Here is a 288,358-nt window from a genome sequence, read left to right as displayed (position 1 = left end):
TTTCATATTTTTAGTGATTCCTGCCTCAAGTAATTTGAACTATGGTGCTCATAGAGGTCCATAACAGATACACTCCTCGTTGGATTGAACCTTTTATCAACGTGAAATAAATTGTTTCTTCTTTATAAATAATTTTAGCCTTGAGTTCTATTTTGTCAAATAATAATGTTACAGTAGCTTTTGTTTTAATTAGTACTATTTGCTTAGAATATCTTTACCTATTCATATGTTTTCTCCTTTCTTGTGTCATTTCATTTTATTTATATCTCCTAAAAAATATATATCTTAATATTCATTTTTCCAAGCTGTGGTTCTTTGTTTCGTTGGCTTTTGTTTTGTTGTTGTTGTTTTGTTTATTTGGTTTGGGGGGGGGGTTCTTTGTTTTTCAACAGGGTGATTTAAACCATTTGCATTTATTGCTTATATTTTGTACTTAACCCACTATCATTTTTGTGAGCATTATATTTAGCATGCTTTTATTGTTGATTCTTTTTTTACCCTTTGATACATTTTTTGGGTTGATTATATTTGTTTTACATATTATTTTTTTATTCCATGTTTCCCTTTCATTGGTTGGTGGTTATTCCTCCTGTTTTGTGCTAGTTTACTCAAATTTTTAATTCAAAGTATACTCAAAATTTTAACACATATATTTAAACATATGTGAAATTTATGTAAAACTTATGTTACACATTGAAGGGTAGTTTTAATAAATACTTATCATCTCCTGTTCTCCTCTTTCCTCTGAGCTCCCACAATGTTGAAATTATTCAGGATTTGAGTTCTAATTTTATTATATTTCAAGTAATCAATACTCAATTATAAATCATAGTTTGTTGTTTGTTTGTTTGTTTGTTTTTGCTCAATACTACTTCTTGTTTCCCATATCTTCCTTTTGAGATCATTTTTAACATTACTAAGGTGTATTCTCTATTAGTTATTTCACATAAGGTTCACAAATGGTATATTTTTAAGTGTTGTGTTTTTTAAAATGTCCTATTTTACCTTTCTTCTTGAACAATAGGTTGATGTGGTATGCAACACTCTTCTCTCACAGCTCTCCAAAAATACTAATTATGCATGTTCTAAAGTCTCCTCGTTTGCTCTATCAATCATGTCCCTTCAGGTATTTCTTTCTTTGTATGATGCCTATCTTTCATGATGGTTGTTTTGCTCTAAGATATCATGGTTTTTGATCTGTGAGGTCACCATTTTATTTGCCCTTTCCTTTTAGCCTGTCTCTGATCACAGTCTGCCTCCAGTGACCAAACTGGAGTCCTGGGCACAGGGCTTGTCATTTCTTGTGGGCTTCACCAACCACCCAGACCATTGCCCTGCCTCCCAGATTTGCAGCTACCACCTAGAAAAGGGAAAAGAGAGAGTCATTTCCAGAATGCTCACACAACAACTCCCAAACAGGTCCCTTCTGTTCCTCATATCCATGGCCTTCTGCTCAGTGCTCTTTCGGGATGTCACTATGTCCTCCAGTCACCTCCTCTGGCACCTGTTTTGGATTGTGGATTCCTCCTTCAACCTGATCTCATCTAAACTCCAGCTTTCAGAGGTTCTGCATAATTTCTGGCCCCTAAGGCTATCCTTTCTCTTTACGTATGTTAAAAGGTAAACCGAGGTACAATAACATTTTTAAAAGTTTATTTGAGCAAACAACAATACACGAATCTGGCAGCTCCAAACCGGAAGGGGTTCAGGAGCTCCATTGAAGGAACACAAGGGGGAGGCTTTTACAGGATGCAAAAGTAAAGCAAAGAAAATATTTGATTACAGTTATACAGTTGCCTTATTTGGTCTACCCCATTAAATAGTCTCTATAATTATAAAGTTTGTAGGCTGTTTCTGATTGGTTGAGCTTAAGTGTTTTTTTGGGTTTTGGTTTTGGGTTTTTTTTTAATATAGGCATTTACAAGAAATAGCTCGTCTCACTTATGCTTGCAGATCAAGCCAGGTTGAGGTTACTCATTAGACCTAACTCATTTTGTCTGCTCAGGGATCCTTCAGACCTAGGCTCCATTTTAATTTAACACATATATTTAATTTTTTTTTCTCTTAATTCTAAGGACTTGAGGGGAGAGAAAGGAAGAAGGGGGAGACTGTGAGTCTGCTCAGTCCTCCTTTTGGCCTAATTCCCAGACTTATTTTTTTTTTTTTAACTTAAGACACACACACACAATATCTAAATCTTAATGCTAAATCTAAATAAAGTAATTAAATCTGCATTGCTTACTTTCACAAATAGCAAACCACAATTATTTCTGTGACTTCCTTGGATTTGATAGACTTCCTTAATAATCTTTCTACCCAAGAAATAGTTCCCTGAATTTATTTTTGTCTTTCAGAAACTTCTCTTGAGAAGCTTTAGATTACTTGATGAGGACTTGCTGCTAGTTGGTGTGTGGTCCTTTGTTTCTTGTGCATATTTTATGGCCTCTATCCTTTGTCCCTTTCTCCTTCCCTCAGCCTGCCTCATGCAGCCCTCACAGTCAGCATAGGACCATCATGGGATTTTGAGTTCAGTATGTTTCAAGACTCCTTTTGTTACCAAAACCCCAAAGGTCCGTAGCTCACTGCTCAATAGCCAATAATTGAAAGACAACTGTTGGTGTAAAGAAAGGTAGCCTTTAATCAGGAAGCCAGCAGCCTGGGGAAGTGGTGAACTTATGTCTCAAAGACCATCTCCACTTTTTCCAGACTTTCCAAAGGGTTATATAGGGACAGGTGTTAGGGGGCTGATTCATGATGATCTAAGCAGGAACATGCGGGCATAATCATAAAATTGCAGGTAAATAGCAAAGAACTTCTCAGGTGGGAGCCGATTCATGGTGACCATCCTCCGTGAAGTCAAGTCACAGATTCACTTCCTGTTAACCTCAAAAAATCTAGTTAGTAAGCTAGTAAAGAACGGCAATCAAGGTTAATAATTTCTTCAATAATTATTCTGTGTACAATGTCAGCAGAAGTCTTTATGCTCTAGCAATCATGTGAACAAGAATCATTGTATTCTAATGTCCAGCTGCACGCAATGCAGTTTGGGTTACAAGAGTAAGGAAAAACAAAAAACCTTTTTTAATTTAGAAGTTTAACAAAATGTAATCACTTCTTTTCAGGCTGTTAGACTTTTCTCAAAATCCAAACTTTGGAATCTGCATTTAGATGGAGTTGTATAAACCATGTGTCAGAGCCACAATGACACGCCCAAGGCCAAACAGACCAGACTGTAAGATGGCAGCCCACTCAGTCCACCACCACCACACGCCACCAACACACCAACATGTGCACCTCACATCAGTCAGCCTTCCAGGGAAAATGTCAAAGGAGCACTGTGAGGTGGTCACATCCTGTGCAGAGATGTTGATGCTTATGCCTAGGGCTGGACCTCTTTTTGGTTTCTAAAATAAATTTTGTTGTGACTGCTAAATTCTACTGCATATTTTCCCCCATTGTAATATGAACAAACAAACAAATGAATGAATCAGTGAATGAATACACAGTGAGAGGCAATCTAGCATAGTGATTAAGAACCCAGACTCTGATTGAATTCAGATTTGTCTGTTTATCAAATGTGTGATCTTAGACAAATTATTTAACCTTTCTGTGCCTCAGTTTCCTTATCTATATAATGGGACAATAATAGCATCTACTTCTGAGAATTGTTATGAAGATTAAATAACTTAGTGTATGCAGTATGCCTAGGATAATGTCTGGCACACAGTGAGCTCCATGTAAGTGTTTGCTAATATGACTATTAATATTATGAGCAATTGCTGCTACTATCCTCGGTAGAATAGAACTAATCAGCAACTATTTTTGGAAGGGGCGCATCTGTCTTGGCATTTTTCTGACTTACCACAGAGAGAGTATGGGAATGGCCATCTCCACAGAGTAGAACACACAATGTGTGTAGGGACAACGAGTCACCATAAGACTATTGGGCTGGTGCCCAGGCACCCTCAGGAGAAGTGTGACTCTGGGTCTTCTAGATCCCTTCAGAAAGTCCAGAACAACTCCCTGCAGCTCAGCAAACTCGTCCACCCCTATCTGTTTTGGGAATTGTCCCATACGTTCAGAGCTGCTGTGTTCCACACACTGTCCAGGCACTACTCAAAGAGCCGGGTCCCACTGCTTGGACAGCCTGCATCTGTGGACTGTGTGCAGGATCAGGTGCTGCCATTCAAGGGTGTGGAAATGCAAATAGCTACTGGCCTGTTCAAGTCATGCTCAGCTTCTAGACAATTCTTAGTCCTGGCGGGCCAGGCTGACAAGCGTTGGTCATAAAGGCACTTCACGGCCAGGCCCTGCCAAGATGTCTCCTTTCAGTCCCTTATATTTATTTAGCCAGAATATACTGGATGCAGAATATTGTCTTAAGTGCTTGGGGAGGGAGGGAGGGATAATTAGGAAGAAATAAGAGGCGCTGCTGCTCTTGGATTGTAGAAAAGAATAAAATCTGTTTATGCTTCATGGGGTGAGTGGAAGTAGAAAAAACAGATTGATGAAAGGTTTTTTGGGGGGTTTGTTTGGGTTTTTTTTTTTTTTTTTACTTCTTTTTATACTGTTAGGATGGATTATAACTTGAGCAAATATTTCTTTGGCCATTCCCTACCTATTCCATCGTTACCTTAGCCTCACAGCCTCATTTGAGGATGTATTTGCTTACATTTCTCATTAATGCAACAGGTCTATTTAGTAAATCCTAGAAGCCTGTAGTCTGGTTTGAAGAAGTGGCCCCTGCTTGCTTTCCTAGAGATGGTCTCTTAAAGCATGCAACTGCATCATGCACACATGCATCTCTGTCATTTCTTTGAATGTCACCAGACACAGACACGATCCTAAACAAAACCAGGGTAAGACAGTAAAAGCAGCTGTAAAGAGAATGCTTTTCATAAGAGCATGCCAGGGCCAAGCTAAGACACGTGAAGCTAAGACATGTGGGTATCACGGAAACTAATCATTTCCTTTCTCATTCAATCTATATTCTTTAAAATATTAACAAAAGAACACATGCTGGATGAAGTAAGAGGGGAGTAGATCCCCTGTGGCTGTTTTCCACCTATTTGTTGCCCCCAAGCAGTTCACCTCTTGCCTCAAAATCACACACCTGAGTCCTGCAATTAACCAAATCTATGCTCTTTAGAAGGCAATTCAGTAACCATTAGGATATGCTTAAGGCCCTTGAGGTCCTTACAGCACGCCACATAAAGCACTGTATCAAATTATTCCCACATTTCAAACAAAACAATTCTCACCCAGAAAGGAATTCTGGTCTATATAAATGTCCTCATCTCATTATATTTCCAGGGATGCTTTTGTGCTTTCATGGGTCAGCACCTCAGATAGCACTCCAACCTTGGACAGTGCAGGACAGGAACACTATGGAGACCAGGAGCAGAGGCAGGGAGTGGCTCTGCTCCCAGCCTCAGGGAAGGCTTCCCAGTGCAGGCTAGAGGTAGAAGGACCTGCCTGTGAGCATGTGCTCATTTTCTCAAACAAACACAACAACAAAACCTCCAAGAGTCTAGGGGACAAAAAGGCCCAAGAATGAGAAGTCATGGTCAAGTGAAATCTCATTCAGAGAACTGACAGGATTTGGTTTCCAATATCTCTTGGGTTCCCTCCCTTTGCAAGCTCCTTAGTAGAACACTTGGGTTAGTCTCAGAGAAAAGTCATGGCTTCCATCTTCTATAGCAGAGCCATACAACAGAAGCTGAGGGAGCCACATTATGTAATCTTAAGTCTTCTGATAGCCACATTTTTAAAAGTAAAAAGAATCAGATGAAATTAGACTTAATACCTTTTAACCCAGTACATCTAAAATATCATCATTTTAACATGTAAACATATCAAAAATTATTGATTTTTTGAAATTCTATGTATCGGACTATGCAATTATTGAGGCTGTTAGTCTCATGGGAGTTTTCAGTCTGAAGAGACAGTGGAAGTTTGAGGACCATCTGTGTGTGTTATTGTTGTCTGAGGGCCCACTCCAGGAAGAAGAGGTAATATATAGCTTAGTGATCAATAGTCAAGGCTCTGAAGTCAGACCTCAACTCTGCCTCTTACTAGTTGTGAGAGTTTGGGCAATTTATTTAACTTCTCTAAGCTTCAGATTCTTTACCTCATGAGGCCTGGCCATATAATCAATAGAAAAATATTATTTCTAATTACCTAAAATATGAAATCTATATTATCATTGATATAATTATTAAGAATTTGGCAAAAATTCTCATCTCTAAATCCCTGAAAAGGAAGATTTCTAATTTATTGTTGACTGACAAAGCTATATGATCAGGGAAAGGGAGGTGGTTGAGAAGAGAAGAGAAGGTACAGAAGGAAATGGGATGAGAGCTTGGGGCCGCAAGGGTTCCCTATGGACAGAGACCCTGACACTGAATTTGCCTCGTTCCATGTCTGAACACACCAAAGAAAGGAAAATCCCAGGGTCTAATAGTAAGTGGGGACATTTCCTGACTGCCATATGGCTGGCACATAGGGATGAGAATGGCCAGCCCCTTCTCACCATAGTAGCCCAGAGTACAATCCCATGGTTTGTGGAGAAGAGAAGGAAGGAGGTGAGCAGAGAGCAGAGGGCTATGAGTGCCGCTGTGGTCACGTGATAGCCCAGACGCTTTCTCCCAGACAGCAGAGTAGCTTCATAGTACGTTCCCTGGATTTTCTGGTCACAGTATCTGCTCTCAATACTATGCTCATGATAAAAAGATGGCATGAACTAGCACATCAATGGAAAGAAATATAAAATCTCCGAGGTTACAAAACCTTAGTCCAACCTCCCATCTAGCCCCAGAAACCCCTTCCTGTGAGTCCCAAGAGGGTCTTTTACTCTCTGTTTGGCCGTTTGTCCAGGTGAGCTCTTTAGATGACAATGTAGCCTCAGCTCTTCATGTTAGAAATATCCCTCCTGTGTCGAGCCAAAATGTACTTTTGCTTTAACTTCCAGCTCACTGTTGGTCTTAGTTGTGCCCTCTGGACGTGCCTAATATCTCTTCTATAGGGCAGTCCTCAACCATGCGAGGCAGCCATGACACCTCCCTTTGTTGTTATTTTGGTTTCTTCAACACACTGTTCATCGATCAAGGTTTGCAGGCCCCTTCCTTGCCCTTCACAGAGTCTGCTACATTTTTCAAATGTCCTTTTAAACTGCAGTGTGTGGTGTGGGACACACTCCTCCTGATGAACACTGTGCAGTGTCCAGCACAGCAGACTATTGTTCACGACACTTGGCTTGGCAGCCCCATTGCACATCCGCTTTATCATCCTCCTAGCTAATCATCCCTCCCTCTTATCACACAGCAAATGCTGCCTGTTCCCTTCCACAGTGTCTCTCCTATCTTCTCCTCACCCACCCAACCCCGCCCCATCACTGCCTCAGCCCAGGGCCTCATCACTGCTCACCAGGATTATTGAAATGGTCTCCAACCAGCTTTAGCACCTCCAATAGTTTCATAGACAGTTCCCTCTGCTGGGAGCTCACCTCTGTGACCCTCCTTTCACACTGTTGCCAGAATGTTCTTTCTAACCATAAATCAGTTCATGTCACATCCTGGTCCAGAAACAATCTCGACTCCCTGTGGCCTTTGGAAGAAGTCTCAATTCTGTGGTATAGCATCAATTTAGCCTTAAGATATTTTCTCGGCTTCATCGTCCTAGACACCCTTCCAGCCATGCCAGACTCTTTACTATTTTCCTCCACCTCAAACACTTCACGTGTACCTCCTGGTCGTAGAAAGACTTCTGTCATCCTTCAAAGCCCAGATTAAACATCATTTCTCCATGATGCCTTAAATGAGCTCCTCCTTGGAAATCCTACAGCATATTAGTTGTATTTCCTCACTGGAGAATATCTTTTGCTCTTTTTTTTTTAATTTTTTCTCTTTTCAACTAGACACTGTCCATATACTAAAGGAGGTTCCAATCTAATGAGAGAACAGACAAGCCAAGAACATTCCCAGTCATGAGTGCTCTAAAAGGCGATGGCTGTGAGAACTTACAGTGAGATGGGTGGGTGTCCAACCAAACAGACTTTGTGGTTAGGAAACACATCACAGTGAACAGGACATTAAAGCTGAGTCTTGAAGTGAGTGGGAGCACTAGGCACAGGGAGTTGTCTCTGAAACAACCACATGAGCAGTGAGATTATAGGCCATTTCCCATTATAGGGAAATGAATATATAACTTCATGGCTGCTCTGTAGCATGAAAGGTGGGGCATGGTGCGGATGAAGCTGGAGAGATTGGCCCCAGCTAGGTCAGGAAGGACCTTGTGGGCTGTGCTTTAGAGTATGGCCCTTATGTTGAGGATAGTGAGAAGTCCGTGAAGGGTTTAAGCAGGGGAGTGACGTGATATGACCTGACATGCAGACATTTTGAGCTTAGAATAACATTTTAGCAACAGTATGGAGAATAGACAAGAGCCTGTTTGAAACAGTCAGGGAGACTTGTTACATGGCTGGAGCAAAACTGCTCATAAAGTAGCAGGTACAAAGACTGGTGTACAGACTCAAAAAATACTAAGGAAGTAGAAACTTCGAACTTGGTGAACTTGAATTTGAACAGAAGGAAAGAAGGATAAACCCTGGGTTTCTGGGTCTCTATTTAGCTTTTACTTCATTTTGTCTTCTTTTGTATAAGCTGCCCCCAAAGAGGTAGCACTACTCTCAACAAAGTTTCAAGTCCCTGATAAAAGACACAGTCTCTCAATTAGCTATAGATCCTCCATGTTGCCTTCAGCTGTGTCTTGCGCAATTAGCATCCCAGTATGCATTTGTCAAATTTTCTAAAACTCCTAGTTAGGTAAGTTTAATTTACAATATCAGATAGGGCACATTTTTTCTTTTTCAAAGGAATGCTCCTGCAGGAAGATCACTTTGAAAAAAGGCTTACCACTGGGTCATTCCATGATCACCTCTTCATCTTTCATCCCACAACTATTTACTGAATGTCTCCCCTATGACAGGCATCATTTTAAATGTTTGGGGTACAGCAGTAAATAAGACAATAAGCATCCTGCCTTAACAGAGCCTATTCCATCAGTGAAAGACAAACATAATTAACTAAAGACATAAAATAAAAATACACATTCACATTGGTATAGTTGCAAACGGGAAAACATGGAGTAAAGAAGCGAAAACAACCAATCAAGGAGGTCATAATTAAGCTGAAAACTGGATGACAAGAAGGAGGCAAAGCTATGTGGAAAGAGTATTGTAGGCAGAGGGAACATCTTGCATGGCTGGAGCTTGGAGAGCAGGAGAGGACGGTGCCTGGGGATGAGCTCACAAAGATGCGCAGCACATTTAGGGCTTCATAGGTCATGCAAAGGAGTTTGGATGTTTAATAGGAGATCTAACCATGGAGATACATATTTTTTTTCCTGTAGAAGTTGTCACAGCCTGTACCTCATATCCTTGAAGAAAAGCAGAACAGTTTTTCATGACTTTGCCTTTCCTAAGAATGTTCCACAGGGAGCCAGCCAAACCACGACTATGACCTTCAGTCAGTAAGATTCCACCCGGGCTATCTTCCAGCATCTTTAGCAATATTATTTATTATTTATCCAGGTACAGGAACGTACACTGTGCTTGGTCCAACAGGGGGAGCTGAGCCAAACAAAGAGCAGTCTATTGTGTGCCTGATGTATATGGAGCTTTAATCTCCATTATATGTCTTGTCTTGGAGCATGAGGACCAGCAACGTGATGGTGGACCAGGACAGAACCTACAAGGCCTGCTGTGACTGGAGCACTTATGGAGAAGAGAAGAAGAGGTTCTGGCTGACTGGCAATGCCAGATGGGAGCGAAAGTGCACAAGCAGGTGAGGAGTTTGAGTCTTAAAGAATGGGGAACTGAAGGCCACGGAGATTTGGCCTTGAGCCTTCTACAATGGGAGCATGGCTTAACATCAAAATCACTGCTGTGGGACATTTGTCTCTTCTGGTTTATCAAGAAGAAACAGAGGTAATTATTTCTGAAGTTCCAAGGGAAAAAAATTGGAATAACCAATGATAGAAGTTAGACTATAAAATAAAGCTAGATATAACTAACTTTCCCATTTTCCTCCATTCCATTTTCACACCAGGTTTTCTTTATACCTTGAAAAGCCAAGAGAACTTTTTAGAATAAGAAAAAGAGACTTAGAACTGGAATTTGTAAAAAGAAGGAAAATATTAATGGCAAGTGGGCATCCAGTTAGCAAGCTCTGTTTTTATTTTCTCTTGTAAAAATTAAAAAATATGAGGGCCTGCTATGGTGTTTCAGTCACTGCCATTCTCCCTCTGTCCTGACTCTCTCCTCCAAAATAGAAAAAATTTCCCTGTCCTTAGAAGAAACCTGTTTTCAGTTATCTCTAGATTCATAGATGATTGTTCTTTTTGCTTGTTAAAATTGTGGTTGAGGCTCTTTAACCCAGTCACTAGAATTTCATCAATGCCCTCACAGTTGAATGGTGCCCATGTGTTAGTGATCTCACAGATACACCATTGTAATGCTTCATTATGGGCTTCCTTGGAGGGGGCGGTGAGAAGAGGGGTCATTCATAGGTTCCAACATGTATGAAACACTGCTATCAGAATTTTACCCAGAGTAGTAGCCTGAGCATTTCATTCTAATCACAAGGGAACTACATTGGCTCCTTGTCAAATGTTGAATTGATTTTAATATTGCTTTGATGACTTATATATTCAGTGCACAGTTTGGGACCTCTGTTTATCTCCCCATATGAGCCTAGTCACAGCTTGAGAGTATTTGAAGCTTGTTCTATTGGCCATTTGCAAATATAGGTTTAAGTCACATGGAGCATGTGCTTTCTGTTGCTGTTGCAGAGTATTGCACTTGGAGTTCATTCTTGGCTGGCCTCCAAAGAACTGAATGAATAGATCTATTTGAGATGAAATTTCAGTTTTATCTTTACACAGAATGCTTTTGAATTAAACATATACATAAGCTGTGCATGATTTCATTTGGGGTTATACAGCACATAAGAGCTAAAAGAAGAGAAGAGAAAAGGAAAACAAAAACATCACCCAGCCTGCTGGTTACATTGGTCATGTTACCTATTTTACCTTCCAAGTTCAGTCAGGTGTTCCATACAGCAGGAGGTCTGACTTTTGCCCAAATCTCCCACCAGGATAGATAAAAAAAAATCTTGCCAACATAGAGCAAAAACTGAGAATTGGACTAGAAAGAACAGACTTTTGTTCACCTAGGAATTGATTAATAAAAGGAAGGAGGAGGAAACTGAAATAAAAACCAGGAGATAAGCTGAATTGTGGATCTAGGTGAATGGCTAAGCTTTTGTGCTATGTGTTAGATTAGTGAGGATAATAACTAGTTGAAGTTAGGAAAATGGAAAGTAAGACAGGAATGTGATAGCCTGAAAAACCAGAGTCCCCAGAGCTCTGCTTGTCTTGTCATGACTGGCTGATGTTTGCACAATTTTCCCAAGGGTGGGTGTAACACAAAATTCCTTATGCTTATGGACATGTTTGATGGATTAAATGAAAATCTAACCCAGGATATTCATGATTTTGCAAGATACATGCTTGATACACATAGACTTGGTAGAAAATGTTTATGATGGGAGGCAGAAATGAGCCAAGCCTGCTTTTTAAAATTCATAAGGTTAATGTTTATGTTACCCAAGGTCTAGAGAGCTAATGATTACACTTTCTGGTCATGCTTAGTTCTTACATTGGAAAGAAGTCAATTGTTTCAATTCTGCCCTCAGAGAATAAAAATACCCTTAAGTCATCTCCATGGGTGCACAATTATAACAAGCAAGCCCTGAATTAGCATTCCTCATCCCTTTCATGGTTCAATATCCATTGGAGAATAGGCAGAAAAGAAGAAAGCAATATTATGGCCAATCATGGCCATGTTCTAACAATACCTTAATTTAGTTTTCCAAAACACAGGACCTAAAATGCTGAATCTAACAGAAAAAAAGTATATTGAATCTGGGTCAGCTGAGCAGAGATACAAGGACATCTAAACTTTTCACAGCTCTAAGGTTGCCAGTACAGGTCATAAAGAGTTAAGCCTAAGGTCACGGCAAAATGTTATCGGCCTATTTGGGCCGGTCAACATGTTTCAGTCCAAGGATTAGAAATGGTTTTCAGTGAAGCTAATGACACTTAAGTTTCAGGGAACTTCACTTTCACAGATCCTGAGAGGGGTCGTAAATATGTGTTCTTATGGTCTATGTGTTTGTGTAAAAATTCTAAAAGTAAAATATTTTAATTACATTGATAGAAACTATTGTCTCTTTCCACTCTGACTTGCCCTCCATCACACTTCCCCTCATGTTAGGAGAAGCCAGAGTGGCCATGTGCATTTTGAGTATCTGATAAGGGGAAGTTGGGTTAGGAATCCCTTGGCTTGGGTTTAGTGTGCTATATTCATGTGGTTTGCTGTGACTTCTGTATATAGCTGGTAGTCATCCCAGAGTAACAATGACAGGAATGGTCCTGTCACCCACAGTGACAATTTACCCAGTGCTGGGACATGAAGGTACAAATACTAAAGTAATATTGTGATATTAATTTGTTCCACAGTGCTCAGCACCAAAAGGTTGTGGGTGGTAAAAGAGAAAAAACTTTCTTTAAATGCATGCAGCTAGAAGCTATTCTGGCTTTTTTTTTTTTTTTTTCTTCTGGATTTGTGATGTTTGTGGTATTTGACAGACTTTTAAATGTGTAATTTGTTGTGATTTCTTTTCTTGCTCTAAATAAATATTTATTTTCATGCCTTATTCAAGTTTGTAATTGTGTATTACTTTTCTTAAAGAGCTCTAAAAATCTGGCTCCATTCCTGCCAATGATTCAAGATGCTATCCAAGAAGTCAACCAGATAGCATCAGGGACTACAGGCAAAGGTTTAGTATAGTAAAACTTTCTGGAAACTGAGATTCCAGACACTGAGAGAGGTATGTGATCAACATTGTCTCAGATTCTGGGGTAGCCTCCAGATACCCCCACTCTGACCTACCCTGCCTCTTCAGTCTATCACTGGATTCTCAACAAGATCTTTCCCCATAAACACTCTTCACAAAGGAAGAACACAGCTCCCTCAGAAGAGAGCTGAATTCCTGCCAGGGTGGTAAATCATGCCCTAAGTACCTTCTCACTACTGTTGTCATCATTCAAGGGCTGGTCAGAGTACCCCCTTGAAGAAACTGTGATAATGTATCATGTACACTTGGTTAAACTCATATATTCACATAACCTCACATATGAGGTATCAAATCCAGGAGCCCCTCCCTATCACCTCACATCCTCATTTGTGCCCTTCTAGGATGCCAAGCTTCTGGTACCTTCAAATATAGAATAAGGGAATGAAAACCCAGCTCAACATGATTAACTTAATCACTAGAACACATTCCTTCTTCTATTCCTTAAAGCTCTTGAGTATGCTTTTGCACAAAGACAGGCTTTATTTAGTGTCCTAACTTGATTTTATTTTTTCTCAACATCTTCACTTCTTTCACAGCCCGCCTGTAAACCATATTCCAAAGGATGTTATTTAATAAAAGAAAGTAGCTAATGGAATGCAGTGTGGTGTCAGGACCTGTTACCACACATACTTCCTTTTGTTGTACAAAGTATAATTGGGACACTGGAGTTCCAAGTAGTTTAAGCCCACCAAATGAGTTAAGATAAGGTATTTTCAGTACGGGCAGGCTACTTGCATATTTGTTCTTACACAGAATTACAGCAAACTGAAGACAAGTCAAGAAAAATAAATTCTAATTACCTTGGAAGAGTAAAGACTATGTAAGTCTAAATCCCTCATTTTAAATTTATCCCACTGACAAAAATTTCTGGGTGTGTGAAGTTACTTTTAAGTGTATGTACATTATGTAGATACTTCACACCAATGATGTTACACATGTGACAGCAATCAGTTATAAACCCACTTTTTCTGAGATGCATTATGGACTATTAGTTTAATAAAATTTCATCTTGTATTCAAATCCATCAGACTGCAAGGACAATAAAACATAGTTTCATTATTTCAAATGTCCACAAGAAAAGACAAGATGAAATGTGAACACTGTTAAACATAGCATTCTTACCCTATCCTTTACCAACATCGCATAAACCAAGAAGTTTTACCAGGAAGTTGTCCAAACCATAAACAGCATCCTATGGTAGCCAGTCTCCAAGATGACCACCAACAATCCCTCCTGGCATTCACTCCCCTTTGTGGTCTCCTCCCACATTATATCAGCTTTGATATATGTGGCCAATAGAATATGGCAGAAGTGATGATGTCACTATTGAGATTAGGTTATAAAAGACTGAGGCTTCTGCCTTGACCACTGTCTTGCTTGTTCTCTCTCTCTCTCTCTCTCTCTCTCTCTCTCTCTCTCTCTCTCTCTCTCTCTCTCTCTCTCTCTCTCTCTCTCTCTCTCTCTCTCTTTCTCCCCACCCCCTTGCCCTGGGGGAAATAAGCTGGGGAAACTGAAACCTCCAGCCAAAGGCCAGTGAGAAACTTGAGGCCAAAATCTGCATGATTGGATTTGGAAGTAGACAAAGGATATTTGACTGGTACACCCCACAACACCAAGTCCAAACTTCAGTAACCTATCAAGTGAAGGGCATATCTGTATGACCTCACAGAGATGAGAAAAGCCTGTGTATATGCATGAAACTGAGATAGTCACATGTTGAAGAAATAATCACATCCCTTGTTCAACCAAAACACAAACAAATGCACTTAGAGGCCACAAGAATGGAGTAGAGTGCAAACAAAACTATCAATGGTTTTGTTCTGTTTCAGCTTCAAGCTCATCTCGTCTTCTTAAGCCAAGAGAAAACCACAAGCTCGAGCCTCACATTTTAGAAACATGTTTAAACTACATTGTACTGAATTCTTCTTGCTGTAGAATCCTTTAGATATGACTTTGTATTTGCTGTGCATTTAGAGAATGTTTCTGACAAGTAGATTAGTGCTTTTTCAGAAACTGTTAACTTATGCAATATATCAAGTAAGAAAAGCAGTTTTTAATCTACCAAGGGACTAGAATATGGAACATTCAATTCTGAAAGTTCCCAAAGGTAGAGATCAATAGCTGCTAGTTCACTGATATTTCTGGTGCTGATTCTATAGACAAGAAGTCAATCTTTCAAACTTAAAATTTCGGAAAGAAGCAGAGTAGATTTCCAAGTGACTACGCATATTAAGATACCCTTTCTCTTTTTAAATTTCTTCCTCTTTTCCATGCAGGACTCTCACTTGTGACTTTTCTGCTACCATATTCTAGATGATATGGGACCATCATTGTATTCTAGAGAGAAGAGAGCATGTCTAGCTAATTTCTGTATTTCCTTCACAATGCTTATCACAATGCCCATGTATACCAGACATGTCAAATGGTTCGATTTTAACCAATCCCTTTCTTGCAGGCAAGACTTAATGAGATCCTATGAAAGAAAACAATACACAGTAAAACAAAATATGCCTAACATTTAAGAATGCAAGACAGGTAACACATAGGCACATTATAATATCTTCCTAATAAAATCTTGCTTGATTCAAAGATGAAATATACTCAGTATTCTAAAATAAAACAAGAGCTGATATGTAGCACAGCAAGATTTAGCTCCAAAACAATACATAAATTCTTCTATCCTACTAATCTGCCAGAATAAAGTAGGGATTTTTCTGATTCCACATAAATTAACTTTATACATTTTAAACAATTAAAACAAGAAAAGTGTAATGATGCGTAATAGTGAGTAGTTCTTTCCATATTGTGTTTCCATTGAAAATGCTTTTCCATGACAAGTTCATTGCTACTCAAGAATCCTGGAATTTGTCTCATAAAAAACACACAGAAATCCACTCAGTCTTCCAGGAGCTAGTATGTATCATAAACGTCTCATTCCAGGCAACCAGGAAATAGAACTTTATTTACAAAGTTACAGTAGGAGCTGTAATAAATTACTGCCGGAAATCTAAAAATAATTTTTACTCCAAATTAACATAAAAATAATACAGGGAAATGTTGGCGCTCTATTTTCCATCACTTCCTGGCTATGCAAATATCAAAGTGTCACTTGGCAACAGTTGGACAAACAACAGAGTTTTGTGTCAACCAAGACAAAGTAACCAGCAACCCCTGGGATGCCTTCAGCAGAGGATGTGGGATCATCAGCTCCTTTATGAACAAGATTATTATCTGGATCCTACCCCAGGCTCTTTCATTTTTTGCTTTCCCTAAAAGTCACTTGTTAATTTCCCATTAGACTGAATCAAGAGGAAACATTCTCAAGTATTGAATAAGCATCTGGCCATGATATAAAACAACTGTGTTGGTGAATTAGCACCTTTCTGAAATTGGGTTTGACCAATGAAGCAAGCAGTCTAGAAGAACTTTTGTGTTCAGCAACATCTGTCACTGAGATATTGCTAATTGCTCTGAAGTTCCTATCTGCTAAATAGTTCCCACATCACTAATAAGTTCAACCTGACTTTACTAAAATAATACTCTTCTGTGGAATCAGACACCAAGTACATACTGCTCCTCAAGATGAACTGCCTGGCTTTGAACCTCACTATACCATGTACTAGCTGTGTGCCCCTGGGAAAGTAACTTAATACAATTTCAGCAATGGTAAAAAGGAGATAACAATAGAATCTATCTCAAAAAGTGGCTCTGAGAATTAAAAGAGGCAATGAGAGTATAACACGCTCGGCACAGTGCCCAGCGTAAAGTACGAGTAAGTACTCCGTAGTTTTGGTCCTCATTATTCTAGTCATTTTTCAGTCTTATTTCTGTTGTTAATATTATTACTATTGCAAAACTAGGTGGTCTGATGTCCTAAAATGAATGCCCGTTGAAAGAGTTTCATGAAAAAATGTACCTATTGTCCATGCATTAAAAAGCAAAATTATTAAAGAGCACATTTATCAAACCAATATACAAATACAGGACTATAATAAGTACAGAAGAGATAGGGTATGGGCCTTAGACTCAAATAATCAATCATGTGTCCTCCCTTGTCCCATCTGAGTCACCAAGCTGTTTCTTCCTAGGTTCTACACAATGATTATTTTACATCTGCTATTAAAACATATTCCAAAGTCTTCTTTAACCCAGACTCTAATACTCTATAGCAATTCTAACTTCTCCAGTGATGAGATTTGCAGCATAAGAGATGAAGGGAACTTTAAGAAATGTATCCACATTCCAAAGAACAAAACCATAGTCAACAGAGATTCCATAATTTACTTATGTCCTTATTCAGATTAAGATATAGAGACACAAATATGAGAAAATCCAGGAGAGCTGTAGGCTAAATAACTCTTTGAAAAGAAAAAAATAATAGGCCCTTAAATAAAGTCTTGTTCATAAAAGCAAAATTCCTACAGGGCAAGTCAACTGATTGGTTTTTAATGGAGTGCATGGTTTAATCCAGTTACAAACTAAATCACACCTAAATTAAATCAGGATCCCTCTAGCTCACTGTAAAAAGAATCTAAGAGGATACCATCACTGTTGCTTTTCTAATGATCTTACTCTTAAATGCTAGAGTCATCATTCAATAGAATATACAAATTATTTATTGGTAACTCTTTGAGCTAGGATTTGCATTTAGTCAATTGCCTTTTGGAAAAATACTCTATTCTTTACTCAAGGTCAGGGAATAATCCTTCTTTAAAATAATATAAGAGACAACATACTTTGAAAGACGGAAATCAGTAAGGCAAAAGTCAACTTTCATCTGTTTTGAGCTTAGAAAAAAAAACCAAATTAATGTGTTTGAAGTTCATACATAAAGGAAAGGCTATATCAGCAGGTAGGACTCATCTAACCGTGGTTAAAAAAAAGAAGGAATTACCATTCATGGAGGCCTGCTATGTGTCAAGCACTAGTGATTTATGTACACTAAGTCATTTAATTTTCATATCAATCCAATGATGAGAGTATTACTGTCCCCGTTTTAGGAATGTTCAGAAAACTTAATTAACTTGTCCAGAGTCCTACAGTCACTAGTGATTCAGCACCAGAATCCAAAACCCTTCCTGTTCATTGCATTACACTGTTAACCTACAAAGGGACAGTTATTTCACACACACACCCACACACACACACACACACAGAGAGAGAGAGAGAGAGAGAGAGAGAGAAAGTAACTTTTAAACAAGTTTTTAAAAAATTAACTTGGTTGTTGGGAACTCAAAATGCATTTGGATATAGAAATAATGGTATAAATGTTGGTTAGACTCACAGACCAGTTTGCAATGAATAGCAACACCAGAATTACACAAAAGTGCTAAATTACTGTTGTATAATTATTGGTTAAGGTTTTTTTTTTTCTTTCTTTCTTTTCTTGGGTTAGATGTTTGGATTGATAGGGGGAGGAAAATGAAGAATTACAATTTTTTGTTTTGTTTTATTTTGTTTTTGGTAGCTGGCCAGTATGTGGATCCAAACCATTGCCCTTGGTGTTACAACGCCGAGCTCTAGCCAACTGAGTAACAGACTAGCAGAAGTGCAATTCATGACTCCAGATATTAGCCCGGGACTACTTGGTAACAAGGAACAAAAATTCATTTAAATTAGTTTAAGTAAAAAAGAAGAACATGGGGACTTATGCCCAGGAAAGCTGGCAGGAGCTAATATTTTATCCTCCAGCTCTGAGGGGTCACTTCTTGCCTGTACTCTGCTCTGTGGGATCGCTTCTTTCTTCTCTCTCTGAGGATAATTTTCTTTGTCTCTCCTCATTCAGGGCAGAAAATGCTTTGCTTTATATCATGTCCCAGTTCAATTACATTTTAAAAAAATTCTCTGAATAGGTTTGCAGATATTCCTTAGAATATCTGGTTCACTGGAAACTTATATGTCTTTCCTGCTCCAGCAGCAGAAAGGGGCTCTCCAGGCACTCATAGCATAGACCTGAGCCACCACAGCCTCAGTTGCAGGTCTTTCCCACCCACCACCATCACTAGCATTTCCCAGGGAGCCCCTGTCCCACATTCCTGGGCCCTCTCCTTCCATTCCTAGTCTTTCTTCTCCTGCTGGCACTTTTTTTCTCTGTACATCAACTGGCAGAGCCTCTGAAAGAGTTGTTGGCCCAAACAGTTGGGAGGCATGAGTAGTTCTGGCACTGAGAGCTCTGGCAACAGATCCCTTGGAGGGGCCCCTCAGGGATGCACTCCCAATACAGTGGCCTGAGGCAGAGTTAGAGACAGCCTTTCCTCGATTTCATTTGAGGCTCTTCCACCAGACATGGGATATTGCACAAGTCACTCTGTTCCTCTAAACATCTGTTTCAAAGTGAGAGGATCTGAATAGACAGCCCCTAAAGTCTACAGTTCTGCAACCAGGACACAGTGCCAACTTTGTCATTCCTTGGTTATTGTAACTTGAGGTCTATGTAACTATTTCTGGATGTTTCAGCTACTCTTAACCTTATATTACAAATTACTTTATCTGCATACTTGTGGATACACTTATTTTTAGTTCTTCAAAAATCACAATTCATCAAAAAGGCTGTGTTGTTTCTATGAGCTCTTCACCACTACAAGGGCTCCTGGGGATTCATTTATTCATCCCCTCTTTCAACCATTGCCTAGTGAGTACCTCTGCCAGCATAAAGTACAAGACTTGACAGCCCTTAAAGGAAGCTGAACAGAGTTGGGGAGAGAAAATCGATTATCATGGAATAACATCTGAGAGTTCTAGGAGCTTCTGTGAGGGCTAACCATGATGGAAGGCTAAAAGTACCTTTAAAGTTCAGAGAAAAGGGAAGAAATATTAGTGATGATGTTTGTCAAGTTCTAAAAAGTGACTGAGAAAGAGAGTCCTTACCAGAACAGCTTCCTTAAGCTGTCTTCTGGAGAATTAAAGTCACAAAGACATATATGTAGTAAAGGTATGCATAAACAGAATTTGGAGGCAGAGGAATCAGGGATTGGTTGGCTCCCATCCTCCATCGGTCCCCAGCTCTTATTTTCTTCCTAGAGGTGGGGAAGAGTGTGGCAGAGAGGGTACGAGTGCCAGACACCTGTCATTCATTATGCCAAACTGTAGCCATAACAAAGAGAATTCACCAAAGTCCCAGACCAGCTGGCCAGCTTTGCAGGGTCTTCCCTGTCATTTCATTAACACCCCTCACATCACCACCAGCACACAGCCCAGGAACAGAGGCTGCGTTTTATGTGACTGAATGCCGGGACCCCACCTATCACACTGTGGTGTGCCTGTACTCAGTGTGAATAGTTTATGAGGAGGGGTGAGGGGAGATGGGGACAGGATAAATAGCAATTAGGAAGTAAAAGAAATTACAAGATTCCAACAGGCAAGAAAGCATGCTGGAACTCTAACCAAACAACAAGAAGGGCAACTGGTCGGGCTCTGCTTTTCCTCCTGGTGTCTCCATGCTCATGCTTTCTCTCATTCCCATGCTGCCATCTTGACTTGTTCACAACGGGGCTCCCGGCTGACTTCCCCAAGGCTATGCTCGCTGTTTCTCAATCCTATTTGCCACATTTTATTAGATTATCTTCTCCTAACTGATTCCATCACATCATTCCTCTCTTAGAAACCTTTCAGTCTACATCGAATGCCTGGGCCTAACATTCCAAGCTCCCTATTCTCTATTCCAGCCAAACTGGTCTCACTCCCACATACGGCGTGCTGGTTCCTGCCTCTCCACCGCACTTCTCTGTGTGATATTTGACTCCCTCCTTATTATCAATCTGAATCTCTCAGTCTTTCAAATCAGTCAATTTCATTCTCTTCCTGAAAGTTGGCCTGTGACCTCTCTGGCCCTCCACAATGGGTGGACACTTTGCTGAATGCCTACAATGCTGGGCCAAACAATATTGCAAGTAATGATATATTTTAATACCTTTTAACCTTGTCTCCTCAGTTAAATTGTCAGCAGTTGGCACTGTACCTGTCACATAGGCGCCTATAAGTTTTTAATAAATAAAGGAATAAATGATTGTATGGGATGTATCATCTATATTCTTTATCTCTCATATAACAAGTCACCCAAGCCAGTGTCAATGTTTTATCCAAAAGCATTTACTAAATAGTTATGAATTGCAGCACCTGAAAGAGTTGTGTCATGGTAGTAATGCAGGCAAACTCATAGTTTCACTGTGCAGGACAAATGAGTAAGAAAGACTTCACAAAAGTATAAATGGTCAATTGAGAATTCTGAATAGATAAAATATGGTAAGACAGTTGTCATGTGCAGGCCAAGAGCTCCTGTAGGAAAATGTCATTTAGGGCAGCAAGATGTCAGGCAAAGAGCAAGAAGTGTAATTGGATCAATAATGAAGATGAGCCTGGAGAAAACTGTCCACATTCCAGCTTGGATATGAGAAGGGGTTAAGGCAAGTAATAGGGAAAATGGCACAAAAGGTATGTATGATTGTGCACCCATTTAGGTCAATCTCCAAAATATGAGTATGTGCCTGTCAGAGTTGGAGCAAGAAGGTGGGGGCTTGTTTGCTAATTTGTTGTTTACAATTCCAAGTGTCTGAATAAACAGTGTCTATTCATTGATTCCAGGTGTTACGTGTGGGCTCTACTCGTGATTCATTTGTTCATTTAGAGTTTGTTAAATCCCCCGCCAGCTAATGTTAAAGCATGCAAGACAATAGGCCAGGCCTTCAGGTAAAAATAAGACTGAGGAAAGGGGAAAAAAGGATAATGCCAGAAAAGTAGGCAAAGTCCTGTGGTTGGGACAAATAGTAACCCTTTAAGTGTCCAGAGAAAGAAGAGCCAGTTCTTCTGTGGAAATTGTTCTGAACTAAGAGCTATGTTTAATTCTGCTTTTAGAATATTAAGCTTTATATGAGTTTAAGGTGCCCATTTTTAATTTTACATTTTACTGTTTCTGATATCAGGATAATAACAACAAACACTTAAATAGCATTTACCATGTGCCAGGATACATCCTAAATGTTCTATAAATGTGATCTCTTTTCATCATCACAACAAACCTGTGAGGCAGATACTACCATGAGTTCCATTTTACAAATGAGGAAACTGAAACACAGAGATGTTAAGGCACTTGCCCATGCCACAGAGCTTGTCAGTGGTAGAGACAGAGTTCAAGTCAGTCTTCAGCTCTGGACTCCAGAATCCATGTGCATTAGCAGTAAATTTAAGGTAATATGTGCACACGTACATTGAATATATCTTTCTCCCAAGCAGTAAATCAGAGGTGCGTTTTACAGTCAAGAGCTCCTTAAAATCAAGGAACTCTGTGTGGTGCCTCCGTACCTGATATATTGTATTGAATTGGGGGAGGGAATTCAATTTGACTTAGCAAATATTTATTTAGCTGTAGAGGATTAAGAGATGAGTAAGACGTAGTCACTCTCCTTAAGGAGGTCAGCATGTAGTGGGAAGCGCAGATAAGTAAACAGGTCATTACAGCGCATGTGGCAAGTGCTGTAGTACAGTTTCTATTGTGTCAACAAAGCTTGTGGGCTGGCAAAGACAAAGGAATTAATTCTGCCTGCCAGGTTCAGAGAGACTTCACAAAAAATGGTAATCACAGAGCTGAACCTTGACAGCAGACAGGCTTCACTCAGGCAGGGAGGGGCCTGGATGGGAGGGAGGACTTTCCAGGGGATGGTCATAATTAAATAGCACTATAATAGTATCTAAATTCTGCCTTGGCCTCCCCAGTCCTTCTCCTCAGAGGTCCTTTGCACAGAAAAAGGCAAAGAAAGGTCAGCTAATATTTTTTTTAGCTTTCCAGTCCCCACCCCAAACTCTAGTGTGAACTCTGAGAAGCTAGGCTAGACCCATGGAGAAAGGCTTTCCCTTAACTGAGGATGGCTGAAATGTCATAGAATCCCAACAACAGAGAAGGCTTGCGCTATTAACCCAAAACCCAAACCCAAATTGTATGTCTCACCACCCAGACTTAAGGCAAAGCTAATCCAGAACATAGTGCCAGAGAAAGAGGAACAAGTTAGAGAGACAGGCCACAGAGCCTCAGGCAGGACAGGGTGCAAGAGACATGGGAGAGTCTGCAAGGGAAGAAGGTACAGGCCCTTCTATAGCTCCAGCCTCAGGAGTGGAAAAGAAACACACAGGAAAGAATGAGAGAGAGGATCAGGCTGCTGTGGGTTTCACTCCTGCCTGTGGGACCTTTTGAAATTTTCACAATACATGCACTGGTGCTTTTATTTATTTATTTCTAGAAGAGAATATAATGAAATCTGCAGCCATTGGCAGTATTTATAAGGGACTGATTCACAGCATCTTCTCCTCCATGGTGTATGAGGATATGGAGGGGAGGGGGCTATGAGGAGCAGACATCACCTTCCCCCTGGAGGAGTAAAATTCCACAGCGAATTTAGGGGATGTAGTCTAATTCAGCATTCAGGCACATGGAGTTTACAATGAAGAGTCAAAGAAATGAGGTAATTTGGCTCTTTCAGCCTCAGTTTCCCCATGTGAAAATGAAGGAAATTATCTTGAACTCTCACTAGGCAGCATTTAGTTCTGACATTTTAACCATTGTTTGCTCATAGCCGGGGTGATAGAGAAGGTTTAAAGGAAGAGTGAGATTTTGCTTCCTAGCTCTGTGGCAAGTTGCTGACCTCCCTAACCCTCACTTTATAAATGAGACCTTAACAAAATGGTGGTGATGCCTACCTCCCAGGGTGGTTGGGACGATCAAATGAAAGGATGTATGTAAAGTACCTCGCATGATGCCGGGCACATGGAACTCACTCATTCCCCGTGAGGGTCTATCTACTATATGCCAACAGCAGCAAATAAGGAAGTCCCTGCCCTTGAATTCTATGGAGCTGAATGTAATCAGTGTTGTTTGCTGTAGGGTCAATGCAGGAACGAGAACTTACCCCAGGTATTTTCTTAAAAATGGATTTAATACAAGAATTGAGGGATTACAAAATCACTGAGCATCTTGGAATGACACCCAGAAGCTGCCACCTCAGAGTCACAACTAGAGATGGCAGTCTAGTCTGAGGCCCCTGTGGCAGGAGAAAGCAAGAAAATGGACACAAGAAGCTGTGTTCAGCAATTGGGAACCAGATTAAGACGTGGCCACTACCACTACTGCTTCTTGACAACCAGGAAGCTGAAGAGACTGGCAGCTGATGCAGGAAACTGACGATCTTCTTGGCCAGTGAAGACAGCCAGAATCCAAAAGAAGCCCATCGCTCTTCTAAATCTCCCGTGAGAACTTCTACTAGTAGAATCTAATTTATATCCAGAATCTTAGCTACAACGGAGTCTGGGCAATGTAGTTTCTTGGTCAGCAACCATGTGCCAAGCCAAAACACTATTATTATGAAAGAAGAGAACAGAATTTTGGAAACAACTAAGTGTGTATCTCTTTCAATAAGAGATGGGAGGAGAAGGCTTTTGAGGGCAGGAAACAATACTAACAAAGACCCAGGGGAAGAAAAAACGTATCAGCAAGAACAACTGGCTGACTGGAGTGAAGGAGCCTTAGAGGATTCTGTAAAGAAAGCTGGAAACTAGATCCCTGACTTTATCTACCAGCTAAAATAGAAAATATTTTATATTTTCCCTTTAAAATAATGAAAGCTTAGGATCCTTTCTTGAATATTCTTTTCCCCAGGAGCCCCAAAATCCTGTTTAAAATCCCATTAACCAGTCACTATTACCCAGAGCATCATTAAGCAGGTCTGGAAAGAACCAGAAGTTCATTCATCAAAGCCAGCTCTACATGGAGCTCGTTCCCACAGCTATATATTGCATTATCCACTTAGGTTCAATTAACACGTGAAGAAGTTAATAGTTCCCTGCTACTAGGTTTCCTGAGTTTTTCTTTTTAAATGCCACATATTATTATTTATTATTATTATTATTCAAGGTGTGCTCTTTGAACTAAGAAAGAACTTGCTTAGAGTTGAGTATTGAGTGGAAGGAAAGAAAGCAGACAGCAGGTGACAATTCCATGTTTACAAGGAAGGTGATATTTTACATCTCCAAGTGCAGCCCCTGATAGCTGAAGCCAATTTTCTTTGTTCATGCCTCTGGTGCAGGGAAGGGCTCTAGTTATTTATTGGTGAAAATGGGGTGGCAGAATCAAGCAATAGAAGACAGTGTTGTTTTCATTTTGCACTAATGTCCCTAGACAGAAGCATGCATTTCTCACATTCGCTTTCTCAAGGCCCTTATTGTCCTAGTTTCCTGTTAAAAATCAAGCTTGCGATGGCAGACCCATGCGGTCCCATGAGAATACTGAAAGCAGTGTATCACAGTACCAGGCGGGAGAGTGGGGCTGGACAATGAGTATAATAGGAAAGAATAAATCCCAAATGAATTAGATGGTAAGCTGCAAGCCGTCACCACTGAAGAACCCAGGCTACAGCTAGAGCATGAAGATACGAGTATCAGTGACGAAGCTTCACAAGCAAACAAAACTGTAGAGACTGAGGACAGACGGAGAGGAGATAAAGAGGTTGAGGAAACTCAGTTTTGTCCCTGCCAGCTTTCCCAGGGATTTTACCATGTCTCTCTAATTTCAGTCAAGTCATGGCCACCAGACATAGCTTAGCCTGGACATTGAAAAAACAGTTTTGAACAAAGCTGTCTGAACAAAGAATGCCAGATCCATCAAACAAATAAATGTTGGGTGTCCTTGATCTTTTTATGTGCATGCCTCTGTGTGCATTATCAACCATAACATCTAATGATAACTCCCTTCTTTGCCTAGGCAGGAGGGGACAAGAAGAGAAATTAATCTAAGCGGTAGTAGTAGGCAAGAGAAAGATCAGCAAATAGATAAACATACAAGGGTGAGGATGAGGGATTCTTCAGCCGGCCTTGAACATGTATCAGCAGAAGAATTATGCTAGAATATGTCCAAATCATTACAGTGTGTTTCTAAAGATGTAGAAATATAGCCATAGATACACATCCCCTGCCCTTGTACTTAAAGAAGACAGGCCATTACTTACATAGAGAGATTTGAAATTCTCTATACAGGCATTTATTCCAAGAAAAGAAAAATTTACGTTCCCTACTTCCTCCTACCTGGAATAAATGTCAAACCCTTTGGTGAGAGAGGACACATCTTAATTATCTGCTGTATACAAACTTCTCAAAATTATCAGCTTAAATGTTTTCAACCAAGATGGGTTTATTTACACATACTTGACTGAAGTCAGGAAATAGGAAACTATAAGATTCAAAGCAAACAAAATACTTTTGTCTTAAGACCTATAAGAATAAAATCATAAAACTTTACCGAAGGACATAAAAGAGGACGTGGATAAATGGAGAAACATACCCCATTGCTACAAAAGAAGACTCAGCTTTGTAAAAAATGTTGATTCTTTCCAAATTAATCTATAAATCTAGTGCAATCTCAAGTAAAATCCTAACAGTTCCTTTCACGGAACTGAGAAGCTGAGACTCTGCATTTCTGTGGAAAAGAAAATGCAGAAAAAAAAAATTTTTAATTTAAATATACTATAAAGCTATAACTGATTAAAACAATGTATGATTAGCACAAAAAAAAAAGTCAACTAGAACAACAGACTACAATAATGTACCAAATACCTGTCATATGTATGTGTGTATATGAGTGTGTGTATATGGGAATTTATTTCAAATTAGTGAGTAAAGAATAACAAATGTATGAATATAAATTTTTACCCACCTAGAAAATGTAAGGTCAGTCCCTATTTTATAACAAACACCAAATACATTCAAAATGAATTTTAAAAAATTAAACATTATTGTAAAAGCATTAGGAGACACAAAATCTAGAAGAAAAAGAGAAATAGATTGACAAATATAACTGTGCAAAACAATCTCTTGTATAGAACAAAAGTAAACATGTGAAACACGCAACAGAAAAAGGAACAATAGCCACCATATATAAATAGATCCTACAAATCAATTAGAAAAAGAGAGAAAGCACTATAGTCAAATAGGCAAAAGTTTCTAAAGGCAGTCACAGAAGAAACTATGCAAACTGAGTATCCCTTGATTCTTCTCTCTCTCTCTTCTCACATATAATGCGTAACCATGTTCTTGTATCTCCAACTCCATCACTACTCTAGTTTACACTACTACCATCTCTCCTTTCTGCCATGACATATAGCCTGTCACTCAATTCCCTTACATCTCTTTGCACCTCTCCATCAGTCTTCCACACTGAAGCCAGGTTGAGCTTGATGAAAAACACAGTACCTCCATATCTCAATCACAGCTTTCCAATACTCTTAAAGTTGAGAACCAAGTTCCCAGCAAGGTCTACAAGGCCTTACATGGTCTGGCTCCCTACCCACTACTCTGGGCTTGTCTCCCACTGAGACAAACTTATTCTCCGGATTTAAGCCTTCCTTAATTTTCTCATATGCACATACTCCTCCTCCCATAAAGCCTTTAATCTAACAGTTTCCTCTACCTGAAAGCTCAGATACTTTGGATCTCACCTTTCCCCTCACCCCCATCTTTTTCTAGGTACCATCCGTCCTCGAATTCTTCCTTGAAATCTAAACTCAATATCATAAATTCCTCAGAGAAACCTTCCCTGACATCCCTGGTTTAGTCTCTTTCCCCTCATATAAAGTTTCATACTATAGGCCTCTTTATTGAACTTTCCACATTTATAATATTATATTCGGTCTTATAATTCTTTACTTAGTGTCTCTCTCCTGCAGTAGGCTGGTAAACACCACAAGGAGAGGGACCATGTCTGTTTTTGCTCACCACAGTATCCTACTGCATAATCATAGTAGGTGTTCAATAAATAATGCTGAATAAATGAATTTTTATTTAAAATGTATTTACATATATTTGTACCTGTTATTTACACTTATGTGTCATATAGAAAGGGCTGGAAAGCTAAGACACCAAATTTTAGCAGATTTTTCACTGGGGATTTGGGATGATTTTTACTCTACTTGAATTTTTAATAGTAAGCATCCATTACATTAATAGGCTAAAAAATAGTTATTTACATTTGGAAAGAAAATATTCAAAGGTAAAAGTTAAAACTCTACAACTATCTAGCAGCTGGGAAATTTTAAAATATATCAGACTTGGGAGAATCATGACTCCATGTTCTCTTGTTTTATGCCAGGTGGCCAAAGAGTCAGTGCTCAGACAACTTGGTTATCTGCAACTGCAAGATTCCCAGCTTACTAACTTAGCTTAATTTCTAGGTTGCTCCTGTTTTTCACCCTTTTGTTGTTGTTGTTGTTGTTACACTTTTGTTATTATTAGTCTTTTTTTAAAAAATTTGGTAAAGCACCTTTTAATTCCTTGATGCAAATAACACCCACTTACCTGGCAAAAGAGACTGTCCTTATCCTGTTTGAAAAGGCAGCCTACTTTAGATTCCTTATTAGCAATAATTCTAATAAGAATGAAAAGAATGAATGAGGAAGTAAAAAGTAAAAAAGAAAGAAAATATTCTCAACAGTTTAGGGCAGGGGCTCTGGAAAAGCAAAGCTAGCCTTAATTTTTGAGTGACTGTCAGGCTTCTTAAAGGTGATACTTTTCAAATAATTGCCGTAGTAGAGCCAGCAAAGGTGTTAATTGCCATGATATGTCATCTTTTCACCTTTGCATAATTACTCATAGGAAACACAAGACAGTTGGGGGCTATCCTATTAAGAGTCCATCTCTACACTAACCTAGGAAGGGAATGAGGTTGTGATAAACGAAAGCTAATGAAACAAGAATTTTAGTTGTTTTAGATTGTCTTTAGCATTTGCAGGATTTCATTCTCCTTGAAACATTGAAAACTGTCAGATAAACTGTACCACATTTTAACAAAATTGAATCCATCTACCAATTTTAAACCTTGGAGACCCTTACAAATCCAAACATTTGCTCTAATTTTTATAGCCATTATGAAATTATTACCAATATCACCTTAAAAATTAATAAGTGACACTCCATGAACATAATTACATTGTTCATCTTTCCATAATCCGTAATTCCTCTGTGTGTAATAACATGTGATCAGTCCTTCTTGTAACCCAGCTGCTTCAAATAATTGCTTGCTGTCCTACTGAGAAAAACTTTTAATAAATGCTGCATTAAGCCAAATAGTGCAACCCTGTTCTCATAGCTACAAAATCAGAGATGGTTTTTACCCAGATTTATTCCCATGATTCTTTTCCCCTTTTTACAATAGCATTGGATGGCTTGGGGAGGAGGAAGAATTAGAATATTTCAATTAGAACCCCTGCAGTTCTTTAAGAATACTACCAGGATTTCGCCACTAATTGAAGAAATAGATAACACATGTCTTTCCTTTAGCAGCTCTTATATCCTTAATAGACATTTTTTCAGCAACGTTAAGAAATGTTTCCCTTTGAAATACAACATCACATAATGGGCCCCATCTGGAATGGCAACTGCACACAAACTAAGAAATTGGAAAAAGAAAAACTTATTTTTTTTTGTCTTGGTCTAGGGTGAATAATTACAATTAGCTACTGCAATGTCTATATATGTTACCACCATAGAAAATGAGAAAAGCTTTTTCAGTGGCATTCAAAATCATGAAAAGGCTGATAGCCAAGAAAAAAAATCTGGTAAATTTTGTTTATTCAAACGAGAAGCATTTTTTTTTCTTTCTTTTTTTTTTCCAATTCTATATTACCTTTATTTCTGATAATTTGGCTTTTTTTAAACATCCACTTGGAATGACATCTGAATTTTCTTCAAATTAGAATGAATTTTTTACCAAAAAATGAGTTTTTCTTTAAGCCAAAAGAAGCGAATAATTTCACAGGAAAAGTGGCCACTAAAACCTTGTATCTTAATGCTGGGATAAGTGAAAACTGGAGTAAAAAGAAGAATTCAAGACCTAGTGGCAGGGCAATGTTAAATTGGAGCTGCTGAATCTTTTCATTTGGTAACAGTTCCCCAGGTCTGTACTCAAAGAAACATGACAAAGAGGTAGAATTTAAAACATTAAATACCCTGTAATGCACGAAACCAATGCCTGGTAGAGGAAGGGTATGGACCAAAGATGGAGGTTGGAAAAAAGCAGTGGATCAGCATAGGAAAAGGTGATGATTATATTGAAAACCAAACAGAAGAGGCGTTCCTAGTCCTGTGTGGAAAAGAGCCATATGTTTCAAATTATGTCAGTGGGATAAAATATGAGGTGGGTTCATTGAAATCCTGCCTCCCAGCTTTGGCAGATATTTACAATTAGGATTGTGTTGGTTGCCACATTAACAATTTTGTGTTTGCCTCGCCTTTCTCTGCCATCAACGGTACAATCAAAGCTTCAGTCTGAGGCCGCCAGTTCAACCATTTCCTTTAGTTCTACTTTATGATATGATTCCAAATCAACAGTTTTTCACCCCAATTTTGGCAGGAATTTTCCCCCAGAGATTAAGGAAAGGTGTGTTACTTGGCAAATGAAAAAGAAAGAAAGGAGATGGTTCTAATTAAAAGAACTTGAAATTGACTTGAAAGCATTGGGTTATGAATTCTCCCTATCATGACATCCGAAGTCCTTTATAAACCCAGTCATCACCTACAACAGCTAGAATAAGCTGTCTTCTCAATCTACCCCAGGCTTTCTATCAGTCTTGGGAACTCCTGCCTGCTGAAATGTAAATCCTATCGTGATGCCTGTATGTGGAAATCACAACTGTCTTCCAAGATAAAACAATGAGTGCTAAACACAGGAGCACTAAAAGAAAACTATCAGTGTTTTCAGACCTCAAAAGACGATATATCTTTTGGACATTTTGGACACAAAAATCACTACAATAGAAATATCTGAAATTCAATCTGCCTTTGTAAACATAAGTTTCGAGCCTATGGATGCTGCTTATTTTATTAAACCACTATGAATCTGGGATTGAAATCATTATGCTATTAGACTGTGATGCCTTTTTCTAAAACATAATGTTCCCCATAAAGTGTTTACTTTCATTCTTTTTTCTATCTCATTATACTATTTCACCTCTCTATGGCAATTATCCATGACAATAAGAATTGCCTAATGGTGTCATTTTGTAGTCCAGGAATACAGGTGCTCATACAAAAGTTTTACAATTAACTTTGGGAGTTGAGATCAAAGACTCAACCATAACTCTATATGATTGAACAAACATCTATCACAAATAATGTGATAACTATCCTGAAAGTTATTGCAAGCTGAAAGAGAGGCTTAACAAGCAGAAACTCCTACATTTGTGTGTGGTTGGGATCCTCCAAGGTATTGTCCATTGCCCAAAATAACACCTTCTCCCAGACAAATGGTAGATCCCAAGGATACCTTTGGAACACAGACATCTGCTCAGGGTGACCTGCAAAGTCAATGAAACTCAAGCCCCCCATTTAAGAGAGGTGACCCCAAGTAAAAGTAATATTTCAGAGTTAATCTTCCAGGAAAGGTAAAACTAGAATCTCTATAATTAAACCTTTTGCAAACGTGTTCTTGGAAAAGAAAAAAATAAATAAACACTCCATAAATTTTCATCATAAAAAATGCTAAAGTTCTGATTTCAGCCTACCCACCACATAAACAACTGACAAACAGGACACTATTAGCAAACTCCTCTGAGGCCTGATTAAAGGCACTCCGCACTTTTCCTCAAATCTCATGTTATGACACACTCTCTGACAAACCCTGAGCCCTGTCATTACTCTCCTTAGTTCAACAACACTCAGAAACCTTGGTCCCCAGGGATGTTGTCATGTTTCACAAAGGCCACATTGTGTCTCTAATTCCTACTCTCTTTGCGGTTCATTTTATATGCTCTGCATGCATGTTTGATTTTCAGAACATGACTCATGCCTTTTAAGTTACTCCACAAACTTACAAATGGAGAACAGGAATGATGGGTTGGCTGATTAGAAGAGAAAGAAGGTGTCCTTCTTTCCCTGGACAGTCTGACTCTTTAAAGAAGGCACAAAGTAACTTCTTAGCTCATCAAGATCAATGTGATGTGATTTTGAGAAGGGACAGGAATAGTGGGTGTTCCCCTTACATTATTTTTAGACAACTTATTATTTTTTTACTGACAGAAATAAATCTCCCCCCACCTTTCCCTCAACAGAATAACAGAGCAACACAGAATGTTAGAGCTCAGCTAGATTTTCAGAATGATTGGTTCTAACCTAAAGATTTCAGTAAGTGACTTATTTAGAGTTATAATTTAAAAATATTGAATATGATTCTGTTTCATGTTCAGCCCTGATGGGCTGTAGGATTCAGGTAGTATGTAAATATCTCATGCTTTTGGAAGAAGATGAAGATAATTTACTGTCTAGATTCACTTGGGAAGCCTCCTTAGTTTTTTGAATGAGTGCCTTGTGGAAGAGGGGGAGCCCCACCCACCAGTCAGGGCATGGGGAAAGGAGGTGCTCTTTTTAAGATAGGGAAAGAAATCTGTTATTTGGTTTCTAAAAGGGGTTAGGGAAGTGGGGTTGAGGGAGGTAGACAAAAGTGAGCAGGGACGGAAAAGAGCAGGCCTTTGGGGAAAGGCACACAATCTCCCCTGAAAGAGGGTGGAAAACAGACACATTTAGTGTGAATCACACCCCTGAGCTGATTGACACTGGCTTCAGTGTTGCCACATAAACTCAGTCCCACATGCACGTCCACTGCACTCTTATCCATTCCAGCAAAACCTATTTATATATTTGGGATGGACAATGTAGACTGTTGAAATCAGAGAGGGGCTGAGTTTCTCTGTGTTATCTGTGTTATGAAGCGAAGAGTCTGCCTGTAAGAAACAGAAACCCAAGAACAGAGACCATGAGAACCTTCACATCTGTAAGAAACGTGGGGAACTTGCAGAAATTTTTTGTAGACTTGGGGTGCTTAGTTCTATCCCTGCTATGGAGTTAGGGGTTGAGATCATCTGATCCAGAACTGTAAAAGCAGAGAAGTTCCCAGTTACATCTATCTGCATTATATTTTTTCCCTCTGTCAACAGTTACACAACATTTACAGATTTTTTATGTGTATGTTTGCGTACATGTGGATATGTGAGTATGTGCATGCATGTGTGAGAGAAAACTTTGAGTAGTATCTGGCCCCAAATGTGAGCTCACTGTTCTTTTTCCATTTTTCTATTTTCCCTACTAAGGGAATGGTTAGGTTTGGACAAATCTGCTGATAACTTGGGTGAAAACCCTGGGGCTTACAAAGAGAATATGTCCTGTCATTGACAGCTCTGACTGCCCTTGGTAGAGCACTCTAACATCATCCTAATCATGATGTTCTTTGTTCTTTTATGATCTTGACTTATGTTTTTATACTTTTCAAAGGACTTTTACATACATTATGTCATCTTATACTAATGACACCCTTATGAGGTGGAAGGACAGGTATTATTATAATTCAGCTACTCTCCTGGTAATAGAACCATGACTGAAGCCCCAGGGTTCACAGCAGGGAAGGAAACCTAGTTGCTTTATGGTCATCCCAGAAAGATCCTCCAGGACTGACAATGTAACCAGGCTTTGCTGGTGGCTGAAGGAAGGAGTGCAGAAAAAAGGCCAGCCTACCCAGATGGTCATATGCCAACAGCATGTCTGCCAGGAGTGGGGAAGGGCAGGAGTGAGAACTGTTCTCCAGCAGGATTACTTCTCTTCTTTTGAGTCCATTAGGACACACAGGGTTTGAGGCATTAGAGGGGCTGGCGTGAGTCTTTACTCTCTTTATTCAGTCTGGGAGATGATAATGCAACAGGACAGGACAAGAAAGAACTATCTCTCTTTTTTGTTTAGAGCTCTTTTTTTAGTAAAGAAGCAAAAAAGCAAAAATTTCTACATTTTAAGGAAAGATGCATAATGTTCTTTTTTTCTTTCCCAGCAAGTGATGGCCAAGTTTATCTGTTGCAAATAGCTTGACATTTCATTTATCTTCAGGTGAGTCATTTTATCTTCCTCAATGATTACTATGTTCATGGCATGAGGTTCAAATAAATATGTAATCAGCTTAGAACCTGGTACATAGTATTATTAGATGCCATTTATTATTATAATTATATGCATAAGATCTGCAACAGAGAAATCAATTGGCATGTTTCTTGAAATGGCTACATCTGCCATATGGTACTTCATATTCCTAGGCGTAGATAGATAAGGCTAATAGTTTTAAATAAATAAGACAAGTGTCTGTTTCAGGAACTGGTATGAGCCAAGCTTTAATGGAGAGGCCAGCATGGATATAATAACATCAGCCTTTCTTGTCCAATCACTGCAAGTGTACCTGCAAGTAGGAGACCCCTTTTCCTAAGCAGAAGACCACCTAACCTATTTCTAATGAAATAGTTCATTAGAATGAGGGATGCAGTTTTATTGAGCTCAACACGCCTATTGACATTTGTTTGATGATCTCCCTGATCACACACAATTCCAAAGGCAAGAGCTTAAAATGATTTCAAATGTATCCAATTCACAGCCAAGTGAAAATGTTTCTGTACCAAGAATAATCTTACACTAAACTTTTTTTTTCCAGCAGCCTAAATTTAGCCAGCTGGAATTCTTTTTTTAGATGCTATTCTATTCAACCTTTAAAAATGAAGGATCTGATTTTAATGTGAAATCTGCATTTCATCAAAGATAGGACACAGTGTCCTTGGCTTAATTATTCTCTGGAAATCAAACACCTTTACTATTGCATGCTTAACAAAACAAGAACATAAATCGAAGAAAATGTGATTCAGGTCTGAAGTACCAAATCCACTGATTCCATCCACGTTGATAAGCACGTGGAATCCACCTTGCATTACTGTCGCCCACATGCTCTACAAGCACATGGTGTAGTAGTCAATGATAATGTCACTAAATGCCTACACAAATAAGGAGAATTTAGAGTGTGGATAAGTAAAATGATAATACTTAACAATTGCATGATTCTTTATAAAGCCTTGTAAGATCTATTAGGCCATCTTATTCTTTTATCAGCCCTGGGAGGGAACCAGCCGGTAGGGCTCATGGGAGTGATGATTATGGTCCTGACCATCCACCTCGTAGGTGGTAAAGCTAGGACTTGAGTCTTACCTTTCCAGAGCACTTTTCTTTCTGTTATGCAGATTCCTACTAAATGGTCACATCTTTGTGGATGGGGTCAGGAAGTGCAGTAACTGTACCTGAGGACACTGCTTACTAAAAAAAGAGAGGGAGCACTAATTGATGGATAAAAATCAGACTCAACTTGGAGCCTTGATTACACTTTTAAGCCATCAGGGTGACCTGGGACAAGTGCCTTAAGTACTCAGTACCTCCAGTGTTCACCTCAGATGAGGGAATGTTAATTCTGGGTCTATCCACCTCATCAAGTTTTTAAGTAAAAAAGTGGCTAATGAACATGAAGCTGTTTTAAACTCTTTCCAACATGTAGGTGTAATGATGACTTTTAGAATAAGCTACCTTTCTAGTTAACAGATACACTTGGATTGAATGAATGCACTAAAAGCCTACAAGGTCCATTCAGCTACTGGACGCTCAGATGACTCCAGGAAGCAGTGGTAGAGCAGATATTTGCTGTTTGTGCTGCCTAACTTGCATTTTCCTTCTGATGGTAAAAGGCACAGTTTTCATTTGGGAAACTCCTCCCACTGGATATAGACCTGAAGCTTCATCAAGGGACTTGACCTCTCTGGGCCTAGTCACACACACTTCAGGGGAATTTGAGCTGTGAGCAGAATGATATAAAGCCCTAGAATATTTGGAGCTTTTTCGCCTCCAGAGCAGGGCCTGGAAGAGACTTTTCCTGCTTCCTCTATTGCTAGAGCTGCTTTTATTCTCCTCCTGCCCAGGCCTGAGCCTTCAGCCTTTCCTTTGAATCTATAAACCCTTCCACATCCTTGCAGTAAATCTCTTCAATGCCTCTTGTCGCTGCTGCTATTTCTTTGAGTTGGCTACTGTTGGTCCCAGCAACTTGCAAACAAAACAGCCTAACTGTAAAAGCAGCACTGCGATGTGGACAGAAAGAGTGATTAAGGAAATCAAACCATTTGATTACCCATTAATCAGCTTCACAAGAAAAGTCACAAGTCCTGACCAGATAAATGAGCCAGTAATAAGCATTTGCCACCATACTTAAAATTCCTCCTTTTTCTTTCTTTTTATATGTTAACAAAAGATTAAAAGAAAAATAAAATCGTTACTGTTATCAAAATAAAAATTAGTTTTATTTAGCTTTAAAAGTTTTAAAAGTAAATTACAGAAATCCTCCAAAACCTTTTATGTGACCATGTAAATAGTACTGTTTGTTTATATATGAAATGTGTACTGGTAACTCTGTTAATGAAGTTGTCAACTTTTTGTATGAAAGCTACTCTCTTCAAAACCTAGGTTCTGCTAAAGTGAATTTGATGGTGCTGTGTCATTACAGAATCAAATCACAAGAGCTGCTTTCCCAAATATTCATGAATGTTCTGGAATCGGGTAAATGTCTAAAGCTATTTCTACAAAAGTATATTCAATAGCCAGAATATCAAAGGTGACAGGGAAATTCAAAGAGTTTTCTACACAATTGAGAATAAAATTATCCAGCTTCATTTATATCACATTTTTTCCCCATTTAACTTTGAACTTGGCTGTAATGTTTTCTCTTTTAAGGAATCTTCTGTTCTGATTACTATTGTTACCTGGCAAATCACTTCAAAACTGAGTGGTGCAAAACAAATGTTCACAGATTCTGTAGGTCAGGAATTGAAAGCATGTGTAGCAGAGTTGGCTTGACTGCTCCACCATGTCCGGGGCCTGAGATGGGAGTACCTAATGGCTGGGTGACTCAGTAGCTGGGGGCTGGAACCGTGTGGAAGTGTCTTCCTTCACACATCTGCTGGTGATGCTGGCCATCAGTCAGGACCTCAGCTGGGACTGTCGACCAAAGTACCCACAAGCAGCCTCTCAGCGTGGCCTGGGCTTCCTCACAGCGTGGTGGCCTCAAAGGAATTGGACTTCTCTCATGGAGGCTTATGACTCTTTACACGATGTCCTAGCAAACAGGGTGGGACCTAGGTCTCTTTTCCTGACCTGGCCTCAGAGGTTATGCAGTATCGTTTCCGTGTAACACATTGGTTACAAATGAGTCCCAAGACCACCCAGATTCAAGAGAAGAAGACAAGTCCAGCTCTCAATGGGAGGAATATTATAGAAGAGTATCTGGGATGGGAGGCATTGTTGTGGCCATCTTTGAAAAATACAAGGTTATATCTTCCTAGATCTCTCATTTCCAGTTATAAATGAGCATTTTCTTCTCTAAATTCTCACAATGCTCTATTTTCAAATTGATGCTTACCAATTTCCATCTATATTGGAATTATTATAGACATGTTTTGTCTTTGCCACTCCTCCATGAGCTTCTACAGTTTTCTTTTTTCTTTCCTTGTTTGTTGTTATTGTATCTTCCACAGCACCTGACAATTTGGGGCACTTAATAAACACACCGCCCTAGAAGCTGCCAGCATTCCCTCTTTGCTGCATCTGGGATCACTGTGGCTCCCTCTGATGTAAATGAAAGTTTATCAGAGAAATGTGGATTGTTTTAAATCAGTTTCTGATATGATTATTACCTAGGAGATACTTACAATACTTTTGGAGGAAAGAAGGAAGGAAGGAAAGAATAAAACAAGAAAGGAAAGAAGGAAAGATGGAAGGATGGAAGGCAAACAGGTAGGCATAATTGTTTGAAGCAGCTCTTTTATTCTCAAAAACATTTAAATTGCTGCATTTTGAAAGTTTCCAGAGGAGAAAAGATTCAATCCTTCAACATTTATGTATATCATCTGTGCAACTGAAGATCCTTGAGAGAAACACACAATCCTACTGATGGGTTTGATTTTAAATCTAGAACCAGGAACCTCACATAGACCCCCAATGCTGCCTCAAAATCACGCTGTACTTCCAGGGTCCATTCGTGCCCCCACTTTCCCAGATGTCTAGTTCACACTCTCTCTCTCCTCAACCTCCAACATTTCTAATTGATGACCTTCTTACTTCTCTAACAGAACAAGGCAAGTCAGAGAGAGTCCCTACAGACCCCTCCCCTCCCCTCCCCTCTCCAACCCAGCACCCAGCCTCTGTCATGTCACCCCACTGCTGCATTGCGTGGCCCAGCTCGCCCCTCCAATGCCCATCCCTCTGCTCGGGCACCGGATCCCGTTCCCTCTCACAGTGCCAGCAGTCCATCCCGCTGTCCCAGCACCAGCAACTCCTTCAGCAAATTTCACCCACCTTAAAAACCACTTCTTGGGCTGGCTGGGTAGCTCAATTGGTTAGAGCGTGGTGTTGTAACACCAAGGTCAAGGGTTTGGACCCTGGTACCGGCCCGCCACCAAAAAAAAAAGCAAAAAGGAAACGCATTTCTCTTGACTATACTTCTCTCACCAGCGCATTTGTTTTTCCTTCATTAAAAAAAAAAAAAAGCTACTTTAAAGAGTTGTTTATATGCACGTCTTCTCTACATATCTTTACACTCCCTCTTAAGCTCATCCCAATAAGGTTTTCACCCTCACCATTTCACCCAAACTGTCCTTGTCAAAGTCACCTTGGATCAACGCAGTACTAAATCCAATTTCTAATGCTCAGTCCTTGTGTTGCTTGACCCATCAGAAGCATTTAATGCAGTTGGCATTCCCCCCTCTTTCATACACTTTCTTCCCTTTGTTTCCAAAACACCATACATATTCTCCCACTACCTCCCTGACACTGCTTTTATGTCTTCTTTCCTGGTTTCTCCTCCTGTTAATGTTGGGGTGCCCCAGGCACAGACCTTGAACCCTTCTTTATTTACCCCCACCATTTTTGTAAAGTTTCCACTCTCATAGCTTTATGAGAGTGCTACTCTTCATAGCATACCATCTATATGCAGACAGCTCCCACAATATATCTCCGCCTAGAACTTTCTTCCAAACTCTGGACTCAACATCTCTACTTTACACGCCTAGTAGATGCCTCATACTTAGCAGGCCCAACAATGAGCTCCTGGTTCACTTCCCACTCCATGGCTCTTGCAGTCTTTCCCATCTCAGCATATGACAACTGCAGTCTTCGAGTTGCTTATACCAAAACCCTAAAGCCATCCTTGACTTCTCTTTCTCTTATATCCCGTATTCATTACATCATGAAGTCCTGTATCCAGACTATGACCATCTCTTTCTGCTATTCCAAGCCACCACCATCTTTTGCCTTGGTTACAGAACTTGCCTCCTAACTGCTCTCCCTTTCTGTCTCCCTGATCCCCTACGGCCTGTTAGTCACAGTGCAACCAAAATGACTAGTTAAAATATCAGTTACATGGTGTCTCCATTCTGCTGAAAGCCCTGCAATGCCTCCGCATCTCCTCAGAAGCAAAGGCAGAGGCCTAACAATGAGCAACAAACCACTACATGACTTGACTCCTGGTTGCTTCTCAGACTTTGCCTTTCATTGTTCTCTTTTGCTGACCTCGTGCTTTACTTCGAATATTCCAGGCTTGTGCCAACATTAAGGCCTTTGTTTTGACTCATCCTTCTTTGTGGACTGCTCTTCCTCCAAATATCTGAATGGCTTATCACCTGTGAGTCTTTATTCAGAGGCTGCCTTCTCAGCAAGTCCACCCTGAACACTCCATTAAACCTGCCATGTCCACTGACCCCCAGCATTCCTGGTCCTTCTTACCCCACTCTGTTGTTTGCATATCATTTATTCTATTGGCTCTGCTTCTCTGGAGAACCATAATACATCCATTTTTATTTATAATAACCACTACTTGCTCTCTGTCACTCCCTAGAGTGTGATCTTCACAGGATCAAGGACCTTTGTTTTGTTCACAGATGTGTCCCAAGCCCGTACCATACTGCCTGGCACAAACAGATGCTTAATGAATAACTTTTGGACAAATTAATATTGTGAAGTCAAGAGCCATGCAGAAATGGAATAGAGGCAAACAAAGATAGTATGATTTGTGGTACATAATGGGGCTTCTTTTGTCCCCAAATAGCTTTCACAACACAGTATCAAACCATAGTTCTCTCCTCCTCTCTGGCCTACAAGTTCCACCTTTAGTCTCCATGATTATTAGTCTCAAATGGTGGAGTCAAATAGTTAAAACATGCACTTACTCTGAGCTGTTGGTAGGAGCTCAGAGAAGAGTTGGGTTGGGGTTGGTGAATAGGTAAGGGAGGCGAGAGACAGGGTGATGAAGGTGAAAGGTCACTGAGCACTGGGAGAGTTATGCAGTCTCCACTTCACCATCTGAAAAAGTAAATGTGTGGATTATCATCGCTATATTTCATCCACGTAGTAAAATACAGTGAACAATCAGTCATCAGATTGGAAATGACAGCTAGATTCAAATTCTATCTTTTTACTCAGTAGCTTGAGAAAAATTACCTGACTTCCCCCCTCTATCTTGAATGCTGGGCATCATGAAAGCCCCAGACCCTGAAAGAGAATGCTCAGGGTATATCCTTGGATATAGAAGTTTAAGGTTTGGGGGAGGCACTAAAAAACAATCATGGCTGTCTCGGTCATTAAGCCTGTCTCTGCAGTGTGAGTACAGCTATGACAAACACAGACTCCCTCATTTTTGAAAAGTCCTAATGTTCTAAAGAGGATGTGAGCTAAGATCATGTTATCTTTTCATCCATTATCTGTGACCACTATGAAAACCTGGAAGAAAACGTGTCCCAGCAGAGATTTGTCTTAGACCCTGGGCAGACAACTACTGTACAAGACCATAACTTTAAGGCACAGGAGACTCAAAGGCAGGACTATAAATTCTGGCCAGGCCAATCCCCTGGGGTCCTCTTATGTTTTGCAGGCAATAGAACCATGTGTCCACATCTCCAGTGCTCAGCCAAAGCAAGTCAGTTCAACAAGATTTTTGTTCAGATATAATTTACTTTCACTGTAAATAAGGACTAAGGTAATCACTGACTGGCTAATGCAGCTTGTTAATACTCTACTAAAATTTTTTATGGGCGTATCACTTCCAAAGTAGCTACAGACAAATGGTACCCTCAGACACACGCTCCTTCTCATTCTCTTACCCATCCTCTCTGCTTCCTCCCCTGCTTCCCTCCTTTCCTTTCCAAGAATTGGCGTAGAAACCATCACAACGTTATTTGCAGAATTGAGGAACTATAGAGGTACTCACTAAAAGATGCCAAAACAAAAAGTGCATATGGTGTGACTGTATTTATAGGAAGTTCAAAAACAAACAAAACCCATGTATAATGTGAGAGGTCAAGGTGATAGTTAATTGATAGGGGTAGTGACTGGGAGCAGGTACTAGAGAGCTCTGGTGTGCTAGATGTTCTATCTCTTTATCTGGTCACTGGTTACATTTATTATTTCTTTTCTACATGTTTGTCCCACTTCATTTAAAAAACATACTGGAAGGTGCTTTTGAGGGAACACATTCCTTCATTCCATTAGTAAGCCAGAAGTTTAATCACACTGAAATGAATATTGTATTGTATTAGTTCCACTCCAAAATTAAGTGTAGAGCCTAAAGAAAAAAAAAGTGTCACAAAAATAAATTTAAAAATGCATTACACCATCACATTTTTAAAAATCAGCATGAACACCTTTGCTATTTTAGTATCAAATTATTCAAATATCTCAAATATCAAATCTCAAATGTTCACATAAATATGGTAGCTATTGCCTACTAAAATACTGCATATATGCAACTCATGTGTTTAATTAGCATTTGATATTTCTGACAATGCCAAAGCATGGTCTGAGAGCAAAGGGGAAATTGAATTCTAATAGATCTTCTGAGTGATACTGCTCAGAAAATCCCATACTATAATACATCAACCTAAATTGTAATATAGGACCTGTCTTCCCCGCCCAGATTCTGAACCAGTGAGTTATAGGGGCGCTGCCTCTGGTGGAGAAGAGACCTTTGTAGGTGACAAGCCTCAAGAGAAAGGAGACACTCGCCAAATAGGTAATTTCATACCCTCTTTTCCTCAGGGGAGGAATGAGTCAAAAACTAGCAGAGTTCCATCCTCACTAAAAAAAATATTAGAAATGGGGCCTAAACTTCCCCCCCGACATACAGATACCAAGATTTAATTAATAAATAAGAAAGTGACTTTGAATGAGCTGGCCATTGCTAAAAGGACACTTTATAAGCCAGAGCAAGCTGTGTCAGCCCACATCACAGGCCCAGCCCCAGGTTAACGTTGGGCTTCACAGAGCTGAGCGAGTGAAGTCACACCACCGCGCCATAATGTCAGTGTGATCATTCTCACTCCACAAGTGCAGAAACTGATTGCAGAAGAGTGAATCACCATGCTCACGGGTACTAGGGGGTGGGTCCTCCCCCACCTGTCGCACTGCTAGGCGCTTTGCTGCTACTATCTTGGCACTATGCTTTGAAGGAAGAGGAAACGAACAGTGGCACAAAGGTGAGGCCAGCGTCGGGTGTGGGTGGAGAACATAGTTGTAGAGATGGTGAGATCAGGCCGCTTCCCCACAGAGAGAGTGAGGGAAAGCTTTGGTGCCCTAGCAATAGGCCCACAAGAGCACCAGTGAGAGAGAAAACTAATGACTCTTACCAGATGTGGTTTCCTTGTAGTGAGATGGGCACTGGAGTGCATAAGGATCAGGCTGCCTACAAGGGCCTACATTCCCAAAAGTAGAAACAGGGATGTCCCTGCTTGTCTGCAGCTGGAGAAACTTCTATATTGCTTAAGAGGACCATCCTGGAGTATATCGGGTATGTCCCCATGGACTCTGGAAAGAGCAGCTTGTCTGCTGGGGACAGAGTTGGTTGGTCAGGTTATAAGAAGGTAGCAACAGGCCTACCATTAGTGGCAATGTGACATAAGCAGTTACCAGCAAAAGACCACCTGGGCTCAAATCTAGCTCCAACATCTACAGCTGCACTAACCCAGGCAAGGTGCCTGGTCTGTGTGTCTCAGGATCTTTGATTTGCAAAATGGGATAAACACAACTATTTCATACAGTTATTGTAAAGTTTAAATGAGCATATAGGTTTGAAGCATTTAAAACACCTGGCATATACAAAATATTGTATATAAGTTTTAGCTGTTATTAACATACATATCATGAGCAATAGATGCTACAGACTAAATGTGTTCTGCCAAACTTCATGGGTGGAAATCTAATCGCCTAGGTGATCATTATTAGGATGTGAAGCCTTCAGGAGGTCATTAGGTTATCAGGGTGGAGGCCTCACAAGCAGGATTAGTGCCCTCATAAGAAGAGCTAGCTCATGCTCTCTGCTCTCCACCAGATGAGGGTACAAGTAGAAAGCAGCATCTGCAAGCAGAAGAGGGCCTCAACCAGAACCTGACCATGCTGGCACCCTGACCTCAGACTCCTAGGCACCAGAACCATAAGAAATAAATTTCTGTGGTTTATAAGTCACCCTACATATGGTACTTTTTTTGTAGCAGCCCTAATTAAGACAATAGATAATGTAATATAAAAGGTAAGGCAGATTCGGAAGTCTAGAAAAATACATGCCTTGGTTGCTTTGACTTATTTTTCTAGTTGAATAAGGGGGACAGTAAACAGGGATGTCCAGAAATAGTATTAGTTGAACCATATGAAATTTCTCATATTTAGCCACTTTTTTTTGACTACAAGACAGCAATTTCATGTGGTTTGAGCTGTTATTAAGAGGAGAATCAAAAGGTTTGCTTTTCCTGGTTATTGCACTGCCAGTGCCTGCCTGGAACCTAAGGCCAAGAATTGCATGTGCATTTGAGGACACCAGTCTCATCTGCAAGTAATTTTTACCCTTATGTGGTCCATAGAAACTCATTGGCAAACATACATGCAACCGGCCAGGGGTTCATTGGAAGATATTTTACTCTCACCTGAACGTCTACGTGGTAAGAATGCCTTAAAGCATAGATGGTGTTACCCAAACTAACTGATGGGGTTTTTCTTAAAGTGTAAAGGTTAAATTTATACCATTTTTTTAATTTTATTTTTTTTAATTTATCATTATACAAGGTAGTTGATTTTCGTGGCCCTTTACCAATTCCTCCCTTTTTCCTCTCCCTCTCCCCCTTTCCCACCCCATCTTTAAACTGAAAGAAATTTAAGGTAGCCTTCCTTTAGCACACCCCCAACCCATCACAGACAAATATCCAGCTGTTTTGATGTGCAGTTATTTTCTTAAATCCATCCACAAAGATATAAAATAAATAGTAAGTTTTCCTCACCTCTCCACAATAACTGATTCCCTTCCCTAAAATAAACACTCCTAAGAGTTTCTCAAGTATTTAACAAGAAAAAAATATTATGGTTTTACTTTTATTTATGTTCATGCTTTTAAAAAATTTACACAAATGAGAATTTAACATGCATGCTTCTCTTTTGCTTTTTTTTACTTAAAGATCTACTTGGGAATCTACCCATAATGTGCAGACAGGGAACCATCCTGAAATGCATTAGGTGCGTCCCTGAGGAGTTGGAAAGACCAGTTTGTCTGTTGGGAAATAAGTTAGTTGGTCAGGTTATAAGAGCAGCAACAGTCCTATCATAAAAGTAGCTGAGGCGAGAAGAAAAACCTATGAAGAATTCCACTGCATTGATGTGTCTCTAACATCTCTGAACAGTCCCTTATTCATGACCTTTTATGTTTCTCCCAGTTTTCTGCTACTACAAATAGTGATATAGTAATACCTTGGCACAGGGATGCACTATTTTTGAGACAATCTATTCCACTGCAAGACATTCCAGTTATCAAAAATTGTCTTTGAATTAATCCAATATCCAATAACTTTTGAGTTTGAAGTGTTTGCCATAATTTATAATTTTGGAGTCAGAGAAACAAAGAAACATATGAAATAATATACTCTCCAGTTTATAAAACAATTTATACTGACTATTTCAACATGTATCCTGGTAGGCTTGACAGATTTAACAAATAAAAATACAGAGGACCCAATTAAATTTAAAATTCAGATAAATAATGAATAATTTTTACTATAAGTTTGTCCCATGCAATATCTGGGACATAATTGTACTTAAAAAGTATTCATTGTTTATCTGAAATTCACATTTAACTGGGTATCCTTATTCATATAGTAACCCTACTCCAGGGTTTCTTCTTCTAGCTAAAAACACCCCATTTTCTTGACCATTTCTCATGTGTTTTTATTCTCAGAAGCTCTGTGACTAGGGTCATCCTTAAGCCATGACACAGAGCTCCAGAGAGGCCCAGAGCTGGCTCTTCCTTTCATTACCCCATTCAGCACTGTGCCAGTCATCTTCAGCCATCCCATAAGGATTATGCCCCAAACACAGACCTATGTGTAAAAGAGGATCCACACATCTGGCTCCTACCATACCAGATGGAGATGGGACCATTCCCAAAGGAAAGGAGAATGAACATCTCTACTATTATGAAATGTGATAAAATACTTAATAAAATACACAGTAGCAGCTGGACAGTCCTGCTTTGCCATCTCACTTCCTTGGGCCACTGTTTCCTCCAGTACAAAAGGAAGTCCTTAGGCTAGAATTCTTCAATTCAAATAACCTACGTACTCTAATAATGACACAAAGTACAATGTCACTGGTACTTTCTTTAATGTAAACCACTACACTTTTATTATTCGACCCATACACGAAGTTTCTTTTTTATATTTTATTTTTCAGTAACTTTGTCAAATTGTTGGTTTATCTTGAAGCTTTTATTATAGCCCAAGCAGACAGGTTTCCATATAACATCATATTCAAGCTCACTTAATTATTCATCAGCTGGGTCATATGAGCCAGGGCGCAGGCAATGGGGCCAATTATTTTGACACTTTAACTACCAGTTTGGATTGGGCATGTTGCTAATCAACTGAGCTCAACTGGTTGTTAATGAGAGTAAACACAAACAGTTCATAAGATATAGACTGGGCTTACATTTTAATCCATGAAAAGAAATGATTAAGACAGGGAAGAATGGAGTGGAAGGGGAGGCCGGAAAGATAGAGCAAAATGGGAAGAAATGGGGAAAGGAGGAGAGCAGGGAGGACATTTGCCACTCTCCCCACTCCTGCGCCTCTCACGAGACTCAGGGTGTTTCTATTAGGCTGTCATTTTCCTAAATAGCCCTGATAAGAGAGTCATATTACATTTATCATTCTGCAAACCTCCTTGTTCACTCAACAATATTTCCTGCAGATTTTTCCATATTAGCACTTATAAATCCACCTCACTCTTTTCACTACTGCATGCAATGTCATTATAAAAATATACCAGAATTTATTCAGTTCCCTATTAAGTTGTTTATCTTTATTGCTATTATAAACAATGTTGTAATAAATATTGTTGTTCATTCTTTCTTATGCACATTCAAGACGTTCTCTTAAGTGTTAACTTCTGAAAAATAGAATTTCCTGATCAAAGAAAATGCAGAACTTTAAAACTGATACCACCAATTTGGAAAAGGTCTGCAAGGTAATAGATTGTCCTCTGGGGAGGGGCCTGGTGTGGCAGCCAAAAGGAATTTTATCCTTATCTGTAATGTTTTAATTATTTTTTAACAAAGAGGATAAATTTACTTATTAATTATGTCATAAAAATAATTTTTTAAAAAATGAATGAGATTTTAGACACAGAATACATGAGTGGCTTAAATAACTTTGGGCATCAAAGAGATCCAGCCAATCTGCCTATCCCATCAGAGTCCCTATCTAGGAGCAAAAATAGCTGTCCTAGTGAGAGAAGGCTGAGCTTGCTAGACGCCCCTATGTGAGCCTGCGTGCGCGCGCGCACACACACACACACACACACACACACACACACTCACACACACAGGACCATCTAAAGGGCGCCCCTTGAACAAGATGGCCAAACAGATGGCCAATCCATCCAAATCTGGAACAAGTACCATGGACAGGGTTGGGGTTTCTGAGAGACCCACCAGTGAGCCACTTACCCATTCAGATTCTAAATAATTTAAACAATTGAGGTAGAGGCCAAAATAGCTTCATTAAACTGATTCTGGCAGGTTTGAGGGTACAGATTCTGTATGTAAGTAGGGAGTCCTGCTAAAGCTGAGCCTCAGATCTGGTAGATGTGCTCAGTAGTCACAGGGTCACTGGCCTGGAACAGGTCTATCCCAGCCCTGTCAGCAGGGTCTCAGCAGGATTCAGACAGAGGACACAGTCACATTAGAAAAATTCAAGGAGACTCCATCAAAATCATGGGCAGGGAAAGTGCTCTGAGGTGAAGAACAGCACATGTCTTCAGTCCAGTCCCCAGGAAATAAGCTCTGCAACAGAGATTTGCAGGCAGAAGGTTTACTGGGAGAACCCTCCAGATCAACAGCTGTGGGGGAACGAAGGAAAGGGACTGGGCACAGGGAGGTGTGAACCACAGTGGAGTTGTGACAAAGGCCTCAGTTGATCCCATGGTGAGTTCAGGGCCTGGGATGCCCCCTCCTTGGTGTTTTGCTAGATGTGGAGAAGTTGTGCCTTTATACCTCCGCATCGACCACACACTGGATGGGCTACACACTCCTTGGGGAGTGGAGTGTGACCTGACTGAAGAGATGTGGCTCTCACTCAAGGCAGTTCCTGGAGAGGGACCAGCTGAGTGTCCCAAGTCACCACACTCTCAGTAGCTGGGAGGATGATCTTCTCTGTCCTGATGGAGGATCTGGGCAGTGCCCCACACCACAACGTTCACCAGGGCTTAGCCCCAGGCCACATGGATTCTCTTTCTTCATATAGTAAAACATGGAAACAGCTCCTCCAAGATACTGGCTGGCCTATTTTCCCAGATAAACTTATAAAAGGACGGCTAGTGACATGAATTACAGCCCCCACTGCTGCAGCTGGTTTTAAGGTAACTGACACACATCATCTCCCTCCTCTTCTACCCATCCTAGATGCCCCGTGCCCTTGGCTAGCACCTCTGCTGGCCTCTGAGGCTTACCTGGTGAGGTGACCCTGGCCTTCATCAATAAGATCTAAGACCTTCTCAGGCCATGGCCACTGCATTTGTCTATTTTTTTTTGTTAAAACTGGCTAAGGGAGTTCCCAGAGAACCCCAGTGTGTAACAGCAGCCCTACTTCCTCCTAATCATCAGGGTCCATTACTCCTGCTAAGATGGAGACTATTCCCCTTTCCCGATGGACTTTGACATAAGGGTCAGTCCACAGGTATAGCTTCAAGCTTAATGGGACCCCTGCCCACCACAAGGGAAGAGGCCTGAAGGAGCAGCAGAACTTGCGTTCCCAGTAGGTAGCCCATTCCCAATTACTTTCCCAAATTAACCAATCAGTCAGTAAAGAATCTCCATCTCCCAGGAGCAGAATAAGCTAAGGGATAGATAGAGGTCAGGAATGTGCTGATGGGAAGTACTTCCCAATGGAAACCCGGGATGGGACCAAGCATTTCTGCTGATCTGAGCAGGATGAACTGGGTGCTCCAGGCCAGAAGGACTAAGAACAGCCTCATAGGGGGAGGTTCCATTAACAACTGGAATGTTCCAGTGCTGTCCACCTCCAGTGCAGTTCAAGAAAATTTTCTGTGAAGATGAAAATGTTCTAGAAGGCTGTGCCGTCCAGAAAGATAGCCACTGGGCACTTGTGGTAACTGAGCGCTCAATTTAAGTAGCCATGGGTGGCTAGTAGCTACTGTGTTGGGCAGCACAGAGACCATGCAAGGTGTAGGCATTGATTCCAGGGATAAATGCCTTTACAGGCTCAATCACACTTAGTTTTCATGGAGCTAATGAAGGCACTGGGCACTTTCAGTGAAATCTCTTGACCTTGATGGAGCAGAGCTCTGGGCCAGGAGTGTGGAAAAAATTTTGGAGCCATCTAGACCCAGGCCACTGCTCACCAACTGTGTGATTTCAAACAAGCTGCTTTACTCTGAGACCCAATTTCCTCACCTGTGAAATTACAAAAATACTTCTAGGGTGATTGTGGATGTCAGTGAGAGGACATCTGTAATGTATCTGGTCCACAGTGGTCATTTCATTAGTACTTCCTCTGCTACCAGCCACCAGCCTCAACTTCCTGACCTCAGCACTCTCCTACTTCTGCTTCTCCTTAGCCACTCCCCACAATGTCAGCTTAGCTCTTTGTCTGAGCTTGTTATCCCACTGTGGAAGGAGAATGAAGAAAACGGGGCTTTCTGCTTTGGATATTCACATTAACCAATTTCAGAGGACTAGAGACATGGATAACTTAGAGTATAAAGTAGAAACGTTAGTTACTTTTTTTGGAGGGTGGAGCGGAATTTATTCTATCATCTCATAAACATGGCATTTCCTTCATACTATCCCCAACATCCTAACAACAAAATTACCTAATAAAAATCAGCAGCCTCATTGCGTCAGTGAAACTGAGATTCTCACCTATTTTTGCTGCCAGTTCCTAGGAGTAAAAGTCTAAGATGAGAAGAGGCTGAAATTCTCAGGCGAGGGCCCTTGTCTGGGAATTACGTAATTCCCACAAGGCGAACAGCCAGAAGCCAAATTTGGCAACTCACCAGGGTTTGCTGAAGGCTGACTTCTCCTCTGCTTGGCTGTTGGGCGGGTTGCTTTTGTTTTGGTTTGGGATGTTGTGAGTGATGTTTTGAGCTGTGTGAGTATCCTCAGATCTGCCTTTTCGCTTGTTGTTGGAGGAGAAAGAGCTTACCTTGTTTGTGGAGCTCAGTCATGATCTTGTTATTTTGAGGCAGGAAGTATGGAGAAGTGAGGAGGTTCAAATTTTAATCTAGCTCCACTATGGGTCCTTCTCATGAATTTATGTTTTAATTTTTTATCCATGCTTTGGCACCAGACATGGTATAAAGAAATGAATACGGAAATAAAATTCATGAACCTGGCCTAGGGATTTGAAGCTGAGAAGCCTTGCTGAGTTTCAGGGATGAATTTAACATCAGAGCCTCCTCAACTTGTTATTTATTACTACCTATGCAAAACCCTGTAATGAAAGAGCTAAGTAGGTCAGTCCCAGCTGTACCAAAACAAAATGCAGTGAAGGAGTTATCAAAGAAATTAAAAAGCCTGTGCTGCTCATCGTAACTTTTATAGGTTTTCTTTTGGTGATAATCCTGCAAGTCAAATTCATGCCAGTCAACTGACTCTTCCAAAGCTCTTGTCAAAGCAGCAGGAAGAAGTCAGCATTCCTAAATGTTTTGTGTGGAAAAGGGCAGTGTGTACACATGATAATTAAAAGCACTGAGAACCTAGAAAACCTTCTATCCCCAATCAGATATTACTCTTACATCATTTTCTGCTCTTTCTTGGGGTTTTGTTGTCCTGTGGAAAATAATAAAATTACTTTAGTTTCCTCTGAAGTCCTAAAAGTCACTTTGTACTCTTCTAAAAAAAAAAAAAAAAAATTATGCTTGAACAGAATACACCAGCATTTCTTCAGATTACCTGCATTTAAATAGCTCTACCAGTATGTGAAACTTTTTGGAAAGATGAAGAAAAAATAAAGGGTTTTGGCATTTATCATATTCAAGTGAGCTAAAGTTAAACCCCTAGAGAGAAAGAAGTGAGAATAATGACAGTCCCAATGTCTTCAAAGACAAAAGTGCTGAAGGAAGTCCCAGAGCAAGCGAGAAGAAAAGAAACTGCGTCCTAACTAGATTAGGGATTTTCTCTTCAGAGGTTTTCTCCAAGACAAGTCCATGTGAGAAAACACTTATCTCATGGAAGTACAGTGCTAGCAGACCGATGCCAAGGGTCCAAACCAGCTCTTTTGGGCAGAGAGGAAGCAAGCACTGCATCCTCTTGTTCTGAAAAGCTGCAGGTAAAGCAGGGGCCTCAGATCTGACCTGCTGCCCTGGTCAATAGTTGTCAATTTCCTTCTCATTATCTCCTTTCTCACCTGCATTCAGAGGGCCACCTGCAGAGGAAACCCACCCCTAGATAGACGCCCAGAAAAAAGTGCATGAAAATGCTTCCCCAAGAGCACCCTCTCCACAAAGGGCATAGGGAAACAGTGTCCTCTGGTTTAGTATTTGCCCAACAGGCAGGGTGATCTGAGAGTTTCATCTCCCTAGAGAGAGAAAATGCCTGCACGGTTCTTTCCCCACCCCCACCTCTGTGCCCATATCCCTGGTAGCAACGATGCAATCAGACCACATGTGCAGCACCATTACACTCAGTGTCATCATTCAGAACACCTCTGCAAGAGCTTTTCTTCCTCCTATTGACACTTCAGACAGAAATAAAAATCCTCAAAGTGGAAAGGGGGAGAGAAGTAGGGCAGGTGGCTTAGGAGCAGCACCCTGCTGAGCAGCACAATGTCCCCTCTCTTTGCTGTTGCTGTCCTGCAGGGGCCACTCTACGTGCAGCCTCTCCCCTTGATCAAGCATCAGACTGCCCCACACCTCCTATATGCAGCTTTCTATCTCTACAGTCCTGGGCAGTGCTCCACACAGAGCTCTGGAGACTGCTCTAACGGGACAGTCCTGAGCTAAGTCAAGCCTGGATCTCAAGCCTAGCTCCATCCGGAAGTGCAATCTTCACCAAATTACTTAACCTCTTTGAGCCTCCATTTCCTCATATGGTACATGCGGGTAACACCTAGTTCACAGAGCTGATGTGAGACTCCAATAAACCATATATAAAAAGATTCTAGCTGGGCATGTAGTAGGACCTCAATAAATGTTAGCACTTTCTTTTGCTTTCTCTCTTACATAAAATACTCAATAAGTCTCTAAATAAATAAATAGCTCTCTTTCTCTCTCTCCCTCACATACACACACAGACACACTTAAGGCAAACAGACAGAAGGGCAGAGAAGTCAATGAGATGAACACATAGTTGTACATGTGAGTCACACAATCTTCCCAGGCCACAGCATCTTCATCTATAAAATAAGAAGGTGGGTTGCATGATTTTGAAGATTTGATGAAAAACTGAACTGATCTGTGCCTGAGGAAAAGAAAAGAAATGTACAAAGGAATGATAGACATCAAAGCAGGATGGGAGGTAGGATCACAGTCTGTAGAATTCCTAGAAGACTGAGAAGATTGCCCTGAAGAGGGTCACAGGGATTCCATCTGATTTCCTCAAAGACCCCAATCCTGGAGATGCAAGAAGACACAGAATTCAGCCGCATAAACTCCACTCAACAAATGGTAGGTAGATAACACGTTTAACCATACACACAAAAACCATTCCATTGAGGTTGGAACTGTTTCTTCCCCTTTGGTCTCTGCCCCACTTGCTGTGGAGCAAACTGAAGAGGGGTGGGCAGGTGGAAGGGGGCAGGGAGCAGATCACCACCACTCCGACGCCTTCCTCTGGGCATGCTCCAGAGCCCAGCTTCCTGGAAGAAGCCATACTGTTGGGGTTTTTGAAAACATATCAAAGTGCAGATTGTGAAGACCCAGGGAGCATCAGTTTCAAAATATGGATCCTTAAGAGATGTTGAGCACATGTCAAGTGATGGGTAGACTCTACCCTCCCCTCCACTTTGCAATTGGCCGTCTCATGCCTTTGTACCTTAGGAAGTTACTCTCTTTTACAGTTGGCACTGGTGAAATAAAAAAACAGCTGGGCCAGAGATTTCATTATGAGTCATATGAGGCAGTGAAAAAAACAGCAGGCATTGGTCAGAATGGCAAGATGTCTTTTAGGTGCTATCATGAACTGGAGACTAGAAGACACCTGGGTAGTAGTCAGGAACTGGGTGGTCTGGAGAACTGCCAGAGACCCACCCATTCAGTGCCAAGTAGATATTCTAAGCAAGCAAAATCTTTTACATTTTTGGAAAGGGTGTTGGCTTCTGATTCAAATTCAGTTTATTTCAACAACATTCTTTCCCATGTCTTGGATTGTCCTTGAAATAGCTGAAGATTTTCTGTCCTTGAGAGAGCTGAAGATTGGCTTTGGTGCCTTTAGCTGGTGATTCAAAGTGGGGGATTTTGTTTCCCTAACTTCAGGCATTATAGGTGATTGCACTTGGACATGGAAGAGCCAAAATGTACTCATTTATCCCGAAGACAGACAGCTCTGTGCACTTACTAATGAACACTTGGGGCTCTCTATCCAGCCAGTATCACATAAAATGAAGCCAAACATCTTTTGTTGCAGGTTTAAAAAAAAAAAAAAAAAAGAATTAGCTCTAAAATGTGTTTCCTTTACTATTAAGGTTCTTTCCTTTGCTTTTATCTCAGGCAAAATGTCTGTGCCCTCATTATATAAAACCATAGGAGAATGGGACACAAAGAAAATAAAGATTTCTGGTGAAATAAGTATTATGAAGGCTTTTTCCCCTGTAGCTGTAATACAAGAAATGAACTACTTTTTACAATTTTCTCAAATTCTATCACTGCAGAAGTTCACTCAACCCGTTCAAAACCATTGCCCCCAACACTGTGCACCCCTATTCCTACCCTGGCCCAGACCGTCGCCACTTCTGGTGCTCCAGTTCTCACAGCAAACCCTGTGCCTTTGTGGAGGGTTCAGGGTCATGATTTTGTTCTGCACTGTCTGGCCTTTCTTCACCATGTATTGAATGAAAGAATAGCCGACAAAGGAGAGTTTGTGTCACCTCTGAGGTGCCCTTTACTTCCCAATGAGTTTGCAGAGATCCTACAGGGAATGGTTAAAGAAACTGGGTCCTGTACTACAAAAGTCCCTCTAAGTTTCCCCATCTGGACATGTAGATGGAATGTACATTTTTACCATTCTGCATTTTTGCCAGTGAGTTTGCTGCACCCTCTCCAAGCAGATTGGACCATTATCAGAGCAAGCACTGATTAGAATACTGAAGCCCAGAGCTAAGCTTTTTACTAAAAGAGAAGCCAACCTGCAGACTTTGCAGGGTTGGGAGGCCTAAGTCTCTGGATCTAGATGAACTTTGTTTGATTTAGTGGCAGCACCAATCCTTTAAATTGTTTTCTAGCAGAATGTAACCAGTCCTTTTGAAAGTCAGTGTGATTGTAATTTGTTACTAATTGTAGTTTAAAATGAGCTACTCTGGGCCCAGCCAATAGCAAAGCATAAATTCAAGTGAGTGTTCGTAGGATGTCCTTGGATTAAGGTAAGCTTTAATATTGTCACTACCTGGTTTTCTAAAAATTGGATAATTTTTATGCCTATTGTACATATCACCCTACTCATCAAGTTAAAGTAATCCCCAAATGATGGGAAAGAAAAGAATTGTTCTGGGAGGCATTTAAGTTTTAGCAAAAATCAGTGTCACACTGACTAATTGTGCAGTTTGCTTCTATCGCTCCTTTCTTTGGCTTCCCATCTTATGAGTTTTTCGCTGCACCTCCTTAGTCCACTTACTCCTTAGGGCCATTTTGCAAAGCATGATCCATGGGTCACCTTGCCCTTGCAAAACTGCAGATCCTGAGGCCCCAATCCTAATCTACTGAATCAGACTTTGGGAGTGGGGTAGGAGGCAGGTCCCAGGAATCTGCACTTAAAATAAGATCATTGAGGGATTCTGATGTTCACCCAAGCTTGAGAACCATTGCCTTGTAGAGACATTAGGCTGGTTCATCAATGGAAGATTGTTAAGTCAAAAAAAGTGGAGTGCTCATTGGAATGAAATGGAAACCAAGAAGAGAGTGTGGAGTGGAGGTGGGAGGATGAGCTCCAGCATCGCCCTCCAGCCTCCATGACTGCATGAACTACTGTCTGTCTAGCCTGGGCACCACAGTCCCTTCTGACAAGGGGTCCAAGGGTGGTTTCATGATCACAAACCACATTGCAGAGTTCTCCACATCTTGACCTTGGCCCCCTCCTCTCTCTCATGCATACACCACTCCAGCCCAGTCAGTGGTCTCTTCCTCTCACAAAAGCCACACTCATGCCAGTCTTCACAGCTTTGTCCCTGTTGCCACAGCACCCCCATATGGAAAGCCTCACTTCTGCCCCTTGACACATCCCAATCCTACCCACCTTTCCTGCTGAAATCCTACCTCCTATAGAAACCTTCTCCATCTACTCCAGAACACTCCCTCTGTCCATTCTCTGAAATTTTACTTCCCTTAGAATAAATCTTAGACTTTTTTTATCAGCATTTCATTATGACATTTGTGTACGATTCATTTTGCGGGTTAAACTTTGAAGGTCTGTAGGTAAAGAGACTATTAGACCTTTCAGTATTTCTCTCAATTTTAGCACTGAGCACAAAGTAGATAGTGTGAATCTGATAAATTCTTTTGAAATTATTGATTGATGAAACACCTTCCTGCCTGCCCAGTGGAATATGTGTCAATTTCAGCCACCCCTGCCCTGTCTGGCCCTGGTCAGCAGTAACAGTTGAGTGTTAGTGGTATACAGACGACACTGAGGATTAGCACCAGAAATGAACACAAAGAGGAGAGCACTCAACCAGCCATTATTTATTAAGCTCCAACTGTATGCCAGGCACTGATCAGGTGCTGAGAAAAGGGTGGTGAGTAAAACACCCTATCAGCTCTCATGGAGTCCCACCCTCCTGTGGAGACAGATTATTCAAGTGATCATAAAAATCAATATAAGGTTACAACATGGTATGTATCAGAAGGGAATGGTATATGTGGGCTCTGAAAACAAGCCGGAGGACATGACCTTTGCCATGGGATCCGAAGGAAGGGACTCATGCTGGAAACAGAACTCTGAGCTTCCAGGTTAAGATCATGCAAACCCCCTACCCCATACCCATCTCTCTTGTCCCTCCTTTCCCCCGCCACACACGTACACACTGTCCTCCAGAAATCAAAGTCATATGACCTTCCTTTTGGGACTCCCAAATTCAATAGAGCTGCCTCAGTCCACTGGCTAAATTGTGATGGCCAGGTGATTAATTTGGTTATTCCAAGATTGGCTAAATCTCTGGAATTCCCCTGAGACCTTCTGGCAATAAACTGGGTATGTTAATAGAGCATTGCTAAACTTATACTGAAGATTCAGGAATGATTGTAATGTGTTTGAACTCCAGGGAAGTTAGTTCAAAGGCATTATCAAATGGCCCCAGATGAGCAGAGATTTAGCCCCAAATTTCTTTGCTAACCAACCCCAGGAAAAACACAAAGGAATGCAGGTTGAGGACATTGTGTGTGTGTGTGTGTGTGTGTGTGTGTGTGTGTGTGTGTGTGTGTGTGTGTGTGTGTGTGTGTCCGTGTAAGCAAGAAAACAGTTGTCCTGTCCCAGTGGGTTCTTAATACAATTCAGCTACACTGCTCTCTTGTGACTTTCTGTGGGTCGTAACAAAGGGACATTTTAAGGGTTTCCAAAAGAATCCTCTTAGGGAAATTTGGCAGCCTATCAAGTGACAGAGGGTATTGTTTATCCCTGAATAGCTTTGTCAGCAATAGGCAAATTTTACAATAAGATAGTTACCCTGAAAACTCAGTGTGTAGAAAAAGCCATAACATATGGAGACAGAGATGTGTTTTTATTATTTTTCTCTTCTGTGGCTTGCATAAAGTGTGCTATGTGTGTCCTTTGAGAGTGTGTGGGAAGGAATGGAAGGGTGGTGAGGGGGAGACACCAGAGACACTGGCCACTTAATATAGCCCTATTCAGTCAGATGGGTTTTATTATGCAAACTCACACATTGAAGACATTTCTCCTCCACCTTTAAAGCCGGAGATCCAAAATAGCATTGTCATAAGACTCAGAAGATTTATATAGGTATTTAACAAAAAACAAAACATCATCAGGGACGAAATCTATGAAAACTTTTGCATTAAGTCTGATCTGCTTCTGATAGATTAATCAAACCATAAAAGCAAAAGTTACCTGTTTTTATAAATATGTGCTTTCCCTGTTTACATCTCTCTTCTCCAAGTATTCAAATATTCTAAACACATTTGGAAGACAGTTTAATAATAAGAAAACATACTTACATTTTGCTTCCTTTGTATCAGACACCCTTCCAATGTCTTTGCTTCTCTTAACTCATTTACTACTTGCAACGACCCTATGCAAGAGGTGTGAGCTTTACTTCCATTCACAGTTGAGAAAAAAGGCACAGAGAAGTTAGGTAACTTGCCCAAGGTCACAGAGCTGATTGTTGGTAAAGGCATGATTTGAATCCAGGCACATGGATGTGGGTCAGCACTCTTGACTCGCCAGCCATATCTTTTCTCAATGTTTATGAAGAGAGATGCTGGTAGTTATTGTAATTATCTTAGAGTAGGTTGGAAAAACTTGTTTCTCAAGGCTTTCTATAGGCTAATTTTTAAAACTCTTGTTTAGCTGGTTAGTTAATGATGAGGTAGTCACAAGCTAACTCACAGCAAACTAAATGTCATAAATAAATCACAAACGACTAATTTGTACAACCTAAGTCAGAATTTGCAATGAAAGCAAGGGGGAGAAAATATGAGAGAAAATCATCTTCAGAGGAAAAAGTAATAAGTTAAAATTGACTCCCTGAGGTAAAAAGACTCAACTCTTTGCAATTTATCCAAGTGCTTGGAGGTGACTTACAATTCCCAGCCCTCACTCAGATCTGAGTTTAAAAGTGCTTCTTTTAGCAGCTCTTGCAGGATAAATTATGACTTCAAAGCAGAAATGTATCCATTCACAAAATGGGTCACCGACAAGAGCTCTAGGGTGCAAAGAAACTATAACAAGCAAAGAAATATGGCAACAGGAAAAATGCATTTTTAGCCTTGGTTCTGCCTGCCCTTATCTATTTGACACGGTGTTAGAGCAAGCCTCATTCTCCCCCTCATCGCAGTGGGAGGAGAGGGGGAGCGGACTCAATTAAAACCAATCGGGCTGGTCCACACAGAATTATCCACGTCTACTGAAGCCCTGCGTGCCTTCTGCAGTGAGAGCTGCTATGCCAAGGCCCTACTGTGGTGATGACCAATACTGGCAGGCTTTGCCTGGGCCCAGGAGTCTGGGTCTAGAACAGCATGGAAATGCCCTAATGCAGCTTCCTGTGAAATCTCTCTGAGACGAGAGATTCCAGGTCAGCTGAGGATCCATGCAGGCCTGCAGATGCATGTGGCTCTCCTTCAAGTTGGGGTTTCTGTCTAAACATAGGGCAGCAACGGCCAGTGTCGACACGTTTAAATTACACACACGGGAGGGGCTTTGGATAGGCCAGTGTTTGCAGTCTAAGAATGAAAGAAGACACTGTTTTAGGGAGCATGAAAACCTTCTGTGTGCTTAGAGATGGGAGCCTGGAACATCTGGAACATCTGGACATGATGGAGTAGAGCATGCATGTGAAGGGAGGGGCCCATGTCACAACATGCATAGGGATGACACCGGGCACAGCCCACCTCCAGCCAGGTGGTGAAGGCAATTTGGAGCCAAAGTCAACCTGGCAGGATTCAGGGACGCCACTTCTCCGCAGGCTCAGCTCTCTCTCTCTTCAACTCACAGTCCTCAGCAGAAGTCAGCGCAGACCTCAGCCAGTGAGCAGTGGAACTGGTGGAAGGAGCCTTGCTCCTCTTGGCTCTCTGGGCTGTGCCTCTGTGTCCAGCCTGGCACTGCAGCTGTCTCTGAGGACTGGAGCACAGCCAGGACTCAGACCCCAGGACTGAGGCACTGACATCTCGTGGGGTCTCACCATCTTCCTACTCCACCCTCTCAGGAGGCTGGACTCTTTCTCAATCCCCAAGAAAGGACTGAGGCACTGACATCTCGTGGGGTCTCACCATCTTCCTACTCCACCCTCTTAGGAGGCTGGACTCTTTCCCCAATCCCCAAGAAAGGAAACTTGCATATGGGGTGTAGGGATAGGGCAGAAGAGTGGTAGGTGCCAGAGCTATTTCATGACTTTCTGGTTTGGAGAGAATTTGAGTGTTCCCAAGAAACTATGTCCTACCTGTTGGTGCCTCTTAATAAAAATAATAATTAACTGACTACAGACCAGGCTTTGTGTCAAGCACTTTGGTTAATCCTCATATCTACCCTACAAGGGAGGTATTTCTGTCCCCATTTTGTAGATGAAGAAATGAGGTACAAAGTGGTCATTACTTACCCAAGGGCCCACACTAGGAAGTAGAAGAGCCAGCGATGAAAGCTTGACACTTTGGCCTTATGTGGTGTATTCCATAGCTCCCGAGACTTGCTGGAGATGCTCCCCTCACCTGCAGTGCTTCTGGTTGCTTCTCTCCAGCAGAGGTACCAGCCTTGAGGAGGGGGTCACTGGGCAAGGCAGTGGAAAGAAACATGATCTGATGTGTGATTAGTGCTACACAGCAACCGGTGTGACGGAAACCCCCTCTTATAAAAGGCACAGAACAGTTTCCCGCCCTCAGTTACAATTTCTCTCCCACCACCCCACCTCCCTCTATATTTGCAGTAAAATAAGGAACAAAGTCAGGATTCCAACTCTTCTTGCTCTCTTGATTCAGCCAGCAAAACATAGAAAACAGATCCAGACCCCCAGGAACAGAGTATTGACAAGAAGGGTGGAAAGAGTTAGCTGGGAGCCCTGTGAGGAAAAGAATTGGGTGCATCACGAGAAATTAGAAATGAAAACAAAAGTGAGTTCTTGAATTGCCGCTAATAGATACAGTGTCAAGATACAGATGGAGGAAACCATATGGGGAACAATAAATAAGTAAAGCAAAGAAAGAGGGAAAATATTTGCAACTGTATCTCTTTCTCTAATGGAAAGACAACTCATTGGTGATCAAGAGAGCTGAGCTGCTGGTCTTGGCTGGATTCTAACTGGCTGTGTGACACTGGCCAAGACACTGCCCATGTCTGACCCTCAGCTCCAGGTTTTGGTCCCTCCACAATCAAAACAAACACATCCAACCAATTAATCAATCAATCCACTGGCACATGCCTAAGATGAGTTATTCCTACATCTTTATGACCATAACACACACAGAAGCAAGGGGGAGGGGAGAAAACTATAATACTAAGTCACCTGCTTTCCTGTAAGAAGATTGTTTCATTTCCATATCCTTATGAGATAATTTAGAAGTTATCTTTACATATTCAGACACACACCCTACACAAACACACCCAAATGCTTTGCCTGTGAATTTTTCTTTTAATTTTGTTTTGAATGACATTCAAAAAAGAAAACAGTAGATGGATATGCTGTGAAATTCATATTGCCGTTTCGATTTTGCCGTCATTAAACTGTGGCCACGCAGCATACAAAGAGAGCTGACTAAGGACGTGAGCTTGTAGAAAATAATTCACATTTCACTTCTAGAAAGAGTTCAAATCATTTCCTGCAGAGAAAACGATAACTTGTGGGCTTGTCTTATCCTTTTTCCTCTTTCCAGAAGTTAGTAAATAATATAGGCACAATCATAAAATCTGAGGTTATGTTTTCAGAATACATTCTCTCTTAGCTAATGGGAGTACCACCCACTTTTTTAAATGATAAATACACACAGCATAAAGGAGATAAGTATAGCTGTATCTCACATCAAAATTCATCTTTCTGTAGTTACTGGGAACTCTGAAAGTTCTCTGAACACTCTGTGATTAATTTTTGATAGAAGTAGGAAACTTGAAAACGGCAGGTAATGTGTGAAGGAAAGAGCCATAGAGACTGGGTCCATACCCTGCACTCTCACCTATAAGATGAGAAGCAGAGAAACACGAGGAGTCTCATAACCTTTGCAGTGACATGTACTCTTTATTTAATGCACTCAGCTACTTAATTAGTCTGACAATATAAATCTTTAAAAAACTGTGTGCAAAGTCAGCAGGGGGTCTGAGTCCTGACGTTATTTTTCCCACTGTTGTATAAATGATTTCCACCATTGTCACCACACTTGTACACTCGTCCTCATTAGTATGTATGAAATGAGTGGAATAAGCATTAAGAGATTTATATTGTACTATATCCCACTTAATTAAGAAGAAAGGGAACCAGTTTCTAGGGGAAAGAATCAGTGTTCACGGGTTCCCACATTCCTCTGTTTAATTAATAATATAAATCCGTCATAAAGAGGAGACTTTAAATGTGCCCGCCTCATTTTCTCTACCTATTACAACTATTAACTAAACTTTTCAGTAACTTACAGATGTTAAGGTGCCATGATCTTTAGGTAGCACCTGAATTTTAATTACAACCTTACAGTCCCTACCCAACACCCAACTCAGCCATTCAATGAATGGTAAATGAGGGTCCACCGCTTCCCTGCAGTATGCCAGGTGCCTCAGGTGCAGAAGCAAATGAGGTAGAGCTGATTTTCAAGTAACTTTAAGTGAGGAGATAAGAACATGAACAAACATGAAACAAAAGAGAATTTCGGAAGGAGGTGTATGTATAAATTGCTGAAAAAGAAATTAAAAACCTCAGGCAATACAATGGGGAGAGTGGGGAGTAGAAGGCTGATACGTGAACAAAGATTTGAAAAACAAGTGCCCATCTCCCCACAGGACTCTCTGTGCCAGGAGGCAGGTTCACCAATGGAGGGCCTGCACCTGGCACAGAGTAAGTGCTCAGCAAAATTTTCTGAATGAGCTGATTAAGTAAGTTTGCTGGGCATAGAAGGATGTGACAGCATTTCAGGGGGAGGTTCATGGGCAAGGCTCAACCTCTTGATGCATTCTGAGAGTCACAAATAACTTGCTACAACAGAGAAAGTGGTTTGAGTGAGGAAGAGGCAAAAGGCGGGGCTGGAAAGGGATTCTAAAAAGCCTGGTCTATAAAATTGAGTAAAATAAATGGTCATCTTCTAAGAATTTTTGCTTCACAAAAACCTAGGAGCATATCAGAGCACATGTCAACCTCATATGTAAACAAGCATAATTTGAGAGGTGCCTTGATAATCATGCCATATTGTTCCTTGACTTATTTACAGGGCAAAAAGAAAACAGAGCCAGGTGTCTCAACAGTACAATATATGAGTATTTCTTTCAGTATGGAATAATGAAAACATTCTGGAGATGGATAGTGGTGCTGGATGCACAACAATGTGAATGCACTTAAGGTCACTGCACTGCACACTTAAAAATATTAAAATGAGAAGCTCTACATTATGTATATTTTACTACAATAGAAAAAAAGTGTTTCTTGAGTGCTTATCATACATGAACACACAGATTTACCTCACAGAATTTTGGTAATGATTGATACCAAACTCATTGGGTTTAATTCATTTTTTAAAACTGAGATATAGGTAATGTACATACAGGTCTTAAATACACATCCCAGCAAATTTTAGTGTATGTACCTCCCAGTGCCCAGATCAAGTTGTAAAAAATTTCCAGCCCTCCAGCAGGTTCCCTCCTGCCCCTTCCCAGTAAAAAGCTAACTGCAGTCCTGATTCGTATTTGAGGAATCTTTTTCTTTTTTTGAAAATGTGTGTTTATCCTCACTTTTTCTTGATTATATGCAGAAGGATCTTTTGGTAGTTGTTGACACTGTTTAGTTTTTTATTACTGCGTAACAAATTACCACAAACTTAGTGACTTAAAACAACACAAATTTGTTATCTCTAGATTCCCTGAGTCGCAGTTCAGGCACAGGTTGGCTTGGCCCTCTGCTCAGGATCTTACCAGGCTGACATTAATGAGCAGGCTGAGGCTGCTATCTCATCTGAGGTGCAGAGTCATCTTCCAAGCTCACCAATTGTTGGCAGAATTCATTTTCTTGTAGCTGTAGGACTGAGTTTCCTGTTTTCTTACAAGCTGTTAGTCAGGCCCTCTAGAAACCATCCTCTGGTCCTGGCCACATGGACACCTCCTCTCCTGACACAGCAGCTTACTTCTTGAAGGCAGAAGAAGGCTGCTGCTGTTTCTTGTTCCTTTTAAGGGCTTAGATGATTAGTTCAGGCCCACCCTGGGTAACTTTTCTTTTGATTAACCCCAAATCAACTAATTTTGAACCTTAATTCTCTCTTTTGCCATATAGCATAACATAATGACAGGAGTGATATCCCATGGTATTCACAGTCCTGCCCACACTCAAGGAGAGAGGATTATACAAGTTGTATCCTTGTACACTGGGAGCAGGTGCCTTGTATAATCTTGGGGCCGTCTTAAAATTCTGCTGACCACAGTTGCTTTTCAGTTATTTCACCTAACCAGAATGCAAGGAGATGATTATTTTTTATTTAAGACACTTATACAAAATTTAGAAAATACAGGTCAAAGAAAAGTTAAATAAAAATTGATATATTATTCACTATTATATCCAAATTAATTAGTATTTTAGTAAATCTGCGTCCAGATTTTCCCCAAGCGTTATAAATATACATATGTAGGTATTAATAGAAATAAGACTGAGCTATATAGACTAATGTTAGACAATTATTCAAATGGAGTTTTCAGTTTGGTTCTTCACTGTGTTCTTGGAGAACTGTTTTCATCTTTTGATTTTGAGCATGTTATAGCATCATCCTGTGTTTATCTATGCCATATGCTAACATATGTATGTATACATGTATAATATTCTGCTAAACTAGAATGTGAGAATAAATAAACATCAGCAAAATATCCAAAAAGTCCCTCTTTCCAGGCAGCAAACATGAAGGGAATGGAAGACCCTCCTCAGCCTAAGCAGTTGTCCAGGTGAGACCTTTTGTCTAGCAGGAGGTACAATTAACAAGCAGAGCAGTGAGCTGCATCATAGCTCATTTGTTACTGATAACTTTTCTCTTCTTAAACTTGAAGTGGTACTTAGGGCTTTCATGAATATTCTGTCTTTCCTTCTCTGAGCATTGATAGAATTGCTTTTCCCCGTCCCCATGTAGCATGGCCTATGTGACTTTGTCATAAAATGGGAACAAAAGTGAGATGTGTCATTCTGGGGCAACAATACTAAGAATGAGTTTGCAATTGTTGATGTTGTCTTTGCCCAGTTCTCTGACTGTGGAAGCCACTTCCAGATGGTGTCTCTGCCAGCCGGGTCCCCAGGGTGCCATGATTAGCAGAGCACCTCCTGCACTATAAGCTCACATTGAGTCAGAAACAGAATGTCTTTGCATTACACCACTAAGAGTTATTTCTTATCGCAGCATAATCTAGCCTCTCCTGACTAATGCAAAAACTAAAGTTTGAGAATAACTTTTCTCTTTTTATAAATCAGAGCATATTCAAGTTCATACCTGCTGATGAAAGACATCATCAAAATGAAGCAGGTTTTTCAAAACTCACTGCCTTGGGAAAAGTCTCATGAACTCAGTGTCAACATCCTGTTCTTAAAATAAACAATGTATGTGGTTAGAAGTGCTAATTTACTGATTAATGTACAGCTCACCAATTATGAATAAGACACTTAGATATTAAGAATAGCTGAACCATAAAGCTTCTACTTCAGGTTGCACGTAGACACTTTTTAGCTTCTATGTTGTAATTGGTAACCAATGACTGTGATTCTCGTATTTCATGAGAAAAGGACAAATGTATTAGAAGGTTTCCCCTCCCTTTTGAAACTCCCCTATAAGATGCCTTCCCTTGTTTCAGACTTCAGAGCACTTTCCAACTCTATTGGTTTGTGTTTCCTGGGTCGATACTCACATTTGGCTCCCAATAAACTTCTCTAAAAGTCTTTTGCCTCAACAGCCCTAATTTCAGTTGATACTACAAAAAATATGTCTCTCACTCTCAATCTGATGAGTTTTGTGAGCAGAGGGGAGTGGGTAAAGAAAACATGGATATACTGAGAAGTGCGTATGGGAATCTGTCCTCAGGGTGACCATCTTTCTTCATGTGTGACTTGGCAGAAAACGGTTGAGAACAGCAGAGTGGGGCTTGTAGGCACCCCAGAGGCTGAAGCACCTGCCCACCTTGACAATTATTTTATCCACTGCCAGTTCATCAGATTAGTTAGAAACTGGAATTGAATGTATCTAAACATATGTTCAAGCCGTTAAAGCCCAATTCCACTAAAATTCTCTTCCAAACACAGGGCACCATAAAGAAGTACTTTTAAAACATATGAATAGGACTTTATATGCACTCAACCCTTTAAATCCATGTCTAATGTGAATTTACCAAGGATAAGGTCTTCTGACTCAATGCTGTGGCCAAAACATGTCTGAATCATGGTATTTGCTGTTAATACAAAACAAAACAAATAAGCAAACAAAAACAAAAACAGTCCTGTGTTGAGTAGGATGAGGTAAAATGAGATTAGCAAAGAGCAGAAGAATGCTTTCAGACTTGCTAAAACCTAGCTTCTAGTCAAATTATTGTATTTGATATTGAAATGGCCCCCCTAGTATCCTTCCGCTTTCTTTGGGTAACTTCTGATTTTTTTTCAGGTAGCCAAACCTCCCAGAGCCCTCTTGCTTTAAAGAGGCTGAATGTCCCCTTCTCCCACCGACAATGGGGTACGGAGCTCACATCTAAGCCAATAGTGTGACTCCCTCCGCTGGCTACGGCTACTGCTTCAAGTATGCCAGAGCTACTGGAAATGTTTTTTAGTAACTTTTGAGGAAGAAATATTTTTGGTCTTTACTGAGAGCTTCTCGAAATAACCATTTCTCCAGCTCTCTCCAAGGATACATGTGAAAGCAAGTATCTTAAGAATTTGTTAGCAGCACAAATTACCACCATGAGTTAAGGCCAACCTCAGGGCAAAGAGGAAAAATGGAAAGAAAACTTGAGGACCTTGTTGAATCACTAAACTAAAGTAATCCAGAGGTTTGTCCTGCCTGTAGACTTCCAGCTATATAGAACAATATACAATGCTTTTAGTGTTTGTGTAAGCCAACTTTTGTTGTGTTTTTGATTCCTTGCATCTGACACGCTTAAACTGACACAGTTACAGACCTACTGAAAACCCAGTTGCCTGAAGACCTGGATGGAAGTCAGAAATCAGAAAGCAGTTGCCTATTTCAAAGCAATGGCTCTTAGCAGTCTATGAGTCTAAGTGTCCTAAAATGACAGATCATAATAAATCACTCACAGTTAGAATGATGTTGAACAGCATGGTAAATTGTAAAGAACTTTAGATACGGTCTTTTGAGTGGCTTTGTTGGGTAAGGAGGTGCCGATTAGAAAGGGGATAGCAGACAAAAAGAGGGAACAAAGATCCAATGATAATAATAGCTAACACTGCACTGTGCCAGCCATATGCCCAGCAGGATTCTAGGCAGAGGACATATTTGCTCATTCACACTTCGTAATAATCTTACAACAATATTATATTTATCCCCATTTTTTTCTCAGAAGAGAAAATAAGGGTACCAGAGGTGCCCATGCCCTGGGTTCCACAGCTAATAAGAGCTGCAATTCAAGCCCAAGCCACAGGGCCTGGCTCCAGTGCTGCACTGCTACCCTCTGAGGTTTCCGCCTTTAAGAGTGATGTAGAAATATCCCACTACTGATACACAGCATTTCTCGAGTATGCTTTGTTTGCAGCATCCTTTGAAATCTAGCAGAAATACCTAGGATTCATCTGGGTGAAGCAAGATGCTCAGACAGGGATATACCTGGCAGGGCCCAAGTGGACATTGTTTACGAATGGACATTGCCAAGGAATTAGGTAAGCAGAGGGGGTCTCCCGCCAGTTACTTGCACAGACTTCATCACCACCTACTTACCTGCTGATGTCATTGACAGCCAAAGTTTCCTTTCTGTAAACAGATTCTACTTCTTCTCCACTCCTCTCTACAGGAAAGGAAGTTACATTAGAATGAAAAAGCACCTATTTGGAAGAGAATGCCTTTTTGCTAAAATTGTAACAATGTTAGTTAGACCTAACCCAGCTGTATAAGTAAATAAAACACAACAAAAAGAATGTATTAAAAATTCTGATGGTAGAAATAGAAACTCCTACTGTTTTCATTGTAAATGTAATGAAAGAGCTCAATAAACTGAATGAGAAAGTCGTTATCAGGCTCCTTCTGCATTATCACCAATACTGTGTGTAAGCTACCATAGAAAATAACCAAAAAAAGCTTATAGATAGTCACTATTTTTAAATATTCACTTATTTTTCTTCTTTTCACTATTTTTCATTGTTCTTCACTTTCCCATAAATCTGTCCCATCCCACCCCCATTCCAGCACAAGATTAGATCTCCATTCATTCAGGAGAGGCACATAATAGAGTGGAAAACAAGGCAAACCACAAGCTTTTGTGTCTTTGTTTTATAAAAGCCTAAACCCTTGGGGAAAAAGATTCTCTATTCACATCCTGAGGAGTCAGTAATGGAGACATTCCTCCAAACTTCCCCAATTCCCTGAGCTTGGGAAGGGTGGAAGAGGCAGACGGACTGGTCTTGCTCACTCCCAAGAGCAGAGAGGCGTTGTGCCTACATGAGGCAGCCCACCAGGAAGGCTGCCAGCTGGAGAGGGACGGCTACATTGTGCACATTGACAGAAATATAAGCAGGCTTCACAAAGATTCCTGGGCTCCCAGCATGACATGGGTATAGCAGAAGACCATTAAATCTGAGGACAGAGATGACAAGCTCTCAGGCCTTCCCTGTCTGGAGCAAGAATAAAAGACCCAGTGTCTCCTGCCTCCCCAACATTTGGCTTTGTGGAAGATGCCAGAACTGTGGCACAGTCCCAGAAAAGAAGTTAGAGGATCCCAAGACAAGCTAGGATTTAGTTGTGTTTTGTTGGCTTGTTTTTCCACAGGCCCAACAGAATGGACAAATCATAATCAGATATAGAAAGTAAAAAGGTAAAGCATTGCTTGCAGACCTGCAGAGCAGAGTTTGGCATGTGGAACTCATGGCTGCTACAGGAGAATGTAGCCATTCCTCCATAAGAGTTTATAAGCTTCTGGTGTATATGATACAGAAAGCAAAGCAAATCTGTGAACAGCCAAAGCAGAAGGTAGCCAAATGTTGGAATGTGTGGTAGAATTAGACGTGACTGTGAGCTGGGAACGCCAGTGAAGCTCTCCAGAGAAGGTAGGATTTGACATAGGATTTGACATAGGATTTGACTTTAGCGGAGTTAGTAAAAACCGGGATATATGGGGGAGAAGGAAGGACCCTCCTGACCAGGAGACAGCATGAGCGAGGACTCAGAGTGGAACATGGGTCTGTTTATTCAAGGATGATGATAGGAAGGAGACACACTGGACAAACTGAATTGAGAGAATAGTGGACAACTAGATAAATAAATGTGGCCACCCTTGGAAGGTCTCGAGTGTCAGGCTCAGAAGTTTGTGTTGGATACCATAAACAAGACACCCACTGAGAATCTCAAACTGGACTGTGAAACGGCTTTAAAAACTAGTGTTCTAAGATTAACATGAAGTTGGTATGATAGATTATTGACAGCCAGTAATACTGGAACTGGGCAGAATATATGAGAGTCCATTTCAGTAATCTAGGAAAGAAGGAGGTGCAGGCCTGCATTAGGGGTGGATGGAGAAGGAAATGAGTGAAAGAAATAGTAGAAGAAAATGTTTTGAAGAGTGGAATTCATTTTGGCATGTTGGGACTATGACTTCAGCATTCTGTTTAGCTGAGCTCACAATCAACTGGTCACACTGGGCGTAAGATAGTTTATTCAATCTAAGTAATGTTACAGGCAGAAATTGTGCAATATATTTTAGTTTGCTATTTTAGGCTGCTGTTCACCTTAGTCCCTTTGGAAATATGTTCTCTTGGCTGGGTTGGGAAAGAATCACAGAAGAGAAGAGAAAACAAATATTTTCACCCTCACGGTGTTTTCACTCTTGTAGTGTTTGGTGCTAATGCTGTTTAATGTCTTCTGACATTTTGACACATTGTTGCACAAGCCAACTATGAGGACAAATATGTCTAACTGCAGGAACAAAGCCACTGCAGCATACTTGAATCTGCTGGTCCTGGGGAAGTAAGAATTTATAAAGAAACAAATGAGAATTGTGCAAAAAATACCTCTGGAACATAACGTATGTATATGCAAAAGGCATGCAGAAAATTGCTTCAGCAGCATAGCAGAATCTTTGGATTGAATATCCTGGGTTCAAGTGCAAACACTGCCATTTAATGACCATGTGGCCTTGGACAAGTTACTTAAAAGACTAGCCCTTAGGAACTTGGTGCAAATTAGAAACAGGTGCTGCTTTGGGCAGATGAAGTCCTAAGGAAACTGGAGGGCTCATTTTTGACCCTCACTCACCCCCTTGATTGGGCACCCCAGTGCAATAAGCAACCCACACAACTGTATGCAGTAGCTCTATTACTCGAAATCCCTGCATTTTCATTTCCTCTTTGTATATTGAAGGAAATGAGAGTATCTGCCTCATGGGGCTATTTTGAGGATTAAATTGCTATAGAATACATAGAGTGCTACAAATGTTTACTATTATTAAAGAATTATTATTAATCTAAATTTCTCATGTTTTAGGACAGAGATTAGTAATGTATGGCCCAGAGACCAAATCCAACATAATTGCCTGTTTTTGTAGGGAAAAAAATCAGCAGAAGACTGCCTTATCACACATGAAATTTCCATGGAATGCAAATTTTATTGTCCATAAATAAAGTTTTATTGGCACACTATTCTCATTCACGTACGTATCATCTATGGCTGCTTTCATGGTACAGCAGCAGAGTTCAGAGTGATGAGGGAATTGAGGCAGGTTCCCAAGAAATCTCTGCCTTGGGTTGAGTCTCATGATCTCAGTGTTGACATCCTGTTCTTAAAGATACAATGTGGCTAGGGCTGGAACACACTGATACCTGTATAATTTGCTCACTCAAAGCAGCCACTCAATTGTTTAAAATAGCTAACACAGGAAGATTTTTTGCTTAAAACTGCGTGTAGACATTTTTAACTTTAGGCTGTAACTCGTAACCAATGACTGTAACTTCTGTTTTTGGCACACCAATGTGAATGGAGTAATTCTATTCTCAGATGGCCCCCTCCCTTTTGTAACCTTCTTGTTAAAATCTTGTTGCTTGTAAGACTTCTGGAACACCTCCCATCTCTCGCCTGGTGTTTCCTGGGTCAATGCTCACATTTGGTTGCCAATAAACTTCATAAAATTATTTTGCCTCTACAGTCTGAATTTTGGTAGACAAGAGTTAGCATCAGAGAAGGGATGGCCCATAAAGCCCAAAATATTTTCTATCTGGCTCTTTGCAGAAAGGGTTTACTGACCCCAGTTTTAAGATGTTTTTTCACTAGCTCCAGGATGCACTCTTCAATATCTTCCAAGGATTAGAGTTAAATCAAAATGATTTTTGAAATTCCTGAGCACCAGTGAGAATCAAGCTATTGAAAGATTGGCATTCTTCTTCTTGCCAAGTGTTTTGCAGTATCTCTCAAAACACTGTCACCTCTTTTCATGGATGATGACAATGTGCCTAACATTAATTCTCCTTCTAATATACAAAGATAGTGGTGCCATAGTGCTGTGCAAAAGCCAGAGCAAACACATGCCTATAGAGACTGCCCTAAGTGTAACTGTATGTTAAACAGGTTCAGAGTTGGAAATACAGTTTATATGGACAGGTGCCAAGCAATCTTTGGCTGTCACATGATGTCACCATATATAAATGCAGAGCAAAAAGTTTAGTCAATCATTGAGATGTTTTATCCATTTGATGCCAGAGTCCAGATATTTGGAAACATCTGGATAATTGATTAAATTTTTCACTTTTCATCTGCATTCAGCATTCAGCCTATTTCACCTAATAACAGCCAAATATTAGCCATGTTCTAAGCACTAGCATGAGAAAAAAAGACTTTCCCCCTACCTTTTTACAATAAGCCTCCTGGTTCTATTTTTTCCTATTCAGTGTATATTCACTATTTTCTTCTATTTTCCCTCCATTTCTCACCACCTTTCTTTCTTTCTTTCTTTTTTTTTTTTTCTTTTCTTCTTTTTGGCTTTAACTTTCCAATCCCTTTTGTCCAAGGAAGAAAAATGATTGGCCTTATAATAATTGAAATTCTCAATTAAAGCCCAGCATTCAAGCCTTCAATGGCATAAATGGCTTCTCAATTGCGTCAAGCCTGCTTTGTGTACAATTTAACACACTGTGTCTATGGCAGAATTCAAGGGAAAGGTCACAGAGAGAAAGCTTTTGATTTATACATTCATATTTTTTCTATTATTTTCAATTGATTTTTAACAATCTGTTCAATGTTGTAACTGTATATAAACCCCCTATGATATAATGCAGACTTCTCTGGACCACTTATTTACAATTATGGCAATTACACCCTTCCCTTGACTTCAGCTATTTCAGGAGGCATGGTTATGGTCCACACTGGTCCACAGTCTTCTGCTGTAATAACACAGACCTTGCCAAAACAAACACAGTCCTCTCTCCCTACTCTCCTAAATTCTTGATTGATGCTGTGCCTTTATGAAGTCTTGCTGTGAACACAGCGTTTAGTCCATGACACTCCTGTCAGGATGTCTTTTGCACATTCCCAGGGAGGGCTTTTTCTTCTTCAAACAACACTGTAGAGTTAGCTGTAGCCCCAGATCCTATAAACAGGGATAGCAGCTGTAAAACCGTGAATTTTATTGTCTTTGGCCCTAAGCTGCTGATTTCATAATTTTTTTTAAAAAGGGAGCTTCAAAAAATAAAAATAAAAATAAAAAGGAGAGAATATCTTGATTTTAAAATAATCATTGGGAGTTTCAAGATGGCGGCGGCTGCGGCGGCTGGCGCGGAGTAGCTGAGGTGGAAAAGGTGGCCACTGGGCCTCAGGCAGCCGGGAAACTTGTGGACCTTCCTCTGGCCATCTCTTAAGGAAGGACTGCTGCTGCTGGCCGGTCGTGGGGGCTCAACGCCACTTTGCCCCCGGCAGGAGAGGCTGCCTCATTTACCGGCAACAGCTTTGAAGTGTGGAGCAGGAAAAGAACTGATTCTTAGCTGCAAAAGCGAGTCTTGAAACAGGGAACACGGCGCCAGGGCTGCTGTGGATGCAGCCAGGATCCCGGAGGCCGGGGCCGCACTGAAGGCGGCCAGCTGCCCTATTCAGGATTCGAGGTTTCAGGCCGGCATTAAAGAAGATTCCTGGGAGCGCCCGAGCGGCGCCGCGGCGACTGAACAGCCCGAGGCGGCAGCGCCGAGAACACGGAAGGCAACAAACCAGAGACAGAGCGAGCGCCCGACCTGGCACAGCACTGTGAGTGATCCCTGGCACAGCTCTGTTCGGGGGGTGGTTGCCCACCCGGCTCCCGCCTGCACCACCAGGCCACTCACTGCCCCAGTGCTGCCTCCATTTTCCCAGGTGCGGGCAGCTCCGCCCTGATCGGCCATCACTGAGCCCATTTGCTTGGCCTGGCGCGGGGCTTTCCGGACCCCGCGGGCCGGCCTCCTCTCCCACTCCCTCCGCGGTTCTCTGGCGGGGCTGGGGGTGTGGGGCGTCCCGACCAGTGTTGGGGGGGCTAGGAAGTACGGGCGGGCCGACTGTCACTCCACCACACCCTGGACTCCGGCCCGGTAAACTTCCTGTTACTGGGAGGCAGATACCATCTCTGCGACCACCAGTTTGGAAAAAAGCCTAACAAATTTCTGGTTGGGAATAGTGTGGTAGGAGAGTTCCCAGGTCCGCTAGAACCTGCCGGAGAGCAGGCTGCAGGCGGGCACTAGACTCGGTTTATACCGGGGGGATACAAAGGTGAACAAGACCCGAGAAAGATCTACACAGTGCTACAAAGGCACCCAGAGAGACCGGTCGTCTGTGCCTAGCAGAAACCTGGTAGACTTCCTGGGCGAGGTGGTGCTGAGCAGGGTCTTGAAGGCCCAGCTGATAGACGACGGGTGCAGAAGACACACCCCAGCCCAGCACAGTGTGCACAGAGGGGGGAGACGTGCGGCCAGGGAGGCGGAGACTCGACAGAAACCACACACCCGGTGGGGTCGCCACTGCACGATCTAACAGCCTAGGCCAGAGCACACGGAACGGGGAGAAGTCCTGTGCAGAAAGTGAAAGCTCAACAGAGATCACACACCCTGTGGTGCGTGATCCACCAGCCCAGCAGAGTACAAGCTGACCAGAAAGGTGGATCCCCGGAGAAGCCCAAGACCCGAGGCAACCACACACACAAGACACTAGAGGCCAACTGAGCAGTCACGGCGGGAGCCATACCAAATTGGCAACCACAGCAACATCCTAGTTAGTCATTAGTCTCAAACCGGTGGACTGTGAAACCCCCTGCCACAATGAATAAACACCAAAAAAAAGACACCAGAAATACAAAAAATCAAGAAAGTACACCACCAAAAGTTAATAAATCTCATACTCTAGATCCTATAGAACAAGAAGCCCTTGAAATAACTGACAAGGAATTTCGAGTGATAATTCTAAGGAAACTGAATGAGATACAAGAAAACTCAGCTAGACATCATGATGAAATGAGGAAAAGTATACAGGATCTGAAAGAGGAAATATACAAGGAAATCAATGTCCTGAAAAAAAATGTAGCAGAACTTGCTGAACTGAAGAAGTTATTCAGCGAAATAAAAAACACAACGGAGAGTTTAACCAGCAGGCTTGTCGAAGTTGAAGAGAGAACCTCTGAACTCGAAGATGGGCTGTTTGAAATAACACAAGCAGACAAAAAGAAAGAAAAAAGAATCAAGGACATGGAAGAAAATCTGAGAGAGATATCAGACAACCTCAAGCGCTCAAATATCCGAGTCATGGGTATTCCAGAAGGGGAGGAAAATGGAGATTCCATTGAAAACATATTCAACAAAATAGTGGCAGAAAACTTCCCAGGTATAGGAAAAATCACAGATCTTCAGATCCAGGAAGCTCAACGATCTCCAAACGTATTCAACCCAAAAAGGCCTTCTCCAAGACATGTCATAGTCAAATTGGCAAAACTCAGAGATAAAGAGAGAATCTTAAAAGCTGCAAGAGAGAAGCGTCAAATCACCTATAAGGGAGCCCCAATCAGGTTAACATCAGACTTTTCATCACAAACCCTAAAAGCTAGAAAGGAATGGGATGATATTTTCAAAATACTAAAAGACAAAGATTGCCAGCCAAGAATACTCTACCCTGCAAGGCTATCCTTCCGAAATGAGGGGCAAATAGTATATTTCTCAGACAAACAAAAACTGCGGGAGTTCACTACCACAAGACCACCCTTACAAGAAATCCTCAAGGGAGTACTGGGTTTGGTTCCTGAAAAATAACTACCACTGCCATAAAAACCTAAGAAAAATCTAAACCCGCTAGTACAATAAAAATGGCATTCATGAAGAGAAAACAAGCTAACAAAAACACTATCTACAACCTAAGGAACCAACAAACAAAGAAACCAAACAGTAAATCAGAAAGCAAGGAACAAAAGACACCTAAGACAACCAAACAACCAATAAAATGCTAGGAATAAATCAACACCTTTCAATAACAACTCTTAATGTTAAAGGCTTAAATTCCCCAATTAAAAGACACAGACTGGCTGACTGGATCAAAAAGCAGGACCCAACTATATGCTGCCTACAAGAGACCCACCTCACCCATAAAGATTCACACAGACTAAGAGTGAAAGGATGGAAAAAGATTTACCATGCAAACAGAAAAGAAAAACGAGCTGGAGTGGCTATTCTTATATCTGACAAAATAGACTTTAAACTAAAAACCATAAAAAGAGACAATGAGGGACACTACTTAATGATAAAAGGACTGATCCATCAAGAAGACATAACAATCATAAATATGTACGCACCCAATGTTGGAGCAGCCAGATTTATAAAACAAACTCTATTAGACCTAAAGAAGGAAATAGACACTAATACCATAATAGCAGGGGACCTGAACACTCCACTGTCAATATTAGACAGATCATCTAGGCAAAGAATCAGTAGAGAAACACAAGATCTAAACAAGACTCTAGACCAATTGGAATTGGCAGATATCTACAGAACATTCCACCCAACAACCTCAGAATATTCATTCTTCTCATCAGCACATGGATCATTCTCCAGGATAGATCACATATTAGGTCACAAATCAAGTCTCAATAAATTCAAAAAAATTGGAATTATCCCATGTATCTTCTCAGACCACAATGGATTAAAACTAGAAATTAATAACAAACAAAACTCTGGAAACTATACAAACACATGGAAATTAAACAGCATTCTACTTAATGACATATGGGTCCAAGAAGAAATCAAGCAGGAAATCAAAAAGTTTATTGAAACTAATGAAAACAATGATACATCATACCAAAACCTGTGGGATACTGCAAAAGCAGTATTGAGGGGAAAATTTATTGCATTAAATGCTCACTTCAGAAGAATGGAAAGATGGCAAGTGAACAACCTAACACTTCACCTTAAAGAACTAGAAAAAGAAGAACAATCCAATCCTAAAGTTAGCAGACGGAAAGAAATCATTAAGATCAGAGCAGAACTGAATGAAATTGAAAACCAAAAAACAATTCAAAAGATCAACGAATCAAAAAGTTGGTTTTTTGAAAAGATAAATAAAATTGACAAACCATTAGCATGGCTAACAAAAAAAAGAAGAGAGAAGACTCAAATAACAAAAATTAGAAATGAAAAAGGCGATATTACAACTGATTCATCTGAAATACAAGGAATCATTCGAGACTACTATAAACAACTATACGCCAACAAATTTGAAAATCTGGAGGAAATGGATAAATTTCTGGACACACACAAGCTCCCAAAACTGAACCGTGAAGACGTAGAAAATTTGAACAGACCAATAACAATAAAGGAGATTGAAGCTGTTATCAGAAGGCTCCCAACAAAGAAAAGCCCAGGACCAGATGGATTCACAGCAGAATTTTACCAAACATTCAAAGAGGAATTGACACCGATTCTTTACAAACTATTCCAAAAGATTGAAACGGACGCAAATCTCCCAAACTCATTCTATGAAGCAAACATCATCCTGATACCAAAACCAGGTAAAGATATAACCAAAAAAGAAAACTACAGGCCGATATCCTTGATGAATATAGATGCAAAAATCCTCACTAAAATACTAGCAAACAGAATACAGCAACACATACGAAAAATTATTCATCACGATCAAGTGGGATTCATCCCAGGGATGCAAGGTTGGTTCAACATACGCAAATCAATAAATGTGATACACCATATTAATAAACTCAAACACAAGGACCATATGATCATCTCTATAGATGCTGAAAAAGCATTTGATAAACTTCAGCACTCATTCATGACAAAGACCCTCTATAAGTTAGGTATAGAGGGAAAGTATCTCAACATAATTAAAGCCATATATGACAAACCCACTGCCAATATCATCCTGAATGGGGAAAAGCTAAAAGCTTTTCCTTTAAGAACAGGCACTAGACAAGGATGCCCACTCTCACCACTCCTATTCAACATAGTTTTGGAAGTACTAGCCAGAGCAATCAGAGAAGAGAAGGAAATAAAGGGCATCCAGATTGGAAAAGATGAAGTCAAACTGTCCCTGTTTGCAGATGACATGATCCTATATATCGGACAGCCTAAAACCTCTACAAAAAAACTGTTGGAATTGATAAATGATTTCAGCACAGTAGCAGGATACAAAATCAACACACAAAAATCAGTAGCATTTCTTTTCTCCAATAGTGAACATGCAGAAGGAGAAATCAAGAAAGCCTGCCCATTTACAATAGCCACCAAAACAATAAAATACTTAGGAATTGAGTTAACCAAGGAGGTGAAAAATCTCTATAATGAGAACTACAAACCACTGCTGAGAGAAATTAGAGAGGATACAAGAAGATGGAAAGATATTCCATGCTCTTGGATTGGAAGAATCAACATAGTGAAAATGTCCATACTACCCAAAGTGATATACAAATTCAATGCAATCCCCATCAAAATTCCAAAGACATTTTTCTCAGAAATGGAAAAAACTATTCAGACATTTATATGGAACAATAAAAGACCACGAATAGCCAAAGCAATGCTCAGCAAAAAAAATAAAGCTGGAGGCATAACACTACCTGACTTTAAGCTATACTACAAAGCTATAATAACCAAAACAGTATGGTACTGGCATAAAAACAGACACACTGACCAATGGAATAGAATAGAGAATCCAGAAATCAACCCACACACTTACTGCCATCTGATCTTTGACAAAGGCACCAAGCCTATTCACTGGGGAAGGGACTGCCTCTTCAGCAAGTGGTGCTGGGAGAACTGGATATCGATATGCAGGAGAATGAAACTAGATCCATACCTCTCACCGTATACTAAAATCAACTCAAAATGGATTAAGGATTTAAATATACACCCTGAGACAATAAAACTTCTTAAAGAAAACATAGGAGAAACACTTCAGGAAATAGGACTGGGCACAGACTTCATGAATACGACCCCAAAAGCACGGGCAACCAAAGGAAAAATAAACAAATGGGATTATATCAAACTAAAAAGCTTCTGCACAGCAAAAGAAACAATTAAAAGAGTTAAAAGACAACCAACAGAGTGGGAGAAAATATTTGCAAAATATACATCTGACAAAGGATTAATATCCAGAATATATAAGGAACTCAAACAACTTTACAAGAAGAAAACAAGCAACCCAATTAAAAAATGGGCAAAAGAGCTAAGTAGGCATTTCTCTAAGGAAGATATCCAAATGGCCAACAGACATATGAAAAAATGCTCAACATCACTCAGCATCCGGGAAATGCAAATCAAAACCACATTGAGATACCATCTAACCCCAGTTAGGATGGCTAAAATCCAAAAGACTCTGAACGATAAATGCTGGCGAGGCTGCGGAGAAAAAGGAACTCTCATACATTGTTGGTGGGACTGCAAAATGGTGCAGCCTCTATGGAAAATGGTATGGAGGTTCCTTAAACAATTGCAAATAGATCTACCATACGACCCAGCCATCCCACTGTTGGGAATATACCCAGAGGAATGGAAATCATCAAGTCGAAGGTATACCTGTTCCCCAATGTTCATCGCAGCACTCTTTACAATAGCCAAGAGTTGGAACCAGCCCAAATGCCCATCATCAGATGAGTGGATACGGAAAATGTGGTACATCTACACAATGGAATACTACTCAGCTATAAAAACGAATGAAATACTGCCATTTGCAACAACATGGATGGACCTTGAGAGAATTATATTAAGTGAAACAAGTCAGGCACAGAAAGAGAAATACCACATGTTCTCACTTATTGGAGGGAGCTAAAAATTAATATATAAATTCACACACATACATACACACACACACACAAACCGGGGGGGGGGGGGGAAGAAGATATAACAACCACAATTATTTGAAGTTGATACAACAAGCAAACAGAAAGGACATTGTCGGGGGGGAGGGGGGGAGGGAGAAGGGAGGGAGGTTTTGGTGATGGGAAGCAATAATCAGCTACAATGTATATCGACAAAATAAAATTTAAAAAAAAAAAATAAAAAAAAAATAAAAATAAATAAAAATAAAAAAAAAAAAATAATAATCATTGCATGATCTCTGAGGGTAGTGAGCTATGTTATGTTCATACAAACATTTGGTTTACCTTTTACTTAAAGATCACTGCAAAAATACCATTTTCCTGAAATCTGTTACAATTAAAGAGGAAAAAATTATGCTTACAATACTAGATTGGTCAGCTTAATTTTAACACCAGCCAAGATCATAGAAATATTAAATACCAAAATCCTTGAAGAATGTAAATAGTGATGATAAAATAGCAACCAATATGGTTACATGATAAGAAGATCGTGCCAGACCAATTTACTTTGCAGGTACAGTTACATCTCAAAGCATACCATTACGAAAATATTTCTGGATAGCTAAATTACCTTAATATCTTGGGCAATAGACCAGGATGACAGTGATTTTTAATTAGATTAAGAATAAGTCTATATAACAAACTATGTTATGGACTACACACTTTCTCAGGGCTGATAGAAAGATTATGTTTCCAGCGCTTAGACATCTTTTTGTCCTTTATCCATGTTGAAAAAAAACTAAAACAACGGAAAAAACCAAGATCATCTCAGCTCTTCTACTAAAGTATCTATTAAGAAGGTATGACTTTCAACTTTCCTGCCCACCTGACATTCTCAACACCAGCCACACCCCTCGACACAGGATTCAGTCCCTTAGAGGGAAGAGGACATGCTGGTATCTCACTTTTTTCCTTTCTGGGTTAAAGCATATCTCTCCCTCTTCATTGACTGACTCACCAACGAGCCTGGGAAGCAGTTCTATTTGCTCCTAATACCTCTGCTAAGAAAGGAATTGTCACAAATCGATTGATTTCTTGAAATATATGAGATTGTACCTGTCCCCTCTAAGGAACCTCCAGTAAGCTTCCTGTCCCACTTAGAATGAAATCTCAAATTGTTTTCCAGGAAAACCTACAAAGCTCACATCTCCAACCCCAGCTTTCCTCTAGGACCTCAGACCCTGCCCTTTCCCGCCCCGCTTGCCTATTCTGGTACAGAGTACACATGTGCCAGGCTCATCCTGACAATGGGCTTCTGCACTTGCTCTCTCCGGAGACGGCCTTCCACCAGCCTCTCCCACTGCTCCCTCAGCTCATTCAGATCTCTGCTGTCAGGTCAACCCCCAAAGAGACGTGCTACAACCATTCTACAGGAGGCAGAATAACAGCCCTAAGAGGTGTCCACATCCTAATCTCTGAAACCTGTGACTATGTTATCTTACATGGCAAAAGAGGCCTTGCAGATGTGATTACGTTAGGGATCATGAGATGAGAAGACTATCCTGTGTTATCCGGGCAGACCCAATGTGATCACAGGGTTCTTTATGAGAGGATTAAGAGTCCCTGCTGGCTTTAAAGATTGAAGAAAGGGCCATGAACCCAAGAATGCAGGTCACTTCTAGAAACTAGAAAAATCAAGGAAACAATTTCACCCCTAAAGCTGCCAGAATGAATGTAGCACTGCTAACACTTTAATTTTAGCCCATTGAGACCCATTTTGAACTTTTAACCTCCAGAATAGTAAGGTAATAAATTCATGTTCTTTTAAGCCACTAAGTTTAAGGTAGTTTATTACAACAGTACTAGAAAACTTAATAACAACTTCCCCTCCGCAACATCCACCAGGTTACTTTCAACCCCCTTAACCTGCTTTATTTTTCTTCACAGCATTTACCACTATTAGAAATTACATTGCTTTCTCATCTATCCGTTTGCTTATCTATCTCCTGCAATAGAATGTAAACTTCATGAAGGTGGAGACCTTGTTTTTTTCACTTCTTATTCATTTAGTCATAAGTAAATTAAGTCTTATTAAAACCAGACCCCACTGCAACATAATTTGAATGCTTGTAGAATTGTGCATGTGTCTGAGAGTGTGTATATGGGTATGGGTGTAGTAGTCATAGTAGAGTAGAAAGAGTGGTAGATAGTAATGGTGGTAGCGATGGCAGCGGCAGCAGTAGTGGTACTGGTAGAATTGTGAAATTTGACCTATTTCTGTGATTGAGCAATGGCCCTGGCTGATAACAGATAAAGTACATCAATATTTCAAGAGGGCTTTTGATTACATCCATATGAAAGTGTCCTCTGCATGTAAGTTCAGAATTGTCCTTTACTATATTGTTACTCCCACTTAGCTAACACTCTCAAATGAAAGGTCCTGTTCACAGGGCAATTATCATAGTTCAGTGTGCATACATGGATTGCATACTTTGAAAAATTTCCCCAAATTATGTGACTAACGAAGCCAATCTAGTTTTGATCCAAGCTGTAAAGAAAAATTTACCCCAAGAAAAATCTAGGTCAATATTTAAACTTTCAATTTGTAAACCCAAAGATGGTTACCATTTGAAAGAAAGAATAGATAAAAAGAGAAATTAAAAAGTTGAGAATTTAATTGGTACCAGAAATAGACCTTAAAAGAGCTTTAGGCCCAATTAGTAAATTGGATTTGAGTTGACATTTCTGTTCCCAGTGTAATTATACATTTATTTAATACCTTCAGAGGTTCTTTCCACGTGGAAAACAATAATTTTCTTTAAAATACTCATGATCCTTCAAAGAAATAAAAGGGTACTCCGTAACTTTCTTCAGCTGTCTCTGCATCATGTCACTGTTCTGGCCACCTTCAATGAATCCTAGTGCCATCAATAAATCAATCTGCTTCATTCGCTAATTATTCCGTGTTCTGGGCAGTGTGCTCAGTGCTAGGGATTGAGAAGTAGAAGGAATAGACCCTGCTTTTGAGAATCTCACCAGTGACACAGCCACTGTAATGACACAGTGTGGTGCGGATCAACCGGACAGTGTTGCCCAGCCCTGGGGTGGCAAAAGGGGGAGGAAGGTTTTTTGGAGAAAGTAGGAAGTAGGAGCTATTTAGGTAAAGAGAGTGGGGGTGAGGGGATGGGGGGGCTCTGTGGGGAGATATTCAGAGAAGACTGGGAAGCATGGGAAATTCTAGCACCATGGGAGACGCCCAACACTACCCTTCAACTTACATTTTGGATTTTTTTCCCTCTACTTATGATGTGTGGAGTTATATTGTATTATTTTAAGATCTATCTGTGTTACTATGTATAGATATAGTTCATTCACTTTAAGTATTGTTAGTATTTCAGCATCTCAATTGGTAATATTTATCCTTTTCCCTATTTACTGACATTTAAATTGTTTCAATTGCTTTATTTTCGCTATTACCATGATGCTGTAGCAAACATCCTTGCCATTCCTCCTTTATGTACAATAAATCTAGAAGTGGAAATGCTGAGTTTTAGCATATGTAAAAATTCAGCTTTACTAGTATTTCCAAATGTTTTCTAAAATGGTCATACCAATTTATCCTCCACTGACCCCACTCCATTGGCATATTTTTTGCCCACATCTTCTTGAACACAAATATCATGTTTTTATTCTCATGGTTGGTAAATGGGATCTCATCACTGTTTCAATTTGCAGACCTTTGGTCATTGGTGAAGTCAAATTATTTTTCACGTCCTTGTTAATTCTTTGAACCTCTTTTGAGAATTGTCTGTTTATGACCTTTATAGATTTTTCTACTTTTTGTTCTTATGCTTATTGATTTATAGACATTTTTAAAAACACTAATTTCTGGATACCAATTCAGTCTTTGTCATATGCTACAAATGCCTTTACTTGGACTGTTTTAACTTTAAAAAGTTTTGTTTGACTTTATTTTTATCTATACATTTTTCTTTAGGTTCATTCTTTGAAATGAGCCTGTTTGATAAACCATATATATATACCCATTAAAGGTAGATCACTGAAAAACACACATACATATTTTCTGGCCTCAATGTCAGAGAATTTTGTTAAGGGCTCAAATTATCTTTATCATAACCAAGCTTGTTACACAGAAGTGTCCTTCCTAAAGAGTTCTACTTGGATCATGGTTAAAGACATCACAATGTTTTAAAAAGTGATTTTCCATAATACCTAATGACTGTATTTTCAAAATATAGGTAAAATGTGCCTATTTATTTGAAGTAATTTTTGAGAACTTTTAATATTCTTTCTATATGAGTTTATCAATTCTCAGTAAATGACATCTTCTTGAAAAAAATACCCAATACTTATTTTTCTTAGAGTATGACTAATTTTACTTTTATGAATCAAAAAGGAACAAGTTTCCATACTAAATTAATTTTTATTTAGCATGTTAGTAGTTCTTTTTAAATGGCATATATTGGGATTGGGCACATTTTATTAATATCTAACCAGTATATAGACCTGAAAAAGCAGATTTACTATCATCAAACAAAATGAAATAAGATTCTATAGAACACATGTATCTTTAAATTTTCACAGAAATTTTTAAACAATTCTATTTAAAATGATGTAAAAGAGCGTTACATCAGAAATTTCTACAAACACACCCTCAAAGAAGTAAATGCAAATTTACATGATATAGAATCATTGACATGCAATTTCAATTATATAATTGTTAAAATTAGTGAATAGATATTTTAAATTCTCTGTTAGCCACAATATAAAGATGAATCAAATCCACAGAAAATTTTAATTTTCAGCCAGTATTTCAGACCTCTCTTCCACTAATTTTCTTGCAAGAACTAGAAAGATACAAACATTTATGGATGAGTGAATGAAAGGGACGAGTTTTGCTTTATCTTCCCTAATACACCAACTTCTTATAGAAGTTCTTCTGAAGAGCAAAACAACTAAAAGACAGGAATAAGCTGTGAAAGAGAGGAAAAGACTGCACAGTCCAAAAATATGATAATTAGCTCCTGAACCATCAAGTTTAGAGGGTCAATAAAAGCAGTACTAAAGAACTAAGCATACATACAGAACTGAAGAACTAGTCGATCACATGTGTGAGAGGGTTTGAACATACAGATATGACTGTGTTCTGACTCACTCAGTTAAAATCTGTGTTTAAAATATAAAAGGGATATTATTTGTGGTAGGTAAAGCTACAGATTTATGAAAAGGGTGATGAAGTGCATGTCTGGGAGCTTCTTAAAATGACAGACTAGACTAACAGCTGGGCAGTCTCAACTTCTCAGCATTTCCGACTGAAAACTTAATCTGTAATGACTTGTGATGACCTTTCTTCTGTCATCTTCTAGCAGTTTCTTCTCTAAATATCTCTGCCCTCTCTCTTTGGAATTCCTTTCCTCAAAAGATCTAGCTACCACATGGGCATAAGCCACGATAAAAATACATGAAGGATCTCATCCTACTTTGAAGACGCTCAGGTTGCAGACTTTACATAGAAAGGGAATTGTGGCAGGAGTTTGCCACAAGCCCTCAATTATGGGTCCCCACTATTGATGTTGGATACATTTCTTGAGCAGTGCACTCAGTACCAACACTTGAGCTGAATTAGCCATTTCAGCATGTTCAGAGCAGAGTTCTGAAGAGGACAGAGCCCAGCTCTACATTTAGCCATGGATTTAAACCCTGACTTCACCTCTTCCCTAGTAGATGCGTGGTCTGTGAAGGTAGTCAGTCTGAGCCTTCATTTTTGCATCTCTGGATCCAGCATGTGCATGTCTGCCTTTCAGTTTTGTGGTGAAGAGTAAGGACCCAAGTGACAGAAAGAGCACCTGGAATCCCTAGGGGTTCCTGAGATGAGTTCTAGTCAGTGCATGGGGAGCTGAGGACCTAGGTCCCAGGTAGGTGGAGGAAGTTAAATGCTTCTTCTACTCCTCTCTTGCTGGGCTGCAGCTACCTTGGATGCCGTGTATACAGATGGCACAGCCATAAAATGGAGGAAGGCTGCCCACCTACATGGGACTTCGTGAAAGCAAGAGCCAAACCTGTGTTAGACTACTGAGATTTTGGAGTCTAGTTCCTACTGCAGCATACTGTAAACTGGTGGTTCTCAAAGTGTGGTCCCTAGGTCAGCAGGATCAGCACCGCCTGGGAACTGGGTAGAAATGCAAATTCTCAGACCTCAACCTTGACCTGCTAACTCAGATTCTGTAGATAGGCCCCTGTAGTCTGTGTTTTGACAAGCCCTCCAGGTGATTCTGATATATGACCAAGTTTGGGAACCATTGGCATAGACCATCCAGATGAACCCAACCCAGCACATAACGAGTGTTCAAGTAATGATCATTACTATTATTTAGCCAAACCACCTGTGACAAACTAGTTATTGTAACTAAGTAAAAGCACTCCTGGTTATATTCCTCACTACAAAATGTGTTGGCCATATTTTATAAATGGAGTCTGATCCCTAGTTAATACCTTCCCTATCTGGAAATGAAGATGGTGGAACTTTTGAGATGACAAGAAACATAGGATGTGCTAATCCAGATGCTAAAGTCAAGTTTATGGTTGAAATTAAATTGATATGTGGGATTCATTGGTAAAGTCTGGAAATAAAATCCCCCAAATTTATAAACATTTCATGGTCAATTATTCAACACAGCTGCAGTTATCAAATAGAGGACCTCACAGGTTGCAGTTGTATGATGTTTTCAGAATTACATTTGTCTAATTTAAGCTACACAATAAAGTGTGTGTGTGTGTGTGTGTGTGTGTGTCCGTGATAGTGAGGTTGGCCTTCTTGATAATTATGAGATATATTACAATTTTGCCTTCTTACCTTTTCTTTTTGTTCATTAATGCCTGTTTAGATTATTAAATTTTGCTTTGGTCCCTCTTGTGCTTTAAGGTGCTAGAGTCACAAGCCTGCAGTTCTCAAACAGAAAAGTACAGGCTGTATGTGCTCAGGCTGAGCCACAAATATGTCGTATAATGACCTTGGGAATTTTTTCAATGGCCTAAAATCTTTAAATTATGTTGTACAGAATCTGAAGTTTTTTGTGGTTTTTAAAAATTTTATTTATTTTCGATTATACATATTTATAGGGTACAGAATTGACTGTCAGTATTTGTGCACCAAATGTGATGATCAAATCAATATTATTAGCATGTTCATCATTACAAATCATAATTATTGCTCGTGTCCCTTACCCAGTTACTCCCTAACCTTCTTTCCCCTCCCCCTTTTCCACCTCTAGTAACCTTAGGTCTGTTCTCTCCTTCGAAAAGTTCAACATTTTATTGTGGTTTTTCTTTCTAGCCTGAGGTTTTGATTGTAAGACAACAGTTCCACACTTCTCATGCCTAACCTCATTAATAAGATGTGATAATCCATTTTTCTTTTAAAAGTTCTGCATGACAGATATTTACTTGTCCTGATTAAAATGAGTTAAAAATAAATTTTGTTTTAAAAATTTGGTGGCATGCTTGAAGATTTCCTGGAGATCAGCAAAATCAGATCCAGAAATCACTTTTCTAAGAAGATTGCAACTTGACCAACCATTCTTAACTAGCATGCACAAGAGGAAAGAACAATGGAAATTCTCCTCAAGGACTTTCTTTTTTTAAGAAGTAGAGGACAAATTTGCGCTCATATTTGGAATGTTCGATGCTAGTGAAAATTAAATTTTTTAAATTGTGTCTCTGCTAAGGGATTTTATCTCTTATAAAGTTTTAGGCAATTGCAACCCTGTTTCCATCTTTATTCTCAAAACCTTGGAGGAAATCCCCAATTAATAAATGGATTTTTATAAACTCCTTTACTTCCTTGTTTTGCTAATTCCTTAAAAATTCATGCTTACTCATTTTGGAGTTTCATACCACCTACAGAATCCATTCATCATTCATTTTACAAATATTTCCCCTTCCTTACTTTATCTTTCTATTTTACTTTATTTCCCATGCTCATCCTCTCCCTTCTGAAAGCAGATTTTCTGATATGCTTAATGTATACTTTTTTGTTTATTTTTGAAAAATGTGTACTGCTATTCTGCATGCACATATTTCTTAGTTTTGTAAACAGCATTGTGTTATATATCTAATTTTCTTTCATACCTCTTACACTCAGTACTATCTTTTTAGATACAACTATATTGCCATAGATACAACCAGTTCATTATTTCTAATTCTTGTATAATTATCACGGACCCTTTTTCTAACTATTAGGTATAAGGGGTCAAATAAGGTAACACACTATGCCTGTTTCCACAGAGCTTACATTCTACTTTGGAGAATAGACATCAATCAAATAACTACACACAGTATGATAAGTGTTTATTATTCAATTTTTCAACAAATATTTTTAAATGCTTTCCATGTGCTTTATAAATACGATGTTAAACACCAGGGATAAAATAGAGAACAAGATAGAAAAAAGATAACTGCCCTCATGAAGCTTACATTCTAGAGGATTATCCAAGCCTTGTAGTTCACGGTAAGGATTTATGGTCAATAGCAAATGATTAAATGGTTTTATGCAACAGAGTGATATTTTGTGCAACGGAGTGATATGATGAAGTTTGTATCTTTATTCTCTATTCAGTACAAATAATGGATTAGAGAGGAGTAAGTCTAGATTCAGGGAAACCAGGTAGGAGGCTATTGCAGTAAAATAATTGAGAAAGGATAGTGACTTCAACAGGGGTGGTGGTACTGGAACAAAAAAGAAAGAAGAGAGTGATACGACATATTTTGGAGGTAGAACAGACAGAAGTTGCTGATAGATTAATTGCGAGGCATGAGAAAGAATCAGGAAGTATCCTGGGTGTCTCACCTAGAAATTGAGATGAAGAAGACTTAGCATGGGTCAGGGTTGGGGGGAAAAGCATAGTCCTTTAGGGTCATGATGCCTGTGTGGCATCTTAGTGGAGGTATCAAGCCAGCAATTGAGCATGTAGATCTGATTCTGAGAAAAGCTGCTGAGCATGTAGATCTGATTCTGAGAAAAGCTGTGACTGAAGATGCATATTCGAGAGTCATCACATATAATATGGACGATCTTTAAAACCATGGGAATGAGTATGAGTACAGAGAGAGGCAAAAGCAGTACTCATTACAAATCCTAAATGAACCCCAACATTTAGATACTGGATGGCTCAACTGTGTTTGAGTCATCTGAGGGCCTCTGTACTTCCCTAGCTAAAGCTCTTAGTCAGAGCTGTTTTCGTGGAAAGACAGGGAAGGACACCTAAATAGAATGGTTGAAAGAATAAGTGGAAATTAGGAAATAGAGCTGCAGGTGTAGTGTGAGAAAACAAATCATTAGTGAACTTGGGGAGGAAGAGGAGGAAATAAGTAAAGTAACATCCAGAGGAGAGTTTTGGATTAAGAAAAAGTGGTTTTTGTTTTGTTTTGTTTTTGAGGTAGGTGAGACCTGGGCATTATCAAAGCATGATACAAAGGTGCATAAAGAAAAATGGATAGTGGAAGGGTCCTGACAGGCAGAGGTGATGGAATCCAAGCCCGGGGTAGGATCCAGTTCATGGGGAGAGGAGGGACAGCACCCATCGGTAACACCCATTCCACACCTTTCTCTGAATGCTGTTGCGCTGGCAAAATGAGATACGAGGAGGGGCTAGTTTGAGAGCTCTGTTCAAATGGGTTTCACATGAGCAGAATGAAAGTGACCTAACTCCTTGAAAAATAATGTGTTCAAAGGCAACTGTCAAAGAAACTCGGCCTCAAAACAAGAAGACATCTGTAGAATTTAGCAGAGAATCTGATTCTATGTCGTCACAGCGCAAATCTGCATTGGGAGAAGGCTGTCTGGTAGAGGAAAATTACTCTTCTGCCTGGGAAGAGACCAGAAGAAGCTTTGAAAGGAACTTAGAAAAATTGTGCAGCCTTTTATTGTATTTATCAAAAAGCTGAAAGCTCCCTCTTTTTCAGCTTATGCAGGCATATAGAAAAGACAGAAATAAAATTCAGGAATATCTAATGAAGTAGGGGGAAATGATCAGCCAAATGGGGAGTGATCAGAAGATACATTAATGCCTTTTAGCATTTAGTTGGTCACTGGCCAGCATTAATCTCCTTTGAGACTTTATCTATGAATCTGAAAGGTTGTAGGATGAATTTTCTGCTTAGGCCTGGGAAAAGACCACACACAAATTAAATAATATTTAATAACAGCTAAAAGATAGGTGTAAATGTATCTAAAAAGTATTTATCTCTCTAAATTTTATGTTGAAGAGTACAAATGTTTAATTTTCTTAATCATGGTGCTTGCTAATTAATACTAGTGCTTTGGCACTTTTGAGTTGACTTCTTATACATAATAATAAATTTCCTGAATAGTATCTTATGTTTTATTTTTTAGATCTTTATGCCATGAGGAAGTACAGGTAGGTGGGTCACGAGGCTATATCCAAGAGGCCATCATTGACTTAGGGGCAGATACATGGCAGGCAGAGTAGCTCAGAGAAGATAAACCGTCTGTGCAGTGTTACTGCCTCAAAAACAATCTTATTAAATGACATCACAGGTAGTAAATAAAGGGGTAGCATTTCTTATGTTGCAAGAAATGCTAACTTGGGAACCTGGCTTTCAATGCTGGCTTGCCACTAACATAGTGGTGTGACTTTGGGCAAGTTACTAAACTCCTCAAGTCTGTTCATCTGTAGAGTACCCACTCAGTACTCAGGAATTTTTAATACTGTTCTCAGTTTTAAAATCCCTTGCTCTGACATATTAATCAGGATTAGTTTGGTTCCAAGTGATAGAACAGACCTCAAACTGACTCAAGTAAGGAGAGAGATTTATTGGTTCACAAAGGTATTGGCAGCTTACATAGCACCTTCTGAGAAATGGAAAAGACACCCTTGAGAGAGCATTTGGCTTGGCAAGAAATGAGAAACTTTACATAAAAAACAAAACAAAAATGTCCCTTTCTCTGGATAGATACAGGCTTGCTCCCAGATGTACACAGTGGATTTACCCCTTTGGCTGGGAGTGCTTTGCAGTGCACAGTTTGCTCAACTCTATACACTGGCCCTGAATCAAGGGTAGCCTGGCATTGATCCCAGTTGGATCTAGGGAACCAAACACTGTCACCAGGACTTATTCTTTCCTCTTGTTTCTGCTTTTCTTTTGTTGGGCACAATCCTCTCTCATTCTCCCTCCCCCCCCCAAGCGTGAGTGTGTGTGTGTGTGTGTGTGTGTGTGTGAGAGAGAGAGAGAGAGAGAGAGAGAGAGAAGAGAGGAGAGAGAAGAGAGAGAGAGATTGACCAGTGACCATGTTGGGTCACATGTTCACCTTTTGGATCTAAGGGTGGGGCTAGAGTCCCATCAAACAAATGGATTGAGAGAGCAGAGGAACTCAGGTGTCATTCCTAGAAAAAGGGGATGGATGCTGACCTGGGAAAAATAATCCGTGTCCTTTTATGAATCTTTGCGATTTTCAATCAGCTCACCAAGTAGTCTTAGAAGATCTGAGGAAACCCCCTCTGAAGTTTTCACATCAGCCAAAATCTTTAAATGATACTAGACCATTCCAACAGTGCTTTGGTGAAACTGGTATATTTGCACATTGCTGGTGAGATCGTTAATTGGCACAAGTCTTTGGAAAGATATTAAGCAATGTTGATCAATAGTCATAAAATATGCTTGTATCATATGGCTTAGTAATATCCCTGAGGCCTTATCCTAGGGAAATAACTCAAATCTGCAAAATTCATGTGTGTGAAAATGTTAATTCAACATAATCTATGATAACAACCAGTTGAAAATGGCCTGGATGTCAACCACAGGGTAATAGATAAGAAATTATAATATAACAATGGAATGAAATATTAAGTCGTCATGAAAATGACAATTATGAAGGGTATATAATAAGCATGGTACGTGGAAAGAGGTATATACAAAATTACATAAACCCTCTGATGACAACAGAAAAATATGAAAGCATATAGATAGAGTTTAAAAAGGAATACCTAAAAATAAAAACCATGTTTGTGCTTAGTGGAAGGGGAATGGGGAAATTGTTCTGTCTCTAAATTTCTTGCAATGTTGGTATAATATCATTATATAACAAAATTTAATAAGAAAACTCTATGATTTAAAAATGATTATCTCCATTTCCTCATAGGGGGTTTCTTAAGGATTAAATGTATATTAAATATTTAGGGAGTGCTTGCCACATACTGAGGAGGCAATAAATGTTGGCCATCAAAGTTAAGGTAATATATTTAAAACATCACTGTGTGTACATTATGTAGTATTAGAAGATGATAGAAAGTGATTTTTTTTTTTACTTGAGCCTTTTCTAATGCTGAGAAAGTGACTTCTTACCATAAATCCCCTTGCCGAGTCATACTCCTTTACTCTATTGATGTAACTTCAAGTGCCTCCTATGGTATTTCCTCTGAGGTTCATAGTGAGAAGATTTATCTTCAGTGACCCTGACCTGAAGGGAGGTCCTCTTGAAAAATTTTGCTGGGAGTCTGAGAATGTAAACGTCTGCCATAAGCCTTGCTTAATATACTTCAGGGGAAGATGGGGAAAAGAGGAGAAGGGCAGTTAATAGGGGAAGAGGGAAGAGGAAATTGACTTTAGAAGTTAGTTTTTTAATCACAGAAGTAACAGAGAAATACATTCTCATCCTAAAATGTTAGAACATTGCTGCTAACATGTCAGCTGAGGAAGGCTAAGGTCCTCTGTGATGCCTGTCTTAGTTGCTCAGGCTGCCATAGCAAAATACCACAGTCTGCATGGCTTGAACAACAGAAATTCATTTTCTCACAGTTCTGGAGGCTGGAGCCCCAAGATCAAGTTTTCCACAGGGTTTGGTTTCTGGTGAGGGTTCTCTTCCTGGCTTGCAGACAGCCGCCCTCTCACAAAGTGGTCTCACATGGCCTTTCCTCAGTGCATGGTAGAAGAGAGAGAGAAAGAGAGAAATGGAGAGTTCTCTGGTGTCTCTTCTCATAAGAACAATAATCCCATGGGATCAGGACCCCACACTATTCCCTTATGACCTCATCTAACTCTGATGACTTCCTTACTCCAAATACAGCCACACTGGGGATTAGGCTTTCAACACATGAATTTTGTGGTTTCAACACTCAGTCCATAACAACACCCCCCACCCCCCACCCACCTGGTTGCTTCTTCCCCAATTATTGCTTCTATTATAATTTCCAGATACAGGTATGTATTCAGGCTTTTTTTTTTTTTCCTAGAAAGAAAAAAATGTACCCATAGGTTTTATGAAGTTAATTTTATTCTGTGCAGTTTTTAAAATCTTCCTGTGCATAGACTTCTTTAACTTGGTTTTGGTAAAATACATCTTGGTGAATTTTCAGAGTAATATATAGTATCTGCTTTATTATTTTTAACTGCTACATAATACTCTAAAATGTGACTACCAGATCCTATTAACTATTTTAAATAACCACCACCATACTGATAAATATTTAAGTCATATCTAATTTTTTCTCCAATCACAAACAATTCTGCACTGAGAGTCTTTATACATGCCTCTGTGTACAAAGGTGATTGTTTCTCAAAACCGAATTGCTAGGTCATAGTACATCCACATTATCAATTTTAATAGATACTGTCAAATTGTCCTTCAAGGTGGCTATACCAATTTATATTCTCACTAGTAATTTATGAGGATGCTTGAACATACTTGCCAACATTTAATATGATCAAACTTTAATATTTTTTGCCAATCTAAGGAGTACCAAAAAATGTTATTTTACTATGTAAATTTGTATTTTCCTGATTGATGTTGAAATCGAGCATCTGCTGAGATATTTATTGGCCAACTGCATTCCCTCCTAAATATTGCCTCTGTAGGTGTTTTGCTCATTTTTTCCTGTTGAATTGTTTAGCATTGCCTTATTCAATTTGTATGACTCCTTTATATGCTCTGTGTGCTAATCAGTTGTCTGTTAATTAGGTTGCAAATATTTTCTCTCAATCTGCCATCTGCCTTTTTACTTATGGTATATTTTCTCTCAGAAAGTTTTTATTTGGAAATAGTCAAAAGTTCTAACTTTGTCCTTTAGAGATTTTGCTTTTAGTTTAGTATCTTAAGAAGGACTTTTCTGCCCCAAGATTATAATCGTGTTCTATCATATACTCATTTAACTCTCATATTTTCTTTCTTTCTTTTTTTATTTTACTTTTAGATACTTAATCCATCCGTAATTTATTTTTGAGAGTGGTATGAGAGGCAGGAACTAACTTTGTTATTTTCCAAATGGATAGCCAGTTGTTTCCGTGCAGGGAATGACTCTTTTTGTTTGAAGCTCATACTTACACCCTAAGAAGAGAAAACAGTTTTGTATCTCACTGTTTCTGGACCCAGCTCAAGAGGAAAAGAAACTGGTACACACAGCCATGCCCAGCACTCTCCAGAAGAATTGTGCCACACACTTGGAAGCGCAGAACCCAGGGTGCGCTCATTCTTCAAGAGACAGATTTAGGTTGTAAGTGTAATTTTAGTTCAGTGTAAACATTAAACCTGAATCAAAAGCTTACTTCAACATTGATACCTCTCAAAAGCAAACCATCTTTCCATACATAAAATTTATCAATCTTTGCTTTATTTTATTTTTTTATAATTAAGATTTTCCTATAATTTGGTTTTTGGTTGAATGAGCAGACATTTAAAAGTAAACAATTTGTTGACACTATGTTAGGGGAAGATTCACTGTAACATTATGCACATTTTGAACCAACATATGTTTTGTTAAATGAGCAGCAACTTTAAACACACCTGAAAGATATTTTGGACTTTGTATACTTTTCAAAAGGGCTGAAACAAGGAAGCAACTGCACGTAACACGCATGCTTCCTTTGCCAGACTGTGCACTGTAGTAGGTGGGTGGGTGCCAACGGCCTGGGTTTAAACTCTGCCTCAGCCACTTCACAGCTATGAAACTCTGGCCAAGTTTTCTTAATATCTGGTGGTCTCATTTGCCTTGTCTGTTGAATGGGGATAATAAAAAATACTTACATATTAGAATGATTATAAAGACTAAATGGGTTAATACCCCCAAAGCTCTTAGAAAAGTATCCACATGACCATTTTCAGTGTTAGGGGAAGATTTCAGCCCCACAGGGTGCTGCTTTGGTAGTGTCCTACTTTTATCCTTTTTCAAACTTTGAATGTTTTCAATTTATCTTCCCTTTTCCATCATTGCAGCTTTTTTCTTGCATATTTTCACAAATAGAGTATTTGTCCCAAATTCATTGTCAAAGAAAGTTGGAAGGTGTCTTTTTGGCTGGCACCCTGATCCCTACACCCCAGTTTGATTCGAAGGGAACATGAGCCTCAATCACAGTTCCTTTCATAGTCACCCTGGAAGGCTTGCTCCAGGCCAGAATTACTCTAATATGGAAGACTCTGAGACACTTGATGGGGAAGTTATGCATTCCCCCATGAATCTTCGAGAGCACGCTTGCCATGTTTATTGGCTCAGGTCTTTTCTGTAAGTTGTACTTTGCTTGAAGATTTCAGACACATAGTTTCAGAACAAAATCTAGACTCCTGGACTCACCTGGGTTTTCTGGGTCCCAAGCTTGTGCTCCTTTGCTATGCATGCTGCTTCCTCATGAACCAGACCGTGTCTCACTGGAGCCCATCATGGTGTAGAAGCAGCTCTCTGTACTTCTTTAAGGGGCTCCCCTGGAAATCCCTTCCTGGGGAAGGAGGTCGCATGGTTTTGCATCTACCCTGACGACTGATGAAGTCTTCGTCATCCAAGAATGGCCACCATGTGTCTGGGCTCCTGTTGTCTACAATATTAGAGGTGGACCAGGAGACAGAAAGATTAGCCAGTGAAGACGTTGAGGATATGGGAGGCATTGTTCATTCTGGAGATATCTCAGAAGGAAAAAAGTCTGTAAAAAGGAGGTCTGGAAGGGAGGAGAGGAGTGGAACACTCAGTCAGGGCAGAAGAAGCACAGAGCTGTATGGATAGTGAAACACGGGAAAGAATCTCTGTCAGGAAAGGCCAACACTTGGATGATAAACAAAATTAACAGGGATAGCCAGCATGGTGGATGTTGTGCTCCAAACCTACAAGGCAGGGACTCTCTCATATTGAGAGAGACTAGGTGTTCTATTATACTAAAAAATAAGAAGTGATAAAACAGGCTTATAAGCACCTGTGCAAATATTTAATTTGCAAAATAAAAATGCAATGGTTTTATATATATACAGAATATGTAATATATATGCTATAGTCTATATATTTTATATACATATACAGGGGTGTGTGTATGTGTGAACATTATTTAAAGAAAAGACAAAAACAGATAATTTGAGAACTTTCCTGAATGTGAGACCCAAACCCACTGGCCTGCTGGCCCCTCCTTTATGTAAGCCAGCCTGCAAGACAGTGGGCATGGGGTTCACTAAGACAGGAAGGGGAAGGGAGGTTGTTATGGATTAAATATTTGTGTCACCCCAAAATTTGAATGTGAAAGCTCTAACCTCCAGTATGGCTGTATTTGGAGTAAGGAAACAATTAAGGCTAAATGAGGTCATGAGGGTGGGACCTCAATCTGATGGGATTAGTGTCCTTGTAAGAAGAAACACCAGAAAACTAACTTTCTCTCTCTCTTTCTCCCCTTTATCATTCTCTCTCTCTCTCTCTCTTTCTCTCTCTCTGCTGCCATGTGTCAGGAAAGGCCATGTGAAGACAACTGAGAAGGCAGTGTGAACCCTCACCAGAACCCAAATTGGCCAGAACCTTGACCTTGGATTTCTAGTCTCTAGAAAATAACCTCCTGTGGTTTAAGCCATGCAGTCCATGGTATTTTGCTATGGCAGCCCAAGCTGATGAACACAGATGCCTAGATGGAGTTATGATGTGGGGCTAGCTCTCACATTCCTCTTGATCTTTGGAACTGACCATCTGAAGTAACCAGCAAGCAACAAAAAAATCCCTCATCATTTATACCATCATTTCTCATTCAGGGCCTCCTTTGCTCAGCATACGCATTCCTACACCCATAACTACTCAGTAGACACTGCCCAAAATCAAATTGTATTTTTTAGAAAAGTGCACCACATGCTGCCTACTGTAATATTAGAGAAAAAAACTGCATTAAAGTAAACTCTGTATTTGGAAGCATTTCTTCACAGAAAGCTATCAATTTTACTTTAAGTATCTCCTAGAGTACAGTACATGCACCCAGTGGCCCTAAATGTGGTAAGGTGTGGTTATTCACTCATTCATTCAACGCATATTTATCACGTGTCTAGGATGTGCCAAGGACTATTCTAATTGCTTGGATATGGTGGCAAATGAAAGCATCAGTTCCTGCCCTGATAGAAACAGACATTAAACAAATAATTAAGGTAAATATATACATGGTCAGAAAAGGCCTGGCTGAGAAATTGACATTTGAGCAAGAACCTGCAGGAGATATGGAACTGAGCCCTGTGGATATCTGAAGAAACGGTGTTTCAGGGAGAGGGAGAAACAGGAGCCTGAGGTGGAAATGTACACAAGGCACGGTGGCCACAGTGCAGGGAGTGAGGGGACAAGAGGAGAAGATGAGGCCACAGAGGTGGAGGGGAGCCCAGGTGATACGGACTTTGTCTTTTATGCTGAACGAGGTGGGCAAGAAACCATTGGATAGTTTTGAGCAGTGGAGTGACATGATTTAATGAACTAAAGGATCATTCTGGCTGCTATTTGAGTCTAGACTGTAGGGAAGCAAGTCCAGAAGCAGGGAGACCAGTTATGAGGCTAATACAAAACTCCAGATGAAAACTGGAGGCTTGGGCCAGCGTGGTAATGTTGGAAATAACAGTGATCAGATTTTAGGTATATTTTGAAGGTAGGCCAGCAGAATTTGCTGCTGAATTGGATGTGAGAGATGGGAAACAGGAAGGATTCAAGGATGACTCAGTTGTTAGGCCTGAGCTACTGAAAGAATGGTGCTGTCAAGTGATCCAGAGAAGTGTTGGTAAGTAAAGTGTCGTTGCATCTCGAGTCACCTTCATCCAATAATGCACTGACAGGAACCTGAGAGCATAAGCCTGATTCCTGGGCCACAGTGAGTGAATTAATAGTCCCATTCAACGTTCTTACTACGTTTACATGGTGCCTTTCACAAAAGAAAGAGCTAACCAGTTTACAAGAAAAAAAAAAGGAACCTGAAAAAGTAATGTATTGATGAAGGAATTAACGAAAAAGGGAAAGTTCCTAAGGCAAGAGAATCTAGCAAAAAATGTCAGACATTGAGCTGTAACAATTCAAACATCCACGCCTGCAATCTTGTTCAGAGTAGAGAATTTTAGGGAACAGTGATAGTGAGGAGAAGGAAAGGGTTAGGGACTTTCTAATGTTTGCTTCAACAGAAGAAAAGGCTCCAAAAGGTTATTTGGAGAAAGGAAATGACTCAATTGCTTTGAGGCATGAACAGAAAGGGAGAGGAACTATGAGGAAATCAACACATGGGTTTCCATAGGAGTCTTGATAATACTCTTCGTGACACAATATTTCTTAAGAAAACAGGTGTGTAGGTTTTCAGTTTAAATGTTAAAAGTAACATTCTAGTTTAGATTAATAAGTACCTTGTTAAGAATACGTATTTAAGAGATTTCACTAAGAAACAGGCATCAATTGTTCACTTGTCTTATATTTAGTGGAGTACAAATCAAGTACTGGTACACTAGTGACTGACTCATCTAAAACTTCTGGAAAGTACCAAATTATATGTTATTAATTTTAAAATGTAATATTTAAATTCATTTCAGCCAAAAGTTGTATCTGAAAACACTCTTAAATCTACCTAGTTAAGTGTCATCAGTGTTTTATTGGATAATTAAAAAGAGACTTGTCCCACGCACAAAATCCAAAGTCAGGTTAAGACATTAGAAAACCATCCTTATATTTTATAATTATATGTATAGAAGAGTTTTCAGAGGATAATTTTATATCCAACGATTTTTTTTATACTTCATTAAAAACCTACTTGAGATCCAAGCATATCATCTTTTTAAAGCACATTCATTGTCCACAATTATCCAGCCTAAGTTTAGATGTTTAAAACAGCTGTCTTCTGTTTTAAAGTTTCAATGTTAAAGCAAACAAAACACCCTCAGTTTTCTCCATTCCTCTGGTTATAAAATTACTCTTAAATACACATTCATCATAAACAGCCTGGAAAAAGTCTTTCAGTTGATATCAGTACAGACTTTTCTCACATAATCCAAAAACCAGGATTGGAACAAATTGAAGCATAATTTTATATTAAAGCATGTGCCAGAACAATTCCTTTTCTAGCATGTCTTCCACTACCTGAAGCGATGGCCTTGAAAGCAGTTCTCAAAAACAAGTATATTTTAATTTTCATCATTCTTTTGGCCAAATAGCAAATCCCAAAGCAGTGTTTAATAACTGGTTTATCTAGTTATGAGAAGAATAAACTATGTTTAGGTAAGTGCATTCTTAAACACATCCAAGTAGATACTTTTAAGTCTAAATATCAGTAGGAGGAGAAATTAAAAGAAGTTATGTTGGAATGGATAGGTGAAAATAAGGCCAAACACAGGCTTTGCTCTGTATTTCATAGCTGAAGACTTCAACTAAATGTAAAGAGCTTTTGTGGGGGTGGGGGAGAACGGAGTTCTGGTTTACTTAACATTTATTGTTCATTCATTACCTTATTTCTAATCTACCATTCTCTTGATTTCCCAAACAATAATTTGATATCAGAAGTGAATGGAGCCAAAGCTTCACTGTGGTACAGTGAAATGATTGTTACACATGGGGGGGCACCACCCATGAAGCTATTCATAGAAGGGCAGACAGTAAATCACTGTTAGCAAACTCCAGCTTGCTGGTGGAGCTGGTCCTCGGAGATGCTGTTGCATTGTTCCCAGTGGATTCGAATTGCAGTTTTATTTCCTTCCATGGGGCTTTTAGAGTTATATTTACAGAGTTATATTTATATTCTTATTGCACCTTATTTTTAAGCATCTTGTTTTTGTAACTGTTGTACTTACTCATCACCTACATCTACAAATCTTTCTTTCCTCATTCAAAAAGCAAATCAGACATTCTACAGTGGAAGTTCTGTGTTGGGGAAAGCCTAGATTTTGTTCTTCTTCAGAACTGGAATCTCAAGATAAGAAGGGTGTAATATCTTTCTAGTGTTTTCTTTTGTTTGTTTTTTCTTTCCCTTCTTAAATGGTCCTGTTTCGTCCACCCATCTATTTCTTATCCAACTGAGTCCTTGAAAAGGAACTCACTGCTTTCACTAATGATTTATGTACCATGTTCTCACTCTCTGTTAGGTGCTGGAGATACAAGAGAAACAAAAAGACATAGTCCCAAGACATGAGCAGTTTCTGATATAACAGGAAAGAGAAGCATTCAAGTAATTGCACCAGATATTAATTCTAGCTGCTGATATATGATACATACCATGAAGTACTTTGAGAACACATAATGGAGAGTATGACCTATTCTGGAGTATCAGGGAAGTCTTTGTTGAGGCAGGGACACTGAGGATGAGACTTGAAGAATAAGTAGGAGGTATCCAGGTAAAAAGAAGAAGGGGGGAGTTCCAGTGTTCCAGGCAGAAGCACGTGGATAGGCTGATAGTTACAAAGAAGGAGCATGGAGCTTTCCAGGAACTGGAAACACCAGCAATGCAGGAAGAAGGGGGACAATGACAGAAGCGTGGCAGAGGGATGAGACCAGAAAGGCAGGCAAGAAACAAATCATGAACAGCCTTGAAGAGCATGTTAAGCTTTGGGGATGCCAAGAGATGCCTAAGTATTTTAAGCAGGGGCTTGATGTAATCAGATATGCATCTTTCAAAGATCATATTGGCTATAATTTGGAGAATGAATTGGAAGATAGGAGTGAACAAGAAATTATTTATGTTAATTTGAGGGGAAAAAACAACCAAAAACATTCCTATATATTGGTTCTGGATACATATGGTATATGAAGAAGTATAAAAAACAAACTGTAAGGATGCTCACAAAATTCATGATAATGTTACCTATGGCAAAAGAGGGGGTGGGTGCAAAGGGTGGGAAAGACAGTGCTGATTATAAAAAAGTCAAGCTTATCCACCACGTTTTATTTCTTAAAGACAGGAAACAAATATGACAGAATGTTTACAGTTGTTGATTCTGAGTGGTGGAAACTGGGATGTTTGTTATATTATTCTTTGAAAATTTCTGTATCTTTTAATTTCCTCAAAAGAAAAACAACGTTAAAAAAAAGAAAAGAGAAGTAGGAGGAGACCCAGGAGTGATGTGTCCTAGAAGTCAAGAGCAGAGAGTATTTCACAAAGGAAGGAGTGGCCACATTCATTGTTGCTGAGCATTCAAATAACATAATAACTTTAAAATGTCCAATGGATTTACTGTCATGGTTGTCATTGATGATGTTAGCAAAAGGGGAACGGAAGCCAGACAATTTTATATTGCCTTTTTCCACTCCCCTCTGCCACCCACACCAGGGCTTCCTGCTGGGCCTTATTATCAGAAAAGGCTCCATCTTCTAAATCACTAATTCTGACATCTCACTCTCCCATCATAACTTCCTCTCCTTCCAGCTTGCTCGCTCATGCACACCCCCAGCACTCATTCTAATTTCTTGAAGATAGATTACCAGCTAGTAAGTTACATAACCACAGATGGCCTCCAGATCCAAGGCCTTGATCACTCTACTTCATGCTTCTTAACTACAAAACCAGCCAAGTTCTCTCCTGGTGCTAACGCTATGATTCTTTAACTTTCATTGGCTTTTTTCTCCCCTTGAAGGGAAAGGGTAGATTGCAGACTTCAAAGGCTTTGGAGGAGCAGCGGTTTTACTGAAAAGTGAAGGCAGGCTTCTGGGACTGAGCGTGAGGCGCACAGAGGGGGAAATGACATCATGAGGTTTCTAACCTCCCTACAGGTGCTCCCCGGAGGGTTTCGGGAACCTAACAATAGCTGGCTTTTCTTCCAGCTTCTGGAGCGTCTCTTCCCAGGCAGGCAGAAAATGTCATATCACGTCGTCAGGCCGAGAGGCGCCTAATTGGATGGTGAGACTTTAAGATCTAGATACTGCCCTGAAGATTCTGGGTGGTATTTCTTCGTCGTACAGAAGTAAACCCGAATTCTTTTCCTCTTGCATTCTTATAATTTTAAATTAGGTAAATTTAATCTCTTGCTTCTTGGCTCAGCATTGCTACAAATTAAACATAGAAGTATTAATACTGAAAATAATTTCCTTTTCAACAATATCTTGAAACTCGATGTGGGGCATTTCCAATATATCTATAAAGCAAACAAGACAACTTAATTGTTTGTTTCTCCAAGGGAAGGAGCTAAACCCGGAATTAATTTGGTTCAGCCTGTGAAACAATTCGTTTGCTCTGCCTAATTCTGCCAATTAAAGAACTTTTCCCAGACACAATTAGCATCAGCGGTGAAGAGCGAAGCAGGGGCCTTGGCGACCCGGGCCAGGTGGAGGTGCGGGACAGAGAAGCCCGGGGACAGCTAGGGCCCGATCCCCGAGCTGCGGGACACCGGCGGGGAGCGCGGACGAGGTAGAGGACCTGGCTCGCACTGGTCCTGCAGTCAGCAGCCGAAATCTCGGCGTTAAGTAGCGCAGCGGAGAATCGAGGTGCCTTGGCCACCAGAGACGTTTCCCAGAACCCCGCCGGATTCTAGGGGGCCGTCCCGGAGCCGCCCCCACCCAGGCCGCGGGAGCGCGCAACCAAGCCGGCCATTCCCCACTCTCCAACCCCCTCCGGAGCCCACTCCCGGAGCCGCGGGGTCTGCGCGCGCACCCAGGGCCGCGCCTCCCGCCCCGCCCCGGGTCTGTACTGCGGGCTTTTGCCTGGGAAAGGTGGGGATAGTGGCCCCTGCTGGCAGCGCTGGGGAACAGCAGAAGGACTGACTGACTTCCCCTTACCATTCTCCCCACCTTTTCCAGGTGGTTTGTGGAAGAAAAAAAAAAAGGGTGTTGCCGCGTTTGCAGTTTATTCTTTGTGAGCCCTCATGAGCAGATATCTGTCCATAAAGGAGCGGCCAAAAGGAAACGCGGACTTATTAGTGGTCCTTGCCCCAAGCAGGGAACAGGTACAATTTCCATTATGAGGGCACGACTAAAGGGACTGAGACCCGGATCTCTCCCCACTTGCTTTTCTTGGCCGACCCCATGACTAGTAAATACCGCTGCGAGAACTGCTTGGCTGTCCGGTGTTACTTTTTTAAAAGGCTGCGTCTACGGTCCACCCCATCTGCGAAGGCCACTTGGGGAGCAGCGTGCAAGGCGCGCAGTTGCTTTGGGGGCGCAGCGGGCGCCGCGGGAAGCGCGCGGCGGCCGGGGGGAGGGGAACACGGTGTGGCCTGACGAGTTGGCACAAGCCCGTAACTGCGAGACTCCTTGGTTATCGAAAGTTTAAGCGGCGGAGGAAGGCTGAGCCTGCCATTCTTCCTGTGATCATAACAATAGCGCCTTGGAGATAGTTGCGATTATCTCCTTCCATGAAGCTGTTGGGCTCTCGTTGGAATTGTTTGCGTTTTATTCCTAAATGTATTTATTTCTAAGAACAGTCCACACAGTGTGGACTTTAAAACGAAGACGTTTTAAAGCAGATCGTCCTCGTTAATAACACCATTCTCTATACTGTAGTTTATTCGCTTACTTAACATGCTCTATCGACGTGTGTGTGCATAACTAATAGCCGTGTTCTTATCTTCTAAGTGTATTTTTAACCGGCTTCTATCAATTCATCTGGGTGCGTAGAGAGTCCATCACTTCTGGAATCTACCTCTTGATACAGTAATCAGAATTAGATAGGCTCGCCGTTCACTTACCCTCATCCTTTAAAACTTTTCCATTTAAGAAAATCGATGGACAAATCCTTTCTTGTAACTCGTTTCTGCACTACGTCTATTTTTATTTATTTTTCTGACTTGGCAGGGCTCAGCAATGCTGTCCGGGATTTTTTCCCCCCTTTCTAGAGCAGATGTGGGGGGTGGGGGAGACGAGGGCTGGGCTCCTGACTGAGTCACCCCCGCCCGGCCTCGCTCGGCGGGGTCAGGAATCGTGGTGGAAGGAAGCGGCGCTGGCTAGTCGGTCCAAGGCTTAACTTGCAGCCACACCGCGTAGTTTCTTCCTCTCTCCGCCTCTCTCGCTCGCACTCACACACACACACCACTGCTCTCCTTTGGGTCCGAGGAGACGCCAGCCAGAGGAGGCGGGATCGCAGGAGGAGAGTCCGCTCTGCGTAATCCAGTCCGGGACTTGGCTCCGCCCGGAGCGGCGGCCTCTCCGGTGACAGAGGAGTAGTGAGCGGCACGGGGTGAGGCTGCAGCCAACTCCGCTCCTCGCGCACTCGGCTGCCCAGGCGCTCGGGACGCAGCAGCGGCGCTCCTCCGCGGTGCCGACTGCCCGCGATGCCCGCTTAGAGGCGTGCGGCAGCGGCCAGCATCGCCACACCCGCGGCACCGCGTTCTCGGCCGCAGAGCGGGGCCAGAGCCCTGCACCCCTGCACCAGCCCCCCACCTCGCCCCCCGCCCTGAAATGACTTGTTAATCGGAGCAGACACCACCGAGGGGACTCACCGGAGTGGAATCCAAGTGGAAATTGGATTTGGAGAAGAGTTTCTTGAACATTTACCCTCTTCCTTGTTGGTTTCCTTTTTCTTTTTTCTTTTCTGGCTTCTTTCTTATTTCCCCCTCCCCTTCTCCGCCCATCATTGGAGATGAACACAGCGCGCTTGCCTCCCAGAAAGTAGTCGCCGCGACTATTGCCCCCAAACAGACAAGCACACATGTAGGAATGACAAAGGCTTGTGAAGGAGAGAACACAGCTCGCGGCCAGAAGAGAGCCCCTCGATAATGGATTACTAAATGGGATACACGCTGTACCAGTCCGCTCCGAGCCCCGGCCGCCTGCCCGTCGATGCACCGAAAAGGTACGGCCCGGGCGCCCGGGCGCGCCCCCCACCCCCTGGCGGCTGGGCTCCAACCTAAGGGTCCCGGGGCTGCGGCAGGCTCGCGCTGTCGGCTTTGTGATGCTCGCGTTTTATTTTGTCTCGCGTCTCTGTCTCCCGAGCGTTGCCGGTCCTGGGGGAGCAACCGTGAGCCCTGCCTGCCGCTCCTCTTAGCCCTGCGCCCCAGAGACCGCAGGGCTCCGTGTCGAGAGCTTCCCCACCTGCGTCGCACACACGCCCGGCGCCGCCCGGGACCGCGACCGCGCGGTTGGCTGCCCGGCCCAGGGGTGTGTGTGCGGGACTGGAGGCTCGTCCTCACTGTAGGGCCAGCAGGGAGCAGAGCCAGCCGAGAGGGTGGGATTCTCGGAAGCGCCTAGTTCTGGTGTCGAAGGCAGGGGAAAGGGTTCTGCCTTCGAGGGCCGTAGGGGGTTGGGTAGTACAGCACTGTTTTCATCCAGTGCCAGGTTTGGGTTCTGGGGTGGGAGAGGTGTTTACACGGAGACTGTGGGGAAGCGAAGAGAATCTTTTGTTGTCAGCGCGGGGTCTGGGCTGGGCTCCGTGGAGTGCGGGAAACTTGTAATGGCTCTGAACACCCGCGCGTCCTGCCTCTTGGCGAGATCCCGGCTCCAGTGGCCGCTGGCACCAGAGGTTCCCGGCTTTGTTTGCTCGAATAAGTGCCCAGGAGCGGTCTCTCGGTGTGGCGCGGCGCTCCCACCTTGGGTGCTGTCCCCCGCCGCAGCTCCCACCCGAGCGGCGAGGACACTGTCCGTCGCAGCTTCGCCCCGCTCAAGCACAGAGTCCTCCATGACGGGGCTGGCGCACGGTGCGCCCTCCTCCGAGATCTGCGCGGTCCCTCTGGAAAGTAGGTGACCCGGGAGGGGGAAGGGTGAGGAGACCTGGCAAGAGATGACCCTGGGCTTGCCACCCAGACGAGGGTTCTGCTCCAGCTCCAGGTTGTGGATGTCCCGACTCCTCGCTGCGCCCTAGAGTGCTGCGTTGGGATCAGTGGGGCGATCGGGAGCAAACCTGCCAGTGTCCACCCACCCTGCCTGACCCTGCTGGGATGGGAAGTGTCTCTTCTCCCTATTCTCCGCGTTTTTCTGAGCTCCCCACTATTGGAGACGCTGCAAAGCAGGATCCTGAGGGCTCCCTCCTCGCACGACCGAAGCAGCACAGGGGGAGCTAAGGAGCGGTCCCGGACTCACGGGTGTCGGGAAAGGAAACGGGACTCCGCTGTCTTTCCCGCTCCCTCGCCGCCCCTCCGCCCAGCGCCTCCTCCCCTTTACAGCTCAGGGTCACTGGGCCAAGCGCTTTTGGAAAGTTTTTCTGAAAGCCAGGGGAGGCGGGCACTACAGGATTGGGGCTCAGCTTGGGCAGTCTGCGGGAGATCGGACCCTGAGGGAAGCATGTGGACAGCCTGGGATGTGACTAGGAGCTAGGAGCTGGACGATTGGAGAGTATCGCCTACCGCCCGCGGAACTGACTAGACCAGTATCTCAAGCAGTCGGAGAAGGGATGTATGGGGGTGGGGATGAGGTAGTGGGTGTAGGGGCAGGACTCGGAATGCTGGTGCGGCCACTGTGGACAGAGGCTGGCGAGAGGGTGCGTGTGGACACAGGGAAAGTAACCAGCTCCAAGTGCAGCATCCCGAGCCTCCTGCGCCTGGCACGCGCGGTTTTCCAGTCGGCGGATGTCCAGGGGAGAGCGGAACAGAGCCAGGTGTGCGTGGAGCGGGGGAGGTATGGGAGACTCCAGGCGCTGTCTTTAGAGCCCGGGCAAGCAATTAAAGGGGCGGCCTCCGGCCTGTATCGCAGTGGAGAGCCCTGCCGGCCGTTCCGCGTCGATTTTGGGAGAAAAGTGACTGCTTTAGGAGTGCGGTGGCCAGGCACAGCCACAGTGGGATCGCTCCTTTTTTTTTATGCTCCGTGGAAATCGAGTTGCTCTACTAAATGTTGTTTGTGAGAGGTTTAAAACACAGGCGCTCGTGAACACACACACACACACACAGAAGCACACTCTCACACTTGTACGCACAACTTTCTTTGCCTCATATCTGAAAAGCTGTTTAACCCAGTTGCAGTGTTCTGCCAGCAGGTCTCAGAAAAGCTACTTAATGCCCCCCAGCGCTGGTTTTTAAGTCTTCCCGGATAGGAAAGTCGAGTGTTTTTGCCTTGCCTTTCTTTAATCCTGATAATTCTTGGTCTTTCTTCCTCTGGTAGACACACATCTTGGGCATTAGACACACCTCTTGGGCATCAAGTCCACAATCTGCCACTGTGATGGCAGGGGAAGACTGGTGGTTCCAGATACATGAATCCTTTATTTAGACTGTTTCCCAGAAGTAAGGTGCCTGTGTTCAATTCTGAATGAAAATACCCTGTGCTTTTTTTTTTGCACCTTACCCAAATAGCTACCAGAGATCAAAATTACAAGCATTTTGCATGTTTTTTTAATATCGTGTTTAGGCTCCATGGAACAGTTTTATGATTTACAACAGCTTTGATTAAACTACTCCAGGCACCGAAGTTAATTATTAACCTAACCTTAAATACAGTGGCAGAACCGTGTCTCCACCTATTAATCTAAACTATCTGTTAAAAAATAATTGCACTAGCTATTTGAATTTGGTTTACCCATGCTTGTTTATATGGTAACTTTTATTTGAATGTTGAGTAACCTCCACTCCCTGTTATTATTTTGGTTTTAGGACATTCTTGAGTAAGGCAGTTCGCAAATCTTTAGTCTAAAGCCGGGAAAAAAATGAATATCAGATTTAAAATCTTGCTGTTGTGTTATGAGTCCTTGATATAAAACTCGATGTAAAGAAACATTCTACTTTCAGTGTTTGTGGGGTGACAATCTTCCCACGTGTTAGTTTTTGCAGCCATCATCTTTTAGAGATTTGCCACATTCTCAATAATGCATATACTCCACATTTGTAAAAGTTAAGTAGACATCCAAAATCGTTATCTCAGAAGCCATCTGCAGAATATATCTATCAGATAAAACACCCAAGATTAAATAGGTTAAAAGTTAATATAAGAACTGCTGTAGAACAGTCAAGTAAATGTTGAATGAATAAATGAATGAAAGAAATAGTCACGCATGGTTCACTTATCTCCACTTAGAGTGGACCTGTTTATTCTACAGTGAAAAATATCTATGCTTTCAAGTGAGTGGGTATTACAAAGTGACAATAGGTGTAACTTTTTATTTACACACGAACACATCCTTCAAGTTCTTTCAAAGTCTAGTATATGCTTTTCCCATCATTAAAAAAATATATAGCATTTGCAATTTGAGTAGGCAGGTAACATTGCACTAGTGAAGTCAAGTGTGTTAAATCAGAAAGACAGAAAGAATTAGAAAGACTGTTATCTTCTTTGAATAAAAATAAAACATCCAAATTAAGAACTTGTATTAAATCAAAATAAATACTCATGCTTTAAGAGTAATAGGTAATTGCATTCCCATATGAAGTGGAAGGTAGAAGACTGTTTTGAAGAAGGAGATAAGTCAGACAGTTTACTATATATACATAGTGGTTCAGCTCTTTTCTGTGCAGGAAAAAAGAGTGATAATGGGACAGAAAGTTTTTTTAGAACTACATTGCCAAGAGATAATATATTCTCCCATCTTATTTGTTTGAAGGGAGGAATCATAAAATAAGCCATACTAATTGCAAATGCTTCAATTAGGCATCTGCCACTTGCAGCAATGTAAAGCCCAGGAAAGCCTATCTATTTCTACATTGCCCACCTTCCACAACCTCCTTTAAGATTAAACAATTTATTGTCCTACTCCCAGAGTAGGACATATACTTAGGAGCTCTCTGCTATGGCAGCCACTTTTGTACATGTCAGGGGAAGATGAAGCCTTGATGCATTCTTCTGTGTCCTCGCATATCAGTGTCCCCCGGCATATCAGTGTCTCCCCACTCTCATAGGGTGCCCTGGAGCCAAGTTGTCTCTGAGATACTTCCATTCCAGAGTGAAGGCTTTTCTCATCTGCCTTAAAATGTGCTGCAAGAGCAACTGAGCTATTCTCTGCTGGCAACCACATGGTTGTCCCTTGGGGATATGGTAAGGTAGGGAAGGGAGGGAGGCATTTAATCCCTTTGAAATGGGCAACTAAGATGTCATACCACACAAACCTCAAGGGGAGAGGAGAGTTCAGGACTACTTCTCAGCATGGGACTATTACAGTACAGTATATACACAAGGGTATCTTATTTTGTGAAGCAGATGAGCTCCAGCAAAACTTTCTTATTAGAATAAGTCTAATTACATTAATGGAGAGTGTCATATAAAACTATCAAAACACTGATGATTCCCAAATAACCTCTTCAGCCCAGACCTCTTTCCTGGTCCTTGCAAATAGCCGGCGCTTACTGGATACTCCTCTCGGACCCAATTGACGTCTCAAACTTACATTCAGAAAACCTAATTCTGGATCTTTTCCCCCCAAATCTGCTTTTCTCATAATTTTCATCATTCTGATAAATAGCAATTTCATCCTTTGAGTTGCTGGGGCCCCTCACGACCACATCCATTCCAGCTTGATGCTGTTGCTCCACCTTCAGAATGCATGCAGCCTTACTTCAGGTCTCCCAACTCTGTGGTCCTCACCTTGGCCAAGCCACTGTCCTTTCCTACCGGGTTTTTATGCCAGCCTAGTCTCCCTGCTTCTGCTCTTGGCCCCCTGCAGTCTTTTCTCAACATAGCAGCCAAAATACAGCAGTGACTTCTTTTTTTTAAAAAAGAAGACAGATAGATAACTTCTCTGCTCAGATGCTTTCCCATATTATTCCAGTAAAAGCCAAAAAAAAAGAAAAAATAAAGCATGAAAGTATGTGGCCTTTGCAGCCCCACATAATTTGCATTCAGGCTCCCATCTCTCTGACCTCCATTCCTTTTTGGGGTTACTTGAATATGCCAGGCATGCTCTCCGTGGGATCCTTTGCAGGGTCTTTGCACTTGCTCTTTCATGGCTTGGGAGGCTTCTTTTCCCAGATAGCTGCATGATTTACTCCTTACATTCTTCACATCTCTGCTCATATGTCACTTTCTCAGCACAGCCTTTTCTGATCACCTTATTTACTTCACTCTTTTCCCCCAACACCCTCTACCACTTTGGCAGGCCTCATTTTTTTCCTTAGCACTTTTCACAGTCTGACAAACTATATGTTGTCCTTGTTAGTTGTCCATCTTCCACTAGAACATAATGCCATGAGAACAGAACAGACATTTTTATGTTTTATTCACCGTTGTATCTCCAGCACCTAGAACCGTGCTTGGCACATCCTATGCCTCTATAACAAATATTTGTTGAATGAATAAAGCATAAATCTTTCTGCAAATAATTGGTCTTTATTTTATCTCTTTGGTCTGCCCTTGTTTTTCTCTATCACGTTTTCATCAAATGAGATGCTTCTCTGCATGCATGAACGTGTGTGTGTGTGCTGTCTTCCATATGCATAGGTGATGCATCTCCTGCACCATTAGTGGAACATTCACTGTGTGTTGTTTTCCCAGTCTTGGTGATGGATTGGAACCTGTTCATTCCCATACTCTCATCCAGTCCTTTTCCGTGGCCAAGAGCACACATCTGTGAGACACCTGGTTGTAGCTGGAGGGAGGGTGAGTTAGGTAAAATCAACTTGCCAAGACCCAGAGCTAAGAGACAGCCAGCACTTATGGGGATTGAGCTTTTGACCCTGGCCTCATTTCTTCTGCTTTCTAACCACTGGCCACAGAACCGCCTTGCGTAGTTTTTAAAAATTCAGCTTTCTACTAGGAGAATATAGTATGCTTGTTAACCCATGTTTCTGCACTGTACCAGTACAATATAAATATTGAAGTATTTGGAGTTGGAAGACTTAAGTTCCAGAATCTTACAACCTTGGACAAGTCACACTACTTCTCTGAGGCTGCATTATTTTAAATAAAAATTGTGAATAGTAAACCTCTTCTTCCTTCTGGGATCGTTGGGAGAATAACATGAATTCACAAATGTGTGAATGTATTTGGTGAAATATAACATGCACTCTGAAAGTTTGGAAAGTTTGATGGTAACTCTCTTCTTCCTACCCCAGACCCTAGGCATAACAGAGACCCTACTTCATCATCTTCTAAATAATAAAGGAAAGATTATACTCTGTTGATGTAGTTTTAGTGTAAAGCACACTATGAAATTAAGTAATACCTTCAAATTCACTGAAAATGCACAATCCACATAGAGTATGGATAGCAACTTTATTAGTCAGAATGCCAATTGTATCAAGTAAAGATTGCTTTCAGTATGACCATTAAATCAGGCAAGGTCATGGGAGTGGAACTCTGCCAGGTATTATTAAAAAAAAAGGAAGAGAATTGTTTTTGCTCGGTTAAGTTCTGAAATAGTTCACATCAATGTAACCATTAACATAAAACAGACATGTCAGGGTGAACCAGGAGTAGTAGGAGAGAAGTTTCGATCTTTGCCTTAACAAGGGCAAATTCCTTAGATTTTGTGGCGTGAAGTTTATTAATGTGGAGGGACTGTTGGAGGGAATGTAGTGGACAGCTCTGGAGGCAATGCCGAGGTCATGCCTTATTGGAAGACACAACACACTTGGACTTGTATCCTTTTAAAAAAAAATGGGTTTTTTGGTTTTTGCCATTTACAAACAGTGTGATTTGAGCCAGTTTCTTAACTTCTCTGCCTCAGTTTCTATTTGTAAAATGCTACTATGATGGTAATGTTATGGGTTGTTGAGAATAGTAAATGTAATAACATCTATAAAATGTATAGCACAGTGCCTGGCACACAACAAGCACTCATTCAATATATGGTATTATTTTTGTTTGGGTGACAGTAATCATGGAAAATGCCTTGGGAATGGATTTTGAAAAAGCAGGCAGTGCTTGGGGGTCAGGGGAGGGGAGAGTACAAAAGGAAATGGCTACAAATCTGTGACTTAAAGAGATGATGCAAGGGAAACAACCTTTGGACTAGAAATGAACATTTCGCACCGTAAGCCGGCCATAGTGCCATGGGTTTTAAGCTGAGAAGCATGTGAACAAGTTACTGCAGAAGAAGAGGAGTGATGATCCTTTTCCTAACTTTGGAAAGTTGAAATATCACACCTGAAATATGGAAGAAAAAAATAACACTATACTAATAAAACAATAGTAAGCAGCGCAGAGCCTTATATCAAATAAAAGCCCGAAGGACAGTTGTTTTTTAAAAAATATAGCTGTTACTTATTAACATTTTTAAATTAAAATGCACAATTTGCACTCACTTTTACAATCTGAGAGTAGCCCATAATGACCATTCAGGGATGAGTTCAATTCCAGAGGACCACACCTGTCATAGGAGAGAAGCTTGGCTGCCAAACTGACTCTTCCAGGAGGCAGTGGCTGGGACTTCTGCAGGAGGGTCTTCGTAGTGGCCATGCACCTGCTATGTCATTTTTCCTCGGCTATCCTTGAAACCAATTATAAAAGCATGGCTCTCCAAACAAAAGCAAACTACTACCTTCCCCACCAAAGTTGGGAAATAGTTGGCTGACCCCAGTAGAGATAGCACTTACTGTACTGACAGATACACTGCTACAGAACCTGGTTCAAATGATAGTTAAACAAGTTCTTAGTGAGTGAGAAAAATTTGACATCTAAAAGGCACAGCAGAAGGGGAAATAAATTGGTATTATCACCACAATTCCCTGAAGGACTCCTGTTGCCATTGTATCTCCTCGGAATCCCTCCATGGCTTAGAATTCATTATTTTCACCGAGGAACAAAAAGTTTTCTCAAATTCTGGAAAGAAAGAAATGTAAAGGAAGTGAAATTAACCTACTCAAAGACGGAAGGGCTGGATTTGTCCAGCAGCCAGTGTGTGAATGTTGCTTTGAAACTATTGTTAGTAATAGATATTTACATGTACAGCCTTCAGACCTGAGTCTTTCCTTAAATATGTCTAGGTGCTTTCTAGTGGTTTCGTACTAACCTATAATTTCCATCTGTAGAAAATTTAATTCAAAGAATCCATGCCAGTTTAAAAAATTTGGCAGAGGAATCTCTGAAATTCATGCTGTTTACCCATCTCTTAGCGCTTCTCCCCTACCATGTCTCTAAGACCAGCCTTTGGCCATGACTTGATTTGAAGCATTTATAGAACAGGAAAGGATCTGTAATAAATACAGTGAAAACATGTCATTGGAAAATAAACATTTAAGGAACTAGGAAGAAATAAAGAATATATTAATGATGGTTTAATGTTATATGGGAGTTTTATAGACAAACTCTCTGTGATAGATCCATTCTTCTTTCCTTTTTCTTATTCCTGATTCTTTTCTTAAGGAGAGTATTCAATCTTTTCATTAATATTGCAGCGACTCCAGCACTTCTGCACCCCTCCCCCGTACTCCTACTGTCCTTGAATAAGAAAACTGAGAGAATACTGATTGAGCTGGTGAATGGAAATGTTCCTTTCCTGAAAATGGAATGCATTATGAAAAATTGCATTCCACAAAAAACAGTGAAACAATCCGACAACTGTCCCTCCTTTCTATCCCAAAGAGCCACATGACTTCATTCACACATTTTGGTTTCTGAATACATTTGTTCTTAGGCCTCAAACACCAAGGTGGAAAACCATTCTATTAAGCCTTTCACTATTCTAAAAACGTGAGCATCTGAGTTACTAAGAACGTTGTCATCCCCACATAGTGAGTGATAAATAGAAACTAAATTGTTTACAGCATTTTCAACTCAAGTATATGTAGCAGAATGGCAGTTGAGTTGATTTTTATAAGAATACTTGTTAATGGTATTCGAGATGGATTCTGTACTAATTCTCCTCGCATCATGAATGATGGTCCTAGCTAGACACTGTCGCTGGGATCTTCATCTATTAATCATGGAGGCTGCTTTCTTATTCGGTTGCCATAGTTTCAGTGCCTCAGATAGTGTTGGGGTGTCTTGGGAAAGGTTTGAGATATACTAGGGCTTGCCAGCCTTGCAGTTATTTTGGCAGTTGTGCTCTGAAAGAACTGAAAACTGCTTCTAATATAATTCAGTGTTGGATTAAAAGAGGCAACTTCTGAGGGTGTCTCCCTGGACCTTGTTATGTGCACATCCAGCTGATATTTACTCCAGGATTTGCCTCTTGCTCAGTCTTTGCTGGTAAAAAAAAAAAAAAAAATTAGAGTCCGGGGCGGATGTCACTTTCATCTTTCAACAAGAAAGCAAAGGGGTGCAAACTCTTCATTAAGGCTATTCATAAATGTGGAGGTAAATGAGGGCATTCATGACTTTGCTCAAAATTTCAGCTTTATAATTTGGTTTTGGCTCTGCAGATTGCTAAATAAATAAAATGACATCATGAGTTTTGTGTGTTGTGTTTTGTTTTGACAATGTAAACATTTAGAGCTTTACTTCAGGTTTAACCTTTATTTTATTGGATTTGACACTCATTACTGAGGAGCTAGAGACCATTTTACTGTATTTTACAATATAAGCATAACACATTTTAGACCACAGGCCTATTGCTTTGTCAGTTTTTGAGTATATGAACATTTTTCATTTCTTTGATAATTTTAATATTTTACTACTCTTTTTTTTTTTTTTTTTTGGTTTCTGGCTTCAGGGTTGATTAGGAAATGCTCTCCAGTAATGTATATATTGTGTAACTCGGTCAAGAAAAGATTTGAGGGAGCAAATTGCTGCAAGAGGGAAATACACACACTCTGGTGATTTATGTTCTTCGGGTGTGAAGCAGGACACAGCCTGCTTTTGTTAGGCAAATTTGGCCTCTTGTAACAGATATTGGTACACTTCTTAATGTTTTAGTTCCCATTTCTCAAGTGGACTTTCAAGGACTCCTACCAGTCTAAGCCAAGCAATTTGATTCCTTTGTCGACAAAAACATAAAATAATCTCACACTTGAAGCAAACAGTGCTGAATACAGGACATGCAAGGCATCAAGTGAAAATCCAGGCAGATTCAGAAGAGGAAAACTTTGAAATCATTACAAATAGGACTAGTCCAGAAAATTAGTCACTTTTTTTTTTTTTTTTACTAGAAAATGACTAGTTTTTATTTCAGGGTGAGCTTCAAAGCAGTCGTTTTAAATTTCTCCGTATCCAGCCTGCCAAAATTTTTCCATAAGATCAACAAGCATTTTTAATGCACGTGCCTATTATATTGACCCCTTCCTTACCCAACCACACTAAATGATTGATTTTAAAAGCCAATAATGTGAAGTAAATTAAAAGGATAACATGGCCTTAATTGCTACTGGCTTCACCAGGCTTCTGGGCACCGGAATTCCTTGTGGAGAAACACTTTTAAGTGTCACAGCAGTTTTTGATCATGTGGTCTGGCCTACCCATAGGCTGCAATTATCCCTAGCCCTTCTCCACCTCCCCTTACATATCTCTGAGAAGCAAAGAAAATGTGCATTTGTAAGTTCAGTGTTATGGACCCCAGATTATTTGACAGGGTAAGAAAATAGGTCCTGCTCATTTTACAGTAGTCTTATAAGTTATTTAAAGAAGAAAAAAAATGGCATGGAGTGGAGAAGAACATTGGGACTAAAATCAAAGTCTTTTTTGGTAAAAGAAGAATTTTGATGAATTTAGTGTGCTGTCCTCTCAATGATAACAAGATTGTGATTACCCTGGGTGTTCAGTTAGACACACTATTGCACATGTGGACTTGAGAAAAGCAGGCAATACTTTTTGTGTGGATGTCAGTAGAATACAATGTGGACTTTAATTAACCTTAATTAACGATTTCTGATTACAGATTTTCTTTTGTGCCTCCAAGGCATCAATGCCTTGCCTTGGAGGCTGTATTTAGGTGGAGCATTTTCAGACAACAGTGACATGAACATGAATGTGCTTTCGTTATCTCGCCATGCAAACCACACTAGGTTCTTATTATAATGAAAAATGGGATTCTGCTTCATTTTCAGAATGGTCATATAAAAAATAAAATACCACTTGGGGGACAACTGAAATTTATAAGTGGTGTGGACTATTTGAATCATTAGAGGAACCATTTTTAATTTTAAAGGAATTTTCATATCAAAATTGCTGATATTAACTGGCTTCTAGCTGGATTTGAAGCCATTTCTTCCAAAGAGTGAATGGTACTTTGAATGGTATCCCAATTCTTTTAAATAAAAACATACTATATGCTGGAGGTGGTGGACCAAGTGGTATTTCCTTTGCCCAAGTCTGTTCTTTACCGGAGGCTAAACTTAACCAGGGAATGTTGTAGACACTGGAGAGAACCGAGCCTTATTTTTTGTTAAAAGTGCTTTTTTCTGTGTCATGAGTTTTAGAACAGATATCAAGAAGCTGAATTATGATGTTAATATGCTATTTGCATTTGACTTTTAACTAGAGGCTCTCATAAAAGTTAGATATAATATATTAATGCCAACTTACGAATTAAATTTCTGTGTGAACAATCATTTTGTAGCTTATATGAAATCCTAATAGCATATAACCCATCTAGTTTAGCATAATTTGTGCTTATGAATTATAAATGCTTAGCTTTTACAGTTAGACTTACCGATCTGTAGGCATCTTAATGAGAAATTACTGAAATTAAATTGATTTGTAGTATTTGCTGTACTGTGTTCCAGGGTAGTGATTACCTAAAATAATTTTCAGAGCAGTTGTCCCACTACATGCAGTATGGTTTTACTTTTAATAGAAATAAATTCTGCTCTGTGGCATGATCCCACGTTTGCCTGACCAAGAGGTATCCAAAGTGGAAAGAGCAGAGTAGTTTCAAATGTAGCCAAGAGAAAAAGTAACACACACCTTTTGAATATTTTTTTCTTTTAAAGGGATGTTCAGAGTACAGGGAAACGTTTTTTGTTAAAAAGTCAACTTTTATCTACAAGGTGTTTCCTCTCATTTGTGATGAGGGGAAGTTCAGCATGTTGAATATGCTGATTAATTAATTCTCCAGGGATATCTCGGAGGGTGGAGCTTTCATTTTCCTATTTTGTCATGTCCAGGACACAAGACCTGTTAATATTGCCCAAACACATCCGTTCTCAAGAATAAAAAGGACAACATAATTGACTTTGCTGTTAGAAAACAGCCACATCCAGTTCTCCAGCGGATCCTCCAACATGCCAGGTGTGCAAGAGAAGGCTTTGAAATGTTGTGAATAACTTGACATTATCACATTGTTATTGAAATGCAAATTATCCTGAGCAGAATTTGAAAGGATTTTAAATGTAGGACTAGGAGAAAGTGTTTTCTTGCAAGTTGTCAACCATACCTAGTCTTAACTCTGAGAGCTTGTTCTGTGAAAAGTAATCGCGATGTATTTGCATCTTTCATTGTTTCTCGCTGCCCGTGTTCAAAGTGCCCAATGCACCTTCCTGGGTGGCACCTTGTCCCAGGGAGAGAACAGATTGGCTCCCAGCAGTGAGGTGTTCAGACAGGACTATTCTGCTCAGGAAGGAGAGGCATTTTGCCAGACAAGTCTCGCTGAGTCCAACATGGGAGTTAGAAGTCAAGCTTACTGATGAAGATCAACATCGACAGTATTTAATGGTGTTATTATTAATAATAAAGACTCATTTATCTAGTGCTTATATTTTTCAAAGTATGTTTATAAACATTGCCTCATTTAATCTCATTACAGCCCTCTGGGTTAGGCAGGACAGGTGTTATTATGCCCAATTTAAAGATGAGATAACTGAGGTTCAGCAAGGTCAAATGATTTGCCTAAGAGCATGCCACTGGCAAGGGAAGGTCTCAACCTTATGGATCTGAGTTTTGTGCTCAGTGTCACTGTGCAGTTTATTCCATACCTTAAAAATATTTTAAAGGATTACAATCTTCCAACCATAGATGTTCTCACATTATGTCTACTAGGCAGATTGAACACTGACACAGAACAAGTTTAGAAGCTTGCCAAGGACTCTGCCTGAGGCTTCAGTGCAATTGGGACCTAATTCTGCTCCTTGGTGGAATACCATTTCTGCGAGGTGTTATTGTCTCTGGAGGCTCTTAGAGTCTTGAATCAAAGTCATCCTAAAGGAGATTAATTAGCACATGGGGGATTTTTTTATTTGAGATTCTAGTCCTGTTTTATTGTCGGGATAAAAATAAATAGTAACATAAGGGTGGCAACTTTGACCTGGCACAGGGGAGAACTGGAGGGATGGAAGGTAGAACCAGATATCTTGGTGGGAATATCCTCTCGGGGTTTGCAACTTGTACTTACAAAACAGAAACATGTTTTTAGCAAGGAATAAAGTAGACCATATGATACAATGTAAGTGGATCTTCCCTCGGACAGAGATCATTTTACTCTTGTTCCGGCTACTAGATCTAGTGAAACAGCGATATATTTAGCACTTTTCAAGGAAAAGTTTTACGTACTGCAGAGGGGCAATGATGAACTAGTTCAGAGTTAACCGATTAATTGTCTGCCTGCTGTAGGCTGGACATTGGGCCCACATTCTAGAGAAGAAGATAGAGATATGAAAAATCACTGTAGCGTAAGGTCTGACTATTCTGTGTCTCAAAAGCAGAGTGGTAAGGTGCTCAGGAGGACAGGAGGGGGTGGCTCTGTCCAGCTGGAAGTTCAGGCAGGGCTTCGTGGTGGAGGGAGCACTGGAGCTGTATCGAAAGAATGAGTGAGGTTTCAGTAGGTGGGAGGCAAGGCGAGGACGAGCAGTGGGGCCAAGCAGGGAAATGTGGGACTTGCCCCAGAGCAGAAAGGGGTTCTCCTGATAGCACAGGAACAGCCCTGAGGACAGAAGAGATTGAGAGCAGCCTGTGGAGGACTCTGCCCTGCTAAAGAGGGGAGGGGGGACTTGGTGCTGCAGGCAGCTGAAGTTTTTCAGCAAGAAGAAGATATCCTCAGATGTATGTTTTACAAATATAAATCTGCTAGGACTGTGAGTGGAAAAAGGAAAGATTCTGGGTAGGTTGGCAAGGACAGCTGACGGGACTTGGGCACCAGTTGGATGTCTGGGGTAAGGGAACAGAAGGAGTCAAAAATAGTTCCAAGATGTCACATCTGGGAAGCTGACTAGATAGTGGTGGCATTGGCCAAGACAGAGACCCACATTTACAGATAAAATATTTAATGAACAGCTGTCATAAGCTGTATTTAAATGACACATAATGGGCTGAACACCATAGCATGGGACCTAGCCCTATTGGGCTCACACCCAGCTCTGTAAAACAGTGCTAAAAGTTTTTTAAATTAAGGGTGTTTAAACTGTCACATTTGATCTGGCAGCTGGGACCACTTTCTCCAACATTAGGGAGGTTCATATCTTAATATGAGGTGAGTAATGAGAAAGACTGAAGCCCCATCCAGCGCTTCTATAAAATCTCACCTCAAAAAAGAGCAGGAGGACCAACGGCTAACTGATTCGCTCATGTAAGAATCTGGGCATATAGTGAGCCAACTGGGCCCTATTTTTTCCATTACAAGCAATTTTATTTTATGGAAGTTTTAGAATTCTGAAATTAGATATACATGGGTTTGTCCCTCCCTCCCCCCCATGTTGGGCATATTTATATGAGTGCTTATCTCTTAAATTGCCTTGTGCAACTGAAGTGTTACAGATGGCATAATTCACAAAACACGAATAACACCTAAATTGTGTTGCTTATTTAATAAGAATGTTAATCAGACAACTAGGCCTTTCTTTCTTTCTTCCTTTTTTTTTTTTTTTTTTTTGCTGCATTGCACTAAAATTGAACACTGCTTATGTAATGGAAGGGAAAATGTGGTGTTTAATAATATTTCATTTTGAAAGAAATAAGTTTATAGGTGATTGAGATATCATAGATTTTATTTTATGGTTTCAACCTTTAGATAAGTATCAACACAGTACAGTTGTCCAAAAGAATTATCTGATGGCTCCACTAGTTAAAGTAAACTAATATTTACAGTATAAAAAAGAATCCTAAAAAGACGGGTATTCTATATTTGCCCTTCACATTGCATTTTTCTTTCAGGGCTTCTAAATAAATCTTGTGACATGAAAGTTTTTTTCTTATTTTATATTGTAGAAAGAATTTGAATAACAGAAGCAAACCAACAAAACTGGATTAGAAACATTCAGAGGGCTTTAACAAATTGAGTGAGTTTTTAGAAGGGAAAACCTCAATGAAACTGTTTGCTTTGATGTCTTATTTTAAAGGCACATTCAAATTAAACGTTAAGGAATAATTTGATTTTTTTAAATGTTGGGACATCATGTTTGAGTTGGTGTCATAATGGCGAGAAAATGAATTATAGATTACTTATCTATTGTATGCCAAATTTTATTGCACAGATGTGGTATAGCTTGTTTCTAACTTTACTTGTAGGCTGCCCTCTAGTGTTACTTAATCTCAGCACAAACACTTTTGTTTAGATCCCACGAAAGGTTCTAAACATAGAGAATGTTACCATCTAGTCAACAGCTAGCCCAGCTAGACATTGTCTCTAGACAAAGTTAAGAAGTTTTTGATACATGGTTTGAAAGATTGTGAATAAATTAAAATGTGCCCATCACCAATGCTCTTGATGGCACAGAGGACAATGTTGTGTGGGAAAAAATGCATTTATGACTGTGAATTGAAGCTGAACTCTGAGTAAGAGTCAAACACCAAACAAGAAGTTTTGGAACTAACTTATCCAATTAATTTCACTTATATTTTCTATTCTGTGTGTGCAAAAGAACCATATATGATAAAAGAAGCTCTTCTAAATAAGTCTAAAAGAACTTCTTTAATACGTTTAAATAAAAATTACAAGAAAAGCATTTTGACCACCGTTGAGTGGGAGATATTTGACCAGACAGCCTCAAAGTCTATGGTATAATTAGTCCTCAGAGTTCTCTAACTTTGACAGATTTTCCTATATCAAATCTTCAAAAAGTAAATTTAAGCACTTTGAAGATTATTTTTGAAGATATTAAGCACATACTTGCAGCCTGAAGTGTAGTATAAGTACTTTTCCGACAGGAGTGCCAATGCTGCTTTTTCTTGGATGAAGACTAAGCAAACTCCAGAGTCTGCAGTAAGTGGGAAGGGTAAATTTCAGACTTGGTAGCTATTTTTTGTGTGTATGATGCTGACATTCTCTGTGGGTTATGAAGGTAATGTGACAATGTTGCAAGTACATCGAGCTCAGAGCAGCAGAGTAACTGGCATGCATTCCCTCAAAATGGTTCATGATGATAATGATGATTTCCCACAGTTTTCAGACTAAGAGCAGGAAGAACAACGAAGACCATATTAGTGCTAGACACACACAAAATGAAGCTGAAAGTCAAAATGACACTTGCAAATCAGCTTCTTTTCTTCTTCAAGGGTGTCATGATGCAGTAGTTAAAAGTATGAGCTCTGGAGTTCGCTATTCTATTGGCTGTGAGATCTTAGGAAAGTTGCTTAACCTCTCTGTGCCTCGTTGTCCTGATCTGTAAAATGAGAATACTAATAGTGCCTATCTCATAAAGCAATTCTGATGATTAAGTGAGGCAATATATACCAAAATGATGTCTGGTACATAAGCACTCAATGAAAATTAGCTATTACAATTGGACACCAAGCCCTCCCAATAGAATTAGCACAATTTCAGTGTTTTGTGTCACCAGCAGGGTTATGGGTTTTTGGCACATAAATTAAAACTGAAAAGGCAAGGTGATGATGAGATGATAGTGTCCAGATGAGTCTTTCTTTCTTTTTATTTATTTATTTGTTTGTTTGTTTGTTTATTTATTTTTGGTGTGTGTGTAAGGGCATAATTTAAAATAACTTGAGTGAATAATCATTATGTCATTTTACTTAGGGAATATTTAGTACATGCCTACTATGTGCAAGGAGCTAACTTAGATCCTATTGGATATTCCCAAAATATTAAATAAGGCACTAGAGGTAAGATCACTAAACTTTGCTACAGTTTTTCTACACTTTTGGGGGGGTCCAGTGCTCAGGTAGAAGCCTGTGTTTATCAGGCTCATGTCGCATGCCCTGAGCCTGAGCTACAGCTTTCCCGTAGTCTGGGAGCAGGAGATGTAAGAACTGTGAGGTAATAATATCAAAGCTTTCCTCACTGTGTGAGTTTTCTGAATGCATTGTTTCAATTGTAGGAAATGATATATTTGGAACTACAGTACTCAAGCATTTTCCCTAACAAAGAGGGCCCAAAGATCTCTGTTCATTTAATGTCAGACTCAAAACCCATGCACAGTTTCAAACAAGTTTATTTTATACAATAAAACTTTGTTGTATATGGCATTAATTACTTAAACCCATAAACTGAACTGTCAGATTGAGTCATTGGCTTTAAATATTTCTTTTTCACAAAACCAAATAGTTGAACTACTTAAGCATCAGAGCGAATGGAATGGAAATTAAATCCCTGTTCTGACCCAGGCTTCGCCCCTACTTCACGGAGGTGTAATGCAGAGAAAGAAAAGACCTGGGCGATTGAAGAAGAAAGGGCCAAACCGATCATTAGCTCTCAAGCAACCAAGAGTTAATTCTGGCTTTATCCATTCCAGCTATTTACTAGAATGGGCAAAGCCTAATTCACAAAAATCAGGAGGTTGTTGGTCAGGAGTCAGGGAATGTGCTAGCAACCAAGAGCTTGCGAGACTGGGTGTCTCATGTCTCTGGGGATGGATAACAGGAACTGGGGCTCTGCCTTCCCAGGGGCAGTGAGAATTGTGTTCATTGGGTATTCACTCAAAGTCAGGACCATCTGACAGCTGTTTGGAGTTTCTTGTGAAATGGACTTGGGCCCCAGCCAGATGCTAGTGGACAGATGTTCACAACACAAAAACCTTCATCAAAATAGGCACTAATTGGCACCCTCCTAACGATCTCAACAAATAAGGCAGGAATGGGCTGGACCTGTTGGTGACCATCTCAACACCCAGCCTTCCTCTCCCGGCTTAGGGAGGAGGCCTGTTGGGAAACTGAGCTTTCTCCATAGTCAGGGATTTTTGGTTCCAGGGTTTCTTGACATTAAACCTTCAGTAAGGTATTTAGTATTTGTTTTCTATGTATGTATGCTTGTATGTGTGGACTTAAAATTGAAAGCTTTCAACAAGGTGGGCAAATCATTGGTCGTTTGGACTTCACTGCCCACCTTCCACCAAAGCAAGTCTTCAAATGAAGAATTTTCTCTACAAACTTGATTTCTATGCAGTATTTTTTAAGCAAATACTTTATAAAAATTGTTACTATTACCTCCATGTGAACCCCTCCAGCTGAATGTGTGTACTTCCCTTCATTGGTAACAGCTGCAGTGTAATTTTGTGTAAATATTTTGGTTAACATGGATTTTTTAAAAACTGAAATTAGTTTAAAGTGGGCATTTCAGGGGCAAACTGGTTTGAAAATGACCAATTAATGACTAGATGGGTTTGCTGCTACTTGCACAGGCTACAGTTAACTGTCTTTGATTTCAACAGTTAAATTGTCTTTTTAGTGCCTGAGGCACTTTTTGAGTAGGAATTTCCCCCCTTTTTTCTCTCGATTTTGCAAGTCGGGAACAAACTCTAACTCCTGGCTTATTATTAATAGAACCTGTTACCCATCTATGGACTGAGAAATAGTAATCTTTTATTAGGTAAGGTGTAGTTTTATAATATGTGATTCAAAACGCTTTCACTGTTACTGTTTGTTGCTTTTTTTTTTTTTTAATGGACGCAAATCATATATAGACAAAGAATAGAGAGATCCTTCATAACTATATGGGCTTTGTGCAGACCCACTCCCATCCCCACCCATTAAAATTTCCTTTTCCCCATTCTTTTTCGAAAGATCTAAGAAAGATCTGTCCTCCACCACAGATCTTTCAAAACACGATCTAACTAACCCAGCCTAAGAGGCTGAACACACTTTATCGTCATTTCTATAGCTATTTATCCCAAAACAAATGATAGACTTGGTTGAAGCTATATCATGTTGAGTGTGAGAAGCTACTTTGTCATGGCATTCACACTGCTTGAAAGTCTGTTAGTTTTCCCTGCTAACATCTTACTCTCAGGATTTCTCTGGATCAATAATACACTCCCTCCTTTCCATTCTCTAGTGTGGCTTCTGCTCCCTTGAATGAAAGGCAGCTCTGACTAAAGGAGCTAGAATATGCCCAGCAACCAGTGCTGGGGACTATCGAGCCCATTGTTTGCTCCCAGCACTGTGGAGCCAAATCTCATTTTATAGCACAGTGTGTTCTAGGAATTCCACTTCATCAGTACAACAGACCTTCTCTAATGCCTTCCTATTTTCCCCGTTTGCTGCTGTCACAAGCAGCGCCACATAGTCCTGCGGCAGGCAATTATAATTCAGTTCTCTCCAAGGCTCCCATTTGCAAAGGACCACAAGGCATCAGCTGCCATATTAAATAGACGCTAATGACACCAAGCGTGATCAGCCAAAGCAGCGGTTGCGATGGTGTGTTTAAGATTTAATCCCTTTGAGGGACTGAACTGGGAGTTCAGAGGTGGTCTCACTACAGTGGTTACATTGAGGTTTATAAGAAATTTGGCTAAGATTATACTTGGTGGATTTTCAAGTGCTTAAAGGTAAATGAGGTGACTATTTGTGTTTAAAGCAAATATATTAATGAAAGTTTCTCAACACAGTCACAAAAATGCAAGGGTACTTCAGGAAGTTTATGGAAGGATTAGTATTATCTTTCAATTCTATTTTTCCACAAACTTTTTGAAGTACTCTCATAGGTCTAATACAAAGTTATATAATGTATTACTCAAATGTGCTATACGTACTTATTTTTTCTCCATAGTTTTCAAAGCCATTTGCAAACTAGCAATACTGTACCTATTTTCTAAATGTAGAAGTGTCCTTTGGTGACTCACAAGGATCCTCAGGAATGAATGAATGCTCTCTTGAGCATGGCCAATTCCTCCTGGGCCCTTATCTGTGCAAGGAGATGCATTTCTGCTGGAGACAAGATCTCCATCATTACTAATTTATCCCTTTCACCCAACACATATAAAATTGCACTTTTTTAGCATTCCAGTTTATTTTGGCAATGTCTGAAAATGTATTTGTTTTTGTCTCATTTGGCAACATTTGGCACCACTTATGAAATAATTTTCTATCGGATTTGTAAAATTGACCCATTAGTAGCACTTCTTGTAGGTAAGCGTAAGTAATCGTAAGTGTGAATAAGCCCTTCAGTAGCTCCCACACCCCTTCCAACTTAAATAGGTTTTGAACTCTCTCTCTGGTCAAGAGAATGCAGCGTAATGTTCCACCACAGATGGAGGCTGTCTCACCTTCATACTATCCAGGCACTTATCTAATTTGCTCTATGGCCTTGTGTATCGATGAGGGACAGAGAATGGCATCCATCCTGCTAATGAACCCAACCTTGGAGGATTTCATTTAGCACCAGATCATTAATTGACCCGGAGAGTGACCAAGTAATTAGTGCAAAGTTTCTCAAAACTCTTTTATATGCACCATGCATTCCATTCTCACCTGGCTTTACTTTGGCTTGGAAAAATAGAAGACACATTCTCCACTTGAGTAAAAAGACAGTCTGTGTAAAGTTAGGTGTTTTTATCATTTTTCCTAAATATTGTGCTTTGTGGTTTTCAGCTTGACAGACTAAAACATGTTGAAAAGGACGGTTGGCTACAAAATCCTTTATAAAAAAGAAATGTGAACATCAGAAGAAATCTTAGGCCATAGATGCTGTTATTGTACATGTTCTGGGAAATTTTGAAGAGCAGGAACCAAACTCATGGCTCACCTTGCAATACTCTTGCAGTACCCTCCAGGTTAATCAGGGACCCTCTGACTGGGGTCACTGACATTTAGTGGGTAGTGATTGGCATGCCTATGGTTTTCATTGTCACCATTTTTTCAGGTTAACATAGATAACTGCAGTCAGGATCTACAGACAGGACCCTGTGACTGACTCTCAGGAGAGTCCTTATGACAGACATCACAAAAATATGTTTTAAAGCCCTACCCTTGCTGTCAGAACATTGAGGGCTCCTGATGCTTTACATTGTCAGTCCAGGCATACTAATTCCTTAGTGGGATTATTGATGTCGTCGTTATTGTAGCATGGCTGTGTTTAATTGCAAACAGAAAGCTGAAAGAGAAAGCTTGTTGTAATTACAACCTCTGAGGTGTCTATTTTATCTGGATTCAATAATCAAGTCAAAATTTGGGGGCGGGTGAGAGGAAAACGACTTCAGCAAACACTACCTGCATGAGAAAAGAGAGGCAGCAAGTGTCAGTGGTGACCTGCAGAGAAGCCAGCACCTGGTTCAAGTCCACATTTCAACACTCATTAGCTGTGTGACCTCAGGCATACTCCTTAACCTCCCTGTGCCTCAGTTTCTTCCTCTGGAAAATAGAACAGTAGTAGCATCTGCCTCATAGGGTTGCTCTGAGGATTAAACGAGCCAGTATGTGTAAATTGCTTAAGTGCCTATTACGTTGTAAGCACTAGATAAGTTTTTCCCCAAAATCTGTTCATGTACGTGTCCTGATTGGGGCTGAGAACATGTGTGTGTCTGTGTATGAGTGTATGCTAGAGAATATTATGCAAGATTTATTCTACGCTTGAATTGTAACATGGGCAAATTTGACTTTTGCTGTCTACCTTATCCATTTTGACATCTTCCCTGCTTGCAAATCCCCTGCTTGTCACTCCCCTTCACCATCTTCTCCCTTCAGATCCTTCCACACATGTTCTCTTTGGTCACAGCCTATACCACATCTAAGTGAGGCTTTGCGAATTCCATAAAGCCTCTCATCTTTGAGGTCCCCAAGAACAGAGACTGTACCCTCACCATCCTTGTTTGCTGCATTACTTGTTGCATGTGCTAATGGATGTTTGAAAATGGAGCTAACCCAAGACCTCTTTTGACAATGTTGGATTCCGATCCTTACGGGTGAGAATTTTAGGCATGAGGCTGCTTGGGGCACTGGGTTGCTACCTTATCAGAATCTCCATGGTTGAGGCCTGTGAGTCTAGAGGAGTCAATTTCCCTCAAGTGATTGTGATGATGAGTCAATTTGGGGAGCCTCTGATTTAATTCGTCATTCTGAGAATAATGTTTCTCGTGTGTGAGATGATTAGAGAGCCAAGCTTTTCTTCCAAGGTTTTGGTGCAGACCAAATGCTGTCCTATCTGTTTTTATACAGCATAACCCCCCAGGTAAACCTAGGGCACTGGTATTACTGTTAGATGCAGAGCATCTGGGGCTGTGGAAAGTCCTCATACTGAGGGGCACAGGGATGTCCACTGGGCACATGCTGATAGGTCCTTCGAAAGCTGGTTATTGCAGAAGAGAATTAGATCAACATTTCTGGGGAAATTGTCTCGTTTGCCTTTGCTGTGGTTCAGTAAAGCCAGTTCAGGGCAATGTTTCAAGGGTGGAGCCTGCCATGGTGTTGTATCATTAGATATTGTTAGCATTAGCACTTTTGGAGTATTATTTCACAGAGCTGGTTTCAAGTGCAAGAACTAAAAGATGGAATAAGGGTGTCAGATGATCTCGGAGAGGATCATTCTCTTGGTAACCTCTCCTTTCCTAAAATAATCCAGACATTGCTGACAGCGTGAAATTTGTGACTAACCTTCAGTAGATATGTTTATTTTGCTTTTAAAATAAAAACCAAGGAGGCTTAGAAGTAGTCATAAAGGGAATATTATGGAAATTAATGACCTAAAAAAATCAATATATATATAACATATCTATATTTTAAAATGACAATAACAACGGTTTAAAGTGCCTCCAAAAAAATAAACTCTTTAATCATTAATCCATTTTCTTTCAAACTCTAAAGGGATGCAATTTCTTATTTTCTATTTATACAAGTCAGGATTCATCACTGACTTAAACATGATCTTAAAATGCCTATTTAGAATGCACATGAGCAATGGAACCAGTATTTCCAGGTCACAGCTAATTGAATTAAATTGTGTGCTGTGACCAGCCACACAGGCAGCACTCACTTTAGGCAGAGAGGTGTTTGTGATAGTGCATAAATATTGGTTGAGTATTCTGATTATTGTTTGAATACCATTAAGTACTCTGAAAAGTCTAATTTGTACATATAAATTGAGCATCCCTAATGCAAAAATCTGAAATCCCAAATGCTCCAAAATCCAAAATTTTCTGAGTGCTGACATGAGGCCACAAGTGGAAAATTCCACACCTGACCTCACATGACAGGTCATGTGTTTCATGAAAAAAAATTATTAAAAAGTATTGTATAAAATTACCTTCAGGCTATGTGTATAAGGTAAATATTAAACATAAATGAATTTTGTGTTCAGACATGGATCCCATCCCCAGGATATCTCATTATGTATATGCAGACATTCCAAAATATGAAACAATCTGAAATCCCAAATACTTCTGGTCCCAAGCATTTCGAATAAGAGATGCTTAATCTGTAGTATGAATGATATGGGGGGAAACTCTTGTGAATTTCATATAAATGATATACTGTTATTATCAGAAAAGTACTCACATGGCACATTCTGTTAACAATAATTTGATATTTATGCCTTGTTACAAGAGAAGAATATAATTTCACATTTATTATAAATAAAATCATTTTTATTTCATGTCTCTAGTTTCTGCCTCTGCTTATATTTTGTTTCTCTGGTCAATATTGGCAGACTTGAAAAAGAAATTAGCCTTTCTAACCCCCAATCAGAGGATGGGCTACCATGGGTCATGGCGGTTTCATCTGAACTAGCTCCATACCAGCTCCTCATCCTTTTTCTCCCCTTCTAAATGTTTTGAGAATTTTATGGTAGTCTTGTCTTCTCCAGAAGATAAGCATAGTCAGGAATGTTCCTCTCTCCAGGCTTCAGTGCTTCCGTTGTAGTATCTGAGACCACCATATGCTATGGAAGGGTCAAAAACAGGGAACCTATTTCATTATCAAGGCTAACTTCTCAGGTTCCAAGAGAAATTCTTATTTCTGATTCAGTCTCTCAAATGATAGAGGCTTATAAACACTTGTAAAGTAATCTCTTAGTAGGTCCTTGGCTATATTAAGGGAATTTAGCATGTGATTTGTTTTTCCCAATTTTCAGAGAGACATCTAAAAGATGATTTATCAGGTCCATTTTGTTGTTCGTTTATGATTTTTTATTTTCACTTTTAGTTGATTCATGGGAGAACCTGCTTAATTGGTCTTTCAATCATCTAGCACTGAGAACCTTTTAATTAGTGGTTCAGAGTACTAGATCTACAAGATCATGCTTCACTTATTGAACTCTTTCTAGAAGTAGAAATTGCAGACAGAAACAGAGAAGGCTGGGCCTGTCTCATTATTCCTTTAGTTTCCAAGGCAGCATTCATTTAAGCACAGAGTTTAAAAGGTTTTGGATAATGATAAAAAGCTTTTGGTTATCCATCGTGGTTTACAGAATGGAATTATGCAGAGCAATGCCATTTTAAGGTGAATTGAAACCATCCCGGCAGAGAGAATAAGGTTGTCCTCTTATCTCTTCTGTTGACTTCATATGATCTGTGGGCAATTGTCTCCTGGCCTCAAGTTTCCCATTGATAAGGGGACTTGTGGAAATTTCTCTTAAAACCCTTCAGCTAAAGAAGCTATATCAATGAAAAATGTTATTTAAGCATAATTTTTTTTGTTATATACAACATTATATTTATATTCCATAAATTGAAAAGAGCTTTAAATGCAACACAAATACTGGGAGGCCTGTTTTATAATTCCTATCTACCAAAAATCCTGAGATCTGTTAACAGTTGGTAGCACCTCTCCAGAACCGAAGCAGGAGCTTGGTACTTCCCTCCATACACCACCCCAAAGCAAGTTTTCTGCTCCAGTGTGACAAGAAATGTGATATTCACTGACATGCACCATGAGCCTTGAGAAGCATTGTTCAGCCGACTTGGACATGGCAGCTAAGTGTACAGTATCGAGAGTGTGCCGGTCTTCCCTGGAAGCAAGAACTAAGGTCCGTAAATCAAATCTAAAGTCAAGAAAAGCTGTCAAGGAAGATGAAGGCATTATAATGGCTCTATCTGTTCTGTAGTGTCCAGCTATGTTGATATCCACAGAGCTTTGGAGCTTATTCAAGAATGATCAACCTAAAACCTGGACAATATAGTTCCAGAGCTGCTAAACATTCCTGTTTGCAGGTGTGAATATAGGTGATGGAGTAGATGGTCTTACACAATAACCATGATAGCCATAGGACCAGAGCACCAGCACAAAAGATGTGTCCAGGGATAAGTTTCAGCACTTTTGGAAACGGTATTAATTTGCAAGCCCTTTAGCACTTTAGCTCCTCTCAAAGAGTAGCTTACATAAGGCAAGGTTCTGGGTATAATATACTTTAATTAATAGTGCTGATCATGTTCCCTCCTTGTTTGCAGAATGCTTTACATTCACGGGTGTTGACTCAGGGGATCATTTGGCTTCTTTTATTAAGTATCAGATGTATAGCAGTTTACATCATTGGATTTTCTCCTCTGGTTTAGATCCAAAGACATCATCAGCCAGTCTTAATGCTTGCTTGTTAGTAATACTTTTATGAAATAAAAGCTTCTGTTGTAGAAGCTTCCTTAATAGATAAGGCCTTTTCTTAATCAGTACATTATTTAAGAGAATATTAATCAAATAGTTAAGTAATGAGGGGAAAATGATAAATGCTTTTAAACCATTGCCCTTTCACATTAAGAATGTATAAACACCCTAATTTTTGGTAATACACACCTCAAATTTACTGGCATTTCAAATTCTTAGAAGTTAATTTCATATACTTGAGTGTGAACACATGCACAAGTTTTAGTACATGCCTTGGCTAGCAATCCAATTAGGATGACCTGGGAAAAAAGGATCAAAGCAAATATTTCCGTTAAATTTAGTATGAGATTTTTAGCAACATCAATGCCATACTGCTTCAGGACACTTAGTACATGTGCCCATGACACATGTACCTACAATTCTTCAGTTACACTAGAATGAAAAGAATCATATTTTTAAAAAACTAATAGATTTTTAAAAATTCTTTTAAAGTCTTTTTAGAGTAGCAGGAAAGACTGATTCAAAGGCGAAGAGCAAACAAGATGACTTAATGGAAATCAGGCAACAAGCCTAAGGAAAAAAAATAGATTTGGAACCTAAAATAAATTGAATATATAACACCTTTCCATTCTGTTCTCTTTCCTTTTTGTTTTTCATGTGAATCTATATTTATGGAAAAGTCAGTTGATTGCTTATCAGGCTGAAGCTTGTGTTTGCTCAGATTACCGATAATGAGCAATAAAAAGAGGTGGGGATGGCTAAAGTGGAGGGGATGGAATCAGGGAAAATGGGTGGGCTCAGTATAGTTTGCAGGATCTAAGTTTTGAAAGCTCTGTAATGCCCTCTACTGCTGTTATGTTAATTGGAGAGGGATCTGTGTAATGAGTAGGGGGGCTTCCCAGGCATTCTTCTGCTGGCTCCTGGGAAGAGCTCCCGGTAATTACCTAGTTACATCCCTACAGTCCAGTTGACAAGTGATCTAAAGCCTTGCTCCTGAACCAGCAGTGGCAGAAGCACCTGAGAGCTTATCAGATATGCAGATGCTCAGGCCCCATGCCAGACCATCTGGATATGAATCTGCATTTTCTCAAGGTCTTCAGGTGATTGGCATAATGTTTGAGAGGCATTGGCTGAAAGGACACATGCACATGAAGTGAGAGGGTACATACAGTGTGGGTGCAAAAGAGGGGTTTTCATAGAAAAAGAAGCAGACTACTTTTAGCTAGCAAGCTAACCATACTATAGGCATGTGCGGATATTTGTTAGTAGTTCATCTTTCAAGACGTAAAGCAGAGTATCTCAGGGAAGTAATTTCTAGCACCTTGAAATGGTTGTGACTCTGTGTCATGGGGAGCCCAATATTTGCCTAATAGCCTGAAGGCCACGTGAGCAAATGGAGCTGTGGTAAGCAAGCTGGGTGATAAGAAGCATGGTCCTAATCTCAATGGCCTTTAGGATTGTGGTTATTGCCAGGTTTTAGAGCTTTGACTCCAATTAACCAAGACTCTGCCCTTGGTTTCTGCACATACTTATTATTGAAATGATATATTATTTTATTAAAGCTTTTTGCTTCCAAAATGCTTTACAGCTCTGTAAAAACAATCTTAATAGCTTCATGAACTAGCTCAATACTGTGTTCCCTTGAAGGCAAATGAGGATTTCTGCCATTACCCCTGTAGAGTTCTGATGGACAACAGAACTGGCTAGGACTATGAAGATGGCAAGGGAAAAAGATGCCCCTCTTCAGAGCAAGTCGTCATCCACATCTGAATGGCATCCCGAAGCCTACATCAAAAGAATAGATTGGTTTTTGTCTCCTACTCTGGGCTACCATTTTCCAGAGCAGCCAAACCCATTAGGTGGAATGTGAATGAGCTGCTTTCCCCTTGCAGAGTCACCTGTAGCAGTGGAGGGTGAGGCTGCAGATAAATCCTCTGCCACTTCACCTTTTATGCCAAAGTCTAAAAGCAGTAAATACCGAGCTAGAGAAACATTGACTAGAAATGGTGATATCAGAGTAATTACAAATCTGTCTTTGTCTTTGCAACTTGTTGATATAATGATCTCAGTCCTGTTTGGCAGACAGAATCCATTCTCTTCAGGGGAGGCCTCTCCTGAGAAGTACACAAGAGAGCTGTAAACTGCATGCATACCATGAGCCCTGCATCCAGGCTGCCCTGCATTCACGTGCCAGACTTCAGCTTGCAAAAGAGGATTGGGAAGGAAATCCCCCAGTGATTCCAGGAACTAACTTTGACAAGGAGGGGCCACCCTAGTGGCAGTGGTTGGAAGCAGTGCCTTTAACTTCCTAGAGACAGCAGTAAACCAGAAGTATAAATATATCGCTAAAAGAAGTACTAAAGTCTATTTCCAGCTTTTCCAGTACCCAAGCTATTTCTTGGAAACATTAGGGGCCAAAGAGAATTGTTTTTTTGTATCTCTACCAGGGTGCATTTAATCTGCATGAAGAAATGCAGTTGGGAACATTGACAGTCTTATGATTAAAGACCCTCCAAATGTATTTTAAGAGCTGCCCAGAAGACTAAAGAACTTAATGGAGAAGTAAAGGAGAAGAGAGAACCTGAAAAATCTACTGTAAAAGTGAAAAGGGCTAGTTTTGCTGTGAAATTAACCACCTTGGGGACTTGATCAGGACCACTGAGGTTTGACCACATTATCCAAACACATCTGCTTGCCTTATCATATTGTCCCACTTACTTTCCTTTTTCTTCTGCCAGCACAAACTCATGTCAGCATGTGGGAGTGATATTTCTGCTACCTAATCTATATTAAACAGCCCTTGGAGGGTCAGGAAACTGGTTGGATTACAAACCTTTGGAGAAGATGAAACAGTCATTGAGTGTTGATCAATCTTGACCACTCAGTGAATTTAAAAAAAAAAAAAAAAAGAAAGAAAGAAAGAAAAGAAATTTGGGGCCTTATTTTAAAAGTCTGGGTGTTAAGGATAAGCTTTGTTTTTATATTAGTGAGTATTTCTATGTAGCCAGTTAGTTTCAGGAGTAATGAGAATCACTTTAAGAAGAAAAAAGTATTTTCAGCAGAAACTAGAACAAGATAAAAACTAAAGGTTAGGGCACATCTGCATTTTAAAAGAATATGTCAGAAAAGGTGAAAGTGGAGAGGTTTCAAGTGGGAGAGAACTTTTTCTGAACTGGGTTATTTTTCTCACATGCTACATAAGAGGGAGGAGAAGAGGAGGTTTTACTGGATCAAGGGGTCTTGTTAAGAGTTTTCCAAAAACATTAAGTAAAATTTAGTTAGTTATGAAATAGGAAGCACATCTGTGATTTAAAGGGATCCAGTTATAGTCACAACACAGAAAACCCAATCCTCTCTCCCGTAGTAGTTGAAAGATGAAATTAACATCACCTTGAAAGAGAAAAGCTAGACTTTTCTGAGCTTAGGGGAAAAGTCTCCAGCTTTATGATGTGCTATTTGAGCTTTCTGTGTATTCAAATAAACCTACGCTCACAAAATCTCAGTGATACAAATGGAAAATAATGATGCTATCTCGAAAATGACGACAACAACAACAACAGCAAAAATCCGAGAAATGGTTCAAGCAGTGCTGAAGCAGCAGCCTCTGGAGGTAAAGGAGGTGGTTGCCAGCCCAGAAGTGAAGACGTGGAGGAAAAAGCACAAGAGCCTTCTGCCCCCACTTCCTGCTCATTGTGCCGTTCAGTCACAGGCGCTTCCTGTTTCTCCAATATGACGCAGGGACCAGCATTATTCAGGGTTTGAAATGATGACAACCCCCACAAGCATTGCCCTGATCTCCTGCTATCTGCAAGTGATCAAGCCTCACCTTTGAAGAAACCCAAATTCTCTTGGAATCCTAGTAGATTGTGGTATTTGACTTCTTTAGTTTGTTTTGGGTCTTTGATGCAGTAGATGTATGGACTCATGTTGCTTTTAAATTCTCTGAAGTCCAAGGTAAATGAGGGAGGAAAAGCAAATGTTCTCTGGACCATGTTAATGAAACATAAGATGGTCAGAGACCTTTAAAAAGGGACTAATAAAAATAATATATGTATATAAAAGGTTGGGAAGGGGTCTCGTGGGAAGAAATAAAGTACAATAGAGCAACGAAGAGGAAAAAGGTAATGCTGAATGCCCTTTAGAAAATACTTTATTCTTATAGAAGTGTCCAGATTTCTGACTTATCTAAACACTAAAATGTTGGTCTGTTATGGTAGCAGACTTCAGTGCAGCAGGGACGAAATCCCTAGAAAACACGAAGAAAATGAATGGGCAACTACCAATGCATTTGACAAGATATGACGTGTGCTTCTGCACATGAGACTTCTTAACTGGATAAATAAAGCATCTTAAAGGTTTTCTTCTGCCCTACGTACTCATTCATGTGTAAGATGTTACCAAGTTCACTCTAACTAGTAATTAGTGTTTGATCTTGTAATGACAATAATGCAAACTTAGTACTGACAGAATGAACTTGTGTGGGTGGCCTCTTAGTATAGGAACATGAACAGTAATTAACCCTTTATTATATCATGTTAGTTTGGAATTGCTCCCTTTCAGAATATTGCTCTCAAATGTTATTGAGTGCTAGTAATCATTAAAAAAATAATAATGATAATGATAATTTTGATGACTCTACCCCCACTCCAATAGGATTTCTGAAAACTAACAAAATTGTGTTTAAAGACCTGCGGTATTAGTTTGAATGTGCCAGATTTTGAATGTTTAGAGTGCACTGGACACATTGATCATCACCCATTTGCATTCTGTGTAGCCAGGCCAGCGTGTGAGTCAACTGTTTCTGTGTTTACCCTTCACTGCCACCACCCGTCACTGCTGCTCCACATGAATGTTATCAAGCATTCACAGCCGAGAAAGACAAGATCCAGATCTGACTCTTGTATTTTGCCCCAAATAGTATCAAGTGAGGCAGAACAATCTCCCCTGTAAGTCGTTTATGCTCTCATGTTAATATTATCGTGATTGTGAATTTTATTTCTTGGGATGGATCAAGAGCTTTGTCATCAGCTCAATGTTGCTAATGGAAAATATTTACACAAGACTTTTTCCTGCCTGCATTCAACCATGTAGAAATATACTGTCATCTAAGTGCCAAAAGATGCTGATCTGAAGTAGAAGTTGTTGCTGCCAGTCAGATGAGAATAAACTGCCAAAGAAGACACTGGAGTGAAAAATGATAGTTTGAGCCAAATTTTTGTTTTGCTCTCTCACTCTTGAAATTAGGTATCTAACATATGCATACATACAACATCAGTCTATATGAAACATGAGGGACGCCTGATTACAAGCAAAATTCCATGACCCCACGACCTTATCTTGCCAACTTCATACTCATACCCTTCTTGCCATGTCGTGGTTCTAATAGAGATTAAAGTCGCATGTGGGAATGATGGGGGGGAGTTCATTTTTTTCGGTTTCAGAGTATGACAAGGGGCCAGGCCCTCCCTCAAGGAGTGCCTTAATAGATACTCAGAAAACAGCCAGAAACCAGGGGATCTTTTGTGCACTCCTGAAAGAGGAATTTTTCTGAGAATAGATACCTCCAACTTGGTGGAAATAACACATAGGCATGGGGCAGAACACAGCCTCCAGAGCACGAGTTGGTAGTGATGATGGTCCAGTTTGGCCTGCATTTACCATAGCAGTTTTTTACTCACCTACTTTAAAAGTGGTATTTGAAATAATTGTGAATCAAAAGCATGAGAATAGATACTTTTCCTAATTTAAAAAAAATATGAGGGGTATTCAAAATGTTAATAGAAATATTTGTATTATTTTTTAATTCTATTTTTCCACGAACTTTTTGAGAACCCTCATACATATATAGTGTGTGTATATATGTGTGTGTGTGTGTGTGTGTGTGTGTACACATATGTATGTGTGTGTGTATATATATATATATATATATATATATCTTAGTGTTACAATAACTTCATGCCCTGAAAATAATGAATATTTGAATCCTTTCATTATCTGGAGAAAATATCGGACTGAGCGTATAAAGATGTTACAGTTTAAGAAAAGGAGTTTTATAAAAATTATGCAGTTTAGCATAAGAAAATGCATAAGATGAAATGATCTTGTAATTGAAAGGAAGATAACAGAAAAAACAGTGAAATCAGAAAATTCTCAAGAACACTGACTCAACAAACTAAAAATTAACCAGACAAAGCAATACAAGGCCTTCTGTATCTAGTGTCAGTTTAAGATACATTGGGAAGAACAGTTGGCATGATTGATGATTTCAGTAATTAAAATTTTAAATAAAAATCAAGAGGTCAAAAACGTCCAGGCCAGAAGTAAAACAATAACTAAATATAAATTATCTGGATTTCAAAGACCCTGAAAGATAATTTAATCTGAGCATCTACCACTGATGGAAATGGTGTTAACCATTCTAGTGGTGAAAATCAAGTTGTTGAAGGAAATCCATCAGTTATTTTGTATATTTTTGTGTAATTGGAGGTGAATTAATCAGGTACAAATTCAAGAAAGGCCTCACATGTCAGTGTTAAAAGAATTATTAAAATTTATTGCAATGGAGGATACAAGGTTCCCACAGCAGAATACCAGGAGCCATTTTTCTGGAATATAACCAGAGCAGCATGGACGGGAGCTCTGCACACAGCCCATACAGCTGCAGGGGCAGGACGATTCTCACAAGTCATGACTATCAATGATTTGTTTTGTTCTCAGATTGCAAAACAGGGAAAATGCTTTTATAGCATGGCATATGCAATAGTCTAGAGATCTTTAACAACCTAAGAATTGGGAACATGTGACATATATTTCAGGAGGAAAACTACAAAAATGAAAACAAACACAAAAATTACAAAAGCAACCCAGTATTGCCTCCAGCTTTAGGAGGTAGAACCACAGTACAGTGCTTGCCCAAGTCATCACAGCTAAAACTCTTTTGTAAAAAGTTGTCTAGTGCTAAAGAAAGAAATGCTATTTGTCAGAACTTCCAGAGGTGGGGGTATTGGGTTGTAGTACATAAGGACAGAGTGTAGATGTTTAAAATTACACCTTATATGTAATGAAGAAAATTTTTCTGAATTGCAGAACACACAATTGAAAATATTTTCTTTGTTGCTATGAATGACTTTCAATGAAAAATGTGGCCAACTCCAGAATATATTGACAAAATACATATATGTATTAAATAAACATACAAAGGCAAAGAAGGAAAAGAAAATTCTAGAAAATATATAGAAAACAGCGTAGTAATGGAATGCCCTGATGTGGGATGGGCTGGGAGCGTTGTGGGGTGAAGGGGTCCAAGATGGGGTGATGGGCAAGCGGGACTTTAGCTTTGTCTGTAATGTTTATTTTATTTATGTATTTTTGCCAAGAGAAGGTTGTTATCTATTATTTTTAAAATTAATGTAAGTACCTGAAAAGTAGCTATTAAGAAGTGTATTCCAACAGATACGTAATGAGTTTAAGATAGCAGATCAAAATATTACAAACTTTTGTGGAAAACCAAAGCACAGCTAATTCTAACTGAAATTTTCCTCTGAACAGAACTATCCTGGGCACACATGTAAAATGATAGTGCTAGAAGAGCTCTGAAAAGCAGGAAATATGAAAGACCTAAAAGTTATTCCTCATCCCAGCACTCTGAGGTGGCTCCACCGGTGTGAGTTTGATGTCTCAGGATAGTGAGTGGCATTGCGGGTGGCCATCCATGTTAGTACATCAGGATACCCACCGATGATTGGGAAAAAAATTAAAATATCCAGCAATAAATTATTTTGAGGAAAACAAAATGCTTTTAAAGGATCAACAAACAGTTACCTATTACTATTATTGGAAAAACAAACTCAAACCATTGAGTCCATGTAGATGGATAAGAGGCATACATAATATTCATGTTACAGGCAGCAGATTGTTATTCTTACAAAGCATTTAGCCCAAGTTCTTAAGAGCAGATAAAATTATTTAGCTTTTTGTTTGTGTGACCTGCCTACATTTATTTCCCTATGCATATTCATATACCTCTGTGGTTATTCTCTATGTATTCCTTATTAATTTTTCTTATTTTCTAATTATATTTAAATTTCTGAGAAGATGAAAATACAACTACTACTGCTAATAGTACTAAGCATAGTAATCAACATTTATTTAATGCTTGCTATTTGTCCACTTAATTTTTGCAGCAACCCTAAAGGCATAAGTTACTATTATGCCCCATTTTTGATTAAATTGTTGTGAAAAGTAAAAGAATTTTTCCTTGGGTCACACAGCTAGAAAATGGCAGTGCTGGGGGTTCAAGACCAGATTGGATTGATGCCAAAAGCCATGATCTGGTCTCCACGGACGCCTAAACACTGTTTCACATGCGCAGCAGTATAGAAGTACCAGGACCTCTTCCCTAAGGGGTGTTAAGAACTTGTTTATGGAATATGTGGTATCTTTGGACAAGTCACTTAACCTGGCTTCTTCTCTGCAGAGTGCGGTATAAGATTAGATGTTCTCAGGTCCCTCGCAGCTCTCACTTTTCTGTCATTCTAATTTCTATTAGCACCCTACTCTCAAGAAATTTAATTATTATCATTACAAGCTATAGTTTCCTGTTAATAGGGTGTGTGTGTGTGTGTGTGTGTGTGTGTGTGTGTGTGTGTGTGTGTGTGATTATTGCAAATATTTCACCTTCTAACTGCTGTTGGAGCTGCTCCTGGCTACGTAAGTGTTCCAAATACCAGGCTATTCCTATTATGGATTTGATTTTAAGGAACACCTATTCTTTTTCCCCCCATATGCTAATATACTGTCCATCTTGCCTCTCCTAATAGCTCACGCATCTTGAACTTGGAGCCAGCAAAGTACTGCCTTTGTAAAGCATAAAAGAACACCAGTTTGGGTTTTTTTTAAAATCACATGAGGCCTAAATAAAAAGCTTTGCAACCATTCAGAGGCTGCTGGCATTGTGCAGCTGTTCCTTGACTGCTGAGAACATCTCACTGCAGACAATGCAGTACCTGAAGGAAACACAGCACATAGGGCTATTAGGAGTTGCGGGACCTGGGACTGTTGCCAGTGTCCCCTGTAGAAAGCTGGGGGCCTTTTTCTTGGTCAGACCCTAATAAGCATATTGCAGTTCATTGTTGTTATTTTTGTTGTTTGCCTGTCCACGTTGGTTTCACAAATTTATTGCTATGATGTCTTCCCAACATGCTGGCACTTAGGGTTTTTTTCTGTTTTGGTCCCACCTCTATGAAATGTACAGTGAGACTTTGATTGGTCTGAGTCCACTCACAGTTAGCAATACATCACTGTGTGGAATGAGTTCCCATGACTCTGGCTCCTGAACACAATGTCTCTTTCTTCACCAAGCTGATGGTAAATATCTGGTCAGTCTCATCTATTTAAAACCAGCCAAGCAGGAATCCTAATGCTGGGGAGAGGAGTCTTTTGTTTGTTTGTAAGTAAACAATGGACTCAGCTCTTCCTAACTAAAATTAAATTCCAATCACTCTTAAAATAATACCAAAGGACTAATCTGATTTCAACGGCAGGGGGGGAGCGTGGGGGGCAGATAAAGGCAAATTTACTGGTGCTGGCTGCTGTTTCACCACTATGCCTTACATCTGTTTTCATAACTGATGATTCCAGACAACTTTCCTATGCAAAGGAAATTATTATATTCCTTGCAGGTAGACAGCGCTGGGTGAACTAAAAGCCAGGTGGGCATCTTTATCTGAAATCATTTCCGTTTGTTTAAATTGGGATTGTGAGTTATTGGGGAATTGGCATTTAATTTTTTTCAGGGTTTAAAAAAAATGCTAAAAATTAAAATGCTATGCAAAATGACTAGCATCTATTCTTGCCTTAGAATAACATAGAGGACCCCTACTTTAAGCAGTCTCAGTATATGAAAGTCTGGATTGTTGAAAATCATGGGAGTAGATATAATATGTTTTAGAAAATCATTTATAGGAAGAGTCTCTTAAGCAGAAGCTCCGTTCCTGTACTTAGAACATAATCTATTTAAATGCTGGACATTTGTTGAAAGGCGCTGCCTGTTTCTACCTTCCCCCTCAGCTCAGCCTTGTTTTTCAGGGCATGTCAAGACCCCCTGGAATGAGTAGGACATCAATATAAATGGCGATGCTTTATGGTTCCCCTTGAACCTCCATTGATGGGCTATTACTCGTTTTCTCCCCCTGGTTGAAGTCAGCCTTCTTTCTTTGCAATTTACATCCCTGTCTCATACTTGAACCATCATCAACCCAATTGCCCCATGTTTCTGATTGGATACGTCAGGATGACTGTGATGTGACCCTGATCACAGCTTCTAATCATTCAAAATCTAAAGCTGATGTGACTATCAAGAAACTCCTGCTGCTGACTCAGACGTGCTCGCAACAAATCCTTATGCACCGTGCATTTTGCTCATCACTGCAATTTCTATTCTTCTCCATCCAAACCCTTTCTGTCTTCTCCTCACCAGCTGCAAAGCCAACTTTGTGTTTTTAGGACTTGCAGTTCTGCATCCCACTTCCCGCCTAGCTGCCCTGTTCCCCACCAGGTCGGTGACCTTATTAATGAGTCTCATTTTAGCCTCCCAGTCTGGATAAAATCACCCCACCTCACCCAACTTCCTTCTCCTTTCAGGTTTCTGTGCTGCATACTCCTCCTGTCCTGTGAGCGAGCAGCACACAGCGAGCAGCCTGTGTCTCCAGGCTGCCCTCCGTCCTTCCCTCCGGCCATCCTACTCACTACTCCTAACGCTGGCTGTCCGTCTCCTATAAAAGCACGTACATGTGTATTACGCTAAATGCTTTTCTCCACCTGACTGAGTGGCCTGATTCATGTACATGCAGGGATGAGTAAGCATCCTTTCTGGCATTTCATGTACCAGAAAGCCTAAAGTTTGAATTTCTTCAGTTGCTGTTTATCAAATTATTTCTCTGATCAGGTTTCTGTAGTCCTTCTAGAAAAGCCTTCTGTAGCAAAATAGTCTTCATCGTTCATAAACTCATTTAATAATGGTGTGCCCATTACCGGGCTAAGCACTGGGTTTCCAATGGTGAACAAAAAGGACGTGGTCCAAGGACTCAGGGGGCTCGTAGCCTAGTGGGAACAGAAGATAATTCAACCAGTAAGTGCGAAAGTGCACTTACCAGTACAACTTGTGGTGACTAGTGAAGGGAGAGAATGGGGCGCATTAAAAATGGTGTTGTGATAAGGAGGGGGGTATGGGGAACCACACAGATGGTTTGGTCAGAGAAAGTGTCTCTAAGGAAGTAACATTTGAGCTAAGACCAGAAGAAGGAAAAGCCAGCCAGGGAGGTGAAGGGGAAGAGCTGGTTAGGTAGAGGGAGCGGCAGGTGAAACAACCTCCAGGCTCTAGGTGGAAGGACTCTGGGGTATTTGAGGACCCACTGCAGGCCATGAAGGGAGTCTGCATTTTGTTCTAAGTGCAGTGGGAAGCGCTGAAGGGGAGTGACACGATCTGATTTATGTTGCACGCACGTAAAGTTCAAAACGAGATGGTTGCAGGAAAGATGGAGGCAGGGAAGAATTCTAGCTAAATTTAGGAAGAGAAGGCTTGCTGAGATAAAACCATTGGACTCAGTAGTTAGTCTTTGATGGCCTCTTAGGAGCAGTTTTGGTGAAGTCCAGGAGGAGGACGACAGATAGCTTCAGAGTGGATAGAGGTTGGGAAGTAAGCGTAGGGTGTACCCATCCTTGCAAAGTGTTTGGCGATCAAGGAAAGGACTTAGCACTCAAGGGAAGAAAAGGTGGGGAGAAAGGTTTCTTTGGAGTAGGGAGAGAGGCGTGATTATGGGAATGTCAGTGAATTAGTAGAGAATGAAATGATCAGAGAAAGGGCAAAGAGATGGGGCAGCCGCATAGCGTCGCTGGGGGAGGCTGGAGAGAACGACTCCCGAGCACAGGTGAAGGACGCAAGTGGAGACTGGGGGGAGTGAAGATGGAAGAACGAGGAAGGAAAGGTGATGGCAGAAGGCCTCATGGCCTTTGTTTTGTACCCTGGTGAGAAGTGAGGTCTCTGCCTAGAAGAAGAAAGAAGTTCTAAAGAGAGTGGTAGGCTTGGAATCCTAGCTGCCTCAGGAAACCAGAGACGGGCTGCTTTCCAGCCAGAGAAAGGACTGATGAGCAGTTAGCAGCTTTGCTAAATTTGTTTTGCAGCCCTTCCAGACAGCTATGTACAATTTTTCTCTGGCAGTGCTGCCTCACTCCAGAGAAAAGTGTGCTGATAGACTTTGGAAAGATTTTCAATAACAAAGGCTTTCTAAATAATTTCAGTTTAACCAGGAAATCATTCAACCAGAACCCCCTTCCCGCAAGTATTGCAGTTTGTCAAAATTTTACTGAAACATGTCAGCATTAAAAAATACAGAAGGCAGCTAAGTAGGTCGGGCTAAAAAAGGTGTAAGAAATCTCACATCTGCACACAGAACAATGTTGGGTTTCTTCAACTGCTAGCTGTTTCAAACCTGCCCTCTCGAATGTGTAGGAACACCACTGGTTAAAAAATGGAAAAAACAAAGGAGGAAATCTACAGCACGGAGTAGAAAGACAGTCCATTCAGAGACTTCCAGGGCACCCTTTGAATGTGTTTATTTAGTTGTACAGGGCATTTTGAAATGTTAACCTAGAAATTAACCAATAACTTTGCATAGTTTGAATTAACAGTTAAAGGGTCTCAAAAAGCCAAAACTTTACCCAGTAGGTGCATTATAGGATTTATTTTAAAACAATCCTGTAAGAATTTGTACAGTGCATACATAGGGTCAAGATAAGGTGTGTTTGTGAGCTGTTGGCAGAGGGCATGGAGAAACCTGATCCTGCACTTCGTAAATTATAAACTGTTTACACCTGTCATCTCTGTCTGGGTCCCTGCTAATGATACTTTAACAGTTGGCGTATGTGTGACAAAATGCTAAGAGCCAGTGCTTTCAAAGCAACGACATCCAAAGGCATTGATTTCATAACAAAGCACTGAGACATAGGCAAGGACTTTTATCAACAGGTTTTGGGTGTTTTTAGAAAGGTGGTCCTTGGAAAAGTCTACAGTTGAACAGAAGCACCTTTACACAAGGTAGATTGGCTTGAGCATGCAGGTTATTCCAACCTGGGAACCCAAATACTGCAGAGACACTAACCTCCAGATCCCACAGTTCTCCAAACTGGAAGGACCAGTCAGAAAAGGGCAATAGCTACTACCTCACACTGTAGTCATTGAGTCATGTCCATCAGACCCACAAAATTGTGGCAGCAATTGTGTTTTTAATGTTTGTTCACCCTTTTCTCCACTCCAGAGCCCCCCATCTTCACCCCCTCTATTCTAGTACAATGCCCTGCACAAAGACTAATTGGCACTATTAAATGTTTAGTGAATTTAAGATTAGGGAAATGACCATGATTAGAGGAGAGTACACATAGCAGTTAAGAATGTGGACTTCAGAGCCAGCATGCCCAGGGTTCACATCCCTGTTCCCTAGTTACTAGTTAGTGTGTGACCTTGGGAAGTCTCCTCATCTGTAAAATGGCAATAATAATAGCATGTATCTTGAGGTGTTGTGAGGATTAAATGAGTCATTACATGTCAAGAGCTAGATCTGAGTCTGATGCATGGTAAACACACAATAAAACATTATTATGCAAAAATAAACTCCCCTTGGGCAGAGAGAGCTCTTTTGAAAATATACCACCTAAAGTATTCAAGCAGGTGTTTTTGGTCACTGATTAAGAAAGGTTACACAACCTTTGTGTTTTCAGTAGCCAGTCTTTAATGGTAAAAATTTTAGATAAACATGGGTTTTCATCCCTCAGAAGTCCAAAGGGTTTTAAATAAAACTGTATACAATTTTATTTTTAAAATATCCCAAAAACCCAGTATGACTCTTTTAAAAAAATAAGTTAAGCTTCTAAAATCTTTTCCTCTTAAAAAAAAAAGCTTACCAGATTCTGTTTCCTTTTGGAAACAAATTCACATCTGGGTTGCCAAATTTCAATCTTAATACAGTATGGAACAGCTGAGTTACAATTTTTTAACCTCCCAGAACACACGGACTTCTTATGGGAACACGGGAAAGGACATTTATCTTCTCAGCTGCATGAAAATGAAATTCATAATATTTTAGTGAACTAAAAGAAAAATACATATTAAAAATTAAGACCATGTATAACAGGGAGTGTCTACACAGCTACAGCATTGGAATTTGTACAATTATCTTATGTACAGATTGTAATGTCTTTTCCTAATTATTGGAAGCAATGGTGCAGTTTATGTGGAATGAACTAATGAAAGTAATATAAATGGTGGTCATTTTCTTTTTAAAGATACTGGAGATTTACTTGGGTTAACTCGGCATATCTGCAGCAATTTTGAATTATAGCCACCTTCAGATTGGAAAAACAAAACAGAGCTTTCAAAGAAAAGGGGGAAATTCTGATTCTAAAATTGCTCACTTAATGCCTAGTTTTAGACCATCCAACAGCTCTCCTATAGCTGTCTCAATGCACTGAAATAACTGATTGAAATATAAAAATATTTGGTTAATCACTATTAACACTAAACAGATTCTTTATTCATTCTGGCCAGATTTTTTTGTTCTTTTTTTCAGTCCCTGAGGTTAATAACACCCATGACGACTGTCTAAATGTCCACCCAGTACCAGTAGAGCATTGGCTTATTATTATGCCAGTTTCACAACTAGAATCCATTAGTTAATTTAACATAGTCAGAGAAAAACTCATTTGGCTCCTTCATTGTGTTTCACAGTCAAAGTAACACAGGGTCAGGCATTATCTGGCGGAGGGGGACACTGAAATTAAAGTCCCTTGGTACAGCCATTCACAGCAGCAGAATGGATGATTATCAGGCTGGATATAATTATAGAGCCTCAGCAGTCCCCCACAATACGCTGGCTATCTGCCTAGCTCAAAGGTTTAGATCCTTAATTTGTTGCAGGCTGGAATATCTGTGATGTAGCCCTGTATTTTTGTGTACCATCAATCATAAGGTAGATAGGCGACTGCTGCTGTTTGCATTTTAGAATCTTGGTGGCTGTTAAGCTTCTGCCTAGTCTTCGGATAGGAAGATAGGATACAGGGCTGCGGAAAGGCTTTTAGTGGCAGAATGATGACACCTCTGCCAGAGTCCTATCGCAGGCTCATTAGCTGAGTGGATATTTGAGCCTAATCAGTTTCAATACGTACACCGTCATCTGTTTCATTAAGTTAATTTACCTGAGCTGGCTTTCCTGATAATCAACTGCTTCTGCAGTATCAGCTTGTTATTGTAAAGGCAAATGAGGATGGGGTTAGGTGAGAGGCATTGGTCAGCAAGGTACTAGGCGTATGTAGCTTGTTATTCTCTTTTGGTTTCAAAGGATGAAGTTGGAAAATGAGTGCAATGTTAATCACTTAAGAATATTATCCAACTGTTAAGGAAATAAAGAAAGGAAAAGGAAGTGAAAGAAAAGAAAGGGCTACACATTTGTTGATTAGGTGTTTAACTTCTAGTATTCCTGGAGAGTTGTAAATTGCTTTACACCTAAATAATATGACCTAAAGGAAATTGTATCTGCAATTTATATCCTGTAAGAAGTTGTTAACTAGAGAAAACTCTTCATTGCCTTCCCCCACCACTTACCTTTTTTTTTGATTCTCTAAGTTGCATCTTTGATAAGCATTTGCTTTGTGCTTTTTAGAGTTGAGTATTATTAAATTAATGACAGCTGAATTGGACAGTCTGTTAGAAAAATTAGTTGAGAGCTATTTGCATGGTAAAATTTAATCTTATGTAAGGTTTTGTGCATTTCAGGGTTGACTTAACTGAAAGTTGTTACTGACTTTAACGCAATGCTGTTAACTCTGACAGCTTAAGACTAGTAATTAGACTTCATTAGAACCAACTGGTTTGACAAGAAAAAATAAAACAATTACTGAACCACAAAGAATGTCAGAAAAGCATTCATATAAATTTGAGGCTAACAGTACACATTCCTATCCTTTTCTCCTAGTACATAGCTAGAACATCAGCTCTCGGGAAGAAGATGGATAAGAATTCCTTCCCCAACCTTATTTATCCTTTCGCCTTTTCACAGCCTATTGGATGTAAAAGATCACTTTCTGAAAGTACTTGTGTGAGAAATACTATCCTACATTGGGGGGGGAAAGCTCATATACTTCCTTGCACTGAAGCATTAGAAATAGTTTATTTTATTTATTTTATTTTATTTTATTTTATTTTATTTTATTTTATTTTATTTCATTTCATTTTATTTTATTTTATTTTTATTTTATTTTATTTTATTTTATTTTATTTAACAAGTCCCAAATCCATTTGTCTAATTTGGCAATAATCATCTTTTGGCCATGTTTAATTTTCTTTATCCAACATTTTGGAGGATCCAACTCCATCCACTTTTTAGGACAGAATTGTTTAATTGCCTTTTTAAAAAAAATTTGGATAAAAAATGTCTAACATCAAGTATGACTGCAAAGAATTAACCTCTGTTTGAATTGATATTTTGCTAGTAGGAGCTTTAAGTAACAGTCTAAACTTCATTGGCAGGAGTAGATAAAATAAATATCATCGTCTTTCACACCCAGGGGATTCTGTGCCAGCTACATCTTTCTCAGTTATTATTTCATTGTCCATATAATTGAATAAAATATCTACTCTAATGCAATATTAAGGTCACAGATCTAATAATACAGAACTTGGGGAATGCAAAATTTACTTTTCTTAAGACAACCATTTCTTCCTCATGCTGGGCATTATATGCACTTAAGCTATGCTCTCAGCAGTGTAACTAGGTCAGGGATTTCATAGAATGTGGAGGTGTTGTGTTACTGTAAGAATACCATCATCTTACATTTCATGTATATTTCAAGAGTCTGCATTTGCAAGTAGAAAGGAAAATGTTGTGTGTTAGTCTGATATGTGTTACTGGGGCATGTATATATAATAGGGTTTCTGAGGCCAGCTAGCATTAAGGCCTTTAAAAAAGAAGGTCTGGTATAATCTATATAACTGCTTTAACAGCTCCAATCCATTATGTAGTGAGCTAAGAGAGTAAATCTAAGCTTTTCTGGAAACATTAAAAGTTAAAATATATAGCATTTCTCTTTTGTAAAGTGCGTATGTATTTGTATTTTATTTTGAAGTTTGTTATTGACTTGTCTGTCTCCCCCATAAACTAAACTGTAAATCCTCTGAGGACAGGGACTGTGAATTAGATTATTCACTCATTGATCCACTTACTTACCCATCAAACATTTGTTAGCCCTTGCCAGGTTCACTGTCTAGTGATGTGGACAGAGTAGTAAACAAATAGTGTCAGTTTGATTGCCATGATAGAGCACTCTCAGGTGCCACAGAAGAAAGAAGAGGGACATTTAGTAATTAACTGTCAGTGGGAATCGGGGGAGGCTTCACAGAGGAGGTGATATTTGAAGAGTGTGTTAAGGGAAGGATAGGAATTCACAAAGCAGAAAAGGGAATGGGGTAGAGAAGTGGGGTGGGGAGGGGATGTCAATGGGAAAATCATTGAAGAAAAGACCTGTGGCCGAGGGAAGAGTAGTGTGAGATACAAAGGATCGAAGGGAGGGAGGAAAGCAAAAGAAAATCCACTAAGAGCCATCCTTCCAAATCCCTCACCTGCCTATCCAGTTCAAATGAGTTGTGAGAAATCCTCAAAACCTTGTTGTCAGGGGCAGTTCATTGAAATCCTGGTAGAGTATAAACCTTGGGCAGCAGGAAAGAAAGCCAAGGCACTAGAGCAGAGCCAACTCACCTGACCGCTAGGTGAGAAGATTCCAGAGAGGTTAAGTGCCATTTCCTTTCCAAGTTCTCGTCCATCAGCCATTCCTCATCTTTATACTGGCCACAGTGCCTAAGACAATGCCTCTCTCATAAATATAGGCAATCAGTGCTCAGTTTAAATTGCTGAAAGTAAATAGCAGTAAAAGAGGCCCTCCCTTTGAGGTGTTTGTAGTATAGCGGCAAAAAGAGCTGTGAGCCAAGTAGATGATGACTAGCACTGGTGACTATAGGCTGTTCCTCTTTACATCAATATGGTACTGAAAAAAATGCAGTATTAAAAATGCAACCCTTCTTCCTCCAAAGGAATAATTTAAATTTCCACGAAACTTCGGTTCAGCACCAAACTGCAGCTACCGTCTCTTCTCAGAATAGCAAACAAAATAGAGGCAGCTCCAACACAGGAAACTGAAGGCTGTGGTTGAAAAGTTTTGGGGATAGGGGAAAAATTCAAACTACAGTGAGCAATTCAAAACTACAGTGCTTATTAAAAATAAGCAACTACTTATTTTTAGGAAATAACTGATGATATATAGGTATAGGAATCTTTTCTATAGTGTATAGGAAACAAGTATACAAAATCCAAAATGCTGAAAGGTGAGGATACTTAGAATTTTCCAATGCCAACACCAGGCACAGTGGAGACTGAGAAGAAAATGGAAGCATATATTAATTAAACAACTCTTTATGGGCCAGAAGCTTTTTATCGTAGTAACAAGCATTTGAAGGGAAAGCACCATTATCCCACTGTAGGCTGAGAAACCTGAGGCTTACGGAGATTAAATAACTAACCCAAGGCCACTTGGCCACTAAAGGAGAATGAGCTGGAAACTCAGTAGAATATAAGCTTCATGAAAGCAGAGGCCTCTTGTTCACTGCAGAATTTTCAGTGCCCAGAACATGTTTAACACACAGTAGGTACTCAATAAATATTTTCTTTAACAACCCACACTTCAAAGCCTTTGTCTGCAAAGTGATCACGGTTGAGTTAGTCACAGAGAAGATAAATTTTTGTCCCTGCTTCCAAGATAAAGACTTGTCTAGATAGGCAAGTGGGCAGACAACCCTTTGTAATAAATAACAAACTAGCAGTGGTAAAAACAAACAAGATAAGAAAAGATGAAGAGTTAAGAGATAGTGTTGCCTAGGTCTTTACACAAAATATTTTTTTCTTGAACTAGTAGAAAAATGTTTACCTTGTCATTGAAACAATAGCTAAGACAAAGCATGGAACATCTGACCCCTAACGAATAACTTCTAAAAATTGTGTGTGTGTGTTTGTGTGTGTGTGTTTGTATGTGTGTGTGTGTAACCATGTAATCATACACACATTCTATAGGAGGTTAGGAAGCTGCGAAAATAAATGGTTCTGCTGAAAGACATCTTTAACCCTAACTATAGCATTTGCTAGTGGAAACTCTGTAATTACTGTTATGTTTTTGGTGGCGACTGTTCATGATTTTTTTAAAGGTCTGACAGCTGCCTTCTTGATATTTATGTGTTTCTTGCCAGGAGTCCAAGATTCACAACTCTGAGCTTGTAATGAGGAAAAGAAGACAATACAAATAACATGCTAAAGAGTACGAATTGGCTATCGCCAGAGAGACAAATCACATATTCTATGCTGCTTTAATTGGAAAACAGTTCTTTCATGGGGTTACTCTCCCTTCAGCTGAGATAATTAAGTCCGCTCTGACACTGGTGACCAGCTACTGATGATATATAGTCAGTTACTAACAATGCAGCAATCAGTAATCAAAATTTATATTTCCCAGGTTACCAGGGCACAGTTGAAGAGAAAAGCGGTTTTGATAAGGCTGGGAGATAGGCTTCCTAAGGCAGTGTTCACATGGCCTCTACTCCACGACATCTGGGTGGGTTAATTAGGTCTGCTTTATTTCAACCCTGTCATAAAAAAGAACATACCTATTGTCTGTGTTTACGTTAGAAATACTTTGCAAGCCCCATGCTGGAAAAGACATTTCTACGTGGCTCCCTGTAATTTTTAATGGATTAAATTATATTTTGTAAGTGGGTTGGCATGAGGGTAGGTGGGCATGAAATAAACATAGATATTTTTAAAGTCATTCCATGCAGCTGGCACAAGGACAGGTTTTTGAATCATGATTAATTATCTCTGGCTGTAGCTGAAGGCATTGAAAGGGAAGGGATTAGGATTGTAATTTGGATACCATTTGTGTTAGGATCAGCGGTTCCCAAACTTGTCTGCTCACTAGAATCACCTGGGGATCTACTAAAATTTCCAAAGCCCAGGTCACACCCCTAGGCTAATTAAGTCACAATCTCTAGCCATGGGACATAGGCATCTTTAATTTTTGAAGCTCTCCAGGCGATTCCAATGTGCAGGCAAATTTGGAAGCCCCTGGTTTATACTCAGTATTGTGTGTTTTTGCACTTGGCACGTACTGCTGGAATGAGGAAAAGAGAACACACGCACTTCTATGGGTGCCACTTGCCTCCAAGGATCAAGTTGGAGTGGAAATTGGAGTCAGATACTGCTGTCTCCCAATCTAGGGAGAGACCTTAAGCCCTTAGAGAAGGGGCATAATGTGACCCACCGGGCAAGAGAAGCATCTTCAAACTGGTTGAAATGGACTTGGCTCTGAAGAGGACGGCCAAGCAAGGAGGAGATAAGCCTCTGCCCCTTTCTTAGCACCTAGCTCAGTGTGTATTGAATAAATGATTAAAAAGAGAAAACAGGAGGCTGTCACTTGCAGCTTACCTCCCAGAAAGAGTGCTGGGATAGGATGAAGGACACTTTTCACTGATCCTAGCCCCACACGGTGGCTACCTCTCCATGCTGCCCTCATCGCTCTAATGATGAAGACATTTTTTCTCTCTAGTTCAGGGAATCTCCTATCTTCTCTGGGGAACCATCATTCTGGGATAGTAAGATGACACTCATTCAGCTTCTAAAATGTCGGGCATCCTTTGGGGATGCTTCAGAAGCAGCATGTGGTTTTCCTTTGCCATGGGAGGTGGATGGGAAGAAAGGGCAGGGAAGCCAGAGAACAAGGGGCAGGCGCCTGCTCAGAAATAAACATGCAGATGGAGAAGAAAAGAAAAGGTTCCCATGCATGGTACTGGAATCTCACTTATGGAAAATAAAAAATTCTAAGGGTATTTGCTTTGAGCTCATCTGATTCTTTGTATTGGCTTCATTGTGCCCTGCCTTTCTGAGTCTGCTATATTTTTACTGGAAAGTAATAAATTAGGCAGTCATTCATATGGCAGGCAGGCAGTTTATGGTGTTGTGTAAACTACCAGCCTTCATATATACCCAACAGCATCACAGATAAAGTGGGGTTATCATTACTGACACTGCCTATAAACTTCCCTCACCCCCATCCTGTGTTCTGGAATATTACCATTGGCTGAACATGCTGGGAAGGGACAGATCCTGGGGGAATTGGTGGGAATTGGCAGGTATCAGTAGGCCTAAGTTCCAGATTTGCCTCTGGAGACAAAGATTTTAAAAAATAATAACTAGTTTTGTTTTGTTCTAGAAAAGAAACATATGCACAAGAAAAACTTTTCAAAAAAACATACAAGAGTACAACATAAAAAGTGAATTTCTTTCCCACATCTGACCTCTAGTTTTCCTCCCTCAGAGACACTGTTACTAGTTGCTTATACGTGGAACTAAAATATTTACAACACTTTAAAAAAATCACCCAATTTTGGCTTGTATTTCAATTTTCATTAACAAAAATAGCCCCTTTTATCATGACTGTTTTACTCCATGTACTGATATTTAAAAATGCTCAAAGCTACTTGAATCAAAATCAACAAATATTTAACAAGTACCTTCAATGTACATGATGTTGCCTAAGCAAGCTGTTTCTAATGAATATTTTACACATATATTCATATGTTTTTGGTGAATAATCAACAATCTAAATTTATGTTACTGGAAGGGCAGTAACTCTTTGTTTTAAGTTCTTTTCTCAGAAACAAAGATGATGTCTTTCTTGCCCACCCTACACCCCTCCTTTAACTTCTCAGCCTTTCACACATTCTCTAATTTGAGATCTGTTTTAAGCCCAGACATCTGGGTGGGTGGTACATTCTGGCCAGAGTAGTATCTCTCATACTTTCTCCAGACGGAATGGCTCAAGGATATAAAAATCCCAAGAGAAATAATACCTCCCCAAGCTGCCGATGAAGAAGAGCTGTAGTGCTCTGTGTTCTGAACACACGTGTGTTGAAGGATGGGAGACGTTCATGACAGAGCCAATGTCCCCACCCATGTCTAGTCTGCAGAAGAGGGGAGAGCCACACTCTGCAGGCCACTGAGGAATCTGGGCTGATTGTACAGATGAGAGTCCCATAGCCTTCTCAAACTCCAGCCAGCAACATCTGTATGTCTTCTCTCCAGCTGGCTGGCCTAGTTCTTCTGGTGTCAGGAGAAAGTTATGAGGCACTGGGAATGGATTTGAGACAAAAGTAGAGTTAAATCATCTCTTGGAGTCTGTTCGTCATTGGCAATTGAGGCTTAGTAACCAGCCAATGGTTGACATTCCCAGGAAGACCTCACAACCAGAGCTTGACTTTGCAGGATGAACTTGTATTCTACACTTCAAGACCTCTGAGCCCTGTAAAGTGAAGAGAGATGGGACCGTATGGATGCTGTTATATCCCCAGTCCAAAAGACCTCTGGTTATTGCCCATGATGCTCATTATGTTATTACCATCTCTCTCCTTGTAAATGCTTTTTGGCTATAGAACTATATCCTATACAAGCCAGTTAGTTAGGCTAGGTGCCTGAATGAGTGAGGCTTGGCCAACGCCTGAGGACTTTCTTTGATCTTTTGATTCCAGGCACATTATTTCATCAACAGATCTATGTGAGCAGCTGCCAGCAAGAGTTGGAGTCCACAGCAAGATTTTGCTGGACCAAAAAAAAGAAAGCAGTGGCTTTCTGCTCTGAGCAGTGCTTCCTAGTACATGGGAGTAAGGACTTGGAGGATCCAAGAATCATAGGTAGTCCGGCTCTCCATTGGGACTCTTAAGCAATGTCTATTCTGGCCCCACATCCTATGTCTGAATCACCTGGACAACTTTCCTTTCCCCAAGCACTCGTCTGGCTTCTCCATCCCCTTGGGTAGGCCAATCCAAGTTGGTGTTACTGGGACTGCTGGAAAGTTTCTCCTTATTTTGAGCAGAAATCATCTCCTTATAGTTTCTACCCATTGATCTTCTAGGTTTCACCTCAGATATCTGAAAATGACTATCCTTACCCCTTGCCTCTCCTCTTTTCCTTGTTTTAATGCCAATTTTTAAGAAATTGTCCCAAAGCTCTTTCTTGGAGTAACATTCATTCACTATTCAATGAGTATTTGTTGGAAGTTTATTACATACAAGGCTTTGTTCTAGAATGTGCGGATACAGTGATGAACAAGACAAATTTACCCATATGGAGTTTACATTCTAGTGGAGGGGAGGGAGAGACAAAATCAAATAAGAATATAAATGTGAAAATATCAAGTATGGACAAATCCATTGCAAAAATTTAGAATAAAATGATGGCAGGAAAAATTGGGCTGTTTGTGGGGGTCAAGAAAGTCCTATCTGAGGGAGTGATGGAGTTTGGATGTGTTGTCCCCTCCAAAACTCATGTGGAAATTTGATCCCCAATGTGGCAGTGTTGGAAACTGATTGAGTCATGGGGGCAGATCCCTCAAGAATGGATTAATGCTCTCCCTGGGGGAGGAGGGGTAGTGAGTGAGTTCTCGCTTGACTAGTTCCCACGAGAGCTCGTTGCTTAAAAGGACCCTGGCACCTTCTCTCTCTCTCTCTCACTTCCTCAGTCTTGCTTCCTCTTGCCATGTGCTCTGCTCATACCCACTGGCAGCCTGCCACTTTCCGCCACGAGTAGAAGCAGCCTGAGGCCCATGCCAGATGCAGCTGTCCCAGAATCGTAAGCCAAATAAACCTCTCTTCTTTATAAATTACCCAGTCTCAGGTATTCTGTTATAGCAACACAAAATGGACTAAAACAGGGAGTGACATTTTAGCTGAATGCTGAATGACAAAAATGAGCTAGCTATATGACGATGGGTGAGGAAGATCATTCCTAGAAGAGGGAGCGGCAAGTCCATAAGGCAGGAATGAACTCATGTGTTTGAGGAAAGCAGGCCATAGGAACTGGAGCAGAGTGGGACTTTATGCAATGGAACATGGGGGATGGGGGTGGAGAGGTGGGTAGCACCCTTTGCACTCAGGATAGAGCATTTTAATTTTGTTGCTAATGCCATAAGAAGCCACTGGACGGTTTTATGCAGGAGAGGACATGATATGATCTGTATTTTTAAAAGACCAATTGCTGTGTGCAGATTAAATTGAAGGAGGGTCAGGTGGAAGTAGAAAAAACAGATAGCTACTGCATGTAATCCAGGCAGGAGCTGAGGTTGGGTTAGATTAAGATGATCATATATATATATATATATATATATATATATATATATATACACACACACACACACACACACACATATATATATATATATGATATCAGTAGGATGTAGGGAAGAGGGCAGATTTGGCATGTGCTTTGGTAGAAGAATCAATATCTGGATGTTACCTCTCAGTCCTCTTAACTCTCATAGCATTTTTAACATGTGTGTGTATGTGTATATGTATATATGTCCTACATTGTTATAGTTGCTTACTATCTTCCATGGTGGTCTAGAGGCTCCCTAAGGGCAGAACCCATGGTCGAATCCATGAACTTGGATTCCCCACTGTCCCAGCACAGTGCCCTGCTTGCACATATTAGAAACTCAGCTATTTCTAGATTGACCAAAGGGATGAGTGAGCAAAGACAAACCACTAACAAAGGCATTTCGGTGTTTTATTGAACACTGAAAACAATGTCCTCTCTCAATGCCTACACACATGTATGGCATTTTCTCATGTCTCATATTCTTGCTGGTAATTCCCAAACACTACAAAAGTAATCCATGATGTACAAAAGCAATGTTCCTTTGGAATAGAACTACTTTTGAAAAATGGAAGAATGATTGATAACAACTCTGGTACCTTTGTGTGAGGGAGGAGGCGGCATCCCTACGTGCCTCACTTTCAGATGGTGCAGTGGTCCCCAGCTTGGGTCATCTTGCCCAAGCTCCACACGGCATCTTGCTCTTTCCTCATTGACGATTCTGGAGGACTCTCAGCCTTTTTTTCATGCCTTAGCGCTGCTGGAAAGAGCTGATGAAATAGATACATGAAAAGCACATCTGCCTATTCTTGCATAACACTTTAGAATGACTTTTTTTCTTTAACTCTTTGGAGAGTTGAAAGATACGTTAACTGAACAGGAAGATTATTGCTGTTTGAGAAGAAAATTATTCTGTCTTAGTCTTTTAGTTATTCAAAATGAACCTGCAGAATCTCCTTTTGGAAAAGAAGTTCATGCGTTCTTCCTTCTGCGTGTGTTCCATAGCCGTGACTTTCCCCTCTCACTGCTCAGACCTTCGAATCCTTACCAGTGAAAGCCTGGATGACCCAGGTGGACCTCTGTTTCCCAGTAACCAGGGGATAAGTAGCTTGCAGAGCCAGGTGTCCATTCCCAGTGCCTCCTTTCCTCTCACAGAAAGGCGAGCACATGCTGTGGGATCCTTGTGCCCTGCTGGGGTGATAGGCGTGGGCATGTCCGCTGGGCTGGGCTCATGTCTCATGTTCACTTTCTCTCTCTCTGATTTATCGCCTCTTTTGTCTGACCCTCAGCACTTTAATTTGGTTTCTGCCGGCCAAACTCAAGCTTATTGGATAATTTCACTTTCCTCCTGATTCTGGTCTCTCTGGCAGATTGTAATTATAGTGATTGTTCTGCTATGCTATTAATTATAGGAATTGAAATTTTTTTATTTAGGGGTTAATCAGTGATATCCATGTGCTGTCCTCTCTCCAGATAATTTGAATTGCAATAATTAACCTGTGTCCAGGTTATCTGATATTAACCATTTGCATCCATTTTATCTCAGAGTTAGAAATGATTACCATTGTGCCTGGTGCCTAATGTCCACTTTGAGAGAGAAAGAAAGGAGAGAGACAGTGAGTGGAGGAGCACCTCCAAGAGGACAGGGACAGGACATGTCTTCACCCCCCCACACACACATTGTCCAAGATAACAGTTTTCCTCCCAAAATACTCTGGAAATCCAAATTCTTTATTTTATTAATTAGTTCCTAAACATTTGGTATTATTTACCAAAAGAAAGCTGCAGGTTTTTGAAGCTTACAGGCAGGTACATGTGACAAAGCAGAGGACAGATGCTGCCAGCTGACAATTGCCTCTAATGACAGCGATTGGAAAAGTCCATTACCAGAGTTATTCCATAGGGTAGGGAGAGAGTACAGGCTGCTTACATCATGGACACTCCTTCCGAGAAACCACCAGCAACTGCACAAAAAGCCTATGAAGTCTACTTATTTAATACAGAGCGAGGAAGGCATGCTGGACTGTCTGTGGTTGGCTGTCAGATGGAAAGAGACATGAAGCTTCCCTCAGGCAGAGGGGTCGGGGGCCTGGTGAGGCAGTCACTTCTGCTGTGGCAGAATGTTACTGCTTACGAAAGAGGCTTTGAGACCCTTTCTACCAAAGTTACATCTGCTTTGTGAGCATTACTATTTTGTGGAAACCTGTTCTTGATGGTCCCTTGTATGGAGAGGAGCCCGGAAACCTGTCATTATAAGCGTAGAATAGAGGAAATTAAAAGTAACTCAGTCAGCAATTCCCAATCTCTGAATTATTCTTACAAGTATAATGATATACATTTTAAAAAATAAATAAAATCAGATTAATTTTTTTTTTAATTCAATGGGAATTTCACATCATGCTGTGGGATGATTAGAGAGCTCCTGAGTTTAGCAAAGCCAGCTTTGGGAATTCTGTTCTAAAGGATCTCCTTTCTTCCTCACTTTTTATTCTGTCTTTAATCTCTGTAGGAACAAAGGCATATAGTACCACAGACTCTTTTCTTTTGAAATCCTTGAAACAGATGTTTCAGAACTTAAAATTTTTCAGATTTTAGAAAAGGAACATGAGATACATACCCCAGTGGGGTTTGGGTCAATATCTAGTAATGAAATCTACTAGTATTTTGCAGTGAAATGTATAACTATTCATCCTAAGGAAGGATAAATAAAGGTTATAAATAGTCTCATGCCAGTTCAAGTCAACTTTTGTCACCAAATGAGTTAGGAAAAAACTTCTGGTTTTCAGGGATTTGTTTTGTTTTGTCTGTAATTGCACATGAGGAATTGTGTACCTATATTTCCAAAATCAACTGGCCTCGTCCACATGTAGGGGAAAAGGGAATAGCAAGCCTTATTTTTCTTTAAATTTAAGGAGCAGACTTCAGAACCACTCACATGAAAATGGTCCCTCCAGATGCTGACCACTTCAGCATGCTCAAGCACTTTCCAGGGAACAGACTGTTCAGTATCTATGTGGTGACCCTTATGTCACCTATGTACAGAATCAAGTCTTTAAGTGGTAGAGGCATTTAAACAAACCCATAATTTCCTGGAATTTATTTTTATTGGCCTTAAGGAAGCATATTTTCATGATGTTTGGAAATAATTAATAGTTTTGAAGGTAGGATTTCACATTAAAAACAAACGAACATTTTAGGGAGCGATATCACTAGACCTGACTCTGATTTGGAAAGAGGCAACTCGTGAATAGTCCTCTCTCCACTGCAATTTAAATTGATAAACTGCCTTTGGAAAACACTTAAATTATTTTGCTAAGTAAATCAAGCCAGCCTAATGAGTCACTTTTTATGTGTAAAGAACATGAACAATTCCAATAAAGATATTAATTTCAGAAGTTGGCAGTATCTATCAAATTCAGTAATAGGTTTAAATATGTAAGTTTGCAGTTTTCACCAGCTCATTGGAAGTTTTTTCCTTTTTTGGATAAATAAAAAAGATTTCCTAAAGAATATGGGGAAATTATGGGAATTCAAGAAATAATGCTTCCATCTCATTTCTGTCCTGAATGGGTCTAGCCATGCATAGACATACAGAGAATCCACTGTGTATGTAGTTACTTTTCTGATGATAAGCGGCAGTCAGCACTATCATGCTTTGATAGGGAGCAGATCCTGAAATGATATTATGTCTCTTTTTGTACAATCAGAAGGGTGTAGTCGAATGTACACTCTAATTTGGCTTTCGGGGCACTGGGAAAGCAATCGCAGCTCACTGAGAGAGACTGGGAATACAATGAAGGACGCAGTGAGCCCCATGGGACCCTACTCCAACATTTTAATCCAACATTTTAGTTCAAGGAAATGCTTTTCACTCCATTCCTGATGTTGAGGCTTTCACCAAAAATGTTTACAAATGACAAGAAAACAATAAGGATTTGTAGAGTTTGGTCAAAGTTCTATGACTGGTGACCTTGCTATTTGGGGCTGTTATTCGTAGCTGCAAGGAGAGACCTGCAGGTTGTTTTTGTTTCCTACAAGCCATGTTTGAAGTTGACTTCCACTCCAGAAGTGAGAAAAGAACATATCCCTGCAGCCGTCTGAGCCTGAGCAATCCCAGGCAGTGTGAGGATCAGGAAGGTGAGAGGTGTAGCTGACAGATTCTGTTTTCTATTAACTCTACTGAGAGGAAACAGGAGAAATTATTAGAGAGAATCGTCCTGTCAAAGAGCAGCAATTGCTTTATTTTAGTTTGGATCCACCTAGGATTTTGACTAAGGTTTATGGAAAACTCTAGTCACTAAATATCTCTAGGTTGCTCCTTTAAAGTCACTCTGCAAATATCTTTCTAAGGGCTAAGAAAATGTGTTTCGGATTTCAGCACGTTCTTTTTTGCCCTCTGCATTATATTTAATGAAATTATAAGTGTACAGAAAATTAGGGAGAGTCATATGAAAATGATGCATGTACTTAGCACCTTGAACAAATACTTACCAATATTTGAGCTTATACTTAAGTGCTTCTTCCATATTCTTAGAAGAAAAAAGTAATCAAACACTACCTTTATTCTATTACAATACTTTAAACCGAACTTGAGGTCAAATTCAAAAATCCGTTACTTCAGACAAATGTTTTAAATTGCTTAAGCAAAGAGTGAAATCAGCCAATTTGAGTGTCCGAAAATCCCTCAGCTTGGTGTTGTCCAATTTAACACCCTGCTGTCTTGACCTGGCCCTTCTACGTGAAATGTCCTAGCTCCTACCTGCTCCATCCAAAGCTCATGCCCTGTTCCAAGGCTTTCTCCACTCAGAGCCTTTGCTGATCATCTCACCTCATGTCACATGCTTCTTGCAACATCTTCACCCTCCAGGTAGTGTTTCCAACAGAATTTTATTTCTTTTCAAAAAATTATTGTTGTTTGTTTACATGTTCTATTTTGAGGACAATGGGCAGGAGCTGTCAGGCCCATCCACTAAACAGTGAGATCCTTCCCAGGGGGGTTAGGGTGGAGGGGGTGTTCATCTCTGTTTGTATAAGCATCTTAGCACAGAGCCTGGCTCCTGGTAGGAAACAGGGAGTCAGTGAGATGGAAATCAGGCAGTAGAAGTAATGAACACCAGGCAGCAAGCCAAGGAGAAATGAATGAAGTTTGGCTTTCTTCCTGAAAGCAGCGTAATGTAGGGAACAAGCTCCGTAGAGGAGTCAGGAGTCCTGCGACTGCTGCTCAGCTTGGCCACTTTTGCGCTGCGCCACATTTAGCAAGTGACCGCACTTCCTGGGGCCTCAGTTTTCTTAAGAGTGGAATAAAGAAGGTATTTGTTTCTGCATCTGGAGCGGACATTTGAATTCAGCAATATCATAAAAAGTTAAAAAGATGGAAAGGGCAAAAAGCTGGGGCATGCCCTGGGTAAACATGGTTGAGACTGTTGCAGATTTTTGAAATCAAGATAGTTTGCTACAATATTTCCAGACCTGCTAAGATCATGACTATGGCAGCAGAGTCCTAATGAGCCATTAGATGGTATCTGAAACATCCAAGCAAAGTGCATTAAATGTATACGGGGTGGGGGGTGGAGGAGCAGAGAGGAAGAAAAGTGTCACCTGAAAGACAAGAATTGCCTTCTCTCCTCCAAAGATAACAGGTATACAACCACCACCACCACCACCCTTTTTTTAGTTTTCTTCTAAGAGTACTTCTGAATTCACAACTGTTTTTCTGCACCTTTGCGACAGTGGTTTCAGATCTAAAATGGAACATCTATTATACATAGTCGATATTTATTATTATCCTCCATTGAATGCCATCATCATTCTCTAAAATGTGTTGAAGTTAGGTCTGTGGCATTTCCCTTTCCTCCAAAATGGGTGCTTTTATGTCTCTGTTAATGGCTGAGATGTGGCGGAAAGAAAGACTAGATGCTTTATTAAGAGGCTAGAGCTATTTTTCTCATTTGCGTGAATCTTAATGCAAATATCACTGAGTAGGTAGCCCTGGTGGTCCCTGAAGACTGGGTACAGTAAAGGTTTCAACCAGTATCAATGGCCCAAGTTGCTTCTAATTCCTTTAGAAAGTGTTCTTTACCCGGCTCTGTGTCCTGTGGACAGCGGCATGCTCTTAATACTGCACCCCTTGAATTGCTGTCCAGGTAAGTGAAGGACACCTACTTTTTAAACACTCATTAATTCTTTAAATTCTCCTCTGGTGCAAGTAGTCCGCAGTCCCAATCCCTGTGAGACAGGTCCCCATCATCCAGCAAGCTGGCTTTTCTGCACAACCACCTGCTTTCCCACCTCTCTCTGGACAGAGGTTCCTTCCTTTGACTTAAGAGGTGTCCAGATCATTTTGTCTTATCAGCTACTGAAGCAGACAGCTTTGTTCTTACCCTCCACAACTGACACTGTTCTCTATGATCTGTTGACTTGAAAATATCACTATGGAGGGAGGCTGCAAGTAGGCAAGTGGTTCCACTTAACACAGCAATGTCCTGGGATAATCAATTCCTCCTCTAACTGTGGTTGAGAAGCTTTTGCATCTTTCTGATGAGCCTACAATCACAGGGCCATAAAGTGGAGTGAGGCTTTGCATGCCTACATGTTTGGAAGCAACTGTGCACTCCTTTTATAGACTTTTATTACTGGAGCCATTAAAGACTTTCAGCCACTCTGTCCATGTAAGTATGGATGCATCAACCTATATTCAACTATGATCTTAAGTGCAGTTTCCATTTATGCCAGCATCTCTCTCTTTCCAACCTTCCTTCCTTTCCCCTTCCTTTGATGTCCTGGGAAGGACAAAAGCTTTGGCATCACACAAACCTGGGTTTGCATCCGAGCTTTCCCTTTTGACGACTGAGCTGTAAAAAGTTACTGTGTGCTGCCTAGCAATGTTACTTAACCTCCCTGAGCCTCAATTTCCTCATGTGTACAATGGAGATAATAAATCCTGTCTCTCTCAGTTGCTGTGATGTTTAAATAAAGTAATATGTGTGTGTACTTGGCTCACAGAAGATGCTCAATAAACCTCCACTTCCATCCCATCCTTTCTCCATTTTCCACATTATTTTTCTTTGTACTACTAGTATGAGTGCCATGATCTATATTTTTAAAAATCACACAATGTGAGTGCGACTCCTGAGACAGATTCTCTGCCTTTCCCAGGGACCCACCTCCAGAGATAGGAAGCGAGGGACCTGGAAGGAGGGAACGGGGAGGAACAGGGACTAATGGGGACTTCTGCTCCCACTGAAGCAGTAGAACACCAGGAGCTAATCCAGGGCTGCCTGATCTCTTAAGGAAGTCCAAGAAAAGCTATTAAAAGGCAATTTTTAGTATCTTATCTGAGGAATAAACAAACATTTATTGAGGACTTTGTGCAATTAGTCTCTGAGACACTCTTAAGATGGGGAAACTGAGGCTCAGAGAGTTTAAGCATCTTGCCAAAGGTCCCAGCTCATACGGGGAACAGAGGGCTTCAAAGCCTATGTTTTATTCTCTGCTCTTTCTGCTCTTTGATATTGTTAGCAATAGTTTGATCTCATGTAGGAGCTTTTAAACCAATTTGAATTCAGACTTTTAAAGACAGTCACGCTGTAAAGACAAAGATGATGAGATCAGAAAGCCAGAGTAATAAAAATGGAAACATTATACTTATTGTAAAATCCAGCTAAACACTGAATATGATTAAATGGTGACAACAGCGTTCTCTTTGCCTTATCGGACTTGAAATTTGTCCTGAACTTGAGACAAGGCAGTAGAACATGCTGGGATTCCTTTGCTCTAGCTTGACGAACTTTTCACAACTTTTCCTGCTGCGCCTATTGCAATCCGCTGAGAGCTGCACTGAAGAGAATCTGTTCCACCCCTCCTGTTTGCTACATACTGTACCACGCATTGACACACTGACTGTCCTGAGTTTCCAAATGACCTGCTGTTTAGAGGCAACCAGGAAAGAATGTAGAAAAAAAATGAGCCTGTTCCACTGTTTGTTTTGGAAAGAGCACTTGCGCAGGTGCTGTTTGGGTCTGACCACTGCTGTAATCTCAGAGAGTGCCGGACACGACTGCTAGAACCCCACTATCTTTCCTGCTGCCTTTTAGGGCAAAGAGGGAAGGCGTGTGGGGCTCCAGTACCCTGCCCTGCCTCAGCTTGGAATACCTTGTTTTTCTTCCTGTCCCCAACCCCACACCTCCAGATGGTGTCCATGGCCTTGGATATGTGTTGCAATGGGATGGCCTTGCTCAGGGTCACTCTCTGTACTGTCCTTCCTAATCTCTCTCCACACACACACACACACACACACTCACACACACACACCCTTCTTCACTGGGGCAGGATCTCCTAAAATAGTACAATCTCAGAGCCTGGAGGTATATTTCATATCCTTTCATTTTACAGGTGAGCAAACTGGGAGCCAGGGAGGCTCACAGACTTGGCCAGGGTGTCACACAGTTAGTGTGCCCTTCCTTCTATTAACAACAGTGTAAATTATTGATTACCTTTAAAACTTCCTATGATGTCAGTAGAAAATGTGCTTTTTTAAAAGAATTACTGAAACATGGCAGTAAATGGCTTTCCTCATGGGGAAACAATGCCACTACCATCATTTTCACTTTATTTCAATGCCATACTTAAAGTTAGCATTTTGGTTTTTGCAAGTTTCTAGATATGTTAATTTCACATCATTACCACTTATTATTAAAACGTTCATTGGATAGCAACATTCTGGAAGATGCTGTCATGTGTACCAAATCAGACACAAGTTATATCCACATAGCCAAGTCCACCTTGAAAGTGCTTGCTGCCATTGGACATGTAGATGGTGTGTGGAGTGCCCAAATGCTCTTTAAAACAAGTAATGTCCGTTCATTTCTGTGTATAGACATTGGGTCCCACAGGGTTCACTAGCTAAGGCTGACACACAGCAACTTGCTGAGGATGATAAAGATGAGTAGAATACCTCATGCAGCACAGTGATGTCCTTTACCTGGGTGGCACAGAGGTTGCCCTCCGAGCCTTCGGGGATCAGTTCTGGGGGCAAGGAGGGATTCTGAAGAAACTGTGGAGTGGTGGGAATGTTTCCTCTCTTCTTTGGGCAGCCACTGCTCAGCCTGAGTGTTGCCAAGTGGGTCCATGGGCCAGCAAAACCAGATCTCTGACTTTTTTATTTTGATAAGCCAGAAATCTGGAGTTTTGTGTTAAATCTCCTAATTTTTTTGGAATGTTGCTAATTTAGTTTTTTTTTCTTCTCTGCGAGCCAGCTTTGACCAATACTACCAGTTTGTGAGTCCCAGTACAATTTTCCAGGGCAGGATTTGGGGGAATAGTTGGGCAAGAGGATTGGAACTAGTGCCTGGGGTAAGCCAGAGAGGTGCTTTGGCTCGGTAGGCTTGTCATGGCTTCCAGTTCTCATGGCTCTTATGAAATTAACCTGATGGATTAGAAGTAAAATATGGCCATTGGTGACCTCACTGTTGGACTTCATGATCATTCCCAGTTCCACTGACATTCACTTTGCTTCATGATTTGCCGACACAATGACCTGCTATATGATGAGGGTGTGGGGGGCAGGGGCAGGTGGATGACGCTCCAGTTATTGAAAAGATTTTATTATTTAAAAAACCAATTAGCAGCATAAATTCATTGACAGGATTTTCAGACAGACCTCCTTTTAGCCTTGTTTGTTTGGTCCTCAGTCTGGAATACTTGCAGGCTAGTTTCCTGACCAGTTAACGTTTGGCTTGGTTGATTTGGCTCATGGCAGCCAATAGTCACAACACCATTTGCACATCACAGTTTTACTATTTAATTTGGTCTTAAAAACTGTGGAAAAATTACAGTTAAAAGAGTTTTTGTCTGGGCTCAGAGTACACAGAAAGTCTATACAAATTAATTTTAGATGAACCTAAATAGACCTAATAAATTCACCAAGCAGATGCTTATTAAGATTATGAATGTTCTTAAGGTTTTTCCATGAATTTTGAGGATTGGGGCAGAGTAGGGTTTTAATTTTATAGTTATGTAAAGTGGTATATTTTACAAAAGTCATTTCTTTTCAGGCTAAAAATGAGTAATGGAAGGCTGAGACAATTAGATGGAAAATTCAGGTATAATAAGCTTACTTTTGAAATAAATGTTTTTGTGTAGAATCCTCATATTGACAGTCTTCCTTTATCTAATTTTCTGAATAGCTGCTTAAGACAGTCATATTTAGCCTATAAAAGCATAGTCATAGACAGGGAAACTGACAAATGTTTGTAGATACCTATAAATATGCCATAGGTGGGTAGCGCTTCCAAAGTTTTGAAAATTACTTAACCTCTTAAATTGCAGCAGCCCAGCTAGCTAGAGATTTTTAAACTCAGCGGAAAGTTCCTGTCTGTTTTTGTTCTCCTGGACTGGTACAAGTCTGTATTTTGTGATCTTAGGTGGGAGACTCAGTCCATGTTCTGAAGGATGAGAAATGAGAAAGTTATTGGATCAGGATCCCTCCATAAAGTAATTATTTCAACAATAATTTTTTTGGCAGCTGGCCAGCATGGGGATCCAAACCCTTGACCTTGGTGTTATAACAACACACTCTAACCAACTGAATCAACTGGCCAACCCCTCAACAAGAAAATTTATTGTCTACATATTTACAAGGGTTAGGGCCCCAGTTGAGTGGGAAGGGAATAATATACCAAAACTTCAGCTGAAGAAAATTTTAAAGTGTTTATGTGAACTGGCCAAGATTAACAAGTACTGCCAGAATACTTTCACCCATATGATACACATGTTAGCTACCTTTATGATGCGATATTAGAAAGATATGTAAAGCAGGTATTTTTCCTGGCAGAGAGTCCTACTATAAACCCGGAGATATTTAAATGACATATCTCAGCCATCATCCTGGCTGTATGTAAGGCGTAAAAGAAGCTATGGAGTTGCATAGTAGATTTCTTCTGCATGGATTGATCTTCCTGCCAGCTTTGGGGTTGAGGATTTTGCATCTCACCCATGCAATCTCGTGATGGAAAGAATTAAAATTGGGGGATATAATAAAGTAGCAGGACTTGGCTTTGTTAGCTTGTAGGACATATGTACAAGGATGAATGCAGTTGTGGAAGGATGGAGACTCATTTGTCATGTCAAGAAAAATTAATCTTTAAAAGCATGCATATATTTTGAAAGATTTCTAAAGAAATGAGAATTGACCTTTGGAGTCTGCTTTTTTCTTCCCTTACATGCTGCAAACTCTCTGTATACTGCTCTCGAGCCCTGGTAGATGTTGACCGTTCTTCTTCTTTCCCATGTGTTACTCACCTAAAATGTATCAGCTGACTGGTGTCTTTCTTGCCTATGTTTTACTTACTTTCCTTATTGATTTCTCCCCTTTAACGTTATACTAAACAGGAGCCATAAGAAACAAATAGGGGCACCTCAGAGCTTCTTTTCTTTGGGTTCAGATTCTCCAGCATGTGAAGAATTGGCAAATAAATGAATGGAAAGACTGTTGCTTTTAACCCGTCTGTAAATACATGTTTATATCTCCTGGTAATGGATCGCCCTTGTGAACAAGTAATCATTTAAGGTTTAATTTTAATCTACACATCAGAGATGGAGATATGGAATTGTTTAGGCTTTTCTCTCAAACTGTCTCCCTCTTTGATTTTCAAGATAAAGCAAATTAATTAGTGTGCACTTTTCAGTTGAAGAAATGATTAAGCCCCAGCTGTGTCTGTGAAATTATAAGTTACGATGCAACACTTGGGGCTTATTGATGCTTTTTCTTTGGCATAAAGAAAAGAGACATAGGTATCTGATATTAAATGGTGTTCAAAAAAGCATAAGTTAGCAGTTTGTTTGCCAAATGAACTTTCAAAGACATCTAGGTTACTAAGTTTGACATTTCTACACGCAAATCTTTGGCAGGCTACTTCAAAGACTTCACAACTCTAGAAAGATGAAAAGATATCCCCATTTTACCTTAATTTCTGTGATCAACACTTATTTGAAATATGCCTAAGAATTATATGATATTTACTGTATTATGAGTCTTTTTTCACTGTATCCAGCAGAACGTAGGATTCTCTTTATTTCCAAGATTTAGGAGAATTTTTCTACATGTGAAGAATATCTTCAAGAAAATACAGATGATAGTACAGTATATCTGGCATTTTTATTCACTGCTCTTTCATTGCAAGGGAGTATTCATTGCAAAGGGAGTATTTGAGACCAAAATACATAGAGATATGATTTTTTTTAATTTAACAATACCATTTCAAGACATGGTTTCAGATTCTCCTTACAGTATTCTTCACAAAATCTGAAAGAATCTACTTATTTCTTTTTAAATATAGATAATGTGATTTTATTTATGCTAAGGTCACTATAGAATTACATAAACCAGGAGTGAAAAATCTCAACTAAGGGGTCAAGCAGGTAACGGAAATGAGTGAACAGGACCACTTACAGAAGTGTGTGTGTGTCTGTGTGTGTGTGTTGGGGTGGAGCATGGTGCCTGAGAGAAACTGTCATTTAGATCAGTATGACAGATATTCTGATTTTTATAAAGAAGCTGGAAATCTAGATTATTATCAGAAATATCCTTATTTTTCAATACTGGCAACCACATTGAATTTCTGAAAGGTCCTGGGTTCACCAAACAAAACCTGTTTGGGTGATGATAGTTTTTGATCTCTGTAAAGCTGCTGAGAAAAAGGAGCATATCTACCTTCAAAAAATGCTTCTCAGTTGTTCATGTTTTCTGGAATGCAGAGTTGCATAATTGTGAAATAGCCGCCCCTTCTGGCCTACTTGAAGACAGCTTGGGATAAAGGCACTAAGGCTGTGTGTCCAGTGTTTGGGAGAAGCTTTGCAAAAGGGCTCAATGTGTAGGGAAGGAGAGTGCCATGGGTAATGGATACAGTTTCCTCACGTAAAATAAGATAATCAGTGAATTCGCAACGGAGAAGACTTTTGCTCCCGACTTTATCTTCAAGACCATTTCATTTTATGAAATTGAATAAAGCTGACTTGCAAAAAAAAAAAAAAAAAAATCCCTTCTCTCTCTTTGCTCTTTGGCAGGGTGAAGTAGAGAAATAAAGTCTCCCCGCTGAACTACTATGAGGTCAGAAGTCTTGCTGCTATATTTCACACTGCTACACTTTGCTGGGGCTGGTTTCCCAGAAGATTCCGAGCCAATCAGTATTTCGCATGGCAACTGTGAGTACCCACACTCACCCACGCTCTCCTTTTGTGGACATTTTAACCTGCGTCCATCTAGCAAATAATAAAAATTAAATGGAAAAGGAGACTTGTTAGTCATTTTAACCTGTGTAGATGTCAAAGGTATTTAATTCGTGTCTGCTCAAATTGGTGGGATGACTGTTACACAACTCCATTAAATGTTGTCGTGGAGACACGGATATACGAGGAGATGAAGTCTCACTTACTCCCAGGAGGCCGTGCTCATCCCTTAAACCAGCTGCATTTGGCTATTGTCAGTACTGCACATTTTCATATATGATTAATATGTGAGCATTGTTACAAGATATGAACAGAAAATGATGACTGTTTTGGAGTACTTTGGAGGAAAAAATTAACATTTTTTGAGACTTAGAAGTTATGTCATTGCTTGACTTGGGTAGAGAGTTATTTTGAATTTACAGAAGACCTATTTTAAGTGTTTATAACTTTCTTTTGGTCTCTGCTTCAGGGTGAGGGGTAGATACCGACAGGATTAGGAATTCAGTTGTCTCCTCAAGAGAGTAAAGTCCTACCTGTGTGCTGGATAGAATACCCAATGTCCTACTTTTTTTCCCTCCCTCCAAAAGACTAAGTATTTCATCACAGTAAAAGTAAAAGAGAGCATTTCTCCTCAAATATCTATTTTCTCAGTAATTACCCCAAAAGAAACACTGAGCAAACCATAAATAGGGTGCTTAAGATTAATATGGGATACAAACAAGATCCATCAATGCCCAGCTTTCAGCTGGACTCTCTGGATTGAAAAGGGAGATAATTTTATATGAAGATTGAGGGGACAAGACTGACACAAAAAACAGTTAGAGAACTAAAGGTCAAAGGGCATGATTAAGGACCAAATTATGCACTTCAAGATCATCACTCCTGAAATGGCAGAGTCCACCTAACTTAAGGTACTAAAACTTAATAAACATTTATTTATCTCTATTTTAGATAAGTTTTCTATATTTGGTGCCCCAGTACAGAAGGGACTCCAGCTTAAATGTGCTGCTGAAGATCACACTTCAATGGTCACTCAAATCCATGATAGTAGAGATATGTGAATTGTTTTAGCAAACACCTTGATGAATGGGTAAATGAAATTTCAGAGCCGTGGAAGGAAAAGCACAAGATAATCTCATACCAGGCTTGCTTGTGAATAAAATGCACTGATGCTGTCTAATAAGACACCCACTGTGAGTAATGCTTAGATGGTACAGGGGTTCAAAATGTAGGGGTTCGAGCATAAATTGGCAAATGGTTTTCTAGACATTATTTGCACCTCCATCCCTCCCCCAGAAAACAACTGCCTTTTAAATGCATCTCATCTTTCTTTCCTCCTAAGTTTCCCTGGAGAATTGCTAGTCTCTGGAGATCATAGGTTTAAAGACAGAGAGATGTTGAGATGTGAGTACTTCTGAAGGTCAGGTATCATTACAAATTGCCCACTCTCAGCCAAAGAGAACTATAGGAAAGGAGAAATATGCTCATTGACTCCCCAAGTCAGGGGAAAATTCCAGATCACCCGACTGGCTACCCTCAGTTTGACCCTGTCCTGTCAAAGCCCACATTTCTGTGAGATTAGCCAATTGCTTAACTCAAGAGCGAACTTCCCACAGTTCCTAGAATGCCAACCAACCTAGCAGGGCTGCCTTCAATAGTAGATTATTCCAACCGGACGCCTGCGGAGACAGTATTTTTCTTCTGGCTCCTGGACGAAGGCTCTTGCCTCCAGACCACATTGCCTTTGTGGTGATTGATGGGAAGGCTGCTTTGAAATAATTTTGTCCCGAGACAAGATCTTTGGCAGGCTGCCCCCTCAGGCTTAGCACTCCACAGAAGATGAAAAGAAAACTGGGAGAAAAGAACACCTTTATGCAAAGGGTTCACCAGCAAGTTTAACCCCCAGAAAAAGGGACAAATCAGAAATTGTGACACTTAGAAATGTAACTCCAGGCTTCTTGTCATATGGAAATGAAACTGTAACTTGATCATTCTTAAAGAGCACTCTTCTGTCATGGTATTTCCTAAAATAACAGACTCATTTGGAGATGGAAAATGGTGGCATGGTCTGACTAAAACATGGTTTTGTGTTTTTGTGACCCTCCCCCACCCTGTCAATTCCTGGCTTACTTTGCTGTTTCCTCTCGGACCCCGTCTCCTCTTTTCACAGATACAAAACAGTATCCGGTGTTTGTGGGCCACAAGCCAGGACGGAACACCACGCAGAGGCACAGACTGGACATCCAGATGATTATGATCATGAACAGAACCCTCTACATTGCTGCTAGGTACGTGGCTCTTCCTCTCGTCTGCCTTCAAGGTGTCCGAAGGCCCAAAGTCCTAAATTTACCAGCTACGCATCATTTTTAAGATCTTGAGCTTCCCAGTGTTATTTAGTTTAAAGGCTACTTTAGTTTGTCAAGCAATCATTCTTTCAAGGTTTTCTGTCTGTTTAACTTTATGTGGATTTAGATAGAAATAATTGCATATTTCAGAGCCTAGGCTCAAATAATCCACTGTTTATCTTGATTATATAGGCAAATATTTACTCACACTCCCAGTAGAGTGCTCTGCTCTTTGATACGTATTTGTTAAATTAAGTTAAATGTGTAAATATGTATTACTTAGTGTACGTGTAGGTGTGTGTATACTAAACCTATTTGTATTTTTGCAGTGAATATATAACATATATGATTACTCTGAAAAAATGGCAATGGCATCCAAAAAAAATCATAATATACATTTTAGAAAGGTTTTTTATCCGGCTCTACTAGAAAAATATTCAGCCATTGAGGAAATGTCATTGAGATGGACCAGTGTCTTTAGACCAAATGGCATAGGAAGGACACTGCCTAAATAGGGATTACATGGACTTGAGCTTTTGTTCTAATTCTGTCCTTAATTTAGCTGGACCACAACTTCTCCAGCCCTAAGTGTTCTCTGCCAAATGAGAGGTTGGATTAGGTTATCTTGATGAAGACTCTTGGGATTCCAATAATGTATGATCCTCCATTTTGGGGGGGTATGTAGCTCATTCAGAATAATTCTCAAATGAACAGCAATAGAGAGCACTATTTTGTGGTGTTCCACTGGGAAGAAGAAATGGAGATGGTGTTTGTATCTGGCTATGAGCATAGGTAAAGAACGGGTAAATACCAATAGTACCTGATTCTTCCAAAGCACTTAGATGTTCTGAGGTGACGAGCTCTGGAACATAATGTAAAAAACACTGGCCAGATTAAAACATCCTGAGAGTGACCCACATTTAGTCACAGGGAGCAATGCAGAGACAGTTAAAACCCATTAAAAATTCACTTCACAAATATTTATACAGTATTTATACTAGTTGTATGTGCTCTATAAGTTGTAAATATAGTTGTAAGTTCTTTATACATGACAATTCATTCAATTCCATAAACAACCCTTTGAGAAGGAGCTATTGTGACCACCATGTCTTGTAGGAGGAATCCAAGGGACAGAGAAGTAAAGTGACTGGGCCAAAATGACAGAGGCAGGACTTTGCTCTAGAGTCCATGCTGTCACTCCCTGTATTATGCTGCCTACTAAGGAACAGAGGTGGTACTGCTTTTCCTGGTAATAACTTCTTAGTAGCTGTTACCCAGGAACATAGTCATTGCTGGTATTCATTATAAAGCATTCCAATGAGGTGTCCAGGAGCCACCCCTCTGGTTGAATACCAGTTTCTCCTTAAATATCATTTTTAGTGTCCTAAATGGTAGCAAGGCTAGAAGATTACAATTGTACCCAACTATGTAAAGGCTGATCAGAACAAATAAACCTTGGATCTGTTAGAAATAAGTTGACTCAAGAATCTACTGCAAATTGTTCACTTTGCAACTGAGTTGAGGGCAAAAACAGTATAACAGGTTGCCCTTCTACCTGGTGATTCAGCAGGGCATGGACTGCAGGTCCACGGCAACCCGAGTGTTAGGGGCAAAGGGGCTACGCAGACTTAAAAGTGACCATTATTCCAGCTCCTTAAAACCAAGACAGTTTTATCCTAACTCCCCACCCCATGGAAAGGAAAAAGAAGAAATAGAAGTGGAAAATAAAAGAAACATCTATTTTTTAAAAACTGTCAAACAAAGTCATCTTTCATTAGAAGTCAAGTGTGTAACATCCTAACATTGACAAGTTGGTTTTCGCTCCATCCTCAGCCACTTGCTTCAATACACACCCTTGGAAAAATTCCTAAAGGAGTTCCATGGCCACCATATTTAGGTCTTTTCCTCTCCTTTCAGTTTCATATTTCCCATCACTGATCTGAGAGATCCAGGTTCCCAGAGATCAAGTAATACGATTTAAAGTTAAATCCTTCTCTCAGGCTCAAGCCATGGCAACACAATTCAGTGGTGCTCATTGGAGGGCAGAAGAGGAAGTCCTAGGATTAAGTCAGTCTGTGTTCAGGAAGAGCAGAGTATAAATCCTGGGATGTGCACAGCGGTGGTTGGGATAACCCCCAACCCTGATCTGTGGTTTACCATAAAAGCACTGTTTCTGTTTGCCGGGGCCGTGTGATCTTTTGGATATTGAAAACGATTGCCATGGTCCAAAAGGAGATTCCATTCACAGAATTCTATTTTAAAAAGGCTTCCCAGTTCTTCCAGACAATTGGTGTCAGCAATGGCAAGCCAAGTCCCATCCAGAACCCGGGAGAGTGAGGCTTGGAGGCAAGAACCCCTTTCAGTTCTGCTTTATTATTATCCACTTTGTAAATTCCTCTTCTTTTTTAATCTCTAAACTGCTAATTAACATAAACAGGCCTTGCCAAGAGGGGGCAATCTGAGAGCTTTCTGAGGAGTTGCCAATGCATATTAATCAGTTGTTAATTTACGATTCATATATTCAGCTCCTACTTAAGTTTTGAGGGGAGGCAGAGCAAGGAGAAGCCTAGAGTCATCTCAAGCCTGATACCAAAGTAATAGGCAATTCCATTCCAATAATGAGCCTGACCGCGGCACCGCCAATAAAGTCAAACAAGTAATAAACGAATGCAATAAAACTGCCTTGAAATTAAAGGGCAGGGTGATTCTGGCACCCTACAGAAGTATGAAGAAACTTCCCAATTCAGCAGTTTACAAAACAGCCGCCCCATTCTCCCTCTCCTCCCCCTTACACACACACACACACTCACACACACCGTTCAGTAGCAGGCAAGGAATTCTGTAAGCCAGCTGCCCTGCCCCCTCCTTTTATTTTCACGTGAGAGAGCCTGTTTTTATTTTTATTTCTCTGTTGTGCTTTCCCTAAAAGCAGAAGCAAACAGATTTCCTGAGAACTGAAAAATATATACATATTGAAGTGAATCCTACAAAGAATTCCTTTCTTTCTTTTCTCCTTCTTCTGCCCCCACCCCCTTTCTTTTAAGTAATGAGGGGACTTGAAAGTCTGCATGGGAGCCCTGAGGTCCTGGTTTAAAGCTGTGGGTAATTTTCCAGCCCCAGGACTTCCTGCATTTTAGAAAAAGTCAATGTTATTTCAAGGGAAAATGAGCTGTTTTGCTTTCCCTCACTAGCCCCCCATCTCCTCCATTGAATGTAGTTCTTTTTTTTTTTTTTCTTTCTTCTGAATTCTAGACAAAAACACCCTTGTACTCAGCTCACACAGAAGGGGGTGTTTAAATATAGCCCCACACCTGAGCTGCTGCTTCTGTTTCTCCCGTTCTAAGAGGATATTGGCAGCAAATTGTAGAGACAACCAAATTCTCAGCAAAACCGGAAGGTGAATAGATGCGAGACATATAAACTTCAGCTGAAGTACCTTTTAGACTTTAATTGACCATCATCTCATGAAGAAAAGAGGGGCTTCTGGAAGTAATTTTACCTTTACCATCTTCTGTCTTGTTGATCAAATCATCAAAGCTAAGACTGAAAATACATTTTCTCAGGGGTGTTGGAGGTAGAGATTAGTTTTCTGTTAGCCCCTTTGTGAACAAATGTGGCATGTTGAATACCAAGTGTTTGGTACATGGATTTAAAGATATTGAAAGGGCATGTGAACCCATCTGTGTTCGAGTTTGGAGCCAATTAACTTTCAGAGTCCTCTCTCCTGAGCTACGTATATGCAGATGCTATAGTTCTGGTATCAGGGAGAACAGTGACTATAGGAAAGTTTTCATCAGAAGGCACTAAATGTGATCCAGAGGCATTTCCTTAAGGCTGGATGGACTCTTTCCTTTTTCTTGTATGTGGATTTCTTATTTTTTAAAAATATAGATATGAGCTTATCTGAATGAGATCACAACTCATTCAGCAGAAAGTGAACTGTCTTGACTCTTGCATTTGACTTTGTATTAATTTTTCTTTGTTTATAGGGACCATATTTATACTGTTGATATAGACACATCACACACAGAAGAAATTTATTGTAGCAAAGTAAGTCATTTTAAAATCATCTTTCTAAAATGAAGGACCTTAGGATAGCTCTTGAAGAGAATATGTATTTTAAATGTTGAGATGATTTGGCTAATAATTTGGAAATGCCAACACACAGTGTGAAATCCTAATTAGGGGATTGGATAAGGGTTTAATACACGTTCGGAAACAGTTTTGAATTTATTTTATTCATCAAGTATATGCATGCATGTACATTTTGGAGTTTTAGATAATTTCTAAATTCCTTTAATAAAATATCGCCCCGTTTGTCCAGGAGAATATCAGTTTTCGTAAGTAAAATTTTGTCCCACAAATGTATTCTACCAATGTTTCAATGTTATGTTTCCATGACTCGCAACATTGTTTGATTTGACTATTGTGGTTCAGGAATTTGACCATTATCCATTTCAAACAAACATAAAGTAGACCTAAGCTTACCTTATGTGGGGATATTTTATTTAATAAAATGTGTGCCATACAAGTAGAAGATCTCTGTAGTCCATTCATTTATGTGAAGGATATAACCTGAATTAAATCTTTGTCCACCTAACGTGAATGTCCCCTTTATGTTTAAGGAAATGACTTCCATATTTTAAGAAAACATGTTACTTTATGAAAATTGATTGATCAACTGAAGAGAAAGGGCAAGAACATGTATTTTATCAAAATGAGCATCATTTAATAAGCTAATTTGGATATTTTGTGTGAAATTTCCACACTGCTGTTTATTCTTCTCTCCTTTCTCCTTCATCCTTATCTCAAAAAGAAGACCATTCTATAGTTTTAATGAATAGATAGGAGTTGAAAATTAAATGAACATTTCCATCTCTAATCTTTGGTTGTTACGGTGAATTAATCATGGAGAAAGGGTGCAGAAAGCTTTCAATAAATATATGTTCAGCCTCTAGTCTCCCCAAGGGAACTCTTCTAAAGTCAAATGCAACAACCTCTGGGCTCTAATTGATTTCTTTCTTGATCCCTGCAGAAACTGACATGGAAATCTAGACAGGCTGATGTAGACACATGCAGAATGAAGGGAAAGCATAAGGTAGGCAATTTCCATTTCTTCTGCAGCTGCCACTTTGGGTTAAGTTTTTGCTGGAGACTGTGATGTAGAATAGATCATGCTATTCCCTTTTCCCCCAGTAATTGCTTTTTCCATCAACTTATTGAAGGCTTTAATTTGCAAAAATAGTTTGCTTTTAATGTGATGAAACATTACAACAGCTGCTAGGACTGCATCATGAACTACTCAGGCGTGCTGGGGATTACGACCACAAAGCTGGCTGCCTCGGGTCTTCTGAGTGCTCTCTCCTGTAGCCCAGCTCACGGTCCGCAGCCCCCAGGGAGTCTGTGGAAGAGCTCATAAAAGGCTTCCACAGACATACAGAAGTTTGTGCCTTTGGTCATAAAAACACACTTCAACCAGAAGCCTTGTACATCAAGGGACCCTGGAGCATCTTGCATTAAAATTAATATGATGGGAGGTTGGCATCCAGACTTGCTTTCTTTTTGTGACATAAAATAAGCACACACTCTTCCATTCTATGATATATTTTTACTTACCATTGAAACAGCAATTGTTGTTGACATCATCTTTTGGTTAACATTAGGAAGAACTTGAACTTTTAACTGGGGAATTTGTCAGCCACCTTCCTGTTAAGCTTACCGTCTGCAGATCATGGTGAACGGTGAAGAATGGGTTTCTGTATCAAATGGACTTGATACAAAAGAGTTTTGAATTATTTTTCAGGATGAGTGTCACAACTTTATTAAAGTTCTTCTGAAGAAAAACGATGATACGTTGTTTGTCTGTGGAACCAATGCCTTCAACCCTTCCTGCAGAAACTATAAGGTAAATAAATGCTATTCGTCTGTTGGAACCACATGACTAGGAGGTATTTCATAATTTACTGGGATTGCACCTGCAACAACCTAAGAGGGGTAATTCAACACCACCTGGGTTCCTCACTTGCTCAGTTTAATGTATTGCTCCACATGAGTGACCCTGAGCAGGCCTCTGTGCTTCCTGTTTGTTCAGCATTGATTGACACATCTTTAAAGAGCCTACCCAGCAAAGTTAGTTTCTGTAAGACCCTATTCTTTATTGTTCGGAAGACCAGCATACTTACCACATATACCCTGTGGATTTTCTCTCTTTCTCTTCCTCTGTCCCACCCTGCTATTTCCTCTCTGAACACAAAAACACATTTAAATGGTGAGTGATTCCTATTGTGAAAGGTATCTCGAAAGCATGCCATTTGAAACTGTAGACGTTCTTTTAGGTAAGATTTTTAAGAACACAGGGATTTAATTCCATTTAGCACTCAGCTGCCTTGACCATGGCCTTACTTACTTTGGCCTTTATGCAAGGAAAAGAAAATAACACTCACACAGTTAGTGAATCCAGGTAGTTCTGACACAGCTGGTAGCAGTGCTGCTGTAGAAACAGGGAGGTCACCAGCTGCAGCAACAGTGGTGGCATGATCTAAGGCTCAGCTCCACACCTGTGAGCTTTTCTTGTCCTTTCTTTCTGCCACTTTCAGGCAGCAAACATGTATTGAGCTTTGTATTAGCCTGTTTTTGTATTGCTTATAAATACATTATAAATTGCTCAAACTGGGTAATTTATAAAGAAAAGAGGTTTATTCAGCTCATGATTCTGGGACAGCTGCATCTGATGTGGGCCTCAGGCTGCTTCTACTCACAGCAGAAAATGGCAGACAGCCAGCGGGTACAAGCAGATCACATGGCAAGAGGAAGCTAGAGAGAGAGAGAGAGAGAGAGAGAGAAGAGAGGAGGTACCAGGGTCCTTTAAACATCCATCTCTCACAGGAACTAATAGAGTGAGAACTCACTCACTACCCCACTTCAGGCATTAATCTATTCATGAGGGATCTGCCCCCATAACCCAAACCACTCCCAATGTTGCCAAGATGGGGATCAGGTTTTGACATGAGTTTTGGGGGAACAACACATCCAAACTCTATTAGCTTCTACTGTGGCTAGGCATTAAGGTGGTAAAGACGGATGGGAGGTCTCCATCCTAGGGAAGCCAGCCAGGGAGAAGAAAACTACAGTTTCATGGAATTGCTGCTGTGGTGACATAGTGCATGGTGACATAGGCTCTCCAAGGTCAGAGACCACATCTGTGACTGTCCAGAACCTAACAAAGTGCCTCTCAAACAGGTGCTTGAAAAATTTTTGTGGAATAAATTATGAATGAAGTAAGGCCTGGCCTTTGTTTAAAGGTTAAGTGGAAGGTAGCCACACAGTGGAAGAAGGGCTTTGCAGTAGGTGAGAGCATGAACAAAATGTGGAGGAAAGGGCCTCCTGAGCTCAGGAAGCCTCACGTGGCTCTGAATTGCTGGGCGGTGAGGTGACGCTGGCAAAGTAGTTGGCCCCAGAGCAGAAGGGAATAGAGTAGATTTAGGGAAAACTGAGTGACCAGAACCAGTAGCATTTAGTAATGGATACGAAGCACAGGACAAGAAGAGGAAGAGAGGAGTAGGAAATGACAGCTCGGCTGCTGCTGGGTGACTGGATGGATGAGACTGCCACCAGTTCAGACCAATTCAGAAAGGAAGAGTGGTGAGGTTGGGTGGGGTGGTGAGAAACTGGGGTTCCATTCTGCACCTGGTGAAGATGCCTAGCACCGTGGATGGCAGTGCCTATGTGACATGAGTGGAGATATCTAGCAAGAAGATGAATGCGTAAGCCTTGATTTAGGGGGAGATGTGGGGAGAAATACAGATTTGGGTTTCATTATTCTGAAGTGAAACGCTAGGGGTGTGATGGAGGAGAAAAAGCAATGATGAGCTGGAATCAGAAACAGCAGGCTCACCAGAAAAGCCTCCACCTTTTCTTAGCTTAGACATGGAAGGGAGGGTCTATTTCACCCTCATGCCCATGCTTATGCTTGGAAATGGGCACCAGCAGGTCCAGGATCAGGGCAAGGCAAGTGAGGAACTCGGCTCAGGCACAAAATAGAAGGGGCAGCGAAAAATTCAGTAATTAAGATAAATTAGGTTTTTAATGTGAAATGTTTAAAAATCAAAATTAATACAAAAAGTCTGTTATATGTACAAAAGACCATATTTTTAAGATAAAGACAGGATCCATGAGCTTATAATAGAAGCAACCAGTCCAGCTCAACATTTATTCCAGCCAGTGACAGAATACAGCTGAAGTTTTGACTTTAATTCTGCCACTTAGTATTCAATCCCTGTTTGTCATTGTTTAGGATTCATTCAGATTAATGCTTCTTAACAAGTCTCAAGGAATTCCCCAGCTGGAAAGCTATCTTTCATGACAAATTACAGGTTTTCTTGGCTCTGTGATACACAGGCCATGAGTGGTCTAGCTCATTCTTCCTGTCCATGTTCCATTTCCCACGATGTCTCACCTACAGTGATGCTGTCACCTCTTGCTTGTTTTTACCACACCTGCTGAGACATGTTCCAGGAGCTCGGGTCTCTCCAAAGCCACAGATGGGATGTTGTTCATGCTCAGTCCCCGTCTATATGCCTAGCACTGTGAACGGTAGTAAGAAACCTTGGCATTGCTCAGAAAAGTGTTCTTTTATACTCAGAGCACAGCTTGACTTTGCTGATGATGGGGTCATAATGTATTTGGCTGCAGGGAGAATGACAGCCTCTCTCCTGAGTGGTTTTTTATCAAGAGATCAGGACAAAAGATTCAAAGCAAAAACAATGACTGGTTTTTCACTGAAAAACCCGTCTCATCATAGCACAGAAGCTTCAAGTTGGTTAGAGTAACTTGAAACAGGAAAATGACAAATTTCCAGCCTCTGCCTCTGCACCATGACCTGATTCATATAGTTTTTATAGGGAACATAAGCTGAATGTATTAGAAAGATTATAGACCCAAATAAGATTATCTGGGGAAGAATTTTGAAGGCTACCCACTATAAATGTAAAACTACACTCCATATACCTCTTCCCTCCTGTTCTCTAAACCTCTTGAACTTTCTGCAAAAGTCAGGCTGGTTCTTTGTATAACTGTCTATACTCTGTGGTGATTTAATTTCCCAGAGGCTGCTGTTAAGTCTGAGATTTGATGACTACTGCAAAGATTAGTCCTTACTTCATGGAAAGAGGATTTCACTATGGTATTGTTTTGTCTCTGGATCTTTCCAAAGTCATAAGCCAATACTGCGCATTGATTCTCCACTGCTCCCTGCCTTTGAGTAGCTATCGCGATAGCCATATTTTTAGATTAGGTGCATTTAAAAACAACATATCCCCCTTGTATACTGTTTCCGCATGGCCTGGATTAGAGGATGCACTGCTTGGGATTAGGGCATTTCTGTTCCGTCATTGTGTGCTAAGCATCACTTTTGAGTACCTGCCAGACCCACAGACCACAGAGTCTATCACGGTTCAACAGAAAGCTCTTGTTGGAGTAAAATATCTGAAAAAGACTTTCATTAAAAAAAAAAAGTGCTGGAGGGCAGAATACATTTCTTTAAAGGAAAGATGTATTTATTGTGCATTAATTCTTCACTGCTTCCTGCTTTGGGTAGCTATAGCAATAGCCACATTTTTAGAGTAGGTACATTTAAAACCAACATATCCCCCTTGTATACTGTTTCCCCATTGCCTGGATTAGAGGATGCACTGCTTGGGATAAGGGCATTTCTGATCCATCATTGTGTGCTAAGCATCACCTGCCAGACCCACAGACCACAAAATCTGTCACAGTTCAACAGAAAGCTCTTGTTGGACTAAAATATCTGAACACATCTTTCCCCTAAAAATATATGTTTTTAACACAAGTATCTTATGTGATTCTCAACTTCAGTTTTAAAAAAAATAGAATAGCTTTAACAGGGGTCATCTCAGAGCAGTTACAGATAGAAAAGTCCTGTCACATCCCTGAAACATTTTCAGGGGGGTTAGGGCAAAAGGCACAATGGATTGGATGACACTAATGGCTGCTCGGTGAGAACCTCACTCTCCTGTTGGGTGACCTCAAGCACCCGGATTCAGGGCACCAGAATTTACTGCTTACAGCCTTTCCATGGGTTCTTCCTCAGCACTAGTGCTGTCATGGATTTATCTTCTTTAAAGAGGATTGAGCCACAAATGGATGTAAAAACATTAATGATATGGAGATTATTTTATGGACTTTCTGGTGCTGAGAGTTTATATGCTAGGAAGATCCCTCGGGGTAAGGAAGGAGGCAGCGTGATATAAAGTAGGATCCACTGTATCACTGGTCAAGGTAGGCCAACCTCTGGCTAATGTTAGTGGCTGAACAAACAGGTATATTTTCAGCTCACATCACAGTCTAGTGTGGGCTGGTGAGAGGGGACTGTTCCACAAGGTTGATCAGGAAGTCAGGCTCCATCCTGCTCTTACCTCTACTATCTCTCAGGGTCCTCGAATCCTCCACTGGATCCTCTGTTTCAGGGGGAGTGGGGGAGACTGTGGAAAGACAGCAAGATGGAGGACCCTGGGAGGTTTTCAGGGGCAAGACCTAGAGGTGGTGTATATCCTTACACTCACATTCCACTGGCCAGAACTCAGTCGTGGCCACAGCTGACTGCGAGGAGGATGGGAAATGTAGTTGAGTGTGATCTGAAGAAAAGGGAAATGAGGCTTGGCGAAGAGCTAGCAAGGCTTTGCCAAACCCGCAGATGCCTGTGGAGCCAGGCGGGTAACTTATGAGAGTTAAGCAAGCTGAGGGAACCTCAGTGCTGGAGACCACACGCTTGTCTGAAGAAAACGGCAGTGAATGGCTATTACTCACCTGTAGCTGGTTGTTGCCACTAGGTTAAAAAGGGCCTGAATAGATTTTCCTACTTGTTCAAAGAATTAAGAAATTCAGGTTTTCTTGTGAAATCACACTGCTTTAAAATTTGGGCTCAGTTTCTCTTTTTTGTTGTTGTTTTGTTTATTTTTCTTTTCTTTTTAACATACTAAGATGGTCAAACAAAACTCACTGGCAGGTCAATGACAACATCTATCATGAAGGGACAAGACCTGAGTGTAGCACTGGGGGATGGAAGTCAAACAGCAGCTCACCTCTCACTGCCTTTGACCTGTGTGAGCCCCTCAGTTTCTGGGCCTCCATTTCCCATCTACAGGATCTCAGGCTGGGACACATTTCTAAAATCACTTTCAGAGCCACCATGACATGATTTGGCTCAGGTTCAAAAGGCCACCTGAGCTCTACTTGCATACATGTTTTTGCACCTTTACCAATGCTGTACTATTCTTCCAACTAACCCAAAGAATAATTTCAGTGTCTTCTACTGGGATTTAACCCACAAAGGTAGCACTCCTCAGACAAAACAAAACCAGAAACTGAGGTCATTCTCTACAGAGTTCATGACTCAACAGATAATTGGGGTGGGAGGTGAGGCTGGGGGGTAGATTTTCCCAGTGATTGCCTCAGAAATTCTTTGGTTTAGAATGCTTATTTCTAGACCATTCTGTAAGGATACAGGGATCTATTTATTGTAATGGTTTACAAGCAGACATGACCAAATTTCAGACTCTCCTAGCTATAGAACTCATTCAACTTTATGCCTCAGTTTCTTCATCTAAAACCAATAGCTTTATCTCAGAGAATATTTAAGAGGATTATTTGCGAGCATGCATATGAATTACTTACACCTTAAGTGCTTTACAAGTATCAGTTGCTATTACTACTGTTGTTTGTTGCTCGTATTTAAGCCCTCTTATTTCATTTAGATGGATACCTTGGAACCTTTCGGGGATGAATTTAGTGGAATGGCCAGATGCCCTTACGATGCCAAACATGCCAACGTAGCACTGTTCGCAGGTAAACGACCTGATTTCTTCTCATTGCATTTGCTTTTGCATGTTTCAGCCTGTCGCTGCGAATCTACTCTAGAGGATTCACGAAGTCACAGTTGTACTTTGATTCTCTAGTGAATACTGTAATTAAGAATGCCTTTTCCACTTGAAATTAGTATGGAAATTGTACTTTTGCTTCTGAAAAGCAGTCTTTGCCACACTTCCCTTTGCTTTTGTGCCTTCAGAAAAGGGTGACAGCATGGTACTGAACATTGTGCTGTATCCTTTAAGGCATGTTTGGGCTCATAATAGAAAATTCCACGTTAAGCCACCAGTGAGGATTTATTGTTTAAGGGAGGGAAGATTTGGGGTTGGTTTGATTCAACAACTCAACAGTATTATCCACCATGCAGGTCCTTTTTATTTCCCTGCTTTATGTCAACTTCATTATGAGACTGGCTGCTTTCTCAGTCAGAGGATGGCTGCCAGCCCCAATTAGGGCTACCTGTCTTCTTGCCCACATGTAGAAGGGAAAGAGAAAGAAACAAAAGGAAGTTCTGGAAGCTCTCTCAGAGCAGTGAGACCACATACCCACAAGCTTCCAGCAAACATCTTCTCAGATCTCCTTGACCTAATTGGGTAGAGGATGGTGTTGATTGTTTAGATTAACCCATGCTCCCCAACCCCACCCCTTCCTTCCACTGCAAAGAATATTTTAAAAAATAGCAAACAGGCCATCATTTTCAGATTCAGTGCAATTTTTGTGTATGAGTGTGTGTGTTTTAATTAGAAATTTATTTAGGAATTCATCGCCAGCTGTGTATGTGGAGGTGGGTGTAGAGAAGAGTTGGTATTATAGTGATTGTTATAGCATGTAATAAAGCAGTTAGCTATAATTTCTATCACAACAGCTAAGAACTGGCACATCGTAGCTGATGAGGGACTTTAAGGCTTTGGTTATGAAACAAGATTAGTTTCTGGCTCCTTGAACCTCAGTGTCACCATTTGTGGTCTCCAGTCTGCAATGACAGATTGTAGAAATGGCTTGTGCCAAATTAAGAAGGAAAAGTTTCCTGGGTTTTCCCCCTTCGTAAGAGCACAGTTTTTCCCCTTCTGGGAAGCAGCACTGACAGGAACACAAAGCCTTGGAGACCTGTTTGTAAGCATGGGCAGAGCAAGGCCAGTGTCAAGAGCACTGAGCATATTCCCAAGTGCGTGACTACCACGAGAGCACCTCTCTGACACGTAGGAACTGCATTAGTGGGGACCTTGGAGGATGCGGGCTATAGGAGAGAATTTAAATTGACTGTAAACTAAAAAGAGGACTCGTAGTAGCCTTAGGTAGAAAGCAGAGAATGAGCAGAGTATTTGCTAAGATTACTAAGCTTCCAGGAGCTATGTAGAGCAAGCCACATGAGACAATACTATGACTGCCCCCACCTCAAGTGGTATCTTTGAATAGTTTCTCATTGGAATGTTAGAAATCTCATAAAAGTTCAGCCCTTATTAATAGAAAATCATTGTTGCAACTGAATGGCATTAATATTACCAAGAGTAGCAGAATAGTGTTCTATTTTACAAGTAAAAGTTCTGGTGAGATACCTAGTGTTGAAATAAATGTAAAACAAAGAGTCCTGGAGAGTACTAAGGAGGAATAACTATAACCCCCATTCTTCCACTGCCCCCCATTACCCAGTATACCTATATGACTTGGGGGCTATAAGAATATAGGATACATATTCTATAGTCATAACTAATATAAATATATATTCTTTATATCTTTATGACCTTGGGTTTATATTCCATAAGAAAAATTATAATTTGTTGGTACTTGTGTGTGCTTGGTAAGGGAAAGGTTTGCTGTCTGCAGTTCCAATCTACCAAACAGTCAAGACTTACTGATATGCAGTTGTTAATAATGCAGATACTAGACAGCTCTAAATTGAACCTGAACAAATTTCAATTATTTTAAGACCAATGATGGGCATCAAGAACTTTGCTTAGGTATAGTTGGATAAGCTTTTTTAAAAAACCAAAAAAAATTATGTTTATCCTACAATGAAAGATCTTAAGGAGGACTATGTTGTATATAAGTCACTTTGACATACAATTAATTAAAATATGTAATACATTAAAAATGAACCACCGAGGTTATTTTTACTTTGGATAGAATTATTATTTCCATTTAATATACATAGATTTTGCTACTCTGGAACATCCCATTTGATTATTTGTTTGCAGCATGATTGCTAATCCGGGAAAAATCCAAAAGTTTTAGGGACTGATCTTCAGTCTTCATTCTTTTTTGCCTTGGATTACCCTCAGGCATGTCTCCCTAAGAGCATGAATCCTTAAAGAAAGGCCATTTCGGACTTAGCATCACCCCTTCCCATTTCTTCTTTGCTTTTGCATCTTGCATGTCAGAATTTTTCCAATTTGTGATTTTGGAAATATTGAAACGAATATCTGTTATTTGAGCCAGATTGGCAGGGTTTAGTGAACTCTCATGACCAAGGCTGAGAGGAGCCATGACTCTCAGGATGTAAGTATTAGTTTAGCCAGCCCGGTTTTGCTTATGAAGTCCTCTTCGACTCTCCTCACCTGCTCAGGCTGAGGACTCCATTACTTCTGCAAGTACTTAAAATTTCTGGTGACTTAGTCAGCATCTGTGTTTTCCTGGAGTCCCATCTAATCCAGTTTACTATGGTGTGGTGGCAGTAGCAGTGTCCAAGGTCCTTGGCCTTGAGATTTCAGTCAAGGTCCATCTAATCGGGTGGAACAAACAACATTTTTCATTTACCCTTTTCCCTAAGCTGCTGCTGCTTAGAGAAATTGCCATGCAATTTAAAAATGAAAAATGTTTCATCTCTCATGATCCCATTTTAAAATGGTCAGGAATGTGGGCCAAGTGTTTTCCCAGCGACTCTTGGATTTTTCCCAGTTGTCCCATCTCATTTGCCTGATGTAGGAAAGCAATCTGGGGGATATCTTTATTATTCCCCCTCCCCTACTGTCTTGCTCCCACCCTGTTCAATTCTTTTCTTTTTCTTCCAAGACGGAAAACTATACTCGGCCACGGTGACTGACTTCCTGGCCATTGATGCAGTCATTTACCGGAGTCTTGGAGACAGTCCTACCCTGCGGACCGTCAAGCACGATTCAAAATGGTTGAAAGGTGAACAAACAATTAAAAGAAGAAAGGGAATTGGGGGGACATATCTTATGGGAGATTTACAGTCTGGATGGACCAGACTGCAGCTTCATTCTGGTAATAGCTTCTGACAGGCAGAAACATGTACGCTGCATCTGCTGCCTCGACTGATTTATTTATCTCCCTTTTTCCCTTCCCATGATTTTCTGGAGTATTAACAAAACTACAATAGAATACATCACATTCATCTTCCCCTGCCTTGAACGCTCATTTCAAAGTCTCACATGAAAAGAACTGCACAGTTCATTGATGGAAGGGAACAGGGGATTAGAGGTGGTGTGGAACAGCAAAAAAGCTATTCACAGCCCCGTATGAGTCAAGGTGACAAGACGATGTGTACAAAATCCTCTCTTTAATATGGGCATTGTGGAACATAAAATTACAGAGATATGCAAAACTCATTTATTCTTCATTGTTGATTGAAAAGCTTCTGAAAGATATAATTTGTAGGGTCAAATGCCTTCTTGACTGGCACTTGTATGTGTGAAGTCATTAGAAACGGTTAGTGTTAAGCAAATGTCTAATGGCCCTACACTTTCAATTAGTAACATGTCTTTGGTTATACTTGATTGAATTCTTTTAACACTGTGTGACATGTTCCCAATTAAAGTGCCCATTTGTCTGCAGAACCATACTTTGTCCAAGCAGTGGATTATGGAGACTATATCTACTTCTTCTTCAGGGAAATAGCGGTGGAGTACAACACCATGGGAAAGGTAAGAGGGGAGGTACACCCTGCCTCTCTCAGCAACATTTTCAGAAACCAATGTTGTTATCAATGACCTTGAAAGGAGAACCATAGATCTAATGGGCATGTCATCATTTTGAGAAGGTCCAGCCAAAGATTGGCAGAAGAGAAACATTGTGCTATCTAGAAGCCCTAGATGCTTTTTCAGAGCAGTGACAAATTACAGGAAACCTCTTAAATATTCCTGTTGAAAATTTAACCAACAGATGTTTGGTTGATTTCATACGGAGTATCAAGTGTCTTGAGATGTGGTTTCCAGGTATATTCACCAGTGTTTTCTTTCTAATTGGGTTGCTCCACAGAGAGAGTAAATATCCAGTACGTTTAAGCAAACTGAGTCTCGATTTTTGTCTTTATTGCTAAAAGCAATAGAACACTTAGGGGATGTCCATTTCAGTTATTTTTACCAGAGAGTAGATCAAGGTCACTATGTTGGAGGCCACACATAAAATGCTGGAGTGGCTTGCGCGGTTATAGGAACTCCAATTCAGAGTATGAGATTCAGGGCCCAGAGCAGCTAGTGAGCATGGCAGGAATGGTGAATACAAAGTGTGCTTTTGTTTGAGGAAATAAAAAGCTGAGTAGTCTGTATGGAAATGAGTTTATGTGTCTGGGAGCTGATCCCCTGCAGGATTTATGGCTCTGTATTAAATGCCACAGCCTTATCTTTTTAAACATGCTGTTCCAATGCTAAGTTTTCCTCTTTTTTTTTTTTTTTTTGCTACTGATTTTAGAAACAGTATTACATTAAGCACCTTGTTGTTGACTGTTTGTTTTCAAGAAAATGCACATTCTCCTAAGATCTCCTCAGAATATGACTGCATTTCATTTTCCCTGTGTGTTTTTTCTCTGCAGGTTGTTTTCCCAAGAGTGGCTCAGGTTTGTAAGAATGACATGGGAGGGTCTCAAAGAGTCCTGGAGAAGCAATGGACTTCCTTCCTGAAGGCTCGACTGAACTGCTCAGTTCCTGGAGACTCTCATTTCTATTTCAACATACTCCAGGCAGTTACAGATGTGATCCGTATTAATGGCCGTGATGTTGTCCTGGCAACCTTTTCCACACCTTATAACAGGTATCCATGCCCTGGCTGGGCTGATCTCATCAGTCATTCCCGGCTTCCTATCCCCAAGGGGTTCTCTTAATACACAATATTCACACTGATAGAAAATTGCTGTCCACTGTTTGTAATTATGAAGCACTTAATACTTAGTTTTCATCAACAAATTAATAGTAATTTAAAAACATTAGATTCAGGCTTTAGGGGAAGTAGTTAGATAAATTATAACAGTATCTTCTATTTATATGCCTGGCATATGAACACATTTCATGTGTCATTTCTAAATCCCTTCAGTAATTCTAGAAACTAGATACTATTGTCCTCTTGAGGAAACTGAGCTCAAAATATTGTTACACTACCTGGTCCAGGTGCTCAGTAGATGGAAGGGGCAGATTTGGAATTCAAGAATATTTTTCCTGCTTTTCCTAGGTCATCTAACATTCTAATTGACTTTTAGTATTTCCATGACTGAATCGGTACCTTTTGAAGTAAAAACACTGAAAATGTATTAAAATGCTACAGGGTGAAATTTAGAATTCAGATGAATCTATCACACATCCCACCTGAGGGAGTCTGGGCAATATCCTGTCCAAGGAAATTGCCCTCCGATGACCTCACTCAACAAGGTGGGCCATAGCTCGGATCCCAACCCCAGCACCGTTGTGTGACTCTGGAGGGCACTAATGAAGAGTTGTCATCCAATACTGTACCTAGAAATATTGTCAGCCTATTAATTCCTATTTGTGTATTTGGGCAAGCTAAGACTTTGAGCATTTTAATGGCACACTAGTAATTGCTCCTAGAGCAGTAAAAATGTGTGAAGATTAACAAATAGAAGGAAAGTGTTAGTTTCCTTCCCTGCCACTCAGCTTTCTGTCAAACCAAAAAGATTTGAGAGTCCTAGCACTGCTGTATGAAAAATGATCATAACTCTGGGCAGGCCATGAAATCCAAATCCATGTACTATGTTCTCATTTCTGTATAGAATTTTGGATGTTCTATGCTGAATATCTTTCTCTAGGACTAAACTGTTTTGCTTTGGATTATACAAAAAAGTCTTTACAAAGACTTAAGAACTTGATGAGTGTCTAGATATCAGGCACAAAAATGATGAGATTGGAGGACAGCATCTAGAAAGAAGTGCTTAGGAATTGGGCAGAGCCCAGAACTGAGCAAGCTGAAGGATGAAATCATGTTCCTCAGTAACACAGAGGGCAAAAGTTAAGAGTACACAATGGCAGATATATGAAAATAGGAACCCATATTGCAGCAAGAAGTATTCAGTTGCATTTAAGGAAGGTTTAACCATCTGTAGGGATTTTAGCTTGACCTTAGAAAAGATATAAAAAAAATTCAGGTCTTGATTGTTCATGCATTAGAACCCATCTATCTAGGATTTTGAAAAAGTATATAATTCTGTCTTGGCCTAGGGGAATGCAGGGGCTAGTGGAATTTAAGAGCACATGTCTAGTTCTTGTTTTCTTTTGTTTTGTTCTTTGAGGGTGTGGGTTACTTTGTGATTACAATATAGCAGTAAGTTCCTGCATATTATAGATACTGCCTTTCAAGTATTTCCTTACATGGTCCCTAAGAAATATCCACTTAGTGCCACTTAGATGTTTATGCTGTCTCAGAAACTATATTTGTTCAGTAACATCAGAAAATAGTCATTTAACTTAACATTTTAAAAATACGCACACCCATTTTCATCTATAAATTATAGTCCCTGTCTGGTTTTACTCTTTCTGGTTTTCTCTCTCTCCACGCCATCCTCTACACACATAAACTTGGTAATGTCAGAGTGTTTCAAATCCTTTAGGCCCCTTTTTGGTCTGAGGAAAAAGCCCAAGCTCCTTGGCATGGCACGAAAGTCCCCTCGGGATCTGGCCCCATTTCTTCCTCCAGCTCGTCTCCATCCATCCTCTGTCCCGCAGCCTGTGCCATGGGCCCCTGGAGCTAAGATCTGTTTCTTGAATGTGCTATGTTTTGCTAGTGCATTGTTCTCTGCCAGGTCTGCCTGCCCAGCCAGCGTCTGCCCATTGAAACCCTGTGGATGTCCCAAGTCTCAGCTTGAGTCACCTCCCGTGGGACCTGGTCCATATCTCTGTATATACTGCTCTTACCAGAATGCCCTGGAGCTGTTGTTGTTACTGTTATTATATTTGCCTCCACACTGAACTGTGAGCCCACTGAGGGCAGGACTCTTATTTATGGAGCACTTACTGCTTTAGATTTGGGACTCCATAAATACGTGTTGAATGAACAGATGTTCGGAAGAAAGGAAAGAAAGGTGAAAAGAAAGGAGAGAACTAGGGAGAGAGGGAAGTAGAGAAAAAAGAATAGAGGACTTCACAAATGCTTCTAGTCTTGGGAAGATTGGAAAACCCTAGGGTATCTGTAGTTATTATAAGATGCATCATCAAATACTTCAAGTAATATTTATCCTGTCTTCCTTAATATAGGAAGGGAAGATAAAAAGAATAGCTTACAAAATTAAATAAATCATGCTAGGGTTTTGAAATTCCAAAACAAGTGGGGATCATTGTCTTATATATGCAATTCTGTGAACAATATATACTTTAAAATTCATCCCTTCACCTTGTTTTACATAAGCTTTCTAATCCTCTCCCTATTTCTTGCTTTATTAGTAATACTTCAATAATTGTCTTATGACATTAAAGACGGCATAAAATTCTCCTAATCACGTATGAAGTGATTTCCATATCCTTTTAACATTTGTAAAATGAAGACAATCCGTTCTCGCTGCCCAGGATGAATTTCCCACACTGCACAGCACCTGTGTCTCTTGCCCTGGCTGGCCTGCCATGTAATGGCCCACTACCTTAAAGCCTGATTAAAACTCCTGGTCAGCTGGTGCCTGCAATCTATTTCATCAAAATCAAGGAGCGACCATAATAATGGTCAAAAATAAACGTGGGTTCAAATGTAAACTGTGTATTCAGATGAATGAATAATTCATGCCTTCCCACCATTGATGAACAAAAAATAAATGCTTAAGTCCTTCCAGGAGTGCCAGGCAAGATGTAATTATAGGTGGAGATTACTGTCATTATTATTATTTAGCACTTTATAGAGCAAGGGTCTATAGTGCTGGTGTTTTAGAGACTTAAATTGTTTAATCTTATGCGAGTGTAATCAGGAAGTAAAAATTTAAATATTCAGAGACTAGTGTAAAATGTGTGTGGGTTTCCCACTCACATTCTCACACTCTGAGTCCTTGGCTTGAAGAACTGAATTGAAAGAAACCATATGTGGACAATGGGGGCACTTTTATTTCACATGTTCACCAATATTAGAAATGCAGAATGTTCTCCAGAGATTTTTATCTTTGGGTTACTGACCGATAATTAATATTAGAGAATTTATAAAAACCTCTATCACCAGTTCAACAATTCCTTATAAATAAAAATGACTCAAGAGGTAATGTAGACATAAAGGGTTTTTTTCCTCCTCTCTGTGAGTTTACTGTAATTAGTCCATTCTTTAAAGCTATTAATGCAAATTTGATTGACAGAAACACTCTCTTTATGCACTAAGATCCCTTACTTAATTTATAGTGTTCAAGGTATGAACTTTAAATTACAGCTGCCTATAGTAGGAAAGCTTCTTTGGAGTATGTTTTCCAAACTGTACGCATAACTGTTGCATAACACTTTATGTGCAATGTCATGTTGTAGCATCCCGGGCTCTGCAGTCTGTGCCTATGACATGCTTGACATTGCCAGTGTTTTTACCGGGAGATTCAAGGAACAGAAGTCTCCTGATTCCACCTGGACACCCGTTCCTGATGAACGAGTTCCTAAGCCCAGGTACGTGCAAATATTTATATGGCTATTTTAAACTTCTAGAAATGTTGACCCTTGTTTCTCTGTTAGTGAGCATCCTGGGAACTACACACCAGTGCCTTCCATGCTGGCCAGGAAGATATAAATGCCAGAACAGTAGAAAGCCCTGTGAAGTCATTTACTTTCATCCCGTTAACCAAAACTCAGACTTACATTGAATATACCCTCTAGTAAACAAAACAATGACTCTCTAGTCTTCTGTTTAACCTCTATATGTGTGGTTTATCCATTGTAATGCTAGGATGATAGGAACTATCTGATACAGCTGGCCCCATTGGTCTATAGTTGGAGAAACTGAGGCCTAGAGAGGCAAAGTGTATTGTACACGTTTACATAGCTGGGGAGATTATTTCCATTGTTCCTCTCTGCTTCCCTTATATTTTACTACACTTGTGTCTTTAAACCCTAATAAAATGTGAAATATAAATGGTGTTCCCTGGACTCCAGACCAAGGGCAGGAAGAGTCCAGTGGGTACAGTGGATATCTCTGGTCTGCCAGGTTCTGGTCTGTTTGGAGTCCAGATACAGTGCAGAGTTCCCTCTCCCCAAATCATGCCCTAGAATTGCTTTCAGGGGAACCTATGGTCCAGAGATCTCTTGGTTCTATGTGATATCCTTCAGTCCTCCCACTTAAACCAGTTAATTCATTCTTTCTAACTGGACCAGGCTGGAACTCTCCCCCAATCCTGCCTCGCCCTCTCCACGTGGCACACATGGCATATCTCCATTGCAACATTTGCAGTCTAAGTCATATGGAAACATCCCTGTGTGTCTACCTTTCCCCACTGAATTTGTGCGCCTCTGGCAGGAAACCCAAGGTCTTATTACATTTTATGTTTTCCAACTCTCTCCCCCAGCCTCCAGTTATCTCCACAAAATATCTAGCCGAGTGCATTTAATCGAACTAACTTGATAATACAAACCATTATACTCAGGGGAGAAATTCATGTGGTTCGTCCATCTTCATCACCTGAATTATTTGGCATGTTCAAACTCCATTGCTTATGGAGAGCAGACTAGGTGCAAAAGTGCACACCAGTAACCTCAGACAGATTCTCTAAATCATCACCTGGGGTTGCTAACTGCCTTCTAGATAAGCAGGAAGGGGAGTTAAACCTGAGGAACCAGGTTTCAGGGAGTGCTTATGTAACACTCCCTCCTTGGTGTGTAAAGATGGTGTCACTCAACCATCATCAGGACGCACACTTCAAGTGATTCTCTACCTGTGGCAGTGGGTCCACCCACATCCTTCCATGTGCCTGCCTTGTCCCTCTTGCAGATGTTAGGGTACTTTCATGGGGCTGGCTGGGGTAGGGCATGTAATAGCATCCACGTAGAGGTAGCTCATGCCAGTGTTATGAGGGCCCATCTCTTCTCCCACACCACTGGGCAAACCAAGTGTCTGGACAGGATTGGCTTCCGTGTTTCCCTGATCTTACTATGCTGGAATGTCCCTAAACTCCTGAAAACCATAGAATTTCTTGTAAAAGTGATTTTTCACTGCAATTGTTCAGTTACAAGGAAATGACCTTTCAGGAAAAAGTCTTCAGTATAACTGGCTTTTCATATCTGCTAAAATCAAACAAAAATAAAAACAATAACAAAAAACAAAACCCAAATGTTCTCTGAGCAAGACCCATATAATGAGGGATGTTTATACTGAGTCTTCGTGGTATGTACCTGTGTGTTTTTGAATGTCTTTGTTTTCTGCACTTGCAAAAAAGTCAACTTAATTCTCGTCCTTTGTAGAGCAAATGTGTCAAGAACCTCTAGCAGGGTTTTTAGATGAGTAGAGTCATCCTTCAGTTATGTGCAAACCACACTTGCTTGTGTGTTGCAAGCTCCACCACTGTTTACTGGGATTTGTTTGTGCTTCTGGGAAGGAGCCAAGCTGCCCCCAGCTGAAGCTGAACCCTGCTGCCTGAGGCTCCTCTATGAAATGAAGAGGCGGCCCAGAGGAAATCTCAGCATATTGTAGCTGGTGGCATTCTGCATTGTTCAGCCTCCTCTTCTCAGCCTGTGGTACATTCTCCTTCATGCCAGATGCTTAGAGAAGCAGTTCATTCAAAGAATTTGCCATAAGGCACAAAACAAGCTCTCTTCCACCCTTTGTTTCATTTTAGGCCAGGTTGCTGTGCTGGCTCTTCCTCCTTAGAAAAATATGCAACCTCCAATGAATTTCCTGATGACACCCTGAACTTCATCAAGACACACCCACTCATGGATGAGGCGGTGCCTTCCATCTTCAACAGGCCGTGGTTCCTGAGAACAATGGTCAGGTGGGTGTCCAGCAAACCTCATCCTCCATGGATTTTCCTGACTTCATCTCCTGCTCATGGAACCTATCAGTGGATCATGCTTTGAAATGCCATAAACATCTTCTGCTATCCTGGGCATTGATTCAGCTATGGAATGCTGGTGGGTTGAGTGGATGCCACCAAAACCCTATAGCCACATTCCCAGTGAGAAGAGTTCCAATATTTTCAAGCTAATGACACACATGCCAGCAATTAGAGGAAAGAAAGATATATCCTTCCGGATTAGACCATTAATCCAATCTGTGCAAAAATAGAGGAACAGTGAAGGAGAACTAGACAATGAATATGGATACCTGTTTGGGTGGATATGATTGCAAAACATGCTGCAAGTTTCACCTGAACATGGTTCCTGGATTGTAGTGTGCAAAACACCACATTTGCACAAATATATCAGCATGAAGAATTCATATTTTAGTATTAGTTATCTGAAGTGGTGGCCAATGGAGAAGGGATAGCTGATTAGAGATCTGTGATAGCATTCAATACTCTTCCTTATATTTATTTAGAGCTTAATTCCAAACAATTTGACAGGCTTTCCCAAGTGCCATCCAGCAGTGGCAATCATCAAACAAAATGTTAATTAACTTTGCCACCATGTGTGTTTATGTGTATATATGTGTGCATGCCCTTAAGATGGAGACCATGTTATATTACTTGCAGGAGGGTCGACTTTTTCTGGTTTCTGCAGTGGTGCTTAGTATAAATATGTATTCATGGGATGTTGAATCATCAAGGAATTTCAGAGAAAGAGGATGCCCTGTAGGACTTACCCTAGGCATGACCTTCACCTTTGGATTTAAATGGATCTTGTTTGGCCTGCATGTCCTCATATTTATTGGTAGTGCCATTAGCACCCCACCTCCCCATCCTTCAGAACTCTGTCAGTCCTTCTACATACAATCAGGAAGCTTTCCAATTTCACATTTGTTGACAAAAGCTTTGCACCTTGGAGGAAGAGTATTCAGAAATGGTGGCCATTGATTTTCTTTTCAAAGTTAAATGAAATTAAGTGAGTTCACTTATTATTTCTTACCCTCCTCATAAGAGACATCAGTCTTTCCTTGTTGCTCATGGAAGGGATCATTACTGAGTGGTTTCAGATGGTTGTGGCTGTCTATCTATTACAGAACTTGGCCTCCACACACACATATCTCCTTTCTCCTCCCATTTGGAGCCATACTAATGCTCTACATATGGAAATAAAGGACCAAAACTGCTTGAGAGCATTATTTATATGCATGTATTTTTCTTGAGGTTATTACTAGAAAGCTATGTCACAATTGTTTGAAGTGGAAAAGGGGACATTTTAATGATAGACCAACGAAGAGATAAAAAAAATGCAATCCTGTCATTACAGATATCGCCTGACCAAAATTGCAGTGGACACTGCGGCTGGGCCATATCAGAATCACACCGTGGTTTTCCTGGGATCGGAGAAGGGAATCATCTTGAAGTTCTTGGCCAGGATAGGAAACAGTGGTTTCCTAAATGACAGCCTTTTCCTGGAGGAGATGAGCATTTACAACCCTGAAAAGTGAGTGGAATGTTTGCTTCTTTCCTAGTAATTATTTCTTATGCTGTTATGATTGCTTTTGTTCAGAGAAAATCATGGCAGACATAGGTTTTATGCATTTTTAGATGATTTTCAATGCTGTTTGTAAAAATCTTTTAACACATGAACAGCTTTATTTTCTCCTTGCCAGTAATGTATGTTTATATGTGTTTGTGTGTAATGTGTGTGTGCATGTGCCCATCTTCAGTTAGATCAGATTAAGAGATCACCTTGTGGGCTGGGAAGTGGGATTTGAGGCTGGTGGTAAGAAAAAGAGAACTGACTCAAGAGCATCTATTAGGGCCGCCCATGGCTCACTTGGGAGAGTGTGGCGCTGATAACACCAAGGCCACAGGTTCGGATCCCTATATAGGGATGGCTGGTCAGCTCACTTGGGAGAGCGTGGTGCTGATAACACCAAGTTAAGGGTTAAGATCCCCTTACTGGTCATCTTTTTTAAAAAAAAAAAAAAGAGCGTCTATTAATGCTATTATGCTGCCACATACCGTCAGGTGCAGCTACGATGGAGTAGAAGACAAAAGGATCATGGGCATGCAGCTGGACAGGGCCAGCAGCTCTCTGTATGTTGCATTCTCTACCTGCGTGATAAAGGTTCCCCTTGGCCGGTGTGAACGACATGGCAAGTGTAAAAAGTATGTACTTTGCCTCTTTTTGACAATTAGAAAGTCCACAGTGGTTAGAAAGGAGTCCTAGGCAACTCATGGTCATCTTCCTCCTGCAGAACGTGTATCGCCTCCAGAGACCCATATTGTGGGTGGGTAAAGGAAGCAGGTACCTGTGCCCATCTGCCACCCAGCAGCAGGTAAGGAGCCCAAGGTGTGGGGAGGATAGAGTGGCCTGTGACCACTCTGCATTCTATATGAATGATTAGCTGTGCTCGCACACACCTCCACCTAGCTTTCTGGCACAAACCTCAGCAATGGGGCCATCAGTGTTCTCCCTTTTCTTGTTTCATAGAACCCACGTGTGGCAGATTTCCAATTGATTAATCTTCCTCAGGCTGATTAAAAACACAGAGAAAGGAAACATAGTGTGCTTCAAAGTATTCCCTAGAGAGAGGAACAAGAAGTTGCCTGCCTTTATCATCACAATGTGAGAACAGCCGAGAAAAGGAGCAATAGGATACCAATTAGATCAGTGAGTGGTTTGTCCAGCCGTAGCAAAACAGGCACTTCTAATTGACCATACTGGGCTAAAAGAAATTGCAGAGCATTTGTTACGCAATGCATTCATACTGCAAGCATGGTGTATACACCCAATAAACCTTTCTCCTGTGCTGAGGAACAGTTGACCCCATTACTCATTAGGTAGTCAGTCAATTCTTGGCCATTCTCCAATAGATCAGCTAAACAGGGCTAGTCTACCATGCCTGTGATTTTTGGTGTTTAAAGTTGTTATCGTGGCTTTAAATGCTTAGATGGCATTGGCTAAGAGCTTTTTTTTTTTTTTTTTTTTTTAAATTTCAGTGGTTGTGAAATCCAAAGTAACCATTGGAAAACTAGTTAATGCATGTTTCTGACAGGTTGTCACAATTCAAAGAGGTGCCTTATGGCAGCACAGGTCTCTCCTTTACCACAGCCATTCCTACAACCTCCCCAGACCCAAAGGGGAACAGAACCATCTGTCCATCACTTGAAGCCTCCTTTCCTATTTTGGAATAACTAGATAAACAGAGAGGTGGGCATATCTGATGAGTACCAGCTGGAGAATTTGAGGACACATACTCCCATACACAGAGCTAATGATAACTATAAAATCTGACCTGGAAATTTGACAAATGCAAAGAGTTGACTCGCTCTATGTCATTAGAACACCTTTGTAAGTAGCAATATTGACATAATGTTAGAGCTTTATATCTTTTCATGAAACCCTGGAGGTGGAGGAGAAAGGATCACAAAGCATAGTGAGGGTAGTTAAGAACTGACCCATCCCCTTTCTATGTTCAATGTGTGGCCAAAGGAAATGAGATTAATTTTTTTAAAAATTATTTTTAAGTCAACATCAGAATTCCAAAATAGTCTCCTTAAGGCCTGCATACATATTTCAGTGATGCTTGAAACCTGTGGAACTCCCCTTGGAGAGTGGGTTTCAGGGCCTAATGAATATTGGCTTTTATTACTACTAGAAATCTTTATCCTTTGAGGATGGATTTGATTTTTTGCAGCAAAAGACATTAGAAACCAAATGTGGTGGATTATTAGATCAAGGATTGGATCAAAATAGTTTTCCTGTACGGTTCATAAATAAACTCTGAAGGCAATTGCAAAAAATTAGTTTCAATTATATTATGGGAATAAGCACAAATTTCCCCCAAAGAAGGATAACACGCCTTTGAATGATTCTAGTGTGCTTATTTTAAAAATCAAAATAGGTATTATTAAAAATGGTTTTGTTAATGTCAGGTGGCATGTACAGCCCAATGGTGACCTAGGGGGCTTGTTAGAAAAGTGAGCCTGTGGCAGAGAATGACAGTAACACTCCTGAGGATGGAGCAGGGCTGGGAGTGAACAAAATGCTGAAGTGGTCTCTGCAAAATGCACCTCCAAGTCCTGTCCCCTCCCAGGCTCCACGTATCCACGGGCCATTTGTATCTTTAAACACTTTGTCATACAAGTTTTTGCTAAGCAGAGAAATAGATAAATAAATAGGAAGATGAGTAGAAGTGAAAGAGAAAGGAGAGAAAAAAAGACTTTTCTTTTTAATTTATAGACTTCTATATTGCTTATATAAGGAGTATATTTTAACATTTAAACTTTTTAAATGTTTAAGAAATGCTCAGGGAATCAGAATAAAAGAAGGATATAAATAATCCACAAACTAATTAACTCTCTGAATAATATCTGAATTAACAGCTTAAGCCCTGGCTTGTCTTTGGAGAGTCACATAATACTCGTTTCTGTAAACTTCAGAGATAAATTTGCAAGCTGTTATCTGTTTCTTTTTTGCACCTGCCACTCAATTTATCAAACTGTGTTACTTTCTTTAGTGAAACTTAAGACTCATTCCCGAATAATGACTCACATTATTGTATTTCTATCTTTCATTCCCCCCCGCTCCTTTTTTTTTAAAGACTAACTTTTGAGCAGGACATAGAGCGTGGCAATACAGATGGCCTGGGAGACTGTCATAGTAAGTAAAGCTTTTTATCCATTTTTATCGTTGAGCAAAGATGCTTTCATCGAATGGTCTAGAAACATCACCCTGCATGTGGAACTGAGTGCAGCTGACACTAAAACATGCATAAATAACAGAAATCATCTTCTAAATACCAAATAAAGAAAGTAGTGTATTTTAAAGCCAGTGTTGTCAATGTTGTTGTTATAAATGCTGGCACCCACTTCATTATTCTAATGCTGTGGAACAAGTGCACTCTAGAGCATATTAATTAGAGCAAAGCAGTAAGTTATATCAGTATTTTCACTATGAAATGACTTATTTTTTTAAATGTGCTACGACACTGTCATTTTTAGCCAAATAGTGAAAAGATTGATATTGTACTCTAGCTTTTTAATTGAGTGGGACTGTTTTATTCTTCTCAACCTTATTGACTAACAAAAGTAATTATTTTTTAAAATTAGATTTATATCTATTATCATTTGCAATAGAAAAAGATCTCAGAAATAACCCATAAATACAAGGTGATTCAAAATAACCTTTTCATAGGAATTACCTACTTTGCTAATCTCCGAATTTGTTTCAAATGTTACTAAATGGTAACATTTTAGTTAGAACTTTATATAAAGGATCCTGGTCAAAATTCTGCCCAGTTGTCCTGTGACCTGATTAATATGAACATTCTCCTAAAAATGTTTTATTAATGATAATTTTTTTAAAAATGCCATATTTTTAGAAAGTATGTTTACTTTATGTTTTTTTAATGCTACATATGTTGAATTTTAAGAGGCTTGCATTCAAAATGACACCAAATAAAATAAAGGAGTGAAACTATATTGTTTCTGATATTTGATTCTGTAATAAAAATCATGAATATAATTCTAATCTTTGAGCCATGAATACTGAAATTTCAGACACTAAAATGTCATTCAACTTTCTACCTTATGTTTTTTGAGAGATCAGATATAATCAAATAAAGAGGGGTGTAGGCAGCCTTTTCTCTGAATTCTTTGCCATATGTATTTTTGTTTATAAATATTATATATTGGCAAAAATTCTTATTTATTATGTCTTAGCATGTAAAATGGATGAGTTAAGAAATAAGCTTAGGAGATCTGTGTTACATGCATGGATGCATTCTACCTGCATCAGTGAAATGGTCTGAGGCTTGAACAGTGGGGCTTCATCATCTCGGTAAATTATAGCTTCATTTTCAGGGGGACAGGTTGGAAGGACAAGGGTGTGTGCTTAATTAGCTGACTTTAGTGAACCATTTCAGTCATATTTTTATGGTGGTACGCACATCCATAGTAAAATAGGGAGTAGAGATTTGGATTAAATTGGAAAATACATGAAAAACATGAATCTTGTCATTATTGTCTCTATAAAGAGTCCACTCTACCAATAGGCTCGCACCCATATCTGTATTCTCAAGAAGAGGAAACTAGGGAAGCCTCTGTATCTAGCACAGGGGAGACACTTATGTCCTAAGCCAGTGATTTACATGTTATTTCCAGGGTAATCTCAGCAGTCAAGCCCCTAGACCTGCCTTGGTGTTTCCTAGTGTTCCCTCTAAGCTCCCCCCTCCCCCACCTCTGCTGAGGCATGTAGGGTGCTTGTTCAAGGCAAGAGGAAAGGCTGCCCTTCTGCCTGCCTGCCTCCTGGTGGCTTCTTCTCTCTCCAGGCTCCTGCTGGAGTGTGAACTACCTCTATTAGATTTACCTACTCACACATAGGTATTCAGAGAGGATTTAGAGAATCAGTGCATGATAACTCTTTAGCAGGATTTTAAGGGGGAATGAAGAAACCATAAAAAGCCAGTGTTAGAGGCTAATAGACTGAGCGAATGGTGATCTGACCCAGCCACACAGCACAAACACCCATATATGTTGCCTAACATGTATGGGAGTTTTTTTGTTTTAATTTCCAAACTAAAACTCCTTCTGAGTTCAGAACATTGTGATACTGGGCAGTTCAGTACAACATGGCTATGATGATGAATGAGAGAGAATGTAAAGAAAAGTGCTTTCTTTGTAAGTGTGGTCCAAATATCACTCATTTTATCCACACGCATGTCCCTCCATATAAAGTAGGACTTAAACTCTCAGAGTCACACATAATCACTGTAACCATTTCCCTTGCTAACTCTCGCTTTTTCTCTGCCTCCCTCTTTCAAAGGCAGTGACTTTGAGGAAATTCATTTGGTGGAAGAGATCACTTGGTAGAGGTGTGAAATCAAACTGAGTACAAAGCACCTGATGTTACAAGCAGGAATTAAAAAGCACTTACTTTGTATTGGGAATCATGTGTTGGCATAGTTCTGTGTTAGCTCATTCCCACTTATGGAAGTCACACTAAGCAAAATGTAAAACATTAAGTAACCTCTTCCCTTTTGTCTTTCAGATTCCTTTGTGGCACTGAATGGTAAGGAAGATATTACTGTCATAATTTAATATGGGTGGAATTCTATCTGAGAAATACTATTTCACTAATCCTCTTGAGTATTTTCAAACTTTAGGTTTCTTTTTAATTAATTTTTTATCCTCATTATTTTTTTATAGACATTTCAACTCCTCTACCAGATCATGAAATGTCTAACAACACAGTGTATGGTCAGTTTATGGATTTTTTTTTTAATTGTTCACGTCACTCATCCTGTAGTAGTTTATAGTTTTCATTCCTAAACATCATAGACCAGATTCTTTGTTGTTTCAGGGTCCCAATTCACTAAAATTATTTATAGATTTTACTGTGCTTCAAAAATCACTCTTCCTATATGAGACGGTTGATGTGGGAGACTGAATCCTAAATTTTTAATCCGCATAACATGAAATATGCCAACCTTAGGGAATTTGGCGAATTCATTTAATGAGTTCTTGAGGGACAGGAAATTGCTTTTGGACATAAGTATATCCAAGATAAAAGAATAGTAGGCTATACTCCTCAGCTGACAGACAATACCATCCCCCAAAATGCTGGCTGTCAGGAAAATGTCTTCCACTGGGAAAAATCCATACAGGGGGCAGTCACCAGGTCCTTATCAGGCAAAACTTTCCAATAGAGCATGAAATTGGCCATCAAAATTTAAGCTCACAAACAGTATGAAGATTTAGACATATTTTCAGTGAGATTTCTTGAGACCATGTACAAGGAAGAGTGACGCAGAGGAAATGATGTGCAAACAGGATTTATCCCATTGTTCTTGGTCTGAAATACACAAGCACTAAATTAAACAAAGCTTTAAGTCCATAAACAGAATATTCTGAGCTCTTCATACGAGAAGTTGAAATGTAGCCATTCCATTTACATTCATGAAGTACCCCCAAATATCTATTAGGGTACACCGTTCATGTTTTTTTAAACATAACATGGAACACATCTGTTGATGGCAAATTTAAGATTCTGTGTTATAATGGAGACTACGAATTTCACTGATACACAGCCAATTTATAGCTTGTGTGTTTAAGATATGTAGCAAAGTAACAGTTCCAGGACAGTCTTTAAATACAGATGTAGATCATAAAGGAGGGGGGCGGGGGGATAAAGAAAATAAGGGAAAAGAGAAGAAAACAATGCAGATGTAGGATCCAAAGAATTAGTTCAAGATGGCTACAAATGTGTTCAATAGCTCTGTAAACTTTCACTGCCTGTGTCTAATTTGCATATATAAAAAGTCTGAAGCGGTGCAGATATGGAAAACTGCCTGGTTTCTCCTGACTGGCTCCCTCTGAAGTGAGGTGGTGTAGAATAGATGAGTCCACAGAATTCGTCCACCTTTAATGGTCTCTCATCTATGATTCAGACTAGAATATTGAACACCAAAGATTAGAAGAAACATTGCTCAGGAGGCAAATGTCATCTCGTTTAGCCTGCCCTTCAGAAAGAAAACCCACTTAACATCTGCTCTCCTCCAATATCATACTTTGCCATCCATTTCCTATAATTGAATAATCTTTATCAGATATTGAGAAATTCATGTCTTGAATTGAACCAGCAACCTCCCTAGCATTCATCAATTGTACGAAGACCAAGTTTAATTCCCAGGTAATTTCCCGAATAGAATAATTAAAACATGGGATGCTCTTTACAAACAAAAAACAGTCTCCAAGCTATGGATCTCTCTTATTTCCTGTACAAAAGGAAAGATAACTATTAATTATTAACACTTTAAAGGACAATGCTCATTCGTTCTCGGTTCTTGGTCAGTGGTTTCTGTGATGAAACTAAAGAAAAGTTGGAATTTTCCTTTCGGGTAGTGATCCTGTCCATTTCAGGCTAAATCTATTCAGTGTGAAATGGTTAGATGAATAATTGACCATCAAAATGAGGGTTGATCCAGGCAGTACTTACAAAAATACAGAGGGCTTTTTTTCATAAACTATTGCAAGAGATGCTTATTTTGGAGTTAATAAACCCAGGATACATTTAATTTATTAATTCAGCAAACATTGGTTGAACGCCTACTTGGTGCCAGGCACTGGACTAGGCACTGTATGTGTAGCATCAGAGGAAGGACCACATTGCTAGCATGGATATAGACAACGAAGCCAAACCCAAAGCCCAAAGTGCACCCACACTGTTTCTAGCCATGTCCTTTGTATGTCCTGCACTTTGTGGCTGAGTGCAGGCCCATAGGGCAAACCACAAAACCAAAACTGCCCAACTCAGGAAAAGGGATCATTTCAATAAACCATGCAAACTTTCTGCTTGACAGAAAGCTCTGTGCAACACCAGTTACAGATGCAAGAACCAACCCCTTTTAGTGAATTGGACTCTGACTATTTTCCTTTTCTCGTTCTCTCGTATTGATTTCGTGTCTCTTTTTTGTGTCTAATTGGCTACAATCATTGTTAATAGGTTAGAGTAGTTTGAAGTATCTCTAACCTCTGGAATCCCAATGACTTGTAGATATAGAGAAACAGTGTAATGCATTAAAGTTAACTATTTCTTTGTGTTTTATGAGAATAATATGGCATTAGCTCCAATACTTAAAAGTTGACCTTTCTTACAAGTCTGACAAAATTATAGGTTACAAATCTATTGATATGTAATACCATATTCACAAATGATTGCCTATTTTTGTACCATTATTTTAGTTACTACATCTCTTAGAGAATGTATAAAATAATATAGCCTCTAAAATCGGATTATAAGAAGGAATATAAGGTTTCCTTGTAACTTTTTTTTTAAGCTTGGAGAGATGATAATAATACACATCTTTGATTTCAAACTAAGGACTGCTGCTTAATGGTGCTTTCACATGGTGGTTCTAAAATTTGTAAGAATCAGGTATTGCTTTCTGTGACTAATTCACACTGGCACGTGTTCCCTATCCTCAAGCATAAGTTTAAAAGATTACAAAACTCAGGCTGCTCTATTCCCCCCCCCCCCTTTGGAGTAAATCAGATGCATGGTTTCTCTAGATTTACATATAGAAAATCGAGATGTGGTGGGTTTAGACTAACACTTCAGCGATACGAAGAAGAGGCTGATTTCTCACATTTATGTAAAACATTTTCCTACCTAACTACCATCTGGTCCACATTAATTTCCTCTCATAGCCATAGCTTTCCCATTACCAATGAGTTTTCCATGTATTTGCAGCATATGGGCCAGGAAATCTTTCTACAGAGAATGTGTCCCTTAGGCATATATTTCCCCTAGATTACCGTATTAAGAAATGTTCTCCCTAAACCATACTTATGGCATTACCATAAAATTGCCCCTTGAACACAGTTAAATTGAAAGTGCTCAAAATGCATATCAATTCAGGTAAAAGAAATTCTTGCTACTTGGAGGGCAGGGGTTTTTTCCTTCCCTCCCCTCTCGCTTTCTAACTCTGCAAAGCTATTCTAATTGTTTGCTTATGGTGTTACTGAATTCTTTCTTAGGCTGACCATATATTTTATTAGAGCAGTCTTGAATTAAGGAGTGGAAAATAGAGGTTATGTTTTAGACCTCAATTTAAGCAAAAAGGAAGTAAAGGAAATTCTGTGTTTTCATTTCTCAGGCTGACTTCCTTGCCCCTGTTCTCTTATCAGTATTATGAGATGAGATGTGAAACCCAGAAATGTAAAAACAAAAAGTCTAAGATCAAGCATTCCTTGAAATTTAAATAAACGTGTTTTTAGCAGTTGCATGTGAACGGGCTATTTTCAATGAAGCGGATGTTTGAAGCTATGTGAGAGCCAGACAAGTTCTACACAGAAGGGGACTTCTTAAATGTTACCAAAGCTTTGTGTAGCATTTAAGCGTAGTGGTCCCATAGAATCACTTTAGCTTAGATGAGCCTCTTGGCTAGCTTTTCCCTGCTAAGCTAAATTTTAAAAAGATAAAAAGCTATCTTTTTTGTATAGGTTGTCTGTAATTTGCAATATTAAAGTCTCCTGGGAATCCGACTTCCAATAATAATTGTTTAAAAAGAACGCAATACATTTATCATTATAATCCATCTTTCCAGTGGCCAGTATTTAATTTATCACGTATATGGTGATCATCACCGGAGGCCACAGCCTTTGGAGTTATTGTAAGTCTGTCCTACTTTCTACCAAAGGCACCAATTACACATGCACAGTAGTTGTCCTGATGTCTTTTTAAAAATTGTTCAAGAGGTTGCTATAGGTAAGATGGTTTAATAAGCCAAAGACTCCACTTGAAAATCACAGAGAGGTTATATTTTATTTATACCAGAGAGAACAGATATTAAGGCTTCTTTAAATCATTGTGACAGCTTAGATCAAAGCACCTGATACAATCTGTATTTAACCTTGTAGAATGATGGAGGGAGAACTTACGAATGTATTCACAGGGAATGTCTAGAGTTTCTGCCGTAAGTCCTGACCCAGCCGTTCTTCTGGCAGTATCCTATGGTAGGCTACTCTGGACCTCAAAAATCTATCCTTTTCTAATTTGAATCACTTCAGTCATTGAGTCCTCAAAAACAACCTCTCACAGATAGGAGTCATGAAACTATGAGACAAATTTTATTGGAAGACACAAAAGGCACAGCCATGGTAACACAGAATAGTTGAAAAGATGGGAGCAGATCCCTTTTGAAAAGAGTAACTTCTCCCAGAAAGAAGAATGTCTGTGAAGTTGAGTCAAAACAGAAGACTAGATACACTGTGGAGCCTCCATGGGAAGGACTCAGGACAACTGAGTTGCTCGTGGTGGAGGAGAGGGTCATCCGCTACTGTAAACCTGCCCCATCAGTTCACACACGGTGTCCTTGGAGTGGACACATTCTGTCTGTAGTGCTGACACAGAAATACCAAGGAAGGACACTAGTACTTCTTGAGCACCTACTATGTGTTAGATACTGTGCTAGATACTTCCCTATTATGTCAGTTTATCCTCCTAACACTGGGAGGTAAGTGTCATTATCCCCATTGTGTGCTCAAGGAGAGGCTGAGTGATTCCCCAAGGCTCACCCAGAAAGTGGCAGAAATAGGCTAGGCCCTTTATTCTCTAACTACAAGTTCAAGGGGCCTTCTGCTGAACACACCCCACCCCACCACCGCCATCACTGGCTCTTGACATTTCTAGAGCAGTCTCCTCAGTCTTACAGCCAGCCTACAGGTCTCACCTCCTGATCTCTGAGTAAAGGGAATGTGGGTCTCTCCGGTGATGTTTTATCTAACTGTGTTTGTGATGAAAACAGGGCACTCCAGTTCCCTCTTGCCCAGTACCACCACGTCAGATTCAGCGGCTCACGAGGGTTATGAGTCTAGGGGAGGAATGCTGGACTGGAAGGATCTGCTCGATTCACCTGACAGCGCAGACCCTTTGGGGGCAGTGTCTTCCCATAATCACCAAGACAAGAAGGGTAAGGCCTTGGAAATGCCTCTTCCTCTGGGGGGAGAGGGAGGGAAAAGTGGGGAGGACTGTGTAACTGCTTCCAGCTTAATCCTAGCAGCATTTAAGGAACCTCCATTGCACTCTGATTGAAAGCTTCTCAGAAAAGACTGCAACCCAGTCCTCTCTACAAAGCTTGATCCTAAATTATTCCCTGACCCAGAAGAAACCACACAAAACAAATAAGACATCCTTTGAGCTTCCTCCACCCAAAAGAAGCATGGCTTGGCCCAAAGCAGATGCTGGCTCCTGAGATCCCTTTCCAGTCCTCTTAAGTCTTGTTCTGGGATCTCTGGACCCTCTTTTTCCATTGTCATGTGATGGAATGCAGTGTGAGCCTTGGCAATTGAGTGTAATCGAAGTAAAAGCCCATTAATCAGTGAATTGAGAAATAGCAGGGCAAAGTCTTTTCTTCTGGCTGGTAGCATCTTTCAGTCTCTCATGGTGCTGAATTTGAATAGAGCCGTGATCCTCAGACGCACTGTAATTGCCCTCGGAGAACAGCAGCTAAAACAAAAAATATGTTATTTAATCAAGCAGAATTGCTATGCATTTAAAACGGAAAGGAAGCTGCACTAAATGAAAGGGACTCCACTGTGAACTGTCCTAAATTCTCCTTTGCTTTCTTTGCTTAACTACAGACAGGAAATGTCATCTCTTTTCTCACCATTTGCTGCTTCTGGTAACACGTCCTACTTTAGTTGCAGCTGCAACCAAAGAGGCCTTCACTTGTCCAGAAACAGTCTTGCAAATCAGAGACTGAAAAGCCCAGTTATGTTGCTGAGCTGTTTCCCCCCATTCAGAATTGTTTTCTTCTATATGTTTTCAAGAGTTTCATCCAAGCGGGGGTTTGAGTTTCAAGGGTAGAGCAGCCACTGTGACCCTTGGAAGATGGTCTGTCATGCCTCCCTCAGACTTTTCTGCATACATCATTTCATCTTTACTTTTACAGATGCTTATGCTAAATTTTCATCCTCTTCTTTTTTGCCTCTCGTTTCCTGAGAGTGCTGTGCACTCCACTGCTCTACTTGCTAAGCCAAAATGTAAAGTTGTAGCCCCTTTTATGTTGTTCCTGGGCATGTCCCCGTAACTGATTACTGATTTTGTTATTCTTGTATAGACTTCTTATTAACATGCCCTGCCCCAAATCTTTTTTTAAAAAAGCAGGTTTTGTTTCCTCTGCTTCTTTGAGTTCAAGGGATTCCCTGCTCGCACCATCCTGAGAAAGCACCAGAGAGAAAAGAAACTTGTCTCCACAGGCCACAAGCCCCAGCATGTGCCATTATTTGTACTGTGTGGCTCCAGACCTGAGATGCCTTAGTCTTGGCTGTGTCTAGAAGAGACAGCTTAGTAAAAATCACTTTGTTTTTGCCTGCTGCAACTTTCTGAATAAACAGTCTTTTCCCAGTAAAGCATTAAACCATCAACCAAATGTCTAGCTGTCGGTTGCAGAAATTTCTATTCACTGAGGGGTGGCGTGAATTTTCTCCAATTGTTAACTCCCCCAAGGAATGGAGGTTCTCTAACAGTCCAATTAACACTTTGACAGATCATTTTAAAATTCGACATTGTTCGTTCTTCTGGGTCTTACTATGAACCTTGACAAAGCTGGAAGCAGTCTACATATTGTCAAACAATGGTGGCAGAGGTGACTGCATGGGTGTTTAACATGATCACCGTTCTTGTGCTCTTACCTCCTTGCCTTGCTCTGTCAAATCTGAGTTTGACTTTTGACAATGGTTACGTGTTTGATGGGGCAATGCCAATGAGTTGTTGTGCAGCAATTAAAAAAAAAAAAGATGTAGCTTAATGTTCCTTTTACCTTGATTTTTATGATTTTAATTTCCATTTTGCTCCGAATTATCTTTCTGTTGAATGTCCATGATTTATTTCAAACTTTTGTTTCATTTTGCAAGCACTGTGTGGTATGACTTGGTGATGGCGTTATTCCTTTGGAAAAGTCTTGTTCCTTTTCTGACTCATTATGACGTCCCTTAACTTGAACCAATCTGTGACCCCTTGCTTCTTTTCATTCCCTGACCTTGGTACCTTAATGATGTCACATCTGTGTGTGCAGCATCTCCTGGGACGCGAGAGTTTCAGGGGTTTTCTGAGGGCCTCTGATGGGTGCTCTTTCTCCTGGGTTGATTGTCTCATGGGAATGTGACATTTGTGTGCCCCAGCTTTAGGAGCTAAATATACTCTGGAATTGTTTCTAAAATACCTTGCATTTCCCCGCTAAGCAGAAATTGTGTCCACTGACCAGCTAGCTGAGGAGGAGTCAAGTGTCTGATGCCCTTTTGATTGGGGCCACTGAAAAAAGGCCAGTGAGCCAAATGAGCCCACAGCTGTACCTTGCAGATAGGCTGACCGCCACTCTGCTGGTCCCATTCTTTGTCCCACTTCATCCTCCAAACAATTCTGCATTTCCAGAGTATGTTTGCCCACCATTTTCTTTCTCATCCTTGCTATGTCTTCCGTCTTGATTTGATCCTGTGCATCCCTCACATTCTGTCGAAGCACTGTTCCTCACCTCGCGGTCTCACTCCTTCTGCTACCATTGTTCTTAGCCTCCCCCTTCCAAAATAACAGACCCCAGCCCTCTGCCCCTCTGTGGAATGTTCCAAGGTGCTTCCCTTCTACACCGTGAGTAGCGTTCTGACACTGTATGTATATGGAGTCGTACTCACAAAGCGTGAGAAGAGCCCCACAAAACACACAGAAGCATTATCACAGCAAATGAAGTAATTTTCTCTCAGTCACTGGCCTTGCCCTTCATTACCCTGCTGGCCTTGTCTAATGTCACTTGTCCTCACTGCTTTTCTTTAAAATTGCCTGATATCTTTCAAGCCCTAGATTCATTAGTAAAAACACGGCCAACCGCTCTGTTTTATCTCTGCGTCCCTAGATGTCTGGAGCCTCTAGAGCCAGCCCTTTAATCAGCAAGTGGATAAATTAGATGCAGCCCTGACTGCTTCTTTCTTGGTTTGGGCACATTTAAAAATATATATTATTTATTCATCCTGTAACTATTGAGGTGGTAATGGGTACTTATAAAATGGCTCTAATTACAAATAAATAAGAAAGAAAATCCAGTTTATTTTTAGATCTGGCTTATCCCCCACTATCCTTACCTCCCTTCCCACAGCAAAAGAAATAAGAGCTTTCTTTTTTAGGTTAATAGTGCTGAGAATGAATAGCCACTCTTGTGCCTCTTGTTTCTTACCAAAAGTAGCAATACTATAAAACCCAACTTCTAAGAAAACTGTAAGATATTTGAGGAAATTAGCCATGTACAGAGCTTCCAAGAGAGCTGTGTAGCATAAATACAAAATGTAAATGCTGATCGCTGCTGTTAGGACACAAGATAAATCCTGAACAGAAGAAAACCCCCTACTTCAGACTTTATTTTCTAGAGTTCTTGTAAGCTGTCAGAAAACAGGTGAAATAGTAAATGTATTCCCATTTGACTGGAAATTCCAGAATTGTAGTATGCTTAAATATACTGGGAAATTTTTAAGTGAGATATTAGATTATTATGTTTAGTCAAGAAGATATGCTCATTACAGACATGGGAAAGATGTAGAAACAATTTAAATTAGAGATTAAATGAATAATTTAAACAAAAATGTACAGTAAATGTTGAATATATTTTGATCAGTGTATGAGCTATTTGTGTAATTTTTAGATTGGGAAATAATACTCCAGTAAGATTCATAAGGTATATAAAGGATAATGAGTATATTGTCCTCACTTCATAGCAATCCTGAATGAAATTTTATGAATCACAGAGTTTGTCAACAGTCCCCTTTCTAGTCAATTATTTATTCCTTAAATGCATTGTAGCCTGGCAGTATTGGTTTAGGTTACTCAGGAACATCATAGTGTTGGAGAATATTAGGTCATGTGGTGGGAATTTACACCCTTTTCGTTTCTCTTTCAGTCTTGATGATGTCAAGGGAAAAGTTTCAGTCTGGTGCTTTGTCATTAACAACTCCCTAAACTTACTACTGTCCCTTTTTGACAGAGAGAAAACAGGCTGCTTACTGGGGCTTTGTAGCTGCAATTAATGTTGTTTTGCTTTCAGTTAATTTTATTTTTATAGTTTCCTCTGTCTGTAAAAAGTGACACTTTTTTTCATTTATGATAACGATATAAAGTTTTCATTTAAAATACATTTTGAAGATAATTTAAATAGACCATTAAGTAAATAGTAATGCAGGAGGTATTAGGGATATAAAAATGCTAAGTAAATAATATGGTAAGTGAGATTCATTGATATGACTTAAATTGTAATATTGGTAGTTGGATGACTAAACTTTGGGTACCTCTCGCCTAGAGCAAGTAAAGGAGTCCAGTGAGGATTTAACCACTGAAGTACCCAGGGCTTAGCTTCTGACATTTAGAAGAACGAGATTCCATAACCACCATCCCCTCTGTTGTCTGGGCACTGCAAAGCCACATGAATACGTGCATCACTCTGAGTGTTGCAATCATGCGACCTAGTGCTCTTCTGATTTCTTTTTTTCCAACTACTGAGCTTTGTGATTGGGGATGGAAAGTTTGGTCAAGTAGGATTTTAAAGTAAAATGGATTTAGACTAAAAAGAAATTAGCCACTGTAGGCTTGTTAAGCATCTGGCAAGTTTTTTCTCCACACTAGCAGTGAGCACCCTACAGAGGACTGCAGCTACTTATTACTCTAATTGTGGCTACTCATTTCTCTAATTGAGAAAGTTTGCCTTCAGCACTTCTGCTTCCCACCTATTCTTCTGCTATCCATAAGGATTCTTGTGCTCCACTGTTCCTCTAGCCAAGCAGTATCCTACACGTGATCCTTCTTCCCCTTTCCTCCCATTCAAACCTTACCTATTGAGAATCCCAAACCCTCAGCCAGGCTTTCTTTATTGACAGACTAACCCCATTTTAGGTGGGTATAGTTAATAATGGAGCCTACCCCTGACTACTCTTGAATTTAACACTCTCCAATGATTAAAATCTAACAGTTTGGGGTTCTCCCAATGGGGAAGGTAATTTTTTGGTTCCTATCAAGTCATGTGTAAATGATTTTATGTATGGAGAAAATTATTCCTGGTGACAGTAATAAAGGAAGAAAAATAGGCCTCTCCTCTTTTCCTGACTCCTAAACTCAGACTGAATATTTTCTCCACCATTTCTTCAGTAACATTCCAGTAACAAAAATGTTTTCTGAGGCATCTTGAACAATTTATCACTAGCTCTGTAGCACAAATTAGATGCCGATAAAGAGTTAGGGGGTCCTTACTGAAACAGACATAGTCCCTGCCCAAGAAATATGACATATGATGCATATGTTGTCACGAAAGCATAACAGAAAGCCTTACAACCACCACTGTCTTTGTGTGCAAGGCAAAACCATGCACAACAGACTTTAGAAAAAGACAGCAGAAAACTGGAGACAGCGTGGCTGAACACATAAAGAACATGGCACTCGAAAAGCTTTTCAGCCCCTTTAGTCCTTTCCTTCAGTACCAATATTATAGCAGTTATATATCATTTGACAGGGAAGATGAGGAAAATGAAAGATGTTTGGTGAAGGATTCATATTTAAAATTTTTGTGGGAATGCTCACATGCTCAGGCTTTTTTTTTTAAATAGCCCAAGCTTTATTTCAATAAAAAACTAAGCTTATACTAATTTGCATAGCTTTTATTAGTAAAACCTGTAGTATTATTAAAAATGTAATGGTAGAACAAGACAGCTTTCAAGGTGACTTGAGAGAAAGGGGTCTGTCTTACGAGGGGTCCTACTAGTGGGAGGTACTTAATCAATAATCAGGTGAACCAGGTAGAAACATGCATGGTCAGAGGCAAGGAACACTAAGAGATGGGGACCGATGCTGGTTGTTCTAAGACCCTTTTGAATTAGAGTTTATTTATTTCTGGTTTTGAGTATTAAAGGGAAGGTACCCTTCAAAGTTCATTATAAGTCTGGTATATAAGCTGCTCTAGTTGCTGATAATTAAAAATAAAATGTTTCTCAAAATTTAGTTCATTAGTATTTAATTTGTAAATTGTGCTATACCTGCCCCATAAAGATTTAGCATCATTTTTATTACTCTCTGTTAAACTATTTTAATCTCCAAAAGAGTAGAGTGGGTTTTAAGAGTATTTGTGGGAGTCATTTGAAGTATATTGTTTGGAGTTGGAAGACTAGGATTGCTGGATAAAATACAGGATGCCAAGTTAAGTTGAATTTCAAGTAAACCTAAATAATATTTCAAATATTCAGCTAAAACTGAATAATTTTTAGTATAAATATATTTCAAATATTGCCTAGGACATACTCTTAACTAAAATATTATTGTTTATCTGAAGTTCAAATTTAACTGTGTGTCCTGTATATTTTTTGCTACTTGGCAATCCTGTTGAAGAGGTTGCTGACAAGTTACTGAGTGAGTAATAAAGTCTAGTCTCTATATTACATTTGCCCTTTTACTCTTGGAAAATCTAGAATAACCCATTTTAGAGGAGTTTGAGTAAAAATTTTATTCTGTAAAAATTCTTATCATCATATTTAATTTCAGAGAATGATCACTAAAAGTTACATATGTGTTTGAAATGTGATAAAGAGTGATTTAAAAGATTATCACTGAAAGCAGGTTTTCAAATACCACTTTCAAGTGAAGAAGGCTCAGAAATCAAACCGTTCCTTAACAGGAGCATGGTTAAAGCTACTGGTTCTTTTAAATTTTATTTAACCTCAAGTTTTTATCAACTATTATATTAACCATCTGTATTTTTTTCTTTCTTAATTTATACGGCTGCCCTTTTCTTCCCCCCGTGGCTTTGGAGAGGAAGAACTGAAATCCGGAAAGCACTAGAAAATAATAGTTTAACAATGGTGACGGTAACCTTAGTCTCAAAGAAAGGCAAAACAGCAACCATTCCTTCTTTCCTTTCTTCATGCATTCAACAGACGTTCAGCAAATACGTGCTATACGTGAACCCTATGCTGAGTGTTACAGAAGGTACTGATTTGAATAAGCCTTACACTCAAGGAGCTTATGGTTTAGTAGGGGGCACACACAAGTGATCTCCGGTCTAACTCCTGGGGCAGAGTAAAGTCTGAGAGTCAGAAGTTGAGGAAAGACAGTTGGCAAGGACTGAGAGTAGTCAGAGAGGCACAACTAATTCCAAGTGGGGGGCCTGGGAAAGGCCTCACAAAGCCTTGAAGAAAAAGTTGGATTTCAGGGACAGAAGCGGGGAAGTACATTCCAAGCTGAATAAGTTTCATGACCAAGACACCAAGCTATGAAAGTACAGAGTGTGATTATAAAAAGACAAGTAATGTGGGATGATAAAGTGATAAAGTATGTGGAGGGCTGGATGGGAATTGCGATTGAAATGGTACTCTGGAGCCTTAAATGTCAAAACCGAGGAGTTTTGGCCTTAGCCGCAGGCAGTGATAAGTAGATGGTGGGAAGAAAGGGATTAAAGGAGGGTGGAAGAGAGGGAAATAAGACAGAGAGATTGGTGGACTACATATAGTAAATTAGTTGTATTAGGTTATTAATTACATATACACAATAAATTTGGGAAATAGAATTCTGCATCAGTTTTGCATCTAAAGTGTCTGTTCTTACACATCACTGGCATTTTCCTGGTAGCTGCTCCTTGCCAAACTAAGAGCTCTATCCTAGGTAAAGTCCCAGGCAAGCTGATCTCCAAACTTAGGCTTTGCTGTCACTTCAGTTAAAACTCTGGGGTACATGGCATATGGTAGACTTTCATCCAGGACAGACTTTTGAAGCAGAGGAGACTAAGAAAGAAATGATAATATAATGCAGGATGCCATGGATTTATTTTTGCTGCGTTAATATTTGTCATCTACCAGAAAAGGAATCTATCTGTAGTCTGACTTTTCTTTGAAGGGCTGAGGAACACGATACCGCCAGCAGGCCGGGTACTGGGCAATCAAATAGATGATGCAGAAGTTTCCATGTGTGAGCGCGCGCTGGGGAGGGGCGAGGCTGAGAAGCCCATGCGGAGGCTGTAATTGTTCTTTCGGTAGTGCAAGCATAGATATAGATTTGATCTAATTAATTCTGTATCCTCCTGACAACTTGCTGAATTTATCTAAGGTCTTGATGAGATTATTGTGGAAAGGGTAGAAGGAAAAAAAAGTTAAATGTCAGCCATGTAGAAAGCTGTTTCATCTCCCTGCCTGCCTGAATCTGTACACCGATATTTGAATTTTATTTCTAGAGATACCCGCTAAACCTCTTTTTTTCCACCTGACATCCATTTTCTCAAGAAATGAAGAACTGAAATTGAGATTATGGAGATTTGAAATTTTGCTTTTAAAACAGCAACTTAAAACCTTAGGGTATTATAAAACTCAATTCATCTTCCAGAGGTGCTTCTTAATTTTAATCTCTAGCCACTTTTTCAAGCCACATCATCGTTGGCATGACACTTTACCCCAACCCTTTTCCCTCAATGTCTTTTTTTCCATTCTCTCCCATCCTCTGTATAAAAACGCACACAGTGACAAAGTTTTCTGACAGCTTAATGGAACTTTCAAGGACTACAGGGACTAGGTCAGGCATGATCTTATTAATGAACATCTGGAGTAGTTAAAATTTGCTCTTTAATTGGTTCTCCTGCACTATGTGCATCGAGACTTTGTTTAGTGCTAACTAGGAGATTGCAAAGAGTTGATTCATGGTTTGGATCATGTGCAATAATGGAAAAATTATATTAGCTTTGTCTAAAAACTTACTTTCCAATAGCCTAGTTTTATGAAGAATAAAAGGGAAAAAGGGGCTTTTTAGAAGTTTTACTTTGCAAACCTCACTGCTCCATACATGAACTAGTCTACAGAGGGAAAAATAGTAAAAGCCAGGTAGTTTTCTGAGGATAGCTTCTCCTTTCTTGACATTACACATGAGAATGGCCTCAAATGCTATAGGGCTTGCCCGGAATATATAAAGCATGCCATTGTCATGGAAAGAAAGGGGACATTTGCTTGCTGATCACAGAGAGATGCAGGCTATGAGAGTAATAGGTAAACTCCTACCAAGGGCATGGGCTGCTCTGAGGAGCTGAAAGGAGTCACATGAACCTCATCATATGTTAATGTCTCAGCACCTGAAATCGTGGGAAGCCCCCGAAGTAAACTAATAAAATGTAGTTGGCTATATTCAAATATAACAGGTGCGTAGTAGACAGGATCTGAATAGGTGTCAGAAAGCCAATTACAGGCAATGTGAATGTTTGTCATCCTTAATTAATATTTCTTAAGCTCTTTTAAGCCTAAAGCCTGGGAACTATCTTTGTAAAGAGATTCATTTTTAATGAGATAATAGGAATTTTTCTACTTCAGTTATTTTTAAATTTCATATTTTCTAAAAGGATGCATTCCTTTTCAAACATATATCTGCAATTACATTTCTTCACTGAAGTCAGAGGCAGTCATTATGAACTATGTAGAAATAATGGCAGTTTGGTATAGTCAACCACTGGCAATGCTTTATTAGGAGGGAAAATGGTGTCGAGAAATTTATAGGGCGGCAAACTGCATTATGCCTAACCTTTTGGACATATTAAAGCATGTCATTTTCCAGTCCTACAGCCTCTTGTTATTCATAAATAATAGATAACACTGAACACAATCATCTGACATTTGTTAAGGTAATAAATATATCCTAAGTGCTGATGGGTCTTGTACTCCATGATTTAAAAGCACCCAGCAGAAATTTAATGTAACTTAAAAGTGTCTTATGTAATTCTATGGATTTGTAGATTCGGTTCAACTCAGCAGATCTGTAAACGCTGAGCTCTGTTGACTGCACTGTTGTGCTAGGCATTTTTATTATTATAAAGCAAGGTCTTAATTTGGGAAATGAAACACGAGCTCAGGTCTCTCCTTTCAATCCAGGAATATAAAGGAAAAGAACCTTCCTGAGTTTCTTGTGTCTGGTCATACAGAGGTAGGGGGAAAAGATTTTGGCATCCCCTGAACCATTTTCAAATGTTGCTTGATGGCTGTCAGTTGAGTTTAGGGAGTTGATTTTGAGGTGATATTAGACACAGTTCTTTAAAGAAGTCACTCTATCCAATGGTGGGCTTCATCAAGCATTCTGCTTCTTCTGTCCTTGGGACCCAGTCATGATTGGGCGGACCCAATCTAGGACATATCAGAACTCTGTCATATCAACCACTACATGATGGCCACTGTCACAGAGATGGGGAGCATTAGAAATTCCCCTCCATGTGTTCATGCCAGGGCAGATAAAGAGACCACAGGCATTTTTCCAGCAGTCTTGGTACTAGCAACTTGGGTTGATACAGGAGTAGCAACACAATATTTTAGGCCATATGTCATGCTTTTGTCAGGTACCAAGGAAATTAGAAATTTGTCTTTCCGATAAAATAACATCAGTTTTGTATTTTGTCGGAGTATGGTAACCACAATAAAGAAATTATACTTGAGACCCACTAAAGACTCATACTTGGAACACGAGGGAAAACTCGGTGATTTTATTTATTATTTATTTTACACATCATTTTGGAACTCTGGCTGTACGCTGCCTCGGTGGTAACTGAGGCTGGGCTTTAAAGCTAAACACCTACGGCTGGCTGGTTTCTCAGCCGGTTAGAGCATGGTGTTACAACACCAAGGTCAAGGGTTTGGATCTTTGCACTGGCCAGCAACAACAGCAAAAAAAAGTGCTAAACACCTAGATGTGTTTTCTGGATTATTATTCATGTCATTTAGAACAGTGTTCATCAAGTTTTACTGAACATAAGAATCATGTGGAGGCCTTGTTAAAATGCACGCTTCTGGGCCCAGTGCAGAGATTCTGATACAGAAGATCTGGGTAGGACCTTAGGATTTGTTCTTCTAACACATTCCAGGTGACACTAATGCTAAGTAGCACTGATTTAGGACACTTTCCAAGTTGCTGATGGTCTATCTTATCTAAACTCACTGGACAATACTTTGCTGTATTTTTAAATCCTTAGTTTTCCACTCTTGACGAACACAATTGAACCCTACCAAAGTGTTGCCTTAAAATAGTATTATCTTGGATCCTGTACTTGTCAGAAATTCTAGAACCACTATCCTTACATTATTAATTGAGCATTAACATGTGTCCTGCACAATGCCAAGAGATTTACATACATTTGTTTATTTAACCTTTTTAAGCTTTCCAACAACACTCATCTCATAGCCAACACTATGGGAGATAAGAGATTGAGTGACATGCCCAAAGTCACACAGCTAGTTACTTGTAGATCTAAGACTCTAACCCAGGTCTTTATGACCTCAAAATTTATGTTCTTAACCAGTAATATCCAGCCTCATCTAAGACCTAGATCCCCAGAACTATATATTTTAGCAAGTTTAAGTTGGCAGTTTGTGGAGTACTAAAACAGACCTGTTTATTCATATTTGTTTTTATGTTTGCTTTGTAGAGAAAATTCAAAGCACTGCAAATAATCCAAGCAAAGAATCACCCAAATTTCACAATTTTATAAAGAAATCCACTTTCCCTTTTTGTAGCTTTGATGGCCTTATGAGAGAGCAAAGAAAAGGAAGCTAGAAAATAGAAATACTCTGTTTGCATTCAGAAATGACTTAGATGTTGGGTTTCCAGTCTTATTTAGAAAGAAAATCACAAAAGGCAGGAAAATTAATCTTATAAATTCTGCTGGAACTTTGCCAATCTAAAATAATCGTTACCTTTACAGGGACAGTAACAATTCTAACACATGGAACCACAGACCAACATTCCAGGGCATGGCTTTTAAAAATTATCTTATCATGCCTCTTCGTCTAGACACTAATCCATGCTCTGAAGGTAGCACTCCCATTGGCAATGCCAAGTCTAAAACAGTGGAGCAGCAAAGGAACAGTGAACTCACTCACGTTGGCGCAGAGGGGAACATGGAGCTGTTTCTTCTCTAAAAACATGAAATGGAATGAGTTTCATGCTCATTCTCCCTTCTCTTCCTGTGGTGGCATCCAACAAAAAAGCCCATCAATTTCAAAGGTGGTAGAACTGGAAGTGGGTTCATCTGCAGTCAATCACAGTAAGCATTATTTCAATATGTGAATGTTAAAATAGCTTCTGAACTGAGGATATTAAACAGCCAGGCCAGGAAGCTACCTCTATTTTGGTATGGTCAGTCATTAACCTTATACGTCTTAAAGACAATGGCCCCTCCCAATACCTAATCTTCAGCCTGCCAGGAAAAAAAAAATTAAAAAATAAAAGGAAAAGGAAAATTTGAGTTATCAACTCTGAGCCCATTTCATGGCTTCTGGCGTTTCAGTTTATTCCTAAGCCATCTGGTTCACATTATGCTGTAAGACAAGAAGAAGGCTTCTTCCTGCTGAGATAACCACAGAGAGCTCCCATTTCACTTTCAGTGTGGTCATCTTGATTGGCTCGGGTGTGGCTTTGAGGATAAATTGCCTCCAGTTAGGGTTTGTCCCCTATTTGTTTTCCTCTCTTCTTACCCGCGATTTCAGCAGGCCTTGTGTGGTTAGCTGCCATGAGGCTTGGCCAGTGCTTAGTTCATTCATTCATATTGCCTTGCAGGACCGAGAGCCTGACATTTTGTTGCAATAAGATTTTCAAACAAGAAAAATTGGGTTGTTAGATTCCATTCACCCAAGTTGTTATGAGGATTTCAAGGAAATTGCAGGCTTGTCTTACTATAAAGCAGAATCAAGGGTCTATTTTTAGGGGATCCTCCTCTGGGGCTTTTCTTGGTGTTTTGCCATCTTTCTTAGCTCTCAGACCCAACACAAACCCTCTCTGGCTCAGCGAGGGAGGAAATGTCCATCCTCCTTTTTGCCTTTGCATATTTCTCTAAAGGACACAGAGAGGCTTTGTTGTCTTTGTGGTCACCGGGTCCGCTTGACACAGATGCCTATTAATCACTTCACTATGGAGACAGACACGTCCATCATATCACAGCAGCTCAGAAACAGGCAGGCCAGTGAACAGAGTGCGAGGAGAAAGTTCCCACTTAACCACGCCAAGTCACTGGCTGCCTGGATCTTAGACCCAGCTGGTAATTACGGTGGGGGTGGGGAGGGCTCTTTCATGGTATTTAGCTTAAAAGGTACAATTGCTTTTATGTATTTTTGTTGGTTTTGCTTCATATTTTGATAGGATAGATAACATCTCCCAGCCATCTGAAAGGTGCAGGGAATAAGTATACTCGAAGACTGAGTTTTAATTTTAAAAACAGTAATAATAAATGCAGATAGACTGGCTGTGCTTTTGATGCAAAGATGGTGACTCTTTGAAGCCAGTAGTTTTTCAATAATGGATTCAGTGTGGAGCAGAGCAAGCTGAAAGTCAGCTTTCTCAGACAAGACTCTTGAAATTTCAGGTAATTAACCAAGAACTTTTCTTCCAAAACTGACAGGTCTTCTAAACATTTTTTTCAGTCATTCAAAGCTTCTCATAGCCTGCTTCCAAATCGTGTTTTAGCTCCCAGTCTTATTTTTCCTCTACAAGTACTCGTTCATTCATGCGTTCGTTTACTATTCATTTAATGGATATTTTCTGAGCACCTTTATGCCTGGGCATTTAGAGGTGAAGCCCTTCCTCCTAGAGCTGCTGTCTAGGTGAGAAAAACAAGCATAAGGTAAGTATCACAGGAGCGATGACTTTAGGATAAAGAAAGCACAGAGCCCTGGGGACACTTGCAGAGGGAAGAGCTTTCCTGTTGGGAGTAGGTAGAGACTGTTTCTCCATCCATATAAGCTGAGACGTAAAGATAGGTTCTGATGAGTGGAAAGCTCACAGGGAATATTCCAGGCAGATGGAGCAGCCTGTGTGAAAGCCCAGAAGCACACAAGAGCACAGCATGGTGGCTCATGCCTGCAGCCTAAGAGACTAGAGAGGAGTTAGACCATTCGCCATTACTGAAGACAGCCATCACTGTCCTTCTCTGCACACCTTGGTTCTTGTTGCTCTCTCCACTTCAGCTGAAATCCTATGTGTCCTTAAGGCTTAGCTCAGATGCCATCCCCTACATAAAACTTTTGCCCACTGTTGAGGTAGAAGTGATGTATCTCATGACACCTCCACACTTTAGATGGAGTCAATATGAGCACCTGCCTTCTTCCCCACTGGTTCATGCCTCATTCACCTTGGCCTCCCCAGCACCTAGCACAAGTAGATGAGTGCTAAAGGCAGCCACAAAGATGCATGGAGCTGAAACTTTGATACACCAGAAGAGTGATAATAAAGACACCCAGAGAATCACAATCCGACCCTGGGTTAGGAGACAGCAGCATTTCTGAGGCAAATGGTCCCAGAGCCTGGTGCTGGGCTCCTGGTGCACAGACATTAATAAAGAATTTGGTGTGTGATATTTCAAAATTCATTAACATGGTCGTCATAGGAAAAGTCAGAACTGCACTGGGCTTCCTCTTTTTTAACAGTTTACAATTGTTCTTATTTTGAATTACATGTTGCAGAGTCTGGGGGCAGTCATTCATCATCTTTACATTGCTTTGACCTCTAAAGAGCTTCAAACTGCCTCTCAGAGGCCTCCCTCCAGCATCTGAAAACTCTCACCTCAGGGGAAAAAAAAAGCAAACAAAAAAAACCTGGAGATTCTATTCTTTCTCAGTTCTGCCAATTTAAAGCATGATTTCTGAGAAACCTCTAGGCCATTGTGTGCTTTGCTTCCTGCAATAGGAAGGTGGAAAGAATAACCATTTAGCACCTCATGACTGGTGAGAAATAGCTGGTGGTTAATGAATCAATGCAAAGGATTTTTCAGATACTGTTTTCATTACTAATGCCCCATTTTCAATTGGTGAAAGCAGAAGGCCCAAGGGTTGGTAGAAGAAGGCATTTCAACACGCCAGGGTAGAGAGGCCAATTCTAATTGTTCCCCTGCAGTGGGAGGATACCTGGGGAGGAGAGGATACCACCCTACAAAGGCCCTTTCACTTCTCTAGGGCTTCCGTGCAGCACCTGGAGAGATGGAAGTTCATCCCAGCTCCAGCTCTTGCCCTGTGCCCTTTGCCCTTTGCAGAGAGATGCATTTGTTTCGGATTATTCAATACCATCGGAGCACTCAGTTGTTACAAATAACCCGTTTACCCTCGTTGGCTCTTTTGGAATTATCTCAGAACCTGTTTCTTTTCATCTTTAAAATAAGTTTCTCTTCTTATTGTTTTGAACACTGAGCACCTTTATAGATTATTTTTTATTTGTCTGGGGACACTACTATTAAAATTCCATTACATGATTGGAGATATAATTCATTTCTGTTACTGCAAAAGCAAGGTTAAAGTCACTCCAAAGATGACCCACCACATTTAGAAGTCTGTTTAAAAATGTCCCAACAATGTATTGAAAACCCACTCATTCAACAATCATTTACTGAGTTCCCGACTAAGAGCTCTGGGGATGGTGAGGGTCATGAGTGGAAACAAAATACGGTACCTGCTCTTGAGGAACTGATTGTAGGATTATTACTCTGCTGGGGAGCTAACTATAACTGCTGTGTTTTGCTCAGCATTTTCCATTTGTCGTTTTAATTATTTCAAAATCCAAGACCTATAGGCCATCATGAAACAAAAGTATGTGCTCCCTTACACTGCCTCAACATCTCATCTCATCTCTTTGACCCCATTCAAACAGCACACGGTTTGGAGCTGGGAAGAACAGGTCTGCCCCTCTCCCCTGGGAGATGGATAGCAAATGGAATCAAATGGAAAAGCTGTGACATCACAGAAGCCCTGTGTGAGCCACTAACTCACCGCTTCTCTTTGTGACTTCTTTTGACCTTTAGATTTATCCAGCAAACTGCAGCATTTAAGCTCTTTCCTATTCTTTATTTCATTTGATTCTTCTAACAAGCCAGTAAGGCAGTAAGGTTAAGTGCGTTAACTGCACGTCACAGATGAAAATACTGAGGCCCAGAGATGTTAAGTCGCTTGCCTTTGGTGGCCCAGATGCTAAGTGGGCACCTAAGACTCAGGGCCCTATTAGATCTCCTGTCGGGCCTTAAAAACTAACGCCACCTTAAGTGACATTACAAGCGGCGCTCTTCAGGGCTCTCTTCCCCCATCTCCTTCCAAAGGGGACAGGAGGGAAAGAGGAATCCCAGGCCATTCGCTCGCCCACCGAAAGGAACGAGGCTAGGGCTGTTCGGTCGGCCAGCGGCGACCCGACAATCTCCTACTCTAGTGTTGCTTGCACCCCACCATGGGGACTCTCTAACAAGTCTGGTGTGTTTGATCCTTCACAAAGGCCATGCCGCAACATTGATTTGATCATTTCTGTGAATGCTCCTTTGCCTTTTTCATGATGACATAAGCAGAAAGCTTGAAGTTTGGAAGGCATTTCCAAAACTAATTTTTACCTTTTTATCTTACTCAACTGCGCTTTCAACTTAATCTCTGATGTAATTTTGGAAGTTTCTGAACTTGCACAAGCAAAAGAGGGAAGCCCCTTGCCTCCCTGTGCATGTCTAAAAGATGGAAAGACACAGAAAGGTTTTTAAGGGCACTATTTGCATAACAAAATGAGACTGGGGGTGGGGGGAGATGTCTGAGACACCATTTTCCTCAAAGGTCAGATCCTACTTATCAACAAACCAAAAACTTGAACTCAAATGTCATCCACTAAAAAACAGTTTTTCCCAGGGAAAGAGCAAATGGTTTCCATGAGACTAAGATGGCCAAGGACCTGGAGACATAAAGGAAGAATAATATGTGGGAGCTAAAAATAAGGTTAAGAAGCAGTGCATAAATTTGAAAATTTTGCAGTTTTCCCATTGAAACAAATGAATTGCTCTAGCCTTACTCTTTTCATGTTCCTCTTAAATTGAGAGGGCATTTAAATTGCAGAATGTCAAAGTCAACTGTAGATAGCTTCCTACTGTAACTACACATTTACTGGGAAGACACAGCCTCTCAAATGTCGTTGCTCAGAAGGGCTCCATGATATACCTGGAACCCACCAAAGACCCCACTGAAGTCACCAAGTCAGTGAGGGAAATTAAACCCATTTTATTCACAAGTGTACATTTTTGTGCAATTATGTGTAGGTGGTTAAAAACGATGTTCAACAGAACCCCATACACAATCAAAATTGAAGGAACATCAGTTGCTATTTTAGCATAACAACAAGGAAATGCACACTTGCAGAAGAAATTTTCATCAGCACATTTCCTTGGTGACTAGGTATTAAAATATATTTGAATGCAAGACAACCCACTGTTTGGGGAGCTCCACACATAAAAGGTGTGAGTTACAGTCAAATTTCTCTGTTTTTTTGCTCCTCAGTTTCTACCCCTTAAAAGCTCATGAAGATAAATCTAAACATATTTGAAAAGTGTCAGATTTGAAAATTATTCACTATCTTACCATCTTATACACTCTTCTGTTAGGATGAATTGCCCTTCATTATCAAGGAAATTTGTTTAATCACAGAATCTTTGTTTCTCAAGTGATATTTGCTGCTTCTATTTATTCCCACCTGAAGTCACAATCCTTTGTCACAGGGCAATCATTTCCACAGCAACCAACTGTGATGTCACTATTCAGGGGAGGAGGACGGTTTAGAAAGGAAGGAGAAAGAGAATGTAATTTTCAGGCTAAGCTTTCTGGGTTTTAAAACCTTCATTCACTTCAGTAATCAAAATATTTTAGCAAAAAAACCCCCAGCGCCAAAGCTGCATTTCTTTAAGGTCTCGGCTGTAACATAAAAAACATTTCAGAAGTTTAAGGGTTGCATGTCGTGGGTCTGGGAGAGGGTAGATTTTTATTTCAATTCATTCTAATTCTGTGCCACTGATACCTGCCAGTAAAATACATTAAACATATTCCAGAAAGAGTTGATTTAGTAGATGAAAAATGTGTCTCCCGGGACCAGAGAAGGTACATTTTCTGTCTTGCTATGGTTTCTATAATAGGAACAATGTTTACATTTCCTCAGCCCATGCAATGCCTCTAATGTATTCCATGTTCTTTCACTCTCCAGAGGCAGGAATTGAAGTATTTGAGATTTTATTTTTTAGCTACTGCATCAAGCACTTAAGATCTGACAATTGTGATGTGTATTCTCGCTTGGTATTAAAAAATTAAAGCTTCGGTGTTTGCGTTTGATTAGAGTCGCTCAGCTTGGTGGCTGATTAAGCAGGAACAGGGAAAGCAACTTTCTTCAGAAACACAGCATCTCGGTTAATGTAGTGTAAGATTATGGACAGATATAGTCACATAATTTTTATTAAGTTGAAGAGATTAGCTCTGCTGAAAAATTTCACCATGACAGCAAACTGTAAGCATAATAGTGGGACCTGACGTTTCTCAAACCCACCATAGGGCCCCAAATGGTCTCTTTTCTAAATATTTTTCAGTTCCTGTAAGAAGAGAGCTTCATTCAAATATGCAGCATATTTACCTGAATTGAGTGTGTGCATGTGTGTTTTGTTTTGTTCTTTCTGGAGAGGTGATGCAAAATCAGCATAAACTTTTGTAACCAGGGAACTTTAGCTATTTTCTTTCATTGTGAATGATACGCATTCTCTTTCCTCCCGTTGCCTGAAATGCAAACTTACCTTTCTCCAGACAGAGGCCCCGATGCCCACAAGGAGGTCATCAGAAAAGGGCCCAACCGGAAGCCTGAAGTGTTGTGTGATTTGTTGGTGTAACATGCATAAAATTGTTGCCAGTTTCCCCGGACTGAAAATATCTTGGTTATCCCAATTCCATGAGGGGAAGATTGAGAAGAGGTGAAGAGGGAAAGCGAGAGAAACAAATTTTGAAAGCTAAAACCTGCCATATTTCATGGAGTGAAGCAAAGTAGAAAGAGCATGTACTAGAGAGAGGGAAAAGCACTTTATCCGAACACAAAGGTGGCAACAAATAAGTCCATTTCCACACTTCACAGGGGGAGCTTGGGAAGGATTGATCGGTTAATGTTTGGCAGGCTGCGCCTTGAAGACAAGTTACGCAGAGGTGCTATTGTCACTTATTACTGTTATTAATTAACAGGGTGAATGCCAAACAAAAATGAGCCTCATGGTGTGCTTTCATTTCTTAACACCATATGCGATGTCTATTGCAGGAGTGATTCGGGAAAGTTACCTCAAAGGCCACGACCAGCTCGTTCCTGTCACCCTCTTGGCCATTGCAGTCATTCTGGCTTTTGTCATGGGGGCCGTCTTCTCAGGCATCATCGTCTACTGTGTCTGCGATCACCGGCGCAAAGATGTGGCCGTGGTGCAGCGCAAGGAGAAGGAGCTCGCCCACTCGCGCCGGGGCTCCATGAGCAGCGTCACCAAACTCAGCGGCCTCTTTGGGGACACCCAGTCCAAAGATCCAAAGCCAGAGGCCATCCTCACGCCGCTCATGCACAACGGCAAGCTGGCCACTCCCAGCAGCACGGCCAAGCTGCTCATCAAGGCTGACCAGCACCACCTGGACCTCACGGCCTTGCCCACTCCGGAGTCCACGCCGACGCTGCAGCAGAAGAGGAAGCCCAGCCGCGGCAGCCGCGAGTGGGAGAGGAACCAGAACCTCATCAACGCCTGCACGAAGGACATGCCCCCCATGGGCTCCCCCGTGATCCCCACGGACCTGCCCCTGCGGGCCTCCCCCGGCCACATCCCCAGCGTGGTGGTCCTGCCCATCACGCAGCAGGGCTACCAGCATGAGTACGTGGACCAGCCCAAAATGAGCGAGGTGGCCCAGATGGCGCTGGAGGACCAGGCTGCCACCCTGGAGTATAAGACCATCAAGGAACATCTCAGCAGCAAGAGTCCCAACCACGGGGTGAACCTGGTGGAGAACCTGGACAGCCTGCCCCCCAAAGTTCCCCAGCGGGAGGCCTCCCTGGGCCCTCCGGGAGCCTCCCTGTCTCAGAATGGCCTGAGCAAGCGGCTGGAAATGCACCATTCCTCTTCCTATGGGGTTGACTATAAGAGGAGCTACCCCACGAACTCGCTCACAAGAAGCCACCAGGCCACCACCCTCAAAAGAAACAATACTAACTCCTCCAACTCCTCTCACCTCTCCAGAAACCCGAGCTTTGGCAGGGGAGACAACCCGCCTCCCGCCCCGCAGAGGGTGGACTCGATCCAGGTGCACAGCTCCCAGCCATCGGGCCAGGCCGTGACTGTTTCGAGGCAGCCCAGCCTCAACGCCTACAACTCACTGACGAGGTCAGGGCTGAAGCGTACACCTTCGCTAAAACCGGACGTACCCCCCAAACCTTCCTTTGCTCCCCTTTCCACATCCATGAAGCCCAATGATGCGTGTACATAATCCCAGGGGGAGGGGGTCAGGTGTCCAACCAGCAGGCAAGACCAGGCGCCCGCTCAGCTCAGCAAGGTTCTCAACTGCCTCGAGTATCCACCAGACCAAGATGGCCTGCAGCAGAGCTGAGGACACTGGGTCCTCCTCTCTGGGACACAGGGGTACCCTCGAGAATTGGGCCGTGTGGTTTGGTGAAGGTTTGCAACAGTGAGACTCACCTCCATTATCTTCCTTCACTCTCCCCCACACCCTACAACAGGTCGGACCCACAAAAGACTTCAGTTACCACCACAAACATGAGCCAAAAGCACATACCCACCCCACTCCCATACACATGCACACACATGCACACACAACACACACACAGGTAAATAGCAAATGCAACATTTTGTCCGGAACTGCACGGGGCGTTGCCAAACTAGGCTAGCGTTCCAAACTGCAAAACACAAACACATTTTTTAAAATCACAAAAATTTTAAAAAGACAAAAAAATAAAGAATTCATTGATAATTCTAACTCAGACTTTAACAATGGCAGAAGTTTACTATGCGCAGATACTGTGAAATGCCCACCAGTGTTACAGCTTTCTGTCACAGCAGAAAAATGCCATGTTGGGCAACTATGTCATAGATTTCTGCTCCTCCTGTCTTTTAATGAAATAACGTGACCGTTAACGCAAGTAACTCTTTATTTATTGTTCACCCTTTTTTTTTTCCTTACGGAAAAGACTCTTCCACATCATCCTATGTGCAGCTCTTCAGAAAATCCATTGAAAGTTAAACTATTTAACGTGAAATCCATTAACTGGAATAATTGAGTTTCTTTATTTTTACAATAAATTCACTGAGTAAATAAGTTGGAGCTGGAATTCTGAGCTTTGTGTTTGGACTGTCTGGTTTACAGCTAAAGGAAAAAGTTAAAAGGGGTATATTTATTTAAATCTACCAGTTAATTTGCTGGTGAGGTCTCTGGCCTATAACATGCAAAAAATTAATTAGTTTAAAAGTCCTTCCAGATCCTAACTTCTAAAGCAACCAGGAGAGAGACTTTTAGAATGGCACATCCTGTACCATTGCAGCCAATGTGGCTTTGTCCGTGGTTCCTCCCTTCTGGGAAGGCACCAGCTTGCGATATGCCATCTCATTTCACCTTGCATGTGAGACAGCAAATGAAATCCACTGACGGTGTGAACTAATTAATATGCTGGCTGCTACCCTGCATAAATTAGTGGTTTGATCACACGGGTTTTTTGTGGGATTACATCTGTGAATAGCCTGTTTTCCACATGTAAATTTGTGCCTTACACCTTGAGTTGTGTGTACTTGTAAACTGTTGTTATGATCAACTTTTTCCCCCTTTTGAAAAAAATGCAGATATTTATTTTACTCTCCCTCCCCCGACCCCCCACTCCAGCCCTCTGGAAGATTGGAGTCAAGCAGATGGAAGAAGAATGCAGTGGTGATGGTTGGAATGCTGCTGTCTGGGAAAGCTGGGCGGCACCACACCCTCCGATTCACACTGCCTTCTAGTCGTGCCAACGCAAACCACTCTTTGGCTGTGCTGCCAAGCATGGACCCCAGTGTTGTGGGTGGCCAATCCCCTTTCTTCCTCCAGAACTCCCTGCTTCCCTTATATTCTCAGATCATTTCAATATGGTGATATCCTCATTCTCCAGCAGAAAAGGGACTAATGTCCCAGTCCTCATTTCTGCTGTGTCCACTGGCTGGAGAACACACTCTGTGCAGTTGGGCAGGCACCTGGGAGAAGTCTCCGCGACGTGTGCTGAGCACACACGTGCAATGCGCACAAAGAAACGACATGGAAATAGATGCAGGCAGGCTGGTCCCTGCTGTGATTAATGAGTAACTCCAAGTACAAGGCCAACCACAATGGATGCTGCAAAAATGTTGACTGGGGCAAAAGATTTTTTATTTTATTTTTTTTTAATTTCTTTATCCTTTTGTTGTTATTCCTTCAGGGGGGTCGGAAGGGTGGGCATGTGTTTTTGTCCCCTTGGTTTTTATTTGCTCAAGCACCCAGAGGAAGGGACTTTTGTTTACTCTGTCACCAACAAAAGAATTGTCAACATACTGTAAAACATGGGCATTGTTGTTGGTTGTTAATTTTTTAAAAAACAGTTAAACAGTATATTTGGTGGTCTCTTTGTCTCCTTTTATTTCCAGTGTGATCTTCTGGGTTTAGTTTTGTCTTTAAAAGAAAAAATAAAAACTTTCAAAAAAAGACTGGCAAGGGCAGTTTTGAGTTGGTTAGTGAAGAAGCGGTGCCTCCGTAATCAGTGGTCACCTGGAGACCCGAGTGCCAAGTATGTAGCTGTGGCAAGTGCACACAGCCCTTTGTTCCAAAAGTCCCTTGCTGTTTTGCTGGTGTTTGGGGTAGGTTTTTGTTGTTATTGTTATGTTTTGTTTTGTTTTGTTTTTGTAGTAGACACATCCTGTGAACTTTGTACCCTGAAACCATGAAGTCTTTTCTAGAAACCGAGACAATGTTTTCTCCCTTGAATTTTCTTTAGAAAGGCAGAGGTTAGTAAGGTCATGGGTTAGTGTCACCCTGCTACCTTTTCCCCCATGCTTGACTCGCAAGAGTTTTGGTGGTGCAGCACCCCCGTGTCGACTTAAGCTGCCGTCTTGTCCCCATGTGTGTAGACATCACTGCCTCAGCTGTGTTAAGGAGACGTATGTCACACTCACATCCCACACCCCTACATCCCACAGCCCTTCACTTGCAGTGTTAACTCTGAAATGTCTACGTGTATTGAGCTGGTCTTCTGCATTTAAGTATTCCCCCACTTTTTTTCCCCATTATGTGTGGGGGGAAGGTCCATAAACCTGAGTGTGCCTTTGCTTTCCACCCTTGCTAGACACTGGTAGATGCAAGAAACTCAGATTTATATTTGTTGTAAAGTTGTAAAAATATTGTGATGTCACCAGTTTTCCTTCCATCTCCACATCCCCTAACATCTGATTCATGACTTAATGTATGTTGTAAAAAAAAAAAAAGAGAGAGAGAGAGAGAGAGAAAAGAAAAAAGGGAAAAAAAGAGAAAAAGAAAGGAAAAGGCTCTTTATTTCTTATAAGTAATAAAACCCAACTGTTCTACATTATCTTTTGTGTCCTGAATGCTTTTATTTATCTCTTATTTTTTTCCTTTTTAGCTGCTGTCTTTCCCTTTCCCCCTCTCTGCCCTTTTTGGGTATGATCTCCTCTTTTCTTCATCTCTGTCTGGTTTCCAAAGCGAAGATAAGTAGGTAGTTAGACGCATTTGTGTACAATATCCACACCCTGCCACCCCCACCCAAATTATTGATGTATTTTCTATGTCCGCACCCAGCCCGGAGCAGGATTTTAGCAGAAGCTGCTGGTAATTAAAAGGCAGAGCACGCTTTGACTACCTCTATTCATTTTATGCATTTTCTTTTTATGGGCTTGTTCATCATCAAACATTTATGGTAGGCTTGATAGTTTGAGAGATCAAGACTAGGATTTTAGTATGTAAGGTCCACTAAAAATAGATCCTTGCACAGATGTGACTTCAGCCTTTTTACATATTAATAAGGTGGAGGGTGCTGGATTTTATTCCTTGTTAGCATTTAGCTCTTGTAACTCAGAAGACATGGTTGGAGGTATATTGGGATGCACGACTTGATTTGAATTTTGCAGAATAGCATTATGAAATGCCTAGGTCAGGTGTTCCCCTCTGGGGTGTTTTTAAAACAGTTAATTTCAATAAGTCCTTAGCTGTAGTATTTTTACTTTTGACCTTATGAAATAATTTGTTTTAATGTTTTAGGTCTGAATATGGAAAGCTGCAGGTTGGCGCCTCAGTTCACAACTGTAGTGGTCTCTTGGCCTGGCCCAGTCACCTTTTAATAAGTCATTTCCAATTGTGTATCTTGAATCACATGCAGAGTGCCAGGCACTGTTAGGCACAAAGCTGACGAGAATGGAGTTCCTGCCTCCTCATTTACAAAGAGAGATTGACAGAGCACTGTAATTACCATTTGGAGGTAAAACAATGTGCGAGGAAGCTCCCCAGAGGTTAGGGTCAGGAGGCAACATTTGAGCTGGTTCTTGTAGACAGAATGAATTCTCTGGCCAGCTAGCCCAGGCAGAGGTGACAACTTGTGCAAAGGCACCGAGTGTGCTGTCTGGGAAACAAAAGGTTTAGCAGGCCTTGAGCAGGGTCTGTGAGAGAGCCTGGCAAGGCGCAGCTGGGAAAGAGAGGTTGGAGCCAGAGCAGGAGGGGCCTGCTTGCCTAGTGATAGGATCTTAGCTGATGGGCAGTGGAGCACTCCCTCGCTTTGGAGTGTACAAAGCAGCAAACACATATGTTTGTGCTTTAGAAAGCTACCCATCAATAATGCAGAAAATGGGTTGGTCAGGCTGCAGGTCATCCAGGTAATGTGCCAAATGACATGCCAAGCTGGTAGGAGCAATGCAAGTGAGAACCCCACGTCCAGCTTCAGATTCTGGAGGAAACAGACTGAATCAGCTCTGTGACCTCCCTTCTTTTGTCAGATAGAAGAACTTCCATCTTATGTGACTGACAGGTTTGCCCAGCCCAGTTATACCCACATGTCTTAGCATAGAACTGAGAGAATGGCCAACAGCTAGTCTGACACTTTTATTGTAAAACAGTAAGGGAAGCTGAGGTCCACTGAGTGAAGGATTGGCTCATGATCCAAACCTGGTGGTAGATCAGCTCTTCCAAAGATAGTTCATTGTCTCTTACCTCCCATTCTTTCTGATCATTAGGACAACACTAGCTAGAAAGACTTGACTGTCCTGCTCTCCTCCCTGCACCCCCCACACACCCCAGCCAAGACAACACCTCTTTTTCATTCAATCATCCTCTCTCACAGGAAGCCCGCCATATATACCTCACCCTTCCCAAGCTAGGCCTCCCAAATTCCTTCATCTGGGCCAAGGCAGGGGGGGTGGGCAAAAGCTCGGATCACAGGAGTTTGAAGCAAACAGTCCCTGCAGTGCAACCTGATACTTCATCTGATGGCTTTTGCTGCAGTCAGCTTTGTTCTGGTCTGGTGAAGAGGTGACAGAGGCAGAACAGGTGTAGCCAGTATTTTAGCTGAGGCTCCAGGGATGTCCCCACTCAGATGTGAAAAATGCCTCAGACAACCCAGATTTTTAATTGTTGTGTGTGTTTGCTTGGTTTGTTGTTACAGGGTTGGAAGTTTTTGCAGTGTTTTTAGACAATTGTCCCTAAGAAGTAGCTATGTGTTCCATGGAGCCAGAGCTGACACCTTGAACCTGTTTTCCTTAAGTGCTATGTCAGATAAACACAAACTGGTCTCATTGTTCAGCCTTGTAATTTGGCAGCAGCCAAACAAGATGCCCCAGGAATCACAGTGCCTGGGTTTTACTGCCTGAACAAAAGATCTTTCAAAAAAAAAGTCATTCAGCAAGTGACAGTGTCAGAAAGGCACCTCCAATTTCAGACACTGGTACATTTTGCTTGGGAGAAAGTAGTGAGGGGAATTTAAAAGAACCTTTAGTAACAAAATAACATGATTAAGAGCATAATCCTTTTCCTGGCTCAGTACTGTGACAGCTGGGTGCTTGGACTCAGGAACCCCTAGAAACCCACATCTCATGTTGTCTTAAAACCAGGTGATGACGTGTCTCTCGTACAGAAGTGGGAAGGAAGGGCTCACATTTATCGATTAGGACTGCCAGACAGATGGAGATCTTCAATATTCCATTTAGAGTATTGTGTATCCTTAGCTCAAACTCCCCCGGGATGACTGGAAGTGGGGGTGGTTGACCTCCACAGAGGGTTAGGGCTGAACTGATGTGCATTAAATGTGGCTGGGCAGAAAAATGTGCAGATGTCCCTCTAGTAAAGGGAAATGAAATGTGAGCAAATCAAGAGAGACAGCTGAGTCGTGGGGGTTCCCATCCCCCTCTGCAAACACATCCACGCACATGTGCGCACACACAAATGCTGTCACGGGGTTTTTTCCTGTTGGCATCTACTACCAAAAATGTCACAGAAGTCAGAACCTGTGTCCACTGAAGGAGGCCCTTCTGGGAGGTCTTTTACCCCTTTTCCTGGTGAAAAATGGGCTCTACCTAAGCGTTCTCTGGTCAAAAGTGAACTGTTACAAACTACAGTTTCAAAATTGGGAACAGAGACGTTTGCAGAGGATCCTGAACACAGGTCCCTTACAGCCCATTGACACTGACTGAAGTGGCTGACAACTTTTTTATTCTTCATAATCATCTTCAGAGAGAAGACTCTCTAGAGAATCGTTAACATCATCCCCAGTAATGGCCCAAATAACAGGAAGCTAATGAAGGAGAAAAGTAGGTAACCATGAAATCAGAAGCATTTTTCATTGATGGTTTCCAGCAAAAAAAGAAAAAGAAATACATGAAGGTGAAGGTGACATCAGACATAATACCAAATTCTAAGACACCAATGCAAAAGAAACTCAGGCAGGCTTCCCAGGGTTTTCCTAGGATGAGAAGGATGATGAAAAATCAGTCCAGGAGCTGATCACCCCTTTTTTCTCCCCTCTGTGCATCATGACAACTGCCCTTACCATGTTATGGGGTGGTGAGGAAGCGAGCTGATCTTAGCAAAACTTACTATCAATTCTCTGACGTGAATATTGAACATTTGGCACATATAGTCGTATGTCAGTGCAAAAGTATGAATTTCAATAATAGGGCTAAGGTTTATTTCATAAAAAACGAAAAGTGGAATGGTACAATCCAGAGAGTGGCAGGGCTTCCAATTGTCAATAACAATGACATTTTGCATTTGTAGCCTTTTACAGTTTGCAGACACGATCTTGTCCATCGCATTGCTTGATCCTCCCATAATAGCCTAGTGGAGTGGGCAGCACACAGATATGCTTATTTTACAGAAATCGGAGTGTGGAGAGGAAGGATCTATTGGAGCACTGATCAGCATAAAAATGTGGTCATGTTTCAAAAACGCAACTGTTGACATCATCCCCTCAGCTCTCTTGGGGACATCTCAGGTTACACAATTACTCTACTTCACTGAAGGGGAAGAGCCTCCTACAGCATTTCCCAGGAGAGATGGTTACAATAATCAAGTCTCCAAAATAAAGGTTAGCTAGGCACACACGTTCTATTTTAAGGGCATTGTGCTCCGATATTTTTCCATCATTGAAGAACACTTCTTTTCCTTCCTGCATCTGCTGAGCCCCGATGCCAGCAGTGTTATTAGGAACTGTCAACAGGCAGGAAAAGACGGAGCTGAGGCCAAAATCAGTGACCTCCCTTCTTGAGGCTCACACTGCCACGTCAGGGTCAGAAACACAGACTGCCTCAGTGGAAGAAAAAGCATGAAAGGCTCAGCTTTCATAGCTCCTTCGTCCTACACGAGCCAAACAGATCACAGAAGAAATCTTACAAGAACAAAACAAGAACTTAACACAGAAGAAGCTGATAAGAACCCAGGATGAATTGGGAGCAGAGAAGAAGAAATGCCCTATGCCTACAAGGGTGACGAATGTGTCCAGCTTTCCCTTCACAGAAAACTGAGGTAAAGTTAGTGTGACAGGAAGAGGCCTGGAGGAAATATCCACTGTTGTCTTTTTCTGTCAGCGCCATCGGCCACTTTGGCATTGTGGGTACCAACTAAGCAATTTGATTTCATCCTCAATGTCAATGGTTGAATGATTTGGTTGAGTGCCTGGAAAAATCTTCCAGCAGGAGACAGGGGAAGAGATGGGCTCCCTTAGGTAGCTCTCCTCCTCCGCGTGGCTGCTCCCTGTCCCGTGTTGCTGCTACCACAGACAGGCTCTCGTGGAGTTGATAGGCTATCAGTGCACGTGGCATGGGAGAGGCAGGACCGGCTCCTCTGGATTGGCCATCCAGCTCCCTCTGTGCCTGTCACCACGCAGAGCTACTCCACAGCACTCTGAAAAAGCCAGCAGCTTCCACTCAGCCTTGACATGACCACAGACAGATTCCACTCGGATGGGGAGGAAACTGGATGTTCTTTTTAGAACTCTGCTGTTCTCTTTCTGTTTGGTTGGTGGTTGTTTGTTTGTTTGACAATTGAAGCCCTGTTCCCAATCCACAAAGCCTTTTCTCAGTACAAAAATATGTTTTTTAGTAAAGAGAGGGTTGCTTGCAATCAACTATGGTAACCCTGGTGTATAACATATATGTAATTCCAACTGCCTCACAATGCTATTTACTTATACTCAATAAAGGTAACAACTTTAGAAACAATTAACTTTCCCTGACATCAAAGGTCAGAGTCAATAGCTGGTTAACCTTGAAAAGGACGTTGTATATTCAAAAGTGTGGATTCCAGATGCTGTAGTTTTTCCAAAGACCTGCCTTTTTTCCTAGGGACAAGATAGTGTGTGTGTGTGTGTGTGTGTGTGTGTGTGTGTGTGTGTGTGTGTGTGTGTGTGTGTGTGTGTGTGTGTGTGAAAGAGAGAGAGAGAGAGCGAGAGAAACAAAATTGTCTGTTGAAAGTTGATGTAGGTGTTGGCTGATTTGAATTCTTATTGGTATTTAATTTTATTTAAGAACCAAAGATTTATTCCCCCTCTGTTTCCAGGGTGAAGAGAAGGCCTGTGATTACATTTCTTGCTTGGGGCGAAAAGATAATGTGTTAGACTTATATGTATGAATAGAAACAGGTAAATAGTCATATTTCCTTCTGACTTTGTAATTTAAACAGTGTAAGTCAGTAGGGAAGGGCTGTAATTGGAGCCAAAGTAAGTGAGGTGAAAATTACTAGGTGTTGGAGCATCTGCATCTCGTTTTAATTAGGTGACTATAATAGCAAGATCAAAAACTTTTCCTTGTCACTCAATCTGTTGGGCTTTCTAATCAAGAAACCAAAGGGATCGCCTTGTCCTCAGGAAAGAGTGACCCAAAACGATCCTCTCTAATTACCCGGCTGGAGCAACAGACAGATCTGGGCCCAGGAACAGAGCACAGCTCAGTGGGGGTGTTGTGAGGGTGAGGTGCTCCAAGATCAGCCCCACAAAGGCCAGCCCCTAAAGGCTCTTAGGGACAGTCAGCCCTAATTTGGCAGCTCGGAATGTTGCCTTCTCACAAGTCAAAGTAGCTTAGAAGAAAGCGCATCACATTGTGAGCCTGTGGGTCTGGGTTCTAGGCAGACCTGGCCTCGCATTTGTGGGTCACTGTTTGGGGAAACCACTCATACTCCCAGCACCTCGTTTTCCCCATATGCAAAAGAGACCCAATGGTGCCTGCTCTGCCTGCCTGCCTGCCTCACAGGAGCGTGTAAAAGTCAAATGAGGTGAAGATTTCATGGGTGCTTGCAAAACGCGAAACCCCACTCTTTTTCTCTTCTCCAACGTGGTGTACAAAATAAGGTCTCAGCACTCTTAAATCATCAAATTAGATGACTTTGAGTTTCCATCTGCTGACAATGAAAATGTCTCTTTTTTTCTCTCCCTTAGATACTCCTTATCTGTCAACAAAAGCAGCCAGTCAGACCAGGTTAAACAAAAGCCCTGCTTGGCCAGATAAAGAGTTCTGTCTCTTTCTCAGTGGTGTGGTCATCTCTGCCACATGATGCCCACACCAGGACCTGAGGGGCTCTAAACACTAACTTCCTTGTCTGTTCCCAAGTCTGGGGAGAACTGGTCATGCCCTCAGTGAATTCTGCCTCTCCTGTCACCTGGGGCTCTTCCTGACCACTTGGCTCAAACTGTTGGCTCTGGGCAGGGCTTTCAGGCCCTGAGAATGGGACCCAGAATGCACTCCTGTAACACAGCTGTAAATTTACTGGCTGCCTTTGGTCCATGAGGCTTATATTCATGGACACCAGTTTAAGCAGTGTCTGGTGGTCTTGGCGTGCCTGTCTGCTTTGGTGACTTGCCCTTTGAGCTGATACACTCAGAGATGTTTTCCCCAAGCACATCTGCGATTCTTCCCTGTCCGGGCCCAAAGTGTTTCCATTCTCAGCTACACAGATGGCCTGAATGGAAGTACCGCTTACTCAGTCCCAATTCTATCCCTATCTCCTGTCCCAAGAACTTGTGACATTCCTTACAAGGGAAAACCTCCACTTTGTTGCCACTATAAAGTATTATGCCAGAAATGTGATAGTCATTATTATACATCTCATGGTGCTGAAAGAAAATAAAAAATCAAGACATAACAGGTTGCCCAATTAGATACTGCTCATTTGTGGCAGATCTGGTGTCAAAAACCAGGTATCCTGATTCCTAATTCATTGCACGAGACCATACTCTATCAAGGTACAGACTTAACTTCTGAAAAAAGTAACCCCAGAACACAGAGGCTGAAAAAAGAAAAATAGAAACTGATTTCACTCTCATGTAACAGCCCAGAAGCACATGGTCCAGGATCAGTGGGACGGCTCTTCAGTCTTCAATGTGTGGCTTCTGTCTTCGGATTCAAGAAGCTCTTCTAATTTCACTAATTTCTCAGTCAACAGGAAGGGCAAAAGAAGGAGGGTGTGGAGCATGCCCAGTCATTTGTAAGGGCTAATACCAGTGGTTACACAGAATACTTTAACTCATCTCCCACGGGCAGGAACATAATCCCAGGACCACACTGAGCAGCAAGGGGAGCTGGGAAATGTAGACTTCAAGGTGTGTGCTCTGATAAAACTCAGGAGTGTGTATTATTTTTAAAAAAAAGAGAGATTGAAGACATAAATGCAAGGTCTGAAACTATAAAACTCCTAGAAAAAAACAGGGGAAAAACTCCTTGACATTGACCTTGGCAATGTGGGGTTTTTTTTGTTTTTTTTGTTTTTTTTGATAGAACACCAAAAGCACAAGGAAACAAAAGCAAAAAGAAACAAATGGGACTACATCAAACTAAAAAGCTTCTCCACGGCAAAGGAAACAATCAACAAAATGAAAAGGCAACTTACGGAACAGCAGAAAATATTGCAAACAATGTATCTGATAAGGGAATAGTATACAAAAATATAAAGGAATTCACAAAACTTAATAGAAAAAATAAATAAATAAAAGGAAATAACCCAAATAAAAAATGGGCAAAAGGACCTAAATAGACATTTTTCCAAAGACATATAAATGGCTAATGTGTATGTAAAAAGGTGCCAAACAGCACTAATCATCAGAGAAATGCAAATCAGAACCACAATGAGATATCACCTCACACCTGTTAGCATGGCTATTATGAAAAAGACAAGAGATATCAAGTGTTGGTTAGGGGATGGGAAAGGGAATGCTTGTGCACTGTGGGTGGGAATGAAATTGGTACAGCCATTATGGAAAACAGTATGGAGGGGCCTCAAAAAATTAAAAGTAGAACTACCAGTTGATCCAGCAACTCCACTTCTGGGTATATGTCCAAAGGAAATGCAATCAGTATGACGAGAGATATCTGCACCCCCATGTTCATTGCAGCATTATTCACAATAGATACCAAACATCCTAAGTATCCATCAATGGATGAATGGGTAAAGAAATTGCGGTACATTTTTGCAATGGAATATTATTTGGCTCTAAAAGAAGAAGGAAATCCTGTCATTTGCAGCAACACAGATGAACCTGGAGGACATTATGCTAAGTGAAATAAGCCAGGTACAAAAGGACAAATACTGTATGATCTCACTTATATGTGGAATCTAAAAAAGCTGAACTCACAGAAGCAGAGAGTAGAATGGTGGTTGCCAGGAGCTGGGGGGTGAGGGTAATGTGGAGAAGTTGATCCAGTGTACAAACTTTCAGTTAAAGAATGAACAAGTTTGGGGATCTAAGGGACAGCATGGATAGTGATGAATGTGTTAATTAATTTGATTGTAGTAATCATTACACAATGTATACGTATATAAAAATCACACTGTACACCTTGAATATATCATTATCAAACTTTATTTGTCAAATATTATAAAATAAAAAATTAATTTTTTAAAATAAGTGAATGAATACTGCAGGAAATCAGCAGTCTGCCATACTCTGTACACATAAGAACATACAAATCTATTGCTCAGTGTGAAAATATATAATATATATATAGTAATCAATTGCACATGCTGGCTACATTGACACCTAATTTAGGCATCCTACCTCCACCAAGCCTTTCCTGAGCTCCCTGGTAGTGCTGTGCTCTTCTGTCCTCTCCCAAAGTACCCTGTGCATAAAGGTTTCTAATACCTACCATGATGCACTGGAAGGCTTTGCTTTTTCATTAGACTGTAAGCATATCAAGGGCAGGGACTGTACTTTGTCACCTGTATAAGGCCACAGTCTACACTGACCTCGGCAAATTGTAAGTACACAATAATTATTTGCTAAACAGAATTGTCATTATCAGACATAATATAATAAAGAGTTGGGTCTGTATGTACAACAGAAACAAAATTACTGCTAGTGCTTGGCATGGCTGGCATAATAATGCTAGCATAAATTACACACTTACCAGGCGCCAAGCACTGTGCTACGTGTTTCTCGGGCATTAGGTCATTTAATCCTCACCAGTATCCTATCAGATAAGTACCCTTTGTTATTTACATTTAACAGAAAAATTAAAGAATTTTCTCATATTCACCAAGCTGGTAATTGGTGGATCTAGGGTATATATACATTTGGGTGACCTCACAATCAGTGCTTTTAATCATCTTGTCTTACTAGGTGAGAAGGGATAGGGGACTCTTTTTAACATGATAAAGAGTGCCTATCAGATACAAGGAGACAGTCCACGCTATAGGAACCTAAGTGATCAATGATACAGGGATGGGAGTCAGACTAATCCAGCAGTACACAATAACAACATGCAGCCCATTCCACAGATATTCCATACGTGCATACCCACATCAGTATTGCAGAGATGCTCGTCCTGTTTTCCAAAGGCCTTTAACATATGAGATACAGTTAGTAGCTGAAATTTCAAGTGCTTAAAGCAAAACAAAAATCTTTCAATACCGTAAAACCCTTGGTCTTCACCAGAATCCCACCCCAGCACACACCCAAGTACCTCAGTTATTTGCAAAACCTCAATACCAACTGAACATGATACGACTGTGGAATATAAATCGGAGATGACCCAAGACAGCAGAGTGGGCATGAGGGGTTCTGACCTGAGTGATGGTGCTGGGGACACACAGGCACATCAGCCCTGGAGACTAAGCACACACATGGAGATCTTGGCTGAGTACAAGCCTGAGAAAGAGAGAGAGATGTTTATTTTTCTCTTCACTAACACTCTGCTGTGTAAGTGCTGATAAGAATCTCCTAAAACTATTTTAGGAGATTTTTTAATGTGACTTCGGTGTGTTGGGGAGAAAAGACTCACGATTTAGAGGGAAAAAAGACAACAAGATTTGATTTCACAGACGCTTCAGAAATAATGTCATAATCTTATCCATGTTCAGCAAGTACAATCTGAAGCATTCAACCTCCGATAAAGGTGTATCGCCTTCATTCATGCAGCAAACTGCAGATTAAGCTTTTTTTTAATGCTGTTCAAATTGCCTATGAAGCAACCTTTTGTGAGATATGATGGTTCAAACAATTTTGCAAAGAGCAGAAGACAAAGAATACGTTTTTACACTGAACTGGTTTCCTAGGAAACACTGAAAAAAATGTAATGTAATATCTCTTAGAGGTAGTTCAAGGACCAGGGCTCCTCTTTACTTATTTAATTTTTTTGAGCGGTGTTTAATATCTGCCTCTTCCTCTCCCGGCAGTGGAAGCCTAGGAGGGTTGAATGAGCTCTCGTGTACCCAGCAGCCCAAGTGTCCTCTCGTTAATTGAGTGCCGTGCTACACAAAGGGAAAATATTTGAGCCAAGTTGAGCCTTCATTACTCTCCGAAGCAATTCGAGGTAAAGATTAAAGAAGTAGAATTTGAACTTTTAGCTCTACTATTTAAAAAAAAAAAAAAAAAAATTCCTTCATCCCAACAAGGAAATTAAGAAAAAAATAAGACAATGTGCTCTTTTTCAAACCACATCTAAATTAATCTATTCCAAGGTCTTCAAATACCATTTATTTTAGCTTTATTTATACTTTGGCTCTTCATCAGTCTCTGTGATGTGCTGGCATGTGTAGGCTGACAGAATGGTGCCCAAATTAGCAGGCTTACACATTTCGCAAGTTCAGACGCAAGACCCCCAGAGTCTAGAGATGGCAGAGAAGTTCAGGCCGAAGGGTTGGGGGGATCTGCAGGTCAGGAGCCAAAAGGAGCAAGAGGCTGTTTGCAGTGACACCTCTGCTGGCCCTAATAATTTCCATCATTCATTACTCTTGTCAAGAGGAGATCAAAATAGAAAAAGCGAAGGAACATCTGGGCTGTGTGGGAAGGAGTTAAATTTGATTTTAAAATAAATAAGGCATCAAAGCTTCAAGTTTCGCTTATTCAGAAATTTGGGATGGAAAGCAAAATGTTTGTTTAAAGAAGTCTGGGCCCTTTTAGTGGGTCAGGGAGGTTGAGGGGGCTGCGGCCTCTCACAGAGCGGCCCCCTCTGGGTGCTGTCACACCTGCTCCCTGGGGCATGCTTGGAGAAGGCGGCGGGCTGTGGGGACAGTTGCTGATGGTGGGCTCCCTCCCCGGGGCAGCTCCCCACCTACCCCCACCTGACTTCACAACCACTGGGTGTGGGTAAATGTGACATTCTGGGAGGAAACCTCTTCAAGCTAAGAACAAGAGCATTGTTTCTCCTTGGGATCTTTGAGGAAGAGAATTGGTGTGATGGTCTTTCGTATCCTCGAAACACATTTAAAAACCTCCTTTTTAGATGGGACACTGTGTGAGCGTTGCTCAGGAAGAGGGAGGAACCCAGAATTTGGAGCCTTTCACTAAGATAAGAACTGTGAAATGCCACACCAACAAAAGCAGATTGGCAGGCACCATGGTTATCCTTAAGGCTTCATGAGATCCAGGCTCATGCTAAAGGACATGGCAGGCCCTGGAGGGACCCCACAACCCCACCCTACATATTTTTTAATGCAGGTTGAATTGGATTTAAATGAACATAAGGGTCTATCTGAAGATGGGAAATCCAATTTTACAAGTGGCCTTTGGGATAGGTGGAGAAGGAAGCAGGATGTCGCATTCGCCTTGGTATAATAAGGAGACAGCTGATCATGAATGGAGGGTACATGTAACAGCCTCAGGAGTGCTAGAACCGAACTGAATGGCTCCCTAGGAACATGGACCTTTGCATGCTGTATCTCCTTGCTTCTCCCTTTGATAACAGCATCCTGTCTTCCCTTCGTAGAGTTAATGTCCCCTTTTTATGATGGGACCATAAATCAAATTTGCTTATCGTCCTCTAATCAAGAAGTGGGAGGTGACCCAAGCCAGATTAATTAAAAGTCTTATTTCCAGAACCTTTAGGAGAAGGAAGTACTCAATTGTTGGCACTTATGCCTGAACAGACCAACACTGACTGGATGTGCCCTCAAAAGCCCAGCCCCAGGCTTCACAGCTGGAAGCTGCTCCAGATATGTAGAAAGAAAAATACCCATATCTAGTAAAACCTGGGGTAAGTGCAGATGGAGGGAGAAAGCACATATTAGTACACAGGAGGTGAGAGTGGAAGTGGAAGCCTCTGTGTGAGGCCTCTGCCTAGAACAGGTGTCATCATCCTGCAGGTTCAGCCTGGAAGACCTTCTGAAAGGCACTGGTGAGTCATGAGCACAGGGCACTGGGCCTCCTGGACAGAGGGTACAACTGGGGGACCAAAGTAATATGACATGTAGTAAAGACTCATTTGTTTACAAATGGTAGAAACCTATTAGGACCAGTTTAATTGGGTAAAATGGGAATTTGATATCAGAATATAGGAGTATCTCAAATAACCCAAGGCAAGAGTACACTGGGCCTCATGAGGGCCTGGAATATAGAACTAGAAAGTCAAGAAACAGGGCATCTTGGTGTCTTTCTGTGATCCCTTGGCTTCTGATATCTTGTCTTAGTTCAATACCAGAGACTGAAACTCTTTGAATCTCTGCACATGGGTCTAAAGTGGCCACTCCAGAAAAGTGGCCTGAGCTTCCAAAGTATATCAGGTACCAATGCCTGACTTAATCACCTGGCAGAGATTGCCAGCCTCTCTGCATCTTAGCCTTGGGACTTGGGATTGGAGCCCAGAGCTTGGGGTCTATAGCTGTGGTGACCAATGTTGGTGGAGGCCTGGCAGCCATCCTGCCTGAACAGGTCAGAGCTTACCTGTCCTGCCTGGAGCCTCCATGTGGACATAGGCATTACCTGCCTTCTGGAGAATTTCTCAAGTGTCATCTAAGGACAGAAGGAGGGAGCAAAGTCTGATTCTGGAGTTCAATAATTACCACTTATAAGTTGTGCAGCTTAGAGAAATTATTTAAACTTTCTAAACCTCAATTTTCTCATTTATAAAAATGAGGCTTCTCTGGGGTTGCGTAAGATTTATTAAAATAATTTAAGAAAAGTGCCTGGCACATACTGGCTCTCAATAAGCCTTGCCTTGGCACTTGGAGTGTCCCAGGGGGATCAGAGGACAGGGACCCTTTCCTGCGATATTCACCTGATCCTGAGGATTCAAGCATATACAGGCAGCACTAGATGTTTTCTTAGAAGCCTCCTTCTGGCTGTAAACACAAATTGACTGAGCTTGCTCTAACATCCAGACTCTGCATGTGGGACCATTAGGCTGAGTGACAGTGCTGTAAGCAGTCTCTGGAAACTGAATGTTTTTGAACAAACATGACATTCTACATGGCTAATGTGACTCAATAGGTGCTCAATGTATTTTTATTCTTTAATGGTAAAATTAAAAAGTATTTTTCCCAGAAAATCAGAGCATCAGCTGTCAGGTGAAGAAGAAAACTGTCAATAGGTGAATTGTGCTCAGAGATAGGGGGTGTGGGGTGCTTGATTGCAGCGGGCAGGAAACGCAGTTTTAGTAACATAGAGGCTGTCCCTTTGGCTAAGCCTCACTCTGGTTGTTTTTGGTGTTCACCTGACAAGAATTGTAGCATAATTCTAGTGGCTACAAAAAACAAACGTATTGCCTCCAAATATCTATTGGAAAATACGAAATTGATTCATTTAGTCAGCAAACATTCCTTCACATCATGTCTCATGCGCTGTTCTAGGAGCTGGAAAAATGAACAAGTCCAGAGATGAGTGTGAAGCAGTTGGCCATGTGCCCAGGTCAGGTGCTATGTGACCTGCTGAGGAGTTGGAGGAGGGACCCCCTCCCCAATCCATGGGGTTGGAGCAGCTTTGAGAAGGCTTTTTGGAGGAGGTGGCCTGCAAGCTATGTCTTAAGGATGAGTAGGATTAGCTACAGGAGTGAGGGTGATGGTTGGGTTTGGGGGTGGGGTGACATAGGGGCACTACTCCATGAGAAAGCAGCACAGATATAAATAAAGGCCCACTAGAATATGGCTCCTGTATGAATGTGCAAGCCCTGAAACTCTTCAGATCTGAGCTGGATACATTTCTGCAGATGTTAAGGTCTCTGAATCAGCACACATTGCACAAACAATATCTATACAAAACGTTGTTTTTCCCTGGGCAGCACCCCCACCCCTGACCTCTCGGCCCCCTCACACACACACGATGTAACCACTGTTGACAATTTGACATGTGCCCTTATATGGCCTTTTGTAGGATTTTTTCAAATATAAGATCTATCTATATTCCTACTAACAATATATTGTGAATCACATCCTTTGCATTAGCCAGACAGCCGGGTTAATAGTAATATTACACTTCACAATGTTATATCATAAGTATGTAGTATCGTGTATTTAGTTGTCTATATCAACAAGGCCGTACCACATAAACTTGAACCTATACCTTTTAAAGATGACATTATTTTATTTACTAGATTCCTAGAAGTTGGATTACTATGACAGAGGTTATGTGTATTTCAATATCAATAATTATTTCTGGGCCGAGCCCATGGCGCACTTGGGAGAGTGCGGCGCTGGGAGCGCGGCGATGCTCCCGCCGCGGGTTCGGATCCTATATAGGAATGGCCGGTGCACTCACTGGCTGAGTGCTGGTCACGAAAAAGACAAAAAAAAAAAAAAAAAATTATTTCTGAAATTCAATCAAAATACTTCTATAATTCAGAGTAATCCCAGTAACAAATAGGATTACCCTTCTCCTCATACCCTGACTATCCATGGGAGCCTCAGGGGTAAAAAGTTTGGCCAGTCTTGTGGGTAAAAAGGCTCATTGTTGTTTTAGTTTCTGTGTTCCTGAATATTAACAAAGTTAAGCAACTTTTCATTTACTTAAAAAACAAAAAGAGAACATTTTCTCTTTTTTTCATGTACTTTCTCCATTTTCTTAATTTATTTTTATATGTGCATCAGGCAAGGCTTTAATCTTCTTGTCTTCCAAATGGATACAAGTTGTTCTACCCTGTTTATTAAGTAAAGCTTACTTCCCCACTATTTTGTAATGTCAGTGTGGTGACTTTAAACTCTGTCATCTCAGCTAAGCTGCAACTCTATTTTCCAGAATTCTCTTCCCTCTATGGTTCCGGGTTAAGGATGGCTATAAGACAAATTTGGAAGGTGGCAGTGACACAGGGTGTGAGGTGCTGTCGCCAGCTCTTGCATGTTGTTGGCTGGGGGCAGCACCCAGGCCTGCAGCTCTATCAGCTCTGAGCATCTCCTGAGTCAGCTTCTCTGAGTCCTAGGCCAGGTGTGTATGTGCAGCTCTGTAGTACAGGGCACCAGCTTCTCCTGTGGGTCACCCACAGCATCAAGGTCGGAGGTGGTAAAAGACAGAAGCGGGTTCCAGTTTGCCCTCATGGATTCTAGTTTGTCCTTGCAGGTTCATCTGAGTTTGACTACTTTCTCCCCAGCTACATGTCCAGCTTTCCCTCCTGTCTGCTAGCCAGACTGACCTGTGGTGGCTCAGGCCCTAAGAGCACAGGCAACAGTAGTCTTGCATGGATTTCTCCACCATCGCATAAGGTCTAAGTCCTATAATTAATCCTTTATATCAGGGTTTCTCAACCTCATCACTATTGACATTTGGCATTGGATAACTTTTTGTGTGTAGGCTGTGCTGTGCATTATAGGATGTTTAGAAGCATCCCTGGCCCACACCCACTAAATGCCAGTAGCACCTTGCCTCCTAGCTGCAGCTACAAAAATTGTCTCCACATTTCCAAATGTCCCCTGGGGGCAAAATCATTCCTATCGAGAACTACCACTCTTTATCTCTGATAGTAGTTCTGCTTCTGTGATTGAACCCTGAGTGATATCACCACCTTGATCATGTATTGTTTCCAAATCTACTTGGATCCCTTTCCTTATTCTTCTCCATTGATCATTTTGTGTATTTGTGTCAGTACTGTGTTTTTTCAGATTGTGGATGTTTTAGAGCAGGTAAAGGGAAGCTGCCATGCTATTCTTCCATTTAAACATTTCCTTGGCATTTATCACATATTTGTCCATTCATATAACAACATCCTATTTAAGCAATCCTGTAAAGAATGGGTTTTTAAACTGGAGCCTCTGGCCCCTTTCAAATTTTATATAAAATTGTGTGTGTCCAGAGATTGTGTGTAAGACAGTCACTCTGGATCTTAACATCTTTCTAACCACCCTAACTTTTCAGAATCCCTTACCTAAAGCTCTCAAAGCACCTGGCAGGCAAATTAGAGTGGTCCATCCAATCCACAATTAAGGTGAATTCATTGCGTGCACAGAGCTGCATCCCTGAAACTTGTGAGAGACCCTCTGGAGAAGGGCGTATCAAAAGACTCTCTTTCCAAGTCCAACTTGGGCTGATGCAAACAGTGTCAGAGACCTTGCAGCCTCTTGTGTGTGACCCAGAATCCAGGGTGTGCCTCTGAGGGGTTCAGGACTACACACACACATCCAGACTGGAAAACCTCTTGCTTTAGCAGGCAGTGAAGCATCGTAAGAGCATCATATCACATGTTCATCTCTCATTTATTATTAATATCCCACCTGCTTCCAAAAGGATGTGACATAGCTTTCAGGGAAAAGCACAGATATGAAAGAACCATATAGCTCTAAAACTAATGTCAGAAGGCAAGAAGGAGAAGCAGCAGAAGGGGAGGGAGTCTGTAGAATAATTACATTAGAAAGCACTGGCTTGGTTCTGAACTTCCTCTCTTCAAGAGAAAAAAAGAAAACACAATGGTGTACAGCTGTCTCTAGCTACTAACAGGAAACAGATCATCAGGAGGGTCATTAACAACCTCCAAGGGGAACTCTCACCCCTTTGGCCAGCAGAGAGCCAGGCAAGGAGAGAATAGGTGTGAGTCCCTCCCCACACATCCAGCCTCTGCAGGGACCTGTACCCATTAAAAAACTGTGAATTTTCTGGTGTCCAAGGGAAAGTTGCCCTTGCAGAACTGTTCATTTTACTCATCAAATTTTTACTGGGCACGGGCCCCAGCCAGGCTTGGTGCTGAGGGTTTAAAAGTGAGAAAAAGAACCTGGTGTTTCCCTTCAGGGGACTCATAGTCAAGTGAAGAAGGTCAGCCTGAGCAAATAACCAAAATGAACCTGGATAAGTCTCCAGCAGAGGGATGAACATTGGGCACTGGACTACAGAAGGGAGCCAGGAACCTTGCTTGGGAGGGATGCCAGCACATAGGAGACCAGGGTGGAGAAAGATGTGCTCTCCCAGCTGAAGACCCCAGATGTGTAAAGAACACACAGAACTGGGCCACCAGCTTCAGGAGAAATGAATGAGGTGGCACACCTGGAGTGCAGAGTGCATGCTTACGGTGGAACAAGTGGAGACTGGAAAACTTGGCTGCAGTTAAATGGTGAAGGGCCTTTTTACATAAAGCTAATGAATCTGGGCTTTGGCATGAGAGCCATCAAAGGCTTTTAAGCAGGGAGTGATGAACTCAGACCCTGCGTTTTATGTATTTGTTTAAGATCCTCAAATGCATATCCGGAAGCCATATGAAGATGCTAGAATTGGTCAAAAAATCTTCACCTGGAGCAACCTAGACTGAAACAAGGGCATTTCATACAAGTTTGGTGTCTTTTTGCAAAGTAGATCTGTATATCCTTCCTCACCATAAAACAGATACCAAGGGACTCTGTACAATCCTACTTAGACACTGCCAAGAAGAGAAGTAAAGTTAGCAGCAGGGGGTTCCTTCCAGGAATAAATCTAGGACTTTGGAGAGGATAAAAAAGAAAAGACGCATTTGTGAGTCATCTAAAAATACATTCTGTGGTGAAGGACACACAGGTACTTTCTGCTTCTCTGTGTAGTTACAAAAAAAGAAAGCGTTCGGGTTAGTAAAAATGATAAAGTGGGTTTCTAGTGGAATAAAAAGCTAAGGGCAGCACAGGTGAATGAGGAACAGGAGCCCAGAATGGATTGGGGACCAACGACAATGGTTCAGGCAGAGCTCAGTGGTTTGTGGGGGATGCGGACAAGAAATATACCTATTCTAAATATACCACAGACTCTGACAATAACCAAATACCGTCTCCTTGCTGACCAGTGTCCTCAGCCTCTTGACCGAACCCACAGTCCTTCACTGGCTCTGCCGCTGTGAAAGTTTGCTCATTACATGTGTTCTAAGCCTGAAGAATCTAGCCAGAAAGGAAATATTACTGTAGTCTGAACATGCACGTGATTTATGATGCCAGAAACCCTGAAGCAGGAGTAGGCTGCAATCCAGCCATGACACTTTCATTTTATGACTACCAAGACCTTCGTGTGCAGACCCCGTGTATTAATTGTGACCTGCTGTTTGATATAGTAAGTCCTTCCATAAGGCTGCGTGATGTCATAAGTTTGTTTGTTTGCCTTTTTAAAAGCCAGGAGTGATTTATTTTCCCTCTGCTCTTCCTGAAAACCAATCTTTCATAGTCTCCCATTGCTTTTATGACTTCCCTACAAATCTCTCTCAGGTCGACCTTGCCTTGGACATCAACACCTCAGATCTCCCAGAATCCCTTGTAGAGCTGTTTCTCAGAGCTCTAAACTCAGCTAGTAAAGACAAAAACTGCTCTCTCCTTGAGCTTGACCCCATCTGGACCAGAAAGCCTGGATAAAGTTTTGAAAGTGGCTACCTTTAAAGGACAATGCTTAGTTGATAGGGAAACCACAGTCTGAAAGCCAGAGCTCTCCCTAGACAAACCAGTGGACTCCATATATTTTATGGCCAGAGCCCATCCTCCTCCTTTTAGTATCCCCATCTCATATGGCTCTAACTTCTCATACTCAGTACGCCCCTCTGGGGCTCACATTCTTCTCTTCCACGTGGATCCTCCACCCAGATTTGCCTCTTATCGCTTTCCAAGTTCCAGACCTTACCTGAAGTCCACCCTTCCATCAAGTCATTCTGTGTGCATCCCCTCATGCCCTGCACTTTGTTAATTAACCTAGTGGTGAGGTAGCATTGCAGTGAAGAAAGTTGCCCCAGATGGATTGCTAACGAAGGTGCTCCTGCTCACATTTAGTCTGTGTACCACCCTGTGCCTCTTCCCCATTCCACCCTCGCGTCCCTTTGCAGAAGTTCATCTTCACCATTTTATGCTGTCTCAATGGGACTATCAGCTAGGATGCCCTGGTCTGTCACAAACAAGAAATGGACACCTGACCCTAGCCAGGGCAATCAGGCTGTCCTTGAGACAAGTGGCAAAAGGATAACTGAGGGCTGACACCAATTGATCAAAAACCAGGACTCTGGAAAAGCTGTGTGTTCTTTCTGAATATCTAGATCTCTACATTTGGCATGAATGATTCTCTTCTTGCCTTTCTGAGTCCTGAACAACCATATTGGATGGATAATGTGCCTCCCCTGCCCCCAGCCCCCCCACTTTTTATCCTCCCTTAGATGAGTTAGCAGGGAGAAAAAAAATTGATATCATTTTTTAACCTAAAAGAATGGTAAACTGTGGACATTTTTAGGAAGGAAAGCCTTGGAAGAGACTATTTTAGATAGTGGCCTTTGGGGAGATGTGAGTGTGCTCCGTGAGAAAACAGGAAATGCCAGTAGATGTTTCTTGCATATTACAGGGTCTCCCTGTAGTTCTGCCAATGGGCTTCATGGAGGGGACAATCAAAGGGCTGAAGGCAACACCTGACATGAGCTGAGGCCTCTGCATGAGTATCCTACTCATTTTATGGTCAAGAGGAATGACTTGACTGAGTAGTCTGGCCGTCCCTCCCCTGTGTTCTCCCCAACAGTGGACCCACAGAGCAGAGCTGGCCGCCAGGTTGGCAGGGCTCCCAGCCCTGACTGTGCACAGTGGGGAACAAACCAGAAGATTGGGAAGGAGGTTCCTCCCACTTCCCCCGGAGGAAGGCTCTGGCTTCTGGCTATCGCCCTCCTAGACAAAAGGGGGAAAAATTAAATCAAGTGTGGTTAGAGGCAGGAGTACTGTAGAGCTAATTAAGCTCAAGCTTCAAGGCCATACTTTAAGGCTCTTCCAGTCTCATGCTGTATAAAGATTCACTTCTATACCTAACGCCTTATTGTTATTTTATATATTCTTCATAAAGCAGGGCCTCCATATTGCATATGCATTGGGCCCCACAAAACTTGGATCTCTCCCCAAATGTAATACAAACAAAGGAAAGAGAAATAAAACTAGGAAACTCAGACATGGCACTTCTCTGGACAAAAATAAAAACTGAAAATGATTTTTACTTTTAGAATAGACTGTGTGGGTCGGGACCCTCCTTTCTTCTGTCCCACAGGGGCATGTTCTTTATTATCTAATGCAGGCCCAGGGCAAGCAGAGAAATATGCCTTATGGTCCCTTGGGCTTGGGGAATTGTCTACTGGTCTGTAAAGGACTTCGAGCAGTCCAAAGGGGAAGGGCTGGGCGCTGCTGCCAGGTGATCAGGAAACAGGTGCTTCCTCTTTGGAAGAACCACCGCCCTTGTCTCAGCCTTCCCCAGAAGGAGCCCACTCTGAACTCAGCAGGACGTTTCCCTGAAGGATCAGAAGGTATCCTAAGACACACACAGTAGATGAGCCAGAAGATAGATTTTATTTCACTAACATTGTTCCTTGCCCCATGCAAGGTTGGGAGAACAAAGCCTCTGAGTTTAGATCTTCAGGGGATGTCCCTCGTGCACGGTGCTTTGTTCTTGCCCAGAGCAGCTGCTAGTTTGTGCAGTGCCCCTGTGAGCATTTGAAAAATAAAGAGGTGCTCTAGGCAGACGCACCTCTGGCCTGATGCCCAGCTTGGTAAGTGCAGCTGGCTCTGGATTCTCATCCTGGCTCACTAATGCAGAACGCCTTAACTGCCCACCCTGACATGGATGCCCGGATGTCTCCTAACTCTGTATTCCACACTGTGCTCCATCCCCCTTCTCCTATAGCCCCTCTCTCTGCTCTGCTTCTTCCAGTTTCTTGCTCTCATCTGTTTGGATACAGCCCTTCCCATGGGAGACAAGCCAGCAGGGCCGATGTGAATGAAGTCTCCTGGAGTTGTGCAAGGTGCTGCCCCTCTCCCTCTGCTTTCCTTTGCTGGCTGCAAACTGGAGAGAGGGGGGCTCTGTCTCAGGCATGGTAGGGATCCCTTTAGTTGCTCCACCATTGTTGGCCTGGTTACTTTATGATCACCCAAGATCAAATGACCTCCTCCAATAAGATTTCGTTTTCTTTTTTTTTTTTTCTTTTCTGTTTTTTTTTGTTTGTTTGTTTGTTTGTTTTGTCTTTCTCGTGACCGGCACTCAGCCAGTGAGTGCACCGGCCATTCCTATACAGGATCCGAACCCTCGGCGGGAGCATTGCTGCACTCCCAGCGCCGCACTCTCCCGAGTGCGCCACGGGCTCGGCCCTAAGATTTCGTTTTCTTTTGAAGTCAGTACAATCTAATTTTGCAAAGTGTGCTTATTTTTTCTGTTAGTAGTTTGGCCCTACTCTTGGAGAAACAGTAATCCTGGCACTATTATCTGAAAGGAAATAGTACCATCTCCAAACAGTTTCATTCTGATATAAAATTCCCTATGTCCAAAGAAAGATGGAGGAGAAGTTGCAGTACATGACAGCACAAAGTGTTGTTAGGGCTTAACAGAAGAATAAAGCTCTAGCTCCTTCTATGCACCAACGATTCACTTTGTTCTGCTTCTCTAGAATAGTCGCTTTCTCTGCTCCGTAATATATGCAGCATTTATTATGAGCATGAAAGCTATAAGGTAGTTATCAGTTAGCTATTGCCACAATAATGCTACATAAACTCAGAGGCACACAACACAAGCACATATTTCTCCCTCAGTCTGTGGATCAGCCCCCTCAATCTCGACTTCAATTGATCTAAGTGGGCTCATTTGGCTGCACTTGACTCCAAGCTGCAGGCTGGGTCCCGGTCCCCTCATCCTCCTCATCCTCATGGACATGGGTCCATGTCTCATCCTCCATGGACCAGGCAGCTTCTTGAGGCATGCTGTTCTCATGGTAAAAAGCAGGAGTGCAAGAGAATAAGCTCAACCATAAAAAGATACATTTTAAGCCTCCATTCATGTCATATCTGTCAATATCCCAATAGCTGAAGCAAGCCATGTGGCCAAACCCAAACAAATCAAGTCTCTAAGTTCAAAGTAAGTGGGGCAGAGAAACATATTCTGCCTTTAGTGAGAGAAAGTGTTACCAGACTAGAGCACAAAACTGCCAAGACAAAAGCAGGAGGAAAAGGCTTTATAACACACAAGTAAGGAGAACACTGGGGATATCTCAAAGAAGTGTCTCCCCAGACAAAGGAAAGGGGTGGTCTTATATAGCCCAAGTTCTCATTGGGGTCCTCTCATGTAAATGAAGGATACAAGCTTGTTCAATTTGGATTGGTTGACTATGCGACATAGTTCATTGGTCAGTTCTGAAGCCAAATTTGCAGCTGGACCCAGGAAGGAATGTGACCTTCCTGAGGAAAAAGGGATCAGGAAATTATCATATGGGCCAAACCTTCAGCCCTAGGCTAGTACAGGTTACAGTCCATGGTGGCAAACTGAGACTTCCCATCGTGGTTGACCCATGACATAAAACAGGAACAGGTAGGTGTGGAAATCCCTGCTTCTCCTTGAGCAGAGATCTTAACATTAAAATGAGGCAGGTTCATCTCTGGGGCCCGTATTTTAGTTCCAGCTGTTAAATTTGATGACAGTCGAGTATTTCGTGGTTCATGACTTCCTGCCACCTCCTGCAACAACAGAAACTCAGAACAAAGGGTTATGAGCAGTTCACTTCCTGTTTCAAACTTCTTAGCAGCAGCAAGCATCTGGGCATTTAGCAAACCCTGGATCCTAGGTTACAAAAGTTCAAAGTTACATGGCAAATGGTGCATGGCACTGGGTGAAGAATTGAGAATAATGGTGCCACTCACCACAGAGAGGGAGGAGAAAGGAAGGGTGGCAAAAGAGATAATACTCTTAAATGTCTGCTGTACCAGGTACTCTACTATGTGCTCAGGCTCAAATTTTTATTTAATTCTCACAAGAGCCCTGTACTGTAGATGGGAAACTGACATCCAGATGGAAAAATTGGTGAGCGACTGAGCCAAGTTTCATTCGTGGGTCTAACAGTCTCCAGACTGTGCCACCAGATTTAGAGCCTAAGATAGCAACCTCTGGAGCTGTTTCTTGCTCTTTCAGAGCTACAGATGGATATTGAGCCAGGAAAGAGGTAAATAAGCTGTGATTTTTACAAATGCAGGCTTCTTCCAAAGGTCCTGAAGCAGGGACATTATGTTTCAAGTGATAATTGGAGTCCAGTGATTCAAGTCCTTCATTATTAGGCTGTAGATTCACTTTCAGGCATTTAAAGTAGTCCTGGACTGTACGATTTATACTGTTCTAGCCTAAAATCTATGTTATAATAGGATGAAGAGCCATATTCAAGACCTGTATAACAGGTTTGGGTTTTTTACATTTTTTAATTGGTTTCCTGCATTTGGCTTATTATGTGTGAATGCAGAAAGTAAGTATGGGGGAAAGAAGATAACGTTGTCAGACAGGGCCCCAGGTGTAGTTGTGAATCCCTTAGCATCATGTTTTAGATTGATGAGGATGCTCTTAGGAAGAACAAAACAGGACACAAAAGTGTATGGATCAGGTATTACATTAGCTGGTGCTGAATAAATATTTGTCAAAAGAATGAATTCATCAACAAGGATTTTCCACCTGTGCTGAACAGCTGTACTGTGCTTTTTACCATGAGTGCCTGGGCCTGGAAGAATAATCAGAATTCTTCTGAACCACTAATACACCCCCATTCAGAGAAAAATACAACCTCTAAAGTTAATTCCAACCTGCTCTCTCTCCCTCCTTTTAGATGTCTACTGACCTCTTGATGACCCCCTATACTTACACATAGCTCAACCTTTCCCTGATCCACTGGTCCTACCACCTTCCTGGGGCACTTGGATATTACTGTGAATGGGCAGGTAATTATGGAGCCTTGCAGTTCCCGACTCTCTTAACTCCGCAGCCTTCACCGCACTCACTCTCTCCATTTTACCCTAGGATATCACCCTAGGGTCAGAGCCATTGGTGAGTTATGAAGCTAATTTAGTCATTTGCAACATTTTTACAAAATAAAATAGAAAAGGAAAGAAAATATCCCAGAGCATTGCATATAATAAGTGTATTTTTTTCATGAAATTTTTGTTTAAATTATATGTACTAGTGGCTATACAAGGCTGTGATGTCAGATTGCTTTTTCCTGAGAGTATGGTCAAAAAAGTTTGAAAAATACTTTTCTTGACTCTTTCATTCACAAAACATTCCATTTTTCAAATATTATTCTCTCAGAGCCACCTATTCTTACATCTGCTCACTCTGTTCAGACACCCACTGCTGCAGCTCCTGGTTCCATGTGGGCCCATTAGCGCAGCAGGTAAAAAACATAACAACAGGAATATTGGTGCATGATAAATCTCCTACTTCATCCCAGTTCCCACTCACACATACACACGCACACACACAAACAATACTGTACTACAAACACACACTCACATTGTCTAGTGTGTTGTGGATAGTGTGTGTCTGCACACACACATGAACAAAAATACTCGCACTTGCATGAAATCGAGACAGAAGGTGAGTTTCACATCTGAACTGATATGGGATGGAACAGAGACACCACGCGATGATAAGAAACTCAGACATGGAAGTGTGTGAAATCTTGGGCAAGGATGCATGGACTTGGAAATTTGAATTAATCTCATAAAATTAACTCTAGATGCAAGAAGATTTCAGTTGTCGTACAATTACAACCCTAAAAGAAAAGCCCAGTATTAAAAACTCAAACCACAATCTACACTTTTATTCAATGCAAATTGGCCAATTAAAAATTTCCCTTTGGGCATTAAATACATACTACAGGAGTTCTCAGTCTCAGCACTATGACATTTTGGGTTGGATAATTCTTTATTTGAGGAGGGGGCTGTACTGTGTGTTGCAGGATGTTTAGCAGCATCCTTGGTCTCTACTCACTAGATGCTAGCGGCATCCTCCTCCCCACTTGTGATAATCAAAAATATCTCCAGACATTGCTAGTTGTCCCCTTGGGGCAAATTCACCCCAGCTGGGAACCACTGGGATATAGCAATCACACAGAAAACAATGTCAAGAAGTGCCTTGTGGCTGATAAGTTCTCTTCAGCCACAGTCCCCTTTGGCCCACACAGCAGCACTGCGAGGTAGGACTGGCCCCACTGGAGTTTTCCATTGCCTGGGCCATCTCAATGCCTGGAAGCCCAGCCTCAGCCTTTCGACTCTGAGGTAGAAAGCCTGTGGCTTCACATTGTTGAATCAATCACAAAATGAGCCACATCTAACCCCATCCTCAGTCCTCTGGTAGTGCCAAGGCAGGAATCAAAATACCAGGAGACAGGCTGGCCAGTTAGCTCAGTTGGTTTGAGCATGGTGTTATTAACTTCAAGGTCAAGAGTTCGGATTCCTTTATCAGCCAGCCACCAAAAAATAAAAACACCAGAAGACACGATGTTGAAAATGCTTTAGGAGGCCAAGTTTCTACATTACTGACTGACACTGAGTCACAAGAACACAGACTATTAGCATCATTTACCTCCTGCTCTGAAGTCTCCTGCTCTGGAACTGAGGTCCCCTGACCCCAAGATGGTACTTAAGAAATGTAAACCTCCAGCTAATTATGATGCCGGTCTGTCCACATCCCAGTTCCAAATACCTGAGAGCAAGTCACTGTTGGGTTCTCGGGAGGGCAGCATTGCAAAACTCCAGTGAAAACCATTCACATAGAACATGGAAATCCCATGGTGCCTAGTTCCAGCATATGAACAGGGCTTCAGGGGCCACCCCATGGGTAAATAGCAACTCTCAGAGATGATGAAAATGAATTGCGCAGGCACCTCAAAAGGGTCTACTGAAGTGATCACAGTAGAGTCACTAAACTTCTTGAAGATTCAGTTCCTTCCGCTCAATTTGGCTGTTTTAAAACAGGCCCACACACTCTTTGATACTTCTCCTGTTGAGAAATACAGGTCTCTGTGCTTTTTCCTTGAATCTAGGCTTTGCGACAGCATGACCAGAAGAATATGATACAAACGCTGCTATGCTAGTGTCCGGAACCAGGTCCTAAATAACTGCAAATTTTTACTTTATGTCTTCGGAGATGTGCATTCTTGGGACCCAGCCACTATGCTATGAGGAAAGCCCAGTTGCCCAAGTGAACGGCCAGCACCAACTTGCTGGGCAGGTGATTGAGCCATCTTAGAAGTTCGTCTTCCGGCATCTAGTCAAATTGTCTCAGCTTATCCCTCACGGAGCAGAGACGTGACTTCCCCATGGAGTGCATCCCAAATTGCTCCACAAGGTAAATAAACAAGTATTGGTGTTTTCAGGTGCTGTGTTTGGGGATGGACTGTTATGCAATGAGAACCAGGAACACTCATATTCTCAGCCTTCCTCGTGGAAGTGTCATGGCAACCTAATGAGATAGAGGGCATAGAAATGAGATAGAGGGCGTAAAAAGTGAAAGCTTTTGGAAACCAAACAGAGTCAAATCAGTTTTATTTTGTATTATTCCAAAGTAAACAAGCAGCAAAGCCACGGTTCCCGGAGCCAAGTCAGCAGCTGGCCTGTGTTCAGGGGAGAGGAGGTGGTTGCTAAAGGCAGAGACCAAAGGAGCCAGGTTGGAGGGGAGGAGGATAAAGGAGGAACCTAGGACAGAATGCTGTGGCTTATGTAGTTTCAGGGCTAAAGGTGACCCTACGAGGTTGTCTGAGACCCTTCCTCCAGACAGATACATGAGGAATATTGATTTTATTTTAAAGGTCCTGTGAGGAAACAAGTGTCAGTGTCTAGCAGTAAGTTTGAGTTATTCTATATTCTCTGTCAGGAAATTCTAAACCAAGTCCCTGTGGTTTCCTATTTGGCCTCTAACTTTGGGTTGTCAGATAAATTAGGGGACAGAAGTAGAAAGTCTAAAGGGGAAACAATTTAGGCGAGTTGGCTAGAAAGGAGAAGCCAGACAGAGATGGCCTCAAGAACAGAGAGGAGCCAGGGCTGGTGGGGCAAACGTAGCAGGCCCCAGTAGGCCTGGCCCAGAGGGTGTTTCCAGAAGTTCCAGTCATCACAAAGGGATGTTGTTTGGTTATCTTTCAAAAAATATTTCCCCCATCTTTTTATGTGCATTTTATAGACTGAGTAGAAATCTGAGAGTCCCACTCTCAATTTGGTGGTGGAAATTCATAAATTACTTTGCTCATCAAGGTGCAAACACCACCAAAAGCCTCTCACTGTACCGACTTTAATGTCTGGTCATTGCCTTCCAGAAGTGTTCCTCCCCGGCAGTGCAGAGCTAGCCCTGAACTTGGTGGAAATAGCCTTTGACCTTACTGCTACACTAGATCTGCCGAAAAGGTGAAGGGAGGTAGATTGAAACTGAAAATGTCTTGGAAACCAAAGCTAATGTAGGAGCTGGTGCCGCTGCCACCAGCTCAGTAGTAGTATATAAAGTCAAGACAGAAGCGAACTCACTGAAAATTGGAGAGAATATGAGTTTTGAGCACATTGTCTTAACCCCACATCTGGTCATACCTGAAGCCAGTCCTACCCTCTGAGCAGTGCAGCCCACAAGAATCAATGCCTTCTGTTTTTTTGCTCAGGACAATTTGAGCTGGCCCTTTTGTCACTTGCAAACAAGAGTCCCAACTGACCAACATATACAAAACAATTGTCCTGTGTTGACTGAAGCAAGAAAAGCCCATGATAAATGGCCCCACTCTTTGCATAAATATTACAGACCCCCATCTTGGTGGAGGTGCCTTTGTTTTCTCTTCTGGCCACCTAGCAGCCTTCTTGGAGATAGAAAAGTGCACTAGTAGACAACTCCTGACCATCCACATTATCCTCTCTCTCACTGCTGAGTCTCCATGCATCTCAGCTCTCCCTACCCCTTCTTCACCCCTACCATATCTCTCTCTATCTCTGTCTCTGTCTCTCTGTCTCTCCCCCTCTCCCTCTCTCTCCCCACCCCAATTAGTTTTGACCAGAGTGGGGCATGCTTGTGAAAGAGCCTCAGGATGTCAAGGCCAATAAGTAATAAGAAGCAGTTTTGGAAAATGTGTAGCTGCTTTAGAGTCAGCCCATTAAGAACACAGTAAGCATCCAACAGCACAAGCTGTCTCCAGGTGGATCCACTTTAACCCTAAGAACAAGGCCCACAAAGGGGAAGAGTAGAACCTCCCTTCAGAAGCTGAGTGCATCTTCACTCCCCATGTTTTCTGGGACTGCCTTGTTTTTAAATAGTCTATCCTACAACCAAACCGTGTATCCTGGCTTGGGATTCTGAAAATATGGCTACTATACATAAAGTAGCAACCAAGCTAGCTCTTGTTCTCAGGAAACGCAGCTCCCATCACAGAGAGTAGGAGCTGCCCAGTTGTGACTCAGGGCCTGTCTGTGCTGCCTCTGTCCAATGCCAGGGAGACGGCAGTGAGAAGGGGTAGGAACGGGGGCCTGGCCGCTTCCAGCTCTTGGAGCTCCAGAGCACTGAGGGCCCCACACAGAAGAGAAGAGTTCTTGGTCCCCTTGGTCACTGATCACCAAAGTGTGGCACTTCAGCTGATTTTTAAGTGCTACACAAACATTTTTAATTTCAATTGTCATATTCTAATTTAAGAGTGTTTTAGAAAAAGATACAACTAGTAAGTAATTTCATAGATAGTATCGCTTGAGATGAAGCCAACATACTTAAAAAGTGAGTCCATCTAAATTAAAATATTAAATAAAGAATAGCTCAGCAATCTATTGTAGGGACAAAAATAATAAAGATGGTAGAGAAGAAAAAGGAAATTTGATAGATTCTGCCCCTGGTTATTGGCTCTATGTCTTCAAAGAGGTCTGCTTTTCTGGCCCTAATTTCTGCAGCGTGTCCAGTTTTGCTTTCCTTGTCTTCCTCTCCAACCCGCTCCCCAGAGGAACCCAGAAATGTCACATTTGATTTTGTAAAAATAGTGACTAGGCAGCTGGGCTTACCATAACTTCCTGAACTACGCTAAAATGGATAATTAGTCACATTATAAATGTGCCACAGTGGTGGTATACATTTTCTGGGATTCTAATACACACTTCACATGTAGACTTCATGGCTGAGCATATAATAAAAGGTTAATCTATTCACAACTGTATTTTGACCGTGATTCAATACTTGTTTAACTTCTACTAAAGGGAATTAAGTATTAGGTGCTACAGCGGGGAGGCGGGCAAGGTGCGGGGCTGGTGGAGGGGAGACAACATCACTCCATACTCAGGATGTCCCCATCTGGTGAGGGGAAGAGATGTCCAAGCTACACAACCCGTTCTTTCTACGATTCTCTAGCCCTGGTTTGGGCATCTCCAGTTAATCTTGCGTGATAACCCTCTACAGACTATACATCTATGCTTTGTTATCCGTCTATCTCAAAGCCAAGCAAAAGAGACTCTCAGACCATAGAAGTAAGCTTTAGAAAAATAACATCAGCCTAGGAGTCTTAAAACTAGTTGTAATCCTGAAAGGCGCAACAGAAGTAAAGCCGTCAGAAAACCTGACTGTCCCGCTTCTTGGCTCTGTGATGTTAGTCAACTTATTTCTCCTATCTTTGGTCTTCTTTCCTCATTTTTAAAAGTAGATTACCACGCCAATCTGCCAGAGTTCTTGTGACGATTCAGACAGATCACGTTGCGTAGAGCACTTGGCTCACAGTTGACAAACACCGACTATTCCTTCCCGGCTCCCTCTCCTGCCTCCTCCAAGTGCACACCCGGCAGGAGGAAGGAGCTGGTGGACACCAGGAAGGCGCTGGGGAGGGGTGGACGATGGCTTTCTTAGGCAGAAAAAAGCTACAGCTATTCTCCTTTCACTCCTGCCTGTCCAGGCCTTAGAGACAGGGGCATTTTGCTGTGTTCTCAGGGAAACCAGCCATGGGGAGGAGACCTCATAGAAGGAGACAGGGTCAGACCAACACAGAGAAAGTTGGGCTGAGACAGGCGGCCAAGGCTTCACTTGCCAGCCTGCTCTGTCCAGGGACCTCTCCCTTGCCGCAGGATACATTTAGACTTTTCCCTCCAACTCACAGGCTTGTTTGGCAACCAGACTGCAAGTGATGGGTTTTGGCTGTTGGCAGGTGCAAGCCCCATCCCGGACTCCATGCAGTGTAGACGGTGGACCACAGCCCCCACGCAGGGCATCGCATTCAAGTGTAGAAAAGACACATTTACATGCTGTGTCTCTCTTATTATTACAGAAAATTAATGTAGGCCAATACAAAGAAAGGGGCAGAAAATGGAAAAGTTAGCAGTAATCAACTCCCGGAGATCACCCCTGTAAGTGCATCTTATCTGTAAGCATCTCAGTTCTCCCTTGCTAAAAACTGAATTTCTCTGTCACCCTTCCTTCTTCTAAGACAGCTTTCTTTCAATATAACAAGACACCTGGCAAGTGGTTTCCACGCGGAACATTCCCAGACAATGCAAGGCTGTGGGTCTTGGATGAGCCCAGGTTGCAGAGGTGAGGGTGGAGCCTCACCAGAGGGGGCGCTGGGCCGGTGCACACACGGCCTGTGCCCAGGGGTGCCCTTACGCGGCCAGTGCTGGTTCCTGGTGCCGCATGCTGGTGGGAGCCAAACCAGTGGGTGTTTCTTTGGACTTGAAAACTCAGGAGAGAGGAGGAATGGGGATTTGCTGCATTCAGATTTCTGCAATCACAGGACAGGCAGAGAAAGACAGATACAGAGACCAACTACAAAGCCCAAGTATTCCTCACCTCTGCACTGCCTCACATTTCTATATAGTCTGAACACCTTTCCCCAACTGCAAGGCCTCTCAAGGGCAGTTCACTCTGCTTGCCTCTGCATTTTGAAAGGGCATAGTGTGGGGTTTGTAATTACTCCACGTTACTCTGAATTAAAGTAAAATTCAATTAGTACAGTGTACATTTAAATGACTTACTTATGATGCATAATTGATAACCTTTTGTATACACAGCTTTGCTGAGTCACTGTACAAGTTTCAAGGCCTCAGATGACAACTAAGCTTTCTCCTGGCTCTTGGCTTCCTTGCCACCTGCTCTTCTGGGACCTTTTCCACCAAAAAGGTCCTTGCTACTCCCAGCTTTGTGACTGTCAAAGCAAAAATGGCTGCCTCTCAGTTGCTGAGATGCCGGGGAAGTCCTTGTGTTCTTGCTGCCAACTCAGGAGAGAAAGGAAAGACAGAGTAAACAACAGGTGTGGAAACTGGAGCTCGTCCTCCAAGATCTAACAGAGCAGAAGGGAACCGCTGGCTGAAGGGCTGCCATGGCAAGGGTGAGGGGAAGGCTGCCCTCCACAGCCTGTGGCTCCAACCATGGTTTCAGGGAGTGCTGAACACCTGGGTGGTCAGCTCATGAAACCTCTTTGGCCGCCTTCATCATTCACAAGTTTGCAGCTCGGGTAGCTGAGTAGGCAGAAAGATTGGATCCTGGGCAAGTTCAGCTTTGGGGCTGCCATAACAAACCCCCACAGACTGCTGGGTGGCTTAAACAACAGACACATTTCCTCTCACAATTCTGGAGGCTAGAAGTCTGAGGTCAAGGTGTCGGCAGGGTCAGTTTCTTCTAAGGCCTCTCAAGTTGACTTGCTGATGGCCGTCTTCTCCCAGTGCCTGCAAATGACCTTGCTTTTGCGTTTGCCTGTGTCCTAATCTCTTCTTCTTATAAGGACACCCATTGCATTGGATGAGGGCCCACCCTCATGACCTCATTTTAACTTAATTACCTCTTTAAAGGCCCTGTCTCCAAATACTGTCACATTCTGAACTACTGGTGGTTAGGCTTCAACATATGAATTTTAGGAAGATACAGTTCAGCCCATAACAAGGGCCCCCTCTCTCTGCAGCAGTGTGATTTCTGCTCATTCTGTGAATGTCTCACCTGGGCTTCTTCTGTGCTTTGTCCAGAATCCAAACAGCAATTAGATGCAGATGGAAAAGAGGGCTGAGGGAGAAGGTCAGCTTCAGCTACTGGGTCATCGAGGAACCACTATTTCCTCCCTCCCTAATCCCCACTCCAGGGCTTTCTTCACCATCTGACCATGAAACTGATCTCATTTCGTTAAGTTTACTTTAGCTAATATTTTTAAGCACTGACTGTATTGGACAAGGTAATCACAGACCCAGTCATTCCCACGGCCACTGAGGAGGGAGGTAGCCCAGGCTGTTCTTTGATCAGAGATGGTCGATCTGAATCTTATGACTGACCCTCCCACACATGAGCACAGCTGATTGAGACACTGACCTGGCTAGGGACAGCCAATCAATTGGTTGGCCTGGCAGGGAAAGTTCTTTCTAACTACAAATGATGACATTAGCTATGTCAGTCTGATCCTGTCTTTCACTCTCTCTCTGGAATATAAACAGGAAATAAGGAGAGAGGCCACCCATCTATCTCTTGAAATAGAAACAAAGGATATGTCTAGGGCAGCACTATCTAGAATAAATATAATGCAAGCCACGTATGTGATTTTTAATTTTCTAGTAGCCACATTTAAAAAAAAAAATTAAAAAGCTAGTAAAATTAACTTTGATAATACAGTCATCCCTCAGTATCCGTGGAGGATTGGTTCCAAGACCCCCTAAAAATACCAAAATCCTCAGATGCTCAAGTCCCTGACATAAAATGATATAGTATTTGCATATAACCTACTCACATCCTCCAGTATACTCTAACTCATCTCTAGATTACTTATACCTAATACAATGTAAGTACTATGTAAATCGTTGTTATACTGTATTTTTTATTTGTATTAATTTTTATTGTTGTATTGTTATCTTTTTTTTCTTCAAATATTTTCAATTCTTAGTTGGTTGAATTCATGGATGCGGAACCCGCAGATACGGAGGGCCAACTACATGTTTTACTTAACCCAGTGTCTAAAATATTATCATCTCAACACGAATCTGTATAAGAATGTTTAATGAAGTATTTAAAAGTCTTTGAAACCTGGTGTGTATCCCTTGTAAACATCTCAGTTTGGACTAGCCACATTTCAAGGGCTCAGCAGCCTAGTGGCTACCATATTGGACTGTACGACTCTAGGGACCATCAAACACACAGTTAAACCATTATCTAGATCATTTGTGTCCTAAGCTCATCTTTTTTTTTTTTTAATTGTCTAAATTGCGTGATTTTGTTTCTCTAGAATCCCAACTTCATTTATCCTAGAGCACATGTCATGTTTATCTGTGAGCTAGTGGACCAACCTTGACTTTCAGATTCAGAAATGAGGGGAAGAGCAGAATAATTTGCCACCCTGGGAAAATGTGCCAAGTGTTCAGCATCACGTGAGCTTATCCAGCTTGTGCCATAGAGGTGGGAAAACCCTGAAAACTCACAATAGTGCCCAGCCCTGTGCTTGGCAGAATCACAAATGTTATCTTGTTTCACTGTTGAGACAGCTGTTGCAGAGTGCACATATTTATCTGCCTGCCCCTTGCAGATGAGGAAACTGAGGCTGGGAAGTGATATGACTTGCTAGAGGCCACTCATCTAGCGGGTAGTAGAGCCAAGATTCAAACTTGGGTCCCTCTAATTCCAAAGTTGGTGCTTGTCATGGTACCCCAAGATTTCAAGGACCTGAGTTTAAAAATAACTGCTCTAGAAAGTAAAACCTAAGGTAACATGGGAGGTGATGTTGTCGTTATTGTTTTAGCAGATTATTCAGGTCCCAGCCTCAAGTGCTTTGCACATGAAAGCCTCCCTTGGCTGAGCAAGAGTGACCAACTCTGGTCCCTTCACCATTCTGCTCTGCTGAGAAGCTCGGGGGCAAGCTAGCCCAGATCTTGCTGGCCAGGGTGTTGACCAGAAAGTAAAATCTCATCCTCCTTGAAGGGAGGAATAAGGTGAACAAGATGATGATGATGTTTATTAGGCACATAGAGCATCCTGGTCTAATGGCGCTCTATCAAGCTTTATTTAGAAATGCTCTGGTCTGCTCTTTGTATGCCATACAGCCTGCACAATGATCTTTCTTTCCCTCCAATTTCTGGAATTGCTTCCACCTCAGACCCAGCCCAGGCCTCTTGATCCCTAGGATGTACTAAAAATCTCACCTGTGTGGGTCTGAGTATAATTACATTCGTCAGGCAAGGGATTTGGGGAGCTTTAATTTAAGGCTGGTGTTAAATGCTTTTAAATTATTTTAAATTTTCTGAGGCATCCAGGTGCAAGATGCATCTTTTATAAATTACAGAGCAAATGCTGTGGAGGTTGGGTGCACAGAAGGGCTAAGGATCAGAACAGATTCCCAAAGGATAAAATATATTTCTGGCAATGAAGAAGAGCTTAGTGCACACCTATCATTGTTGCTAATGGGACTGGATCTGTTCGGCTCGCTCTGGAGACACAGCACAATGCAAATTTGGCTCTTGAAATTCAGTTTCTCACTGTTCCCTGCCCACTCAGTAGCACTGAGCCCTGGTGAAATGTGTGTCAAGTTCTTCAAAACAATTATTGCTGCTGGAGGAAAAATGATCAGCAAAGTATTCTGAAGTTAACACCTCCTCAGAGCTGGAAATGGAAATGGAAATGATTTATGGAAATGTTTTCATCTGTTTAATATGAATCCACAGACATTTCAGTTGCTGTGTGCAAAACAAGAGAAGGGATTTTAGCAGATGATAATGAGCTTAGGAAGGAGCTTGCAAGGTCTAGAGGCCATGGTAATGGACTGGTGTTCACACTCAGAGTTCTGCTGTGTGACCTTGGGTGAGCTACTTAACCTCTCTGGGCCTCCTTTTTGAACCTGACTCACAAAGGTGTTTGTTCTAGTAATTTATATTAGAATCTAAATACTGACACAAGGTACCAGTAAGAGTGGCTCAAAGTCCCATCCGAAGTAATTGAAATCCTCGCAAATGAGCACAGAAGCAAGGAATCTGAATGAATCCTCCCATAGAAAAGTAAGTACCTTTTATTTCCAGGACCACTGTGGCCCAGATCCTATTGGTTCCTGGACAAAGAGATGATTTGGAGAAAGGCCCAAGGAGGGATGGGAGATGCCTCCACCAAGAACATTCTACTCACAGTTAGAAGCAGAACCAGAACATTCTGACATAGACCACAAGGCCCTGGACTATAATGTTAAAATGTCTCAGTTTTGGCTGAGGCCCGAGAGGCTGAGAAGCATCACTGAATATCAGGAACCAAGAAAGCCCCAATCCAAAGTGAAGGGCTAGGTGACTTATGGCAACCGTTATGAAGATTTGTCCCTTAGCCATAATCTGCCTGCAGGATATGAAAGGGTTGGGGTTAAGGAAGCTGCTGGACTTTCTTTGGAGAGAGTTGAGAGTCCTGCAGATGTTCTCTGCCTGCATTAGGGGTGAGAAGGAGGGATGACTTCCCTCTTTCAAATCCAGCTGAGATGGGCTTGAAAAGAATCACTTGGAGAGTTTGAACTGCATCCCCTGGAGCATGTGAGTATACTCACACCCAAAGAAGTCCACAGGCAAGAGGCTTGCTGAAGCCACTTGGATGGCAGAGCAGAGAGAGTATATCGAGGGCTAGTTACACTTCTACAATGGCAGTTTCCCAAGGATTAGATGTGGGAACTCAGGAAGGCAGCTGGCTTGGGGAAATCTTAGAACAGACCCATACGGATCACCAGGAGGGGAAATGGGACCCAACAGGGCCAGTAGACAGGCTGAAAGAGAAAAGGTGATATCTGTTGCACTTAAAGTTTCCCAAAAAGACAATGTCCTCCACAGAGACCAACATTGGACCATTGGTCCAACCTGGTTGGGAGTTTGTCCAACCAGGAGGTAACAACATGGGTTACAGCAATGGCAGTCAAGTATGATGATGTTTCCTACCCCTTACCTTTCCTCCCTCCACATCTCCAAGGCCTACAGGTGCCAGGAGCAGCCTGGTGAAGTGGGGAGGAGGAGAAGAAGGACAGGGCTGCAGGTGAAGGGGTCCCTCCCTTACTGCTCAGTACCAAGCTGGGAGTTGGGAGATTTAATTTTCAAATTAAGTTCGAAGTTTTAATCTTGAGGGCAGACTGGATATTTTAATTATTGAAATGAAACTATTCTTATAACTAAAAGAGACCAGAGAACTTTTTATTATGTTAGAGTGACAGGAAAAGCCATGGGATTTGCCTGATGAATTCGTCCTACAGGTGGGGAAAAATGGCTCAAGTGAGAAGGAATAAAATTTTTTCCTGCCTGCACCCCACCAAGTGCTGATCCTTCAATGTGCCAGATACACAGGCACTTCAGGGACTGCAGTGTGTTAACAATGATTAAGTTACCACCCCCTGCACAGGTGTGACTTGGTGAGCAGTTAGTCTACTCACCAACCCAGCTGGACATAGGGGATGGCCCATGATGACAATAAAGCCTCTGCTCCCTGGATACAGAGCTGAGAAAGTTTTGGAGATGTGTCATCTTTTTCCAGTGCCTGAGTGTTTAGCTGGTGTCAAAATAAATACAGTTCCAAAAGTGCTTCATTGCTTCTGGAAAATATATTTGAGTCATAAATATTCTTACATAAGAGAATTTCATTTCATTTCATTTTATCAATTATATATTAAAGCCCAGAGAGGTTAAAGCATTCACTAAGGTCACTGTTCTTTTGGTTGTGAATGACAAAATGCAAGCCAGAAACAGGAAGAAAGAAAGAAAGGGAGGGAAGAAAAAATTAAAATGCAGAGGAGGGGAAACATGGATTAACTCATGTATTTGAAAAGTACAGGCATTACTATTGCAGGTATGGCTGCATTCAGGTGCTCCATTAATGTCCCAAATCTATATTTTTTTCATGTCTTGGCAATGCATTTGCATTTCTAAGAGGTGGCAAAAAATGGCCACCAGAAGCTCTAGCCTTATAGTCTATCAACTTGGCAATCCCAGTGCAAAAATTAAGAGACTTTTCTCAGTAGTTTAGTAGAAGTCACAGATTGACTTTCATTGACCTAGTTTAAATTGCGTTGCCCAGTGCTGAACTAATCACCATGACTCTGCATGTCCTTAGGGCTGGAGGGAAAACATGGAGTGGGAGTGGGAAGGAAGAGCTGCTGTTACTTGAAGACAGGCACATGGGCGATGGACAGGCGAAAACAACAGATGTTCACTCTGGACATGGAGCCACGAAGTAAACGGCAAAGCCAGGATTAGAACTTACAGCTTTTGATTCCTAAACTAAAGATTTGCATCAGCCCGATTACTTCATTCATGTGTCCCTCTTTTTAAAACTTTATTAGCCAGTATTAATATTGTAAATTTGGGGTTCAAACACTGAATTTATCCTGCATCCCTAGGTAAAGGATCTACTAAAAATAAATCCACATAAACAATATCATTTCATAAACAAGACAGCAAATGGAACCAACAGCCTCATTTTATTAGTGTTATTCAAGAAAATCATCTGTGCTCTAATTTACCGTGACACTAGAGAAAGCTCTAATTTGATGAACTCCTGATTCAGGATTACAAAGTGCTATTGCTTTCACATGAGTGAGACAAAATGTAGAGTGAGCTGGCAATAGAGTCAGATTTATTCTTCAGCACTCTCTGGAATTCTGTCAACCTATCACAATTAATTCCAAAAGTAAAGAGGCTTGTGGAAAGGACGAAGTTGTTAATTTTGTCAGACAAGAGATCCAGACCCTAAATAGAATGTCTAATGTGAAGTTTGGGGGGTTTCTTTTGTTTTATTTACTTATACATAAGAACAATTTTTCCCCCAGAGAAATGGCAATCAGGTTTTTAAAAATCCATCTCCCTGCTACACAAAATTTCAAAGCTTCCATGAAATGGGAGTTGATTCATCCTGGGGGTGGCCAGCCCAAGTCTAGTCAGGCAACGCTTTACCTGAAGAGCAGGAGCACAGCCGTGGGAGGCAGGTGGGCTCTGACACAAACCAATAATCAAAACTTTCCATGATCTCTTAACTCCCTGCTTAGTGGAGATTAAACTCAGGGTTGGAAGTCCAGATCCTGCTCTGCCACGGCCTGAGGTGAAGTGAGAGAGAGTTGGAGCTAGAGGGCCTGCGTGCCCTGAGCGCCTTCAAGGCCCCAGATGGGAGTCATGGTGCCTGAAGCGGACGCATTGAAGATGGTGCATGCTGTCTGAGAGCATGGGGATCAATGGATATAATTTTCAACACATTTTCACATAAATCTTTGTGTCCACACAAATTTCCTGAGAAAGATGGGCTTCCCCTGACTTCCCCAATGAGAAGCCTGTGCCCTAGAGGAGTAAGTGACTTACGTAGGGTTACTAGTCTAATGACAGGGCCAGGACCGGATCCAAGTTTATTCATTACCAGCCCTTATGGAGGCCTGGCTTAGGGCCAAGCATTCCATGAAGGCTTCTTCAAAGCTTGATCAACTTCCTTCCATCCATCCTTCCACCCATCTGTCTGTCCATCCACTCATCCATCCATCCAACAAATCTTCCCCCCACCTCCCTGCTGAGTGCCCAAACTGTGCAAATGAGACACATCCTCTGACATCTCGGAGCACACAGAGTCAGGAAAGCACACACTGAGCAGTCGTTCCAGGAGTGGTGAGGACTGCAGGGGTGTGAAACAGAGGGCCTGACCTAGTTAGTCTCCCTGCTTTCAGGAAACACGGCCGCCCCAGGTGTGGGTCTCTACAAGTGTCACAGCCAACGTGGGACAACAGCTGGAAGGATGAGGCTGCCCGGGGCACCCTGCGCAGAAGGAAGGCTTTGTGCTAGCTCAGTGTGGAAACTCTGACTCAGGGCAGTGTGAGCTTTCAGATGGATTTCCTATCATTTATCTTCTTATCAAAAGGTTTAATCACTTTCCGCTCTCCTGACTTGTATGAGAATAATGAGCTTATTCTATCCCCACCAATACAATGCACAATAGAAACAGTTCAGAGACTATTTGGCCTTCTAAAATGAATGTTTTTATTGTATAAACATCATTAAAAACCACAGTTAGAGGAATGTTTAAAGAAGAAAAAAATCAATCTCAGCTAGCCCACGCACAGCTACTCTGTCCCTGCATACTGCCTGCTGGTCTTTGTGTGCACACCAAGATGAATTCTATGTGAAAATTAGTTGTCATCTCATTTCCCCAAGAAGCTGAATAGATTCTGACATGTAATGGACCTGTGGTTTTTGGAGAAGAAAGCATGCTCCCTCATGATTTTCAACTTCTCTGTCCAGAATGAAAAAGTACTTAAAAACTGAAAACTAATCACTGTGGTTTCTGAACAGACTTCAGTTGCTTAAGTCTTGTTCTGGAAACAGTTAAAAATTACTTTGCATTCCTTGAGGGCAAAGTCTGTATCATATACCTTGATGCCTCAATTAGCTCACCCTTCTAAACAAAGCTCCTTTATATGAAGTCAGACATATTAAATAACAAAAGCAGCGTGAAACTTGAGACATTCTGAGAGGCAGTGGTCGCTCGTACTTGTTCAGCTGGCCCTGCGCATCACGGTCAAGGCTTCAGAGAAATTCTGGCTTCCCCAGACTCCTTTTTCCATCCTCTCTCCCAGCTCAAAGTCAGGGTCCCCATCCTCCCTCTACCGTCAGAAAGGGAGAGTTCTTTGCAACTTATCAATCATTTCATCCTGTAGAAGGATTCTTCACTGATACTGTCTCTTTGGCTGTGTTAAACCTGTTCTCTAATTGTACAATAAAGGTAAATTTAGGTACCTGCAAGTAAGTGAGATGGTGTGGGGTAGGGGGACAGATGGGCCCTAAAAGAGCCCTAAAACATTGCTACTGTAAGTGTGGACCATGGACCAGCAGCATGTACATCCCCTGGGAGTTTGTTAGGAAGGTAGAATCTCAGGCCCCATCCCAGCAGTACTGAGTCACAATCTACTTTGCAACAAGATCCTCAGGGGGTGCTGATGTTGCTGATCAGGGACCACACACTGAGAACCTCTGTCCTAGAACTACTCAGAGATTCCATGCACCTAGAATACGCTCCCAGGGTGTTTTCCAGTGGTTTTCATTGCCTTGCTGTCAGAGGAGACCAAGTGGCAGAGCAACGCACTTGAGGTGGAAACAGCTTCCCTTTGCCACCAGCTGTTTCCCAGCCCCCCTCCCCGCCCTGTAGTCCCGCCTTCTCTCCTCCCCTCACCTCCACTCAGGCCTTGCCCCTGCCTCTGCAGGATTTCTAGTATAAGCTGTCAGCATGTGGGATTGACACCATTTAGTTATCACAGCATGGCCACATTTCATAAAAATCTTAATTGTGCAAATCTGAAGACATGTCATGTAGAATGGTATTGGTAAGGTCTCTTGCTATACACAAAATTGAAATTAATGAGAATCTTACAAAATTAAAAAAAAAAAAAATCCGTCAAGAATCGTGTAATTCCAAAACCAGCAGAAGTCCCTGGAAATGGGTTACACTTTTTCCACATGTCAGGCCACAGAAGTGCCTGTCATTCTTGTTCAGGATCTGTAGTCTGAAGCATTTTGTTGTTTGTATATATCAAAGAGCTTGTTAGTATCTTGGTGACTATTTTGCTAATATTTTCATCTTTACTGATATAATTTATTACCTTTTATTTTTTTTTTTTGGAGTCCAACAGACCTCAATTTATTTATTTATTTATTTATTTATTTATTTATTTTTATTTATTTATTTTTTACATGGTGTAATTCTGTTTAATAAGCCAGCATTTACAGAATATAATTTTACTTGAATTTTAAATTTTATAAAAACATTATACAAGAAAGACATTTACTTATTATAGAAGAATTAGAAAATACAGCTAAGTAAAAAGAAGAAAATAAAAATTTCTTACAGTCCTCTACCTAGAGGTAACTACCACCAACTTTTTAGTCTGTGTATGAACTTTTAGACTCTTTAGACTTTTTTCCAATGTGCATACACATGTAAATCTTTTTTTTTTTTTTTTAATTTTATTTTGTCGATATACATTGTGGCTGATTATTGCTCCCCATCACCAAAACCTCCCTCCCTTCTCCCTCCCCCCTCCCCCCCAACAATGTCCTTTCTGTTTGCTTGTCGTATCAACTTCAAGTAATTGTGGTTATTATATCTTCTCCCCCCCCCCGGTTTTTTTTTTTTTGTGTGTGTGTGTGTGTGTGTAAATTTATATATTAATTTTTAGCTCCCACCAATAAGTGAGAACATGTGGTATTTCTCTTTCTGTGCCTGACTTGTTTCACTTAATATAATTCTCTCAAGGTCCATCCATGTTGTTGCAAATGGCAGTATTTCATTCGTTTTTATAAGCTGAGTAGTATTCCATTGTGTAGATGTACCACATTTTCCGTATCCACGCATCTGATGATGGACATTTGGGCTGGTTCCAACTCTTGGCTATTGTAAAGAGTGCTGCGATGAACATTGGGGAACAGGTATACCTTCGACTTGATGATTTCCATTCCTCTGGGTATATTCCCAGCAGTGGGATAATTGGGTCGTATGGTATATCTATCTGCAATTGTTTGAGGAACCTCCATACCATTTTCCATAGAGGCTGCACCATTTTGCAGTCCCACCAACAATGTATGAGAGTTCCTTTTTCTCCACAACCTCGCCAGCATTTATTGTTCAGGGTCTTTTGGATTTTAGCCATCCTAACTCGGGTTAGATGGTATCTCAATGTGGTTTTGATTTGCATTTCCCGGATGCTGAGTGATGTTGAGCATTATTTCATATGTCTGTTGGCCATTTGTATATCTTTTATTACCTTTTAAAAATCTATTAAAGCTGTATTATCTAAAAGGCCCCCGAATGGGGATGTTCATGTGAAGGCTGGTAAAAAAGTTCCCCCCACATCAAAATCTTTACAAGGGAAATTCGTGTGGTAAAATGCCACAACAAAGCCCATTCATACACTCTGATTTGCTGTTAATGTAGAAAAAGGCTCTGCAAAATATGGAAGATAATGCTAAGAAAATAAAAAGCAGCTTTTAGGCAAAAAGACAACATAGTAATTACAGATTTATGTTCTCCTGGAACTCATCCAACTTTACATTTATTGCTATGGGAAAATTTGTCTTGAATTAAACAAGGACTTCAGAAAAGCATCTGTTGCATAAAATGTGACCACCATGTCTATGAGAATATTTTATTCCTTAGGTCTCTGAAGCCAGAAATGTATCCTGATGTGTCCAACATAATTTCTCTGCTAGGTTATGGAACCCATTCCCTCCACTGGGTGAGACTTCACAGTCTCCCTTTGTCCCCTGGTGTCCCACACATCATATTACATGCAGTGGACACCCAACAATATGACATTTACACCATTGCTAACAAGAGAGCTGGCTTTTAACTCACTCTCTGCTTTTGTTATTTTTGAATCCAGGCTGCTAATACTTTTTGAGCTCTGGCTTTGAGCAGGGCCCTTATCTGCTCTGCTCGACAGGTGTTTTACTTACCGATACCGGAGCTTCCCATCTGTACAAAGAGCTTTGCCCCCTGCCTGACAGTCATTGCTTGGAGGGAGGTATATCAAGGCTGCAGAGCCATTGGACGATGGTGCCCTTTAGAGGTGAGGTGGGGCAGGAGCCTCAGCCGAGTCTCCAGCAGTGGGGAAGGCTGTGCCAGTCCGTCCACGCTCCCATGCCCATTCTTACCCTGAGGGGAGACACAACTGTCACATTCTTTTTCCCTCTGCAAGACCTGCAGCGGGGCCTCCACGGCAGAGGGAAACGTGTGACTGTATCTCAGGAGAGCGAGCAGGGTTAGCTCTGGGGTCTCTGTGAAATTCGCCTGTGGTGGGAGGTGGACACAGGAAGTGTGGCGGTGAGTGAAGTTGAGCCGCAGGGCGAGAGTGCTGTCTGTCCCCACCGTGAGGAAGGCAGTATAGGGTGGGGAGGGGACTTCAGAAGTGAATCCGCCCCCTCTGCATGGTGGATGATATGCAGGGTGGGGGGCTATTCCTATGATCTGCCTCCACACCAGTGTTGCCCTCGCCACCCTGCTCATCCTGATGTGTTTGCAGGTGTGTCCCGAGGGCAGGGAGAACATCTTGGTCTCCTGTGTATTCCCAGCACCTGGCCTGGGTGCCACACATGGTGGAGGCTCCAACACATGGTGACTGAATTGAAGCGGAAGTCTACTCATATCGATAAGAGGTCAATAAAAAGGAAAACCTCCTTACTGTGAAATCTGGTAGTAATGCAGCATTCCTGTGGAAAACTACTACCTGGAAATCTCCAAGAGTAAGGAGTAGTATATAATATTTCCTAAAACTATTTGACCACAAAATATGTTGTTTTCATGGAGCATTGATATTCCCCAGAATGTATTTTGGTCATTCAGACAGGAGTTGGGCTGAAATACCTATGCACTATATATAAGCAAGAAATTAATAGTGTAAACTGGATTTCTGTTTTCAATAGAAATATTAAAATACTTAGGAGGAAAAAAAAAAACTGTTTCCAAAGACCTGGGAAGTATTCCAGAAGAGCCAAGTACATGTAAATAATTGATATAATATTAATGATACTTTAATTATTCATTAAAATTGGCTCCCTAAAGATATGCGTAAGGCAAGACTAGATTAGCCGAGTTGAAGATATATACTTGAAAGTAATATGACTATATAGCTTCAGATATATTCAAACTTTTCAGTAACTCAAACTAGTTCCACCATTTCATTCTATAGTTTTTAATCTATCAATTTAATTCACTAATTCATTTGAAAATACGTAAAAGTTACCATGCTTGGTATCATAGCACTGCAAAGATGAATCAGGGAGGGAATTTGCCTTCCAGGAGATTTCTATGAGAAGAGGTGCTAAACCAGGCAGATTAAATTAAATGAATATTCTTCCAAGTAGATACTGATTAAATGGTATATGAAAGACATAGTGAATGGCAGGAGAAAAGAGCGTCCTCTAGTGGGCACCTGGGATTGTGTTTGGCCAGTCCAGCATACTGTTTGTACAGTGGAGTGGCCAGGCTGAGGTTTAGGACTTGATTCTGCAGATGATAAGGAGCCACCCAGTGTGCGATCAGAGGACTGATCAGCCTGTGACAGTGGGTGCCTGGGAGATAGAACTGACAACTGCAAACCCAAAGAACTGGAAATTGTAAGAAACTTTAACTGAGAGTTCTGAGTTAAAAGAAAAATGTGTATTTGAAAACATGAAATCCTAGCTTGGCTGTGACTGCCTTGGTATTAACGTATTCCATCAATCCATACCTGAGAGTAGCCAAGGACATTCTGGCAACATGCATAAAGTGATTTGCCAAGTGAATGAGAATGGAAAGTGTCTTTTGGTTCATGCTATTTTAAATAGTGTAGGAACAAAATAAATGAGGCTGGGTCATTTTCAGGGTGAGGACATTGGGAAATGTCCTGACCATATCACATCAACCTCATACTGGGTCATGTTAATGGTAAATGGCTCTGAAGAGGTAGTGCATGTGAGTGGTATAAAACAATACAGTGCGTGGGCTATGTATTAGTCCATTTCTGTTGCTTATAACAAAAATGCCTAGAAATGGCTGATTTATAAGAAAATAAAATTTATTGCTTACAGTTTCAGAGGCTGGGAAGTCCAAAGTCCAGAGAACACATCTGGTGAAGGTCTTCTTTGGTGGTGGTAATGTAGGGTAATGTAGGGGGTCTCACATGGCAGAAAATGGCAGAGGAGAGAGAGAGAGAGAGAGAGAGAGAGGAGAGAGAGGAGAGAGAGAGAAAGAGGAGAGAGAGAGAGAGAGAGAGAGAGAGAGAGAGAGAGAGAGATTCTCACATGCTCTTCTTTTAAAGCCCTTGGAACCATGCCCCTGACCACCATTATTAATCTATTAACTACAGCATGGTCCTACGATCTAATCACCTCTTCAAGGTCCCACCTTTCAATTAGCATAATAGGATTTCCAACTCTCAACAGTTACAGTGGGGATTAAGCTTCTAATATATGAACTTTGGGGGACACAATTCAATCAGTCCACAGCAGGCTGTTGATAGATTACAGCCAGTATGACCACCATTATTGAACACCTGCCATGTTTCCTTGTTTAATTTTCATAACAACCCCATGCATTACATTATTCTCATTTTATAGATAAGGCAACTCAGAATAGTCAATAAAACTTGTAAGAGGCAACCTTGCAAGCCAGGGGAAGGACCTCAATTTGAATCCAGGCCCATCTGACCCCAAACCAGGGCTCTACAGAAGTCACACCTTTGAGAGAGGAGTTGCTCCATTTCCCTGGGCTTGGGTTATAGGACACACCTCTGGGTTACAACCCATTCCCCAAGGTTTCAGGCCTCTCCCCTAGGTCCTCCCCTAGAGGAAAGTTACTGTTGCTAGTTAGACCTATTTTTGGCACCAACAGGGGAAAATGAGACTACAAGGGGCTGGCTTATGCAAATCCAGTGGCTGGGCATGCTCAGTACAGAAGGGTCTTATAACCCTGTTAGCTGAATGACCTTCCACTAGGGTTGCTAAAGAGCACAGAATGCTCTTGAATATGTCTGGAGCATGTGATGGGATTTGACCAATGATGGTGCTCCAGAAAGAGACCAACTGAGCATGTGCAAGACTAATGTTACATAACTGGGAACCACCCCTTTAACTGAATATTCATTATGCAGCGAAACTATAAAAGCCAAATCCCAGCAGAGTTGCTTCTGTTGCTCACTGTCCTGGAACCAGCCAGCACTCTGCCTGTGGACTTTTTCTTTCTTTTTGTATTAAACATATTTTCAGCCAGCAGCTGCTCACTCTCTTGAGCCAGCCTGCTCTCTGTACTGAACATTAAGTGTGTATTTCTTATTTTTTTATTAAACTTGGTGTGGGCTCTGCTCAGTGTCTGGAGCTAGGCTGCTCTTTCTCTGTGAAATCTATATCTCTTGTTCATTATACTAAAGCTGTTCTCATTTTCTACTGTGACTCTGCTCTTGAATTCTCTCCTGTGGCACAGTCAAGAATCTGGTAAGAGGATGGGGTGGGTTGAGGCTGACTATCGGGCCCTCCAGACCCTTCCTCCAATATTGCCTTTGCCTGATGAATGCCAACTTTCTGCCTTCTTATAATCTCGAATCTCTTTTCTGTAAAACAAGGAGTGAATATGGACAGGTAGGCAGGCACTAAGTTTGCTCACTTTGCAGGGCCTTTTCAAAGCTCAAATGTGAAAGCACCTTTTAATTCCAAAGCAGGGACTTTATTAACATGCGTTTTGGTTAAGGGATGGGGTGCTACAGGACTGTATAAAGCATGGATTTTTCCAAAAAACAGCACGACTGGCACAGCTGGGCAGTAAAGGGAGGGATATGTGTTTAAGGGGGTGGTCCGAAGAGGTGGCCCTGACAAAAGCTGGAAGTGTTAAGAATGGACTCCTCAGGCTCTCCAACTTTGCTTAAGGCCAACTCTAGGCCCCAGTTAAGTGGGACTGGAACCCCCTCCCCTCCTTCTTGGCCCTGAGGCTTTAAGATGTAACTCCAACTTTGAGGCCAGGCCTGCAGAACCACTTCAGTTGCCCACACAGTGTCCTCCCTTCACTGGCCCGGCCCCAGACCTCTGGCCAGGTGCTGCTGCTGATAGACAGTACCAAGCTAAAGCCCCCACCAGCAATACTGCCAAGGGAGTTGGTCTGGGTCCATGAAGATTGTCCTGCCACCAAGAGAAAAATGTATCCAAAATGCAGCCAGGAAGCCTTCCTTTCTCTGCTAGCAGAGGGGGCCTATGGCTCCCCACATTCTGCGTGATAAATCAGTTCAAAGACACCAGCTTTGATGCCATCAGGGGCCCCTATTATCACAGGCCAATTACAAAGTCAGTGCTGCAGGATGTCCTTTCTAGTTCACAAATCCTGTCTGGTTGGAGCATGTTCTCTGGCTCTGCTGAGTCCTCTCTAGCAGCCCTGGCCATGTCCCCAGACCAAGCGTCTAGGGCCAGTAGAGAAGGACCACCTACCTAGCAAACAACAGACTTTTGCTTTGAATTTTGAGTGTCAAGAAATATTGGGGGAAGGGAGGGAGGAGTTCTACCTAAATTATCCAGAAAATGCCTCTGCCTTCTGCTTGGCATGGGGAGTAGAGAATTTGCTCTTCGGGGATTTGGGCCGTCCTCCACTGAAAGCTCCAGCCAGGGATTTTTCCTGGGCTCTAGTCTCCCAGCAGGCCTTTGGCTGGGTGTCATGGGTCTGTGAACTCCCTGAAATTGTCTGGGACGTGTCTGCATCGTGCATATGTACCAATGAGAATCCCTATTCCGGACCCGAGTGGTTCATAGCTTTCCTATTTCTTGAGAGAATCATGATCCAAAAATAAAGAACTTGTCCTCCAGGAAGATAAACCTCATCTGTTCTTCCTCTCTGAGAGGCAAGACCCTGTGCTCCCAGACTTTCATGAGCTGCTTTCGCCTGCCTGGAACTTTAGCTGCAGACAGGGCTCTAAAGCCTGACTCTGGAATTGGTATTTATCTTTTCAGAGATTGACAGCACTTTCTCCCTGACTCTTGAAGTCACTCTGCCTCACCCTTCCTGGCCCTTCTTCCTCATATAGCCAGTTTCTAAAAGACTGGATGTAGACACTCGATAAGCTCCTGGAGTAGGTACCAACCAGATGGCTGCAGGGTCCTTCTTGGGGACAGAGTGCAATTTGCAAGGAGACTCAGGAGGCTGCATTCTGAGGCCAAGAATTGGAGGAACTGCTTGACTGTCCCCAGAAAAAGAATGTAACAGTTTGCAACCAGCTGAGTGTGCTACATAATCCTGTCTTAAAAGAAAGAATACTCCCTAGAAGTAAACAAGAACTATCAGAAGGCCTCAGAGCAGCAGCAGCCACCCTAGCCAGGAGAGAGATGACAACAGCAAAATCATAAAGAGCTAGCTGAAAACAGCACAAGGACGTGTCTAGACACAAAATATTTCCAGCACAAAAAATAAGGGGCGGTGGGGGAGCCTATTTCAGAAGCCGGGGGGTAGGGGGAGAGTGGATTCAGGCAAGGGAAGCACCGATGAGCCCTGGGCGTGCCTCTCCTCCTGTCTCTCTCTACAAGACAGGTCCTGGGACCCTTGAATGCTGGTAGGGCTCACCAGAGGCAGGGAGGGCTGAGTGCCCGCTCCAGTGACAGCCCAGGAACCCCGCAGTGCCAGGCTGTGCCACTGCTCCACTTGAGAACACAAACCTGGAAGAGCTTTGCCATTCAGAAAAGCTTCAGGCCCACGTCTTTCTAACGCTGCTCACCTGCAGCAGACAACCTGGAGTCTCCCTGTTCGGCGCATCTTCACTGCTGTCATCTGCTTCTCCAGAGGAAACGGGTGGGCTGGGGCGGTTGGGGGTTGGCAGTGGGCACCTCAGACTTTGGGGACCGACTTTTTTTAATCATCGGAAGTGACCAGAGCCAACTGAAGCCAGCAGAGAGCAACCTCAGCTGCAGTAGCTTGTTACCATGAAAGAATGTACATTCAGTATCGTCAGGCTGGTTTTTCAAGAGAAGCAAGAAGTCTCTGTTTGTATAAAATGTTCCATTTCTAATGGTTGGTTCAAACTTTTAAAGAGTTTTGTAGAACAAACCCGGCCAGGGGCCTACTCTCTGCCCCTGTGCTCTGTAGAGAGGAGCTCCCACAGGGCACTGCGCAGCACAACCCCAACCGGCTTCAACCCCTCCGAGCCCACACGAGCAATGGCTGGGAGCCACGCAGGGCACAGCCCACCCAGCCACCCAGAGCAGCTGGCTCTAAGAAGACTTGAGGCTGAAGCAGAGATTTCCTCTTTCTGTGATATGTAGAATCCACAGAGCCACACATCCACCTATCCAGCAGTACTTGTGGCCCCTCCATGAACACACTTTCTGGTCTGGAACAAGTTACCATATCCCTGTCTGCTGTAGAATCTGAAACAAAACATGGTGGAATGACACCCACTTTTGCCTTATGCGGTCATGATGGAAGAATAATAGCCCTTAGGTGTTCAGACCTCCTGTAGAAACACATAATCATAAGAGTTTCATTGGAGCACTACTATACTATAATAGTATTTATTGGCGTTGTTACAAAACCTCAACACTCTGTGGCATGACACTCTTGCATATGTCTGTGAAGTACTGGAGACATCCACTATTTTCTCCATTTCATTGCATGGATTGAAATTGGGGAATGAAAAGGTTAAGACTGCTCAGAGCCCCCACCTGCAGCCAGGCTTAGGATTTGGATCACGGAAGTCTCTTAGTATCACTACAGGAGGCTCCCTCTAGTCCCCCAAACTCAGCAGGCATTCCTTTTTAATCCTATGGTAGGGTGGGAATTTCTTTCCCCCTCTTCCGCTTCTTTCTTTTCTCCATTCATCCCTTCTCAGGAAGGTAAAGCAAATATTCAAGGGCTTCATTATCATACTAACTCATTAAAGTTTTGCCCCTGAGAAATGGTCTATATTAGCAAGGTCGTTTTGCTAATAGGTGACTTACTCTGAGTAAGCTGAGCCCAAATTCTCCTCCAACAACGTACTCAGGACCTCACTGATTGGATATTCAGACACTCACCCCCAGCCCCTCACAATTCTTTGGACCCAGTGAGTACTCATAATTGGGGAATGGACAAACTTTCTACCAATGGATTAACTGTACCTACGTCTTCTTCCAAGCATTACAAACAAAATCAAGAATTGCCCACTTTCATATAATCTCTTATGAAGCATATACAATATAAAGCTGAACCAGTTATAACCAGGAGAGCCCTTTCAACCCCCCTATTATGTTGTACATGTTTCATGAAAAAAAACCCAAAACATGGGGAATATGTATTCTAGCTTCGCTCTTGGGCACAGAAATATTGTTCATGACCTTTCTTTCTCATCCAGTCAATTAGCCAATCAATTAACAACTGATTATCTCTGCCCTAGTCTCTAAAGAACATTTAGAACGACTATGAGAAATCCGTGGGTCCTGAGATCTATTGTACAACACAGTGACAATAGTTAATAACGATGTGCTGTATACTTGAAAATCTCTAAGAGAGTGGGTTGTGAGTGTTCTCACAACAAAAATTAAGTATGTGAGGTAACTCATATATGTGTACATATTTCAAAACATCATATTGTACACTGTTAAGTATATACAATTTTTATTTGTCAATTATAAAAATAAAATGTGAAAAAACCCTGGATCCTTCATCAATTAATGAAACATATATTTATACATGATATATATGTGAATGAACAAAGTATATGAAGAAATATATAGTTAAGTTGCTAAAATATGTGATTGAGACAGCAAATTCTCCAGGAGTTCAAAGAAATGAGAACAATGAAAGCTGGAGAAATCAGAGAAACTTCCTGAAGGAGATGATATTTGATTTAGAACTTGAGAAAGAAATGGGAACAACCTAACTGCAGCCTTAGGGTGTAGGAATGACCCTGCTTTAAGTGGTTGAAAGAAATGAAATGTCTGATTGAGTCGGGGTGGGGAAGCAGATGAAACCCAACATACAACATAGAGAAAACTTAGGATGATTTGATGGAGAAATAGCAGGCTTTTTAATTCAGCATCTTTTTAAATGTGGTTTAAAGAAAATCAGTCCGGTAGTGGCACTTGGACTGGATACAGAACACACAGGAACCAGAAAGGATAGCCAGTGACAAGTACTGAACTGGGCAACTGGTATAGACTGAATTTGTCCCCCAAATTTTCATATGTTGAAATCCTAACCCCCAGTGCGATGGTATTAGGAGACGGAGCCTTTCGGAGGTGATTAGGTCATAAGGTGGAGCCCTCATGAATGCGATTAGTGTCTTCATAAAAGGAACTCCAGAAGCCCCCTCACCCCTTCCACCATGCGAGGACCCAGTGAGAAGACAGCTGTCTATGAATCAGGAAGTGGGCCCTCACCAGACAACAAATCTGCCAGCACCTTGATCTTGGACTTCCCAGTCTCCAGAACTGTGAAAAACATGTATGAGTGTGTATGTGTGTAGTATACTTTATGAAGATCCCTAGTGTATGTCTCAACAATGACAATATATTACTCTCATAAAACATTTCTCATATCAAATCATTCACTCTTTACAACAGCATTATCATGTAGTTACAATGGGAATTGTTATACCCATTCTATAGATGGGGAAACTGAAGTTTAGGGGAACAATCCGAACTTAAATGTACTGAATCTCTTCTCTCTAGAGAAGTAACTTATTGGAGTATTTTTAAAACAAAACTCATTTCAAACACAGCCATTTATTCCAAATATGCATCGTGATGTTTGACACTTAAGAGAGCACAATCATACGAATCTTACTTTTTATCTTGCCTCATTACACAATCAGATAAAAGTTGCTGATACATTGAAATGTGGGCCCAATTTTTTGTTTTGTTTTGCTAATCCCACAATGGAGTTTCCTCTGGTGTGCTGTCTCCGGAAGGAGGAAACACTGTCTGCTGGAGGAAGCTGACCCAGTGGCTCTGGGTGATGGACTCTAAGTGGGCTCAGTACCATCCCAGTCTCTCCCTGATGACAGCCCGTGTGTGTGCCATTGGAGGAAGAGAGGGCACGAGCAATTTCCTCCCTCATTTCACATTCTCTCAGAAGGGCTGGCGCTCGCTTCCTCAAGCTCCTCTGCAGTCTCTTCCTCCTGCTGTGAAGCACGCTGCTGATTGTAAAATAGAGGCTATGTTCATCACAACGAATCCAAACCGAAAACAGCCCTTCTAAGGGGGCATGATAAACTCTGTTTCCTTCTGTGCTGAAAAATAAACCCAGGAGGACAAACAGACTGCTCGGGAGCGGAGGTCTCTCCCAGTGCGGTGTGGTCAGACACAGGGCTGTGGGCAGAAGGCAGACTCCAAGGTTGGGAAGGGGCCCTGCTTGGTTCCAAGAAGAACCTTACTAGAGCTGGAGGGTTGGTCTACTTGTTTGTTTTCTTTTGCAGTTCTAGGGATGTCCTTTAGTTTTTGTTTGTTTGTTCATTTTATTTTAGAAAAAGTGTATTTATATGTCATTGGATTTGATTTAATTTTAAAATAAGCAATACATTTTCATAGTTAAAAACCCAAAATAATAAAAAAAAAATGCAGACATAGAGAAATCTGCTCACACCTATGCCTTCATCCCCCCATTCCATCCCCTCCTTATAGGCAACCATTTTCATGAGTTCCTTGTGGTTCCTTCCATTTTGTTACTCAATATACTCATTTTCTCCTTTTCTTATGGAACAAGCCTCCTCAACGGGGGTGATAACACCCCCAGGAGGGTGAAAATTAGTTTTTGAAGGTGAAAAATTCTTACTCTTTTTATGTATAAATCACAGATATACATCATACATACAGTACATAAACAGATATGCATGGTATTAAAATTTTGTGGGAGGGGAGGGATTAGGAAAAAGGTCTTTAAAAAGCTTCTTGGTGGATGATAATGAAAAAAGTTTGAGGAACACTGCTATAAATAGTAGTACACAATATGCACTGTTCTGTACCCTGCTTTTTCAATTTACAATATATCCTAGAGATCTTTCCATGCCCAGGCATACAGATCTCCTCATTGTTTTTCTTTTTTTTTTTTTTTATAGCGGCATAGTATTCCACTGTGTAGATGTACCATTATTTATTTAACCAGTTCTCTGTTAATGAATACTTGGGGTTGAGTCAAATCCTTGGCTAGTATAATATCACAGTGAATAGCTTTTTACATACACTGAATACATACACAGGTATATCTGTATATAGATCCCCAGAAATGGGGTTGCTAGGGCTAAGGTAAATTCCTCTAAAATGCAGACAGACGTTGTTAGAATCCCCTCTGTTTTGTACTCTCAACTCAGTCTGTCATTCAATATAGTTTAGACACCCTTTAAATAGCTTTGTCTGACAAAAGGTCATTTTAGTCGTTGCTGGGCTAGGGGCAAGGTGGATCATTCAGGTTCTGGGGTCTTCTCTGGACTGTGCTGCGACCAGGTTTTCCATAGCCCTGAAGAAGGGCAGGTGGGCCCTTGGTTAAACAGAATGAGGACCCTTTGTGACACTACCTTGGGCAAGAAAAGGTACCCTGCATCTTGGATGATGAGTTCCGGGGGTGGGACTCAGCACCCCTCCCACACCAACGTGTGAGCTGGCAGCTCCCAACAGGGGCTGAACACCACCCAACCTCGACTTCCTAATACCTGGAAGCAAAGGGCGTGGCCAGGGAGGTGATTCCTGCAGGGAATATTCAGGCTGCCATTGCTCAGCTCCCGACACAGCTCCCTTTCCACGGCCCTCCTTCTGCCGCTGCAGCGCAGGAAGGGAAGTCAAGTCGGCAGCGGCCTCACCTTCCCCAGGAACCCCGCGGAACTGCAGCCCCGTGGAGTCGGCAGCGGCCTCACCTTCCCCAGGAACCCCGCGGAACTGCAGCCCCGTGGAGATGGCTGCGGCCTCACCTTCCCCAGGAACCCCGCGGAACTGCAGCCCCGTGGAGTCGGCAGCGGCCTCACCTTCCCCAGGAACCCCGCGGAACTGCAGCCCCGTGGAGTCGGCAGCGGCCTCACCTTCCCCGGAACCCGGCGGAACTGCAGCCCCGGGAGCTCGCAGGCGCACGTGGAACCGCAGCAGGGGCGGTGCCGCTGGGATTCCCGGCAGCAATTAACCGCTAGCTTGCGAGACATTGGTGTTTAACGCCTCTATCGACTCTGCGAAGAGTTTATTTGGTCCTTAATTATTTAAGCCAATGTAATCATATTTGCTTTTAACAGAAATCTGCTGTATTCACGAGTTTGAAAGTGGACTAAAGGAAGCCTTTGGGGTGTCGCGGCCGCTGCTTTGGGCTCTGTTTGGATCCCCTCGTGGAGACAGTCATCTCAGCAGGAGGGGCAAGCCGTGCCTTTCCCTGGTGCTGCTGTTAACCGAGGTCAAATAAATCACAGAAAACAGAAGTTTTATGCTGCATTACAATCACATCTAAGCTATTGCTCGACAGGATTTTGACTCATAATCTATTCAAGACTTCCTCTCCTTCCCTTCCTCATTTTCTGGTCAACTCCTTGAGTCCACGGCCTTTCCTGCAGAGTTCTGTAAGCAACTTTGTACTCCTGCCCTGCTCAAAGAATGCTTTTTTGATTGAATGAATGAATTTAAAGAAATAAACATCTGCCATAAACATGACTTCAGAGATGAAGTGGGCACGGTTCCTCCCCTCGCCTCCACAGCTTCTTGGAGTGCAATAAAGCTTTGTGCCCTCGAGAAACATGATAGAAGTGTCAAACTACATAAATTGTGAATCATAAGTCACAGTTTCATTTGCTCTGGCACAGTGTAAAAATTGCAAATTTTTCATCAAGAAAGAAAAGAACTATGAATGCCTTAGTATAACTCAGCTGCCATGACATTTTCACTACCCACGTCCACCTGGCTGGCCACACCTCCTCTGCCCCACAGACGAGCCTGTTCTGGGCCAGCACCTGCAGCTTGTCTTCTCTGGGCTCACCTGTGTGTTCTTCATTCTCCCGCAGTTGATAAGCAGTTTCCATTGTTGTCTTTGTTCATGGTAGCAACAGTAGAAAGAGATGCCAAAATTGAAGTCTCTTCCTTTTTTCCCTGCTAATTTTCTCTGTGATTATTACTCTCCACCGCTCCAACACCACCACTCGCTCACTCTCTCTCCCTCCTTCCCTTCCCTCTTTTCCCTTTTCTATCCCATCCACATTTTCTCCTACTTGCAGAGTTGAGGGACAGGAACCAGCAGGTGCCCAAGCTTAACAAAAGCAACCAGATCATTTTACGAAATGATCCTCAGGACTATGGACAGCAGCACAGTACTTGCGAGGGATAATCCCCAAAATTTAAGGGGTCACATTATGTCTACAATGAAAATTTCATGGCTTCCCCAAGGTCATTCCTAGATCTGAGGTGCTTCTGAATCTTGAACTTCTACTTGCAGATGCCACCTCTGGCTTAACTGGGCAATCTCTAGACAGGGGGCCAAGCCCATATTGCCAGAAGCCAAGCACCACTAGACAGGCCTCGGCCCAGCAGTGATTTATTTACTTTGCGACTGTGGCTAGAAGGCTTGGTGTTGGCTATGGACTCTTACAGAGCCAGGACTGGCTTTATGTATCTCTGCACAATGCCATCCAGAGGGTCTCGATATTGTCTCTGGGCAGTGATAGCATGGGATGACATTCTGAGATGGAAAGTGCAGGACAGTTCTCTGGGTGGCCTTGGACCATCCCAGTTATCCCCACTTTCTTGCTTTTACTTCTCAAGAATATCTGCAGAATGTTCTGGGAATGCAACATCCTGAGATAAGGAAGAGCTGGCTGGGACAGCCCATGCTCTGTTCCAGTCCTCCCTGGAAACAGGATGACCTTAAATGTTTTAAGCCAGTGTGTCAGATATCCTCCGGGGTCCGCCCTCAGGGTGTAAAACCCAGGGCTAGCTTCTTTCCTGAGTGTCTCAGCTGTGGTGCAAGTGGGGCACACGCAGTCAAGACTTCAACCAGGCAGCTTTCCTGAGCTGTTGGGGACCAACTCACAATGAATTCTAAGCTTCTGTTGTCCCTTGCTGCCTATCTGTAAGTAATAAACCCACTTCATGAAAATTCTTGTATGCATGGTGTTTTGTCTTACCAGACTCAGACAAGTTGATAACCAGTGCACAGTGAAATGGTTTCACAGAAAGAAAGATCATCTGATGTATTATATTTAAGAAAATGTGTTAATAGTATCATCTGAAGTCTAAATCAGATTTATCAACTAACTTAAAACTAATGGAGGAAAATTGGATCAATTTGTAAAAAATAGAAGTTTTATTTATTGCCTAGCCATCTATTTACTTATTTTATAAACATTTATCGATATGCAAAGTCCCATGTAGTGGAGTAGAAAGATAGACAAGATGGGTCATGGTCATCAGGAAGTTTAAAGGAGAAGATATAATAATAATAATGAATAATAGTAATGACCACAACTAACATTGCTGAATACTGCCAGTCACTGTTCTACACACTAGACATGGATTTGCTCATTTGATCTGCACATCAATCAATGGTAGTTGCTATTACTATCCCCATCTCACAGATGAAGAAACTGATGCACAGAGAGGCTAAGTAATTTGCCCAATATCATACAGTAAATGCCTATGCCAACGTTTGTACCTAGAAGACTTTCCTCCAGAATCCACAAACTTAATCACTATACTATGAAGCTAGACAACCATTAAATGATGCAGAAATGTGTGGGATCCCTAAAATACACTGAAATAAATAGCTGTGGGAGTCTAGAGGACAAGAAGATCAACTCTGGGGTGGAGAACAAGGGCATTGTGGTCTCAGCCACAGCTTCATGGAGGATGTGGCATTTGTGCTTAACCTTAAGAATGGGTGGGTTTGGAAAACTGGAACTATCAGATGAGCTATCCAGGTAGAAACGAGGTGGTCTTAGAACCAACAGAGAAGCACACAGAAAAGAAACAAGTCCAGCAAAAAGAGTTAAAGGGACATCATGTGAGGTAGGATTGAAAATGGTTTGGAGAGAGGAGGCCATGCATTTTACATTGTAAAATAAATCTTCCAAGCAGTACAGGGCTCATTTGGGTTTGATTCCCTCACAGAGAAGCATATAAATGGCAGGATGTAAGAGCATCTGCCTGGGGATGCCAGGAAAAATGAGGGGGTCTGGGGGCACCTAGCAATGGAGCATTAAACCCAGGCAGTCACCCTTTTGCTGTGGCTTCAAAACTCTCCCAGGGAGACATAACTTTTTATGGTCATAGAATAGACCCAAGCCAATGTCCCCACATAGCTCAATTCCATTTTTAAGGTGAGGTATCATCAAATTCCAAAGAGAAATGACTTGCTCTTCACAGATGGCTGGCTGCAGCTGACTGGTGACCAGTCTGCACTCATGTCCTCTTGCTCTGAGTTTCAGTGAATGTGTGCCCTGGTGGAGATGGCTGGCCGCTTCTTTCCTTATGTTTAATGGCTTGTCCCACTGATGAAAATACCACTCTTAAAACAATGCGGCTTCTGATGCTCTGTCCAGGGCTGTCCCAGCTCCAGGGTTACAGGCAGAGTGACTTACACAAAGGAGAGCTGGCACCTGGCAAGCCCAGACAGCGCAGGTCAAGGGTCAGTGCGACGCTAGGGCCTGCCTGGGCCCCACAGCTTCCAGCAGCCCCGAGATTGGGGAGGCCCAGCCAGCAAGCACAGTGAGGGAAGGATTGGGATGCTCGGGTGTTCATCAGTCTCCCGGCTTAGACAGGTTCTCAATTGTTCACTTGATTAAACATCTAACTTAGGCGAACAGATGGTAATAAGATAACATCAAATGCTTCCGCTTCCTCTGGCTTCTCCTTCCTTATCCTCAAGAGAGTTCCAAGGGTTTTTTGTTTTGTTTTGTTTTGTTTTTGTTTTTTAACAAAGGAAACGAGACAAAGCAGAGCACAGAAATCTTTGGCACACTGTGCATAAGGGAGAGGGTAGGGATGTTGTCTTTGCAGAAGGGTGGCTGGCATTCTTTTCTGTTCTGCTTGGATCAGTGGCCAAGGAAAGGAATCTTACTAGCAAAGAGCAACAGGGTTTCCATTCCTGGGCATGAGACCATATCAGGCAAATTAATTGGGTTTCTGTTCTCAGCCGAAATCTATTACAGGGCAGAGCATGACGACGCAGAGGAAGCAGCGTGCTCGGAGATGCGCATCCCGCGATAAGTTCTCCAGCCGTGCTGGGGAAAATAAAGCATTTTCTTACACGTTCGTTTGTCAGACATCTTGGGCATACTGAGGTGAGAGGAAAAAAATAACAGAACCAAAAATAGCACAGCATTGCATGGGAAGGACGATAAATTTATGGCACTTTGAATAGTGACAGACATTGAAAAGGTTTCTTTTTATCACTCTAGAAAGTACATCTTGGGAGCCTCGCTGTTTCTATTCCTTTTCTATCTCCACGTCCCAGTGTTTTCCTTGCATGAGTATGTACATTAAGGTATATTTTACATCAATTTTGGATGTTTTTTCTCCGTCTCGTCCTCCCTCAGATCCATGCAGCCTTGCTGCTCAGTGATGGCTGAGTCCGGGCCCCCACACGGTGCAGAAATGTTCTCCAGCACAGAATCTCACAGCCCTACTCCTATGGAAGCATTGGCAGCCCCAGGCTGGCCGCTGGGCCACATCACTCAAAGACCAGGTGTGCTCCTGCCCCTTGGAAGGCAAGTGGATTCCTGGAATCTGGGAATTGGGATTTCCTCGTATTTCTTCCCACCACCAGTTCACAGAAGCTAGACACTCAGTATCTGCTGATCTGAAAGGAAACTGCTGCCAACATCTTCCCCTCCAGCCATGGCCACCAAAACAGCTTTTGCATCTTCATCTCATCAATTTCCTGCTGGATAGGTTGTTCCTCCAGTCACAGTCATGGGCACAAATCATCATGTGCACAAATCCTACCACCTCTATGTCAACCTCACTTGCTATGGTCTGAATGTTTGTCCCCTCCAAAGCTCATTGGGAGTTTGATTCTCCATGTGGCAGTGTTAAAAGGTGGGGCCCTTAAGAGGAGATTGGACCCTGAGGACTGTGCCCTCATGAATGGATTAATCCATTCATGTAGTAATGGGTTAATGGTTTAATGGATTATCATGGGTGTGGACTGGTGGCTTTATAAGGAGAGCAAGTGAGCAAGTTAATGAGCTCTCTTCCCTCTCCTTGCCTTGTGATACCTTGCACCACCTCGGGACTCTGCAGAGGGTTCCCACCCAGAAGACGGCCCTCACCAGATGTGCCCCCTGGACTTTGGACTTCCAGCTTCCAAAACTGTAAGAAATAAATTTTGTTTCTTCATGAAGTACCCAGTTTCAGGTATTCTGTTATAAGTGACAGAAAACAGACTAATACGCCAACTCTAACCTAACAGTCCAGGAGAGATAGGGAGTGGTGAGTGCCTCAGTCCCTCATCTCCAAAATGGGGATTTTAAGGGTTCCCACTGCACTCATTTGCATGTGAACTCTCTTAAACAAGGCGTGACCATGGAACCTGCACAGAATGAGGGCTCCACAAATGTTATCTGCTATACTTGGTGTACCAGGCAGGGTTTGATCAGAGAAGCCCAAGCTCTGTGGATGATTTAGAAAGAGGATTTGTTAGAATTTGCAGGAGTTAGACCTACCACAATGGTGATGGCAGACGATGCTGCTGAAGTGGTCTGTGCAGGCTGTTGTTTCTGCATCTAGTGTCAAGCTTGCAGTCACTAAGGGTCAGCCAGACCATCAGTTGAGAAGGAAGCAGGATGTGGGTGAGAGCAAGGACAAACTGGAACCCACAAAGATGAACTGTGACTCACATGACAACTGGAACCCAGGGGGACAAACTGAACCTGTTTCTGTCTCTTACCACATCAATGTCGTCGGTGATCTGCAAGAAAAGCTAGTGCTCATTGCCACAGAGTGCCATAGTCGCCTCATCTAGGACTTGGAAAAGCTGAAGGAAGAGGTCTGGTGGGAGATGGAAAGTCTGTAGAACCAGGTGCTGGCCACAACACCTAGGGCCACACACGTGTGCGCCTGGCGGCCTGCACCCTCATTTGAGCTTAGGAACTGTGGCTCCTGCTTCACCTCCACCTTCCAAATTTTATTCAAAATGTCTCATGTGGCCAATGCTCACCTGGAACTACACAGGACAGGGAATTCAGGGGATTATAGCTCCAGGTTAGCTAAATTGAGACATTATAAACCACCACAATACTTGTTAGAGAGCTGTGACCTTCTACTTCCTTGTCTCTCACCCCCAACCCCCGAAGAAATACTAATCCCAGTACGATGCATTCATTCTCATCAACACCCATCATGACACTGCAGGGCCCATGAAAGCAGGGGATTATATATGTTTTGTTCACTGCTGTATCCCTGAGCCTAGAAGGTACTTGCAAAAATTTAATTGAATGAGTCAATGCCAGACAATCAGAACAAACTCTGATCTTCACTTATCTACAGCCCTCTCTGTGTTTTTATATCACTCTTATGAATTAACAAGTTTTTACTGAGCACTGGGCTAGAAACTGAGAAGAATGCAAAGATATAGAAAAAGCCACTTGTGCCCTAAGAATTTTAGCCATCTGGCTTAAGAGGTGATGTGCATTTGTCTAAAGCTAATTAATATCAGCGTCACATTTGGTAAGTGGCAAGGAGTGCTAATAAATACTCTAGGAATTCCAAAGAAGGAGAGATCCTTACGGGTGGCTTCAGGGAAAGCTTCCCAGAGGAGGTAAGTTTTTAGCTAGTACACAAAGATAGATGGAGAGGAGGCAGGGAGAGGAAGACAATAACAGAGGAGCAGAAATCAGAGTTCAAAAGGCCCATTGAGGTCAATAGGAAGGCCCTAACCCAGCTGGCTTTGCATCTTTGCGGGGAGAATGAGAGGAGAAAGTTGGTGCTCGCATCAAGGATGATACCACGACGTAATCACCCCACTGCCTGAGCTCTCCCAGCATTGTGAATGGAAAATGTGCTCATGCTGATCTTCAGTTATGATGAAAAATAGCTGACACTCACTAAGCATTTACAATATGCCAGTGCTACGAGTAGTACATCCATCTCTCAATCCCAAACTCACCATTAGATAGTTATTATTACCCCTACTGATAAATGAGGAATCTGAGGCTTAGAAAGATCAAGTTCCTTGCCCAAGGTCACCCAGCTCGTACATGGCCAAACAGGGATCTGAATTCGTTCCAGCCTGAATTCATGCCTGCACCTGTAGCTCCAGCCCTAAGTCCTTACTGCACAAAGACGTGTCTACCGTCAATGACAGTTCCTCCCTAATTGCTTGTGGACTGCCCAGTCAGGCCTGCTGTGCAAAATCCTAGGGAGCAAGATGTTGCTGTAAATGCTAAGCAACCAGTCAAATGTTAAACTCACAAGGGCTTTCTGTCACTT

General features: G+C 41.2%; 1 protein-coding gene across 2 annotated transcripts; it reads left to right on the top strand.

The window, feature by feature from the left end:
• The first annotated feature begins 102,222 nt into the window (after nucleotides 1–102,222).
• SEMA6A (semaphorin 6A) lies at nucleotides 102,223–224,979 on the top strand. 2 transcript variants are annotated; one of them, XM_063085714.1, is made up of 20 exons: nucleotides 102,223–102,852; nucleotides 165,767–165,904; nucleotides 168,099–168,216; nucleotides 172,263–172,323; nucleotides 173,309–173,371; nucleotides 174,077–174,178; nucleotides 180,045–180,135; nucleotides 183,166–183,285; nucleotides 183,949–184,037; nucleotides 184,925–185,142; nucleotides 188,826–188,957; nucleotides 191,117–191,272; nucleotides 192,669–192,845; nucleotides 193,376–193,516; nucleotides 193,606–193,686; nucleotides 195,955–196,013; nucleotides 198,402–198,422; nucleotides 198,560–198,610; nucleotides 203,659–203,823; nucleotides 222,951–224,979. In XM_063085714.1, exons 2-20 carry the CDS (start codon nucleotides 165,805–165,807, stop codon nucleotides 224,147–224,149), a joined length of 3,144 nt encoding a protein of 1,047 aa, XP_062941784.1. In that variant the 5' UTR covers nucleotides 102,223–102,852; nucleotides 165,767–165,804; the 3' UTR covers nucleotides 224,150–224,979. The 2 variants fall into 2 exon arrangements, with proteins under 2 accessions (XP_062941784.1, XP_062941783.1); XM_063085713.1 differs by lacking the exon at nucleotides 198,560–198,610.
• Nucleotides 224,980–288,358: the final 63,379 nt, after the last annotated feature.

This window comes from Cynocephalus volans, chromosome 2 (genome assembly GCF_027409185.1).
Source record: "Cynocephalus volans isolate mCynVol1 chromosome 2, mCynVol1.pri, whole genome shotgun sequence".
Taxonomy (NCBI): domain Eukaryota; kingdom Metazoa; phylum Chordata; class Mammalia; order Dermoptera; family Cynocephalidae; genus Cynocephalus; species Cynocephalus volans.
The sequence above is the reverse complement of the archived record's forward strand: the minus strand, read 5'-3'. Positions and strand labels throughout refer to the sequence as shown.

What these genes read in the sequence shown, in the direction of transcription:
- SEMA6A (XM_063085714.1), top strand. Translation starts at nt 165,805, where the DNA reads ATGAGGTCAGAAGTCTTGCTGCTATATTTCACACTGCTACACTTTGCT. An exon ending in TTCCTGAGAACAATGGTCAG is followed by an intron (nt 191,273 to 192,668) that starts GTGGGTGTCCAG and finishes CTGTCATTACAG; the next exon opens with ATATCGCCTGACCAAAATTG. An exon ending in TTCCTTTGTGGCACTGAATG is followed by an intron (nt 198,423 to 198,559) that starts GTAAGGAAGATA and finishes ATTTTTTTATAG; the next exon opens with ACATTTCAACTCCTCTACCA.